The 288,358-nt window shown below is 40.6% G+C and overlaps 1 protein-coding gene and 1 long non-coding RNA gene across 9 annotated transcripts; one reads left to right on the forward strand and one right to left on the reverse strand.

Annotated features, from left to right (window-relative positions):
• Positions 1 to 36,320: 36,320 nt before the first annotated feature.
• Positions 36,321 to 188,790, reverse strand: FAT1 (FAT atypical cadherin 1). Of its 7 annotated transcripts, XR_005292510.2 has the most exons (30): positions 185,552 to 185,686; positions 173,928 to 177,209; positions 135,554 to 135,868; positions 106,128 to 106,189; positions 96,000 to 96,329; positions 95,233 to 95,443; positions 89,042 to 89,181; positions 76,656 to 76,931; positions 76,181 to 76,391; positions 68,187 to 72,254; positions 67,358 to 67,554; positions 66,022 to 66,175; positions 63,831 to 64,064; positions 61,751 to 62,140; positions 60,107 to 60,321; positions 59,534 to 59,671; positions 59,002 to 59,145; positions 55,318 to 55,515; positions 49,893 to 50,694; positions 48,799 to 48,930; positions 48,526 to 48,689; positions 47,342 to 47,804; positions 46,806 to 46,959; positions 46,409 to 46,519; positions 44,363 to 44,994; positions 43,883 to 44,020; positions 43,362 to 43,415; positions 41,571 to 41,630; positions 38,845 to 38,880; positions 37,778 to 37,805 (listed from the first exon to the last, which is right to left on the reverse strand). XR_005292510.2 is itself a non-coding variant. In XM_038399149.2 (29 exons), the coding sequence occupies exons 2-29, from the start codon at positions 177,187 to 177,189 to the stop codon at positions 37,180 to 37,182; spliced, it is 13,863 nt and encodes a 4,620-aa protein (XP_038255077.1). In that variant the 5' UTR covers positions 177,190 to 177,209; positions 188,442 to 188,790; the 3' UTR covers positions 36,321 to 37,179. The 7 variants fall into 7 exon arrangements, 6 of the variants coding, with proteins under 6 accessions (XP_038255077.1, XP_038255074.2, XP_043369591.1 ...); XM_038399149.2 differs by lacking the exons at positions 43,362 to 43,415; positions 185,552 to 185,686 and adding an exon at positions 188,442 to 188,790 and having other exon boundaries at positions 36,321 to 37,805; XM_038399146.2 differs by lacking the exon at positions 43,362 to 43,415 and having other exon boundaries at positions 36,321 to 37,805.
• Positions 188,791 to 188,855: 65 nt separating this feature from the next.
• On the forward strand, positions 188,856 to 201,877 carry LOC119854542. Of its 2 annotated transcripts, none has more exons than XR_005292512.2 (3): positions 188,856 to 189,041; positions 195,934 to 196,072; positions 200,453 to 201,877. It is a non-coding gene; the product is annotated as an uncharacterized LOC119854542 (long non-coding RNA). The 2 variants fall into 2 exon arrangements; XR_006281004.1 differs by lacking the exon at positions 188,856 to 189,041 and adding an exon at positions 191,030 to 191,097.
• Positions 201,878 to 288,358: the final 86,481 nt, after the last annotated feature.

A 288,358-nucleotide genomic window follows, 5' to 3' on the forward strand; every position in this document is an offset into this window, starting at 1 on the left:
TGATACTAAACTGGGAGGAGTGGTAGATACGCTGGAGGGGAGGGATAGGATACAGAAGGACCTAGACAAATTGGAGGATTGGGCCAAAAGAAATCTAATGAGGTTCAATAAGGATAAATGCAGGGTCCTGCACTTAGGATGGAAGAATCCAATGCACCGCTACAGACTAGGGACCGAATGGCTCGGCAGCAGTTCTGCGGAAAAGGACCTAGGGGTGACAGTGGACGAGAAGCTGGATATGAGTCAGCAGTGTGCCCTTGTTGCCAAGAAGGCCAATGGCATTTTGGGTTGTATAAGTAGGGGCATAGCGAGCAGATCGAGGGACGTGATCGTTCCCCTCTATTCGACACTGGTGAGGCCTCATCTGGAGTACTGTGTCCAGTTTTGGGCCCCACACTACAGGAAGGATGTGGATAAATTGGAAAGAGTACAACGAAGGGCAACGAAAATGATTAGGGGTCTAGAGCACATGACTTATGAGGAGAGGCTGAGGGAGCTGGGATTGTTTAGTCTGGAGAAGAGAAGAATGAGGGGGGATTTGATAGCTGCTTTCAACTACCTGAAAGGGGGTTTCAAAGAGGATGGCTCTAGACTGTTCTCAATGGTAGCAGATGACAGAACGAGGAGTAATGGTCTCAAGTTGCAATGGGGGAGGTTTAGATTGGATATTAGGAAAAACTTTTTCACTAAGAGGGTGGTGAAACACTGGAATGCGTTACCTAGGGAGGTGGTAGAATCTCCTTCCTTAGAGGTTTTTAAGGTCAGGCTTGACAAAGCCCTAGCTGGGATGATTTAACTGGGACTTGGTCCTGCTTTGAGCAGGGGGTTGGACTAGATGACCTTCTGGGGTCCCTTCCAACCCTGATATTCTATGATTCTATGAATTGATTGGGTTTGGTGGTGTTTTTCAGTCTGTGATTTTTGTCACTTTTCCACTTTATATAGCAACTTGGTAGTATCCCCTTAAATAAAGTGTGAGCCCTCTAGTGGCACTCTCAGTTTCACTGTATTCCTGGATTAGGATCCCATCCTTGTCACCAATTGGTGTGTCTTTTGCTCTTTACACAATAAATATAATATGACGGACCTACACAGGCACAATGGGGTCAAAATAACCATATTTACTAACTATATACAGTAGAACCCCAGAGTTACAAACTGACCGGTCAACCACACACCTCATTTGGAACTGGAAGTACCCAATCAGGCAGCAGCAGAGACCAGAAAAATAGCAAATACAGTACAATAATGTGTAAAACATAAGTTACTAAAAATATAAAGGGAAAGTTTTAAAAAAGATTTGTCAAGGTAAGGAAATTGTTTCTGTGCTTCTTTCATTTAAATGAAGATGGATAAAAGCAGCATTTTTCTTCTCCATAGTAAAGTTTCAAAGCTATATTAAGTCAATATTCAGTTGTAAACGTTTTGAAAGAACAACTCATATGATTTTGTTAAGAGTTATGAATGTTTCAGAGTTACAAACAACCTCCATTCTTGAGGTTTTATTGTACAACATGCAAGGATCAGCTACAATATACATTGCTTCTCTGGCAGGTATATATATACAGACCACAGTGGATGCTACCTGAGGGCTCACAAACTATTTAAAGGGATTCTACTCAGTTCCTATAAACTATGCCAATTTTTGTTGGGGTGGGGGCCAGGGGAAAGTCAATTCATTTTTCTTGATGTGCATGAGGGCTGAGGGACTTTACATTCCTAAGATTGGCTCTGGCAACTAGATACAAAGTATCAGGAAGCTACACCTGTGCTCCTAGAAAATCTTTGAGCCACTTTTGCCCAGTGCTAGGGGAGAATCTTTGGGCCATTCTGAGCCTCAGAAAGAGAACTGAAGTTCTGAAGTGGGAAAATATGTTGAGGGGAGGAAAGGGGGCAAGGAGAACTGGATAAGGAAAGGAGAACAAGGGGTAGGAAAAGAAATCAGAAAGAAGGATGCTGAAAAGAGTGTGGGTGGTAAAAAGAACCGGGGGGAGGAGAAATAAGGGAATATAGGAAAAGAAAACTGGAGTAAAGATAAGAAGAAGCAAAAGCAGAAGAAGCAAGAAAGAGGTGACAGACTTGGAGGAAGGGAGAAGCAGGAGGGTAATGTATCTGAACATTTTCAGATCACGTTAGGTTAAAAGGAGAGTGAGAGGAGTGACCAGCAGAGAAGAAAATCAGCAAAGGACGCAAGCGAAAACACAAGGCAGCAATGAGGAATATAGAGACAGAAGGAGTAAGGAACAGAGAGCATTTTTTGTTTTGAAGAACTGGTCACCTTACTCAATAACCATCTTCTACTCTGTAGAATGAGGAGTGGAGCATGCTCAGAACAAACTGCAGTGATAATTGAACCTACTCTAATTGCAAATTCAACTGTTAAAAAGTAAGTGCAAGTTCCACTCCCTTTTTGGGTCCTGAGAGAGACTTTGGGAACGGAGGGGAATAAAAAGAACAGACGGAGTCTACTGAAGAAAGCTTCACCATCCTGGCTGCCACCTCCATCATGTCTTAGGGCCCTGGGCCTTCATCATCATAATCATGAGAGATGTCCTTACCAGACAGGGCCAAAGCAGGACCCAGATGACATCGCCACCTGTATCAGCTCCAGATGAATCCTAACCACCACCTGGGATGAAACAGGATCTGACTTTAACCACGACAGCAACACCACCAGCTCCAGCCCCTCTCACCTAACTTCTTCCCCCCACAAAATCATAGAATATCAGGGATTGTAAGGGACCTCAGGAGGTCATCTAGTCCAACCCCCTGCTCAAAGCAGGACCAGTCTCCAACTAAATCATCCCAGACAGGGCTTTGTCAAGCCTGACCTTGAAAACCTCTAAGGAAGGAGATTCCACCACCTCCCTAGGTAACACATTCCAGTGTTTCACCACCCTCCCAGTGAAAAAGTTTTTCCTAATATCCAACCTAAACCTCCCCCACTGCAATTTGAGACCATTACTCCTCATTCTGTCATCTGCTACCACTGAGAACAGTCTAGATCCATCCTCTTTGGAACCCCCTTTCAGGTAGTTGAAAGCAGCTATGAAATCCCACCTCATTCTTCTTTTCCGCAGACTAAACAATCCCAGTTCCCTCAGCATCTCCTCGTAAGTCATGTGTTCCAGTCCTCTAATCATTTTTGCTGCCCTCCGCTGGATGTTTTCCAATTTTTCCACATCCTTCTTGTAGCGTGGGGTCCAAAACTGGACACAGGACTCCAGATGAGGCCTCACCAATGTCGAATTTAGGGAACGAACTCGTCCCTCGATCTGCTGGCAATGCCCCTACTTATACATCCCAAAATGCCATTGGCCTTCTTGGCAAGAAGGGCACACTGTTGACTCATATCCAGCTTCTTGTCCACTGTAACCCTTAGGTCCTTTTCTGCAGAACTGCTGCCTAGCCATTTGGTCCCTAGTCTGTAGCGGAGCATAGGATTCTTCCGTCCTAAGTGCAGGACTCTGCACTTGTCCTTGTTGAACCTCATCAAATTTCTTTTGGCCCAATCCTCTAATGTGTCTAGGTCCCTCTGTATCCTATCCCTACCATCCAGTGTATCTACCTCTCCTCCCAGTTTAGTGTCATCTGCAAACTTGGATGCAATCCACACCATCCTCCAGATCATTAATGAAGATATTGAACAAAACTGGCCCGAGGACCAACCCTTTGGGCACTCCACTTGATACCGGCTGCCAAGTAGACATGGAGCCACTGATCGCTACCTGTTGAGCCCGACAATCTAGCCAACTTTCTATCCACCTTATAGTCCATTCATCCAGCTCATACTACTTTAACTTGCTGGCAAGAATACTGTGATAGACGTCGTCAAAATTTTTGCTAAAGTCAAGGAACAACATGTCCACTGCTTTCCCCTCATCCACAGAGCCAGTTATCTCATCATAGAAGACAATTAGATTAGTCAGGCATGACTTGCCCTTGGTGAATCCATGCTGACTGTTCCTGATCACTTTCCTCTCCTCTAAGTGCTTCAGAATTGATTCCTTGAGGATCTGCTCCATGATTTTTCCAGGGACTGAGGTAAGGCTGACTGGCCTGTAGTTCCCTGGATCCTCCTTCTTCCTTTTTTTAATGATGGGCACTACATTAGCCTTTTTCCAGTCGTCCAGGACCTCCCCCGATCGCCATGAGTTTTCAAAGATAATGGCCAATGGCTCTGCAATCACATCTGCCAACTCCTTTAGCACTCTCGGATGCAGCACATCTGGCCCCATGGACTTGTGCTCATCCAGCTTTTCTAAATAGTCCCGAACCACTTCTTTCTCCACAGAGGGCTGGGCACCTCCTCCCCATGCTGTGCTGCCCAGTGCAGTAGTCTGGGAGCTGACTTTGTTCGTGAAGACAGGCAAAAAAAAGCATTGAGTACATTGGCTTTTTCCACATCCTCTGTCACTAGGTTGCCTCCCTCATTCAGTAAGGGGCCCACGATTTCCTTGACTTTCTTCTTGTTTCTAACATACCTAAAGAAACCCTTCTTGTTACCTCTTAACATCTCTTGCTAACTGCAACTCCAGGTGTGATTTGGCCTTCCTGATTTCACTCCTGCATGCCCGAGCAATATTTTTATACTCTTCCCTGGTCATTTGTCCAGTCTTCCACTTCTTGTAAGCTTCTTTTTTGTGTTTAACATCAGCAAGGATTTCACTGTTAAGCCAAGCTGGTCGCCTGCCATATTTACTATTCTTTCTTCACATCGGGATGGTTTGTCCCTGTAACCTCAACAAGGATTCTTTAAAATACAGCCAACTCTCCTGGATCCTTTCCCCCTCATGTTATTCTCCCAGGGGATCCTGCCCATCAGTTCCCTGAGGTTGTCAAAGTCTGCTTTTCTGAAGTCCAGGGTCCTTATTCTGCTGCTTTCCTTTTTTCCTTGTGTCAGGATCCTGAACTTTTCCATCTCATGGTCACTGCCTCCCAGGTTCCCAGCCACTTTTGCTTCCCCTCTAATTCTTCCCGGTTTGTGAGCAAGAAGAGCTCTGCTCCTAGTTGGTTCCTCCAGCACTTGCACCAGGAAATTGTCCCCTACACTTTCCAAAAACTTCCTGGATTGTCTGTGCACCGCTGTATTGCTCTCCCAGCTGGTATCAGCATGATTCAAGTCTTCCATGAGAACCAGGGCCTGCGATCAAGTAATTTCCATTAGTTGCTGGAAGAAAGCCTCATCCCCGGTCCGGTGATCTATAGCAGACTCCCACCACGACATCACCCTTGTTGCTCACACTTCTAAACTTAATCCAGAGACTCAGGTTTTTCTGCAGTTTCATACCGGAGCTCTGAGCAGTCATACTGCTCTCTTACATACAATGGAACTCCCCCACCTTTTCTGCCCTGCCTGTCCTTCCTGAACAGTTTATATCCATCCATGACAGTACTCCAGTCTCTGTTATTCCAATCACATCATAATTCCTTGACTGTGCCAGGACTTCCAGTTCTCCCTGCTTGTTTCCTAGGTTTCTTGCATTTGTGTATAGACACTTGAGATAACTCGCTGATCGTCCCGCTTTCTCAGTATGAAGCAGGAGCCCTCCCCCTCACGCTTTCCTGCTCGTGCTTCCTCCCACTTCCCCACTTACCTCAGGACTTTGGTCTCCTTTCCCGTGAACCTAGTTTAAAGCCCTCCTCACTAGGAGGCGAAGATGCTCTTCCCTCTCTTCATTAGGTGGAGCCCATCTCTGCCTAGCACTCCTCCTTCTTGGAACACCACCCCATGGTCAAAGAATCCAAAGCCTTCTCTCCGACATCACCTGCGTAGTCATTTGTTGACTTCCATGATTCAACGGTCTCTACCCAGGCCTTTTCCTTCCACGGAGAGGATGGATGAGACCACCACTTGTGCCTCAAACTCCTTTATCCTTCTTACCAGAGCCACGTAGTCTGCAGTGATCTGCTCAAGGTCATTCTTGGCAGAATCATTGGTGCCCACGTGGAGAAGCAGGAAGGGTTAGCGATCCGAGGTCTTGATGAGTCTCTGCTGTCTCTCCATCACATTGTGAATCCTAACTCCTGGCAAGCAGCAGACTTCTCGGTTTTCCCGATCGGGGTGGCAGATAGATGATTCAGTCCCCCTGAGGAGAGAGTCCCCGACCACCACCACCCACCTCCTTCTCTTGGGAGTGGTGGTCATGGAACCCCCATCCCTAGGACAGTGCATCTCATGCCTTCCAATTGGTGGAGTCTCCTTCTATTCCCTTCCCTCAGATGTATCATCTAGTCCACTCTCAGCATTAGTACCTATGGAGAGAACATGAAAATGGTTGTTTACCTGTATCTGTGTTGCTGGTACATGGACGCTCCCCTTTCTTCTTCTGGAAGTCACATGCTGCCAAATTTCTTCACCGTCCTCCTGTCCCTGCTGCGCAGCCTGCTCTGAATCTTCAGAACATTGTGTCTGTAGAAGCATATCCTGATATCTGTTATGCTGTTAAAAGGACAGTTATGACCATTTTTGACACTAAGAGACTGGGAAATGTGGGGTGGGAGTGGAAGAGATTTCATTCTAAAGACTCTCTCCAGTTAAAGGGAAAGGAAACAAGGGATCTAGTCAAAATGAAAGTCGTATTTAATAGGGAGAGAGACAAGGTGGGTGAAATATCTTTTATTGGACTAGCTTCTGCTGGTGATAGGAACAACTTGGTTCAATTACAGATATTACCCCTCTCATGTCTCTCTAATATCCTGGGCCCAACACAGCTACAACTACATTGCATACAACAATGGAAGTGATTTAATACATTACATTTCAAGTGCTTTAACTGTTTTTCATTCTTTTCTTTATCTTTTAATGAAAGTTAAAAGGCTGTTTAATGGTGTGTTTACCATGGTACTAAGCAGGATGCAGTCTCAGTATACCAAACCCCAGACCTTGTTTAACACTGTTTAATGTTGGGCACTGACTTATGTGAACACCTTTGGCCTATATATTCCATCTAAATTAATACAACAGTCCTTCCAATACTGGTCCCCCCACAACCCACTGCAGGTTCTGCATCCTGTGCCTGAAACTTGGTCAGTCTTTCTGATCTGCTCTTTGCTTAAATTCAGATTTTTTTCCCCTAGTCTTCCACTTCACTGTGAAATTTAGCATTCATTAAGAAAAACAAAACAAAACAAAAAACCAATCTGTTCTATTATCTTCCACAGACAGTAAGTTATATATTTCCTTGATTTTTCAACAGACTGGAAATACTCACATTTTATTTTCATCTTCATTATAAGTTTTGATTCTGCTGTACTGAAATTGGCCTTGCGCTTCAATGATGACATCTTTTCTGGGTTGCTGCTTCCAAATTGTTTCTGAAATAACTTAATTGTGCAACTAAAACATACACATTGCATGCTCATTGGAGGCAACACCACATTCACATCCAATATTGTCATGCAAATCTAATTCATGTAACGATCAGGCATAGAAAAATGTATTAAATAACAGTTGATCAAATTAGTGAAACCAAAATTATGCTCTTAAAAAAGGCATTGACATCATTGTACATTGCTTAACAACACTGGAAACGTTAACCTTGTATGTATACCTATAGAAACTTTATGTATGTTCATATTGGGATACAGAGTGTCTATAAGGCACAGCCCTTAGTATGGGACACAATCCCTCCCTAGGCTCATCACTGTGCAGGTGTGCACGTATGTAGGCTGATCCATGAGCTCTTCCCACCTTGCTCCATCATCAGCTCTCCCCTGCCTCCTTGTGGGGCTGTGCACTGACAGGACTGCATGGTGGGAGGCTCCCCTGCATTCACGATTGTGGTTAAGCCTTTGCACCTTTCCCAGTGCTCCATGCACCCTTCCCCAATGCTCTCCTACACAAGAGCCATCACATTGTGGCACCGAATATATGATATAATCATTGCTTTCATTGTATCGATTGGCACTTTCAGTGCAACCTTCACTAGTTTGGAAATAGACTAAGAAATTATACTTAACCAGGCATCCACACGTCAGAACATTTAAATCAGCAGTTCTCAATGCACGGCCTGTCGGCCACATGTGGCCCAATTAGCACACAGCTGTGGCCCAGCTTAGCCATGTGCTAAAGGCCAGCCTGCATGCCAGGGTATGTCAGGTTCCCAGCCTCCCAGCGCAAAGGGGTCTGGGCTGCCCTGCTGCCTGGCGCAGAGCGGTCAGGGCTGCTGGCCCACCCCACATGGAGGAAGAGTTTGGGGTTGGGGCTGCCTGCCAGCCCTGCAGAGTCAGAGGTCCAGGGCCGCTGGCCAGCCCTGCAGTGTCTTGGGTCTGGGAAAGCTGCCCAGCCCCACGAGTTCTGGGGTCCAGGGTCAGAGTACAGGTTGCTGCTGCCCTGCCACCCAGTGCCTATGGCCCAGGTAACACATTGTGGGCCACATATGTCAGTAGGGATTCCATCAGAAGGGATTCAACATAGCAGGTTGACCAATAATCATATTTCTGTGAATAACCCACTGTTAGGTTGGGTTCACTTTCATATGTTTTGTGACTACAGGAATCCATGTTGGTTCCAAGATGGAGATTTTATGCCCACGTGAGCTATAAATTAATTTCCCCCACTCTTTTATTTCTTCTGGAGTTGTAAACAACTTGCAGTCAGAACTGGTTTTCCAAAGGGGTTTCCTAGAAGGGGCTTCCCGTCTTTTCTAAGGGGTTTCCCAGGCAAGTGTATAAAATAATGCCCCAAACATGGCCTCAGGGATGTCCATCTGAGTGGCAGCCAGGGATGGTCACGGGTCCTACCTGCAGGCATCTATCCACCATAGTGATAGGAGGGCTAGGGATTTTCCTTCAACAGCTTCCTCACCTGCAAGAAAGGGAGAAAGAGAAGATACATCATCTGCCTTCTGTTCTCCTGGATGCATCATCTGCTGTACCCTGTGGTCCCGAAGGAACATCAAGGGACTCCTTGGAGATCCTCTCCAAAGGCTTACCATTAGCCAGAGGATTGAGGTCCCAAGCAACCGCCATTGCTTCAATCCATGGAGAAGGGTTTTTTTTTTAATATATATATGTTTTTAGGATTGAGTTTGCGGGTAATCACTATATTGTGTCATTTTGCTGTTTATTCCCCTTCTTATCTGTCCCACCCTTTGTTATAAACCCTTCAATATACTTTATTTGATTTTATCTTTATTGCTTGACTCCTCATTATTTAGGGTGGGAGGGTCCTCTTTGCAGGAGAAAGGGGCCCTACCAGATGATAGATGCTGGACAGGGAGGCCGAACCTAGGGAGACAGGAAGCATAAGGGTCTCTTGTTTTAACACACACACACACACACACACACACACACACACACACACACACTCCTCCTTTGCCTTTCAGTTCTTTCCCCCTCTAACACCACCCACATCTGAAATAAATCAAAGTAGGAGATGACTTTAGGATAAGGAGACACAAATAAATGGTGCATCTTGTACATTTTGGGAAAAATAAAATGAAAACATGTAACAAATAAGAGTTAGGCACAATAACATACATATTTTTTGACTATAAGACAAGCCAATCTCTCTCTTTATGGTTCTTGTATGTACCCATCATTATAATACCTGAGCCCTCACACAGACAAGGCGAGAAAGTCTGTTTAATGGCACTGTGTACATGCACGTTGTCAATTAGATGAATAAAAATTATTATACAAATCAATTAACATTTCCAACCTCTTCAGATTGAAAAAAGAAAAGAAATCAAGCCCCCCCCGCCACACTGGTGACAAAAAATCCCCACACACTTGGCTACACCTTATTCCTCAGACATATGTGTTTTCCCGATAACCCCCCTCAGCCTGAGGCAGCCTTTGCTAAACTAAAACTATGTGACTTAGGTGAGCAATACTAAACTATCAATCCAGCTCAATCATCAAAACTATAACACAAAGATTTATTGCAAAATTTCATCATAATAGTGAAAAGCTTAGTTGACAGCTTTTAAGATTCAAAATTCATAGCCATTCTGTAGTTACATGGAATATCTACCAATTCAAAAACAGACAAATGTCAAATAAAATGTTTTTGCAAGATATATTTTACCTCACATCTTTGGCAATGGTGTAGAGGTTCAGAGAAGATGATTTTAAGTGAGTTTTGTGCTTGCAAAAATTTCTGGATAGATAACAATGGAGAAGAAAGTCTTCTTTTTGCAGCTCAAGTAAAAAATGGGAAGTAGCAGTGCAAGCATTCACAAAACACCCTGATCCTGACAATATGATTTAGTTCTAGAGTTAGAATTTTTAATGCGGAAGGGTAATTCATTTTTCATCCTCACTCACTCCTTATTCCATCTTCTGAATTTGCCAACAAGAATAACTGTTAGTGCTAATATGATATTTTATTGGTGATATGGACACTCGTCTCATATGAACTCGATTGAAGCCACCAACTCATTTCACATAAGTCACTAAAAATGAGCACCTATCAGATGGCTAACACAACCTGCATAAGCTTAAGCAAAATGGTCGTTTCTTTATAGAAGATGAAGTGCTCCATTGAAGTCAATTGAGCTAGATTGATTTATACCAATTGAGGGGATAGACTTACATTTTCTATAGTGAAATTGCAAATTTGTTAAAAAATGACTCCAAGAGTATGTGAAATTAACAAATTTCAAAAACAGATATTATATTATTATTATTATTCATTATTTAACCAGTGCCATGGTCTGCTATGAGTTTTAAAGATCAAATAAAAGGCAGGCCCCTGCTCTGAGGAGCTTCCACAGTAATTCAGATATAACACAGCAAAGAGTGACAATAAATCAAAGAAAAGGAGTACTTGTGGCACCTTAGAGACTAACAAATTTATCTGAGCATAAGCTTTTGTGAGCTACAGATGGCTTATGCTCAAATAAATTTGTTAGTCTCTAAGGTGCCACCAGTACTCCTTTTCTTTTTGAGGATACAGACTAACACGGCTGCTACTCTGAAACCAATAAATTAAAGTATGTGTAATGTTACTGCTACAACGATTAGGTTATGTCATAGACCACATAAAAGCTTACAATTCAAGTATTATGCCATGGCTTACTATCGTTAGCCATGTCAATTACATTAAACAGAGATGCATCTATTAATAAAGATGTTGGAATGTACACTGGCTGATATTAAAAATGAATCCACAGTAGGGAATTGGGATTTTAAGGGAGCACAGCATACCTTCAATTAGCTTTCAACTGATTAACCACTGGACTACATCAACTGTGTCAACAAAGTGGCTGTAGGTCTGATCAGCATAACTCAAACTGACAGTGCTAGAAATTGCTGGCTGGTGTGTAACTTTTAATTACCACAGCTGACTTGTAAATGAAAGCTGTGCCATTTCATGTTCAGGTTATTGATGCAGAATTTTTCCACACCAAATCACAAAGGTCTTGGAGCGGCAAGAATTAGACATGATGAAACCGATGTCAAGTAGCAGATGGAGCAACTCATACAATTTCATTTCTTATACAAATAAACATACTTATCCATCAATGCTGTTATACCAGCAGAGTTTACTATTTGTTAAAGAAACCCCTTAGGTCAGGAAAAGATTAAAGAATTTTGTCTAAAAGTATTTTTATGACAATTAGCTTTCTCAAAATAATGGCAAATGTTAACCTGTTGCCATTGATAAACATTTTGGTTTTAGGCTGGCCCCTTTTGAGGTGGTTGTATTACAATACAGTGTGATCTGATGCATCTGTTAACATACATTGTGACTGATATACTGGCAGCTGGGATACCTTCGGGAGTTTTTCATTTGGTGATGTTATAGACATAGGACCGTGCATACAGGTGCAGAGCCATTCATTCTGCTGCCTCTGACTCACTGGGTCAGGCCAAATAGGTCTTACTGACATTGCCTAAAGGGCTGGCTGAGACTCTTCTAAAGCAGGAGGGGCTAGAAGAAGGAACAATTTCTGAAAGGGGCTCTAGGAACAGTCAGGTTCAGGAGGTAGCTCAACTTGAAATTCATGCTTGTTTTTTAGTTAATAATAAAGGGAAAACCCTAGATGGGGGCAGGGAGAGGGCGAGTTTTAACAATGTAATCCCTTTGTGGTAAGAGCAGGTAAACATCAATTTAACGTAAGTTACTTCTAGTACACTGAAAAGACTTAATATTTTATTTGATCTCTGCAAAAACTGTGAGTAATTGTGAGAGCAAAGAACAAAAAGGCTCAGCTTAGTAGCAGGCAAATCTATTTTATTGTTTGGAGCCCTAATCCTCCCAATCCTATAACGAGAAACAAGTTTTGCATGTGATTACAAAAAAGTTTGGGAAACCTCCTCTTCAAATCCTACTGTATGTTAGTTTTCTAATATTAATGACAGATTTTTCAGTATGGATGCAAACTATTTCAGCAGCATATTAGGTATAATTTAATAGAAGCCAGCAGCTATTAAAGTAATTTCTCAACAGGGATACAGTAATACTTCAAAAATCTAAGGACTTCATTAGTGCTCACATTTGGAGTTCTTAGCTTCACAAGATAAATTTTGAGCTATTGTGGGGTAGGGAAGAAAAGAAGATAATCATATCTTGCAAAGTCTTTAGACAATGCTGGAGGATACTCTAAAGATGTGGACACTCACATAGGAGCAGCTGCTGCCATGTTTTTGGCACTTCAGGGTCTCTGTGGGGACATTATGACATCAGGCTTCTTATCAAGCTGCAGAACTACAGAACCACAGTTATACCCACTCTATTGTATCCATGAAATTTAGGCACTGAAGAAGTCTGAAGAGTGATGGACTGATATTTTTGATTCTGGTTGTCTTCGTAAAATGCTCCATATTAAGTGGCAGGACAAAATCAGCCATGATGCTATTTATAGACAAACTCAGAAAACTCCTCCATCAGCATTGTTTTAGTTTTGGCAGCTTTCTTAGTAGAGACATATTATTAGAATGGAAGACCAATGAATTACAAAGCTTGTTTACCAAAGAATGCCACTACACTGTTGGTGATCACATCATCATCAAAAGCTTTGAGTGGTGTAAATATTCAGGCCAGTTACCTTCAGGACCTAGCTAGAGATTGAGCCAGGTGGTGCTTGATCCGCAAGGAGGTTACATCCCTTTGGGATTTGCCATGATGATGAAGATAAGTAGAATGGTCCTTAGGGAGATCAAACATGTTTATCTTAAAAATTGGCACAAATGGGAAGTAAATTTCAAATAACACAGTTATTGTTCATAGATTCCCTTACCCTATGTCAAATATCTCTAACTCACACCTTTAGTCAGTAGTGCTGGTCCTGTCTTTCCCTACGATCACAAATGTATAGTCTGAGTAGCTAAAAGCAAAAGTCTAGCTCACTGAATAGCATTTACTTATGTGAGTAGTACTTTAATGGGGGGCTACCCTCAGAATAAGGTACTATTCAGTGAAAGGGAAACAGGAATGGTGTGATGATTTGGGAAATCTATGTACAGTTTATGAATTCTCTTTGACATGGGGGTATCTTTATGTGCATCTGTTAGACTGCAAACTCCATCTTGAATGTGGGGCTTGCTGCCTTTGCTGTTGTCCTTTTATCTGCATGTTGGACTGAAATTTCAAGGGATGATGGCACAGGGCTGACAACAGAGGGACGTTAAGCCTTGGTTGTCCTCTATTTGAATAGAAGCACCCTTGGAGAAAGAGTTGGCTGTCATTCATAACAACTAGTCTGGCCAGGTGGAAAACGGATCATTTGATGAAGCTGAACACAAAGTCACCTGACAAAGGAGCTAAGAGATTATAAAAGACAGGGTCTCTTACCAGCCTTTCTGAGAAGAGATCAGAAGCAGAAGAAGCTTGGTTAGGAAAGCAGGAGGGCATTGACTGCATAGCTCAGGGGAAGGGACTCCATGACTCTATGAGAAGCTGTGTGAAGAAGGAGCAACCTGGACTACTCAGAGGACTCTGCCCTAAAATAAAAACTCTGTGGACTGGTGAGGAAACAGACAGGGAAATGGGTACAGGTGTGTTTATTGCTTTAGGAAGGAGTAATCGTGTTTAGAATCCTGTGCAAAGTCTGTCTGTATGTCTGTTTGCTTTTGCTATCTCATGCCCCTGAAGAGTTAAACTGTAAACCACAGTTTTAAATTTTAAATTAAAATTCCCAAAGTGGAATTATGGGAGAGGGTGTATCTAAGATAAAGGAACTCTGGGGTGCCAGCTGTAACTTCAGGGGCTGGGCAGTTGAACTATATGGTCAGAGATCTCAGAAGTGGGTGCTTTACATCTTCAGCCTTGTGAGTGCCCAGCCAGGGCTCTGCGTGTGTCACAGGCGGGCTTGCAGTTAATAAAGCAAAAACTATCTGTAGGTAGAGATTTTACAACTGGGATTTCAAGGTGTCCTTTGATATTATTGTGTGAGTTCAGTTGCCAGTTTTAATTATTTGTCTTAGCTAAATAAAGAGCCTAGAACGGATACAAGTTTGACCTATCTTTCACCTTTTAAAGCTCATCAGATTCCTGCTATTTTTCTATATTAAGATTTCTTTATGTACATTGATAAAAGCACTTTGATCAGACCAAGTTGTTTGGTTGAAACTGTCTTCACTACTAGGAAACATTTTGCAATCAACCTTTTTCATTTCTCTGATGTATTTGTTGTAGTCATATGGATAAAAGCGCTTCAGTTTTCCTGTCTTTGCTTTTGATCAAATTTTAAATATTGAAAGTCGTGTTCCAATGTTGGATCATATTAAAGAAGTTCTGTATTAAAATCACAAATGAGTTTGATTCCCCATAGTTTAAATTCGAGGGTATTACTAATTAAGAAGTCTCTTGGTTTTTGGTACTGTTTCTCTCCCTCTATGTGTGAAACTTGCAAGCTGCTAACTGTGTTAGTACATTCTAAGACAGAGTCCGTTCTCAAAGCAATTCTTTGTAGCAACAACTACTCACACAGAGAGAGACTCAAAGCAATACTCTGTAACAACAGAAACAGCACCCAGAGACTCCCCGCCCTTTTGTTGTATTCATCTCGCTTTGTTAACAATTGTGATTAAAATAGAGATAGAGGATGTATGTGGACGGATGCTTGGTGTGGATAATAACTGAATGATCAAGGAGGTGCCAGCCTAAGAATCTAGTGCCCATCGGCTGAAGAAGGCTTCAAGTGGAAATAACCAGGGGACCCTTGGAGGGCAGACTGGAATCCACCCAACAGTCTCAAAAATGGGAGAACCAAAGAACAAGATAACATCTGGCAGCATGGAGCCATCAGGAATGTGCCATCTGCTGATTGATTCAGCAAGAGCATGATAAAGCAATTCCCATAGACTGGCATAGGAAGAAATTCCTATAAAAATGGACTCTAGAAAGTGAGAACTTTAGGGTCTGATTCTGCAAACTAACTTCCAGGAGCATCAGATGAGCATCTGACAAGGCCCTGCTCCCTCCTCATGTCCAGGCCACCTGGCCAGTGACTTGGCATGAGCAACTCTAAGGCTGATAACTATGATAACAACCTTGCAGAACGTGTGTGTGCGTGTGTGTGTGTATGAATGTGTGAATAAATATGAAATTGAATGGAATGTTATAGCTATAACTAACTGCTTACTATGTTTCTTTCTGTATTCACAATACGTGTGGCATTTTGCCTTTTCCCCTTTAATAAGATCCTTTTGGTTTTTATTTTATTGGTATAACACCAAAACATTCAAGAGGGGAAAAATCATCCTTTAGTTAGTAGTTAGGCATCATCATGATAGGAAGCTTAGAAATGCTAATGATAGATAGATACATGCAAGTAAATTTTGCTGCCTCATTCATAGACAATGATGCTCATGCTGGGGCATGGGGTTCAGGAGCCCACCAGACACAAATGTCAACTATGGAGGAGAAAGGACAAGTATCTGTCTTTAATGGTCCTCATAACAATAGTATCTGAGCTCCTCTAATCGATTTTATTCTTACCTCTGTGACATAGGCAATTAGTGTTCCCATTTTTAGAGAGGGTGAATTGATAGGGAGACTATAAGTGATTTGTCCAAGTTCACACAGGAAGTCTGTATCATAGCTGTGAATTGATCTCAAAGTTCCAGTCCAGTGCTTTACCACAAGGCCATCCTTCTCATTTTATAGATTTTTTTTTTTTTAATAAGTGGTATAACTATTAGGACAACCTATTTACAGCTCATTCCTCAGCTGTACATATTTGGAAATAACCACCACCTTATCTGTGACCACAAGGAATAGGTGATATAATATTAATATTGAATTAATATTCCAAGTTTTAAAGTGAAGACATGAATAAACATCTCCTAATTTTGGTGTATACATGGATGTGTTTGAAAACCGAACCCAGATCTCGATTTCACACATTGTCCCTATCATTATAAAGGCTCATGTTACAGGAAGAATGGCAGGATTGGCACCATAGATATCCATCCTATCCTACAGTAGTACCATAAAATACTCCAACTTGATTTTTTTAAATAGCCTTTTAAAAAATGAAAGTAATATTTTGTTTGCCTCCTTCTAGCTAAAGAATATTCCATCAGATTAAAATCCAAACTAATGGGTGGGAAATGTTCATATGGCCTTTAAAACTTCCATGCCAATTTAAGCCTAACGTTAGTTAAAATGGCAGCAATAGAGATTGCTTAAAAAATGAGAAATTTTGCACGGATTAACTATAAACAGCCTGCTTGGCACTGCTGTAGTTACAACAATTTTCCAAAATGGCCACCACAATACATATTTCAGTAATGAGGCATAAAATACACAAGGTAATCCAACTCCTATGCTATCAGCGAGCAGGAAAGGACACAACCGTATATCCATAAGGATGTGGCGTGACTAGCCTCTGGAGTTGTCTATTGTTGTCTTGTTAATTATGTCATTGTGTGTTCAAATGAATTATTTAAAAGAATCATGTATGGATATACTTTTGTTCTCGTAAAATGCTAAATTATAAGCAGAGTCAGGGTGCAAAACTAATAATCTGCTGTATTTTCCACCGAATGCATCCGATAAAGTGAGCTGTAGCTCACGAAAGCTTATGCTCAAATAAATTTGTTAGTATCTAAGGTGCCACAAGTACTCTTTTTCAATCTGTTGCTAGAGTTTCGAGCAGCCAGTCAAATACTCCTTGGTATAAATTATTTGATAATAGCAAGGCTAAAAAATAACAGCAGTTGTAGTTTAATGTGCGTGCAGAATAAACATTTCCTGAATGTACATTCTATTGATCCTGAGAGAGATGAAGTAGCCTCTCCGTATCTGTGATGAGATTACAAGCAGAGAGAAATTTAAAGCTTTCTTGAGTTTGCTACCAGTCTCAGTTAAATGTTTGATTGGAATATTTACATTGTATGTGTTTCAGGGTAGGCCCAGTCTATCCAAGAACAACTTTATGAGAATGAGTCCATTTCAGCCCTCCTGTAGGTAACTAGCTGCCTATGTGGCTGCTTGGCAACTAACTGGCTAAGAAAAGGCTGCCACAGGTCAGTTATAGGGATTATTTCTAGAGAGAAGATGCAGGAAACAGAACAGGAGAACTCCTAAGGAAAGACTTTAGGGGGAGTTCTCCATGACAGCTTCAGGAGATCCAACCTCTGAGAAGCTATATGTTGCCTGGAGAAGAGCTGCTGTCAGCAGGTACTGAGGAGGCCCTGGCTCTAACAGAGGAAATCAAGGCTGAGAGTATCTTTCAGATTAAAGGGCCTGAATATGGGACTGGTAGACTCAATTGATGTCTGCCTGGGTGAAGGTCTTCCTTGTATTGCTGTTGAACTTTCTGTTAATAAATGAGACCCTTGGAAGACGGCTACTTTTGGCACTTAAAAGCTTGATTAACTTACTGATGACTTAACTGGGAGAAACTAAGGTAGGGTGCATCTGTAGTGCTGCACAGGAATGTGTGGGAATGGCACATTATTATAGCATATACAACGCTAAACTATGTCTGGAAGGGAAGAGCTAATAGGAGCACTTAAAGGCAATGGGCTCAATCTGTCAACGTGTTGAGCGTTCCTCTAAGGGAGTGAGTGATGTCAACTCTTGTTGACTTCAGTAGATGATGAGGGCAATCAGGACTTCACGGGGAACAGTCAACACCTTGCAGGATCAAGGCTGTTGTATCTCTGATTCAAAGGGAATGTGAAGCTGCTGCTTCACCCCTTGACTGGACTGTCTAAAGTGTGGCATTTCTCTGTTCCCACCCGAACTATATAGCAATCTCTACTGGCAGATGTGGAGCAGAGTGGAGGAAGCATAGTGGTATGACTCTGTCCCTTCTGTACCCTTCCCTGCCCAATTTGGTGAGGCTACTGCCACTGTGGCTACTATTATCACTTAGGATACAATGCTGCACCATTGAAGTGAATAGAAATGTAGCTAGTGACTTTAATGAGAGTAGAATCAGGCTCATAATCTTTGCATTTCCTGAGCAGAAAGAATTTGTCTGTCCCTGTACATGGATGCAAGGAAGGAAAGCTCATTGTGCTGTCTTCCCTCTCCTCCCACCCGCCTTCTCTGTATCCATACAGGGATGGACACAGTTGGGCCCACAGTAAGCAGTTGTTTGAAATAGGCCACATCAACATTGTGTCAAAATGAAATGCTTACAATTACAATAGCTTAGTCCTTATTTAAATTAACTCTTTAAAATGATATTGGAGTCTGATCCTGTAATGATGTATAGTAACAATGTGACTTTGTAAGGCTGGGAGTCTGTTTTCCAGATACACCTTTTCTATTGTTTGTTTGTATTATACTGATCTCCTCAGTAACCTGACTGAAGATAGTTCATAAAGTTACTGCTAGGCAGGTGTGATCTGTTCATGTGGAATATAAAAATATATTAAGGAATTATTCAGAAACTCATGGGACCAAATAAACATCCCCTTTGAAGAGAAGGGGGCGAAAAAAAAAAAAAAGACTTACAAGCTATAAAGTGTCCAGTAGTATCATCTTTGGTCACTTATGACTGTCCTTATTGTGGCGTAGATAGGCTATTGTGAGTAGGTCTTCATTCAGGAATGATGTTTGACAGGTTTTGGTAGGAGGAGCTGCTGCTTATAACGGATGCTTTCTGTGAATCCACAAGCAGTGGTGATCTGTTCCCATTTATCTGCCTAGTTCCTAGTTTCTGAATAACTCTCATTTAGTAAATTCTTCAGAGATTGGAATTCTCCTTATGGTAAAACAGTACTCGATAATAAGAAAAGATTCTACAGATACATTAGAAGCAAGAGGAAGACCAAGGACAGGATAGGTCTGTTACTTGATGACTTTAGTAAGGCTTTTCATACTGTTTCACAAAGTAGGGAAATACAACCTAGATGGAGCTACTGTAAGGTGCGTGCATAACTGGCTGGAAAATCATTCCCAGAGGATAATTATCAGTGGTTCACAGTCAAGCTGGAAGAGAATGTCAAGTGGGGTCCTGCAGGGATCAGTTTTGGGTCCAGTTCTCTTCAATATCTTCATCAGATTAGACAATGGCACAGAGAGTACACATATCAAGTTTGCAGATGATTCTAAGGTCAAAGGGGTTGCAAGTGCTTTGGAGAATAGGATTCAAATTCAAAATGATCTGGACAAACTGGAGAAATGATCTGCAGTAAATAGGATGAAATTCAATAAGGACAAAGTATGCAAAGTATGCCACCTAGGAAGGAACAATCAGTAGCACACATTCAAATGGGAAATGAGGGCCTAGAAGGGAGTACTGCAGAAAGGGATCTGGGGGTAACAGTGGATCACAAGCTAAATATGAGTCAACAGTGGAACACTGTTGGAAAAAAGCAAACATCATTCTGCGATTTATTAGCAGGAGTGTTGTAAGCAAGACCAGAGAAGTAATTCTTCCATTCTACTTCGTGCTGATTAGGCCACAGCTGTAGTATTGTGTCTAGTTCTAGGACATATTTTAGGAAAGATGTGAACAAACTGCCATATTTTAGGAAAGATGTGAAAGAAGTGGAGAAAGTCCAGAGGAGAGCAAAAAAAAAATCATTAAAGGTCTTAAAAACGTGACCTATGAGGGAAGATTGAAAAAATTAGGTTTATTTAGTTGGAGAAGAGAAAACTGAGAAGGGGACATGATAACAGTTTTCAAGTATATAAAAGGTTATTACAAGGAGGAGGGAGAAATTGTCCTCCTTAACCTCTGAGGATCGACATTAGGAAAAAAAAACTTCCTAACTGTCAGGGTGGTTAAACATTGGAATAAATTACCTTGGGAGGTTGTGGAATCCTCATCACTGGAGATTTTTAAGAATAGGGTTAGACAAAGACTTGTCAGGGATGGTCTAGATAATATTTGATCCTGCCATGAGTGCAGAAGACTGGACTGGATGACCTCTTGAGATCCCTTCCAGTCTTACGATTCTATGATTCTATCTTTCATTGTTTAGTCTGCTATGACTCTCCTTAATTAAAACCTCAACTTTCTTCCCTAGGCTATTGATTTTAAAGTAATCTTTTACCTTGAAAGTTTCTTCCCATATCTTCCTGTATTAAGTCTGCTTATCATCTGTTACATATACTGCTAGCTATCTTGAGTAATTTTGTATATGCAAACTTTGCCACCTCACTGTTCTTCCCCCTTTTCCAGATAATTTATTAACATGCTGAATATCACAGGTCCCATTATAGATCCTTGGGGGACCCCCATATTTACCTTTCTACATTGTGAAAACTGACCATTTATTCCAACCCTTTGTTTCCTATCTTTTAACCAGTTACTGATCCAAGAGAGGACCTTCTCTCTTACCCCATGTCAGCTTACTTTGCTTAAGAGCCTTTGGTAACAGATATTGTCAAAGGCTTTCCGACGTCCAAGTACATTATATTGACTGGATCACCCTTGTCCACAAGCTTGTTGATATCCTCAAAGCATTCTAATAGGTTGGTGAAGGATGATTTCCCTTTATAAAAGAAGTGTTGACTCTTCCAATATACCATGTTCATCTGTGTGTCTGATAATTCCGTACTTTGCTGTAGTTTCAATTTGCCTGGTACTGAAATTAGGCTTACTGGCATTTATTGCTAGGGTTGCCTCTACAGATTTTTTTCATAAAATTATTAAATTAGCCATCCTCCAGTCATCTGGTACAGATGCTGGTTAAAGCAATAGGTTACATACCACACTTAGTAGTTTTGCAGTTTCATATTTGAGTTCCTTCAGAACTCTTGGGTGAATACAATTTGGTCCTGGTGACATAGTACTGTCAAATTTATGAACTTGTTCCAAAACCTCCTCTATTGATACCTCAATCTGGGACAGTTCCTCAGGTTTGTCACCTAGAAAGAGTGGCTCAGGTGTGGGCATCTCCCACAGATCCTCTGCAGTGGAGACCAAAGCAAAGAATTCATTTAGCTTGTCTACTATGGTCTCGTTTTCCTTGAGTGCTCCTTTAGCACCTCAACCATCAGGTGGTCCCACTGACTGTTTGGCAGGCTTCCTGCTTCTGGTATACCTAGAAATATACTTGCTTTTAGTTTTTGTGTCTTTAGCTTGTTGCTCTTCAAATACTTTACTGGCATATTTTATTATACTTTTACGTTTGACTTGCCAGAGTTTATACTCCTCTCTAGTTTCCTCACTAGGATTAAACTTTTTTTTTTTTTTAAACTTTAGGCACATAATTTTGAAAAATTGGCATTGAGTGCTTGACATCTCCATCATGATATTTCATGGTCTTCTGAAAACCCCAGTGCCTGGAGTTGCATGAATTCATGAGAATCTCAGCTTTCATTTTTAGAAAAGTTTCTAACTGTCAAGATTGCAGAGAAAAGGAAAAGGAAAACACTTGAAAGCTTACAGAGAAAACATGAGCCCTAAAGACAGGTTTCAGAGTAGCAGTTGTGTTAGTCTGTATCCGCAAAAAGAAAAGGAGGACCTGTGGCACCTTAGAAACTAACAAATTTATCTGAGCATAAGCTTTTGTGAGCTACAGCTCACTTCATCAGATGCATGCAGTGGAAAATACAGTGGGGAGATTTATATACACAGAGAACATGAAACAATGGGTGTTACCATACACGCTGTAACAAGAGTGATCAAGGAGAGCAATTACCAGCAGGAGAGCGGGGGGGTGGGAAGGGGAACCTTGTAGTGATAATCAAGGTGGGGCATTACTGGTACATGATGGCATATAATCACATTGGTAGATGTGCAGATGAACGAGCCTCCGATAGTGTGGCTGATATGATTAGGCCCTATGATGGTGTCCCCGAATAGATATGTGGATGCAGTTGGCAATGGGCTTTGTTGCAAGGATAGGTTCCCGGGTTAGTGTTTTTGTTGTGTGGCTGCTGGTGAGTATTTGCTTCAGGTTGGGGGGCTGTCTGTAAGCAAGGACTGGCCTGTCTCCCAAGATCTGTAAGAGTGATGGGTCGTCCTTCAGGATAGGTTGTAGATCCTTGATGATGCGTTGGAGAGGTTTTAGTTGGGGGCTGAAGGTGATGACTAGTGGCATTCTGTTATTTCCTTTGTTGGGCCTGTCCTGTAGTAGGTAACTTCTGGGTACTCTTCTGGCTCAGTCAATCAGTTTCTTCACTTCAGAAGGTGGGTATTGTAGTTGTAAGAATGCTTGATAGAGATCTGTAGGTGTTTGTCTCTGTCTGAGGGGTTGGAACAAATGCAGTTGTATCGTAGAGGTTGGCGGTAGTCAATGGATCGTGTGGTGTGGTCTGGATGAAAGCTGGAGGCATGTAGGTAGGCATAGCGGTCAGTAGGTTTCCGGTAAAAGGTGGTGTTTATCTGACCATCGCTTATTAGCACCATAGTGTCCAGGAAGCGAATCTCTTGTGTGGACTGATTTTTGGACTGAGGTTGATGGTGGGATGGAAATTGTTGAAATCATGGTGGAATTCCTCAAGGGCTTCTTTTCCATGGGTCCAGATGATGAAGATGTCACCAATGTAGCACAAGTAGAGTAGGGGCATTAGGGGATGAGAGCTGAGGAAGTGTTGTTCTAAGTCAGCCATAAAAACGTTGACATACTGTGGGGCCATGTGGATACCCATCGCAATGCCGCTGATTTGAAGGTATACATTGTCCCCAAATGTAAAATAGTTATGGGTGAGGACAAAGTCACAAAGTTCAGCCACCAGGTTTTCTGTGATATTATCGGGGATACTGTTCTTGATGGCTTGTAGTCAATCTTTGTGTGGAATGTTGGTGTAGAGGCCATCCATCGTGGCTAGGATGGTGTTTTCAGGAAGATCACCGATGGATTGTAGTTTCCTCAGGAAGTCAGTGGTGTCTCGAAGATAGCTGGGAGTGCTGGTAGCATAGGGCCTAAGGAGGGAGTCTACAAAGCCAGACAATCCTGCTGTCAGGGTGCCAATGCCTGAGATGAACGGGCATCCAGGATTTCCAGGTTTATGGATCTTGGGTATCAGATAGAATACCTCTGGTCAGGGTTCTAGGGATGTGTCTGTGTGGATTTGTTCTTGTGCTTTTTCAGGGAGTTTCTTGAGAAGATGGTGTAGTTTCTTTTGGTAACCCTCAGTGGGATCAGAGGGTAATGGCTTGTAGAAAGTGGTGTTCGAGAGCTGCCTAGCAGCCTCTTGTTCATATTCCGTCCTATTCATGACGACGACGACACCTCCTTTGTCAGCCTTTTTGATTATGGTGTCAGAGTTGTTTCTGAGGCTGTGGATGGCATTGTGTTCTACACAATGAGGTTATGGGGCAAGTGATGCTGCTTTTCCACAATTTCAGCCTGTGCACGTTGGCGGAAGCACTCTATGTAGAAGTCCAGTCTGTTGTTTCGACCTTCAGGAGGAGTCCACCCAGAATCCTTCTTTTTCTAGTCTTGGTAGGAAGGTCTCTGTGGGTTAGTATGTTGTTCAGAGGTGTGTTGGAAATATTCCTTGAGTCGGAGATGTCGAAAATAGGATTCTAGGTCACCACAGAACTGTATCATGTTGTGGGGATGGAGGGGCAGAAGGAGGGGCCCCGAGATAAGACAGATTCTTCTGCTGCCCTAAAGGTTCAGAAACCTGGGGGAATAAAGAGAACCACAAATTTATTTTAAAAATCTCATTAATTTTCACTAGTCTCATGATTTTTAGGGCCTGATTCATGATTTTTTGAGCAATTGGGGTTGACAGTACTGAGGCATTAACATTAGTGTCCTTCGGCTGCCAGGCCCCTCCACCAAGTTTAATTTAGGAGCCAGCCTACCTCCAAAGTCTCTGTTTATGTGTAACCAGTTGGACTGAGCCAGTTCTTTGAGAAGAGGAGAATGAGACTGCGAATACAGCAACATAATGAAAAAAATAGAGGTTTTCCCCCAATCTTTAATTTCTACCCTCATTGATGAAAATCTGGAAGGAAAGATTAAAATCGGGACCATTTAAAGGAGAATCTTGTTTTAAAGGACATTTGTGTATTTTATTGTTACTACCATTTGTTTTCCTTGCTGCAAAGCATAGTGTGTATCTGGGGTTATAAAATCTTGCCTCAAGCAAGCTGAGATTTCTATGATCAGAAGAGGGACTGCTAAATTGATGAGTATTTTAAACATGATTATTTTTCTTTAAAAATTGGAATCTATATTTCAAGCAGTCAGCTTCGTATAAAACAAACAAACTTAGCACTCTATCAAACTGGCCTTGGCAAAGATGTGGTATTTTTTCTCTTTAAGAGAAAAGAGCCTCCTTATTAGACTGCCTACCTTATCTTCTATGGAAGCCATTTATGGAAAGCACATCATCAAAGAAACAGTGTTATTGAAATGTTGCAGGTTAATATGTTTTCCAACTGCATTTTCTCCCTAACTCCATGGTAACACTTCTCCCTAATTATTAAGCAAATGCTTACCTCTGCTTACATCAATGGGAGAAAAAAAATGCCCAATTTTCAGCCCAAAGGGCTTTCGTATGTCATTTCTAGAGCATGCCTTTCTTTGCTGTCACGTGAATACGTACTTGATAAAAAGAGCTATCCAGATTAACAAAGAAGAGAGACCTCTTAGTTAACTTTACTTTATACAACAACAGGCTTTGCTTAATAAACCCTCCACTGTTGTGTGGCTGTAAGCAGGGATCCAAGCATGGAATGTAATGTATAATGACAACACAAAGCTCCCTGGGGGACATTTTAATATACACCTGTACTTGTTAATTTTTTCCAGGTGATTTTTATCCTTCTTCACAAGAGATAAAATCCATATTATCATTCTGTAATTGAACAGAGCTTCTGCTCAACCCTTTTTATATTTTTAATACTTATTGAGGTTATTTACCTTTTGTTCTATACCTGTGATCTCCCTCTGCATTTAGAGGAGCAAAATAGACAGGCAAAGTGAAGCTGGACCCTTCTTTGTCATTACTATTCCAGCTGCAAAGTATCTGCAAATAATCTCATTGCCCTTGTTTTACTCTGTGCACAGACTCATCACTGACAAAGAACTCACATCCACATACTGTGCCTTCTTAATGAAAACAAACTATACCTGGGACACAGAATCCCAATAGCTTTAGACAGGTGTTATCAAGTAGAAAAGCACAAGTAATTAGTAAGCCCTCATAGTGATGGTTTGTCATGTTTGTAACTCAGTATCTTACACTCTTACTTCTATTCCAGAGATTTCAAGTTCAGGTCCCAACTGAGGCATACATCATGCTTCAGATACTGTCAACCTAGTCTCTCTCATACCACATGGCTCACATTCAGAAGTTCTTTCAGATTAAATTAATGTGCATATTGCAGGCCATTTAAAACCAGTCATGGCTCAGCCAGTTTCATAGCTCTTCCCCAAATTCAAAAATATATTTTACATTTGTCTTCCCCAGAAGAATAGTATAATTATACTACAGACTAAGCACCTGTCAATGTTCGCTGAAGTGGGTTAGCATGTAGAGTGCTAGACTAGGCCTCATGCGACCTGGCCTGTATTCCCAATCTGTCTCGGGCCTGCTGGATGACCATGCACAAATCTCTGTGCCTCAATTTTCCTGGCTTACCTGTATAAAAAAGAGCTGGGTTGGGGGGATGGCTAGATACTACAGTGACTGGCATTCTATAAATACCTTAGTAAGTAGATAAATGAGCATCATCTGCCCAAACATCAGTGGAGAAAAGCTAGCAGAGAGTTAACACAGCCAGAAGTTACATTGATTGATCAGAAACCTCCTTTGCATTGAGAAAAACAAGCTGGGGGAATCCTGACAACAGTGGGGGAACATAATTATTTGCGTAGGCCCAATTTAAGTGACTTTATAACATAGCTATGATTGTTTTTGGAAGATACATTTGCAAACTTATACTTTGATAGTATTGATCTCTCTATGTTGTGGAAACAAGCTGAAGAGATTGTTAGAAACCTTTTGTGATTCTCTGTCCCTTGGGGGAACCTCCATGTTCATCCTTGTAAAATGATTGTGTGGTATCCAATGCAAAGTTTGTCACGTCGGGTGTCTTTGGAAGGCTCATGATACACTGAGCATTGTTGTTACAGCAATGTTATAGGTTATAATTTCATGTATATAGTTATGAGGCTGAAAATGTGTCTTCATGGCTTAAAATAAGCCCAGGCAAAAACTCTCCAAGAGCAGAGAGGCAGTTCACACCTCATCAGGGCATTATGGGACAAACCCAGCCCAGCCTCACAGGAACAAAAGGATGCTGGCCTAGGCAGCAACCAAAGGATCTGTTGGACTCGAGTGAGTCACCCCCCTTCTTTTGGTCAGCTTGGGACTGCAATGAGGTAATGCTCACCTGGCTCTGGGATGGGGGGGGGGAGCAAAGCCAAGAGGGAAGAAAGAACATGATAAAAGGGAGAGATGCTTGCCATGCTCTTCTTCTCTCTTCCACCTCCATCTACAGACATCACCACCAAGTGACTGAAGCACTGATCAAAGGGGAGAGTCTGGCTGAAGGGCAACCAGCCAGCCTGTGGTGAGAAGCATCTAAGTTTGTAAGAAGAGGAGTACTTGTGGCAGGGCATCGAAAGTGGTAAGATCAGCTTAGAAGGCATTTTGTTTTTATTTCATTTGACCAAATCTGACTTGTTATGCTTTGACTTATAATCACTTAAAATCTTTGTAAATAATAAATCGGTTTGCTTATTCTACCCAAAGCAGTGCATTTGGTTTGAAGGGGGTCAGAGACTCCTCTTGGAATAACAAGCCTGTGGGACACAGCTCTGTCCTTGCCTCCCTGGGTCCTGCGTTTCCTGGCAGATTTCGCTAGCCTCAGAGGCTCACTATGACCCTCCACGTAACCCTTCTTTCTCTAGAGACAATGGTCACAGTCTACTGAGCCATTTTCATCATAAGCCAGAGAGAAAGGTGAGGAGAAGTTATCCTTCCTTGCACAATCTCTGTTGTCTCCCAGTCTCAGTGATTAATTAGGGGGCAAAGGTGCGGGGGGGGGAGAGCCCGGGCCCACCCTCTACTCCGGGCTCCAGTCCAGGGACCCTAATAGCATCAGCTATGGTAGCTGACCTTTTAGAAACATGACATGTACAATTCCCTGGGCTACTTCCCCCACAGCAGCCCTCACTTCCTCAAGGCCTCCTTCCTTGTGCCTGATATGGTGTGTACTACTCAGCCTCTCCAACAGCGCAACTTCTTCCCACAGCTCCTGACATGCACTCCCACCTGAATGACTGGGAGGCTTTTAACTAGTTTCAGCCAGCCCCTGATTGGCTTCAGGTGTCCCAATCAACATAGCATTCTCCCTGCCTTCTGGAAAGTTCTTAATTGGCCCAAGGTGTCTTAATTGACCTGGAGCAGCTTCCATTTCACTTAATCTGATACCAGGGATGTTTTTAGCCTGGAGCTAATGTATCTATCTCCCACTACTTTTTTATAGCCATCTGGCCTTGCCCTGTCACACCTGGTACATATCAATTTCTTGGTTAAATTGACAAACTCATATAAGTTTGCAGCTTCCAGCGGGCATAACTGGACATTGCAAGATGGAGGTTCCTAAGGTTGTGTCTGGGACCGGAGATATTGGCTAGTGTCATTCGGTTGAACAATCCAAGAAGCAGCTTACGTGCCAGAGGCTGTGCGTGAACAGCCCAGGAGTGGGGGTTCTCACAGCAGAGCAGGGTAAGGCTGGCTCCCAGAGTCAAGGACTGGAGTGACCTAGTAGATCACCGGTCCAGGTAAGACCAGAAGGGAATGTCACATCTTTATATGTCCCTGTTGCAGAGTTCAAATAAAAAGTTTTGCTTCAGAATGATCAAAGTAAAATAATATATTTCAATGGTACTTAAATTTATCTGTTAATTTTTTTTTTACAATACCAATGGATGATTGACATTCAAACAACATATGACACTGTACATTGTTTATATTTTTATGTTTAAAATAATGACTAATGTATATACTTTTCTAACCTAATTAGCTTTTTTACTTTGGTTATTAACCTTATAATTAGGGATGGGTGATAATGTTTAGAAAATATAAAACCAAATCTGAGCCTCCATTCTTTTGAACATTTGTGAGGTTTCAAATGTTTTGGTTACCTTCAATAATTGTTTTATGAGTCCATTAGGTAACTGTAAGGGTGGATTATTGGAAGGAAACATAATTAAGCCGGAGTAGTAACCATTTCAGTGATTTGCATTCCATCCCACATAGTCTATTAACCCATTTCACAATATTTGACATTGTATAAATACTATCTTTCATAATATTTAAGCCATTTTAAAATACAAACCTTACATACTCATTTAAACCTCCATTGGCAAATTATTGTGCAAGTGAATAACAGGGACAACATGCTTACCTGACTTTTCTTCCTAGTTAATTTTGGGAATGGTAAAGTACAGAAATTGTTATTTCCAAGTTTGATTGAGTTCTCTTGGTCTATCAGGAGAAACAAGATATCATTGGTACGTGAAAATATTTTACATCCTCATTGCAACTTTAACATCTCTCTCAATAATTCTTTTTCCAACTGTCACAAAAAGCAGAGATGACCCTTTGTGTATTTTGCATATTTATTTAGTTTTAGTTTGAAAGTGCCTATCTTTAGCTCTATACACTTGTATATATATATATATAAAGCTGTTCAAGCCATTCTAATATATCCTTATAAAACCTAATTACTAAGCCATTTTGACAAAGTTATATTGCAGCCATTATGCATAACAGATAAGATTAACCCAGAACAATTTGACTCCCTCCTAAAAATCTTACCCACACATTGTACTGTTCAAAAGTATGAAAGAAAGAGCCCCTCTTTATTTCACTACCTGTTTAAATGTCTTCTCCACACTGAGATAAAATGGTGCATTGAATCATGTACTTGCTTGCACAGGCTACATGTAGGGATGTAGCTCAGTAGTAGAGCATATACACGGGCGAGACTAGTATGAAGACTAGGTATGTTCCAGTTTTGAGGAAGGATGGTCCAGTGATTACCACACAAGCTTGGGTTGGGAAGAACTGGGTTCAATTCCTGCTGCATCACAAACTTCCTGCATCACTCTGGGCAAGTCATGTGGGATACTGAGGTAGAGAGAGACTATCTGTAAAATGGGGATCACAGTACTGCCCAACCTCACAAGGATATTATGAGGATAAAGACAGAGATTGTGTGGTGCTCAGATAATACAGTGATGAGGGCCATGTAAATACCCATGATAAATAAATAGGACGATATCATTCCTCTGTCAGGGAATCAGCAGGGCCCACTGCACTACAGCTGTGCCCCCCGTCCCCAACCTCCTCACTGACCTCTCCTTGTGGATTTCCAGCCATCAACTTAAACTCAGCATAGCCAAAACAGAACTTCAGACTTTTCCCCTCAAGCCCTCCTTAATCAGTATCTGTGGTCAGCAGCACAGGTCACTCAGGCACTGTTTTTGACTCAGCACATGTTCCATGTCCACCCCTCCTGCCCATTTTTAAGTGTTGCCGCTCCATCCTACATAACATTTCAAAGATCTGGCCTTTCATCCGTGCTCAAATCACCAAAACTGTCATCCAGGCCTTTATCATTTTGCATTTTAACTCCTGAAAGTATTGCCGAGCAGAGAAAGGTAATTCCATTGCATCAAGGATTTTGATTATTTCAGAATTTTGTTTTGTTCCTATTGAAAACCAACAATTTCAAAATTCTCCATGAAAAGGAACAGAACCCTGGCTCTGGGGCAGTCTGACAGCTGTCCTGCAGCTGCAAACCCTGAGAGCCCTGGGGTCCCGGATTCAGAGGCAATCCTCAAGTGGGCTACTGAAGAGCTTAGAGCCCTAAGCTCCTCTGCAGCCCAGCAGGAGGGCTGCCAATGAGCTGGCAGGAAACCAGGCAGGTTTTGAAATCTGCTTAGGCTGGGAGTTTGGAACCCTGCCTGGGCTCCATGGGAAATTAATCAAAATGGAACCATTTCTGTGAAATGTTTCAATTTCAACAAGTCAGCAAATTCTGATGAAAAATAATGTATTGTCAGAATTTTTCTAACCATCTTTAACTGCACTGTGGGCACCTGAAGTCTTACGCCACTTCAAATTTATGCCCGCTCTGAAAACTGTTCCCACTATTTATTTTCAAATTGGTGCACTGGGGTTTATGCGAATGAATCATGCTATCACTAATGAGAGGTATGAGTGCAATTCCTCATACATACTGCAAAATTCTTCTCCCCAACTGAATACTCAACTATTGATAAAGAAATTCAAAGTTGATCAACAGCAGCACGGGGATTACAAGAGATGTTCATGAAACAAAACTATAATCTTTGAGAACTTTTTTAAAAGCAAACTGCTTGCTTCTAGCTCTGATTACAGTCATTATATTTGTATAGTTATGGTTGGTAGCTAATCCTACAGACATTTTTATTTATACTTTTTATTAAGTTATATAAGGTTGCCATCCAATAGGCCTCATTAAATCAAAAGCTCATGCAACATAGTGTCACGAGTGAAGAATATTTGTGGTGGGTTAGACAGCAAATAGACATTGATTTTTGATATTCTAAGGCCTGCTTTAATATCACAACTTGTGACAAAGGCATTCAGGAACTTACACTATTACTTGATATAAACTATCCTTATTAATCAATTTCTCTCAAACTAGCTCTGCCTTTTTAGGTTTCAATCAAGATCAAAGCAAGTAAGTTAAACATTCACACTTCAATATGCTACATCACATACAAAATCCTTGCTGACAACTGAACTTTATTTTCAGTAGCAGAAGAATGATTAGACCTGTCAAAAATTCATGATGGGCTCCATGAGCACCTTCTCTCTCTCTCTTTCATTTTTGTTATTTTACACATTTGTGTGGATTTGAATGCCAAATTTTACGGGGAATTCCCCCCCCACACACACACACCTCAAAATTAAACTAAGCAAGAGCCATAAAGTTTTGCTTTGCATCAGGTAGAAACCATGCAGAACCACTGAGTTGCATATGATGGCTTCATTTGGAAAGCAATCGGCCCAAGTTCACAAAAAAGCCTGTCCAAGTGTGCTCAAAACTAAGGTAAGGTTAACAAACATCTGCAAATTTGGCCCAGGGTTTGTTTTTTAACAAAACCCAGAATGAAAACTTTCATACTGATCTCAATAGGATGTGTTCCAAGACCCCCTCACATGAATATGTTGATCATAAAGGCTTTTGAAAATCCCACTAGGCAACTATTTGCATCTTTCAGCACCTATATACCATTAAAATTCTGGCCCTGTGAAATTAAGTTCAGATTTCCCCCAAAAAATATTTTAAAAGACTTCTGCAGTAGCTCATTCCATGATCTGGCTGTGTGTACAGCAATCTACTAATAAGACAGATGAACTGACTGATCAACCTTCTCCCAGCTTGTAAATTCATTGAAATTTCACCTAATCATCTCTGAGAAAGAACAAGTGAAAACCACAACAGTGTGAGAACAAATCGAAGGGAGCACGAGAATCTTTGTGTTGCTCTTCTCAGAGCACATTTAATTCCTCCTCCTCACCTGTAACTATAATAAGCACAACGGGGTGGGGGGGAATACATAAAGTAAGTAATTTTTTCCTCACAGTGTGTTTATTTTAATGTATTATACACAATGCAGGGACAAGTCTCATGGGCATTCCCTGTGTGCAGTCTACCCTGTACGTTGACTGAAGCAAGGTTCTGCTAAAATGATTGTCTAAATTAATTAGTTTTTCTTTTGATTTAACTGAAAGCCCCTATCCCTGATTTTGGGCACTTTTAGAGCAATTAAAATGCAGCTACAAAAACAGAACTCACACCATGGAAACACATTGTGGACTGCACATGTAACAATTGTCACCCGCAATGCCAACATGTCTGACCCCTTTACTCATGAACCCAGCTCCCAACCCAAATGTTCAAGAAACAATGATGATTACTGCAACATGCTCTACAAGTGCCATGTCACAACTCCTCAGCCTCTTAAGCTGTGTGTAAATGCATAGACACAAGGATGCAAAATTTTAACGGGGGCATTTTCCTGACATTTAAGTAGCTAACTTTGGACCCTCAACAGTCTTTAATGTAGATCTTGTATGGCATTTATTTGTTCAGGTTTTCCCATTTCTTTTTGTGGAGCAATTTATGTAGTAGTAATAATTGTTGGTGCAGGGCCCAACTGTGCTGGGGGAAAACGGAAGTAAAACCTTTCATCTACCCTGGGGCTTCTCTGGATTGCTGCTCTGGGAGTGGGAAGAGCAGGTTAAAAAGACCCTACTGTTCTTCACACTCGTTTACCACAACCTACAGCCTATTATACTCACTGTTCTGAACATTTGGGATTGGCAGTACTGAAATTCTTTCCCTGGACTGCTGAGGGGCAGTCCTTTCCTTAAACAGGGCTAGATGTAACAGCACCATCTAGCCCACCAAGATTAATATTTGTAGTTATTGTAGCTCACGCTAAAAGCAGTATAAACCCCCCTCCAACACATCCCTTGTGTGATAACGAGCTCACAAAAACTGCCTTAGAGGCTGTCTGAGACCAGTTAGGAAAAGCAGTTGCCTTTTGGTGCATCATGTTAAAACTGTTGCAGCAACTGTGAGCTTTGGTGTGTTCCCTGAAAGTTTTTTTCAGTTGCAGGAGTAGAGAGTACAGAAGGTTGAAAAGGAGACCCTGGAAATCAAATGGCACGGTTCCATGGCAGCATTCAGACTCCCCACCATTCCTGTTGAGGGACCAAGATCCAGCCAGATAGCAACAGAAGTGTCAAGTCTGTGTTTTAAAAGGGTTAAAAGTTTCACCAGGTTGTTTATTTTGCATTCCTCAACATATTCATTGTATTTTTAATGATAACAAGTTTGATCATAACCACCACACTCAAAGCAGGCAATAGATTCTGGCACTCATGACAAGGCAGCATGTACTGCATTTCTTCTCTACTGTTAGAGGGCAGGCTAACTCTTCACCCTCTCAAATAATTTTACAGCACATCATCTTCTCTGCCCTTGATCTCTCCCTTCCCTTAAATCAGGGGTTCTCAAACTTCTTTGCATCAAGACCCGCTTCTTACGACAGGATCCCAGGAGGGGGGACCCAAGCCTAAGCCCTCCCGAGCTTCACCACCCCAGGCGGGGGTGGGGCCAAAGCTGAAGCCCAAGACCTTCAGCCCCAGACTGGGAGCCTGTAACCTGAGTCCCACCACCCAGGGCTTCAGCCCTGGCTGGTGGGGCTTGGGCTTCGGCCCCAGCAAGTCTAATGCCAGCTGTGGTGACCCCATTAAAACAGAGTTTCAACCCACTTTGGGGTCCCTACCCACAGTCTGAGAAACTCTGCTTTAAATAAATTACCAGTATAATGCCCTTTTATCTGTAAAAGACAATCAGTGGGTTGAATACTTTGCCTGATAATATAGTCATTGTAAAATTATTAGAGGTATTCAATCTGAGATTAGGTAAGTATATGGAAAGTAGAATATAGAGTTGGTCCTCACTGATGCAAGGATTTTAACTAGAGTTGAATGCCTTGCATCACTTGAGAGCAACTCTACGCTATCCTTTATTTTTTATACACTTACCTTTTACAAATGACATCGACTGCACTATGATTCCATTCATTTTCTACTGCTGTCCATTTTTCACAAACCATAATTAAAAGTTTGTGTTTTTTTAGTCTCAACATTTACAGCAGTTTTCTTCATAGACTAAAAAGCTTGATTGACTTTCAGATTTTCCCAACTCAGTTGATTTAGATGTAAATTTAATTTCAGTTAAAGCACCAACCCTCTGAATAAAAATGTACGCTCCTATTTATATTAGCCCTTTGATCTTGCTCACCATTTTTGTTCTGTTTCAGTTGCTTAAGAAAATGTCAGTCTAGTATATTAGACAGATTGTCACCTCTCCCTTCTATTGGGGTCACGCCAATTAGGAAGCAGCTTTAGTTTGCACACACGTTTTCCTCACACTGACAGGGTCCCACGCTGGTTAACTTTCAAAGCTGAATCCTACAGAGAACCAACCACTAAGCAATCCTGAGCAAAAACTGTCAGTGGTTTTACCATTAATAGGACAGTCAGGGACTGACCCAAAATACTGGCCCAGGTTATTAAAGACTGCACCAGTAAACTTCCCAATGAGCTTCTCAACAAAAGATTGATTAACCACTCTAAACCATTTAATAAACAGATGCTTTTATTAACGTTATTTGAAATAATTGTTATATCACAGTTCTTTTCTTATTGGAAGAGATGTAAAGGAAAAAGGCCATCTGATCCAACATCCTAGCCCTTTATTTGATTTATCAATCTCAGTCCCCTGCTTTTTCGCTATGTCGTACAAAAAATTTACTACAATTCTTGTTTATTTACACTTTCAACTGCAATTGCATTGTATTACAATGTAAATTATTCCATGATAAATAACCTTTGCATATAATATTCCTATAGTCCATATTTACTAACGAGTTCCTAAATTTTCAAATGATGTTCATTAGATTTTGAAAGCCTCACTCCCATGGGATACAATTTATGTCCATAATTTATGTGTATATTTTCTAAAACCTCCATAAAGTCACCTTGAAGTCTTTTCTTTTCCAATGTAATCTTTATTACCCTAAACTGCATCCTATGTATGGACCCAAACCAACACACTGCAATCAATGGAAAGACTCCCATACTTCAATAAGAATTCAGGCAAATCCCATGGCAATAACATCCTGTGTAGTGCTATGTATTGCAGTGACCAATACCAATACAATACACTTAACATTCCAACGAGATGTATCAAATGCTTTGTACAATAATAGCATCACCTTCTCTTGTTTTGCATTTCATCTCTGTTTGCTTTTTTGACTGCAACGGCATTGGGCTGATAGTTTTATTTATGTGTTTTTACATTTCCCTTTCATTTGCCCATCTTGTACGTATGTCAGTGAGTGGTATTATCTCTAACAGCACAGTTACGTAGGGCGAGATTGCAACATTTAGTCACTAGCTCATGTTGACAAAAGGTGTAGAGCTGCACTGTCCCAATGCTCGCTGGCACACAAGAGAGTGTACAGGCATCATCTATGCGGATAGTGCAGCCAACTTCCCTCTGTTCACCAGGCCTGGAGCAGAGCAGAGTACTTTGGCCCAGCCCCTACCCCATTTTCTTAAGTGTGGATTGAGCCCCTTGGGGTACAAGGAGGGAAGATTCCTTGTGCAACGGGCAGAGAAGCATCTTGCTTCCTCTCCCCACCTGTGCACCTATTCTGTACCCAGAAACAACTGGCCCTTCTGTTTTTCAAACTCCTTTCTAGTCCTATAAACAAACACAGAGCAATAAATAAATAAGTACAAACAAGGTATCTGGTTCTACCATGGCACATTTGTTTCCTTGCAGACATTTTATATTTATCAAAGTCAAATATTCCGAGCCAACTATGATGCAATAATGAATATTTCAGTAGATTTTTTCTTCAGTGACATAGTGCTTAGCACAGCAGGGTCTGCAGGAAATAACACTGGAACATCGAACCGTGGAAGTGAATTAGCAGGAAAGAAAACAAAATAACCAAAAAGTAGATGCACTCTTTTGGCAACACTTGTAAGAAGTTGCATGTATGATACAGGAAAAAAGTTGCTTGTGAAAAATACTTAGTAATCTTCCAAAGCTTTTTATATGTATTTTTGCTATGGTTTTAAATGCTTCACAATGTAGACATTTGGTAATTCAATTAATTCAAATCTGTTTTCAAAAGAAAATGTGAACTAGTGAGAAGGCTACTTAAGTTTTGTACCTATATTTATTCATACTAGCCAGATTTCTTTTGAAAAGCAAAACAAAAACAGTAAGTAGCTGCACACTCCCATCTAGTGGGCATCTAACATAACTGCAGTTTAATTTTTGAAGACGGAAAATATGTTGCTTGGAGCCATTATTATACAGTACAAAATAAAGATTTCAAAAAAGCTGCACTAATGCCTTGCCCTTTTTTGTATAATACATAACAGATACACAGAGGAGAGCTAAAGTATTTTATTAATAATTTATTGTCAGTAAGAAAGACTGGCTAATGGTAGTTTTCAGTAGAAACCTTTACAAGACCATTGCATCACAAATATACAGACACTATAAAACCTGTGTCGTGGTGGTTTTGGTTCTAAACAGGTATGCAGAGGGTCCCCAACACACTTTCCAAGAAGGGGAAAATGTTTACAATTCTAAAATATAGCAACCCCTTTTAAGACATTTCCATATATCTGACCCAGAAAATATCAGATGTCGTCTAACCTATGTACAGCTGGAATCACATGAACATGCTGAAATCCTTATAATGAAATGTCAAACCTCAGAGGGAAAAAAAAAACAAACAAAAAAACCCCATACAGTGAAGCCCTGATTATAATAATAGTCAGGGTGCTAGTTTAATGGCACACTAACACCACTAAATTTAGTGGAAAACAAATTCACCAAATATCTACAAAATCTAGTTAAAACTATTAAAATCAAAACTGTACATAAAATTTACAAAAAAGATTGGAGAAAATTAATTTGCATTAGAACTATATAAATACATGTATCATGCTAACATGGTGAAGTGGTATGTGGTTTGTTTTTTTAACATTTCTTTAACAGACAAAGTAAGTTCAAAAAACACTTTCAGAAATGGCACTGCCAATGGAAACCTTTGATCTGTCCAATTACAGTAGGTCAGGAAATGGAAATAGGCTAATATGTTGAAATAAGCTGCATGATCCAGTGCAGCCATGCCAGTTTTAGCTCACTAAACAAAAGCGTTCAAGCACTGTTGCTAAGGAAAAAAAAGCTCCTCGGGAATCCTTAAAATTCATTAAAGCCTAGGCACTTTTGTTGAGTGTGAGTGTCAGACTTCTGTATGTTGTTGGGAATCAAGTGGAGGAATTGTCACGTCTTCAAAGTGGCCATCATCTCCACTCTCATAGTCACTCATCATTACCTCAGATCCCATTTCACAGCATGCTGACACATCGGAGCACGAAGCAGTGGAAGTGTACACAGACAGGGACATGTTGTCTACAGTGGGTGCTTCGAAGTCTCTATTGTACCCTAAAGTGTAAGGAGCATAAGGTTCTCTATAATTGGTGTTGACTCCACTGGTTGTGTTCTGAGGTTCTGACATATCTGCTGGGTAGTGATGGGGAAGGTATTGATTAAGGTTGAATCTCTGCCTGCTTCTTGTAGAAGAACCCAAGCTGCTCACTGCTGGCATGTCTCTGGGTGGCTGTATTGATTCAAACTGGTCACTGTATTCTGGTGGTAATGGTGGGAGCTCATCGGGTGCAGGAAAGTCATCAGGTGGAGGTGGGAAATCGCTTTCTATGTCATAGCCTCCAGGATAGTAATCTGTATCAATGGCATTTGGATCTGTGTAAAGGGGAGCTGGCTCTTCAACCACCTCATAATTCGGGTACTCCTGGATACCAGGCAGTTCAACACTTGGCATCCAGTCTGATGTATCCCAGTGATAACCTGCAGTGTGAAGTGTTTTTTTTTTTTTTTTAAAAAAAAGTAGTATTAGTATTTTGCCCTCAAAGTATACTTGTACTGGAAAATCAACACACTGTACTGAAGACAACATGACCACTAGTAATAAGGACATAACTTATGTTAATTACTTCTGGAGCAATCTGCTCCTGGTTTCACAAAGACATTTAACACAAAACAACTTTATAGTACGCCATGCATTAGATATTTTATTATTTTGTCCACATTTAGAGTTTTAATATTGTGGACATCTCTCCAAAAGTGGGAGGTGCTGCAGTTCACCTCTGGGATGTGCTGACACACACACACAATGGTATACAATCATTCTTTTGGTAAAAAAAGAACCAATACAGCCTCCCTGGGGAACTAAATTCCTGTGGATCAACATTTGTTGTGTAATTACTGATTACACTAATATCAGTAGTCTTTTTTCCTATGAATATATATATTTAGCATATATAAACCTTGTGTTTCCTATTAAGAGTAGTAATCTATGTTTGGTAAAGTATATAGAATGTTTAAAGTAACTTTACCATTCAACTTCAGATTAACATACTGATTCCACTAATTACTGTCCTTCAACCCTATGACTTTTTCATTAATGGAATCCTGCAGCATATAATTATTACACATATTTGTAAAACCTTTTCATCTCAATTAGTAAAGACATTTGCATTCAAACATAAAAACAAAATCACAAGATTAAATTTATCATGCATAAATAACAGAACTGCTCCCTGTTTGTAAGCTTTTTTTTCTGAGTAAGTATAAAATGCTCCATTGGAGACTGGAAGCCAAACTAGTATCAACGGTGGAAAAGACCACTCAGTTTAAAGCCTTTTTACTTTTCAGATAGGCACTAAAAAGGAAAAATGTTACAGGATATAAATAAAATATGAAGTCTAGCAAATAAATAGTAATTACCGCAAACAAATACACAGCAAACAACTGAAGGTGAGTATTAAAACCAAATATTAACAAAGAGTTAAGTGAATATCAATGAACAACAGCATGCAGAAGTCACCTCTTGAATTGTTGAGGTCAGGAACAGCAAAAGACTCTTTAGATGGCAAAGTGAGAAGAAAAAAGGAGAAAACATTTGAATTAGGAATCAAATAGGTGAACTAATGTGAAGGCATACAAATAACAGCTGTACAGCATGTGCTGCTTCTGATGGACATGCTACGCTCCCTTATTTTTCTCTATTATAACATTGGGGAGGGCAAATCTGCCATTAAGGGCATGTCTCTGCAAAGACACCTGTGGTTGGCCTGTGTCAGCCGACTTGGGCTTGTGGGGCTCAGACAAAGGGGCTGTTTAATTGATTTGCAGTGTTGGTGTTTGGACTCCAGCTGCAAAACAGGCTCTGGAACCCTTCCACATTGCAGGGTCCTAGAACTCAGGCTCCAGCCTGAGCCCAGCCTTCTACCCCACAATTAAACAGCCCCTTAAGCCTGAGCCCCATGAGGCCGAGTCAGCTGGCTCAGGCCAGCTGCAGGTTTATAATTGCAGTATAGAACTACCCTAAGTTACACCTGTGCAATCAATGTAATGGGTTATACTGGGGTAACAGAGTGCAAAATTTGCTTCCTGTCCTGTTGAATCTAGAAGGGCTGAAGAGCCTACCTTAGAGAAATGGATTATGAGAACATGGGGAAAGAGAGAATGAATTTAGAGACTTCTCAAGATACTGCTGAGCAGAGGCAAAAAATCAGTCCTTGTTTAGGCAAAACTCCCATTAAAGTAATTTTTGGGAGTTTTGACTGAATAAGGGTGGCAGGATTTGGCCTGATAATTGCTTCTTTGTTCTGCGTGGCTTTATATATAGTTCTTCTTATAATAAACAGCTCTGGGTTTTCTTTTTAAGCACAAGTCTACCACTAAATGCAGAGAGAAGATGTACATTTGCAGGGTATTTGGTGAAGCTTCAGGGTAGTTTAAATATCAACCCAGGTAAAATATTAAATGATTAGAAATAAAAACCTGAGTCTCTAAAGAATTGTTTTAAAGGATACTAAATATCTGCATCTCTCCCTCTTATTTTGATACTTGGAGACTGTTCAGATCACTTGTAACTCCCAATAAAAATCCCACAAACATCAATTTTTCTCATTTCTAATCATCATCATGCATCCGATGAAGTGAGCTGTAGCTCACGAAAGCTTATGCTCTAATAAATTTGTTAGTCTCTAAGGTGCCACAAGTACTCCTTTTCTTTTTGCGAATACAGACTAACACGGCTGCTACTCTGAAACCTCTCATTTCTAACCATCAGAACCACAGAAAATTGCATAAATCTAATTTTTTCAAAGGTTTCTTCCATCCATTCTCACAACCTTGCCCATTATATGTGGAATACACTGTAATTTTGAAAACCTTTGATCAAGCACTGGAAAAGTATACTAGTGAAATGCTTTCCTGGCACTTGTAATTAGAAGGGGAAGTCTTTGCTTTAATCTACTTGCCCTTCTGTTTATATATTTACTATAAATACTACACAGTACTTAGTTTTTATAGGGCAATAATTCAAATGGCAGCCACAGCTACAATAAACAATTTTATATTCTAGAGGTGGCTTCACTCTGACCAAGGGTTTAACTGATAAATCCTTTCTAGGAAAGCATAATACTTCCTTTCTAATTAAGGAATATGGAATAATCAGAGGGGCAGGAATAAACTTCTTCTCAGTAGCTGGTCCCTGGATTCTATTTCAGCCCAATGCCTGAATCAGCCTCTGCAGATCCATGGAGGGGATGGGAAGGAATGGATTATTTGCATTGCATTGGATCCTCTGGCCTGCTGAAGGCAACAGGTCTGGAATGGGATTCCATGCAGTACAAAGGGTATGCATTCCTGCATGGACTTGACTATCTAGTCCCTACCTCGACTATCCAGTTCTCACATCAGAAATACTTTGATTTTGAATGTAGGGGGACCTCCGCAGCCACAAAGCAAGGGCCTGGGATTTGATCCACAGTCAATATTTTGAGCAAATCATTTTATAAGGAAAGCAGTCTTTGTGTTACAGATTCTCAATATACCGAAGAGTCTGACAGACTCATTGGCAATGTTTTGTATCTTCTGGAGATTACTGAGTGTAAATAATTACATTATTGAAATTACATTATTGTGTTTGTGAGTGAGGATGAGAGTAGGGGCTGTGCACTGGCCCAGATTCAAAGACCACTGATGTCAGTGGTCTGATTCTCACCGACTTCAAAGGGCTCTGAATTGTGAATAGCCCATTGTGCCTAAGGCAGGCAAAATGCCAACTGGAATGCACGAGTCCCACCGCTCCCCTTTACTTGGTGCAATGTGTGCCAAATCCCCTCACTGCTGGCCCAGCTCTGTTGCGTGGTTTTGAAGGACAACTAGCCCATGGCAGCCCTCTCTTCCCACCCTGTCTACATACTAGAGCCTTATGCAATAAGGCTATAAAGACTAGGATCGTGCCTGACCCGCTGCACAGGTATTTGTGGAGAGGAGGCACCTCCGAAAAACAGGCCAAATTTTGTTAGGTGCCTAAATTTAGGCAATCACGTTTGAAAAATTGTAAATACATTTTATATATCTGTACTGAGAATATACACAACACACAGGAAAACAGACGCTACTAAAAATACACACATTTTCTGATCAGTAAACAACATTTCATAATTGCCCATCTACTTTACTACCACATTACTACAAGACAAAAACATGCAATATTCTGCCAAAGCAGTAAATAAAAAAGTGAAAACACATATATACCTTCTTTTTCCACCGAGTCAACAACAGCATTGACAAGGTGTATTACAGTCACTATGGAAGCTTGTAAATGGTATGGAAGGAGCAAATTAAAACAAACCTATAGTTAGTATCAATTTAAACAGCATACATGTATATAAAGACATCACAATAAAAATAAGTTTTCAGTGCTTTACTACCTTAAAAAATAACAATGTAATATTAAATTATATATATAGTCTAATTTATTCTTCTGTATAACGGCAATTTGATACAATAATTAGACCTGAAACCCAAATAATTTATGCACAAGCATAGGGTTCCTTTGGTTAGATAGGAATTTCTGAAATGCTGGGTCACCAAATGACTTTAGCTGTAGTACTTACTCTAGAAAGATTATAAAATGGACTTTTCTAAAGGACATCAATGGGGAGGTTAAAGGTATTGAACTAGGGCGCCATAATATATATATATATATTCCACTTTAAAACCAAAAATAGTTAGGGAATCTTCCAATGAAATGGGACTGAAATATAAAAAGATATAAAAGAGAACGAACAAGGAAAATACCAAGTATCTACATAGTTACCTGAGCAATGTGTTTTTATAGGAGCAAGCTGCACTAGTAAGTTAAGTAGTCTTGTGCATAGCTGAATTTCAAAGGCCTTAGCACTTGCAATGCCAAATCAGTGTCACAATACTATTCCAGTTAAAAGCAAACAAAAAGAACAAATGAAAACAAAAAGCTTACTAGACTGTTTGTGTGTGCACTTTCTCTGCCTAAGGAGGGGAAAAGGAACATGAGAAAAAGGAAGTAGTCTTGCAAAGTCAGATTCTACCTCATGTACACATTATATATGACTACTGTTCTGGCCAAAAACTATTCTAAACCAAGGTCCAAACTTGCTGTTGCTTCATGTCTAGAACTCCTACTCAAGCCAATGGGAGTTTTGTCTGCCTTAGTGGTTTAAAGTGGATTAAAGGTTAGTCTCTCCCCTATAACTACATTTTCACTGCCTTCATTACTCCATGCAAGATATTACTTGACATATGGTACCTTTCACATCTATCTTTATCCATTTACTTTCCCGTTAATATGACTGAAATTCTGTGCAAAGATATTTAGAGATTATGAGGTGAAGAGTGCTATTAATACAACAGCAGCTTGCTTTTTAATGAAAACAGAAGTTTAAAAATATAATACCTGCTTATATATGTCTCAGCATTTTGCCAATAGACTAGATATCATTTTACTTTGACAAGCTCTTATACACTGATACACACAACTTCACACTAATAAAAAGACAACATCATTCTTCTTTGGTGAGAAGTAGAACTTACTTTGTTCCTAAGTAATTAAGGAAGCTCAAGTAGATACATAAACAGACGTCTTAATTTAATCATTTTGGATTTGTTAACACAGGTAAGGTTACTATCCATTTAGAAAACCGTGTTCAATCATTTTCCTTAACCTTCAAACTTTGTAAATAAAAATGATGTGTTCATATAAAAACAAAAAGTGTCTGTAATTAGAACGAAAATAAAATTGAGTGAAAGCTTCCCAATTAGTAAAAAGCAAAGACTGAAAATTAAGTTCACTGAGTAATTTTTGGTTGCCCAGAGTCAGCATCGAAATACCATTTACAATGATTATAGAATAACATTCTTGTTTTATATATTGGCATGTTTTTGATATACGGAGGTTTTGTATATATTCATATCTGATCGTGACCAAAGCCAGATAATTACTACTATACTTCTACAGTAAAATCCCTTTTGCACAACTTCCTTCATTACTAATATAATCAAACTTACAAGCAGTCCCTTAAACTCTGCTCTCACTCAGTATTGATCTGATCCATATGGGAGCTGAGGCCGCAGCAAGAAAAAAAAAAAGGAAACAAATGAAACTATAACACCAAAAAATGTTACTGAAAGCTGAATGTCAAAGCTAAAACTACACTTGTGCAGAGACTAATTTTTTATAGAGCCGATATGGATAAACTTGTAACCAATGATTACATATATCAAGAAACTTTTGTACTTCCTATCAACACCAAACACCTAATACTGAATTTGTCATTGTTAGTATTTTACAGTGGAATAAATATTTTGTCAGGATACAATACTTAACATGAAATGTAATATATCTGAAACACTTATTTAATTTTACAGGTTTAAGTAGCCTTCAGGAATTAACCAATAAAGTAAAGTATGTATTATATTAAATCTATCTATCTATGAAATAGATAACGATATACATCTATATGTGGTGATAGGCAGGGAGGGAAGAAATGAGCGTGAGCAATAGAAAAGAATGATTAGGCATTACATACCATTGTCATCGCATGACTCTGACTGGAAGGAGCTAAGGGATTGGACCTCAGACATACTTTCTCTAGTGCTGTAAGGATGAGAGGCCTTTTCCTCCAGAGGCTTCTTTGAAAGGCAAGGATCAAGATCTACGACTTTAGCTGAAAGCAAAAAGAAATGTAACGTCACAAAATTAATGTACTCTGGATTGGACATTCTTCATAAAAATTAATGCCCCTCAGCAATCTGAAAGTATTGGTGACAAAACCTCAGAGCAAGAGGCAACTCCCATAACCATTAAAATATATCCGTGTAAACTGTTCCTCGTATGTGATGCATCTTGTGTCCTGCTGTTTACAATAAAATCTAAACGACTCAATATTTTATCTTCGTGTAAAACACATACATAAACTCATAGCCCTATATCAGTACTACAGACTCAAACTCTGAATTCTAAATATAGTTGTACCACAAATATATTTTAACAAAAGAAGATTGCTTACTGTCATAATCAAAATCCCAGCTAGGTTTCTGAATTGAGTCACTGTCTGAAGGAGAGTTAGACGGAGGTGGCGGAGGCAAGTTAGGTGCCACACTGCAGACAGCCACTGCCTTTCGGTGGCCATGTACAGAATCTGGGTTAAAGGTACTAAACTCTGGATGTTCTGGGATGGTCGACCCCTCAAAAGAATTCCTATCAAGATTGTTCCTGGAGTCACTTGGAATGCTTGGAGTATAAGAAATGGGACGAACAGGCACCTGGGGTGGGATGTCTGAATAAATGTTCTTTTTCAGTTTTGAATCAAAATATGGTCTTTGCAAGAAAGCTGTTGTTGTTCCCAGGTGTTTATCTTCAGACTCTGGCTGGCGTTTCTTCTTTCTACTGATCAGTTTGCGGCAAAAAACAAAAATCCCAACTAATAAGAAGATTCCCGCTATGAAAACAATAATTCCGATTACTTCTGCTAAGCTAATGTTCCAAGACGTTGAAACGTATTTATTGAGAACAATCTCTGCACAATATTTTCCTCCAAATCCATGGCTACAATTGCAATGATATGAGCCATGTGTGTTCTCACAAAGGGCACCATTGAGACATGGATTTTCTGTGCATTCATCAACATCAGTCAGGCACCTGCCAGAGTAGAGAAATAATAGTGAACATTGATGCTACTTAACTAATACTACATGAAACTCCTAGTACTCAGCAGTTGCAGGTTTGTTTTGTTTTTTAATATACAGAATATACATTTTACTGTACAATTTCTATTTTATTATATTTTCTTATGTGAGTCTGTATTTTGCAGAGTACAGATAACATTTTTATCTGAATTTTTTCTCTGCTGTTTCCCCCCAAAATAATAAAAGGGGAATCCATTTTACACTTCCCAAAAATATAAGCATTTCAAAGATGACAAGGCTGAGACATCAAATTTTCTTCACCATTTCTACCTTGTACCACCAATATATTATCTGAACTGCTTTGTCTATTACCAATGTAGATTCTGAGTCCCTAAACCCGTATCCCATAATGGGATCTACTGATGTGAACCCCTAAAGCATTCCACTTAGGTACGGGTTTCTGAATAAGTGAATCCCACTGGAGGAGCTGGATCTTCAACTGTAAGCTTCATGCCTCCTTATATGTGTTGGGCATGTCACTTTAATTGATTGTGTCTAGATGAAAAACTATTTTATTTGGGCAAGATTTGGCCATCCTTATTTATGCTGAGCAGCACCTTATGCTGCAAATAGCAGGAGAACCCATGCTTCAGGTGGGATAGGGAAGTTCTAATGCTTTTTGCTGCCAAGCTGCTGCAAATTTATGTTTCTGAGCAATTTGCTCGGAAACAACTGAGAAACAGTGTGAATAAGGAAAAAACATTGTCGGAGTTTACAGAATGAACTGCAAATGACATTTTCAATTTTCCATGAAGGCATAAGTTGATTAAAAACAGATTAGGACGAAACTGCCTCTTTTGATCCCGATACAAAAATGTTAGTGCTTCCTTATTTACAAATATACAAACTGAAAATATTAACACACTTATGAGTCTTTCCTCCTCCCAAGAGGAAGGGAAATTAGGTCTATAAATTCCACACTAACTGATATGGAAAAGACAATCCTAAAATAAATTCTCTTCTCTTAAGACAGTGTGGTTACAATGATCAAATGTGCAAAGAATACAGCTTCCAAATTTATGTTGTTTGCATTGTGATGTACTACTATGAGAGCTTTGAAGTTTTAATATTCTGGACAATATTTGTCATGAAGGAATCCAAATACATCTCTAATGTGTATTTAAGTAAGATATAAACATTGTGCATACAAGGTAATCACCTATTTTAGAACTATTAAGGGTGGGAAATACTGAGCATAATTAAATCTGAGTATCGGAATCCTCCTGCAAATTTTTTTTCATTGTTACGAAATTCTAAGGGTTCTGGCCCAGGCTAAATGTTCTTATATTTGTATGAATTCAGCTATGTACTAATAAAAGTAATGTTGCTAAAACTGTAAATATAACCAGATGTACAAAGCAACTAACCTTTCTCCACGAAAACCAGCCTCACACTCACAAACGGGCCCATCCAAACTATCAATACACTTGCCACTGTTTTTGCAAGGGTTATCTTTGCAATATGGACCCAACTGACACCTGGAAAGGGAAAAAAATGTATAAATTACTACTTCCCATAAGTGGTACAAACTACAGGTCTGATCCTGTAAGGTGTTGGGTGCCATCAACTTCAACTGACTTCAGTGCATATAAGGGTGTCCTCACAGGGTCAGGCCCTAAATAAAGTAAATGGGAGAGGATATACAGACTCTTATTTATATTGTAAAGAGGCATTCTTGTTACAGTACCACATTATACATTTATATGAAGAGTATAGTTATTGAATGTAATGACTGCATTTTTATAACAAACAATGAAGACGTACCTCTGACCAGTGTACTGTCCTCTGCACTGGCAGACAAAATCATCACTGACCGAAATACAAGTGCCACCATAAAGGCAAGGATTGGAGGCACATGGATTGACACTCACTTCACAATGGGTTCCCATAAACAAAGCAGCACACTTGCAATAATAACCTAAAATCAAGCAAACACTGTATGAAAGGCATGCCTTTAGTGCACTCAAAGAATCTACCATTTCAAACTTACCGGGGGGGGGGGGGGGAAGGTGGGGAGGAGGGAGAAGGGGCAAGGTTGGTAGTCAGTATCTCCTTAGAAGGGAAAGGAAGTCTAACTTCTCAAGTTTTAATCAGACAAATAGAAAAAAGAACATGAAATGGCATTTGGATGGAGACAATATTTGTTAATAGCAATATAAACAATTCCAGAACCCACAAACACTCAACAATCCTTTTAGAAAAAACTTAAAAATTGCTCTGGGGGCATCTCCAGCTAGCCCAGGATCAGAGGATTGGAAAAGTGACTTAAAACAACCAGCAAAAGAATAAATAAAGCCTACCTCCATTGGGCAGTGGATTACATATGCCTCCATTCTGGCAAGGACTGCTCGAACAGCCTTCAGTAGCAGTCAGTAAACATCCAGGAGATACATCTACAGATTCTTCCATATGTGCATAATTCCGCGGTTTGCTATTTAGTGGTAGCTCTTGCCCATTAAGTACAATGGAATCCATACATCCTCTGAAACCATTGCTGACCTGTGGACTCCTCCCATGCCTTGTACCTTGTTGCCGAACATGTCCACCAAAAAACACATGGTTATCTAGGTTTAGTGTTCTAAGCGTGCCAGGAGCAGTACCAGATGCAGTGTGCACCCTGTCTAGAACCAGCCGGGCATAGTTTCCATCCACTTCAAGAGACACTGAATGCCAATGACCATCATTAATCTGAATACTCTGAACTGAGACAATGCCAGGACCACTGCCACAATCAAATTTATACTGTAGCCTCCCATGGTGAATCTATACAGGGGAAAAATAAAAACAGAGCACACACCAACATATCATTAGCATTTATATTACTCTGACAATCAACCAACATTGTCACCTTAAGCAAATATGCTAAATATTTATGCCAGTAGAGGTTTCCAATTATGTTAAAGAAATGATAAAGCATTATTAGATGTTCATACGTCAGGTTTATTGATGTTATATTTCAAACACATTCATGATGATGATGAATCATTGCGCATATGGCTCTTTGTTTGGCTTAATTAAAATGTGTGTGCTTTACTTTATCTTTATTTTTTCCTGTGGTAAAGGACATGACAGATTTTTTGAAGAACCAGGGTCTCCCTCTTCAGTGTTCCCACTTGGGAGCTGTTTCAAGAATACATCTTAAATATCGTTTCTGTATGATATCTCAGTATATTTAAAAAAAAAGACTGATCCTTATTTTAAAGTTGATAGTTTTAGACAAATACCATCAGCTGTAACAAGAGCGAAGGATCAGTTTGATTAAAGAAAAGAAATTATTACACATTAAAAAATCTTTTGATAATTGTTTGCTGTCATCTGGTAAATAATAAGTTTTTTTACTTTGAAGACAATAGTCATTATGAGAATTCTGCAATAGTGAAATTATTAAATCTTTAAACTCTGGTAATAAAAATATCTTTTAATTCGGCTGATGTAAAAGCAAAGTATGAGGTAGAGATCTATGCAATGGTAGATTATAATATACCTCTAAGATACTATAGTCTGTTCCTCGGGCATACATGACAACTGCATGGGTTGAAAATGTTCTAAGCCTCATTGTGAGCTTCATTTCCTCTTTGTTTTCATTTTCCAAGAGACGATATTTTACATAGCTGCTCCCAGTAAATGTCACCGATGAACCAACTGATGCTTAAAAAAGATAGACAAGCATGAAATGATTTAAACACAAGATTAAAGCCAAAGTTTCCTTTCAAAGTACTGCAGACTTATCCAAAGCATTTTAGAATTAAAATCTCACCATGACACTGGCCAGGTTTGTCACTATGGCAAACACAGGTGTACTTTCCTTCCTTAAGATCTGCTATACATTCAGTACCTTCGGGGCATGAGTTTCCTTCACACACATTATTCACAAGGGGGCACTTTCCTTCTGTAAAACAGAACATGTGGTTTATTTTTTGGGCATGGTAATTTAAAGCAAAACCACCTTGAACTTAAAATACAAAACAAAATTCTTAACTTTAGACAATGGGAGAGTAAAGTGGTAGTTATGTTGGGTGATTGACAAGAAAATAGACTAGGCAGCAAGTACATTTGGTAGCTATGGAATTCCTAAACAATCATGATTTCAGCTCCTGCCAGCAGAAACTCTGAAACAAAAATGTGCCTGTTTACCGAGGTAAATCCAGGTAGATATTATTTTACTGTGTTTTTTTTTTTAATCCCCAAAGTCTGGAGGTTATTTTTTTTTTAAGGCCATCAAAAGATGTGATCCCTCACCTACCATAAAACCTTAGTTATTTTAGAAAATAATACTGTACCTATTTTTTTTTTAAAAAAGATTCATAGGCCAGATCTGCACCTGGTGTAAATCAGTATAGTTTCATTTACTTCCATGGAAGGTCTGGCCTGATATCTCCTGTTCTGCAGCCATGTTTTACTATCCCAGTTGAAGGTAAGGCTCCTGGCACTGTCCAGATGTTGTGTGGAGCAACATTCTAAGCAGCACCCGGGAGATAGACAGGTGCTTTTTGCGGACTTGCATGTCAAAAGACAGACAGGTAACTATCCTAGCCTTCAATCATGAAGCAAGGTAGGGCTGCAAAATGGGATGTTCACTTTTATAAAATAAAGTAGTATAATGCTTTAGAAACAAACCCTCTTATGGGTTTACACTGGATAAGCTATCAAAATGTGGACAGCTGTATGTGAGGCAAGAACTACCCTGAAATCATTTCTTTATTCTTCTCTTATTTATCATGAAATGGCGCAATCGTGTCAATGGTGGCTATAGCACATATTTAGTGTTTGAACTATTAAATGAATGTACCATTAATGTCTCTGGTTGTTTGAAATGATACTATTTATTTTCAGGGTACATCTTTTCCTTACCTTTGCAAAGACAAACTGCTGTTCTGTGATGACGTGGAGTGACAAAACTCAGCCTGGCTGTGCTGTGGGTTGACATGGAATTCTCATCTACTGTCACTTTTTCTTCACAAAATTTCCAAGGACAATCCAGGCCTGCACAAAGTTTGTGGAAAATGTCAAGTATCCGGACACCTAAGATCTCCTCAAGGTCAGCTACAGAGGAGTTTATCTTCTGGAGCAGAATCCTGGTTGGATGTTGAGAACTACTAGATTTCTCAACAAGCAGTAGTACATCGAGGTTTGAAGGAGGATCAGAGGGTTGCAAACTAACTATCTGTATGTCACTTCTTCTCACACCCAAAATATTTCTTAAAGCTCTTTGGAAATTGCGCCAGTAGTCACCAATGAATTCTTCAGGAGCAAGGTTTGCAAAGCGTATAGCAATGCTGTGGTTTAGCAAGTCTTTTGTGATTTGTCTGATGTGCACTGTAATGTCAGCTGCAGTAGTAAATCTTCCATCTGTAACAGAGACATTCAGGAGGTACTGTCCTATGTCTAGCCTTTTGTGTGCTATCAGTTTACCACCTGTGCTAGAGACAGAGAATAAGGATTCCATCTTGGGATCCAAACTGTATGTTAAAGTATCATAAACATCTTGATCTGTTGCATGGATTTTCCCAATGACACCACCTGAATATTCTTCTCCAAAGGCTGTAATAAAGATTTCTAGCGGCAGAATTGCTGGAGGATAGATGCTCTCCTCAATAATTCTAATGTCAATGTAAGTCAAAGATGACAACTGTGGTTTTCCATTATCTGCCACCTATTAGAAAATAGAGATATAAAGAATGAATTTCTGCTTTGTTTCATCAACTTTTAACAGTAATATTTACTATACTGTAGAGAGTAAAATACCCTTGCAAGATACTGATTCAGGAAAATATATTATTTTTCTTATAAGAAGATGCCTTATTAAAGTTTCATACATAACACAGGGCTTGAGAAAAAACCTAGCAGCAACAACGTAAATAATTTGTATCAAAATTATAGATGTATTTCTATTATCTGTGCAATAAAATTTAAACTGATAAAGCAACAAGGAAACCTTTTAATATTGTCACTGCTATTTATTAAAACAGGGAGAAAAGTCGCCAATATGAAGCTCCAAAAACACTATTCCACAATACTAGCCACTGATTCATAGTTTTCAGGCAATAATATCACAGCAAATATGAAAAGCTAAAGATCTGAAATAAAGTTTCAAGTCCTAGTGATTCACTATCTAAATTTTTTTTAGATACTTAATCAAAGATTAAACAGATACACTGTTTACAAGAGTAGATTTCTTTGCATTTGCAGGTATGTGTTAACAAATAAGAAATGCACAGTAGCTGGTTTCAGACAGCAGATGGCGCTTGAAGTATTTTATTTCAAACATGGAAATATCTTACAAAGCCACAATGATTCATGCAATAAACATCCAACACACACACTTCTCCATACAGTCATTGGGAGAACCTCAGTTAAAACAAATCCAAATTGCGAAATGCCAAACATTACATTAAACTGAAAAGGCAGAAAGTTGTGTTTAATTATATTGTGTTTCATGATTTGTCATTGTAATGAAGAAAAACATCCTATGATGATATTTGCTTCAAATAACTATACTAATTATCTTAAACAGTATCAGACTGTCTAGCTCCAACAAAATCCAAAGATTTTTTAAACATGATGCCAGCGAACCCACAACCCATTCTGGCACAAGGACACATATTGTGATACAAAGAGAGGAAAAATAGAGTAGGAGAGTGGGATAATGTCCTCCCATCCTTTCCCTTCCATTTTTCTCTTCCTTCCCTTCTCAGTTCTTCTCTTTGCATTACCTCTTGGAGCAGAGTTCTGTCACAGAGAGCGAATGTGAGTATTGCAACTCTAATAGCACACACAATACAGAGTGGCACAGGAAAATCCTATGTTGTGGTAAAAAACATCCCTACAGCTATTGCATTACTACTAGAGATGGTTAGTGTTCTTGGAGATAGGTACAGGAAAATCATTTTATATTTTCATACAGAAACCCAAACTTATGAAAATCTGAACGCAAGATTATAAAAAGGTTTTACACATATGCAATATTTACCATTTTAATATAGTATAATTATTTTAGAAAGATGGGCTTATGTTTGGAAAGCTGACTTTTAGTAACCCAAGTGTTTACAGAAGGAGACAGTACTCAAGCGCATGCTATGTTTGGTTTTGCCTAGATTTCTGAATGGTTGTTCTAAAACATAAAGGGCAGAATTCGGATCGGGGGAGAGGTAAAAATGGAGAAAAGAGAGAATAAAAAAGAACAAAGGGGCATGTAGAAAAAAGAAGTAAGAAGAATTAACTAATGTGGCTATATTTAAAATAAATATATTGATAGTATTTTAAATGGAGCTCGTTAGGAATTTTGTGCCACAACATTTTTGCCAGAAACGTTTTGTGGAAACGTATCAGTTCAGACAGTGCTTTAATCAGGAAGGTTTCTAAGGTCCAGGATGGAAATTTTTGTGCAAACCAGAGACACACACCTCAGAAGAGCCTACCTCAAAACCCTGCTCTGCCTAATCTGGTGCCCTAGCCACGAGGCTATAGGACAGTCTTTCCCTGGCTAAGTTAGAGTACGCACTTGGGATGTTGGAGATTCAGGATCAAATCCCTGGTCTGACACAAGACCCAGGTACAATGGGTCCCCGGTATACATCAGGGTTGTGTTCTTGAAAAGTGCAACAGATAACAAAATGACGTATACTGGGGACCCGCTGGTACAGCAGTGGAGTAGGCAGGAGGGGACACTTGGGTGGGTGGGCAATGATGGGATGGGGTGCAGAGGGGTAGGAGTGAGCTGGCCACCTCTCCACCCTCCAGCCGGTCTTGCGGGGGACACGAGGGAGGAGGCACGGATAGATGCTCGGGCCAGGGGCTCCTAGAAAATTGGGGGCCCCCAGAAAAATGTCAATTGTCAGAGGCTGTCGGGGGACAGACTGACACAGAGAAAAGCTCTACAGAGGCATCTGAAGGAGCTCTATCTTTCTCTAGATCCAGGGAATCTGTAAGCCTTAGGTAATGCAGGAATGTATATAGACTGACTGTTTTTAAGATCTGTGTTCCTCAAATGCTTTTTTTACCCCGACCACTTCCTCCCTACATCCCAAGTCTTGGGCTGCATTCAAATGAAGACTCTGTCTTTATTGGTTCTTATACTGGTGCCCCTTACCATAGCATCTGTGTATGACACTCAAAAGTAAACCACTGCTCTCTCTTTTCTCTTCCTGGTTAGGGTTAAGTATGGTATGGTTGTTATCTCAATATGGACTGAATCAGCATATACAGAAGAGTGGACAGGACTTCTCCAGGCCCCTGCATTAAGAAGTAGGAGGTAGAGCTTATCTGAATTTTTTTGATGAAGCATTATTTTGTCTCAAAATGCCAATTCGTCAGACAAACTTTCTGTGGGAAAAGGCTGCTTTCAACAAGGTTTCTGAGGATGGAATTCCTGTTCAAAACCAGAGAGAAAGACACTCACCCCAGAGTAGCCTGGCAGTTAGCCAGTTTTTAGAGAAGTGGGAGATCCTGGTACAAGTCCCTACTCTGACTGGTTCAGAGGTCTCCCACATCCCAGGAGACTTTCCTAACCACTTGGCCTAATACCTATTCTTGGGTGCCTCTCTCTGTTCATGGAAAAAATGGGAATGGTTGCAGTTTCATCCCATTGTGGAAAAAGAAAATGTTGGAAATCTCAATTTATTATTGCAGGATGGGAAAACAGTTTCCACATCCAGCTTTAGTGGAAAGCAAAGTTCTGTTTTCTCATGAATGTTAAATATTAGTTACAGGAATAATCTGGAGCTTTGGAGAGATAAATTGTTATTGGCTTTTAAAGAATGTGTAGGAACAGAGCAGAAGATTTCTCCCAAAACAAGAAGTCTAGAAATGACAAGTAAGACCTGAAAACATGTAAAATTTGGGGAATTTTTTTTTAGCCCTAGGATCTTGACTCCTCTGTTCATAGTTATCTTATTTATCAGACTATAGCTGAATTAAATAACATCTGATAAGACAATGAAGAGTAGTCTGATCTTTTGTTATGGCACAGTCATCTAACAGATACAAAAACGTATCTGGGAAAACTAAGCTATCAAAGAAAGTGAGATTTATTGAGTTAGATCATCTTCCCTTTATTGTAGATTGCTTTGATAGCAGCCTGTTGGGTTACAGATTAAGCCAAAGTATAAAAGACATCTGGCACCTGAAAAAGTTACAATATCGGAGCCAGATCTTCAGCTGGTGTAAAATCTGTGCAGTTTCATTGACTTAGAGAATCAATGAAATATGCTGATTTACATCAGAGGAGAATCTAATCCATTGTGTGGAAACACTATTACAATACAACATGTAAATTAGTATCTGATGTATCATAAGAATCAAAACTGTATTGTTATTTTATTATATAGAGCCATGTGAAAAGAAGATTGTGCTATATAAAAGTATTTTTAAATCATTACGTAATATTTCAACGCTGCTATGCTGTGAAGCCTTTATTAACCCCTGTTATGAACATGTGAGCATTCTCTAGCTTATTCAGTTGGAAGCCACAATAGCTTATTCAGTTGGAAGCCACAATAGAAAGAAAGATGCAACAAGACAGTGCCCTCTATTACCACCAGTAGATGGTCTCAGGAACAGCACTACAGATCTAGGGCAGTGGTTCTCTATCTTTTTCTTTCTGAGGCTCCCCCAACATGCTATAAAAACTCAACAAACCACCTGTGCCACAACAACTGGTGTTCTGCATATAAAAGCCAGGGCCAGCATTAGGGGGTAGCAAGCAGGGCAACTGCCTGGGGGTCTGTGTCACAGGGGCCCCCACGAAGCTAAGATGCTCAGGGTGGCAGGGCTCAGGGCCCCCAGCTTCAGGTCGGGCTTCAGCTTTCTGCCCTGGGCCCCAGCAAGTCTAACACTTGCCCTGCTTGGCGGCTCCCCTGAAACCTGCTCAAGACCCCCCCAGAGGCCACAGACTCTGGTTGAGAACTACTGATCTCGAGTATGGCTGTTTTCATGTGCAGTAAAATGCCTGATAAGAAATGAAAGAGGGATAAAATTCTGAAAAACAGACGCAAAACGAAGGGGTGAACAAACACCCTAGGACGAATGTTCACCCAATTTACTCCACGTATGCCTTAATCCTGCAACGAAATCCACAAAGAAAGACCTCGGACCCGCTTGGAGTCCTGCTGAGGTCAATGGGGTTTGCCTGTGGAATCTCATTGGAAGAATCACTACTTGGGATATACGGGTCATGTCACCCATATGCAAATGGCCATCCTCCAACCACAAGGAAAAAGTGAACTGGTTCATTAAACTGGTTAAAAATGCAAACTGGCTAGAGATAAGCCTCTCATACCTTAACATGGAGAAAATAATGATCCTTCACTTTGCGTTTCAGTGCAACAGATGTGGTAAGCACTCCTTGGTGGTTAATCTCAAAAGCGTTCTCTTCATTTCCACTCAGCATGGTGAAGAGAAAAGGTGGACCATTATGGGAAGAATCCTTGTCTGTCACGGTAAGCTGGAGCACACTAAATCCAACAGGCTTATTTTCCTATAAACATATAGGAACATTGCATCACACAGATTCATTATAATAATGTAATCAGCGAGACACTCTGATTTGGATTTCCTTTCCACAACAGAAAAAAGTCAATTGGTATCACAGTATTGTCAAACAGTAGTTTTTTTTTCTACTTCCTGGAAATTTTTCCAGTTCTTTTGTCTTACTGTGTTAAAAAACATCTTGGCCTTGAAACAGGGCCGGCACTAGGATTTTTGCCGCCCCAAGAAAAATTTTTTTGGGCCGCCCCCGCTTTTTTTTCGTGCCCACCCCCACCCACGGCTCCTCCCCTTCCACAAAACCCCGGCCCCGCCTCCTCCCCCGGGTGTGCCACATTTCCCCCCCACTGCTTCCTGCAGCTTCCCCACCCCCCGCAACCTCCCGCCCTAGCTCACCTCCGCTCCACCTGCTCCCCTGAACATACCACTGCTCTGCATCTCCCCACTCCCTCTCAGGTGAGGGAGAGGCAGCATGTTCAGGGGAGCAGGCAGAGTGGAGGTGAGCGGGGGGTGGGGGCGGGTAGAGGAACCGCTCCCCGCCCCAGCTCACCTCCGCTCCACCACTGCCTCCTCCCCCGAGCACGCCGCGGCTCAGCTTCTCCTCCCTTCCTCTCAGGCTTGCTACGCAAAAGTCTGAGGGTGGGGGGGGGAGAGAAGCCGTGCAGCAGTGGCGTGCTCAGGAGAGCGGGCAGAGCGGAGGCGAGCTGGGGCGGCAGGGGCACATTTCCAGGGGCGGCATAGCCGGTGCTGGAATGCCGCCCCTGGAAATGTGCAGCCCCAAACACCTGCTTGTTTTGCTGGTGCCGAGAGCCGGCCCTGCCTTGAAACTCCATTTTTTTTGACCGTTGGTCTTAAATGAGCACTGGTGCCTTTGGATTAATTATTAACTCACCAAACACTTCAAATCTAGCTAATGCCACCTATTGAGGATAATCACAGTCCCTGCACATAGATGAGCACATGGACTGCTTTTCTCCTGCAAAATAACCACGAAGTGGGAGAAAGGGACAGGAGTCCCTGGGTCACAACCTGGCGCAGAGCTCTTAGGGGGGGCAGTGGGTAAATTAAACTACAGCTCACTTCAGCTCATGAAAGCTTATGCTCAAATAAATTTGTTAGTCTCTAAGGTGCCACAAGTACTCCTTTTCTTTTTGCGAATACAGACTAACATGGCTGCTACTCTGAAACTATCCATTAAAAAAATACCCACCCTCCTAATGTGCACCCACTCCATTTATCAACTTTTGAGCCCTTCTGCTATTGTTCTTTGAAAAGGTTCTGGGACAGAGATGACTTGAGGAAGTAGGTGAGATTCTTTGAGGTTAACATTTAGTGGTCAGAGCTTGCAGCTGATACTCTTCATGCCAGCAATTCCATAAAACAGACCAGGGCCATATTTTTTAACGATGACTAAAGTTGGATACCTAAGTGGCCTGATTTTCAGAACTACTGAGCACTTATGGCTCCAACCTAATCTGAATCCAATGTAGCTCCTTTCCTTGTTACACGTGGATGGACTAGAGGGGAGCTCATCATTCTCCCTGAGGTACTCTAGCTGATTAGAAGGGAGTGATGTGAACCTCATGTAATACAGAACTCTTTCTTCCTCTCCTCTGGCTAGAGTGAGCTATTGTGCCAAAGATGTACCTCAGCTGGCACAGATAAGAGAGATGATGAGAACCAGAGACCAGGTTTCCCTTCTTGACTCTGAATATTTGCTGAGTGATCTTGGGTATGTAGGTAAGAGCAAACCAGTGGCCAGAAGAAACTGCTCATATTTTGGGGGTGAGGATGGGCTGCGCATCACTCCAAAGAACCACAGATCTGGGTTTTTAAAGATATGTATGTGCCTAACTCCCACTGGTTTCAGTTGGAATTAGGCACCTAAATACCTTTCAAAATCTGGCCCACTGGTCGAAAGGAAAGCACAATCCCTTGAGAGCACAAGGAAACATGTACCCAGCAGCATCTATTACTTTCTTTAACAGTGTGCCTTACCCCCATGCTCTAAGAGTTGGAGTGAAGGCAGGTGCATACACAGCCCTGTCTGACCACTTTGGGGAGACTGCTACAGCTGTTGGGTCTAGACTCCTCAAGTTCAGATGCATTTCCGCATCTATAAAACGGAGATCATAATTTTACCTACTTTCATAAAGCATTTTAAGAGCCTTGAATAAAGGTGCTATATTAGGATGACTCATTGGATGAGTCCCTCATTTTGAGTGCTGGTCAGTGTTGACCTGTACCAACAAGAGAAAGCATCTGAGGAGCTGCTCTAATTTATACCACTAGCATAACGTCTTTAATGCAACTTTAATCCCAAGTCCCTCTTACTTCCTTCAACATGGTTCCCATGTCGGAGGAAGGGGAACAGCTGGTGCAGGAGCTGCCTCCGCCAGCAGGAAGTTCCCTGTATCCGAGTGAATTACCTGCTAGTCATTTGAGAATATTCTCCATTATTACCACTTTATAATGGAAAACTAAAGTGTAGTGTTGTTATAGATGAATTATACTTTTGGGATAGCGCTCAGTTATTGGTTCTGTCAGACACATTTTTGCGAATATGGAGAACTTTGAGCACCTAACTATTTTTATTTTCATATGCAAGGACAAAGGCATAAACCACAAGAGCCAAACAGACAAGTTAGCTATGATCAGTCATCAACATGAGTGAAATATGGTTCAGGGTTTCCCCAAGTCAGGAATACTTGCTTATTTAATCTCTTTTCCAGTGCCATTATGTTCTGCCCAATTCAAATTTGTGTCATGCCCCTGGCATACATATGAAGGGCATACCCAATATAAAAACGTTTCTTATTTCAGAGTCTTACTTTAATATCATATTATTGTTATATTTTATTCTGAGTATTCCTGCTACCTCTATCTCCTTGTTTCAATACTTAAATCTTCAAAACATCAGTTCACATCTACCATCTGTACTCCGTGAAACGTGAATGACATTTCCTTTACAGCTGCTCAGCCTCATCTCTTAATCAGCCGAAGAGGACTATGGAGCAACATGAATTAAATAATGGTCTATGTGCAGGAGTACAGAACACCTCCTTTACAATAAGAGAGCAGCTAAAATATAGTTTTCTAAGCATAATCTCTATCTGTGATTACCAAAATAGGTCAATTTGTAATGTATGTATTTTTAAGCTGTACTGTATATGTATGTTGAATGTTGTACAGCACAACACAAAATAAAAATAGAATAATGTACATGTTAAAAGTGACATCCTATGAATGAAGTATTTTTCTGCAACTTTTGTAATAAGGCTGCACAATATGGTGCTGATTTTACAACACTTATTTACACTGATAAGCACTTAGGTAAACAGTCCCATTTATATTAATTCATAATAATAAAAAAAATATATATTTTTTCTGTTGCAAAAATTTTCAAGTCACAGATTAACATCCAAAAACTGTATTTAGTTTGATTGTTATAAAATCTATAGTGCTATGTTTAGATTACCTGGATGATAACACTATAGTTCCCCTTTGAGAATACTGGAGGATTGTCATTTACATCTGATACATCAATGTTTACAGTAGTTGTGTTGACTCTGGAAGGATTTCCATTATCTGAAGCTTGAACTGTCAAGGTGTATCCTGAAATCTTAAAAAAAAAAAAATCCACACATTCATTAAAGAAAGAAAAAAGTGACAAACTGAAGAATTTTTATTAAGTGAGAAAAATATTTGAACCCACATAATACACTGGTACTTCAGACCAACAACAAAGCTCTAATATATATCAAATACTACAATTAATAAAAGACCCTCTTACAATCTGAATAAAACAAACACAAACTAATGCCATAAACAGATGGTGTCACTTCTTTAAAGTGTCCTCACTGAAAACATTACATTTACCTATATTTTAAAACACATGAAGTCATCAGAATTTACATAAATATCACCTCGGAAAATAGCAGTGCAAGTTACCTGTATTTTAATCTTACCAACTGAATTAAAAAACAAAAAAAGGTATAAAACTTACTTACCTCTTCTCGGTCTAGAAGTTTAGTCACTTTTATTTCACCCTTGGTAGGGTCAATTGTAAAAGGACTCCCCTGATTGCCATCTATAATTGAGTAGTGAATGTGACTGTTTGAAGGTCCATCAGCATCATCTGCCATAACCTAGAGGACGTCATATTTTCATTTAAAAGTGATCTAGGTAGATACTGGTGCTCTTTCAATAAATTCATTCTAATGGAAAGCACAGCTATTTCAGGTCTAGTATATTACAGAGTTATCAAGGCAAAAACTCCAATATTTGGATTTTACGGAAGTCAGCTAAATTAATTTCCCTGGAATCTCTCTGAAAATGAAATCATAATTTATATAAATGGACTACAACTAGTACAAAATATTCTGCATTTTCCCTATATGTTTTATATTCCCAGTTGTGAAAGATTTCTTAAAAGGCTAACAATTTACTACATAGCAGATCGGTATCCACTCATTTGTGGCCATCTTCAAATTAATATTTATTTCTCCAAGAGAGAAACTATGATTGGCACAACTGAATACAATAGAGGAAAAACAAACCCAAAACCATATGATAATACGTACCGTAATGACCGATTGTTCAAGCATGGCATCCTCACTTATTACTGCTGTGTAGGTGTCTTGGCTGAACACTGGAGTGTTATCATTGACATCAGTTACATTGATATTCACTGTTACAACATCACTTAGTGAAGGTGTGCCTCCATCTGTGGCTTCCACTGTCAAGTAATACTCATGGGAACTTTCATAATCCAGGCTTTCAATAATAAAAATGGCTCCTACAAGGAAAAATCACATATTTTCATACTTTGATATTACTGTACTATTGCATACTACTGCTTTTCATTTTGTTTTAATTCATTTCCAAACAGCTCAATTAATGACCTGATTAATCTCTGTGTTATGACAGTGTAAAATGGGAGATACACAGCAATGAAATCAAACCCTAAACATTCAGAAGCTACTGCTGCTGGAACAAAAAACTGTCTCGGATCCAACTCATTTTTTCTGACTCTTGTTTTCCTAGAAAGCATGTTCTGTTTTCATTTTCCATCAAAATAAATAAAATATGTGAAATAACCTTTGATTTCCCTTAAACAGAAACCAGCTTTGATGTCAAAAATACAAGAGTATTATGTCAAGTGTGTAGTAAGCAGTGGGAGAAATAGAACTACCTGGGCTATACACAGGTTTTGTACCAGTAGAAGGATTTTGGTTAGGAGTGATTTTTTTTTTTTAAAACCAAAAATGGTACCACACTGTTATACCAGACACAGTTATATTTACATGAAGGTGCCAAATTCCAGTATAGTTTGTTTCTCTTCCCATATGAGAATAAGTTATACTGGTATAAGCACTTTATACCAGTATAACTACATGTGGGGAGTGGGGAAGGAGTTGTACCATTTTAATAATAACCAAAAGTAGTATAACTTGTGTGTGAAAATAAGGCCTTAGGAGAGAGAAAATCTTTTTCTTGAAAACTTTGCAAAAAAGCTACACAATATACAGGAATTATGCTGTAAGGAGAACTGAGGTATAAGTTACTCTTTACTAAAGTAGTAGAACTGGACACAATTTTCAAAAGCAACTAAGTGACTTAGCTCTGCAGTCACTTTCAGTCCTAAAATCCTTCATCTTTAGGCTGGATACACTGATGGGTAACATAGTTCTATCTTTCCCTAATGCCATACCAACTCTTTTAAAGTTATCATTTTTGAGGACCAATGATCAATTTTCCTTGTCGGTTTAATCTCAGGTCTTTCTTTGACAAAACTTTTTTTAGATTATACATAATGGCTTTTGTGAACAGACTGTTACCTGTAATTATAGTAGTAGTTTTTTGTTTGTTTGTTTTTTATTTTTGGCATGGTGGAGAACACACTGGTTAGGAAACTTCTACTCTACTTTGTAGACTAAGTAAGGGTATCCTAAATAGCAGCTACCAAAAGCATTACATACAGTTAATTTTTCATATATTACACGCCTTTCCAAGACTATTTTTCAATGAATGAACATTTCAGCAGACACTAACAAAACACATCAGGCTAAGATATCACTGACTTTACAGGACATATGTTTTAAGTCTATCTGCTTGGCAAATCAGTTGCATGATGTGTAACACCACCACACTGCTTGGTGAAAATGATACAGCTAAATATACATTAACACACATGCTTCTGTTAATTCACCCTTATGTTCTGTTACCTGTTGCTGAATCAATACTGAATTTTCCATGTTCGTTTCCACTGACTATTGAATAGGTGATCTCAGCATTGGCTTCAATGTCCCTGCTAGCAGCATAAATCTGAAGAACTTCTGTTCCAATAAAAGTGTCCTCTGATACAGTGGCACTGTACTCTCTATATTCAAATACAGGTGGATTGTCATTTATATCCAAAACAGAAACCAAAAGACTACCAATAGAGGACAGCCTTCTAGGTAAACCCTGATCTAAAGCTTTTAAAGTCAGAGTGTACACTGCCTGCAACTCCCGATCCAAAGGCTTCTCCAACCGAACAATTCCAGAGAATTCATCAATAGAGAACTGCCCATCAGCAGAGTTCACTAGTGAGTAGCGAATTTTACGGTTTATCCCTGCATTTAAAAACAGAAAAGCTTTTAATGGAACATGAAATGATAGCTAAAATGCATTGCTATAGTGATTAATCTAGATAACAATACAAATGAAAAAAGTGTAAACACTGACATTCACATTAAAGCAAATGTACATAATTACAGTGGCTACTGTCAAGAGTAGAAGCTACTGATATGGTATAAACTATGTCATAAGCTATAGATTTGTAACTTTTACTACAGAAAGACTGAAGTAGCTATCTGTTTTATTCACAGTCTCTGTTAATAAGAAAATATCGGGTAGTAACAGAAATTTAATTAGAACCTCAAAATGTTAATTTCTGCTTTAGAGGGTGAAATCCTTTAAAAATATTATATTACACACACACACACACACACACACACACCCACCCCTATAAACATAAGGCCAGGTTGCATCAAATAACTAGGCTCTAATCCAGTAAGTTTATTTAAGAATCAAGTACACAAGATGAATGACGTTCTCTGGCAAGAGTTCTGTATTAAAACAACAACATAGCATTTTGTGCCATTCAGTTTGCTTATGAGCCCCAGAGACTGGCAAAGTATGAAACTGGCTCTCTGCTGCTACCTTCTGTTATGCAATTTAACTTTATCATTATAAATCATGTTTTTCTTAGCACTGAGGCAATACCAAACAACTTAATACCAACTTGACCATCAAGACTTGACAGGTATGGGACAGTGTTGTGCCTTTAAACACAGAAATCATACGCTTTTGTAATTCTCCTGTTGAGTTTATAAGCACAAAGCGTATCTCTAAGTTCATTTTAATGTCAAATTTAGGCCATATTCACATAGCACTTTATAGCTAAACAATGATGAACAACAAACTACTTATCTCAATACCACTGCATATCATATAACAGTACAATACTGTATGATACTGTCATGATCTATTAGACTGAGGGTCATGTTTTAAAAATATGACTTCTGTTAGACACTCCCTCGAGCACACAGAGCCTGAAAATAAGGACTAAGCCAACAAACTTACAACATTGTAAAATTAGTGTATGTGAGAGGAGACTCGGACCCACACTTTTCACTCCCCTCTATATTTTGCACAAAATTAGTTACAAATAGAGCTGGCTGGGAATTTTTTGATGACACAGTTTGTCAGAAAATACAGATTCATCGAAACCTGACATTTCTCAGGACTAGGATGGAAATTCTCATCAAACCAGACAGAGGGAGAAACCCACCCTAGAACAGCCATCAGCCTGGTGCTTAGTGTACCTACCTGAATGTTGGAGACCCAGAATCAAGGCCCTTCTGAATCAGGCATAACAAGGACTTAAAGAGGGTCTCCCACTTGCCAGCTGAGTACCTTAACCACTGGACTACTGGCTATTCTGCGGTGGGTGAGCCTCCCTCTTCCTCTGTTTTTTCACAAAAAAAATCCAGAAGATTTTGGTTTCATCCCGATGTGTAATGGGAAAAGTGTTTGAAGTTTCAAATTTTTTTCAAGTGTGAAAACTATATCCTGCACAGCACTAGATACATGCACAAGCTACTAAAATGAAAATTGTATCGAATTTACTAGACCTAAACATACCATTTAGCGATATGATCCTGAGGTGCTGAGTGCCTGCAAGTTCCACTGAAAGACACATCTACATCTCCACTAGCTAACGATTACTATAATTAGTAAATATAATTAAGTAACATGTACCTGCATCCACATCTGTAGCCTGCACTCTTGTCAATAGTGTTTTAGGCTCAGTGTTTTCAAACACTGTAATGGAGTAAGGATCAGCTGTAAACTCTGGGGCATTATCATTCACATCTTCTAGAGTGAGAACAATATTAGCCTTGCAGAATCTTCCTCCTCCATCTATGGCTTTGACTAAAAGATTATAAACTGCTTGCTGCTCACGATCAAGCGGTGCTAATGTTTTCAGTTCACCTATAAACAGAACAACAGATGTAAAATACATGGACTTACTTGAGTCCCCAGAATTAAGCATTCCATAATGATTTGTACCATGATGTTTTTATAAAATCTTTCTTCTTTTTTACTTACTTACTTACAAAAGCTAAATAACCATTTTCCTTTTGAGAATAATTTTATCAATGGCTGAGACAACAGCTGTACTACACTAATGAGCCCCATATTGGGCAAAACATGTCAATGGCTGTCTGTTCAGCTTATAAACATTAAACACGGAAACCTTTTGCTTTCTAAAAAATCCCTCTAAAATTGCAATTGACCAAATATGCAGCACGCGAAACACAGAACATATACATCTATGCATGCACATAGATGATAGTGCATGGTGCATTATTTGAAAACAAACATTTTAAATAAAAGAAATGTCTGAATCCTTGCTTTAATGAAATGCAAAGTTAGAAGAAAATGTATGACATGTTACCATTGGAGTGAGGAAAGGAAGAGATGGTCACGTGAAGGTTACAAATGGTTTAGAGTAAGAGAAGGCAGCAGCTTCATTATGTACTAAAACCAAAAATGAGAGTTTTTGCCAGTGATTTGGTAGGGGAGACCTCCCCTTTGCCCAAACACCTAGGAAATCCACAAGCTCCTCAGGCCATTAAGTTGCAACCCTTGCATGGGGAACCTACCTTTGGCTCCATCCCTAGAGCTCCACCATTTACTTTGCTTTATTTTTGTCACCCTTTGCTTCTGTACCCTGCATTGCATTGGACTGGAGAGTGGGATGCTTAGGCCCTCAAAGTGGTCCAGCTTGATCTAACTCTTGCTTAAGTAGCCTTGAGTGGCATGAAAACCAACCAATAAGAGTGTGACGGAGTGCACACCACTCACTTAATGCTTCCAAGCAAGCTGGTGTGGTTCTGGTTCACTTATCCTATCTAATTCCCTGTCACTAGCTGCAAAGCTTTGAGAACACTGGACCTCCCTTTTGCACTATTTTCTATGTGTACAGCAAGATTTAAATCCAGGCAGAGGGTTGGCCACCAGAATCTGACTGAAATGAAACTTGCTATTTTTCAGGTCAAAAGCTATGGTTAAAAAAAGAAAAGGAGTATTTGTGGCACCTTAGAGACTAACAACAGCTCACTTCATCGGATGCATTCTAGTGGGAATGCATCCGATGAAGTGAGCTGTAGCTCACGAAAGCTTATGCTCAAATAAATTTGTTAGTCTCTAAGGTGCCACAAGTACTCCTTTTCTTTTTTGCAAATACAGACTAACATGGCTGCTACTTTGAAAGCTATGGTTAGTAACCAATACATTAAATATGAAAAATTTTTAAAGGTATCCTTTTATTCTGAACTTCTTTGGCATGAAGTCTGAAAGCAATTAAAGAAACCTGACTTTTGACTTCAAGGTGTTTTATATTTTTCAAGAACATAAGAATGACCATACTGTGTCAGACCAATAGTCCATCTAGACCAGTATCCTGTCTTCCAACATTGGCCAGTACCAGATGCTTCAGAGAGAATGAACAGAACGGGAAATTATCGAGTGATTATCCATCCCCCGTTGTTCAGTCCCATATTCTGGCAGTCAGAGGTTTAGAGACACCCAAGGCATGGGGGTGTGCGCCGACCATCTTGATGGACCTATCGTCTATGAATGTATCTAATTTTTTTTTTAAAAAATTCATTTATATCCTCAGCCTTCACAAAATCTCCTGGCTATGAGTTCCACAAGTTAATTGTGTGTTCATTTCTTTATTTCTTCTCCAAATACTGAATGTTAAATTGTTTTAGAGGAAAACAGTAAACATTAAATTAACATTTTAAAAATAAATAACATTTGTTTTTGTGCATACATATTGATTTAAGTATCAACATTTACATACATTTTATTTAGTTGTAAATATTTTTTAAAAGGCAGTGTATGCAGCTTTATATGTATTATAATATATTCTGAATTTTACCTGTGTCTGGACTGAGCTTGAATTTTTCTGCTCCAGTGCCATGCAGCGTATAAGTAATTTCTGCATTGGAACGAATATCTGCATCTGTAGCAGAGACCTGCATGATCAGTTTGCCAGAAGGGGCATCCTCTGGAACAGTATCAGTGTATAAAGCCTAAAAAGTTTTAAAGAAAGATTAAAATGTATTAGAGAAGTAATGCTTAATGGGGAAGGGAAAAGAGGACAAGGACAGATGAAATTATCTGCTTGACATTAGAGGATTCCGGAACATGTGAAGTGAACCAGAGGTTGAAACATCTGAAAATGATAAAGATGTGATTTTCTAATTAATTGCCTCACCATTAATAAATTGTTCAGTGAAGTAATTATTTATTACTGACATTCACAAACTCGAGGATTCTGAGTGCCAAGGCACAGCCAAGAGCTTCAAACACCTGAACATTTGATTAATTATTTCCTGATATCCACAGCCATTCTGTTGTGAATTTCATTCAACTATCTCGAGCTACTAATAGGTCATATTGCCCAGGTCTGGTCTGACCTTCAAGGAATTGATTCACCCCTTTTATAAAACAGCTTAAGACCTATAGGTCTCCAGTTAAAAACAAAAACACAATACATATAGGATTTAAAGACATAGGTGAGATCTCATCGGTGAGATGGCAGAAATATATATATATTTTTTTTTAATGAGGGAATCAAAAGTGGCAAAGGATGGCTTTGTCAACAGGCTTGGGGACATATATGGATTACAGAAATTTAGGACTCTGACACTGCAATTTCCCTGGCCGTACAACCCTTTCACTACTATCAAGAATAGCTCCAGCACCATTAAGCACAGCACTCTTTTAATTCCACCTCTATAGGCATGTGCACAGCAGTATCATCCTGCCAAGTACAGGTACCTGGACTTCTTTGGAGCCACATTTCCTATGGAAATCAGTTAGTATCCACTGCCATGGCAGCAGCATAAAGCATGCTCTCTCTTTGCTTTATCTTTGCAATGCCTGCATTAACATGGGAAATTAAGAACTGAAATTCAATTCAGTGTCTTCCAATCCTCCGCATAGTTGCACAGTGAGTTATGAATAGGTCACTAGGTCAGCCCTATGAGTTTTTAAATTATAGTGAAATTTACCCAAGAGACTACCCTTATTCAGCAACCTTTTGTCTTAATGGCCCAAATACATTTCTTCTCCACATTTATTAGAAAGTCACTTCCATTAAAAAAAACAATTTTTCTCAGTCTCTAGAGTGGTCAACTAAGATAAAGAGGATTTTACAATGGAAGTGTACATACATTGAAAATGGCTGCCCATGTAAAATTCAAGCCTACCTTTTCACAAACAGGACTGTTGTCATTAGCATCTAGGACTTTAACCTCAACCACAGCTTTTGTTGCAAAGGTCCCATCAGTAGCTGTAATGTTTAGAAGGTAATTGTCCTTTTCTTCCCTGTCCAGAGCTTTTCTGACATAGACTTTCCATTCATTCTGCATGTTTTCAATTGCAAACTGTCCAAAGGGATCACCTCCTAAACATCAAAAATATGTCATTCAAGCAAAAAGAGATGTGGTACTATTTAGGAGAAAAGAAAAATCTAAAAAACCCCAACAATCACACCTCATGGCTTTCTATATATATAAAAAAATCTTGATTTTTTTTGGGAGGGGGGGTTAAATTGGCATTTTAAATCAGGTTTTATATAAATAAACAAGAAGAATTTAAGTGCATTCAGTATTTGCTATTAATGTTGCCATGGTGATTAAAGTAGCATTACAGAGGACGACATATTTAAACAATTACACTAAACAGAAAAACATTTAAAAAAAATCTATTGAAGATTAATTCAAACTATGTTCCATCTATTATTTTATGGATTTTTTTTGCTTTGTTTTTCATTGCACTACTTATTTCAGTCTAACTATCTCCTTCTGTAAATATAAATATCAAAGACAAAATGAATGATAATTAAACGATTTTTAAACAAGGTAAGTAAAAAAAAAAATGAACCATCCTGATGGCTTCTGAAACATTTTAAAAATTCAAAAAAATGTTGTCATATATGCCCCATTTTAAATATTTTGTAATCTTTTTAAAGCGGGTTACCTCACTTCATTCTAGTTTTATAACTCAAGTTAATATTAAATGTTTTAAAATGTTTACCTGTAATATAATAGGTGACTTGTCTGTTAGATTCTTCTGTATCAGCATCAGTGGTACTTAAGATAGCAACCACACCACCAGGTGGATCGTCTTCACTAACTGTCCCTTTGTATATCTCTGCAGTAAAGCGTGGAGGATTGTCATTCACATCTGTAACAGTAACTTCAACCACTGTCATAGAAGACAACTGATTTTTTTCACCACGATCAGATGCAACCACTGTAATTTTGTACTTATCCCGTTTCTCGTGGTCAAGTGCTTTGAGGGTGGTAATCCAACCCGTTTCCATGTTTATGGCAAAAGACTCTGTGATTTCCAGTTCTTGTGATGGATCTAAACTATATGTAACCTGCCCATTCAGTCCTGAATCCAAGTCAGTTGCTTTCACTTGGATGACTCTCGTTCCGCTTGGCATGTTTTCAACAATGAATGCTTCATATGGACTGGACTCCAAAACCGGTTTATTGTCATTTGCATCTTTTATCTGAATGCTTATATCTACTGAGGAAACAACATTATAACCTTCATTCGTATAATGTGCCAGCACTGCAAACTGATACCACTTAGTTGTTTCATGATCAAGACTCTTCTCAAGTTTCAATCTTCCATTTTGTCGGTCAATCACAAAGCATTCATCCCTATTGCTTTCAGGAGTGTTCCCTTTAGCTAGAGTGTATACTAATGTTTGATTATGCTCTGCGTGTATAACATCAATCTCGGCGCCAATAGGAATGTCCTCAGAAACAGTATAAGAATAAAATGGCTCTGCAAATTGGGGAAGAGTCACTTCTGGAGTGAGTATTCTAATATAGATAGGAACCACTGATTGTTTTTGGGGGGATCCGCCATCCCGGGCTTTAACAAAGAAACTTAGAAACTCATTTTCTAAACCAATTAAGCTTTCTTTTGTAGTAATTACACCAGACAAAGGATCAATTTCCAAATTCTCATTGACGCTTTCAGACTCTGCTTCAATGGCATATGTAATGTCTGCATTTGTACCCTCATCAGCATCAGATGCCAAAACTTTAGTGATAAATGTTCCTCTTGGAACATTAGATCCAATATTCACTTCATACTCTGTTGCTCGGAATTGAGGGGCATTATCATTATCATCTGTAAGTATCACATTAACACTGCAAAAAGCAACTTTTCCTCCAGCATCCTTGGCCATTAAACTAATAGAAGTTACTTTTTCTGTTTGTGTTTCACGGTCAAGCTTTTCAGAGGTAAATATTTGCCCTCTCTCATTAGTATAAAATCTATCTTTGGCAAAGTCATTTACAATATGATAAGTGATTTGTCCATAAGTCCCAGAATCTTCATCTGTCACTTTAACTTCAGTCACCAAGGTATGCAATGGAGCATTTTCAGCTAGTTCCACTTCGTATTCATTCTGACTGAAAACAGGGCTATGCAAATTGGCTCCAGTAACAGTTATCTGCACTTGAGCTGAACTTCTAAAGACCCCATCAGACACAGACACATTAAGATTGTAAAGACGCTTCAGGGTCTGTTTGCGTGGGTTTGAGATGGAGATAATGCCAGTTTTGCTATTAATTACAAAATTCATGTGATCATTGCCTGTCAGAATTGAATATTGCAGTTTGTTTACATCTGAACTGTCTGCATCTGAGGCTTTTACACAGGTTACAAAGTGTCCATGGGGAGCCAGTTCACTAATTTTAGCTTCATAAAGCAGTTGGTTAAATAATGGTGGGTTATCATTGAGGTCAGTTATATTGACAGTTACAATGATGTCACCGCTCAATGGGGGCATTCCACCATCTATGGCCCTTACTAGTAATTGGTGTTGCTGGATCTGTTCATAATCCAAAGTTCTTGATGTCAGAATGAGCCCACTGCTGCTATCTATGTGGAAATACTCGTGACTCTTGCTATTATTCTCAACCAAGTGATAGGAAATCCTTCTGTTTGTTCCAGAATCAGTATCTGTAGCACTAACTTGTACAACAGATGTTCCAATTACAGATGCCTCAGAAAGGATTGCAGTATAAGATAGCTTTGTAAACAGAGGATGATTATCATTTATATCTTCCACTACTATATCTACAAACACTTCAGCGTGAGCCCCAGTTAGAGAGTCAGTTGCTCGTATGCTCAGTTTATAGGCGGGATGGGACTCAAAATCCAGAGTGGCAACAACAATTATAACTCCAGTATTGAAGTTGATAGTAAACTGATTGCAATGATCTCCATCTGTGATACTGTAGAACACCTTAAGTCCTTCTGGGCTGTTTGCCTGTACATGGACAACAGGGCTATGCAACTGGATGTTTTCAGGTATCTCTGCACTATAGAAAGGCTTTTCAAAAACTGGCATGGCTTTATTCATAACAGTGATTGGGACTGTAACTTCAGCAGAAAAACTTGGTTCTCCTCCATCTTTTGCCACCACTGTGACAAGATATTCCTTATTTAGCGTGTCTGGTTCAAACTGTCTTTTGAGTGAGATTTCACCAGTGGGCCCAATATGGAAGTGTTCATGATGGTCTTTGAGATAATAGCGTACCTCTCCATTACTCCCTATATCTTTATCTACTGCTGTAACACGTCGAATAACGTGGCCCACTTCAGTGTCTACTTTAACAGCAGCATAATATGGAAGATTGACAAAAACTGGAGCATTATCATTTACATCTTCTATAGTGACCTTCACCACAACATGTGCAACTACTGATTGTTTATGCTCCTCTGTCACTTCTACCACGATATCAAAAGATTCTTGTTGTTCTCGATCAAATGGTATTCCTGTGGTTGAAAGTACTCCTGAAGTATAGCTGATTTTAAATCTACTGTCTGGATTTAGAATATGATAAAACAAAGGCTTATTTATTTGATTCCCTACAGCAGTAATGACAGCTATTGTTTTCGCCTCAGTGGAATTCTCTCGCACTACTGCAGAATAGGAACTCTGTGTGAACTTGAGTTGACTTGCTTTGCTTTCCTTCACATTAATTTTTACAGATGCAGTGCTTGCAAATCTCCCATCAGATGCTCTGACTGTTAATTCATATCTGCTTCTTAACTGAGTTGTATTTTGTACAGTTATAGTTCCAGTCTTAGGATCTATTGAAAATTTGTCTCCAATATTACCTTCAGTGACAGAATAAATTAGTTGTGAAAAAGCTCCTGAATCAGCATCTGTAGCATTTATGGTAATGACTTTCACTCTTTTATATGTAGGCACCAGAAGGGATGCCTCATACAACTCTTTTGAAAACACAGGAGGACAATCATTGATATCAATTACATAAATAGTAACATTAGCTGCATATTCTGCAAATAAATGTGGTGTCCCCATATCATGTACTTGTACTGAAAACTGGAAAATGTTTGTCTCTTCGTAGTCCAAACTCATTATGGTACGAATGGCACCAGTGCTAGAATCAATGGCAAAATACTTGTGCACAGATGGTTCAACAATTTGATAAACCAGCACAGCATTTGATTCTTTATCAGCATCTGTAGCTCGAATTACTAATGGGATGTTCTTGTCAGTTAGAACTACACTGTTAATTGAAGCTGATTCACTGATGATTCCCATGTATTCTGCCTGCATAAAAACTGGCGAGTTGTCATTCTCATCCCGAATATGCACCAAAACAGTTGTATTAGTTGACAACCCAGCCATATTGGTTCCCTGAACAGTTAGTGTGTAAAAAGACAAAGTTTCAAAATCAAGTATCTTCTTAGAGATGATGACACCTGAGTTTGGATTGATATCAAAGGCATCACCTACATTACCATCTTTTATCTGATAAACTACAGAAGACTGACTATATGCAGTAACCATTCCAACAAAGCTACCAATGCTGACACCTTCAATCACTTCTGTAGAATATTCCTTCAGTGTGAATTTTGGTGAGGCATTATCAGAAATTGTGACAAAGATAAGCACTGAAGTTACTTCGCTCATTGGAGGATTTCCTTTATCTGTAGCTTTCACCATCAAATTGTACTCTCCGTGGTTACTACAATCTAGTTCTTTTGCAATTCTAATAGTGCCCAAGATGGGATCTATAGTAAAAGAATTTCCAATATTTCCTGCAGAGAAAAAAAGAAAAGAAACAAAAAGTTAACAATGAAAGAGACAAAGATAAATGTACAAAAATTAAGAGTCTGTGCCCAACTGGCCATAAACTAGAAGAATGAGTAAATGTTGAGAACCAAGGGAGGTATTAATGTTTCTTACTTTTGTTCTAAAACAATTTCTAGTCATCTGGAATTTTACTATAAAGAATTGTTAGTACTAACTTTTGTTTTACTCTAAGATACTTTGCTTTAACATAACTGGAAAAGTTGTCCAGGACTAAAATAAAATGCAGAAATGTAGGCTGTCTTAAAATATGCCAAGTTTTCTATAACCTTAAAAAAATTACAGGTGATGTTGCTTCTTTAAATCAATCTTCTTAATGAGCTCATTGTCAATCAAATCAAAGCAGCCATTAAACACAAAAACATATTTAGGAACTCAGGTTAGTGGCATTATAGTTGTATTTCAGGAATTAAAATTAATTGGAGAGTTTTTGGGAAAAAACAGTGCTTTTAATGTGTCTCAAGTGCATCTTAATTAGCTGTTAATGCAAATATCCTTTAAATCATTACTTCTAAATTAAAGAGTCCTTAGTGAATTAGACACTATGGAATCCCTCAGTAATTGATGAACATCATTCAGAACAGCGATGCACATATGACATGCCAAATAATACATAACAGTGAATTGACTGACACTCGTAGTAACCTCAAATAGCTTAAACAAGGATGTCTTATGTCAACCAGGCTCTTTTTATTAGAAGTGGACTGGGTAATGAGAAAGACCACAGAACAATCAGGGGCATACAACAGAATTTCACACAGAAGTTAAAAGGACCTTGATTTTGTAGATGACTTCAATTTGCTATCCCATACCCACAGGATTTTACATGAAAACCAAAACAAATGATCTCCAAGACTGAAAATCAACACCAAGGAAACAAAAACCATGAGAATCAACACACAACAAGAAACACCAATAATGCTTTTTGTGACTGACAAAGAAGAGGTCTGATATTTTGCGTATTTTTGAAGCATTTTAAGTACAACAGGTGAAATAGATGAAGAAATTAAAGCAAAATAGCAAGAGCTAGTCAAACCTGTGCAACTCTTAAGCTTAGCTAAGAGAAACAGAAACCTTGCCTTCCAAACTAAATTTTGAATATTTAACACCATTGTGAAGTCGGTCTTACAATATGGCACTGAAACCTGGAGTCTTATTAAGACATTACTATCTAAATTCAAAGTTTTCATAAACAGCTCCTTTAGACAAATCCTCAAAATCAGATGGCCAGGAAAAATCCATCACAGATAAAAAAACCCGGTAGGAAAATGAAACAGAAATCGATAGGCCAGGAAATTATGGAACAAAATGGAGATGGGTAGGACTTGCATGGATGAAAGAGCCAAATAACATAACAAGACAGGCATTGGACTGGAACCCCTAGGAGAAGAGGTGATGAGGCAGACCAAAGAACACACAACAGAAGCAGAAGTGAAAGCTATCCAAATGACATGGGAATAAACTAAGACTGCAGCAGGAAACTGGCAAAGACAGAATGTAGTGATGAAGGCATGGAATAGAGAGACAACAGAGAGAGAACTAGAGCAAACATTTCCCCTCTAAATTGCTACTAATTAATAGGCTATATCCTGTGCTAAAAATGACAGCTTTCTGAATATTACCAGCTGCAATTTGATATAGAACAGTTGAAAACAAGTAGTTATGAATAAGCCCTTTACAAGTAAAGAAACTGTAATGGATTTTGCAGCCTGTAAGATTTCAACACATGCACTGAATTAGAATTTGTGGTTCCTCAAAAATTTAATTACAGAGCAAATATAGCAACTATTACTAAAACCATGTTCTCAACAGGAAAATATTTTATTTAAAATGTTTGAATTATGCAGATGAGTGGGCAGTTGATATTTTCTTTTCTGTTAGTTAAGGCTCTAAGCACAGTGGTGTTCTTAGAATATCCCATTACAAATCCCATCAGCCATTACAAGCATTTAAGGAATGTTCATTCCATATGCTTAGGATATCAGCCATAATGCTTTAACTTTCCAGTAGTTGACAATGCTATAAAAAAACCCCTAAGCTAAGAAAGATAAAGTTTAACATTTACTCCCACAAAAATCTGGAAAGACTTGGGAGGGCAGGGGAAGGAAGGGATGAAAGAGAATGAGAAAATGCTCAAACTCTTTTCTTGAAATGCTTTGGCATTCATAAAATGGAATGCACTGTTGATCCAGGTAAGTCAAGAATAGAGTTACATGAATACTTACATATTGCCTTAGGAAATATGTATTATTTCCACAAATAGAAAACAACTGATACATTTAAAGGAATTTATCATGTTTACTCGTTTTCCTCCTTAGAGCATCAAAATCAAATTTATTTAGAAAATTATGAAAATAAAGCATGTATTATATTATAGTTGCAATGGCTTTTCATATTTAATGAAATTTCAGCAATACATCTCTTTGTAATATAATAATGAATCCGTATGGTTTAAAAATCCTTTTATGGTGGGACAAATCACAAGATATAATTTTGCAAGTGACAATCACATAGTTTGTGTATTTTTTATACTTTTTAATAAACTTTTAAATGCTTGATACTGACTTTTGTTTTTATAACATTTTGTAAAGCTAGAAAATAAATTTAACTCCATTTCCAATGGTGGGGTGTTTTTTTTTATTGGTAACAAACGCAGAGCATGTTCATTTTGCAACGTGTGGTTGGTTCAGGTGCTTGGCAAGGGGATATGGAGCCATTCATATCTAATTCACTGGTGTGACCAAAAGTCAGTACCAACTAGTGGATGCTTGGTAGTCCAAATAAAATGAGGTAGTGATTTCAGTCTGGCTCCTGTGGTATTTATTCACTTCTTAAAGCTACTATCATTGCCACTTGTGGGCACCTTAGGAAAGACGCCAAAAAGACAGGCATTGGAATAAAGAAGCATGAAATGTGAACTACCACCACCAATGATCTCTCCATGTAAAGGATGAGAAATACTGGCGAGTCAGGTATGGGATGCTGTTCATACTTTTATTACTTTGTAGATAAATGGAAGACCTCATTTTCTAATGCTAAGAAATCAAGTGCAGAATGGACAAGGTAATGTATTAAAGAGATACTGTGAGGTTACAAATAAGTGGCTGAATCCTAGATTCCATTGTGGCTGCTTTGCACTGGTTTGCCAACACAAAGCAGTTGCAAACCCAAGTTAACAGGTTACCCAAGGACTCCCTTCCATCAAGGACAATCCTCAAGTGGTGTAGGGTTACCTGATAGCAAACTCCCACCTCTTTTTAAACCACCTAGTAATGGGTCATAGCCTGGGAGTCACTACATCTTCTAGTCTGGAATGAGGCAGTGCTCCATGGATTGCAGGAACATGATGGTGATTTAAAGTGAACTTTCTGTACCCCTTCCTCCATGCCGTACCACGTATCAACAAGCCAGATCCAAGAGTCTGGCCTAATATTTTTAAAATTAAAACATTTACTTATCTATTTTACAAAATACATCTTAGAAGATAAAATCAAAATGTATTTAAAAATCTAATTTACTGTTCACTAATTATAATGTTTATGCTCATTTAAGAGTAAGCTCTTTTTTTTTTTTTCCAATTTCCTCCACTTGGAGAACAAAAAACAGATGAGTCAGTTTCACGTTGATTTCTATTTGGTTTCTAGTCATTTTCACTTTGAGGTTCTCAAGCAGCAGCCAAATGAAATAATGTTTAGGATGTAATAATATGTCCATCTGAATTTGTGGGGTTTTTTTTTTTTAAACATTATAGAAACATTTATATTGGCCTTTGATTTTATAATGCTTATTTTTACATACTTACATTTTAAGCCAACGAGGACCAAACAAAGTAAATTTTAAGCTATATAGAGGACTTACGAGACTGTGGATATACCTGATTCAATAGAGTACACAATTTCTGCATTTTTCCCTTTGTCTTTGTCTAATGCTGTTACTTGAAGTACCGCTGACCCAACAGCTGCTGACTCATATACCCGTCCTTCATAGGGAGAGCTGGTGAACCACGGCGCATGATCATTTGTGTCACTAACATTAATGACAATTCTAGCAAAATTGCGTTTGACAGGAACATCTTGATCTCGTACCTAAAACAATGAACACATTATTAATAATTAGCAGCAAGCTTTGTTAATACTACTACTAATCCAATTTCTGAGACAACTATTACGAATTTAGGCCTCGATCCTTGCCATTTAAATAAATGGGACTATTCAAAGAGTGTAAAAGTTAAACACATTTGTAAATTTCTCCAAGATCAGGACCTAAATGTATATCAAAAGCATTCTAAACTGTAATGTGAAAAAGGTAAGCATGTTATCTGTTGCAGAACAACAGGTAGGCTTGTTTACCATCACTGTAAGTATATGTTGGTGGATGGCCTCATGGTCCAATTTTTCAGAAGTATAAAGAGAGCCCGTTCCAGGATCCAAACGAAATTTCTTGAGACTGATGGGATCAATGCTACTCTGCATTGTATAAATTAGTTTATTCTTCTCATCCCTGTCGGTGGCACTGACTTGCAAAATTTCTGTCTCTGGCACTGTGTCCTCAGGTATAACGACTTCATATTTTGAGGTGGAAAACTGAGGTCTGTGGTCATTTGTGTCTATCACTTTGATGTATACCTGAAATGACACAATGGAAAAAAAGATTATGTTGATAAATAATGGTGAAAATGCAGAAGAAAACAGGACACTCAGGAATTATGGAGGAGGAAAAAAAAAAAGATGCACAGAATAAATCCAGAAGTCCAGACAGTTAAAAAACTTTAAGACGAGGTCTCTTAAATGGAAACCATTCATGTATACTATACAATGAAAAGAATGTTTACTTATTTTACAGTAACTGTGGTTCTTTGATATGTTGTAGTCAGTGTGGATCGTGCTGTAGATGTTCATGTGTCTTATTGGAAGAATCCCATCGGAAAACTAATGTCCAGACTCCACTCTCTTTGCGCTGCCAGAGCAATGCAATGGGGACAGAGCAGGGCATAGTACCTGGCTCAAAGTATCTCAAAACTCTGTGCAAAGTACTGAGTTAAATATCAGCAGTGCTATGATTGTGTAAGCAAATATAGCAGCTCAACATTCATTGCCAAAGCCATTAACATTAGAAAAAATGGTTACCTACTTTTTCGTAACTCTTCTTCTTCTTCTAGATGTGTTGCTCATGTCCATTCCATTCTAGGTGTCCATGCATGCCCACATGCACGGCCATTGGAGTATTTTGCTTTACTGGTATCCCTAGGATTGGCTATGGCACCCCCTTGAGTGCGGCACTTATGCCTCGATATATCAGGCACCGCCAGCACTACGTCATCTCAGTTCCTTCTTGTCGCCAACTCCGACAGAGGGGTCGGAGGTCGGATAATGGAATGGACATGAGCAACACATCTCAAAGAACAACACAGTTACAAAAACGTAGGTAACGGTTTTTTCTTCTTCGAGTGCTTGCTCACGTTGATTCCATTTTAGGTGACTCACAAGCAGTGTCCATGGAACTGGGCTCGGAGTTCATGGTCATGCAGTTTGCAGCACTGCTCTGCCAAAGCCAGCACCGTCTCGAGCTTGTTGGGTAAGTGCATAATGAAATGCAAATGTGTGGACAGATGACCAGGTAGTGGTCCTACAGATCTCCTGGTTTGGAACCTCCACCAGGAAGGCCGCTGATGATGCCTGTGCTCTAGTCGAGTTTGCCATCACGATTGACAGCAAAGGCACGTTTTCCAGCTCATAGCAGAATCGGATGCAGGCAGTGATCCAGGAAAAAATCCTTTGAGTAAACAGTGGGCAATTCTTCATTCTGTCTGCCACCGCAATGAACAGCTGTGTCGACTTATGGAACGGCTTTGTCCTATCTATGTAGAAGGCCAATGCCCTCCTGACATCCAGGGCATGCAGCCTGCATTCCTCATCTGACATATGGGACTTTGAAAAGAAGACAGGTAAGTATATGTCCTGGCCAGTATGAAACTGGGAAACTACCTGGTGCAGAAACACCAGGTGCAGCTGCAGCTGGACCATATCCTTGAAGAATACTATATAGGGTGGTTCTGAAGTAAGCGCTCTGATCTCGGACACCCTGTGGGCTGACATTATCAAAACCAGGAATGAAACCTTTCAGGAGAGGCGCAGGAAACCAGAGGCTCGAAGAGAGGCCCCATGAGCCTCGATAGCATGAGGTTCAGGTCACAGGGAGGGACGGGATCCCAGACACATGGGAGGAGCTGCTCCAGACCTTTCAAAAACCGGGCCATCATGTCATGAGCGAAGGCTGACCTGCCTTGGAACAGAGGGTGGAAAGCCAAAACGACAGCCAGATGGACACTGATCAATGACAAGTCCAAACCTGGGAGTTTGAGGTGCAGAAAATAATCCAGGATCTCCTGCAGCGAGGCCTGCTCAGCCCGGATACTCTGTTCTGAGGTCCAGCACGTGAACCTTTTCCACTTGGCTAGGCAAGTTGCTCTGTTTCCTGCTAACAAACAAGACCTGCTGAATGTGGGCCAAGCATTACCATTTGTACGCATTTAACCACGCAGCAGTGATGCTAAGTTTGGGTGCAGAAGGCTGTCTTGGTTGTGGGACAGCAAATCTGGCCAGAGGGGCAGCTGCCGAAAGGTCCAGCAGTGTGCTGAACCAGTGCTGGTGAGACCACGCAGGGGCTATTAGGATAACATTCGCCCAGTTCTGTTTGATCTTCACAAGGACTCTGTAAATCAATGGCGCTGGCGGGAAGGCGTACATCAGAGCCCCTGACCATCGGGTGAGAAAGGCATCTGATGGAGCCCCTGTCCCTCCCCTGGACTGAACAGAACACGTGGCACTTCCTGTTCTGCCTGGACATGAACAGGTCCACCTAGAGAGTCCCCCACCTCTGGAAGATGTGTACTAACTGCCTCTGGATAGAGCGACCACTTGTGGTGAGACAAGAAGGGCCTGCCAAGGTGACCTGTTAATACGTTCCTGGTCCCAGGCAGGTGCACAGCTACCAGATGAATGGCCTGCCACACACAAAAGCTCCAAAGGTGGAGAGCTTCTTGGCAAAGGGCCAACAACCTGGCTCCGCCCTGCCTGTTGATGTAAAAGATCTCGGCGGTATTGTCCATCAGGACCCACACCACCTTGCACTTCAATGGATCAAGAAAGCCTGTCAAGCCAGACTAACTTCTCTGAGCTCCCTAATGTTGATACAGAGGGCCAGATTGTCCCTGCGTGCAGAGCTTGCCCAGGTGGGCTCCCCAGAGCAGGTCCAAAGCATCGGAGACTCTGGTCAGTGACGGGGACAGGGTCACGAAGGGAACTCCCTCCAACACTGACCAGGGAGGTCCAACCACCAATCCACAGACAACTGGATGTGATCCGGTACCCCGACACCAGCCACCCTTGCAGAGGCTAGAGATGAAGCCAGGCAGGACTGACTATGTATATACTGCGACAAAGTTCCTCCTCTACCTTGGTGGGTCTTGTGCTTATTGGCAGATTTGCTCGCCTTGGAGCTTCATGGCAGCCCTCAGTTTGGCCGTTTTCATGAACCCACAGTCCAGGTCAACTCCTCCTGTGTCTGACCAGGAGTTGGGAGGTTTGGGGGGAACCCAGGCCTGCCCTCTATTCCGGGTTCCAGCCCAGGGCCCTGTGGAATGCAGCTGTGCGACACCTACAACTCCCTGGGCTACTTCCCCATGGCTTTCTCCCAAAACCTTTTTTATCCTCACCATACGACCTTCCTCCTGGTGTCTGATAATGCTTGTACACCTCAGTCTCCAACAGTCCGCGTTCTCACTCTCAACTCCTAGTGCCTCTTGCTCCCAGCTTCTTACACACACACCACAAATTGAAGTAAGATCCTTTTTAAACCCAGGTGCCCTGATTAGCCTGCCTTAATTGATTCTAACAGCTTCTTGATTGGCTGCAGGTGTTCTAATCAGCCTGTCTGTCTTAATTGTCTCCAGAAGATTCCTGATTGTTCTGGAACCTTCTCTGTTACCTTACCCAGGGAAAAGGGACCTACTTAACCTGGGGCTAATATATCTGCCTTCTATTACTCTACAGTAGCCGTCTGGCCTGACCCTGTCACAGTACATATGGCCCAATAAATGCAGGCAGGTGCGAGCCATGGTGAGCGGGTGGTTTTTCACATGGGAGATCAGGTCTGACATTGCCTGAAAATGCACCTCTGGAAAGATGGCTCTGGTCCACGTGGAATCGAGAACTGCTCCAATGAATGCTACCCGTTGCACAGGCCTTAAGGTGATTTTTTGTCGCTTATCAAAAGGCCTAGGTTGCGGCAGCTGGAGCGCATCAGATAGAGGCTCCTCTGCACTTATTCTGGAGATCTACCCTTGATAAGCCAATCACTGAGATACGGGAAGACCTGGACCCCTTGACATCTCAGGTAAATGGCCACTGGTGCCATACATTTTGTGAACATACTTGGGACTGATGAGAGGCCAAAGGGCAGCTCCATAAACTGGAAATGGTGCCCGCCCACCATGAAATGGTGGAAGCATCTGTAACCATGAAATATGTAAATAAGCGTCCTTCAAGTTGAGGGTGTAGTACCAGTCTCGTAGACCCAGGGATGGGATGACGGAGGTCACGGAGACCATATGAAACTTCAACTTCACGAGAGACTTGTTGAGGCATCACAAGTCTAGAATAGGCCTGAGGCCCCCTTTTGCTTTTGGGATCAGGAAGTAGCAGGAGTAGAACCCCGTTCCCTCCATGTCCCGAGGGATCTCCTCCACTGCCTCCAGGTGCAGTAGGTTCTCGTCCTCCTGAATGAGGTGTTGTTCATGAGAAGGGTCCCTGAAGAGGGATGGGGAAGGGGGGGGTGGGAAGGAGGGGCAGCCGACAGTTGCAGGGTAAAGCCTCAAGATCGTATCTCTAGCACTGAGCAATCCAAGGTGACCCACGAACCAGGCCGAATGGTAGGGACGGAGACGGTTCAGGAAAGAACCAAGTTGATCTGGGCGGATGACTGGGATGTTGGTTTCGAGCACACCCTCAAAACGAACGCTTTTAGCCCCCTGGATGCTTTGCCGGACTGGGCTGCGTGGGTAAGCAGGAGGAGAAAAGATGGTAACAACTAAAGCTCGTATCTCTATCCCTTCTCCTTGCAGACCCCTGTCAAGGCTGCCAAAGCCTTGGTGAAGGGGATGGCCAGAACTACCTCCTTGCAGACTGCGGTGTATGCATGCCCAGTGAGCAAAGGGTAGACCGAATGTCCTTCAACCCATGCAGCCTTGCGTCTGTCTGCTCTGCAAAGTGTCCATTCCCATCAAACAGGAGGTCTTGGATTGAGGTCTGTGTTTCTTGGGAGAGGCCAATGGTCTGAAGCTAGGAGCTTTGCCTCATGACCACCGCCGATGTGACCACTGCAACCACTGAGTCAGCCTGTCCTATGCCACTTGGAGAGCACCTTGCTGCCAGAGTACCCTCCTTTTCAGCCCTTTTGGAGGTGGGATGGATGGATAACGGAGTTTGCCAGAGGGCCATAGCAATTTTCAGGATTCCATCATGCACTGATAGTGTGACACATGCAGGGGTAGAGGCTGAGAGCACATTGAACAAGGTGTCCACCTGCTCGGCCACCTCCTCCACCTCTAGGCCCAAGTTCTTGGCTACCCGTCAAACCAGGGTCTGGTGTTCTCTTCGTGCAGTAGGCTGGCCCTTGAGGGTCCCGCCACCGTCTCATCTGGGGATGAAGACAATGATTTTACCGCTGAGGGATGCCCTGGAGCATTATCGTTTTGGCATGCACACTGGCTCCTCTACCCTGACCTCTGAGTGTGTTTCCCGCACCGAGCCTGGTGCCGTCAACTGTCGCTGCAAGGTGGTGGCTCACAAGTGGTGTGAAGGGCATCACAGGCATGTCCCATGGCAAGAAGTTAAACTGACCTTCGATGCTGGAACAATCCCCTTCTGGTGACCACAGTGGAGCCGTCAATGCCTGCGTTTGACAGCTGACCAACGCCGCTGGAGACTGACTCTTCAAATAGGAGGACCGCTGCTGGGGCAACCAGTACTGGGGTGGGAAGATGACTGTCAGGAGGCTGAACGGTGCTGGTAATACGGAGACCAGCACCTCCCCCTAGGCAACCTGCGTTGAGAGAGCGGAGACTGTTATCATGGTACCAGTGATCTAAGGTGAGCCCCCGAGAACCTGGGCTGCGAAGCTGGAGATCTACAGCTCGGAGTTGGAAAGCACTACCTTGGCATAGGAGATCAGCGGTGCTCAACTGCGCTCTGGGGGGTCACGGTGGCTGGCTTGCCCACGTAGGGAGCCTTTGCCGCTTCTGCGACACACATGGAGCCAGTGGCGCTGGTAGAGGCTTCTTTAGGCGCCAGAAGAGCGTCGACCCTGCACAAGTCTGGGTCCCCTAGGAGTCGGCAGTGGATCATTTGAGGGGCTAAGGGCCTCTACTGAAGGCATGTCCATGTGGCTCAGGTGTGAGTGGGTGGCCAGAACTGGGCCCTTTGTCCGATACCCCATGGCCTTCCTTGCCTAGTGCTAGGAAGCCATGTTTCTTCATTTCCTTTCTGGGTACCGGTGACAGAGAGCGGTGCCGAGTGAAGCTTGGTGCCAGGGGTGTGCTATGCACCAAGGCCAAGGTACTAGGGTAGAGTCCAGTTGGGACGACTCAGAAGCTGTTCGGAGAGCAGCCTCCATGAGGAGAGCCCTCAAATGTACATCATGCTCTCTCTGGGTCCTGTAAAAGTTTTTACAGATACAACACTTGTCTTTCACATTTCATTGCCCCAAGCACTTGAAGCAACTGCTGTGCAGGTCACTAACAGGCATAGGCCTGTTCCAGTCCAAGTGGGGCTTAAACCCCAGAGACCAAGGCATGCCCCGCTTGGGACAAAGTCCACGATGGGACTCTAACTTCTAACTACACTTAACAACTACTATAAACAAACTATTTACATGGCCCTAAGGCTGGAATTCAGAAGAGATGAAACTGCTAGCCCTTGCCATGGAAGGCACTCCAACTAACCACCTTGGGTGGTAAGAAGGAACTGAGAGTGCATAGGGCCAATGGCACCTGATATACCGACGCATGAGCGTGGCTCTCAAGGGAGTGCCACAGCCGACTCTACGGATACCGCTCAGGCAAATATCACCAACGACTACGCACATAGGGGGTGCACACCTAGAATGGAATCAACATGAGCTAGCACTTGTAGAAGAACTGATTTAACTGAGAAGGGGAATGTTGAGCACAATACCAGTATTATCACCTTTAAACTTTCCCTGGTACTACCAAATGACACAAGTAGAAGGGACCTCAGGGTTAACACTTCTTTAAGGAAGTGAAGGACAACTGTCTTTATCAAGGAGGATTTCCTTAATAGTGTACTACATTGTTAATGTTGAATATGAGCTCAAGTCTTGCTGAGGAACTGATCACATCAGCTTGAATTTCAGCCACGAAAAGTGCTGCCAACTAAACAAATTAAGGCTAAGTCCACAAAGAGAACTTAGAGACAGAGTTGCAACAACTAACATTTAGACACACGGCCACCTAATGGAATCCAAAGGTCCAAGTTAGGTACCCAGGATCCCTCTATAATGGGAAGAGTTAGGGAACAAAAGCCAGCAAGCTGAGTGGGGCGCTGTCTAAAAGCAGACAATAGGAAAGAATGAGGAGGGGGTGAGGACTATAAACCATATACCAAAGAAGGATTTAGGCACCACTTTACCACTTCAATAAAAATGCTCTCCGCTTTTGGCAGAGTTATTTCACCTTCCCGAGACGTAGCTATGTTGACAGGGGACGCTATGTCTCCAACATAGAGCTGCCTATACCAGGGTTAGGTCAGTATAACTACATCACTCAGACCTGTGGATTTTTCACACCCATGAGCAATATAGTTATACCAACGTAAGTCTGTAGTGTAGATCAGACCTAAGTCTGGGCCAGAGGAAGGTACCTCCCCCTGCTCGGGATTCACAGTTGCACTCTCCTGGGATTCTGTGCCTAAGCTCTCCCATTTTTATTTTAAAGAAACGCAAGGAGAAGAACTTTTTACCCAGTACCCTAGTGGTCAGAGGATTAACCCTATCCATGGAAGAAAAAGGTTTATATTCACCATCTGCCTAATGTGGAGCAAGGACTTGAATTTAAGTTCCCTCCACTCAGATGAGTGCCTTACCCACTGGGCTATATAAAGTATCCCGCTGTAGGTGTCTCTCAAGCTCTCCTGTTGAAGATGTTCCACAGCATTAGAGCAGGGACATGAACTTGGGTCTCCCAAGCGAATGCTGTAACCGCTGAGCTACTGAGTCAGTCATTTGCACTCATTCTGTCTCTGGCCTAAAACATCAGTCAAGTCACAATCAAGCCCAAAAACTTAAGACTCACATTTTATGTTTGACCTAGTCATGGAGTTGAAAAACTAAATTTTAAGTTTCAGGATGAACTTCTCAATCATTAAGGTTATTATTTTGTGTCTACCTACTTCCATGATGGCAGTGTACAGTGTCTCTGGAAGTGTATAAAAATAAAATAAAAATGTACATGGATCAAATTTTCAAAGCTATTTCAAAATCAGTCTCTACCTGGCACTGACAATTTTCACAAACAAGGTTTTCACATAAAATTTTTAGATCCTATTTTTTACACAACAAAAAATGGATGCAAAAAAATTATAGGTGTAATTTTAGAGGCCACTCCAGAAAACATAGGCTTCTGGGTAAGCACAATACAAACCACAATCTGTATGATACCATCTTAAAATGAAATCCATAATACAATAAAAATAGCTATAAAAAGCAGAAAGTAGGGTATAGATTACATTTAAAAGAAATTAAAATAAAATTGCTTTGAATACAATAAGGTAGTAGCTTGGAGGGAGAAGACGCAGATCGCAGGAACATACCATAGAAATGCTTGATGCTAATAGATCAGAATGGGATCTCTGAAATAAAAGCAATCTCAAACCACAGATTTTCAAATCATTTTACAGAGGTATATAAATGGCCTTATCACACCACTGATCTGCACACATTTTCTCCACTGACATCAATGAGATCTGTGCATGCAGATCTAGGGAACAACAGAGTTGAAAGTAAGCTGGAACACAAGGATGAAAACCTATTAATGGTATCACAGGTGAGAGCTAAATTGTGATAGAATTATACAAAGATGGAACTTGTAGAGAAAATATGTCATTGTCACAACAAGTAAAACTCCAAAATGAGAATTCATCCACAAAAAAACTGAATGTTTCATCTTTTGAATATATTCACCCTTGTAAAATATAGTTTAAAAACAATTTTATTTTTTATATTTTTTACTAGTTTACCCTCGTTTCCTTATGTAGTTTAAGAAATATCTACAGTTATATTCTTGCTCATGAATTGTCTGTTTTAAAAGTTAATGCTTGTGAGATAAAGTAACCTTATTCTACTACCAGAGGAGTGTTTCTGTGGAGCAGTGTGGTCATTGTAAGCAAAACGCAAATTTAACCAATAAGTGGCATTCTATCCTCCTTTCCCAAATTGACCCCAAGCAACAACATATGTATAAATTTTACATGAAGCAAAATTCAATATTCTGCTTCTAGAAGAGCAACAAGTAAATTTCTGTATAGCCTTAAACTACCTTATCTATTACTTCTACTTATTGAAAAATGGATAGCAATACCAATGACTACAAGTGGCTGAGGCAGTGGCAGTAAACAGTATTTTTCACAAAAACCAACTGAGTAGTTCACGCATTTGTTCTTATTTCCCATGCATAATCTTTCCCATTTAAGGCCAAAACACTATAATCCAAAAGGATTAGTACTTTGAATGAATTTGATTTTTTTCAATGCTATTCCTCCCAGTCATCTCCACCACTGTCAAACATCATTACAGGAGGCCTGGAATTTGTTTATTCTCTTTGTGCATCATGCATTCAGCATTTAGCAGCATATGAAACTATAACAGCTTCATGCCAACTGCCCGAATATTTTTCAAACAAGCAATTTAAATAAAGTCATGAAAGAGTCAAATATTCCACAGATGTTCATGGCTTGCAGCCAGCCAAAGCATTATAGTTTAAAAGTCAGATACAATGGGCTATATTTACATAATGGGGCTGTATATTTTATTTGTTATTTTTCTATAGACAATAATATGATAAATTATTTCCTTTTGAAAGTTAAATTTAAGATTACTTGAGAAACAACTACTGTTAATCAAGGCTTGTTAAATTGTTCTTTGTATTCAAGTGCTTAGTCAAAGTATTTTGCGTGTTAAAAGGTGTCCATGGAGGTTTATTATACTTAATATTTCTGAACACACACAATATTCAGATTTACAATTTATTTGTGCTTATCACAATTTGCTTTCTACTAATCAGTTCTTAAAAGATCCAGCATGATTTCAGCATTTGAACTATAATCATTGTTACTAAAGGTGTCAGGATTTAAGTGCAACTCAGTTTTCACACTAGTAATCCTAAATAACTCATTTTCAGGGAAAATAAATTAACATGACTGTGAAATCAAGTAAGAGATGAGGTGGGTGAGGTAATATCTTTTTATTGGACAGAAGGTTTTGAGCTACACAGGAGCTCTTTTTCAGTGAAATCAAATGTGAGGATGCATTCCTGAAACATACCCTCTTAATTCTAGTCCTGTGGACTTTCTTAAATAGATTGGTGCATTTGGGTTAGTCAGGGATTATAAAAGAGAGGAGGAAGATGAATGAGCTCTGAAAGGTGATATATCCAGAGTAAAGCCAATGAACATTCTGTTAATGCACCAACAGTTTTATAGTTTCTACTAATGGACACTCGTCAACCCATGCACCACAGTCATATGAGATTCTAACAGCACAGCCATGCTTCTGCCACCAACAGAGGAAAGAGAAAGATAATGAAATGGAAGACTGTGTGTTCTCCTGCAAAAGAAACCACAACCACTGCTTCTGCCAACTCTAGATAAGAAGGGAAAGGCCAGAGAGAGACAAAAGAAAACCACAGGAAGCAATCAGTGAATTTAGAGGGAAAAAAAGATGACCGGTTAATGACTTCCAGTCCAATTTTCCTGAGGAAGATTGCAAAGTAAGTATTTACAAATTTCACCTTGTTTTACAAAATGTAAAACAAGCAGCTCATTTAAAACACAATGAGTGAGAGTCTGTGTGCATGTAAGGGTATGTCTACACTACCCGCCAGATCAGCGGGCAGCAATCGATCCAGCGGGGGTGGGGCAGTGGGTGGGTGGGTCGATTTATCGCATCATTCGACCCCTGAGCGCTCTCCCGTCGACTCATGTACTCCACTGCTGCAAGAGGAGCAGGCGAGTTAACAGGGGAGCGGCAGCAGTCAACTCACTGTAGCGAAGACACCACGGTGAGTAGGTCTAAGTACGTCGACTTCAGCTACATTATTCACGTAGCTGAAGTTGTGTAACTTAGATCAACCCCCCCCAGTGTAGACCAGGGCTAAGAAGCACAGAGCAGAATCATACAATCCCCAGTTGATGGAATGGCCTTTGGGGGCCACTGGCATCCATCATTACTTAAAGCAGTATTCAGGATGTTGTGATTTCTGCCACAATCTTCTTTCCCTAGGCTCAGAAAGACCTATATGTAGCTTAATATAATGCTGGTTGTGTCATAACACATATGCCATAAGTGCATGCAGGAGTGTGCAATGCTGCAGGGTCGAAATGCTATTCAATCCTTCACTTTATCTTTTCTTGACACTTATATTTTAACTGTATACTTCACTTTAACCTATACTTCACATTGAAGAATTCCACATTTAATTGAAAATAAAAGATAAATAGCTATAAGTGATGCATACTTCATGAGCTAACTCAGAATCATATCATACGCTTCCAGTTCAATTCAGGGTCTTCCATGAGTGGATCTACTCCCTTCAGCGTGGAAGGGAGACTCAGCGTCCATGGCATTGCAATCTGGACCTGGCAGAGTGCTCTCTGTGCATTCAGGTCCACACTGGGGGAGGAGATTGGGATGGGTTCTGGGGATGCACGTCATATCCTCCCTGGCCACAGGTTGCATTTTCTTCCCTGCATAACCTCCCCAAAGACTGCCAAGCCAAGAAGAACTCCCTGCTAGTGAAGTTCCAAGCAAGCCAGAGCTGGTACAGAGACACATGACCTCTCCTGGGTCCTCCAGCCCTATACCCTTTTCCATACGTGGCAAACATCACCTCCCCTGAAAGGCAATTCAAGGGAATCTCCACAATGGGGTATGTTCACTGAAATGTCATCATACAGAACTTGTTTCCATGGCTTTTACTGCGGGAGGGGGGGGAGGAGGAAGAGATGGCTCATAATATGTTGCAGTTAGCTTTGTTTTGCAGAACAACAAGGATATTGATTCTATACTGAAAGTTTTCCATCCACAGCTCTCAAAGTGATTGACAATGATTTAATGCCATGCTGAAACACTCATGGAGGTTGCTGATTTTTAAAAATTAATCCTTTTCTTGTAAGTGAATCACACATGTAAGGCTGAGCTCCTGTTTTTCATTTACTTTGATAATATAGGAATAATTTGAAAGTTGTTAATTCAAATTGTACTAATCTATTTACCACAACCTTTCCACTTCAGATGCCAAACATTAAGGCAGTATCAATGTCATAATCCACTCCTTTTTCAGATGCAGTCCCTAATTTATACATACCATTTGTATGTCCAGAAAAAGAAGGGCTACAAGTTCTTCATTCACAAGTTCTTCTCACAAACCCTATTACAAATCCATTACCTGGGTGCTGATAGAGCTGGTTCCATCTGTCGCCTCCACTGTCAGGTTGTAATTTGATTTCTGTTCTGCATCAAGAGGTCTAGCTACAACGATGGTTCCAGTGCCCTTGTCTACATCAAACCGGCTGTCATAGTTGCCACCTGGTTCAAAAAATTGAAAGAGAGACAGAAGTTCATAAAGCACTGCAGTGGTGTACTTTTTCGTGTACATACACTTTGTTGTCTTAGGACATTTAAGCTTGGGTCTGAGTTAATTCTTCATATGTCTTTTTGCTGACTCATGGGATGGCACTGATTGCATCCTGTGGAAAGATTCTCATCTCTCCATCTTTTGAAATCTTGATTTAAAGATTGGATGACTTTCTAAAGATATGCTCCAGCTCCAGCACAAACTACTGAACTTGTTTCAGGAATTACTGGTTGAAATAATATGACTTGTGTTTTGCAGGAGGTCCTTTCTGGCCTTAAAATCTATGATGAGAAGCAAGTCCTCCTAACCAAGAGGGCTGTCACTATTAGTGTCTTTGAGGTCAAGGTAGAGGAAGTAATAAAAAAAGATGGAAACATTCAAGAAAAATCACAAAGACATAGATCTTGAAAGGCACTAAGCTCCTTTTCTGAAACAAATGTGTTTACTTATAGAACTTCAAATCGCCCGAAGAAATTAGTTCAATAACCACATTGAAATGTAGCTCAGTAACCAACAGCCAATCATTTAAATGTTTAATTGATCATAATAATATTTGTGATACTCTAAGCAGATTGCCCTGAAACATACTACCCAATAAGACCAAATGTCGTTAGCAGTGATAAATACTGGCCATTAACATCAATTGGTTTAGACTTTTAGATAAACTATATAAAATGAAGAAATTAGTTTCTATTGTTGTCAACTTACTGTTAGTTGTAGCTAAGCCATTTATCCTAATTACATTGTGTACATGTTTTTCTAATTATACATTTAGAAGCACATTATTCAGACATAAGTGGAGTGATTTTTTTTTTTAAGATATAAATGCATATCTTAGGAAATCACTATATTTCAACTATAAAGAGACATGCACAGAAGGGAGAGAGTAAAATATCACGGATGGTAAAATTCGACTTAATCGAAGTAAGAACAATACTGAAATTAGTGCCATTTCCTGAAACATTTTGCCTTCAGAGGTTGTTCTACAGGACAGATACATCAGACAAGGACAGATGGTCTGGAGCAGGAGTGGGCAAAATACGGTCTGCGGGCCAGATCCAGCCCGTCTAACGTTTCTGTCCAGCCCACCAGGCTCTTTGGCTGCCTCCTTGTGATCTCTGGGCTGCTAAAAGTCCCGCTGGGCAGCGGGGCCTCAGGCAGACTGCCTGCCTGCTGTGGCCCCACAACACTCCCGGAAGCTGCTGGCATGTCTCTGTGCACCCCTGGTGGGCAGATGGGGGCTGGCTGTGTGTGCTGCCCTGGTCTCTGCCCAGAGACCCGCTGCTCCCCTTCCCCCAAGGGGCGTGCAGAGATGTGCCAGCAGCACCTGACTGCAGCCACTTCCAGAAACGGTGTGGGACCATGGCATGCAGGTAGCCTGCCCGAGCCTGGCTGCATCGCCAGCTGGGAGCTGCCTATGGTAAGTGCCTCCCGGCCAGAGCCTGCACTTCGTACCCCCTCCCATACCCCAACCTCCTGCCCCAGGTCAGAACCCTCTCCTGCACCCAAACTCCCTCCCAGACCCTGCACCCCCCCTTGTATCCCAATCTCCTGCCCCAGCCTGGAGCCCCCTCCTGCACCAAACTTCCTCCCAGAGCCCATACTCCTCACCCTCTCCTGCACCCCAACACACTGCACCAGCATGGAGCTCCCGCCTGCACCCAAACTCCCTCCCAGCCCCTGCACCTCCTCCATGAATACAGTAGAAATGTGAGGCCTGTGGTGACTTACCAAAATTTGTGGAGTGGCCCCCCTGCAAGAATTATTACCCACCCCTGGTCTGGAGTCTGCCTCACTGATTGACAGATATTCAGTAACTATGAATAAGTGAATTGTTGACTTGGGAGTCTCACTACACCCCAGCTCCTATCCCAGAGGAATTTTCCTTAGCATGAACACAGACATAAATTGGGTAATGTGAAACTCAGCAGTTTTGGTTTGAATGGGTTTTATATATAAAATGTTGGTTTGGTTTTGGGCCAGAAGTCAAACTTCAGAAAGTGTGCCCATAAAATTATCTTTTACTGCTTGTAGGCCATATAATCTTTTTAGATGACAGAAAGGGAGAATTTCATGTCTTGGTTTAGTCACATTCACCACTACAGGAAAACAGCAGAGTGAATAGATGAGAGCCTATCCAGCTGCACTTCTTCTGAAATGAAGACAATCTCAGCAGCAGACTTTTAGTTTCTGGCCAGGAAAGCATACAAGTCTTGCAGTGTTTTTACAAGGAAATTACAGATGCTTTGCCTTATATTACTGTTCTATTAGTGCTGATATCTGTCAATCTCCTGAAGCAGCACCCAGTCCATCTGGCAAATTAAAGGTGCAGAAGCAACAATTTAGGCCAAAATCCAAAACTAGAACTCTGATGTGGTGCTATGTGTACTTACAGATAACATAACAAAACAAAAGGTCAAAAAAGTATCTAAGCAAACTTTCATTCTCGAAGAGATAAGATATTCTAAAGTTGTACGTTTTATTTCAGATCTCATAATTGGTTAATAAATTATGTGATCTCAGCAGATACCTTCTGCTGTACAGTTCAGGTCACAAGCCATCTGAAAGATGTAAAAAACTTCACTAGAAAGTTTGTCTCCTGGCACAGCCAAAAAGAAAGAAAGCATGGAAAGCAAGCACAGAACATAAAAGAAAGTTGTCAATCAAATTATGTCATGCTATTAGAAACAGTAAAGAGGTGCAGTAAGAATCTGTAAGAACAGCTGATAATTTGACAATGTGATGTAGTCACATAGCTATCAACCTATCCAAAATAATTTTTTATTGAACAAATTTTACAATGGAAGTAACAGGTTACAGTCCCTGGACCCAGTATTACCATCAATCCACACACAAAACCCCAGTAGGAGCTGTGTTTAAGGAACAATAGCAGGACAAGGTCACCTGTCTTCAGTATGTTCACAAAGGGTTAAGCATATAAATATGAACATTAAATGTTTAAACTACGCAGCATGCAGAGAAGAAAAATCAAAAGAAAAGTATTAGAATATTAATACACTATACACAGTACATAGTAGTTGAGATAAAGGAAACAAATGATCTAAGTGTCTAATAGCATAGCTAGGGTCCTACAAAATTCAGGGTCCATTTTGGTCAATTTTCATGGTCATAGGATTTTAAAAATCGTAAATTTCATGATTTCAGCTATTTAAATCTAAAATTTCCTGGTGTTCTAATTGTAGGGGTCCTGACCCAAAAAGAAGGTGGGGGGGGGGGAGAGGAAGGAATCACAAGGTTTGGTAGTGGGAGTTGCGATATTGCTTCCTTACTTCTACGCGGCTGGTGGCGGCAACGCTGCCTTCAGAGCCGAGCTGCTGGAGAGCAACAGCTGCTAGCTGGGAGCCCAGCTCTGAAGACAGAGCCACCCAGCAGCAGCGCAGAAGTAAGGATGGCATAGTTTGGCATTGCCACCCTTACTTCTGTGCTGCTGCCTGCAGAGCTGGGCCCTCAGTCAGCCGCCGCCACTGGCTAGCCGCCCAGTTCTGAAGGCAGCAGCACAGATGTAAGGGTGGCCTGGTGTGGTATTGCCACCCTTACCACTGCGCTGCTGCTGGTGGGGCGCTACCTTCAGAGCTGGGCACCCGGCCAACAGCCGCCGCTCTCTGGCCACCTAGCTCTGAAGTCAGCACAGAAATAAGGGTGGCTACATTGTGCCTCCCCCCAAAATAACCTTGACACACCCCTGCAATTACCTTTTGGGCAAGACCCCCAATTTCATAAACACTGGTCTCCCGCATGCAATCAGTGTAGTAGTATAGGGTAAAAGCACACAAAAGACCAGATTTCATTGTTCGTGACACATCTTTCATGGCCGTGAATATGTAGAGCCCTAAGTATAGCATGTTCCAAAACCAGGGGTCACAAGATCCTGTTTCATGAGACATCCCAGCAAATACTATTGCTTTACTCCACTGAAACTGCCTTATAAAAGTCACCCATAACCTCCTCCTTTCCTAGTCTAAGGTCTTCTCTCTGGACTTATTTTTCTTGCTCTCTGTTAACCACTCCTGAAACCATCTCCCACTTACGTCTCTCTGATTCATTTCTTTCATGGTTCCCTTCTGTCTGCCTGTGACCAGCAGGAGATTTATTTTCCCATCACACTGGCTCAACTGACTCGACTGGAACACTGATGGGGGTAGCCTCAAATCTCTGTTTATATCCCACCCCCGCCCACCTCTTCACTTACCTATTCCCCTCCACTGTCCACCCATGTATGCATGGGGATAGGAATAGCAGTCCCTTGCTTGTTCTCTCCCCTATGCAGTTACCAACAATGCAATCAGCCCTTAGAGGGATGCAAGAGGGCATCTATGCTTTCTCTCTCCCCTAGATAGGTGTGTAGGGCAAAAGACTTCTTTACCCCTTCCCTTTGTTTATTTTCAGGCATTTGTTAAAATCTGATTGTAATCTCTGGACAGTGACCTGTCTTTTAAAATTCTTTATAAAGTGCCACACAAGTGTATGGTTCAGTAAATATTTAATGGTAACAACTGCATCACAACCACCACAAATCTCACTTGAACACGAAGCCAGCCTAAGTTAAAACTAAATAGGACTATTCTTGAAATCCTTTCCTCAACTCAAAAACAGTCCAGCTCCATGCACATGGCTAAAATTTTCAAAGGCAAGTAAGGGAGTTAGGAAACCAACTTTACTGTTTTGCATATGCTCCCACTGACTTTACACCGAGTTTGGTGCCTCGTCCCCGCAGATGCCTTTGAAAATCCCACTCCTAAAATATGTACAGATCAGGTAGGTTGTGACATGTCTAGCAATAGTGCATCATGGGATATTTCCAAAAACAGGTGCTGGCAATCTCTTATTTTGAAAGACGTAAGTGGCAAAATAAGTTATTTTTAATATTGGTTTCATGTTGAATTCTCCCCACACTCTTACATTTTGGGGTATCCAGAAGATAACCCTGCAGTTAGTTACTGGGTCCAAATAAGGGTGCTGGATATTGGTGATGGGTGAATCCCGGGTTCAGGGAGGCTAGCCCACGGCCCAGACTGCCCCTTCTGCCCGTGGTCCCTCCCTTCTCCCCTTCTTCCCCTGCTGGAGCCCAGAGGGCCACTCTCCATGCCTGCCAGCTCCCCCTCCCCCACAGCCCACCCAAGTGCCCCCAACTCCAGAGTGCTGGGAGGGCAGGCGGTATGGCTCCCAGCCCTAGAACCCGGGGCAGGTGGCCAGTGCCTCGACCCCCCTCTCCCCCGCAGAAGAGCTGCAGCAGAGTGCTGGGAGGCAGAGTATTGGTGGGGCCATGCAGAGCTGTTTCGGGAGGCTCAGCCTCTCCCAGCCTTTGACACCTGTCACCCGTTATGCTGGAACAATTTTTGTAGTAGGGATGCAGAGAGCCATTGAACCAAACTGTAAACTCTGTACATAATGGAAAGCCAGGAGTTGTGGCAGCACCCCCCGAACCCTTAGTTCCATCACCTATGGGCCCAATTCACTCTACCAGCACAGCGTCTGCCCTCAGTGGCAGAAATTCAACCCAAAATGGGGTACGAAGGGGAGTTACAGTGAGGCAAAATGCCGATTAGAAGCTATTAGTTTGGCTCCAAGAATTGGCAGCACTTTAAAGCATCCCTCTCCTGGATGAGCCTAGGGTTGGGTGTAAGAAAGCAATGTGAGCACTGCCTGCTCTCTCCCACAGGTGAATCTATCTTTGGATGCAGCAACCCTGACTAGCACAGAGAAGAGCCATTTTTTATTGCTTCCCCTCCCCTACCACAAACTTTAGGAGTAACTTAATCCCACTTAGTTTATACACAAAATATCTGCAAGTCATTTTCAAAAAGGTCATAACAGAATGTTGCAGTGTTATATTTTATGTTTACAGGTAGAGAATTTTAACCCCTTATAAGGTTGTGAGCTAGGGTAAGACAAAAAGGCTGCAAGGAATAATGCAAAATATCAGCTAGCACAACATTCACCAATATATATATTAATAATGAATAACTTTAAGGCCTCCTTACCAGTAATGTCAAACCAGAGTGGTGTGCCAAGAGGTTCAACAGCTATTACACCTATCATGTGAGCTACTGGATCACTTTCCATGACCGTAAAGGAAAAAAATGTTTCCTCAAAAGAAATGGGGTCTCTGGGTGGGATGGGTTTTGAAATCCATTCTATATGAAGTCGAGTAGATGAGGACCTTTGTGGGCGACCATTATCCACAGCCTTAATCTATGAAATACAAAAAAGACAACTTTTGTGCTAAAGCAATCATGTAATCTTTGTATCACAAAAATGAAAATATAACAAAAAAGCCCAAATATGCTCATCACTAGCAAAAGGATCTGAAAAGATTTGAGTGCCTCTTGAAAGGTGCTATGTGCCCTCAAACACCCGTGAAGCCAGTCGGAGTTGAGGGCACTCAGCTCCTCACAGGTTTGTACTTTTGGTTATCATAAATTTCACACTTATTTCACTAGCTTCCTTGAAGAAAGTTAAAGCTTAGTTGCTTTTGTTTTCATTTCTGCAATATGTCACCATTAACCTAGCTCTTGAAAAGAACAGCGTTGTTTGGATTCATGATCTCAATGCAAGTGACACAGTTGAATTCACAGTTTGGGGGGGGGGGGGGGAAGAGAACCTTCTGGTCCAGTATCAAGTATTGTCTGATGCTTGTTAAACTGCAAACACTAGAAACACTCATGCATCAGCTACTGAATGACAAGTGATGAAAGCACAGATAAAAGAGCACTTTAACAGATTCATGGCATATGAGATCTTGACTCACTGAAAGAATATCATATTCTCCTGCTCCAGAAAACTTCTTTGATGATACCACTCCAGTTTTCGGTTCAATAAAAAATTTTCCATGTTCATCACCATCTTCAATGCTGTAAGATATCTCTGCATTGGAGCCTTCATCTTTATCTGCAGCTATAACCCGATAAATAGGTTCTCTCTTGGCAGTTCTCTCACGTTCTGGTTTCTCACGCTCTGGAAGCCTGATTTTGTAAAACTTTTGCAAAAACTGAGGTTTATTGTCATTCTCATCTAAGACTTTCACAACCACCCGGGCAATAGTTGACTTTGCAGGAATACCATTGTCCGTAATGGTTACCTATTTTTATAAGAAAAGATGATAAGGTTAGTCTTCAACTCAAGCATGGTCTTTTCAAGATTATGCTAATGCATTTTTTTATCCAATACCCTTCAAATACACAGGTTTCTATTCTAACCATAGAATAATTTCTCAACTATGTTTACTCAAAGAACACTGGCTAACTATATTCAACGAAATTTTAAAAAAGCACTCTATTTATTCAGTTTTTTGTCCTAACATTTTGACTCTTGAAGTGTGTCATGTAGGAGTTAATAGGTACACATTAAAGCAACTGCATTATTTTCCAGCACTCTAGTTAAAATACTAACTTCATGAATGTCAGCAACAGTGAGCAAGTTTAATATGCTTTTTCAGTTAATGGCTTTATTGTAGTAACATTTTTATATATATTTTTAGCATGGTATTTTCTTAATGGTTTTATTTTGCAATTATTGGTTTGATTTCCCTGTTCAAAAGATGCAATTTATAAGAAGCAACTGCATAACTTTAAACATTTGACGGGATTATACATTAAAAGATAGCAACACTAAGACATAAAAGCACTATCCAAGTTGAATTAACATTAAATAGATAGTATTTTTTTAAAAATATTAGGCACAGAACATGTATTTTCCGAACTTAAAGGAAATGGGAAATGAAACTCTACCCCTACTCTTCCAGCAACAGTCCCAATTTTTATAAAGGCCACAAAAATAAATGATCTCTCTCAACATTACTTCCAGGGCTGACCTGACATTATTGAGGATAGTGATGCACAAATAACAAAAATGTTATGTTAATTTGAACTTATTTAGAAAGCAAAGAGGAAATCAACAGCTATGAAGTGGGAAAGAACCAAAATGTATAGATGAATTTAACACATCTAAAGAGCATTACAAACAAGAAGGTGTTAAATATGTATTTTAAAATTACTTTAATATCTGTTGTAAAGAGATAACAGATCTGAGTTTAATGCTCCTGACCCTGCAGCTGTCACTCACGTGAACAGTTCCATTAATGTAACAGCTAGGGAGTCAGGTTCAATGTTTTTATGCTGTACCTACAGCCTTCTACACAACCAATACGTTTAGAAATTGGGTGGTAATGGGGGAGAATTTAGCTGCTAGCATGATCAGCATTCTTAAAAAACAATACCTGTAAAAAATCAACAGCAGCAATTTAAGTCTCATAAGTATTCTGCGATTGCCCATCTGCCCCATGCCTTCCAGTTGATGTTGTGGATGTTTTCCAGACAAACAGAATGAAGATTTATAGAACAAGGTTCATGAAAACAGATCTAAACCTTCTCCATTCATTCATTTTTCTCTCATTCTCTTTTCGTCCCTTAGTTTCTCTTTTCTGTTTCTCAGGTTTTTCTTTTTGATTTTTGCCTTTTATATCTCTGACAAAACACATACAATAATATAGAGTGGTTTTTTGACCCAGAGAAGCAGTCTCTTCTTCCATGTTATCTGTTGTGTCCTCTACTAGTTTTCTTTCCTTTGCCTCTCTTTTTTTCCTTCTTTGTTCTCTTTCCTTGCCTTTATGTTCTATGTCTTTACTTTACTTTATATTCTTTGTTATAACAAAGGAAACACACAGGAATGACTGAGGGTCACCAGTATGTAATCCCAGGAAACTGATAGCGGGGAATATGCTCACTTTATCCGAATGGATACTTGCTTGATGGAAAAAAGCAAACCAAAACCTGAGGACTCTGCCAGTAAGTTCTGGGGGAAATTTCTTCTCTACATCAGTTTAATTCTATATGGGATTTTATGGGGGAGAAGAAGTCTGTCTGTGAGAGAAACTTCTTTTGGTAAAGGGTTGCTGCAATACTGTTGAGGACTTGCTCTAGGAAAGATTGTTGCTGAGCTGCTTGCTGTGGGATTATGGAGAACACTGGTGCGGGGTTCAGTATTGGACGAGAATAAAGGGTTTTCTTCCAGATCCTTTCACAAATTAGTTGGATGATTTCAGGAGTCTGAATAGGAAAATAATGCAGGAGGCAAGGAAATCATGAATATAAAACAAGATTCTAGGAGAGGGGAACATCAGATTAGAATCTCAATATGAAATTGGAGCTAGGCCATTGACTTCACTGGGGATATGATTTCACCCTGACCATCTACACACGAAGAGGGAAGGGTTGTTTGACTTCTGGGTAAGGATGGGATTTGAAATGTAGTATAATACAATCTGTAAGCATAAATAATAAATCTAAGCACTTATACGTCTTCATTTTATCAAGGACAAATACATTAAACAATATAAATTACATTTACTCATCCTCATATCCAAATATATGGCAGCTTTCCTGCACTATTAAATGCTATTTCCCTTAAGAAGGTGAATGGAGAAAACTGCACACTGGCTTCTAGAATAAAGCTGAAGCATGATGAAATCACACTGGAAACAGGAAAATAGGCAATGCCAAGGTTGTACAAAATAACAGATCTGTTTGCAAAAAAAATAGCATTACACTAGCCCAACAAAATAAGTTGCAAAACTGAAGAAAGTCAAATACAATCTGAAAACTACATCAGTTGTAAGTTTCTTAGGTGTTACTAATAACTTGCTTCCGCCGACGTGCACGAGCTGAAATTGTGGAAAAGCAGCATCGCTTACCCCATAACCTCAGCCATGCAGAACACAGTGCCATCCACAGCCTCAGAAACAACTCTGACATCATAATCAAAAAGGCTGACAAAGGAGGTGCTGTCGTCATCATGAATAGGTCGGAGTATGAACAAGAGGCTACTAGGCAGCTCTCCAACACCACTTTCTACAAGCCATTACCCTCTGATCCCACTGAGAGTTACCAAAAGAAACTACAGCATTTGCTCAAGAAACTCCCTGAAAAAGCACAAGAACAAATCCGCACAGACACACCCCTGGAGCCCCGACCTGGGGTATTCTATCTGCTACCCAAGATCCATAAACCTGGAAATCCTGGACGCCCCATGATCTCAGGCATTGGCACCCTGACAGCAGGATTGTCTGGCTATGTAGACTCCCTCCTCAGGCCCTTCGTTACCAGCACTCCCAGCTATCTTCGAGATACCACTGACTTCCTGAGGAAACTACAGTCCATTGGTGATCTTCCTAAAAACACCATCCTAGCCACTATGGATGTAGAAGCCCTCTACACCAACATTCCACACAAAGATGGACTACAAGCCGTCAGGAACAGTATCCCCGATAATGTCACGGCTAACCTGGTGGCTGAACTTTGTGACTTTGTCCTGTCCCCACAGTATGCCAACATTTTTATGGCTGACTTAGAACAAAGCTTCCTCAGCTCTCGTCCCCTAATGCCCCTACTCTACTTGCACTACATTGATGACATCTTCATCATCTGGACCCATGGAAAAGAAGCTCTTGAGGAATTCCACCATGATTTCAACAATTTCCATCCCACCATCAACCTCAGCCTGGACCAGTCCACACAAGAGATCCACTTCCTGGACACTACGGTGCTAATAAGCGATGGTCACATAAACACCACCCTATATCGGAAACCTACTGACCGCTATTCCTACCTACATGCCTCTAGCTTTCATCCAGATCATACCACTCGATCCATTGTCTACAGCCAAGCGCTACGATATAACCGCATTTGCTCCAACCCCTCAGACAGAGACAAACACCTACAAGATCTCTATCATGCATTCCTACAACTACAATACCCACCTGCTGAAGTGAAGAAACAGATTGACAGAGCCAGAAGAGTACCCAGAAGTCACCTACTACAGGACAGGCCCAACAAAGAAAACAACAGAACGCCACTAGCCATCACCTTCAGCCCCCAACTAAAACCTCTCCAATGCATCATCAAGGATCTACAACCTATCCTGAAGGACGACCCATCACTCTCACAGATTTTGGGAGACAGACCAGTCCTTGCTTACAGACAGCCCCCCAATCTGAAGCAAATACTCACCTGCAACCACACACCACACAACAGAACCACTAACCCAGGAACCTATCCTTGCAACAAAGCCCGTTGCCAACTCTGTCCACATATCTATTCAGGGGATACCATCATAGGGCCTAATCACATCAGCCACACTATCAGAGGCTCGTTCACCTGCGCATCTACCAATGTGATATATGCCATCATGTGCCAGCAATGCCCCTCTGCCATGTACATTGGCCAAACTGGACAGTCTCTACGTAAAAGAATGAATGGACACAAATCAGACGTCAAGAATTATAACGTTCAAAAACCAGTTGGAGAACACTTCAATCTCTCTGGTCACTCGATCACAGACCTAAGAGTGGCTATACTTCAACAAAAAAGCTTCAAAAACAGACTCCAACGAGAGACTGCTGAATTGGAATTAATTTGCAAACTGGATACAATTAACTTAGGCTTGAATAGAGACTGGGAATGGATGAGTCATTACACAAAGTAAAACTATTTCCCCATGGTATTTCTCTCTCCCACCTCACCCCCCCCAGTTCCTCTGATATTCTGGTTAACTGCTGGAATTAGCCTACCTTGCTTGTCACCATGAAAGGTTTTCCTCCTTTCCCCCCCCTGCTGCTGGTGATGGCTTATCTTAAGTGATCACTCTCCTTACAGTGTGTATGATAAACCCATTGTTTCATGTTCTCTGTGTGTGTATATATAAATCTCTCCTCTGTTTTTTCCACCAAATGCATCCGATGAAGTGAGCTGTAGCTCACGAAAGCTTATGCTCCAATAAATTTGTTAGTCTCTAAGGTGCCACAAGTACTCCTTTTCTTTTTGCGAATTGTTTAAATGTGAATTATGAGACAAAGTATCACTTTTAGCAATAAGAAAGGTAAAATAAAATAGTAAAGGACAACATGAAGACAGCCTAAATTAAAATCAGCTATGTTTAAAAGAAAAACACCATTTAATGCACACGTATAAAATAGGGAAATGTTAGAAACAACACAGAACGGAGCACATTATTTATTACTATCCAAACAACAGTACAATCAAGGATCAATTTTAATAGCACACAAGGAATAAACCCACCAACCCATCTGTTCAACTTTTCAACGCTCAATTAATTAGCCAGATGCACAGCACTTGGCTTAAGCTGCGTAGTATATTGCCACCATTCTGTGAATTTCTGGGTTTCTTCCCAACCTATTTTCAAGGTTATCAGCATAAAATTAACAAAATGGGGAAATGTCTATTTCAGACATTTTGGCTTTCATTATAGTATAATGGTTAATAATTTTTCCTTTGACACTTTGCAGACTCTAATTTAAAGCTTTATTGGTTAGGTCACAATGGCCTAGACAGGGAAAAGGAGAACTAAAGGAGAAGGTATACCAATACCAGGAGATAACCAATAACCAAGATTAACGAGGAATCAGTACTTTTATTATTATTGTTTGCATGGAGCACATTACAGTAAGTAATATTTATATAATACTAGGTGAAGTCCTAATCTAAAAATCATGTCATATTGCCTTGAAATTACTTCAGATCAAATTTGCTCTGTTTACAAGTTATTTGTTATTATCTTTTATTTGTATTGTGGTAGCGACCAGAGGCAAATCAAGGATCAGGGCCACACACTAAACACTGTTTACACAGATAATGGAAAGCTGATCCCTGTTCCAAAGAGCTTACAATTTGTGTTGTGGGTCATATCGCAGATCATAGATGACTTTAGGGAACTCAGAAGCTTGCAAAGAAGAAGAGTGTATATGCGATCTTCTCAGAGATCCTTTCTGACCCATGAGCAAAGGAAGACAGGAGGCAGAAGATTCTGGAAGTGAGCCGCTGTCTTGGTAAGCGGCATAGGCAGGAGGCTTTTGATTTTGTTAAAGACTGGTCTATCTTCTGTGGGAGAGGGAGCTGTATAGTTTCAATGACCTCCATTTTATAAGAAAGGGGCCAATATCCTTGGGGACAGGCTAGCTAGAGTAATCAGGAGGGTGCAAAACTAAAAACAAAATGAAGTTTTGAAAGTGAATGAAAAGAAAGAGGCTATGAGGAGGAAGCACAAAACTGAAATGTTGAGAACAAAATTAATCAAAAGAACCAAAGAACATGATGAGAAGAAATTCTTTAGTTGCCAATACACCAATGCTAACAGCCTGGGTAATAAACATGAGGTCTCACAATTGCTCATTTATTAGCATAAATTTTGATCCAATTTGTATTACTGAAACCTAGTGGGATGATCTGCATGAATGGAATACTAAAATCAATGGTTATAATCTATTTAGGAAGGACTGAATGGTCAAAAGGGGAGGGAAGTAGCACTCTATATCAAAAATGGCATTACTTGTTCCCAAGCCACTGGCAACTCAGAATGATCTCAAAAACTCATGAATCAATGTCCTAATAGATATAAAACAATATGGGTATTAGCTGGCCTCTGCTACCGATCACCATTTCACACTAGGGAACAGGACACCTATCTCAAACACCTGTGTGTGGGGGGGAAAGGGGAGAGACTTTGTGATTATCGTGGGGGTTCAATTTGAGTGCCATATGTTAAAGGTCTCATGCTGCCAGTACTAAAACATCCTTGGAATTTCTAAATATAATAGATTACCATTTCCTAACTCAGTAAGGGCTGTACCCAACATGGGGAATTCTGTTAGACCTTGTCTTGACAAAGAAGAACTGATCACACAACTAAAAATTAATGGTAGCTTAGGTACAAGTGATCATGATTTGATTACATTTATAATATGCAAACCAAACAAAATCCAAACCAATAATACATATATTTGGTGCTTTACAACGTGCAATTTCACAAAGTTGAAAACAATTATGAAGCTAACTCAGCAGGGGAGGAAGAATTTAATCAGAAAAGTGGGAACGATAACTGGGAATTGTTTAAATAAACTTTACAGATACTAGCCACAACCTCACAACTGAGGAAGAAGGCCATACAGGTTAAAATACCACCTGGTTTAGAAGGCAAGTGAAGGCAGCTATGAAAATTCTAAAAAATTATAATATGTAACAAATGAAAGAAGGGGGAAGTTCTATGGGCTGTGTTATAGAGGAGATCAGACTAGATGACCACAGTGGTCCCTTCTGGCCTTGAAATCTATGGACATATAGGACAAGAAACAAAAGATGCATACAACAAATAATGGTGAAAAATAGGGAACAAAGTAACATTGACATGATTATAGCCAGTGTAATAAACAAACAGTGGGCACAAACAGCAGCTGCATAACCAATCCCAACAGTTTTGTAGGGAACACTGTATAAGTGGGTTTTAGGAAGCGATTTAAAGACGGATAATGCAATGGCTTTGCAGATTTACATGGACAAAGATGATTTTTCCAACTAATACATCACACTTGCACATTCAGTCTGAGCTCTGTAAATCAAACTGTGTATCTTGCTGTTCATTGTTACCAGTAAAATATTCTGCAGCCTAAATTCTGCCCTATTGTTAGAGCTGCATAATCCCATTGTCTCCAAAGGTGATAAGAAAACCAAACTGATAGCAAAAATTGGCCCTGCAATTGGAACTGAATGGCTAAACTCAACCCCCAGCTTCACGGATGTAGACGGGGGTCAAGAAGATGGTGTGCACAACCAGCACATTGTGAAGCTCAATTCGAGATCTCTTGTGCTGTAGGTAGCATGCAGGGGATCACAGATGATATCTGGGAATAAGTTCACCAGTACATCTAGTTTAGTTTATTTCTTGCATTTTTTTCATAGAATCCTTCTAGAGGCTTAGTGTCTTTCTAAATTTTGATTAAACCCAAGATTGATGCTGGTGCCCTATTGTTTGTTTCCCTAGCTAACACTGCAGTCCCTTTTTATCCCCTTAGAGCTCAGGAACAAGTAAATGCCCAGTGAAGTATTAGACATACTGTAAATATCACTGTGAATATCAGTGCCGTCACCGTGGATGTTGGAATCAGCACTGTGCCAGGACAGCATTGAGAAAGCAAGACTGGAGTGGGAGCATTAAGATCCAAGAATTGTAATCCAAGAATTTACACAATAAGATAAAATTTCAACCACCTTTTCCATTTACAAGTACAAAAGAACCAGAAGAAACGGAAATATACTGGATGGGATATTAAATATGGCTTACAAAACAAAACCTGATCAAGATCTAGAACAAAACCTGGTCAGACATAAATTCCAGGTTGATGAAACTCTGGGATATCAATAAAGGTGATGGGATAAGACAGACAGAAGAAGGGCTCATTTAACACATCATATTCTGCAAGATTCATGAATTAGCACACAGGATTGTACCACAAAGATGTCCATCTAACAAAACCCCAGATCTTACTGGGCAGATGAAGAAAACAGTGACCTGTAATATGAAGGCCAATGGAACAGATACTATAATGTTATATGTGAATGAGCTCTCAAACTTAGTTTGGACAAGATTGTGAGTCAATGTATGTGTTTATGAGGAGGATTTCGGGGTGGAAAGTGCCTTCTTACTCCCCTGCACAGACTACCTATATTGGGGGGATATACTGAGGAGGGAGCAGGAAGCAAACTCCCCTTCCTGAGCAGGTAACTGGAGCTTTGACTCATCCACCTTACATGCAAAACACACTGGTCACCACAGCCAGATTTTTTTTTATTTCAACGAAGGGCCAATCAGCTCTGTACTTCTACCTGATGCGAATTAACCCACCCCACTAATTAAAACAAAAAGCCACCCTCTGGTTGAGTGGTACAGTAATTCTTACCCAGGGGTTGCATGAGGTTTAATTAATGTTTATAATGCTTATAAATCGTGTTGAGAAGTTCAAGAAACAGCACAATTATTGATTGTTAACAAAGCATTGTACTAGAAAAAGTAAAAAAACAAGCATTCTTTTATTGTATTTCTGGATCAAAAGTATTTCATCTGCCCAGAAACTGTAGATCAACTCTTGAAGTGGGAACAGATGCACTATTTGGCAAATCACATTTAATGAAGTTGACTAAAGGACAGGGTCTACACTTTTACAGGTTTGTGTACAAATGTAAATTTGGTAGTTTCATGTCAAAGAAACTGCAGCATGCACAGTAACAGTACAACTATTGATCTAGTTGTATATTTAGGTTATATATAGCACAATCTTTTGAGTTTCTTTTATAAATGTTTTCCAGAGTGAATAGATGGTATTAGCTGAGCACTAAACTCCAGCTCATCCATTCAAAGCAAATATAAGTAAGTAAAGGAAATGGCCAAGGCTTTCATACCTAGATTATTGGACTCTGAACCCACAAGACACATGTTTAATATTTTACCTATTAACTTACCAGACATATGTTCAAATTAAAATGCAGGTTCCCAAGCAGAATTATCCTTAAGTTTTGAATGTGACAGATATTTGTGTTACAATAGGTGGAAAAATACCATGTCATCCTTCTAACATATCATCCATATATTTTAACATTAAAAGTCTGCTTCTGTCCTTTCGGAGATATACAGACACATTCAGCCAAAGGCAGCTATGAAACAATTATTCTCACATTTATAGACAGCAAAAAAGAGAAAAGAAAACCTAACTATTTCCATGGCAATGCCTCTGATCTCAGGCCGTATTTGGAAGAACCACGCCACCTCAGTTTCGAGTTAAAAAATTAGCATGCATGTTAGTTCTGTCTTGCATCTGTTCTAAAAATAACAATACTGACACACTTTGTTACTATCAGGTGCTTAGTTCCATGAATTGTTATTTATTAAAAATAAGGATTAATTTCTCTCTCTAATTCTGTTTCCTGAATTCATTATATAGAGTAGCTCATATGGTAAATATTATATTCCTTGTAAATTAATGAGTTCTATATTCTATGCAGTTGTTATATTTCAGAAATCTAAAAGAATCATTTACCTCTAGTATGTGTTCACTTTGCTGTTCTCGGTCTAGCTTTCTTGATGTGGTTATAATTAGCCCTGTAAATATAAAAGAGTAATTTATCAGTCCTTGCAGAAAAGTAATTGTGATGGAGACTGAGCCAGTAATCAGCGATATGCCCAACCCAGATGTCTTCTTTGGTGGTCTCATACATGTCTGCAGAATTTAAAGTTTCATTAAAAAAAAAGTTTCTAGTCTATAATTGTGAAGATATCCCTTGAAATGTGAACCAAAGTAGAGCTGTTTTAGTGTCTAGACAGCAGATCCAATTTTGTTCTCAGATACATCTGTACAGCTCCTATGAGCCAATAGGAATTGCATGTCTACATCTCACATACAAAGACATATGTGAACTGACCCCACTCATTGCAGGGGTATTCACTCATAAATCAATTGTAATGTCTGTCAACCATTTTAGCAGAAGACAGCTAATCTAGGACTCAAGACTAGGCACTGATCCTCTCCTGTGTCAGATTAAAGCTGCTTTACCTGTGCAAAACAGGTTAAAGTTGGTTTAGTGGGCCACTAGAGGGAAATATATGGTGCAGACACAATAAGGAGGAGTTCACAGTAATCAAGAAAGAAGATGACGTGGAGCTGAACATTTTTAGCTGTAGAGAAAAAAAGAAAAGGGCGGATGTTAGAGATGTTATGGGGGAAGATGTAATGGGGATTACACACAGCTTGGTACTGCAACAGAGAGAGAGGAGCCAAAGACAAACACCAGGTTATGTGAGCGAGTGATAGTGAGAATGGGGAGAGTGATGAGCATTTTGAATATGATGTCAAGAAGAAAGGTTCGATCAATAGTATCCAAAGCAGTGGAGAGGCCAAAGAGAAAGAGGATGGAATAGAGACACTAATATCTGACTAGGAAGAGGTCCTACCCAAATTAATCATTCCTAGGGTCAGGTTAATGACATTAGTCATTGAGACACATTCATGTGAAAATTAAATAAAATACCACCACCACCACACCAGTGGCGTACCCAAGATGGGACATTTGGATGGGCAGGAAATGACGGGGGGGAGGGAGGGGAGAAAGGGATCTGGGCCCGCCTCCCTCCGACCATTACCAGCCTACCTTGCAGGGGGTGGATGCTCTGGCTAGGGCCGCCTAGGGCCTCAGGTGCACACCCACCTCCGGGAAGAGAAGCCGCACTCTAGCAGTAATGGCCCCCGGCCCAGTCCCACGCTGGGCCTGGCTCCCCATGTGGCAGGCCTACCTCTCTGAGGAGTCCTCTGCCTCCACTGGGTCCCCTGAAGCTCACCCTACTCCCAGTGGCGGAATAGCCACTGGGCCAAAGGGTTGTGCCCAGGGATCTCAGCCAATTGGAGGCTCCCAGAAAAACGGGCTTGCCACAAGCCCCCATGCCCAGACCCCACTCCTTGGCAGAAGCACTGTGCGGATGGAGGGAGCTGGGTAAGCCCTCGACCGTGCTGCCCGGCTGGAACACCAGGAGGGCAGAGTGGGGCAAGCTGAGGTCGAAGCAGAGCCGGGGCCCCTGCACCACAATGCACATCCACAGCACCTCTTATCTGAGGATCTCTAAGCACTTTGCAATTATGGGTAAGTACTATTATCCTTGGCAGAATTGAAGTATGGAGAAGTTAGTGACTTGCTCAAGATCTTGAAGTAAATCAGTGGCAGAATCAAGAATAGAACTCAGGTCTCCTAATTACCAGTTCCATGCTACCTCATTTTTATTATAAACACATTTTTCATAACAAAAACATCATAAACTTATCAACTAACAAAAACTGAATTGCTACACTGAAAAAAATCTATTTTGGTCACAGCCCAGATAGAAGTAGAGCTTGAAACTCAAAAAATCATCATTAAGTTTCCAGTTTTACTTGCATAGAAATGCCAATAGAAGTAGAATTCTATATCTGGTATAGCTAGCAAATACTCTGCCACAAAAGAATTCTAGCCTACATACACCAACAAAAATGGACAATCACTTCTAAATAATATGAGAAATTCCTATATATGACAATACCTGTCAACTATACAGATGACTATTATTCTTCAAGAAATGGGTAGCATAAATCACAATCCTTTCAATTATGGTCAAAACTGTCCTCAGTTTTCCAGCAATTTCATTCTTCCATTGTGTGAGTACTTTTTTCTATCTAATATTTGCTGACCGTTCCTCCCATTTTGTTGTATGCGCCTCCCCCCTCCCCACAATAATTATAATAGCTTTTAGTAATATATACAATGGGTACTTACAGTTAAGTCTAAGATTTTGCCATGGTTATTTTTAGTAAAAGTCACAGAGCCCCTGACTTGTTTGTGACTTTTATTAAAAAACTAAAAGTAAGTGTACAAGCTGCAAGGCAGGGGCATGTGCACGTGGTTGGCTGCAGCCCTCACTGCAAGCTAGGGGGCAGGGACATGTGGCCCCGACTGCAGACCCTGACCGAAGCTGCGGGGCAGGGGTGCACGGTCCCGGCAGTAGCCCCCACACTGGAACAGGGGTGCATGGCCCAGCTCCAGTCCCAGTCGCAACTCCAGCTTCAGCTGCCAAAGAAGTCATGAAGGTCCAGTAAAGTAATGGAATCCGTGACTGCCGAGACCTCTGTGACTAAATCATAGCCTTACTTATAGTTAAATACTATGAAGTGGCCACCATACAATCCAAAGAGAATGGGAATTAATTAATTAAGTACATGAATGAAGAAAGAAAACAGAAAAAAGTCTCCATTTAACACTATAGTAGAGCTATACTTTGGGAGGGGTGGGGGGAAGGAGGAAGAGGAAAAAGTCAGATGCACAGACTGTGTATTCAGTTCCTCAGAGTTACATCTTCTCACACAGAGTACAGAGCTGTGAACACTGGCAAGCTTCAAATATTTCATACACTCAAAGACAAAGCATTTACCAAGCCTCTTGGCTGAAGCTGATCATTCCATCCCTTTTCTTGTCACCTGCATGCTAGGGAGCAGCTTGGAACTGTTAAATGGAAATGAACAAATGAGGGACCAGATGCTTACCTCCCCTTATGTAGGCAAAAGGAGAAAATATTTAGATAGGACTTTGGGAAGCAGCAGCTCTGCTGTACGTCTTGTTCTGGGGAGTCCATAAAGTGCTTCTGAGGAAACTTTACATATGCGGGGGGAATGAATTGCTCTATGAAGCATGAGCACCTTGAGACCCCACAGATTTCTGACGGAAAATCTGAGATGGGATTGAAGCTCTAGCCTCCTTTCTGCAGTTACAACCACCTTCACAGAAAAAGGCAGGGCAGAACAGAGAGTGCCAGCTCAGCTGCTGAAGTGTCTTGCTATTGAGGGATTGGGGAACAGAGCAGAGAGGAGCCCACCAGAGACCACAGTGAAGAGTAAAGTCATTCTAAGAGATCCATGTGCTTATGCTTTGTGTTGGCCTCCGGATCCTTAAGATTCTCAGACTCCAACTACTCCACAAGGCTGGGAACCCCCGCTTCAACAGTGGCATGCAGACCTAACTCCATCAGGTGAACCCTGGGAACGACACTAGTGAATGCCAAATACTGCTAGTAAAGGCTTACATCATAAGGCAAATATACATTAACATATCCCATCTTTACTGCAAATAAATGCCCCAAACTAGGAGTCCAAGGTCTAACCTACCTCTGCACATTACCATTTATAGATACTAAGGTCAGAAGGGACCATTCTGACCACCTAGTCCGACTTCCTGTACAACGCAGGCCACAGAATCTCACCCACCCACTCCTACGAAAAACCTCACCTATGTCTGAGCTATTGAAGTGATCAAATAGTGGTTTAAAGACTTCAAGGAGCAGAGAATCCTCCCTCAAGTGACCCGTGCCCCATGCTACAGAGGAAGGCGAAAAACCTCCAAGGCCTCTTCCAATCTGCCCTGGAGCAAAATTCCTTCCTGACCCCAAATATGGCGATCAGCTAAACCCTGAGCATATGGGCAAGATTCACCAGCCAGATACTACAGAAAATTCTTTCCTGGGTAACTCAGATCCCATCCATCTAATATCCCATCTCAGGGGATTAGGCCTATTTACCCTGAATATTTAAAGATCAATTAATTACCAAAATCACATTATCCCATCTCCTCCATAAACTTATCGAGTAGAATCTTAAAGCCAGATAGATCTTTTGCCCCCACTGCTTCCCTTGGAAGGCTATTCCAAAACTTCACTCCTCTGATGGTTAGAAACCTTCGTCTGATTTCAAGTCTAAACTTCCCAATGACCAGTTTATATCCATTTGTTCTTGTGTCCACATTGGTACTGAGCTTAAATAATTCCTCTCCCTCTCCTGTATTTATCCCTCTGATATATTTATAGAGAGCAATCATATCTCCCTGCAACCTTCTTTTAGTTAGGCTAAACGAGCCAAGCTTCTTAAGTCTCCTTTCATAAGACAAGTTTTCCATTCCTCGGATCATCCTAGTAGCCCTTCTCTGTACCTGCTCCAGTTTAAATTCATCCTTTTTAAACATGGGAGACCAGAACTGAACACAGTATTCTAGGTGAGGTCTCACCAGTGTCTTGTATAATGGTATTAAACCTCCTTATCCCTACTGGAAATGCCTCTCCTGATGCATCCCAAAACTGGGAATTTGTGAAATTAATTTGTCAGGTTAGACTTTACTGCAACTGAAGTTGATCGATACATTTTGGAAACAGAGAAGTAAGCAATATAATTAAAATTAATATGCTTTGATGTATTAACAAGCATTTTCTAATAATCTTTTGACTAAGTTTTATGATGTTGCATGCCACGCAGTTCTGTTAAAACACTTCAGACTGTTAACAGAAGGGTTTAGTCTTCACCATATATATCCTGTAAATTCAGCAGAAACTAATGCCAACAAAGGAAATATAACACCTCTGGATTTAGAATCTCTCTCTCTCTCACACACACACACACACACACACACACACACACACACACACACACACACACTTCTTTGCATTTAACTCTTTATTGGTATCCATTTTCCTAAAGAAATAAGTAGTATTTAAACATTTATCTGAATATGATAGTTGCTGTGCTGCAATGTAAATCAAACCCTTTACACACTATTAAACACAAACATTCTGAATGTTTAGTGCTGTCCTGAATAGAGATGGGTGAATAACTGATGTTTTAGTACACTGGAAATTCCAAAAAAATGGAAAAAAAAATCAGTCCAAGTCAAACTGAATATAAAAATTGCAAACTTTGCCCCCCCCCCCCAGCAAACTGAAAAAAAATCAATTTAGGGTCGAACAAATCAACCGAAAAAAATATTTTTTCCAGGTGGAGGAGGAGAAGGCAGCAGTCTCACTTGTAACTGTTAGCACTGTGATTAGGGTACTTACCTGGGATGTGGAAGACCTGGGTTCCACTCCACACACTGCCTGATGTGGAGCAGGAATTTGACCTTGGGTCTCCCACGTTACAGAACAGTACCCTAGCCATTGTGCTACAGGATATACTGCTGTAGGTCCATCTCAATCTGTCCTGTTGAAGCTATTCCACTGTGTATAAATAACTAAAGTCACTGGAGCATGGATTTGAACTATGAATGACAACTCATTGTCTTTTTGAATCACAATTAATAGCTATTGGACCTGGGAATTAAGAGTAAGAATGACTCAACAGCCTAGTGATTAGGGCACTCACCTAGGCTATGGGAGAGTCAAGTTCAAAACCTTGCTCCAATTTATGCAAAGTGGAGCAGGTTCAACAGGACAGATTGATACTCTATAGTTACAATACTCCATAGTTTGGTGGATAGAGGGCTCTACTCAAATGGGGAAGATCCAAGTTCAAATCCCTTTTCCACATCAAGCAGAGAGGGGCACTGAACACAGATCTCCATATCCCAGGTGAATGCCCTAACTATTCAGCTAACTGCTTTAAAAGGGAAGAAGCAGTCCCCTTTCTCCCACTTTTCTTTTTTTTTTTGGGTTGCCAAAACTATTTGGCAAATTCATGTCAAATTCTCAAATAATTTCAGGTTGACCAAACCTGAATTTTTCAGCAAAGACACTAGTAGTCCAAAAATGTTTACTGAGCTCTAGTATTAACTCAAGGATGCGTCTTTACTAAGTTGGGGCAGAGGGCATAGTAATAAGGCCCAATGCTTCCACAGACATGCAGGCAGCAAACTCCCATTAATGTCAATAGAGATTGTGGGTGAATACTGGCTTCAAATTCTCAGAAACTTTTCAGTGGGGCCAGGATTGCACCCTGTGTGTACAGATGAAGGGCACAACATGACTTTTGCTAATCATGGCTTTTGTAGTGTTTTAAAATAAAGTTACTTTCTGTACTTAGGTAAGGATAAGTATGCTCAATGGTCCAGTTATCAATGTATTTTGATAGAATACATTTTCAATATTGTCTGGACGCTAGTATACTTTAAAAGGTTTCCTTTGTTTCCCTCTTGCCACTCTTCAAATCCCAATCCATGTTTGTTATGGGTGTCAATATCAGGAAATAATTTAGATTGAAAATGGGGGACGAATTCAAAAATTCTAATTAAACATGTTTACATACTTACCTTAAAGTCAGAAAGGAAGGAAATACAGAATGAATGCCAAAGTGGTGGAAAAGTAAAGGATGAAGTTTAATTTAGCACAGAAGTAGTTTACGCCTGTAATTAGGTCTGTTCTGAAATCCTTATTATCTGGTGGTGACTATCTTCTGAATAAGGGAAGTGAGTACTGAGCTCTGACAAAACTGTCAGTTTTTGTTCAGAAAAAGAGTGTGTCATTTTACAATCAGATTTTCCTATTTTTTATTCTATCTGCTCTTGCTGAGTGAAAGACACAAATAAAATCCAATAACTTACAATATTAACTGTGATTCTGCATATGAATCAATACATACACTCTGTACAGAGTGGGCGAGACAGGTCAGGCATCTTGGGAAAACACAACCTTATTAAAAATCGTTATTGAGCTAATGATGAAACAAGTGATATTTCTAGAAAACTGGTGTGATTTTACAGTCGGTAATGTTTCAAAACTTGCCACATCAGTAACACATTTTCATAAGGCAGCTTAATTACTTAGAGAGTCTTTGAAGAGATCACAACTACCGTGCCACACTAAACAAAAAATGCCAAGCGTAGTTGAGGCTACATTTAAAAATCCCAGTCATCTTACGAATCATAGAACAAAATATGATTAACACTTCTCATTGCTCTCCTTCCTTCCTCGTTTGAGTTCGCACTGTTGTGATACTATCTGCTTGAATTTCTAAACAGTTCTATTTGAGTTTCGAATCTCCAGATTAAAATCACTTCAGTTTTGTCTGGCCTAGGTTAAGTACCATTGAAACGTTTGGGGAAAAACATAGAAGACCAAAAATGTAATAATTTAGAACTTTATGTAAATAGCATAAATAAGACGGTTCCATATGCAAACAGCATCACCCCCTAGATAAAGCATCGTTGGCAGACCTGTGTTCAAATCTCAGCTCAGCTACCAGTTCACTGTGTGAGCAAATCACATGTTAACCTGGCTCTCTCAGTTTCTACAAGTATAACACAGTATAGCAGCCTACCATCTCCCTTTGGCCATTAAGCGACTATTAGTTAAATCCTGTAAAGTGCTATGTAACTCTTAATGTATCATCATATGAAAACTAAGATTACATTAAAGAGATATTCAAAAAGTTGGATCCCAAATAATACTTCATTTAATATCAGTCAGCAAAAGCTTTAATTAAAAAAACCTAAAACTATAAAATGAACAGGCAGTGTTTTGTTTTTTTTAATGTCATCTCAGTTTCCGCAAAGGAAATGGGAACTCCTGAATTTCACTATTGGCAAATAAGTTAAGGGGAAATTAAATTTCATATATGTTTTAAATTTACTTAAAGGACTTGAAGATGTATTTAATTTAATACTTTTTTTTGTTTTGTTTTATTCTATCAAAAAACTGGACCATTTATTTATACAGTATGGCTAACAAAAATGGCATAAAAAAGGAGAAGTTTCAAGATTTTCTGTTTTGTTGAATTTTATGCATCAAGCACATTCAGTTTATAGGTAAAAAACCCATCTCCTTCTCCCTCCTTCTGCCAACTTTGCAAACTCAACCTGGGATCTGAGAATTAAGGGAATTCCTCCCTCCTCCCCCAAATAAATCATCACCAGTAATAAAGGTTCTACAGTCTAAAATAGGCCCTCAATGACACCAATTGTTAATGGCTTTGCACAGGTGTAAATAATTAGAATATAATAAACAATTCTTTCTAGAACAAATGCATAAGAACCAGCTCACTCTTTGCTCTGCAGGCTTAATAGAAGTAAAAAGCAGTAAAAACATATTTTGGGGTCACTAAAGTCAGCAGATACAATAGACCGGAAGGAAATCTGATTAGTGTGGTGCTATTGTTACAGTCACTTGTTTGAGTAGAACCACACTTTAAAATAGTTTTAATCTGACAGGGACCATCCTTTTTCTTTGTTTGCTTGCTTTGTTTGTTTATTTTTCTTATAAATTCACCAATCTGACTCTGAAACACAAAAGCATAAGCAACCAGTGTTGATGGATTATGTCCCACCACTTTTTGTTTTGCTGAAATAAACAGCCATCCAGTGAGCAGAGGTGCAATGATCACACTTTAGTCCTAGAATCATGCAGGCACTAATGATGATGCTTTTGCAAATACCAAGTAAATAATTTATCACCAGATTGACTTGTGCAGGAACAGAAGGGAAAGTTTTTCCTAAAATGATCATTATCTAAGAAAAGCGACAAAACTCATAGACGTGTAAATGTAACATTTATTTCCTCAACAGAACATTATAAACTTTGGGAAACGGAAAAAAACCCTATTTTTAAAACCAGTACTTTAAATACATACGTAGACTGATTTTAATTCACATTCAGAGAAAAGTCTTCTGCTCCATCCTTAGTTTACCCCATTGTGCCTAAATATGCATATACTCTATGCTCACAATAGGAAAACTTTCTTTCTTGGAGTAATGAGGTCCACAGATCCATGATGCTGCATCTTCACTCTCTGCAGCATTGGAGGCAAACCAAATCTATTAGTAGAAAGGGAGGTATGGCTCTCCCTCTAAGAAACCACCAGTTGTTACACGGTCATAGTCTAGAACAGTGCTTCTCAAAGCCAGTCCACCGTTTGTTCAGGGAAAGCCCCTGGCGGGCCGGACCGGTCTGTTTACCTGCTATGTCCTCAGGTTCGGCCGATCGCGGCTCCCACTGACCTGTGGGAAGGGTGGCCAGCACGTCCCTGGTCCCGCGCCGCTTCCCACAGCCCCATTGGCCTGGAGCGGCGAACCGCAGCCAGTGGGAGCCGCAATCGGCCGAACCTGCAGTAAACCAACCACCACCCACCCCCTTGTTATTCTTCTGCTCCCTCCTCTAAAGTTGCGTGGCATCAAGGAGCAGCTGGTCTGCCAGCCTGCAGCTGCAGAGGCAAAGGAAAAATTGGTGTTTTTTCCAGAGATGGAGCCATGCCTTCCCCGCCGCTTACTGACAGGTTTTGTCTGCCACCAAGGCTGCACAGAGCAAAGACCCAATGTCATGGACCTGTGGACCTTGCTGTGAACTAGAATGCTCTACAAACATTAAATAATACCCTATTAGAAGAAAACAAAAGTAATACATGTTAGAGGCACACAGAGAAATCTCTCTCAAGCACAAGCAGTATGGGGCTTCCTCTGCAGCTGCAGAGACATACTGCACAGAAGCATTGAAGTTCTGCTATGTGGAAGGTGGGGAATCTTGCACAGAGGCAGACCACTCATTGCAGACCTCTTCTCTAATAGGACTCACACCTCTCAAAGTTCAATGAAATTGGGAACAGGAGCTAGTCTGGTAAAACCTCAGGTGCACAGATTTAATGGAAATTCCTTATTGGAGTCTTATATTCTGTATGCGATCACAGATCACTCAGAAAGGCACATAGCACCTCACTAGATTTAGGGCTGCCCTTCACAAGGTGTTTTTTGCACAAGTAAATTACATTGGTGCAAATTCTTAATGTAAATGCACTTAAACCAGTCTAAATTGCCTTTAAATAGATGTAGCTTAATTTGGTCATTTAAATTGATATAATTGCACTGATGCAAGTTTTCTAATATAGGCAAGCTTGTAATATTGAATGGTCAGGCAGGGTTGCATTTATGTTCAGCGCTCAAGACAAAATGCTCATTTAGAGAAGGGTTCCCTCTCTAAATTTAATTCTTTTTACACTCCAGTAATCATAGAAAAACTTTATTGAATCATCATGAAAAATTATACCCATTTTCTATAATGTAAAATCTATTTTAACACAGAACAGATTGGAAAACCAATAACATTGCTCTCTCATTTATGGGGGAAAAAATTGTTATGTAGTGTTGAAAATAAATATCTTGGTTTTAAAAGTCTTAGGGCCTGAATCGCTATACAAGTTTACAGGAGCATAGATTGAATGTTTTGAAGGGCCCACTGTGATTGTCTAGGCTGACTTTCTGCATAACACAGAGCATAACTTCTGGTTGAATTAGAAAACCATCCAATCTTGATTTAAAGACTTCAAGTGACAGAATCGATCACATCGCTAGGTAAATTAGTACCATAGTTAATTAAACTAAAAAAAATAAAAATAAAAATTTGCATAAAAATTTGCACCCTATTTCCAGTTCAAATTTGTTTAGCTTTGACTTCCAGCCATTGGAACTGGTTATACTTTTTGTTTTCTGGATTAAAAAGCCCTCTAGTATTAAGTATCTTCTCACCTTCAGACTCTCAGACTCAGAGATCAAGTCACCTCTTAATCTCCCCTTTGGTAGACTAAACAGACTGAGCTTCTTATGTTTTTCACTGAGAGGCAGACCCCTTGTTGCTATTTTCTAAACCATCTCCAATTTTTTCAGCAACCTTTTTGAAGCATGGACACCAGAATTAAACACAGTAGTCCAAGTAATGGTCTCACCAATGCTATATGCAAAAAGAATACTGCCTCTCTACTTCTACTCCTGTAATTCAATTCATTTCAATTAACTTACTCCTGATTTACACCTAATTCACTTCCTAAACACTCAGCAGCAGAACAAATATTTCCTTCCTAACAATTAATAGTTAAGGTTTTCTTCTTATCTTATTCATACATATTGTAGTCAAGACTGATCAAACTGTTTTTCTCTAGACATGTTTTTAAAGTGACAGCTTCAAAACCAAATACAATTAACAGGTTAATGAAAAGCAACAAGATTAGCTCCTACCAGTTTTCAAACTGAAAAGAATATTACGCTTTGCCTTTCAACAGAGAGAAATATACTTTTTCTTTCTTTTTCATTTGGCAGTTATGCACTGATGATTTAAAACTGATCAATATGTTGCCGCAGCACATCTCTAACTATGAATGCAGGCTGCTGAGTCAAAACTGTGTGTGGTACCTGAACAGCTATGGTACATATAGACTCAAACATAATTCCTTAACACTTAGATAGGATTCCAATCCTCTGACCTAGCCTGCCCTTAATGTCTCAATATTAATGGTTTTTAAATCTAGAAAAAGCTGTCTCCAGTAGCTTTTGAGTGAAGTGCTGAACGAGTGGACTATGCATATCACTAAATAGTCACATAGCTACTAGCAATGCAGTTCAAATACCTGCTTAACTTTAAGCACATGCTTAATTCCATCCCTATTCAGCAAAGCATTTAAGCATGGTCTAGATAAAATAGTACTTAGTCCTGGCTCAGTGCAGGAAACTGGACTAGCTGATCTATTAAGATCCCTTCCAGTCCTACATTTCTGTGATTCTATGTGTGTAACTTCAAGTACGAGTAGCTCCATTGATTTAAATGGGACTTAAATACAGTAGAACCTCAGAGTTACGAACACCTCAGGAATAGAGGTTGTTTGTAATTCTGAAAAAAATGTTATGGTTGTTCTTTCAAAAGTTTACAGCTGAACATTGACTTAATACAACTTTGAAACTTTATGAGGCAGAAGAAAAATGCAGCTTTTAACCATCTTCATTTAAATAAAACAGTAACAAAAAGTTTTCTTACCTTCTCAAAAACATTTTTAAAATTTCCCTATTATTTTTTTTAGTAGTTTACATTTAGCACAGCAATATGCTGTATTTGACCCCCCCCCTTTTTGGGGGGGAGGGGGGGTCTCTGCCGCTGCCTGATTGTGTACTTCAAGCTCCAAATTAGGTGTGTGGTTGATTGGTCAGTTTGTAACTCTGAGGTTCTACTGTACTTGCTTAAGTGCTTATGTACATGGCTCCAACACTTAGGACAAGATCCTGCTATTTTCACTCAAGTAGTGCCTTACTCTGAACAGTTCTATGGAACTGTGCAACAAGATAGGTAAAAATAACACGTAAATGGGAGTTTGTCATTGACTTCAATAGTGACAGGATTTCACCTAATGAGAGTAAAAAGGTAGCCTGGCCCTTACTGATGAGCTTGTATCATAAAGTTAGAAATTCAATGAAGTACAATGATGTCAATGTTTATGAGTGTTGTGTGTGTTGCCATGACAGACTGCAGGACTTTATATATTGGATCAAAGGTCATTACTTTATCCCATATCTAATATTTCACAGAGTCACTTGCGTTATCAGTAACCAAAGAACTTTACTCAGTCTAGTACATAATTTCATGTCTCTTTCAGGCAGACCTACCTCCCCGCACTATTTCAACAGTCGTCAGCAACAAAGATTTGGAATTTGCTGATCATAGAAGGCATTAATCATTTTAGTGATTTCACTCAGGAAGTACAGACAGGACCTGCAGCCTCCCAGAGATTAATAATGTATGGGCTAGAGAGGAAAAAACAGCATTACACAAACATCTGAAAGTCAGTCAAGCGAATAAACATTTTGAATCTTTAACTTTTTGTATTAGAAGGCTGAAAACTAGCTTAGTGAGTATATTATGGTAAATTGCTTATATGCGACATCAAACGGTAACCATGCAGATTTGAGTACAGCTACTTTCAGGCTGTACTGACTCCTTTTATGAAGGCATAACTCCTTGAGAAAGTAATATCTAGACTTTAAAAAAATGTTTTCACACTAGAATATTTTAGGGCTCAAACCACAAAGGGATTTAAGATGTTTAATTGCAACTACTTTAGGTGCCTAAATCAAAAATTCAAGTCCTCAGAACCCCTGCTTAGCACTCTCTAGGTACCTAAAGTCCTCAGAGCAACAGGTTATATCAGCAAGGTATGCTGCAGTGTGGGTAGGTATCTCAGTTATCTTCCATGCCACTGTCTGGTGAACTGCCTTATGGAAAATTTTTCCAGTGCATTGTGGGACATCAGTGTGCCTCTCAGGGAATTGTGGAAGCTTAAGATGAAATTCCCACAATTCCCTCTGTTCCATCCCATAATATTATTTTTGTGGGGCGTTTTTTTGTTTTTTAAAAGAAAAAAATAAATTCTTTGCAGTTCCTCCATTGCATCTTATAGCCTTTTACTGGTCTAACTTTTTTTTTTTAAACCAAAAAGAGGGGAGGGGGGAGGAGAACACCCCACACACTCCCTCCCATCTCCACCACAAACCAAACAGTTATATTAGTAAAACTTTAAAATGTAGATGAGACCTAAGGTTTCTGTAACTGAAACTGATGAGTGAGAGAACAAATTTCTCCCAAGTTTTTCCGGTCCGCTTACTCTTACTTTGTATACTTGTGCATAGTCAGGTTCCTTCTAAGTATTCATGTTTGCTTCTGTTGCTATTTTGCTAACAATTCATAATTTCCTGTGAAATGAACCTTGGCTTTGTTGGAACAAGCCTTGGTTTTATTACCACTAGGGAGCAAGTAGCATTGAACTCCTGTTAAGTCTCCTCTCTCCTTGCAACAGTATACTGCCTTCAGTGACATCCAAACCACCAAAGCCAGAACCAAATAAAATACCAACAGTCCAAGTCCATTCAGAAATCAATGTGAGGTTACTTCCTTTTCATTGTTCGCCAATTTCTTCCTCTTCCTGAGTCATAAGCTCTTTAATAGTAAGCTCACTGCTATTTGCCCAGTCTCACATGATACCTGGCAAGACAGTTTCAAGCTGTCATAATCGTATTGTTTAAACAGCTACTAAAAATTATCTCCTCTATAAAAAACTTAAGGTTTATTTCAGCTAATGCAAAAATATACTACTCTACTCAAACAGCAAAATCTCAATGAGGCCAACATTTTAGCTGTTAATGTGTAATAAAGTCATGATCAGCTGAAAGCAGAAACATAAAAGAGTAATGATTACAGGATTAGTTAGTTTTAAGGTTCACTTCATCTGCTCCAGATGTTTTTATACTTCATGATTAATCTGCCATAAAATGTCTGCACAATAAGTATGAATCACAGAAGCTTTTGATGAATTCTTCAGGATAGAAAAAAAGACCATACATAACTCTTTGGGCTTTTCTGCTCATTGTAAAACTTTGGTTGGTGGATACTGGATCTGACATTTACTGTAGCTAAACAAACTTGAATATTTAACTTTTTTTCTTGCTTTCATTGAAGACATTCATCTATTCAATCCAATACATTTGTATAGTGGAGCCAGCTATCAACCACCATAAAATTGGACTCAGTATTTATGGTGGCTTCGCCCTGCTGTGCAAACAGTTTATGAACTTTAAACCTGCCATTTTCATATTATTTGGTAATTAGCAATGTCTTGTTTCAGAGAGAAACATCCCAGACATTTTAAAATATAGTGAGCAGTTTTTCCAAGCTGTTACAATTGTCAGGAAACTTATTTTTAATACAATTAAACTGTTTTTACTTAGGGAAAAATACTTCCACAATGTTCATTTGTGCTTTATTTTCAATTATAGCACAAGAAAAATGGCAACATTATTGAAAATTGTAAAAATGACAACAAAATAAAAATCTCAGCAACTGAAACTCTTTTTGGACACATGACATTTCTACAGACATCAAAATGCATCATGGAACATAAAACAGAGAATTAATTACTCCTTGAAAAAAATCCATCTTTTGCCAGCTACAAAAGTAACACAAACTCTCTCATGAAGTCTGACACACTGAGATAAGGCCAAATTCTGCTCTCCTACATACTGGTGCAACAAAGCAACAGTTGATCCACAAAAGTTTATGTAGTCAGCTGCATGAAATCAAAAGATTTCAGGAAAGTTATAGTGAGGTGTCTTAAGCAAAAAAAGAAATTAAAATGTGTGGTTTAACATGTAAGCTTCTTAGTACTTAATGTACTATATAAAAAGGAGCTGCCTTTTGGGAAATAAGACGTTCCAACATACCCTATACAAGATGTCAGATAAGGCAACAGCATGCATGTTTTATGTTAAGTTAGTCTGTCCTGTTACAGTGTTGTAACTCTGTCCTTGGAAAGCAAACTTTAGAGTACACCAAGGTAATCAAGATGAAAATCTGCTCTTTAGAGTCACTCTAGCTTTACACAGAATGATCAAGAACAGAATTTGGACCTAAATGTAAAGAGATACTATATTCAATTTTGCCCTCAAAAGGGTTCATTGTTAATTGGTGAGAGTCCCCGTGGCCTACACAAGCCAAAATAAACTCTCTCATATAGAAAAGGAGTACTTGTGGCACCTTAGAGACTAACAAATTTATTAGAGCATAGCTTTCATGAGCTACAGCTCACTTCAAGCTCACGAAAGCTTATGCTCTAATAAATTTGTTAGTCTCTAAGGTGCCACAAGTACTCCTTTTCTTTTTGCGAATACAGACTAACACGGCTGCTACTCTGAAACCTCTCTCATATAGGAAATCAAGAAGAATGCAGATGCAGCTGATAATTCAGTTGCAGTCCCCACTCCCCACCACATTCAGTGTTACCACAGTATGCCTTATAACACAAGCAGAGAAAACAAAACACATTACATGGTAAATATTAATTTTAGAGAAGATGAAGCAGCAAATTAGTTTGATTTGAGAAGATATTTTAAAAAATGATTAAGAAATGTTATCCACTTTAAAGAAAAATCTCAAAACAAAGGATGAAAATCTAAGCTAGTTTGATTGCATTCTGCTTAGGTGACAAAAACATGTTCCTTTCCATTCTGTTTAAACTACACATGGGACAGGGGAACACAACTTTCTGAGCTAAATTATTAGCTTTTGTTTGATTGTTTTGCTATTTTTACCTGTTTTAATTGTTTTGTTGTCTATTTATCTGATTTACAGGGATTTTTTTAGGATACTAAACTTTAAATTCACTGCTTCCACTGAAAGCTTTTCAGTTGTAAAAGATGGATTTCCTTCATCAGCTTTAACAACTGCTGTACTCCATTCCAGTTGAGAATCAGGTCTCCTGTAGCAACTTTGAGAACTGATTTTTGGCTTCACACACAGAAAAGTTATAATATACATAACTCCCTCTCTAATACCAAGAGAAAAGTGGAGAGTTTTCCAAAAGATTCAAAATATGCATATTAAAACAGCAGATTTGGATGGAGCTGTGCCTAGACATGATACATTTCTCACGAAACTGAAACAGTAAGTAATGGCTGGTTACCCAAAACAATAAAAAGAGACGTAAAAATATAGCATTAACCAGCCTGTCTCACAATGAATTTTTTTTCCAGCAAAAAGAATTCTTGTCTTTGAAAGGAAAATATGAAATTCCAAACGTTTTGGTGCTTGGTTTTTGTTTGTTTTTTGCTGGGCTGCTATGAGTTTAACACTGATCTGCTTGAAATTTTCTCTGATTACATATCTAAATCTTCTCAAAATGAAAGAAAAGTTAACCTGAAAGTATAGCAACTCTCTGAGATGGGATTCTAATCTACTGTCTTTTTATCCTTTGATATTAAGAATGGTTTATGTTGGACATATGCACACTGACAGAAATCCAGAGGAAGCAGGAGTTCAAAATGATATCAGGAATACTCCTTCTGACAGATTTATACATTATCTTAAGATTTCTTTTTGTGATGTGTGTGCGTGCATTGCTGCAGGCTACTAGTTCCATATGCATGTTATTAAAATAATAAATTAAAGCAATTCAAAATTAAGAATTAACACACAAAGAACTCCAACATTTGCCATCTAACTTATCCTGCCCTGTTTACACCAACTGACAAGTAGGTTCAATTAAATAAAAATAGGCAAAAACACACTGCCCATACTTGAAAATGGAACTTGAAGCTTCCCCCTCTCCTCCAGACCCTCTTCTTCCTTTTCATGAGCAAATTTACTCCTCTTCCTCTATTTCTGTGGTGGAATTTCAACCCATACTAGATGCTGAAAGTTTCTTTGAGGGATTTCCCAACAGCAGAGCCCTAGAATACACACTAGCCTAAAGATAGTGCTCTGTGCTGCTAGTAGGGAGAGAGAAGGACACAGATCAGTGCCAGACGTTTGAGTGTAAAAATATTTCACCAAGAAGAGTTGGCCAGCCATGCCAGAAGAAAGACTGGAGGCAAGGGATGTGATTTAATTAGGCTGCAACTTTATTCACCAAAAATATCTGGGAATACCTGGCAATAAATTGTACAGTGCAGGTTATCATAATTTCCTTAACCATTTACACATAATCCCCTACCTGGCTCCAGCCATACTGTAGCTAGAACCCTGCGACCTTCCCCTCACAAGAGGAGGGTCGGCTCTCCACTGTACCAGACACAGATGCCCCAAAACTCCCCCTTCTTAACTCCATAAAGGGATGCTTTCCCTCAAATCCTCCTCAAATCCATTTTGTCTGATAAATGTATCCCTTCCATAACAAGAACTTGCATGGAACAGCTGCCGCAAGTTTCACTTACTAAATTGTGAGAATATTACCTAACTCCCCAACACCACTTCACCGGGTGCCAAACCTGCTGTGAGGAAGGAGAAAAACCCCCACCACACCTTGGCCAGTCTGGCAGTGAGAGAAAAATTCCTTCCCTGGCCCCAAGGAAAAAGGGTGATTAGTATGATGCCCACAGCAAGTCATGAGGAAACTCGGTCCTTTTGCAAATTTCATAGGTAGGTGCTGCCAACCAAATCCTGGTAAGTTCTGTAAGGGGAAAAATATCTCCCCCACTCCACCCACCGAGTCTCAGTCTCCTGGTCAGAAAGAATGGCAGTGCCCTCCTCCTGAGTAAGCCCAGTTGCTTCCTCCTCTTCTCCACAAACTTCCCCTTCATCCCCCTCTACTACCCATTTAGGGGGAGACGGGGATAGAAAAAACAACTCAAATGCAACAAGAACCCTTTTCCTCCATCATCAAGGACTCACTCCATGGAAGCTGTAGTGAGCACATTTTGAAAGCAACAAGGGGGAGGCCTATATACGAGACCCCTTGCTCCTTCTAGCTGGTCTTTAATTCTCAATGCAAGTCCAGTAACTTGATTGTGTTTGCTCAAATAAAGACAATCCAAAACAGCAGAGGTGTATTCTCGTATCTATGCAAACATGAAATAAATAGGTGCAACCTAACAGAAATCTGTCCTATTTTTTTCTTCTTTCAAATGCTTTTAATACTTTGTGTATACATAATGGTGACAGAATTAAAAAGGTTTCATTTGTCATTTTACCTGTATGTAAGAGATGTTCCCTATACCTACAATGCGGAATATTGCTGGAACCTGCAACATCTCAAAAGGTAAAAAATTTAACTGCACAACCAGTACAACCCAATATACAATACTTGTGAGAAAGGCAGAAAACTGAAAAGGTAAAATACCAACAGACGGTCTGATTTTAGCCCTAGGAATAAGAAAAGGAATTATTAAACTGGCTGCGGGACAGATGTGATTCAACTGTGAAATCTTCCACAGCTAACACTAAAAGTCCTCAACGTCCTTTCTTGATAGATTAGTTTTTGGATTTCCAACAAATAAAAACTAGCCAAGCTGGAGTTAGTTACCTGGTTACCTAACCACTTCTGAATAGGAACAAATTTTGTAATATTAAACACAAACAGATACATTCTCAAAGTGATTTTCTGACAAAGAAAAAAAATGTCCTTTTTGCACAACCAAAATCAAACTGATGGTACCCTGCTAGAGGACTTTTGTCAATTTCATTTTCTGTCAGTGAAACTGACACAAAGCTTTCCTGGAGGACTGCTAAGCTGAGTGCCCAGCCCCAAACTCTGGGGCTGGAGCAGCAGACAGCCCAGGCACTCCATCTGCCCCCAAGCTCCTGGAAGTCCAACCTGGGTGCTCTTCCCCTTCAGTGCTGAAACTGTGGACTCTGACTCTCCAGCAGCTAGGCTGGAAGGCTCGTCAACTTTACTTGTAAAGATCCAAAACAAAATGAAATTGAATTTTTATTGAAAAACCTTCCCACAAAAATATGTGGTTTTGACCTTTCGTCCCATTTTGGGGCAAAATGTTTTTCAAAAACAATTTTTTTTTCATGGGAAGGACTTTCCATTTTCCATCTGGGTCTATACATTGCACTTACAAAAATCAGCTCTGTGCAAGGTGCAATACTTAGCATCCAACAGGTAAGGAACCATACCTCAGAAAGGCACAATACTCTTCTTGATTCCAAAGGTTGTAATGTGCTTTCTACCTTTCCAATGTGCTATGATTACTATTATTTCCACATTCTAGCTCAACTCATCTGTGATGGCATCCAATCCCCTCCACACAAGCAGAGTTCCAAGTACATAGTACCATGCCTGCAGCAGGGATGTGAAGTGGTTGCACAATAGCATGGGAAGGGGATCTTATTTTTCCTTATGCCTCTGCAATGCTATTTAAGCCAGGCCACAAGATGGCCTATCCTGTTGCAATTTAGAGTGACAACAATTCTGGGGTAGTGGTGTTCTTTCATTTTCTTTATTTTTCTTGCTTCATATCCCATCTCTTTTCTAAAAGAAGAATATAGTGGAACTATATTTAAAAAGAAAAAATATTCATTTAAAAGACTGCAGACATCTGAAATAAATCTGTCAATAGTCTAGTCACATACCTTCAAACGCTTGATAGTACTTTTATGAAGAACAGTAGTCCTGTGCTAAATTAAATTCTGTCTTCAAATGTAGGGGTATATATTGACCTCAGTCTCTATGTGCAATCCCTATTGATTGAAATGGCAGTTTTGCAGCCTATTAATTTCAATAAGACAAAAATTTGGCCTGAAGATAGCAAGACTGCACATCTTCATTTATTCCTCTCCCCAATATATGTCAAATAAGCAACAGCTAATCATATAATTACTATATATATTCCAAGATTTGTGGCATAAATGGATAGGGAATAAATCGGCAATATCTGAACAGCTAAAAATCGCAGCTAAATGCAATTTTCATTTTTCAGCAGATTTAGCATATGATTTAACAAAAGATGTTTGATTCTAGTTCTGAAAATGTTAGCTCAACCAGGATGAAGAACCACAATGTTAAACAATGGAGATTTCCTTTGCTAAAAAGAAGCATATACCCCAAGGTAGCCACAGGGCCTTCATTTCCTCACTAAGCAGTTCTCCAACGATATCGGAAACCCTTGGAAGTTGTTTGCAGCTATAGCCATTTCCTATTACACTTTGCTCAGTCTCCGGATCAGCCACAGCAAACTGACATTGCTTTGAATGTTAGGAACAGTTGTAAACTGATATGAGCATGTGACCTGGATGATCTGCCATTATACCCACTGACTATTAGCTTTTTATGACTTCATAATGCTCTAAGGATTAGCAAAGACTAGTCAATTGACAGGAGAATCCTTACACTAAGCATGACCAAAATTTTAATCTCATTGTCTGAGGCTAAACTTTAATTAAATCTGCATTATACAGTGGGACTTTACATATAAAAATAAAGGTGACATTTTCTTTAAAAAAAAAAAAAAGCCTTTAATTCAAACACTTTTTTCGTGCTCAATTGTTATGCACATTTTAAGGTCCAAAGGCTATGGTTTGAACTACAGGAGCTGCCACACATTAGCAAAATTCCTATCAGACTTTTTTAAAAAACAAAACAACAAACCAACATTCAAAACAAAAAAGTGCAGCAAAACTATCAGTCTTACATCTAAGAAGTTATTTTAAAAACATTAAGATTGCAAACTCAACCGCTCACAAGTTAGGAAATACCAGGATTAACACTGCCTATGCAACCTTAATTCGCTCCCTTTGTGTGTATCCCTCCTCTTTCAGGGAGGATTAAAAATAATTTAACAAATAAATAAATTTTAACAAATAAATAAAGCAGGTTTTTAAATTGTATATTTTAATAAAAATTAAATACAGATTTTAAAAACTACATAAAAGTACATTTGAAATTATTACAACCTGCATTAAGCCCTAACCTTACTATAATCTATTCAAATCATTTTTTTTAAACACACACACAAAAAATAAGTGACACGTTTGCTGCCAAAATCCTAAAGAAAGCCAAATGACTGAATTGGTTGAAGTCATTGGCTGAGCATCTGGAACCAGAGTTTGAAGTGCTAAGTCAGCTTTTGAAAGCATTAGCTTCTTCTGCAGGTACAGAGAGAATGTTTTCTTCATTTAAGTATTTTCAAATAGTTCAATGACTAGTTCACTTAAAGTTAAGAAACCAATTGGGAGTTCAAAAGCAGAAAAAGTTTCTCTCTTCCAATCTATGAAGAAAAAGGAGGCATGAAATGATTACATCAACTAGCTAGAAGTACCAATGTGAAACATGATTAAAATAAATATTTTAAATCAAGATTTCCTGGTTGGTGATTTAAATCAGCCCACCCTGTGGTCTTTAATTACATGACAACATAGTAGTTTTTCTACAGCCCCCTGACTCATTCAGTGTACAAGATGGATTATGCTCACTGAATAGATAGCTATTCAATATTCCCTTTTATTCTCCACATTCAATGTGTGTCTCCCAGCTGTATTTGCCACCTACCATCCAAACCCTGTACTGAATACAAAATTATTAGTTTCTTCATGGGCATGGCTATGGTGTTCTCAGAGTATTTCATAGATACAAATGCATTTTATCTTCATGACACCCATGAGTTTAGGTGGTTTTATTCCCATTTTATAGCTGGAGAACTGAGGTGCACAGAGATTAAAGCAAAAATGTCAGTGTACACTAATTTTGGCTGCCCAGATTAAGATACCTACTACCTGATTTTTCAGAGTTCTTAGCATTTACATAAGATTTTATATGTTCACAAAGCACGTGAAGATCCAATTGACTTCAGTTGCAGTTATGACCACTCAACACTTCTGCAAATCTGAACCCAGATGTCTCATATTGGGCACCCAGAAAACAAGGAACACACAATTAGTGACTACCTGTGATAATTTGGGTTTAAGTGAATTGACTAGGATCACACAGGAACTCTGTGGCAGAGGCAGAATCCAATTCTCCAGGGTGGCATTCAACTTCCTTGTACAGGAGACCATTCTTTCTCATCCTGTAATCCCGTCTCATTCTCTGTACACTACCTGACTTCTACAACAAAATGTGGCAGAGATTTCTACAGACAGTAGTGTCATTCATTGCACATGCCCAATTCATTCAGAATGCAGTCTGTCCTGTGCATAGAATGAGGCAGGAGTCCTCTGGGAAAAGACTAGACATATCAATCTAGCAAAAATTAATTTTATTCTACAGTCTAATGGACAAATCCCTGCCTGAATAGATGGATCTCTATTGGGGAAGAGAGTGCATGCAGCCTTTTCACCTCTCTGGCAGCTGAACAGGATTCTAGCCTCATGCTCAATGATATACTTGGTGGAAATCCACTACCAAGGTAACTGGTATCCCATTTGCACGGTGGCCCTCTGTCCTAACATGGGCTAGCAATGCCATTCCCACCCTCCCAGTGCACGTCCTCCCAAGTAACATCAGGCAGCACAGGCCTCTTTTCCAGACAGCTCAAAATACCATCCTTTCCTGTCTACCTCTTAAGGCTGGCGTACACCTAAAACATAGGTCAACCTAGCTACCTCACTTAGGGGTGCAAAAGTTCACACTCTAAGAGCCATAGTTAAGACGACCTATGCCCCAATGCAGACATGACTAGGTAGACACTCAGGTACAAGCGACTAAAAAGCCCCTTCTGGCACTGTGGCAAGCGTTTATAACACAAGCACTACAGTCACGTAGCTGGAGCACAGCAACTGTGTCGCTGTAGCACAGACATACCCTGAGTTATAATACAGCTTGAATTCTTTAACAAAGAGCCTGGTTTATACCACAGTAGAGCAGAACTAACATATCCATGTGAAACATATATTCAGAGGCTGCCCCGCCAAAAGTCAATCAAACCCCTTTGTTTGTGGACAACAACTTAATGGCTCTAGGCCAGAGGTAATTAACAAAACTCATGTGTTTTACCTGCTGAGCCATTATTACTTGGTCAGTTAAAGCTCAACCCTTTCCTTTCAGTGAAGTTTTCAGGCTAACAAAAAACAACAGACAGTACAAAATTACAGGAAGTAATAATAGAAAAACAGCATCCTGCCACAAGGGGATTCTACCTTAAGGAAATATATAAAATTTAAAGTAATTGCATTATGTAAAATAAATCATAAACAAAAATATACAGTGCTTTACAAAAGAATTCATGAATACACTCACCAAACCCCTGTAGAATAGATAAATATAAGTCCCCTGTAAAATGAAGATTAAGTGATTTGTCAAGGATCAAGTCAAACACGAAGTCAGATTTCCTGACTCCACCAGTTCTGTATCTTTATTTAGCTATCCTAAGGCAAACAGGAGGTTTGCAAGTAGAGAATCTAGTAGTACTTGTTTTAGTGCTGGGTGCTATATAGCATCTCATACACACATTTCTCTGAATCTCAAGTAAATGTATTATTCCAGGAGAGTCCCAGTATGTTGGTGAAGGAATGGATACGAGGAAACATCAAAGTTCATCTTGTTTTTAGACTTTCTTCCCCAACTGAAATGCACCACTGGAAAAAGTCTCTTTCCTCTACTCAACTATAGCGCTATGCTTGTGTTTAAATAGTCTCTTTGTAATCTGGCAGCATTTGTAAAAGGTTAGTGCTATATAATTTTGTGGAGTTTTCTTATACATTTGTCTCCTATATAGCAATTTGTATCTCTAGAAGGTGCCTCGTTGCCTCCCAAGCACCCCCTTGTGACTAGGTGTGGCTCTGCTGTGGCCAGCCTCAGTTTCTCCGCTTAATAAGGGGACACTGAGGTCACAAACATCTCGGTCAAGGAGAAGCCACTCTACTTTACAGCAATAAATAAAGCTTGCTGAAAGGAGCACTTGTACAAGGGTTTAAAGGCTTTTACCTAAGAGCCTGCATAAAACTTTAAAGTTCCAAAACAAAATATCTCTAGGTTCCAGCAGCAGCTCCTTCTGTAAGGCCTCAGGCTGTATACCTTTGTAGTCTCTCTCCTGGTTGTTTAGGGTCTCTCCCAGGCATCCCTATCTGGAGAGCTTTTGCCTAGTTCAGATTCCCTAGGAGCTCCCCTCCTCTGGAGCTTCCTTTCTTCTCAGGAACTTTTTTCAGCTGAGCTCTCCTAAGCTTTCTATTAGGTCCATGTGCTTTTTAATTAATTAACTGCCTTCTAGCTACTTAGGCAGTTAACTATCCCCAGGTGGACACAAGTTGGCTCATTCTCTTCAGTGGAGCTTGGCATAGGTAGGCTAGGCTAGGCATCTGACTCCCTTTAAGGGCCAGCACTATGACAAGACCATAATAATATCTGAAATCTCCCAGTTGTAGTAAATTGCTAATAAAGCAATGGGAAAAGAATCAGAGTCAAATGTGTTTAGTCAGTTGTGTTTGCCAACATGAATCCAGCAATTTAAAATTTAAAAAACTGGATCTTTGAGACTTTGGCTCACCATTCTCAAAGAAAAACTCCACATTTCCATATATAAAAGCTAGTAACTAATTGATATTGTGTGACTATGCTACAAATCCTTGCTGTAAGATACTTCCAGTGCTAAGAATCAGAAAATGAATAAGTGGACTGCACTTAATGGGTAGGGAAAATGGGTAAAATGCTCCCTATCAGACATATCAGGGGAAAATAAAAGAGCTGAACATGAGCCTACAGTGGTGGACCTGAGTCACAGGAGTCCAGATTTTTTGGTAATCAATTATTTCTGCTAAACATCTGCTGTGTTCCGCCCAGAAGTGGCTGCATTTTAGTGGTAGGTAAATTCAGACACACTACTGAACATCCATCAGAATAAAAAGCAATATATACATATAAGATGCTATAAAGGACAAAGTACAATCTCTCCACTCTGGATTCCATTTCTGAGCAGTGGTAGGATCAAACTGATCGACTGGCCTGAGCCATGTACTCTGAAAGGCTATTAAATGTTTCTATTTCAACCTCCTTCTTCCAAAATCTCCGAGTAGGTATGGAGTCCCACAGTTTTGTTTAACCTGGGCCATATTTAGCCTTAATCCATTTCTGCAAAGAAGAATGAAAGAACAGTGAAGGGCTCTACGTGTGCTAGTGAACAGGGAAAGTCATCCTTTCATACTGATGGATTCAATGATCAAAACCATAGAATAGTTATCATGGATTGCATATTTGGCTACATTCTAAGACCAGGAAAGTTTTGCAATTAATCTCTGCTTTGCTTGTCAGTTGCTAAATGACCAATACTATGATACTAGTCTCATTCTTGCTGGCTAGCTCTTTTGTGCAGCATCTTTCTTCATTACAAGTGAACTTCAAGATCCAAAAACATGATAATACATTAATCTCATCAAAGTACAGATGTACTTGAAGTAAAGAAGATAAGAAACTGTCGCATATAAAAGAGGAAATGTGCTACATTTTCTCATTTCAACTAGAGCTATTGCATAGCATTTCTCTTTACAAAATAAAGAAATATGTTAGTAACAAGTTTTAAAAATGCACAGTTGTGTTTATAACTAATTAACATAATCAGAGAAATTGCTTCCAAGGGCTACTAAATGTTTACTGAAGCAGAGGATATCCGATACCTGGACTTCCTTAGGCAGATGGGACATACCACTTCTACAGGTACCACTTGTTGAAAATAGTTTTATTTGCACTTTAAGGTCTATGCAGCATGACACCCCTAAATAGGTGATTGTCTGTAGGGATCTAAAAAAAACATAAGCCTCTCCTGCATGATGCTAAGGCTATGTCTACATTACAAGCTAGGGGTGCGATTCCCCTGCTCATGTATATATACATTTGCACGCTAACTCTCAATGAACTAGCACAAGTATAAATAACCACGTTGTATGGTAGCACAGGTAGCAACAGCAGAAGAATGTTTGAGCCATGCCACATACCAACCCACCTGAAACTGGTGGATATGTACATGAGTCGTGCCTCCACTGCCATACCATGGTTACACTGCTATTTATATTTGGACTCATCTGTAGTGTACACATAGCCTAAGAACAAGGCCCCTTAGTGTAAAGGCTGCAAGGGCAGGTCCTCACTACCTGCCGGATCGGCAGGTAGCGATCGATTTACTATGTCTCATCTAGATGCGATAAATTGATCCTTGAACACGCTCCGTCGACTCTGGAACTCCAGCTTGCGAGAGGCGAAAGCGGAGTCTAATGGGAAGCGGCAGCGATTGACTTGCCGCCGTCCTCACAGCCAGGTAAGTCAACCTAAGATATCTTAGGCCGACCCCCCAGCCGCTCCCCGTAGTGTAGACCAGGGCTAAGAGACCCATAAAGCTCTATATATGGATTAGCCACCAGCAGAGGACAAGAACCACTGTGTTAGCACAGGTTACATCTAGATTATTATTATTTATACTCCAGCAGCACTTAGGAGCACTAGTCATGGAGCAGGACCCCACTGTGTTACTTGTTGTACAAACAGAATAAAAAGACAGTCGGTACCTCAAAGAGTAGGTGACAATCTAAAACCATTTCAAGCGTATTTCTAGTATACACTTTAAGAATCATAACATAATGGCTCTAAAACATATACCATTAGTAATAATTTGATCATTTATACCTGGTTTATTAACATAGGGCTTGACCACAGAGTTGTCACAAGATGCTACCTACAGGGCCTCACATGGCTGTGCAGCCCCAAGAGCAGATCGGGGCTGAACTGTGACACACAGAATCATAATGCATGCTTGTTTCCCCCGTTCCCCAAAGGAAGAAAGTCATCTGCACCAGCCCCTTATCTGGCACCGTTTACTTCCCCTTCTGTGACGGCTCAGCCCGTTGGATGGTGTGGTGGAGCAGAGTTAAGTCTCTCTCTACCTTTGTCTATCCATGTGGGAGGGAGCATAGGTGCACCATGAAGGCTGCTTTTCCCCATGCAGTAACTCTTGGTTCAGTAGCCCTTATAAAGAAGCAACTTAAAACCTTTAGGTTTCAGAGTAGCAGCCGTGTTAGTCTGTATTCGCAAAAAGAAAAGGAGTACCGGTGGCACCTTAGAGACTAACAAATTTATTAGAGCATAAGCTTTCGTGAGCTACAGCTCATCGATGAAGTGAGCTGTAGCTCACGAAAGCTTATGCTCTAATAAATTTGTTAGTCTCTAAGGTGCCACCGGTACTCCTTTTCTTTTTTTAAAACCTTTAAACACTCTTATATCCACTATGTGGGCAAGTGGAGCAGGTTATGAGCTCACTCATAAGGAGATCGCTTGTACCCAGATGTACTGCTCAATTCAGTCTTATTTTAACTAAAATACTTATGACTTTACTATTACAGAATGATGAAAATTGCATTCTGTAGTTAACACAATATCTAGTGTCGTTTAAAGAGATTTTGTAACTTTTTTTACATTCTAACCCATTTGAAAAAAACCTTAGCCCTAAACAGGGCCTAATCAGTCTAAGTGTATTTGATTTCCAAGAGACAGAATGGATACTTGGAAGATAATGGCCCTCATAAACTCAATCCAAGTGCATCTTGATCACTGACTGGGGATCTGGTGCAGATCAGTACTCTAAAACCAAACAATCAGGCAGAGAGTCTAAGGCCCTTTGGGGGCATGGCACTGAGAATAAGGAATTCTTACTCTCTAATGTCAGCTTTGACCCAAATGCTCTTTGAAGACTTGGACAAGTCACTTAACCTCCTTTGCCTTAGTTTTCCCATCTGTAAAATAGGAGCAATAATATTTATTTGCCTACATCCCTGGATTTTTGAGTATAATAATTAATTAAAATTTGTAATGTGCTGTCTATGCTAAGTAATAATATAGAGCAGGGATGGCCAACCTGAGCCTGAGAAGGAGCCAGAATTTACCAATGTACGTTGCCAAAGAGCCACAGTAATACATAAGCAGGCCCCCATCAGCTCCCTCTCCCCCCCAGCACCTCCCAGTCTCCCCCAGACTAACAGATATGTTAGTCTGTGATCACCACTTCCCAATTATATTATTTAGATTTAGAAACAGGATTTTAACTTTAAGCTTTGGTCCTTTGAATCCCCTGTGACTAGTCCATGTGTGAATGGGCAAGGGCAATGGGGGGGGGGGATTGGGTTGGGGGAAGGAAATGCAGAATTACTTCCATTGTTCCCTAGACTGTGTGTGGTTGGAGAGTGAAACCACTGCTTGTACTAGCAATGAAAGCAATACTAACCTGCCTAGAGAGGGAGGCAGGTTGTGGGTGAAGACAAAGTACAGCTGTAGTATATACCTCCCTGGATACCCAGGAGGCATTTCTGGTTGACTCAGTCAGAAGTGCTTCCTGGGACTTCCACTGTAATATAGCAGCTGCACATACCTCCCACATACAATACAGAGCTGTGCCCTAAGCAATGATATAAGTTTAAACTGAGAATCATTGACAAGTCTCGGCATTTGCACCACTTCCTGTACCTTTTGTAAAGACTAATGAAAAAAATAGCATACATATCTTGAATGTTTTCTACAGTCATCCATAGGCAGATATTATTGGGTAACCTTTACATTGTCCTAAGTAACATTTACTTTCTTTAAGTTCATTGTTCTGTTTCAGTTAAAACAGACAACAGTATTTAGCTTCCCATCTCTCCATTCTTACACACATTTCAGTACTTCTAATTTCAGCATCACCCCTTTCTTATTTATGCTTCTGTTAGAAATTGCAGTATTTCTAGATTTCCCCCAAATGTTAGGCATAACACTGCAACATAATTGTATCTGCTATATTTTGAGAATAAAAACATTCTCCAGTTTACCATTTTCAAATTATGTGCTAGATTACGAACTCTTTACACAGGTGAACAGTTACACAAGTATGGTAGTCCATATTGATTTCAGTGGAACTACTTGTATGAGAAAATGTTTGATGATCGTCCCTATGCTATTTGCCTGTCAACATAAATCTCAAGTGGAAAGAATAAACACAACAACTTGAAAGAAAATTATGTGAGGGTCATATTATGCCCAACAAGTTTAAAAATCACTGAAATATCTGGTTTTCTCTGTAACTGTATGATGTGAAAGTATGACTAGAACATTATAATCAAAAAGCTACTCAATAGGTAAAAAATACTTTCTTAATTATGTCCATTCCACAGCATTTACACAGGACAATAAATTGATACACGTCACATAAAGCTATGATGTATACGTACCAGTTTTGGGGTTTATTGAAAAGAATCCCTGTGGGTTTCCACTTGTAATCTTGTAGGTCAACTTTTCACTAGAGCTGGAATCAGGATCAAATGCCTCAATCCAAATGACAGATACATCCTTAGGAGAATTCTCCAAGACTTCTGGGTAATAAACAGGTTCTGTTGTCTGCGGAGCATTATCATTAACATCCCCAACTTCTATGTAGATTTCAATGAAGGAAGATAGAGGCACAACACCCTGGTCTGTTGCGTAAACAGTTAACCAGTAATGTGAGGTAGTCTCACAGTCCAGCAGATCAGCTGTCTCTATTACACCTGTTCAACACGAGGGAAAAAAGCAACAATATTAAATGCCCCATAAGTATAAAAAGTTAGAAATTTTTTTTAAAAAAATCCCACCAAACCCAACACAAAACTCACAAATGAATGGCACAGACTCTTGTGTGTGTGTGCGCGTGTGTATGTGTGTGTGTGTGCGTGGGTTAACCTGAATGTTTAAAAACCAAACGCCCTTAGTTAGTACTAAAAGGGTCTGAATTTTTATATTGTATTGTTTCAATATTTATAGATCTATTTTCTTTTTTAACCTCTCTTGAGAATTATCTGATCATTTAACATCATTCCTGAAACTATTTCTGCCTAGAAGATATTAATTATGTGTTATCTGAAGTCTTTGGGACTTGATTTACCCTCTCAATTCATCACTCCTGACAATGAGAGTTTAACACTGTATTAAATTATCTAACTGATTTAGTACCAAAGTTTTGAACTATTTACCACCATTTAAATTAGTGAGAACCTATTTAAATTTGGTTTCAGAGTAGCAGCCGTGTTAGTCTGTAACCGCAAAAAGAACAGGAGTACTTGTGGCACTGTAGAGACTAACAAATTTATTTGAGCATAAGCTTTCATGGGCTACATCCCACTTCATCAGATGCATAGAATGGAAGATATAGTAAGCAGATCTCTATATATGTGTACACATACATACAGAGAAGGTGGAGGATACCATAACAACTTCCACCTTCTCTGTAACTTCTTACTATATGTTCCATTCTAAGCATCCGATGAAGTGGGCTGTAGCCCATGAAAGCTTATGCTCTAATAAATTTGTTAATCTCTATGGTGCCACAAGTACTCCTGTTTTTAGTTAAAATTTGGTGACACATACACTCATATGTATCTATGTGTCTGCGTGAATTATGTAAATGAATGTTTCTTAATGTGTATAAATACTTGAATCCATATACACAACCTTTCTGAGAAATCTGAAAATATTTTATGTTGGTTTATGTTGCCCTTTTCAGCCTTAGCTACAGTGTTTGCCGTTACTTTGGCAAATGAAGGTGCTCCTCTTACCCTCACTGTGTACCTGAAAAAGAACTAAAATTCACTATTTCTAAAGAAACAGAGGAGCAGCTACAGAATACACACTTAATACAATTTATCTCCCAAATCTACAGGAGTTTATCTGAACAAGGATCTCAAAATCTGACCTAATAAAGGGAAAATACATATAGCACTATTTTACACGCATCTTACTGCCCAAGGTAAAATTATAACGTATATGTTTCCATGCCAAGAATGTGGCATAAAATGTAATTTATTTGACAAGTGGGATAATATCAAAAGGTTTCAAAGAGCAGGACACGCTAAAATCATTTCACCCTCTTTTCTTTGAGCCAATCTTTCTTACATCATCCAGACTCTCTTCTCCCAGGCATCATTTTCTAGCTAGACCCAAAGAGGACCTGACATAAAAATACCTTAATATCTACAAAGAGAGGGACCAAAAAAAAAAAGCAACAGTATGTGATAATCATAAAGGGGCACTGTGAAGGCCGGTCATTATTAACCATTATCATTATTATTTATGCTACAGTAATGCATAAAGACCCAATTGTGACTGGAGTCCAAATGAGCCAAAACACTGACATGCCAGCTAGGTTTGGGATTGGGGACACATTTACATGATGTAATATTTTCTACTATCCTGTGCCTATGTGTTCTGCTCATGCATGCTGTCAGTAAAATTGGATCTATGTAAATACACATTTATGAGTGCATCTTCTGAAGCATGATGTTTGTAAAAATAGTATTGCTTCATTTCCCCTGCTTTAGATGCATTGTAATCCCCTTCCCTTCATTAAACATAATGAATGTTTGCTTTTCGTAGGTGGGGGGGAGGAATATTGCCTCTCACCAAAACTACTCTAAGAGGTTTAAACATTGTTAAATTTATATCTTCAGATTGTGTATCTGAGGACAAATTATGGTCCAAACGTAACTGCCACTGAGATCCCATTAGGAGTAGCATGAACAGAGAGCATAATTTGGCCGATGAAGAAGATAATACAATTAATGCATCCGATGAAGTGAGCTGTAGCTCACGAAAGCTTATGCTCTAATAAATTTGTTAGTCGCTAAGGTGCCACAAGTACTCCTTTTCTTTTTGCGAATACAATTAACAGTTTCTCAAACTCTTAACTGTGTCTTTGTCCTTATGGGAAATTGCATGAGAGTCTGATGATGAAAACCCTGAATCAAAAATGATAGTAGGGTTATTTTCTGGAAAAGCTAGCTTCTAATACAAGAAAGAAAATTCAAGTAACCATTTACTGTTAAAGCAGAAATGCACATAATTTCAAACACAGTATTCAACATTTTAGAATTACCACCAGATGTCACTATGGAAACTGGTTGTGTAAAATGTAGAAAGCAGTAGGGCCGGAGTAAAGACAAGGGCAAATGAGAGTTCTGTATATTAAATTATATTCTGTATAGGATGCTCTTAAAAACAAAATAGATAATAGTGTCTGTCTAGGTACTTTTTTTTTTGCAGAGGAATCCACTAATACCAGCAAAGTACTGAAAAGATAAGGTATTACTTTAAAATAAGCTGGTATTTTATATTTTCCAATTTTCAATTTTGTATTTGTACTTTGTTTACCTAGGATTGTCTTTCAAAAAGCCACAAATAATAATCATATGCAATCATTGTATCTCTGTTAAGCAGTTGCCAATTAGCTATGCACTTCATTCTGCAAGCATAATTTCTGAATATCACAGAGAACATAAACAAATTATTTTTAAGTGCATCTATCTGTGATCTGTATTCCCCCTGAATGTCCAGGATCTATTTCTATTATTTACTCCTGTTGTATTTTTTAATGTCTTTTTATTTATTAAGAAGACTTACTTGAGAGTTAATGAACCAGATAAAGAATCCTGACTTCACTTTTAACCACAGCATTTCCATAGAAACCCCATGTGTTGAATGTGGCATGCAGGAGTTTCAGTTGTACAATCTGTGCAGGCTGTGCCCTTATTTATCCCTGTGGCAACTTCGCAAAAGCTACATGCCCTACTGACCATAAAGCTAGATTACGTTAATTCCCTCCTAGCAGGGCTTCTCTGTCACTTGCAGCTTGTGTAGAATGCAGTGGTATGCTTATTAGTGGCATGCTTATTATGAGCAGCTATCACCATAATATGCCTCCCCTGCATTCTTAACACTGGCTATCTCAAAATAAAATGATTAATATTAAAAAGGCCCTGTATGTTTTTAAAATTCTCAGAAGGTAAGCTTTAAGACAGACCTCCTCAAGGCACTCACCCACCCCCTTTTACAAATTCCACATCTCCTCAGTTATGGTGACTCCTAGCTACAGACAGACTGTCAAAGTCTTGCTCCCTTGACATCTCTCTCCAACACCTGAAAACTTTAAATCAACTATTTAAAACAAGAAAAATGTTTTTGCACAAAAACAAAAGAAACCTAGATTCAGAGGGGAACCATATAAAATAGGTTTCTAACTTTCTAATTGCAGAAAATCAAACATCCTTGCCCCACGCCTTTCCCGAGGCCCTGCCCCTTCTCTAAGGCCCCCTCCCCCCTCCCTCATTCTCCCCCACCCTCGCTCACTTGCTCCTTTTCACAGGACGAGGGTAGGGGCACACGCTCTAGATGGCGCTTATCTCAGGTGGCTCCCTGGAAGCAGCGATATATTCCTCCAGCTCCTAGGCAAAAGGGTGGCCATGGGGTTCCAGGTGCTGCCCCTGGCCGCAGGCACCGCCCCCACAGCTTGTACTGGCCATGGTTCCAGGCCAATGGAAGCTGCTGAGCCGCAACTTGGGGCAGGGGCAGTGCACAGAGACTCCATGGCCGTCCCTCCGCCTAGGAGCCTGCCGGGAGCCGCAGGGAGCATGCCAGCCTCACTGTGCTGCCAACTGGATTCTTAACAGCCCGGTCAGCAGCACTGACCAGAGTTGTCAGGGTCTCTTTTCGACTGGGTGTTCCAGTTAAAAATCGGACACCTGGCAACTCTAATGTAAAAGGATTATCAGGGTAACAACCAGAAACATGACACTCCTGAAAATGTTAGTACATTTATTTTTCGTTTTATTTCAAATTCGGTCTGGGTCCATAAGATGATTTCTACAAACTCTTCACTTTGACAAAGCTATGATTTTTGTGAAAATTTACAATGACAAACCTACAGTGCTACTGATTAATTAACCAGTGAACAACTCATCTAGCACAGATGTCTACCCAACAGGATAGCGTTGGCTTTCAGAATTCTTCCAATTTTAACTTGCTCTAGGGTCACCTGCACTGTAAGTCTGCATTAGTGATTAGCATCCGGAAACCTGAGCTACCTAAGCTGACAGTGAGAGTGAAATGAATCATTCTTCCATTTTTTCCTGTTGGAACAAATCCCAAACTGTTGAACAAATATTTCTTCAATAGGACTGCTGTTTAAAAGTTTGAATCAGATCAAACAAGTATGAAAGAAGTTCATTCTAAGGAACAGTTGAGGAAACAATAACACTGATATCTGTATTGGGACCTGAACTTAATGTTAAAAATAAAATATTACTTGATGCAAAGACTCCTCAAATTTGCAAACGAAATATAGCAGAAATACAAACTTCACCTCCCTTCACTTCAGAATAGATATCAGTGATAGGCAATTAGAGAAGATAGATACCTCATTAAAAATGGACACACATACATTCTAAGAATTAAGTTAGTCTGACAATATTAAAAATGAAGATACAAAAAGCCACTGCTTCAGTATACGGTACATGCAAAAGGGAACTGGAAGAAATGAGGCCAAGCAGCTTTCCCTCACCCTTTGCACACAGGTCAGCCACATTTTCTTTTGGAACCAGACCCACTACTCCAGGTTAGTAGAGCTAAACTGATGAAAGGGATATGGGAAGGATGAGTGTGAGGGTATGACTCAGCTTTCCCCCTTTACACCAGGAAAGCTCTGAGGAGTACATCTTTCAAAATGGGGCAGAGCTACTAATCCAATGTGCACTCCCCCTAGAGGAATTCTGGCTGTGACACGCCAGTTTTTTCCAGGGCTCCCTCTACAGAAATATACAACCCAAAATACATTCAATAGTTTAAAAATCACAGTCCAGTTTGTATCAGAAACTATGCACAAAACCACACCTTAAAATCTCTTACCAGCCCCTCTCCTTCATATCTGACCTTAAATGTTTTAAATCACCAATAAAAAAAATGACACTAATAGTCGCACCTTAAATCTCAAGGGGCACTGGAGCACACAAAAAACACACAATATTCAATAAAATTTGCAAGCTCTGCTCATGAAGTTACAGGCCTGGAACAGATCAGCTAAACCAGGATGAAGATGCTTTTCACAAGGATAACAATATTTTCTTCCCTATCACTGGTCCAGGATCAGTGCTCCCAAAAGTGAATTGGTCCTTAAAGGTCTTGTGCTGGTCTGCCAACTATTCCTCTTTGCAATCTTTACCATATTATTCTAGTAGCCCATCTTATGTAGTTTTAGAGCAGACTAATGCTTTATGCTAGCTAAACTAATTCTTTATGCCATTTGGAAGACAGCATTCTAAGCTTTCAGACCTAGTAAATCATTGGATTAGAGCTTCAGTGGTTTTCAGGAGAGCAGTCACAAAAATTATGTTTCATTTCAAATACTAAGAAGAAGAAAGAATCAGAAAGGTGTGATTTCTGATGACTTGGCTGGTCACAAGGTCAGTAAATAAATGCTCTTTCCACTGGGATAGCTGTGGGTAGAGTTTCCATCTCTTCAGCAGTATGAAATAAATATATTTTTTAGCTCTGGTGGTTTACAAGGTATCAGGTCTTAAGCTACATGAGATCTACATTTATCCCTCCATCTTCCATTGCTTTTTTGGCATGGGTCCAAGAACAAATATAGCAAGTGCTGGACTTTAGACAAATGTAAATTTCAATTCCTAATTGTGCTACACTTGGCTCTAATCCATGCTGCAAGTCCATCACTTTAACAAATGCTTAATTGACATAAATATAGAACATTCACCACCACACAGAGTTTGGGATTTATATTTCTGATTTTTTTTCCCTTAACACACCTCCAACTGACCTGCTCTCATGACAAAAGATGAAGATGCTGAAGGACGATTTTTCATATCACACTGACAGTAAAGCCAGTATTTCAGAATGAAGAGGAAAGGTAGAATATCAAAATGCACATACTGTGCGAGATTCTCATTTATATTAAGCCCCTTTTACATCAATCTGGTAGTGTAAGGAGGTCTTGAAAGTGGGACTAAATTACACAGACCTACTGAAAGGTCTTTTTACACTGCCAGGGTGGTATAAAGCAGTTTTAATGTAAACAAGAATCCGGCCCTTCATAAGCATCACTAATATCTTTCAGTGTTGTTAGGCAGTTTTTAAATGGAAGGTGGTTGAATGGCCTCCCCTACATTTTAAACACTTTACAGATAAGCACTACTACTTCTTAATCACTTTTCTTTCATAGAAAAGAAATTTTATTAGTGAATTCTTCACCCATTTTTGCCTAGGCAGCCTGGTAATCTTGCCTTTTTACAATGCTATGCTCCCTTCCCTATCTTGCTCCTACACCTAGTTGCATTCTGCAAAGAAGGAAAATCACCATTAACAGTTTCTTTAGTTTCTATATCTGCTAAAGAATTGTTGTCCACCAAATATAGCTCTGTTGGGGGATGGTGAAATCTGCAGCTCCAAAACCCTTTTTCCTAGGCGAGATGTAGAAGTTCTTCAGCCTTTCCAGAGATCAGGACAAAATTAGGGTTTTACTCCTAGACTAGTGAGAAGATAACATAATTATCTGATGAATCTTATCCTAGACTGTAATCTGCAAAGGGGCATCAGCACTGATATTTCCTTTTGGGAAAAAAAAAAAAATACTAACCTAGAGTTAAGAAAATTCACTAGTGTTCTCCAATCAGAGCTGAACATGGGGCCAAGTTCTTCCCTCATTTACACACAGTTGCAAACTTAGGGCCAAATCTTGCTCCCACTGGAGCTAATGACTTCAGTAAGAGACACTCAGTAAGAGCAGAAAGAAAAGAAGTATTTGTGGCACCTTAGAGACTAACAAATTTATCTGAGCATAAGCTTTCGTGAGCTATAGCTCACTTCATCGGCTGTAAGAGCAGATGATCCTAAATTAATTCAAAGAATAAATTGCCCCAAGAGCACAATATTTGAGGAATTAGGATTGGAGGTTGAGAGGTACAACCCTCTTTTTCCTTCACCACCGGGGCCACATGCCACATGTTTTAGCCACTTCACAATCTGGAGAATATCATGGATGCTGTAGGTTACAAAAGCCAAAATGGACTTATTTAAAATGTAGTACATTTCTCATTCTCAACAAAAAAGAACTGACAAAAATGTGAATTTTCAAGGTCTTAATAGTATGTCTAATTTAAATTAAAAAGCCCAAAACCACTATGACCAAAGTCACTAATAAACCAAGAATAAATGTATAAATCTAAAAAAAGGCAGACAGACAGTCTTATATACACCAATTCCAACCAATTAACAAATGCTCCAACTATAATACTCCCAATTCCCAGGGATGATCCTCCTTAAGTGTGCTTATCCACGAAAACTCTCATTAACAATATTAATGACTCCGCAATGGAAATCAAAACCTGCAATCATTTCTCAGCAAAGCATGAAAATGCAGTTTAGCAGAGCTTGCCCTGGGAATGACATTTGAAACAAACAAAGAGAAATCCCTGGCCTGGAACATGATGCTTGAAATCTGATTACAAACTTAATTAATCTAAATTCTAATAAGCTTGGTAAATCAAAACCTTCCTCAGCCACTTTTAAATCCTGTTACTGCTATATGAAGTAACAGCAGTACTATTTTGAAAACTGTGTGAACACATATTTTGATCAAATATGACCTTCAATAGACAGTCCAAATGAAGGATTAAAAATTAAATAGATTAAATCTATTACAAACCCAGAGGCATGCTTTCCCTACTGCCACTAGTTCGTATTGACAGCAAAACAGTACGCTATCTTCTCCAATCTTTTAACTCATGAGACATAAAAGTACAAAACATTATTTAAGCTGTATACTATCCATTTTCAAATAGCAAAAGAAAAAAAACATCCAAAGGCGGCTTTAACTTAATGTTTATTGAAATTCACTCTCTCATCCAGTCCCTCTCTGCTATGTAAATGTATGCACAACTGTATTTCTCCTATGCACAGTTGCCAATATTTGAAAAATGGGTTCAAATCAACCTGAAGGCCCACGGCCACCAGATGACCGTGTGGCAATTCTGGTCAAATTTCTGGTTTGTTCTTTTTTTGGTGTTTGTTTTGTTGTTTTTAAGTATATGAATCACGTAGGGACAGATTCTGATACTTATATTATGCTCATTAGTACCATGCTCCTTAAGTGATACTGATGGGACTTCTGGGGAGCACGAATAAGGCTGTCAAAATTTCTCCGTTTATTATAAGGGCTTCAAAACAGATACAATTTTCCAGCTGTTCTTAAAACTCCACTCTTCTACAATGACAAAGGTCCAGGAAAAAAAAATAAAGCGAGAGAGATATCCTCCAACATTTGCATCCTCTGCCTTTTTATATTACATGACATCACCTTAATATATGATGTAATGATGTTACAATAACGATGTTTCAGTGCAAATTTATATCAACTATGATGGGGGGGTAATCCCATTTTATATGGTTCGTTAAACATCCTAGAAAGATTTGGATTTTCCTATTAATTCATCCCCCACACTTGAACACAAGTACATATACCCACACAGTCTCACCTCTCTGATCCAAATAATCTGGAATTCTAGCTCCTGTTTTTGTCTTTCTGGGGCAGTTTGGAAGAAGTGTGGCCCCTTCCACTACTAGATTAGATGGGAATGTTTGCTGGACTGCTCCTCCTGTCTTGGCAAGACGTATTTCTGTCTCTCTCTTCCTCTTCACAAAATTCCCACTTTTGTCTCTTCCGGTGCCATTCTCTTTTTCGTAAACTCTCTCTGCATCTCCCTTTGCAGTTTATGAGTTTCTCCTAAAGCATGATCTTTCCCTGGCCCTAATCTTAAGGTTGCTGCTGCCTCTGATTAAGGCTGGCTAGGTGGGAGAAAGCTACTGATGCCCCTTTACCACCTCCTCATCCTATGTGCCTCACTGACCTGTAAAGTTACTAAGAAGACAGCAGCACCAGCAGGGTGAAGAAGTGAAGACCATCTGGAAAAGGAGGAGAGGCAGTGTTTGTCTGCTGTTCAGCAGTCTCAAGAGGCTTCAAGGAGGAACATCACAACTGTTTCCCCTTCAAGTAGCGACAAAGACAAATCAGGAGAGTTGGCACGTGCGATTCTATGTGTTGTGTGTCTTTTAGAGACTCATACTCACCATCAAACATGGTAAAGGAAAGCAAGGTAGATGGACAGAAGGCAAAATGTTTCATTTAATGTAGGGGTGGGCAAACTATGGCCCAGGGGCCACATCCGGCTCTTCAGAAGTTTTAATCCGGCCCTCGAGCTCCTGCTAGGGAGCGGGGTCAGGGACTTGCCCCGCACAGCTCCCAGAAGCAGCGGCACATCCCCCCTACAGCTCCTACACATAGGGACAGCCAGAGGGCTCCGCACACCTCCCCCACAGCTCCCACTGGCCAGCAAACAGGCCCAATAGAAGCTGCAAAGGCGGTGCCTGTGTACGGGGCAATGTACAGAGCCCCAGCGCCATGGCTCCACATAGGCCACATGCTGTTTCCAGGAGTTGCTTGATGTAAGCGCCGCCCAGAGCCTGAACCCCTGACCCCCTCCCAGGCCCCAATCCCCTGCCCCAGCCCTGATCCCCCTCCCGCCCTCTGAACCCCTCAGTCCCACCCTACTGCACCCCAGAGCCCAAACCCCCAGCCAGAGCCCTTGCCCCCCCAACCCATACCCCAACCCCCCTGCTCCAGCCCCTCCCGCACCCTGAGCTCCTCATTTCTGGCCCCACCTCAGAGCCCACACCCCTAGCCAGAGCCCTCCCTCTTGCATCCCAACCGCCAATTTTGTGCGCATTCATGGTCCACCATACAATTTCCATACTCAGATGTGGCCATCAGGCCAAAAAGTTTGCCCACCCCTGATTTAATGTATTTATCTATGTCTAAAAATAAAGGGAAGAGTAACCACCTTTCTGTATACAGTGCTATAAAATCCCTCCAGAGGCAAGAGGCAAAACCCTTTCACCTATAAAGGGTTAAGAAGCTAAGATAACCTCGCTGGCACCTGACCAAAATGACCAACGAGGAGACAACATATTTTCAAATCTGGAGCGGGGGGAAACAAAGGGTCTGTCTGTCCATGCAACACTTTTGCCGGGAACTGATCAGGAATGCAGACTCAGAACTCCTGTAAAAAGTTAGTAAGTAATCTAGCTAGAAATGCATTAGATTTCCTTTTGTTTAATGGCTGGTAAAATAAGCTGTGCTGAATGGAATGTATATTCCTGTTTTTGTGTCTTTTTGTAACTTAAGGTTTTGCCTAGAGGGATTCTCTATGTTTTGAATCTGGATTACCCAGTAAGGTATTTACCATCCTGATTTTACAGAGGTGATTCTTTTACCTTTTCTTTAATTAAAATTCTTCTTGGAAGAACCTGATTGCTTTTTCATTGTTCTTAAAAATCTAAGGGTTTGGCTCTGTGTTCACCTGTACAAATTGGTGAGGATTTTTATCAAGCCTTCCCCACGAAAGGGGGTGTAGGGTTTGGGGGGATATTTTGGGGGAAGACGTCTCCAAGTGGGCTCCTTCCCTGTTCTTTGTTTAACACGCTTGGTGGTGGCAGCCTAGGGTTCAAGGACAAAGCAAAGTTTGTACCTTGGAGAAGTTTTTAACCTAAGCTGGTAAGAAAAAGCTAAGGGGGTCTTTCATGCAGGTGCCCACCTCTGTACCTTAGAGTTCAGAGTGGGGAAGGAACCTTGACAACCTATATTTCTAACACACAGAGATAACACATTTCAGTCCAGTATATTCTGTTCTTTACAGCGTGTAAAAATGTAAAATGAGTACTACTGTAAAGTTATAGCCAATTCCATAGTTCTGAGCCTTTGAAAATTTATAAATCTTCTAGAAGATTCATTAGACCAGATTATGCATGACTGTGCCAAGAGTGGGTAAGAGAAAGGGAACAACCCTGAGCCACTGCCATGGACAGCCACAGTCTTGTATGCCAGAAGGAGTTCTACCTTTGGAAAGGAGTTTGAAAACATTTAACCTACAGAATTCCCAAAAGTAAAATTATTTCATGCCCTCAATCTGGTGCAACTCCCCACACCTCCCAATGTGAGGCATTCCTTATAAGGTACAATTGAGCCTTTTGTCTGCAGTTTTGCTAAAACAACATCCAAGAGTAATGTCAACAAAACTGCATATTATTTGTCCAACCACATAAAAAACCCCACCACATGATTTTACTGAATCTTTAAACTAGGCAAAACGATTGCCCCATAGCACTTAAGCTGTAATGTCCCGTCATGGAGAAAGGAACTATTCAGCACTTAAAATGTCAGTTGAAAAGACCAAAACCTCAGTGCTGTGAACTCTTTGAAGCAATCTCCTGCTAAAGGAAGAATGGAATGAGATTCCTTTTGCTAAACTAAAATGTCAGCTTGTGTACTGTATAAACAGGGCAGAGTGCCAAAAGAGGCACAGTCTAACTCCTAAAATGCTGAGGATCTGTGGTAGCCAATGTGAGCTTTTAAAAATGACACACTAGCTGACTTAAATAATGTCTTGATAGCATAACTGAGCCAAAAAATGCTAGCCTTTCCCTTTCTTTACTTATATCACATTTATACTTTGAATAGAAAGCATTATTTGACAGTTTTTCTGAAGAATAAGGAGCGATAGCCATACAGAAAATGCTAGGCAGTTTAAGATTTATCATCAATAAAGCTGGATTACCCACGTAAATCACCTATCAGATTTCTTAAAACTGATTTAAAATTGCCCTTGTTTCAAAAATCTAATCTTTATTTGCAATTTTTGAATTACATGTGCACATGCTTTTTTCTCTGCTCTAGAAACTTCTAACTGGGCATAAATAAAGAGACTGGTAACTTAGCAACAGCCAGCTAATGTACAGCCAATGTAATGCCAGCCAATTTACTAACTCATGCAAATTAGTTGTTTGCAAACTTATGGAAAAGTATGAATGTGCATAATTAAAAAATCAATTTAGTTTCAAGTATGTTCACTGATTTGTATACTTTCTTGATATTTCAATGGCCCATTTATTTTATATCTGAGCAAAGATGAATCCTACAACATAAAACATTTCTAAATTTGTTAAAGAATTCAATTGTGTTCTCATTTTAAATGTATTCAAGTTGTTTGTATTTTAATGCTTTCAAAATCAATTTAAAAAACTGATAAAAAAGAATGTAACCCAACAATGCAGTGGGGTGTATATTTAGGGATTCTCTAATTTACCACAGCAGTCCTTAGATAATATTACCTCACCTTTCAGGTAATCTGATTTTTTCTTCAATTTTAATAATTTTAGGTCATATTTATGTTTAAATTTTATTATTAAATAAAATATGCCATACTTAATTTAATAAGTTTTCTATGAACTGGTTTTATGCAGCATTGCAGATTCAATATTCCTCCCTCAATTAGTCAGGAGAAGAAGGATATTAAAATACTTAAAGATTTCTTTCCTAGACTTTCTAATTTCTGCTTCAAAGGACTCTCAGAAGAATGTTTTGCTGGCGCAGGTAGGAATAAATAAAGCAAGGGCAGGTTATATAATTAATTCACTTTGAAATAAGAGTATACTGGAATTTCAATTTCTTTTTCAGCCTTAAAGACACACATAGTAAACGTACAAAGAAAATTAAATGATGTCAACAAAGATTTTTTTTAGTTACCACTAAAGATGATTCTTTAATATAGCTGTATATAGTCATGCTAACATTTACCTAAACCAGTTACTAATATATCCTGCTAGACAGGGTTAATAAATGAAAGAGGATACTGGTAACTGTTCTAATAGTCCTTGAGAATATCAAACTGCCCATTCTCTAGTATACATAACTTTCTCAGTTTCTAGTAACTAATCACTAGCAATATCAGCAATCTGTTACAGCTGTAGTGCGTCTGCACTAACAAATTCATTAACAGGTAGATGACAGTTCCACTTTGCAGCAGAAGGGTCTTCAGAGCATGATTGGACCTTCTCCTCTTCTAAGTAGGAACAAGTGTATGAGACAGGGGAAGAGGGAGCAGAACATTACTCCAGAGGGAATGAGGTGCTTGGAGTATACATTATGTATTAGCCATTGGTGCAGTTGGGTACATATACTTTTTGCAGCAGAAAAATACAGTCACATGTCTGCTTCATAAGATATTTTGCTTTAATACAATACTTGCTACTACTGCATATTTCTCTACAATATATAGTGACCTGTACAGAAAAATATAAGCAACATTTGCATGATCATATCTAATGCTCTATTTTAAAACTGAACAAAGTAGAACCTCAATATTAATAAAATAAAACAGTTCAAATTCAGTCCTGATTTATACCTCAAACAACTCCACTGAACTTAGTGGAAAAGAGAATAGAATTTGGTCTACTGTCAACGCATTAAGTAACTGTGATGTGAGTACATATTTTTCAAAGCTGTTAAGTGTTGTAAATTGCTATATCAGTGGCCCCAAAACTTTTTCTGTCGCCTCCCCCCCTTTATCAGTAATGGAACCTGTCCGCCTCCCCTCTCCCCATCAACTGCGGTCAGGAGCTGTAGCCGGGAGCAGAGCCAGGGCTGCAGCTGGGAGCAGAGTGTGGCTGGGTGGCACCCCCTCTCTCCACCCTCCCTTCATACTATATGAAAATGAGACTATTTCTGCATATTGTTACTATAGTAGAAGAAAGCCCCCTTAGTAGAAGAATTATGTATCTCAGTATCTGTTCTGAAACTTTTTATTAAGGCAAAGATACCATGAAACATGAAAATATTACATTTTACATTAAATATTAACCTGATCCTGTATAAGTAAAGAACCTGGCTAAAGAGACAGGCTTCAAACCTCGACAGCCTCAATACCACAAAGTAAAGCAACTGAAAAATTCATACACAGTAAAATGTTGCTTCCAAACAAAACTGGACAACCCAGAATGCTGCAACATGTAGTTGAACAAAAACCCTGACATAAAACTTAAGAAGCAGAATTGTTTGGTACTACCTCACTTCTCTACTATGAGCAGATGGCAGCAAGATAAATTGTGTTCAAATACGGAGGAAAGAAAGGAACAGTCACTCTGGACTGGCACTACATGCTCAAACAGTCCAGTGGTATGGGAGAGTATGGAAGTGGTATGGAAGAGAAATTCTGGAGTCAGCTAATGGCTAATTGAAATTTAGTTGAGCTCATAAAGAGGATACAAACTTTTAAAGGCTAAAGTTGGTCAAAACTGAGCATTAAGCTAAGAATACACTTGTAAACACTGAGAAGAGACTTCACAAATCTTAGTTAAGACTAAAAAAAAAGTAAAACTACATCTCAACAAAAAAAGAGTGATCACGTTGCTTTCATTCTTACACAAAAAGTCAAAACTATGTTTTTTAAAATAGCCTTTTAAAAAGTTGTTCACAAAAATTATGGGTCATCAGAACCATATCTGGGTTAAAAGAAAAAAGTGTGTTAGAGTACAAAGTGAGCATGCATTCAGAGAAATAGGGGGAAAAGTTGATGCAATCAATCAGAAGATCCCTGATGCGGCTGCCTTAGAATTTAGCCTATTACTTCCAGTTCAGGAAATCTTTTGGGACAAAAGGCAGACAGCTCCTATTATCTTTCTAGTTTACCATTATTTTAATAGCTCAAGCTTATTTCTGTCAACTACGCTACTTGTATGTCAGATTGTTGGACAAACAGTATAATTGCTATACCAAAAACAGTTTATACTGCTGAAACCTTGATGTAGAGAGGCATTTAAAAAAAAAAAAAAAAACTTAGTGTATATTAAATGAAATGTTAATTATTATATTGCTAGGAAAATGTAGTTATGCACAGACAAGTGCAACCTGATTTCTTGGCAAAAAAGGGAAGGAAAAGCAGCTTTTGTTATGGCATGGTCAATCAACAAGATTTTTAGAGCGCGCGCGAGAGAGAGAGAGAGGGGCCTGAAAGCCATGGTTATGCTACTGTAACAATGAAGCACTACAATGGTAATATTATTGGGGAAAAAAAACAAAAACAAAAACTGCCACAAGACTTTGGGCCAAATACTGCTCTCCTGACTTACTAAAGCAATCCAGCTAACTTTATTGGGGCTATTGATGAGAGTATGTTCTCATGATTTGGCACAATCTTTTCTCCAATTATCCTCATTGGCATTCAGGACACATTCTTGTCTTCAGGGAAAGACAAAATTGGTATCTACATCTAGATATACAAACTCCCCAGACATGCTGCTATTGTCACCATCGTTTTTATAAATGTCCTGGGAGGAGGTAAACTAAAGGTAATGGGCCAGCAGTGGAAACAATATGGGTCTGTTGTAAATCTGAGGAATCCCAGAATGTGAAATTATGCATCTTTCAAATCATCTGAGGCCAGAAACTTCTTTTGACAATCACAGCTATGGTGGCTTGGAGGGATTCCATTTTGAGTTTCTGCCATTTCTCAAACTGATTCAGCTACTTTAAATCTAGAATTGACCTCAGGTCCTACAATTTTCTGAACACCACCAAGTCCCTTGATTACACTCCCTGTCCTATCTGACTGTGGGGATCAAAGAACATGGTACCCAAGATGACTGGGTGCTGAGGGGTGCTAGACCAGGGGTGGGCAAACTTTTTGGCCAGAGGGCCACATCGGGGTTGTGAAAGGGTATGGAGGACCAGGTAGGGAAGGCTGTGCCTCTCCAAACAGCCTGGCCCCCAGCTCCTATCCGTCCCCCTCGGAACCTCTGACCCATTCAATCCCCCTACTCCTTGTACCTTGACCGCCCCCTCCCGGGACACCCCGCCCCTGACCACCCCCTCCCAGGAGATCCTGTCCCTAACCTCCCTTCCCCCATTCCCTGTCCCGACAGCCCCAACCCCTACTCCCCACCCCCTGACAGGGCCCCTGGGACCCCCCCAATCATCTCCCCCCCACTCTGTCTCCTACTGCCCCTCCCCCAAAACCTCTGCCCCATCCAACCGCCCCGACTGCCCCCCGGGACTTCCTGCACCTTATCAGGCCGCTCAGAGTGGCAGTACAGGCTTATTGGAAAGCCTGGGAGGTGGGCGGGCGCAAGCTGTGCTCCCCGCGTAGCAGCATAACTCCAGGGGAGGGGCCTGGGCAGGCTGTAGTTTGCCCACCTCTGGACTAGACCCTCATAAGAGAGTCACAATAGAGGGGTAAGAGGAGGGAAGAAAAACTCTATAGAAAGACCCTCTTTTGACACAACGGACAGCTACATAGTTACAACTGGGAAACCTACACCTTTTCTTTCCAGCAATCTTCTCAGCATTGTGAGATGTATACTAAGGTGCAGGGGGAAAATGTTGAAAGGAATATCTCAACCCATAGACAAGCAGAAAACAAATGGGAAGCCAACAAGAGAAGGGAAGGGAACCAAAAATCTCATCTTCCGTGTGAACACTTCCAGTCTGAGCAACAGCTAAGGAAGAACACACATGGGTGTGCACTGGTTGCAGTCATGTCCCAAAACTCACAGAGCTAAGGCTGTAGAGGACAAGCTTTGAGAGTGTGTGGTGAGACAGTTGCTGAGGAAGCATATTGACCAGGGATACTAGTTTTCTGTGATAAAAATACCAAAATTTTCAGATTTAAAAAAAAAGTCCGCATTTTTCTGTAATTAAAATGAAACGCTAAACTTTAGCTTTCCTAGCCACGCTATATATAGCTAGCAGTTGAACACAATATTTTACTGATGTTTGCCGTTTTAAAGCAAATTCAAAGCCTACCAGTGCCATCAGTCATTATAAAATAAAATTAATAGAATTGCTACTTGTATTTCTTACATATACCAAATACTTCTCTGGCTGTCAGCCCCTGGTGGCAGGGTTCAGGCTGGGGCTGTCAGCCCTGGTTCAGTTAATGGAGAACTGGATAATGGAGGCTAGGATAAATGGGGTTTTACTGTAAATGTTTTTATTTTTTTCCACAAAACGTAATCCCTCAGACAGAGACAAACACACACCTACAAGTTCTCTATCAAGCGTTCTTAAAACTACAATACCCACCTGCTGAAGTGAAGAAACAGATCAACAGAGCCAGAATAGTACCCAGAAGTTACCTACTACAGGACAGGCCCAACAAAGAAAACAACAGAACGCCACTAGCCGTCACCTTCAGCCTCCAACTAAAACTTCTCCAGCGCATCATCAAGGCTCTACAACCTATTCTGAAGGATGACCCATCACTCTGACAGATCCTGGGAGACAGGCCAGTCCTCGCTTACAGACAGCCCCCCAACCTGAAGCTGGTTACTAGCTGAATACTCACCAGCAACCACACACCACCACCACACTAACCCAGGAACCTACCCATGTAAAAAAGCCCGCTGCCAATGCTGACCACATATCTATTCAAGGAACACCATTATAGGACCTAACCACATCTGCCACACCATCAGGGGCTCGTTCATCTGCACATCTACCAATGAGATCTATGCCATCATGTACATGGCAGAGGGGCATTGCTGGCACATTGGCCAAACCGGACCGTCTCTACGCAAAAGAATAAGTGGACACAAATCAGACATCAAGAATTATAACATCCAAAAACCAGTAGGAGAACACTTCAACCTCCCTGGACACTCAATTTCAGACCTAAAAGTTGCAATTCTCCAACAAAAAAACTTCAAAAACAGACTCCAATGAGAAACTGCAGAATTGAAATTAGTTTGCTAATTGGACACCATTAAATTAGGCTTGTATCACATTGGTAGACGTGCAGGTGAACGAGCCTCTTATGGTGTGGCAGATGTGATTAGGTCCCATGATGGTGTCCCTTGAATAGATATGTGGACAGAGTTGGCAAAGGGCTTTCTTGCATGGATAGATTCCTGGGTTAGAGGAGTTGTTGTGTGGTTGCTGGTGAGAATTTGCTTCAGGTTGGGGGGCTGTCGGTAAGCGAGGACTGGCCTGTCTCCCAGGATCTGTGAGAGTGGGGGATCGTCCTTCAGGATAGGTTGTAGATCCTTGATGATGCGCTGGAGAAGTTTTAGTTGGGGGCTGAAGGTGACTGCTAGTTGTGTTCTGTTTCTTTCTTTGTTGGACCTGTCCTGTAGTAGGTGACTTCTGGGTACTCTTCTGGTTCTGTCAATCTGTTTCTTCACTTCACCAGATGGATATTACAGTTTTAAGAATGCTTGGTAGAGATCTTGTAGTATTTATCTCTGTCTGAGGGATTGGAGCAAATGCGGTTGCATCCTAAAGCTTGGCTGTAGACAGTGGATCGTGTGATGCGGTCTGGATGAAACCTGGAGGCATGTATGTCAGTAGGTTTCTGGTACAGGGTGGTGTTTATGTGGCCGTCGCTTATTAGAATCCTCTGGATAACTTCCCACAGTTCCCAGCACCGCTCTCAGAAACAGGGGATACTATGGAGAGATATCAACAACTGCTGGTGTACTTTGGAACAGCAGGAGAACTACTTGAACCATTCATGCTATTATAACCTGCCACCTATATTCACAATGGTACTAAAACAGAGCAAACTAACAGTGTTTCCAGCATTTGCGGCATCTGTGTATCTGGTTGTGAAGGTGTTTTACACAAGAGCTAGGAGGATCAAGTAGTTCTTAATACAGTCAATTTCTTTTATCTATTCAAGGTCTAAAAATCCCTAGATTGGAATATCTGGGGTCCAGTGACTCTGGGAGCCACCTCCATCAATATTTTGACAGAGTCCAAATATATTAACCTGCAAAAGGCATCCATTTATTTCCTCAGGCTTTCACTTACAGGATATGGATAGGTATATTTGTATTCATATAATCAGGGTGGATTTTACTCTTGAATTAATATCTGTTGCACTAATTTGTACTGTTTACTTCTGTACAGGAGCTTTTAAAACAAAGCCATGTGTAAAAATAATCTGTGGTTTGCTTTTGAAATAGGAGAGAAAGTATTTAAAGGGATATAGGCAAATAGCTTACCTTGATACCAGGTTATTTTAGGTCTTGATTATTAAATTAGCAAGTATTTAGAAATACCCTACGTATCTAAACAAATTCTTAGGTATGCACTGAAGAATCAACAGTTAACTTGTAGAACATAAAGAGTTCATTACACCAGGTAAATATGACTTACAGCATCAAATGTACCAGTATTTATTAGAATCATAGAATCATAGAATATCAGGGTTGGAAGGGACCCCAGAAGGTCATCTAGTCCAACCCCCTGCTCAAAGCAGGACCAAGTCCCAGTTAAATCATCCTAGCCAGGGCTTTGTCAAGCCTGACCTTAAAAACCTCTAAGGAAGGAGATTCTACCACCTCCCTAGGTAACGCATTCCAGTGTTTCACCACCCTCTTAGTGAAAAAGTTTTTCCTAATATCCAATCTAAACCTCCCCCATTGCAACTTGAGACCATTACTCCTCGTTCTGTCATCTGCTACCATTGAGAACAGTCTAGAGCCATCCTCTTTGAAACCCCCTTTCAGGTAGTTGAAAGCAGCTATATTAGTTAAAAGTTGGCTACAATCCTTTTAAAAGCAGACACAATGGATAACAAGTTTGCAGGGCTCTGTTCAATATATGTAGGGCTTTTATTATTATTAATTTCATTGGGAGGGTATTTTTAGCAATTTTTGAGTTTTAGGTAGATGTCCAAAAATCAAGATTTTTTAGGGCTCTTTGTATTTACATTAATGAATAATGTATATACTTTATTCATTATAGTACTATATACCAGGGATGGCCAAACTTACTGACCCTCCGAGTTGCATACGACGATCTTCAGAAGCTCAAGAGTCAGGGTGCCCCTGTCAGAGATCGAGGCTTCAGCCCTGCAGTGGGGTCAAGGGGGTCTGGAGGCTTCAGTCCCACTGGACACGCCTGCTTGGGCTTGGGGCTGAAGCCTCGTTTCCACTGAAGCCCAAAGCCCCATCAGGCACTTCCCATGGGTCTGAAGCGCCAAGACCTACCTCCTTGTTGAACGGAAATCCCTAGTCCTATCACCCTGCGGCAGGGCAGAAGTCCTGAGCTCCCCCAAACAGTCTGGTTAATGGAGAATGGGGTAGGGGAGCATGGGGGGCCCTGTGAGCCACACTAACTGTAAAAGAGCCACATACAGATCACAAGCCTGCTATATACTGTAATGAGTAATCTTTTTATGATGTTCCCTAGTGCACACCAGCAGCATCTACGTAGAAAAATTAATATGCAATATGTTAGTTGATATTTAGAAATCACACCCGTCAGCCACATTACTGTACAGTGTAGACAAGTCCTTAGATAGAAGTAGCAATTTTCAGTGTTTTTCCAGTGTTTATTGGACTATATCAGTGTTCCCTCTAATTTTTCCCACCCATGTGCGGAATGAATTTTGTTATGTGCACCAATCTGGAGGTGATGTGTGGCCCATCACCTCCAGATTGGTGCACATAACAGAATTCATCGGTGCACATAAAATTTGGGGTGGGACCGAGGGTTCAGAGTGTGGGAGGGGGCTCAGAGCTGGGGCAGAGGGTTGGGGTGCAGGGAGATGAGCGCTCTGGATGGGATTGCAGGCTCTGGGGTGGCGCGAGAGGACTTCCACTCCCCACCCAGCTCTCTCTTCCCGCAGCAGCATCGGGGGCGAGGGAGAGAAGAGAGAAAGACGCCTCTCCCCAGCCGCAGCAGGTCCGGACCAGGCTGGGACACCTGCCTCCGACCACGGCAGGTTTGGGGCTCGGCTGGTCGGGGCCCGGGGAGGGGTTCTTCCTACACTGATTTAGGTACTGCAAGTGAAGGATCACCATTATTGTACGTAAACTATAAACCATTGACAAAACTGAGTTTTCTATTGAACCATTTTAGAAGGTTTTTTTATTTGTTTTTGAGAGAGATTCACACACACACAGAAATTAGAAACGGAAGAGACCAGTAGGTGACCTTTTCTATCCTCCTGCCAGTCCAGGATTGTTTCTTACATTATATTCAAGTACTTTGTATTCTCATATTAGAGTAGAGCGAGCAACGGAATTTTCAAAGGACTTTACATTCCCTGAATTACACACATAGCACAGCATACATTCCCAGCTCTATTCAACCTAAAGGTCACACGTTGGATCAATATTCACTTTAAACCTAACCCTTAATAATCTACAGCCATCACCATATTCTCTTAACTGTAGGCTCATTAGCCAGTGCACATCTGTGAATTGATTCCCTTGTCACTTACTTCACAAATCATTTTTTTCTATCACGGTTTTTCCAACTCCTCACACTGACTTTCACCGACCTCCTCTGAAGCAGCAGTGTCTCTTTACAATGAAGCACTATTCGATGTCAACATGTTAGATTAAGTACTTCTGTCATTATTACCTTCCTTTGGATGGATTTAACAAATAAATAAATAAATAAAAAAATAAAATAAAATAAAATTCCACCACTAGCACACACTACAGATGGCTATTCCATTCAGTGTTTAGAACTTACTTCTCAGAAAACATAGGGATATATCTAGCCAACAAACATGCAGTTGAAAATATTTATGAATACAACTCCAGATCTCTGGACCTTTCTACTTTAGCCCATGTGACTCCTCATTATGAAACTGATTGGGAGTGGTTTGAAGCTGACAGTGTGGCAAATGTCTTTCACAATACCCATACCACCTCATATACCTACCAAAAATTCAGCACTTCTGACAAATGTGCATTTTCTCACAGCAAGTTTTTACCATAAAATGTTTTAAACAGAAAAACCAACAAGTCAAAATCATATCCCCTGTTGGATGATGTGCAAATCACATGCATAGGCAGTACTATTCAAAAATATCAAAGAGGCTCCTTTTCCACATCTGAACACAGTGAATTACTTAAATTATAACTGATATGCAGTCTAGTTTCAACAGAGTGAACTAACTATGGTACAAACCTTCTTTAGGAAACTTCACATAATTACCATGCATTTTCTCAAAGCAATCAACATTCCTTATATAAGTAGCTGAACAGTTGTTAATCATTAGCTGTTCAGTGAATAAAAAAAGGAGGGAGAGAAACCACATGCTAGTATACCCCATCTTCATAATAGATGCATAGAGAAATAACTTTAAAATAAAGAACTGAATAGTATGATAGGGCAACAAATTTACACCAAAGAAGTAATCCAAGAGCAGTTGCATCTACCACTTGAAGTGCAGTTTTTACTTACTGCAAATGCCAGTCTCTGATACTTTGGCAACTCCTTCTATGTCTTAAGCTGAGTCCGGAATTCAACAATAAAACCTCACACTTGTAACTAAAACAGTCTCTTTAAAGGGGTTAAAATAAATGAAATAGGACTGTTGCTAATCTCTTGGACAAGTATATGACCAGAGTTTTAACATCAAAAATTATAGCCATATAACACACAAATTCAAGTCTTATCAGCCTCACTTTGATTCACCACCCTACCTTGCCTTTGTTATAGGAAGAGCATGACTTCTGGATCAAAGAGAAAATTCCACATGCCTGCTACTACATAGCAGACTAAGCTCCTCTCACAGGGAAAACTAACTTTCACAGAGACAGAATATACAAACCTACAGGTACAGTGTGATATACAAGTATTTTTGGGAATGGTTTTATTAAATTTATGAATGGTTCATGTATGATTGTGTTCCAATCCATGGGTAGGGTTACAACAGCTCCTCCAGGAACTAACAACAGAGAGGGGATTATAAACAACTCCAGAGCACAGGGAAAAGAGGTCTCAGTCTTTTCAAGAAACTAATGGGGGGAGGGGAGACAGAAGCAGCAATTAAGAACCAGTGAAGAAACAGCAGCTGTTGACTTGATTTTGTATCAGCAGTAAGATTAGTTTGCTGCTGGTTTGAAGAAATTAAAGGTGATAAGCCAAGCTATGTTCCCAGGATTTGAGGCAGAATGGGAAACCTACTCCAGACAGGGATCTAGGAGAACTCCCTTTCCCTCCTATAGGGCACCATGGAGATGGTGCCACAGATGGTCCAGCAGAGGTAGTGAAAATAGTGAGAGGACCAGAGATGGAGGATGAAGCTGGAAAGGCCCAGGAGCGATGGATGGAGCTGGAGTGACAAAAGCTTGCTGACCAGGACAAATACCACTGGCTCAAAGAAAAGAAGATGGTCAAGTCATACCAACGAGACTCAGACAAAACACAATGGGGGTGTACCTAATCAGGGCTAGCAAGCAGGCAGATTTGGATATGTTGAACCCCAGCACTCTGCCTGTAGCCTGAGTCAATATGGACACCAAAGAAAGTTCAGGGATTCTGACTGCAGGAATATGTGAGGTTACATCTTATGACATGTTCTTTTTGGAAATGAAAATTGAGCTCTAAACCCAAATTCAGCTTTTCCACCAGCAAAGACGGACAGGGGCTATGTCTACCTTAGCACTTTTGTCCGAACAACTTCGATCACTCAGGGGTGTGAAAAAAGGGGAGTGACATAAACTACGCTGACAGAAAAGCCGGTGTGGACAGCGTTATGTTTGTGGGAGACACACTCTCCTGCCAACACAGCTACTGCCGCTTGTCGGAGATGGTTTAATTATGTCGCTGGGAGAGCTCTCTCCTATTGGCACAGAGCAGCTACACAAATGATCTTACAGCAGCACAGCTATATTGGTATAGCTCTGCTGCTGTAAACTTGCTATTGTAGACATGGTGCCTCTAGCTGACTCAAAATGCAGAAAGATGTCAGCCCGAATGAAAGAGGAGCTGATACGGAAAAAGCGGGGGGAGGGGGAGGGGACTGGAAGTAGTGCAAGTAGGTAAGAAACTGATGCATAAAACAACCAGGGAGGAGGGAGAACTTCTTCCCCCAGTCTGACTTCCTGATGGTCTGTGAAAATTGTGGTGTTTAGATGTTGTTTTTAATTATTAGAATTGGGAGCACTGGCTGTTGGGAGTCTGAAAAAAGGACAGGAAACAGGAAGGAGGGGAGAGGAGTTGAGAGGCTGGGAGAGAGCTACAGAGGGTGTAGAAGCAGCTTGGTAAAGAGGTTTTTCCATTTTGAAAATAAAGTCCTGTTGAAGCTTGTTAGTACCTTGCCTGGTCAATACAACAAAAATGTAAAGGACCTTGAAACAGGAGGGGGAGGAAATACTGCTCACCTTGACTCAGTGTGTGCAGAACAAACTGCCAACCTAGAGTGTGCGGGTGAGTCAATACTTCCTCCTTGCCTTAGAGGCCCTGAGGTTATGTCACGAGACTCCCCAGGCCCTAAGGTGGGACAGAGGAAGAAACCTGGCTATGGGGGGGGAGGAGGAGAATCTTTATTGCATGAATTGTTGAAATGTGAAGATATAAAAAGGAACTGGCTGACATCATCAAGGGAATAAACCTGTGGGTTCTCCTCATAGGCTAAAGAGCTGGCATGGCCAACCAGACCATGGCCCAACCGCTTTTTGGCTGGACACTGCGACCCCATGTCAGTTGCATTCACTCAAATTTGGATGGGGCGAGTATAGGGGCCCAGGGGCAAGAGGGGAGGGGTCAGGCAGAAGGAGAAATATCCACACACACACCCCACTTTAAATGGCACTCCACAGCCCTTAGTTCCCTTAGGATGCCAGTCAAATACCTTACCATTTGTTTATGGGGGAAGATGCAATATATATCTACCCCCTGCAGTAGTATCTTTGGGGACTATGAATGGTTTATGTACGACTGTGTTCTACTCCACGGTGGAGGGTTACCACAGCTCATCCATGATTTACAAACAAACAGTGCTGGGTGATTACCCCGGGGATTATAAACAATTCCAGAAAAGCACCACCTGAGGTGTTCGCAAATACTGGTTCAAATTAGATTTCCTAGAGACTCAAACAAAGAAAGAGCTTTTGGTACAAAAAGCTAAGCTTTAACTGACACAGGACTTTCATATTGATTCAGCAAATGGACAGGACCATGGGTTCTCAGGGGCACCTCTACACTGCAGCTGGGAGGTGTGAATCCCAGCATGGGTAGACAGACTCAAGCTAGTGTGCTGGATGTTGCAGCACTGGTTGTTCAAACCCACTCAACCCCTAGCACTGAGCTCAGGCACCTAGCATGAGCTGCTGCCAGTGCCACAATGTCTACACTGCTGTTTTTAGTGCACAAGCTTGAACGGAGCTAACGCACATCTGTCTACTTGCACTGGGAATCACACCTCCCAGTTAACCTACACTGGGAAACCCCAACCCTTGCTGAAGGGTTGGAAAGTCTGACACCTACCAAAGCCTTTTGCAGCAGTTGGAGGAGACCTCTGAAACTCTCACCGAACAAGTAAGAACTTTTAATACTTTTTCTGTTTCCTCTGTATGCATTTTGGTCCTTAAAATAAATGTATTCAGTTAAGATAGAGCTGTGTGGTCACTTGTAAAAACACAGTCATTGTACTAGAAGAAAAGGCACAGCCCAAGTGCTGGGCTTTAGGGAGGCTGGCTTGCTGGGGATAATCGCCACATATGGCAGGGGGAAATGCAGCCTTAAAACCTCCAGTCAGAAGGGAAAGGGCCTCTACCCAGAGACAGGTGATTGCTGGAGGCCTGAGACCAAACAGAGCACTCCTGGAGTGGACCATGGGGGGGTGGGGAAGTACGGTGTAGTTACTGTGACAGAGGAGATCTGAAGAAAGATCTCTGTGAGATACTGATTCACCATACCCATCCACCGGAAAGGCTGTGGAGCCTATACCCAAACCTCCCAAATCCAGATCATTCTTGTGGAAGGGGGGAGTAGAGGGCACAGCCATCAGCATGAAAAGCACATCTCCTTATTGATTCTAGATCCTGTGGACACACCCAAAGCTTCCTGGTAGCACAGGTCCATTGAGCTGCTCAGTCTAGGCATAGCTACTACAAGGACAATTAGGAGGAGCTATAAAAGGGAAAGACACATTGGTTAATACAATGGTTTCCCAGGTTAACCCATACTTAACCGAATTTATCTGCCTAAATGTATTAATTTTATAATACCAGCACCCAGTTACCAATGACACCTAAATCAAAAGTCTAGTTTGTTACCTGTACAGACTGTTTTCCTTTTGTTGAAGCTCAATATAATAATGGTCTCTCCCCAGTAAAACAAGGACCCGATCCTGTAAATCAGTCTAAGTAAGACTCAGCAGGCTCTGGTCTTTTATTTTCTTTGACAGTAATAGCATGATTTTTTAAAAATGGAAATGGTCTGTAGTATAAGTAACTAAACTTGTGATTTATGTATTTGTAACTGGCTGATGTAATTAAAAAGGCCCTTGGAACTACTCCCGCCTGTAAAGATTACTCAGGAGAACAGCACACTGTAGGATTGGGCCCTAACAGAGTACAACCACTAAATTTTATATATAATGTTTCATCGTATAGCTATACATGCTCAAGTTGTGGATTCTTGATGGCAAAATGACAGTTTCTGCATAGCTACAGAACTCTGAATGCAAAGATTCAAATTATCTTCACTACTGGCTGGTCAAGACAATTTACATCCACTGGTCCATAAACTTCTTCTTCATCACAAGTACCTACCAAAAATATACAATTCTCTAAAAGAAATATCGTTTATTGTTCGAGCCTTGTCCAGATATGCAAGTTAAACTGAAATGCAGGCAGCTATTTAAGTGTGAACGTATCAAGTGGTGTGCAAGGTGAAGTGCTAATAGAAATGATTCCTTTCTGAACCATGAAATATTTTTTGCAACCATTTTTTTGAATTCCTTGGCTACTTTAGAATTTCCAACAAGCCCTCTTAAAAAAAATCACTAGTATTTTAGCACATTATTTTTTTAGTTAGGTTGGAGCACAGAGTTGAAAATTAATCTTCATATTCAGACAAGTATGTTTAAATTATGGATGCAATGAGTATTATAAAAAATTAAGAAACTGACATGCAAACCAGAGTTTCAGTGGGATCAAGAATTCAGAATTAATTCAGAATTCTAAAGTTATGACTACTTATTGCTATAAAAATATAGGAGCCTGCCAAATAAGTGTGTAGAATTGCCTTTTGTTAAACTTGTCCAAATGGTGTTTGATTAAAATTTTAAATCTCAAAGAAAAGAGTAAACATTACATAATAATTTTCAAATTCCCCTCATTTGACCTTAAAACATACTTCAAAAGCTAAGCAGATGTCATAGTAGGAAATAAATCCATAAGTCAACAGATGTACCAACAGTGATATGGCAAGAAGCACCTTCCACAGCTTTTGGCAATCATTCCTTTTTATTATTCCTTTGCTCACAAGTGCTTTTCAAGTCAGAGATAGGACTGAACAAGTTAATAGGCCCATAACGTGCACTCTACTGCCTGAATTGATTCCTGTTTATAAGGTAATCTTGAGACCACATGTGGCTGTTTCACACAGTGTCAGTAAATCTCCTACAGTGAGACAGCCCGTAGGCAGCTCTGTTTTCATCAGACCAGATTGTGACCTAATCAATAGGGTTCACAGCAAAACAATCCCTACTTTCAGCAGCCATGCAGAAGTGGAGGTTGAGGCAAGCCCAAGCCTTTGTATGGAGTCTCTATTTACCTGTCACCATGATGGTTTACCCAGCAGGATATTCAAGAAAATGATCAAACTACCTTACCATATGTCTTTGCCAGCAGCAAAACACAAAATAAACATGTTTAAGACTAATAAAGCTTATTCCAAGGTATAAATTTCAAAATCCAAAACAATTACAACACTTTAATTTGTCTTCATATTATTCTTAAATCTAAAGAGTTGTAGATTACAAAAAAAGAAACATTTATTTGAAACCCAGTCCATACTACCATTTTTAAACTCTGCTTAAGGATGTTCTGCATCCATCTTATATTCAGAAATGGTATATCAGAGCTGAGTTTCTGCTCTACTGCACCTGGGGTTAGATCCTTGATCACACTTCTGATTTAACACTAGCTCTCCAGGAGACTGAGGGGACATCCTCTCAGCATTAGTGAAAATCTGGAGTGGATTTAGAAAGATATCAAATAACCACTCTCATCAAACTGCCATTAGAGATATTTGTTCTATGTGGTCAAAGAATCCCAACAAACACCAGCTACCTAATTTAAACAAGCACAACAGTTTAGTGAAAAAATTAAGAAGCTATGAAATTTTAAGCTAAGGCTTTTTAAACTTGACTTTTCAACCTAACCCAGGTAGTGCAACCCTATGCAAGTTTCTAAACACCAGCTGACTTTACATACAATAGGCCAAACTCTGCCCTGAACTAGCATCCAGTGCAATTCCCCTTGACAGGCAATCTTGCCAAGACTACTAGCAGGAGCAAAGAACTGAAACCACACAGGGCGTCCTGGCAACAGACTTCTCCCCTATATTCCACATCATGCTCATTTCCCCTATACATACCCCCAAGGGATCATTACAGACAGAACATAAGAACAGAACACTTCCCATCCTATCTGAATATTAGATTAAAACCCTGGGACATTAAAATGTCTATGTAACTGTGCAATCTTAAAATTGCCCCTGCAGTTTCATGGTTCCTTAGACAAGAGAGCCTGACTTACAGCAGACTGACTGAGCCAGGGCCCCAGCTCCACTCCCACTCACCCCTCTCAACCTTCATCCCTACCCATATGGAACACAAACCCATTCAAATGGATGAAATGATATTAGTAAGATGTGGTGTCTATTTTTTGCTAAGCACTATAACTGATGGATCATTATGGTCTGTAACTATAAAATCTGTTTTAAAGATGTTTTATGTGCAAATCAAATCAATCAGTTTTGCAGACTTCAGGTGGGTGGGAGGAAAGTCCATGAAGGAAATTCCTGCATGGTCTTTTCATGGCCACTAGGGGATGCAGAATTGAAGACACCAGGATAGTCCTTGTCCCCCAAATCAATTAAAGTTGCTTATCTCTCCTCAATGCAGTTTATGCTGTCCCGCTTCCCCAATTCAATTAGGAGGCCAGGGTAGATAGATACTGCAAAATCACCAAACAAAACAAGCTCATTATTACTGCCAAAACATTAGAAAAAGAAAATTATATAGAATTATCAGCACTACAAGAGCTCTCCAGGACAAACTGCCCAGTAATCACAATATTTGCGCTTTTTTGTTGTTGTTGTTGAGTCCAATAAATAGTTATTTCCCTCACACTAATCTTATATTATTATTCTTTGTGGCTTAGCATGGTCATTCATATGCCAGTTTGTTTTCCCCATCTATGGCTTCATCATTACTAGCCTGCTGAACTCTATTCCCTCAACATGGCAGGGAATGGACTCAATCTTTACACCACTAGCAGTGTCCCTTTCTGCCCTTCTTAACACCATCTCATGGAACAGGAAATCAGGGAAGACAAGCTCATCCACAGCAGCCACATGGATTAACTACTTTGTATGCCTGCTGATCACATAATTAAATGAATCGCTTGATTCCTCTTTGGGCTGCTTTAGTATCTTCATTCTGGATTGTATTTTCATATCTCCTTTTAGAGCCTTTGGAATGGCTCCACACATCTCCCTTAAGGCAATAAGTGTTGCCTTTGGCTTGCAAGCTCCTCCACATTTTTGACAACCCTGGGAAAGCCTCTGCTAAAGGTTTCCCTGTCAGTCTTTCTCCCGATTAGTGGTAGGTGATCGAACTAATCTCAAATTCATGCTCAGGAAAAGATTGGAACCCTTCTAATAACCTGCCCTGATGCCAGGTATACAATTTAAGGGTAGAGAGGGATGGGGTGAATGAAAAAAATGTTTTACTAAATTTTCCGGTGTCTCACACATGCAAATGTGATATATAAACACATTTTCCCCAATCAACTAACAATTCCTCAATCTCACACTTAATACCGTCTATAAAAAAGGTGGTCTGGTCACCAATTTTTCCACTGCAAGTTTCACTGAGTGTAAACCATTAAAATATGAAGATTTATTTAAAAAAAATTCAATTATTAAAACAGCTGACAGATTTAGCATGATTAGAAATACACACAAAATATGCAACAGATGGCTTTAATAGGAAGATGATCTGAGCCTGCTCCATTTAGCTTAAAGAACTGATAGTCTTAACATCACTTAGGTGTAAACTCTGGAAATTACGGTCTTCTTTAAACTTGAGTAGAGCATGAAGTTCTCATATTTCCTTATGATTGAGTTTTATTTATTTTTTTTTTTTTACAAAAGGGAACAAATTGGAATGTATTTAAAAAAAATTCTCAAGGTATTGTTTTAGGGCAAGTAGATCAAATTGGTTTACTATATGAATTTGAGGCAAATCTAAAAAGATCTGTTATAGGACTGCCGAGTTACAAAACTGATTTGCTTAAAGGAAATAACAAGAGGTCCTAAGGTTTCAATTCTGTATCATAAAACTGGATTAAAAAGCCTCTCCCAACGGTGATATGAATTTGGTGATGTGCTCATTTAATGATCACAATTTTTAATCTTTGTAAATGTTCACACTCATTACAGTATTAAAACTCAACAGTAATGAATGGTGCAACAACAAGAAAAGTTAAATAAAAGCCAAGGGGCAGCCACTGAAAATGTAGAACTTGACATAATCCTTTTAAGTATTTAATCATAAATTTAAATCATGTTCCTTTAAAAAAGGATAATTACAAGTTGTAAGCACATTTTAATATGCTCAGTTTATTATATGCCAGGTTAAGACTGTCCTGCACCTATTAGCAGCATAATTCAATATTTTACTCTAAATCTTATTCACAATTCTAATGAATTACCTCCTTTCACTCTTGGAAATAGGTTTGGTATTGTGTTGGAAACAGGATGTCTGATACCCAGTAAGTCTTACTGATGATATTCTATGGCACACAGACACAATCCTGTAAAGCAGATTTTCGTGTGTGTGTGTGTGTGTGTGTGTCTGTCATTTCTACTCTTCAATAAATCTTTACCATTTTTTACACTTTTTAGCAAACACACAAAACCTTCTGTCTCAACTTCATCTAACCGTATAAGTTTGGCAAGTGTATTAACCTTCTGAAGTTCAACTAATCACAGGGATATAAGATGTTCTGAATCACTTGAAAGCAAAACAAGGGTTGAGCGTTACTTTCAGGACAAAATTATTGTTATTCTGTAATACACAAAAAATATCACAAACTTTAATTTGCACTGTTCAGATGATGATGCTAGAACCTCATTAATATGGTTATGGGGATAGGAAGGGAGGACAAGAAGAGACCCAGTAGATATGTGGATTGAATGTTGGTTGCAAGGTTATTGTGAGCCATATAACCCATGACCCTGCCTGGCACTGGCTAAGGCTTTGGAACATATCTAGGACACCTGCTAGCTGGAGGACCAAACTTACAATCCAGAAGTTAACACAAAACTTGGGTGGCCTTGATGAGAAATTCAGCCTCCCAACCAGAGCTGAAATGGGTGCTGGGATGACTATCAGACACTATTCCTGGAAACTGTTTAGGGGCTCAATTTCATTTCAGCCTCTGGCTGATGTAAATGACTGGCTGATGGGAAAGGGGAACAAGCATTCTTCTTTGTTCTCCCTTCCCTCTGTAGAGCATCATTTCAGGACCAATATAAGACTTGGGACAAGGATAAGGAGGGAAGGGATTTCTGTGTTTCTGCCCTGAACAGCTTCTGCTTTGTGTCTTCCTCACCTATGACTAGTTCTAGTGTCTGCCTCTGCTGCCCCTCAGAGCTTCTCCAAACAGCAGCAGCTGCATAAAATTGGAATGATTTATCTCAATTTCATTGTTCAGTGCGTATATTTTTACCACCACACTGGAATCTATATCAAGGTGATGCATTCTATCATTAATATATTCAACTGTTAAATTCCTCAAATTCTTTAAGAATATATTTACCTCTTGTTTAGTAGATATATCTGATCATCTGAATTTGCAGACTGCTCTTCAACCTAAGAACGTGGGACTTTATTTTCTTTTATTCCAAGGTCTACTGCGTGGCATCTTTCTTTCCAGATTTGCCAGTGTGGCTTTGCTGAATAGGTTCGCTTTGTGAAACAATCTTAGTTTTTAATTTTAACATTGAGTGCACACTAATCTTTGAGTATACTGGATTATTTTGCACTCAGCTGCAATATTTATTTTGAAATGCAAATGTGTTTACTTATTTCAAGTGTCACAAACAAGTCTGTTGTAGTTCTTTCTGCATCATTATTTAAGATCTTTCTTCTCCAGTTGTATATTCATTAGTATATTTTGTGCCTGTATTTATTTGTAAATTGTGCTGGGAGTGACACACTTGCAACCAAGAGAAACACCACTAAGAGCCTGATCATTATTTCCTGCCCTCAGACACCTGACCTGGGTCAGGGTTACAAAAATATAATACCAGTGTCACACAACAGAGATCAGTTTATGTTGATTTTAGCGGCTTCTGATCCAAATGTCATCTTTAATCTCTTTCCACAGCTGGACTCAACCCCACGAGGATCAGAGTCAATTTACTTAATAGCCACGGCCACTGCTGAACGGGTACAGGGGTGGGAAACTGCCTCACTAGAGTCCCTCACTCCACATAATGATCTTGGGCTACTCTCAGTTTCAATGGAAGTCACAGAAAAGCTATTATAGGAGCAGTCAGATCTTGACCTTGCTTTAAGCAACAGGAAAGAGAGAGATGCTGAGCAGAAGCAGCAGCCAGTGCTGTAGCTCTATTGTAGAGCATTAACACCTGGAATAGAATGAGGAGAGGGGATAAGTTAGTTCACCCACTGGACCACATGGTACATATCACCTGCATTTGCTCTGCCATGGCAGCAGCACTTCACCATTTTGTGATCCAGTAAAGTGTGAACATAAAAATCCATGATCAATGAAGATTCATGGGTTACTGAAGCAAGGAGTAGCAAGGTTATACTGTATTTCTCCTCAAGAATATAAATTAAGCTATTATACATTAATATTATAAAAAACTTATGTTTGTTTCAGTTAATTAAAAATAAAATCAATAAATACAATAAAGGACAAGTGACCACATAAACAATTAAAAATATATACTTAAACATATGTTTCAGTATATTCAATTGATTTTAGCAGGTTTCTGAAAAAACACTTTCGCTTGTACTATAACGAGCATTCAAATGAATACTATCATTAAAATACCGATTGATGATGCACTCAAAAAATATGGAAAACTTTAGGTTTACTATAAAACCCATTTTACGATTATTAGTAATCCCCAGTATCTAAAGTCTTTATTAATAAGCAAATCACAGCAGTTGAAGTTGTCAACATAGTTAGCTATACTGCTGGAATTCTTGATGTTTGACAAATCATCTTATATTACTAAGATACTAATTGCTATCACAACTGGAGGAAAATGTTATTAAGCAGCTGATAGCTGGCCATTTTCAAAAGCTTCTACAACTACTCTAAATTCACCAGACTTTGGAGGAGTAAATATGACAAAGAATCCATAATATAAGTTCTGCCAGCAGTAGTATGATGTTAACTTTTTTTTTTAAAACCCAATCTTAATCAGCGTTTACAGTGAATACTGAATTAAGCTATTTGCATGAGTGCATCTGGCTAACTGGGGAAGCTCTCCTTAGGCTCAAGTGACAGATTGTTTTGATTTTGGACCTCAAAAGACAGAATACTTTATCTCCAGCGCCCCAGGTGCACGTGTACGATTTATACAATATTTTTGTCTGTTGTCTGTAGTACATATATTTGTTATGGAACATATTGGAGCTTTCATGCTACATCTCTGGGAACTAGATCAGAGATGATTCTCAACACATAGAACTAGCTATGGTATCATTCCCTGGAGCAACATGAAATGTATATTTGGGTTCACACATTTTTGGTGAACCTAAACTTGATGGCCCCAGCTGTTTCCCCTGAGGTTTGCTTGTTTTGGTTTCCTAGCAAATCTTGAGCCAACCCCAATAAAATACCTGTTTCATAAAGATCTGAACAGGTTTTACCCCACTACACCAACTAGTCTCCAGTAGGGCCTCCTGACCTTAAGCTGTCTTCTAGAATGAAGGCAGTGACTACAAACCTCCCACTCAACCTTCAAAGATGGCCAACTGCCCCCACTCTAAGTTTTTAGTAGCCATATAGTAAGCCTGTCCCATGTACAGATCCAAATAAAGTATTGAAAGGGGAATGCAAGGGGTGCCCAACTTCCTCATCACCATTAAATAGCAGTGAGACTAGGAAATACCCCTTCATTTTTGGAGTTCTTTCTCTCCACAGGGTGTTCTAGGGCGCAGTAGCTCCAAAACAAAAAGGGCATTTAAAACAACAGAAGCACATGTAGGGGATCATTTCCCAATCCTCTGGCTGCCAAGGTGGGGAGTTGGGGTGCATAAAGACATGTGGCTCCCTGAGAGTATATCTTCTGAGGGTATGTACATACTAGGACATTAAAAAGCATGTTCTAGAGGAGGGCAACTGGCGTGAAGGCATTAGAAGAATATTAAGGTGGCAAAAATCAAGCATTTAAAAAAGAAAAGAAATGGCTAATTTAAGGGTGCACAGACACTCAGAAACCAACCTTAATTCTAGTACACTAGAACCCTATTTTATTAACTAATTGGGAACAGAGTAGCTCATAAAAATCAAAAAGTTCATAAAACTGAACATCTCAAAAGTTGCAGTAGGTAATGTGCTAAGTATTAGTATCGTGCACTGCACTGTTTTCTTCGTATCCTTTCAACCACTGCAAAGTGATTTCCAATCCACTGAAGGCATTGGAATGTGAAAAGATGTTGTTCTTCACTGACATCGCTTTCATTATTAATTCCCGCCCCCCTCAAAAAAGGTTCATATAAGCAGTCGTTCATGAGAGACTGGTGTTTGTAAAATTGAGGTGCTACTGCATTTCCTAACTTTTGAGCTTGACTTTGCACACTCAAGGTTCTTGTAATACAAGTTTTGTAGGTAATTTCCTAGCTTTCTGAAAAAACAAACCACCTCCAGCCCCAAGAAATTCCATCATGTTGAACTGTTTTCTCTCACACACACCCACCCACCCCTCTCATAGATTTTAAATTCCCCAGATGCACTTCATGTGATTCCCACCTTCAATTCCTTAGATGTAAGATAAGTGGTTCCCTTTAGATACTTAGTATCTTAGTTTTGACTCAAAAAAGCTTCCTAAAATATGAAGTCTACCTACCTTTGGACTGGGAGTAACATGAATGAAGGAATATGATGCTGCCAGAGGAGAATACCTGGGAGACACAACTGGCTCAAGGAATAAAGGGCTCTTCCCCTCCTCCTCAGTGAATCTAGAAAATCAGCCACCCAGCTGTTTGTCAGAAGTCCAATCTGGTCTCTTCCCCGGGTCCAATCTCTTGCTTCTGTACACTGCCTCCCAGTCACCTATTTATCAGCCTATTCCCTATTACCAAGAGCAGAGGCAGAATACCACGGTGATGAGTGGTATAAATACTTAGACATATAAGCCTTGGGACCAAATCCTGGTTGCCTTACATGAGTAGTCCTATTAAATTCAAAAAACTAAGCCAAACAAGGTTTAAAAAAAAAAAAGTTAGGTAAATGAAGGAGTAAAAGAAAACATTAGACACGTGATTCTGCCACCTACTTAATAAAAGTGGCAGAATCACAGCCCATGCATGAATGAACTGGCGCTGAAGAAGAAAGAATGGTACCTAGATAGTAAAATGGCAAAACTGGATTAATTCTACAGACCCACATATGGGACTAGTAAAACTTTTCTACATAAAACTTTGAAGCTCAGAATAAAGCAAACTTGAATATATTTGCACTAAGAAAAAGGCAGCATACTGAAAAGCGTAAGTAATCTGTTAAGCAAGCCAAAAACTAAATGTGAAATTACTAAGGCTTTGAAAGTACTTCATTTAACTTTTCTAAACCTACTTTGTAATCTTAACTGTGTTCTTTGTACAAATATAAGGTAAAAGAGGTGAGACTTAATTACAACTCTGGAGACCTGCTCTTTAACAAGGTCCAATATTATTTTGATAAATGGTTGACTTTCTAAGCAATGTTTCAAGTGACATTTTGCTCTTCTAAATTTTGAAGAGGTAAGCAATCTTATGGGCACAACTCACCAGTACTCATGGGACACTACTAGACATGTATAAATAGGGGTCTAACTAAACTGCGACAAAATCACCATTTTTCACAGGTTGGTTAGGGCATAAACAACAAATTTTGTGGAGAAGTTCATACAGTTTTATATTTCATGCCACCTTTACTTCTGTGCTGCTGCTGGCGGTGCTGCCTTCAGAGCTGGGTGCCCAGCTAGCAGCCGCCATTCTCCAGCCACCCAGCTCTGTAGGCAGCACAGAAGTAAGGGTGGCAATACCGGTACCCGCCTATAATAGACTTGCGACCCCTGATTGGGTTCGGACCTCCAGTTTGAGAAACTTGGTGTACTTTTACTATAGGGTAAAGTACACAAAAGACCAGATTTCACAGTCCGTGACATGTTTTTCCACGGACACAAATTTGGCAGACCCCTGGTATAATATATGGGATCATTATTAAGGGAGTTGTAACTTGTAACTAGAATTACCCACAGACAGGAGGAATGTCTACACTGCAATTAAAAACCCGCAGCTGTCCCATGCCAGCTGACTCAGGTTCATGGGGCTCGGGCTGCAGGGCTATTTCATTGCTGTGTTGGACTTCCAGGCTCTAGGACCCTGCGAGGTGGGAGAGTCTCAGAGATCAGGCTGCAGCCTACACCTGGATGTCTACTTTGCAGTTAAACAGCCCCACCTAAGGCACTTGATCTCAAGTCTGCTGACACAGGATAGCCACAGGTGACTAATTGCAGTGTAGACATACCCTGTGAGACCAATTAACAAAACATGAGCAAAATCTTCAGATACCAATGAACTAATATGAGTTATGACAGATTACCAATGGTGTAACAGCGCAGAACTTTGCCCATGATTGCTGCTTAACTTTGTTATTTTTGTTTTAGTAATCTAACACTGAAGGTATGTGAAAATCCATACAATTATTGAACACAAAGTATCGGAGACTGTACAAGATGACATTACTCTGAATTTCTTTGCTTTTGTGAAATTTAACAATATTTAAATTTATTTTATTTTTTAAAGGAAGAAAACTGTATGGGGGAAGATAGAATGAGTAGCAATTCTCATTTTAACTGTGCTAGAGACACTTATTCAAGAATTAATAGAATTTCAATCTTTTACTGAGATGATGATAGATAGCCTCTTTGAATGAATTACACTGGAATAAAATGCCTACAGCAGTTCTTAACCTATGAATCACTGACACAACAAAGCAACACCTCTAAATCTGTTATATCAATGCATGTATGGATCCTTTATCACCATGATATTTAACAAAGCTTCAAATGTATTTATATTTTGTTTGGAAGAAGTTTATTTCTGTTTGTTCACTAAAAATATACAGTTACTATTGTTAGGGTGAACAACAGAGAAAGTTATCAATATATTTACCCAAAGCAGTGAATATAATCACAGATATAACATTGCTATCCTTTGAATATAGCTTCTCTAACAAAGAGGGAAAAAAGCAAGAAAATTTCAGAGTTAAAGCTTCCACTATTTTCCTAATGCCAGACTGTGGCATTCTGACGAGTCCTCACTTATGGAACTATTCACATGAGTAAGTTCTCAACAACGTGAGTAAGAGCTCCACAATCTGGGCCCCATGTTATTCCTTTTGGTGCTCATGTGGGAGAGGTTTTGAGACCAATTTATTATATGTGCTGTAAAAATTTAATCAAAGTAGGAAAAATGCAACTTTAGCAAACATTTTCACGTTGTTTCCCTTCTTAACAGTGTGCATCCACTAAAACTGTGTATATAAGAAATGTTTAATAAAATAATGTAAAAACATTATTACTGTTAGTACTTTAGGTTTGGTGGTTTTTTTGTTTGCTTGAAATACTGGAAACAGAATAAGTGAATTAAGATGCTGACAAAAAATTCTTACCTTTTTCTTCATCTATTCTGAAAATGCCAACACCAGATCCATCTCTGATTGAATACCTAATCTCTCCATCTCTTCCTGCATCCTCATCATAGGCAGTTATTGTCATCACAGATGAACCAATAGGGACATCTTCTTTTACAAAGCCCTTATCCACAAAGCTGGAAAACCGTGGAGGGTGCAAATTTTCATTTACGTCAACTACCTCAACCTCAACATAACAGGTAGAAGATAATGAAATCGGCTTTCCTTTGTCCTTGCCCCGTACAGTCAGGTTATAAACTTGTCTCCTTTCAAAATCCAGTCTTTGTACAATACGTATTGCTCCACTCAATTTATCTACATCAAAGGTTCCATCTCCACTATCTAAAAGGCTGTATCGTATTTGACTTGACTGGCCCACATCAGGATCATACGCTTCCAGCCATGTGATAATAGTTCCTTCTGGAAGGTCCTCTCGAATTTTCACATGATAATTCAATGGAATAAATTTAGGAGGATTGTCATTGACATCTTCTAAAGATACTTTCAAAATTACAGTGGAAAACAACTGAGGTTCTTCATTTGGCTGGTCCCTGGCCTCTATTTTCAGGAAATGCACGTGTTGGATTTCACGATCCAAAGCCCCTACAACTTTCACAACACCTGTCGTACTGTCAATAGCGAACATGTCTGTATCTGTAAGAAGAGAATATTTCACTTCCCCATTGGGCCCCAAATCTTTATCTGTGGCTTCAATCTGAATGATTTCGCTGTTCAGCTCCTTGTTTTCACTCACTTCAACAAAATAGCTGTCCTGTAAAAACTCTGGTCTGTTATCATTGGCATCCAAAATTTTGATATCTAAAAGATGCCACGCAGACTTTTGTGGTATTCCCAGATCATACACAGTAATATTCAGAGCGTATTTATCTTTTACTTCTCGATCAAGGGGAGATAAAACCTTTAACATTCCTGTTTCCAAATCCACAGTAAAACTACTATCATTATTACCTCCAGAGATAGCATAAACTAGCTTTCCATTGAAGCCAGTGTCAAGATCAGTGGCATTCATAAGTATTATGCTGGAACCCACAGGTAGGTTTTCCTTTACTTCAACACTGCTTGAAAGAGTACTTCGAAACTGAGGTGCATGTAGATTCATAGAGTGAGTATCAAAGAAAGCATCCTCAACCTCGCCATGATTGTGCGGCTTAGTTGCCTGCAGTAATTTCTCTGCCAGCATTTTGGCTACACCAGTCTCTTCACATTGCAAGTTTACTGGTTTACGACTGGCAGCTACAGTTATGTTGATATATAATGGTACTGCAAAGTTCTCACCATCTGTAGCTGTAATTCTCAGACTATGAAAAGATACTTTAGCACCTAAACCATCTATTAGAGATTGCTTCAGGGAAAGCACCCCAGAGTTTGGATTTAAGATAAATAAATCTAATTCATTTCCAGATTCAATCTGGTATCTCACCAACTGGAGCTCATCAGCATCAATAGCAGATACAGTAGTAATTTGTTCTCCAACACCAAGATCCCTAGGGATTGTTCCCTCACAATTTATTTTCTCAAATAGTGGTGTGTTGTCATTCAAATTATTTAAAATAATAGTAACAGGAACTTCAATTTCTCGACGATACGGTACGCCCCAATCAGATGCTCGAATCCTTAAATTGTAAACCCTTGGCATCAATTCATAATCCATGTCTTCTGTGGTACTGATAATACCACTGAAATGGTTAATCACAAATGGTAAAGGATTCAAGTTTGCAATGCTATACGTCACATAACCATTCTCACCCTCATCAAGATCTTTTGCATTCACATTCAGGACACTAGTGCCAACTGGCACATTCTCATCGAAGGAAGCTTTATATGATGTCTGAGTAAATTCAGGGGGATTACTGTTCGTGTCTTTTACTTTAATCAACACTTTTGCAGAGGCTCTTCTGTCACTTGTCATGACTTCAAGTTCAAAATGGGAGGCATATTGTGCTTTTATTGGTTCTAAAGTGGTAATAAGACCTGTGTGCGGGTTTAAGTTGAATCTGACTTTGCCTGGTGCATTTTTAAAAGTATATTTTAATTGGGAATAACTAGGTAAAGCTTTTACCATTATCACAGGAGTGTTTGGAGGGGCAAATTCACTTATCTCTGCTCTGTATACATCTTTTTCAAATCTGACCGGTCCAGACTTAAACAGTGGAGATGTCACATGAATAACTTTTACAGAAGAAAACTGAGAAGGATTCCCTTTATCTTTAGCCTGAAGAGTCAGATTATATCCAAAAGATTGGCTCTCCCAATCAATGTGGCCAACAGCTTTGATTTTATATTCTTTACCTCCTGGAACAGACCTCACCGTTTTGAACTGTTGAAGTGGGTCACCAGCCACAATACTTAACGATGCTATTTCTCCATTTGAACCCTGATCAAGGTCCTCAACAGTTACAATTGCATATGTTGGATCCTTGTCCAATTCTGAAGGAGCCAATACAGTAGCTGTAATAATGGGAGCATATTCATTTGCTTGCTCTACGTGAACAGTTAGCCTTGCCATGCTGCTAATACCGCTGCTGCCATACAATTTCATTCCACGATCCACTGCGAGGATTTCCATCTCATAAAGCTTAGTTTCTGCATAGTCGAGTTTTCCAGTTAGAACCACTGCACCACTTGTTGGATGTATAGCAAACATATCTGTTCTTTCTTTAAAACTGTAGTAAAATTCTCCATTGGTTCCAATATCTGCATCTGTTGCGCTTACTCTTGCAATGCTGGTCCTTATTGCTGTATTTTCAGGCAAAGAAACACTGTAAGACGTTGGAGAAAACAAGGGTCTTAAGTCATTTGTATCCAGTATCTGCACCCTGACCTGTGTGCGTGCTTCAGCATTAGTATTCTTTTCAACTGCTTTTACAGTCAATATGTAATGGTCTTTCACCTCTCTGTTAAGAATAGCTGTATTTCCTCCCTTGGTCCGTATTCTCAAAAAGCAAAAGTTTCCAAGAATATACTCTTCAGCTTTGAAGAAGTTTTCATTGTCACCAGAAATAATTTTGTATCTTATATCCCACAGTGGATTTGCAAGGTAAATGCCCATTTTTACTGGCGGCTCAATATAAGTCTTGGCTGCAGAATTTTCATACACCGTGGCATTGAACTGGACTTGTGTAAATTGCACAAGTGAAGTATGATATGGTCTTTGATTTCCTTCACCGTTTCCAAAATGCTGCACCAGCAGCAACAGCAGCATGGTCAAGGGTCTCCCCATGGTGTCAATTATCAAAACCCCTGAAACAAAATAAAGAATCATTAACTGAGGCTTTGCAAAAATTACTGACGTGTCATTTTAATTTTGATTAATTATGTGATTTAAAATACAAAGGATTTAGTTAAAGTCTTACATCTCTAATGTGGCTAAAAGTAACATGACTAGATTATGCTCTCTCAATAAAGTTTCCATATGTTTCAGACTATTTAAAGATAGTCAGATAATAAAAATCTTAAAAATGTAACACTTGAATGATGCAAGTTCATAAACCAGAAAAATAGGGAATACTGCTATACCATGGAAGGATTAATTAATTAAATGCCAAGGTTAATTACAGTTTTTTACTCCGTCTTGAAAGGAACATCTGAAAGCAACTACTAAAGAAATCTAAAATTCAGTTTGAATTTTCTTGCAAATATTAAGTTTGGCTATATAACACTAAATTTAAGACTACCCTAATATTTTACTTAAAGGGCTTTCTCTCATTTTTGTAATTTGCAAATTAATTTGGAAAGTATTCATTCAATATAACTATTTCCATAACTACTCAAAGTTAAAATGCTTTGTCATATAGCTTATTAATGCTGTATTTCTCACATCTTGACCTTAAAACTAGTGGGCCTAGTAATGGCTTCAGTTGTGCACTTCCTTTATGCATATGAATAAAATTCCTCCACATGTAACAAACATACCTAAATATCAACAGATGTAAGGACTCGACCCTACCACCTACAGCAGGACCAGTGTGTGTTCCCCATCCTAAAAGATGTAGTTGTAGCTCACAAAAGCTTATGCTCAAATAAATTTGTTAGTCTCTAAGGTGCCACAAGTACTCCTTTTCTTTTTTGTGAAAGTTAACCACAGTGATCTTCACATTCATGGCCTCCATGCTTAATCAATGCAATGCAATGCATTGTTGGAATTAAGTCACCAATCTTAAAAAAAAAAAAAAAAAAAAGTAGCAGCCTTGCTTATTCAGCAAAAAAGAACGATGAGAGCAAATCGCTCCAGTCCTCTGAATACTAATGAATAGAGAATCAAGTTCAAGGCTTTTCTCATTATCTTCAAAGCCCTCTAAAGGAATGGCCCAGATTAGCAGAGATTCTTCCTCATATAGCATGCACATGACCTCCTTAAACAGCCAGTTTACACTGGAAGAATGGAACCATCAACCACAAGAGCAAGGCTCTAGGGCTCAGGAGGCAAAACTTGCTCTGCAGCTGGCCCATGAACATGAAACTTACTCCCAATAGATGTCAGAATCACCCCAAAACTCCAAGCTGTCAGATCAAAATGTTAAAACCCTCTTCTTTGACATCCCTATCCTAGGGAAAATTGCTAGCAAAAAATAAATATATAGTTCTTTTGACAAGAGACGAGATGTTCAGAGATCCTTGGGTGGTTAATTTAGATTTTACAAAGGTATTCAGATGCCACAATGCTGAATATGGTAAAAGAACCACAACAGATAGTTTGGAGATGTTTGAGGTGGATCCACTCCAGGTAACCTGAGGCTTTGGGAGTTCCATTTCCTTCCTCATAAAATATAGGCTATTACATAGGACATCTGCCAAGAAAACACCAAACCAAAAAAAAAAAAAAAAAAAGTCACACGAATTACACAAAATTCACTAACCCAGACATTTTAAATCTTTTCTTTTTTTAAATCCCTTCTTCAATTCCGTTATCCCATTTTTCTCTCCTACGTTTGACTATTCTCTCTCATTTGGTATTCTCTTAATTCATTACCTACCATATGCGGTCTTTCCTATTTTTACCCATTTTCCAGTGTCACACTGACTCTTCACTGTGCTCTTCCATTGTTGTTCTTCCTGTGATCCTCCTCTCCTCCTGAATTCTATTATCTCTCTCTTCTCCCTCCCTCCAGCCCTTGCTTCTAGCATGGCTTCAGCCCCCTCCTACTGTCTCTTTCCAAAGTCCTTCCCATTGTGCCTTCTTTTTCCATCTCTCCTCACAAGGATTCACCCTCCTCTAGTTCCCACTCCCTCAAGCAGGCTTCTGAAACAGGACAAGTGGGCCAAATCCCCACTACCTCTTTACCCTACACACTGATAAGCACCTGACCTAGGTCAAGAACTAAGCTAGTCCATCTCATGGCTAGATGTCACAATGACGACTCAGAGAGAGAGAGAGAGAGAGAGAGAGCACATTCATTTAGGCATAATGGCTCACCCACAACCACGAATCAATTAATCAAAGTCCCTGAAAGCTGTGGGACTTAAGGCTTGGACCATGACTCCTGTGGCCATATGAAACCACAGAGGGAATGGTTGATAACCTGATCAGTAATTGTTTGGGAAAAACAAAATCACTGTGATAATCTTTCAAACCAAGTAATTAGCTTACACGAGCAAGGCTATTTCCACAACTAAAAGAGACAACAATCTTTTAAAAATTAAATCTAAGTTTAGAATTGGTACTTAAATTATCTTAAAATTGGGGTGGGAGGTATGATTTTGTGGGCCTCAAATGACAGCTTTGACAGGAAGCTTGCACACTTTACCTAGGCTATCACCTGTTGTGTGACCTTGGATCCCCAGGACTTTATTAGCAATAAATTCACTTGAACAAGATAAATAAATGAACAGTTTCACCCTAAAATTATTCCAATAAATATGTGGGTATGTCAATAGATCGAAAACTCAGGGCAATTTAAGAGGCCATTAAATTGTGCTAAAGAACATGTTATAAAATGACTAAGCCACTTTTTTAAATGCAATCAACAAGAGACTAAACCGAAACATCTCACAAAAGTGCTTTGACTATACAAGGATCTCAACTGTATCTCTGCTTTTGCAAGCGGACGCTGCTTTCGGTGGCACAGAAATATAGGAAGGGTTGTCACCTCCACAGTCGCGAACCCCTCACTGAAGCTGTTCACGTTTCACTTTTCATGGGTATAGACAGGAGTGGAAGAGTTGTCCAGATTATACCCATGCCTTATCCATCTCTCCAAGGTGTTTATGGAGCACCGATCATCTTAGTACCTAAGCAGTGAGCAGAGCTGAAGCTTGATGATTATGGTCTCCATCCCCTTAGAAGGGGCAACAACTTTAGCAGAAGCCAGGGTCAAGCACATGGCAGCAGTACAGAGGGGCACACCATGCATGCATGGCATTAATAATCCCCTTTCTGTGCATCAGTGAATCTTCTTCCTCTGTGCCATCCCTAAACTTTCCCCACAGACAGGATGATTTAATGGAAACTCCACAAACTCATCCTACAGAATTTCTTGTGCCTTCCTGTGGCTATTTTCACATTAAGGTATAGTTTGCCCAATTTGTTAAAATTAAAGGGTGAGGAAGGAGTCTGCATCTGAATTTATGTTGGCATCTAAGATTACATTTTAAATTCCTCCAATTTTGGGGTGGTGGTGGTTGGTTTTTTTAATCCAAAAGCAAACTTTCAGAAACTACTCTTTGATAGAGCTTACATTATGTGTCACAATGCACATTTCCCCTTTCCTCCCTCAATAATATTATGGAATTCTTCTTTTTAGAAAGGTAATCAGACATACCAAACCCACAAAAAACAAAAAAAATGCAGAAACTGCACTTGTTTTTGGCTTAATTGGCTTGTTGGCTAGTAGCTTGTTGCTTTTTTGGGGGGGGAGAAAAAGAGAGTGAGGGGTGCACAGCGGATCCACCACAGTCCCAGACTGCATGCCGAGGGGGAAAACTATTCACAGAGTGTTGGGATTCTTAGGGATTGGCTTGTTTCTGTCTTGTTTTGAAATGGAATTAGCTTGATTTTTGGCTTATTGTGAAAGTCGGGATGCTTATTTACCTCGTGAAAGTTGGCAACTGTGTGTTTCCATTACTAATAACACTGCTGACTTTTGACAATCCTGCCAACCTTAAACTTACCACTAGCTGTTCATATGGTACCAAAATTTGAAAGATCATATTCCCTTCATAAAGAAAAGTGAAGTCTGTTTACAGATGAATGCATTATTATCCTGTCCTCCTCACATCTCACTTTGACTGAAAAAGCGAATCTTGAATTTATGAAAATACATTATACTTTTCAGAATTCTGAGTTGAATAGATGTAAATACCATTAGCATTTTAACTACTCCAATATTATTATGTGACATCTAACAATATTGTATTATACTTTTAAGCAGTTATTGCTTAATTTCCATATGAACTTTAAATATAGAATCTGTCACTTCTAAACAGTACACAAATATTTAAATCATGATTGCCTGGCTGCCAGTAAGGAATCCAGCCTTGAACAGCACCTTGGACAAATTGCTGATTTAAAACCTGGAACAAGAGATGTCTATCAGTTACACAGAATAATAACCCACCTAGACAAAATTACGAATTGATATTTCTGTACCTCAAAACATGAAGTTTTATATGTGGGATATTTAGATTGTGACATGATTTAGACAGATATTGGAAATTTTAAATAATAGATCTCAGATTATCTGAAGACCACTATGTAATATGTCATGATTAAGACCCAAAGATATGAAATAATGTTAATTCTATAGACAAAAGAATTAGGGGAAGGGGAGGAATTTAACAATGTAAAGATGTCAGGTGATATAGTATACAACGCTTTATAAAAACATCAGACTGTATTTTAATCACCTATAACTCATTCTTAGTGAGCCAAAATGACTACTTTCCAGAAACATTTTAGCCAAAGCTACATTTTAAACTCTTAAAATGTTATCTCTGAAATATCAAAAGTCTATAATTTTCTATCCATTTTCAAAATATAGCAAAACAGTTTGCTTAACTAGATTTCATCAGCACATGTTCATAAAAGTACACAGTATACTCCTCTGGATTGCCATAACCAGACATTCTTTGATTTCCTATTTGGAAGAAATGATTTAACTAATATTCACATATTTCTTCTACATTTCAGTTTTAAATATATGATGCAATTGTTTTCCTGTAGTGGAAGCTTTCTTACATAAAAGGAGACTTAACTGATAAAGATACTATATCATTCTGAATAACAGAAAATACTAAGACAATGTAGAATTAGTAAATATTAATACAGCAATAAAAAGAATGATTTTCTAAAATTAGGCCAAAAGTTAGGGCTAGTATGCTTCCACCACTACCATAGCTGTAAATCACTGAATTAAACTGGGCACCGATCTTTCACAAACATATGCAACTTATTATAATTTATACACTATTGCCTAGAGACTATAACCAAGCTTGGCCCCCCCCATGTACTAGGCACCACACACACACACACACTCTTACTTTAGTAAGAGGCAGTTCCAACACAAGACTATCCAGTTGAGTTCAGTGGGACATGCATACATGACTACAGGATTAGCGCCTCTTATTAGCACAGTTTGTCCTATAGCTAAAGGGAAACTTCAATGGGAGTTTTGCGTACTCAAGAAATGCCTCTAGTACAGTCTTCTGCCAGTGAAAATTGGGCTCTACAGTAGTGTTTCTAGTGTTTTGTTCTACTGAGATTTTCCCATGAATTTTTAATGAGCGGGAACTAATATTGTGTGTGTGTGTGTATATATGAGAGAGAGAGAGAGAGAAAAAATGTAAATATATATGCATACACACACACACACACACACACACACATTAACAACTTCTTTACTTTATATACTACCTTAACAAGCCAAAACATCTTTATGCATCAACATCACTAATTAACATCAAAAAGCTGTGGTGAGTAGAATTTGTAAACTTCTGGGATATGAATCTGCAAACACATTTTTCATTCAAAAAGTTGCTACATGAGTAAGAGCTTGCATGACCAGGCCTTTGCTGCAGAGCCTCAAGAGGGAGACAAAGACAATGAGTTTGTAGACCCTATCAATATATTTTCATTTCTCAGCAATTAAGCATTACCTGTTTAAAAGAATAGTTGCTTATAGCCCTGAAGTTTCCATATTAGATTGTAACTGTTTAAAGGCGAGTTCAAGTTTTAGGTCAAAATCCCGAGACTAGTTTGCCGGGATGGGTGGGGGGGAAGGGTTTGTATTCAAAAAATTAACACATGATGAAAGCTTACAGTTGAATTATTTTATTAAAGCCAGAAAGTTATTTGGAAAATGCACATTGTTGGGAAGATTAACATAATGTGTTTACCCACAAGTTTAAACTAAGCCCTATAGGCTATAAACATTTTGGCTTATTAAATCCCTGAAATTGACCTATTTCCTAACTACTTCATGTTGTGCACAAATACTCTGAAACCTACAACAGGCAAAAAGAAAATTTATAAGTTTTGCATTAGTAATGATATTTGCTTGAGTAAAGGTTGAAGGACTGAACCCTCACTCCAGGAAAAGGAGACTTTAATCTTTATTGTGTCTCAAACGGCTTACTATGCCAAAACAACTCTGTAACTTTCTTACATTCATATGTAACAGTGGCTTTAATGATACTCTAATGATACTCTATCATTAAAAGACTCTTAATCAGCAATTATTGTTGATGAGTTTCACAAGGGAAAATTGTAATGAGATACCATATAATCTCTTGTGCAATAAACATAATGCTTTTTTTATTATAATATACAGAAAACTATCAAATACTGAGAAAGTGTTAAGTCTCAATGTAGCAAGTGATTATCTTGAAACTTTTCATGACCAAACCACTTTATCTAAAGGGGTAACATTTTAAGCGCAACTTTGTTTAAGATTTTTCTTTTAAGTATTGTACTCCTTTCTTCCACAGAAGTGAATGGGAGTTTTGCCACTGACCTTCAAAGAAAGCAGAATTGGGCCCTATAAAGCTTTTCTTCAAGTGAAGTTATTAGAGCATTGACACAACTGACACCCATTATTGCTTCTCTTTTAAAGTGAAGAGACATTACAGTAGTAATAGATGAAGTTTCAATCAAACAATATTTAAATCTGCACATATAAATATACTATGCATAAAGCTCTTAAAGAACACAATAACTACAAAAAAATGAATGTAGGTATCCCTCCCATACATCTATTAATACAGTAATTTAAAACTGTGTAAAACGTATCGTAAGTTTAATATTCAAAGATATCACGGGCAGTATAATAGCTTTTAAGAAATTCCCCTAAAAATAAGTGACATTATTAACATTATGCTTATTATTGTGTCAAATTTGTAACTGTAATAAATACATGGTAAGTGAAAACTTACCAAAGGGGTTTTGGTTCTTTGTTTTTTAAAAAGTACATTTTTGGTAGTGAAACTTCACAATTTATTATGGTTGCTACACAAAATGTAAACGCCTAAAGAAGAATTTCAGCTCGAGCATTTTAGAAATAGAAACATGGGGGAGGGGGCAGAGGGAGGAATCAGAAACCTTGAGTTCTTCAGTGCACCCTTTGCTGTTTAAGTTTCAAAGGAATCCGAGGGACAAACAATGGTAGATACATTGCAAAAGCGCAAACAAAGAGGAAAATCAGCCGGAGATATTTATTCATTGCGAATCTTCGTGGGCTTACCATGGATATATTAAGTTCGCAATGGGCCATTAAATGCATAATGCGTACAGACAGACACCTTCCCTTCAGGGTACAAAATTATCTCCTCCTCTCTTCCTAGGCGTAATTTAATAGACTCCGGCAGACAAAATTACAGCCAAGTCTCTGAATATTTCTCTGCTCGTTTAATCTCGAGATAACGAGACCCTTTTACACGCATTAAAACGAGAGAAGCGGTAGCTTAATAACGAACTGACCAGAAACAGCCACCAGGCCACACAAAAAGAAGTCTCTAAAGCATAGCTGGAAGGGGTGAGAATGGGAGAAGATCTTTCACATTTTTCAGCGATAACGTGGCCTGATGGAGCCACGCAGGAAAAGAGACTCGCGAGCGCAGGTTTAACTCCCCCCGCGCCCCCTGCCCCCGCATCGTGGCTTTGATTTGACTGTGTAGCAAATGAATCCAGGCCATTAACGCCGCGCCAGCCTCTTGTTTCCACGCTCACTTCCAGGGACTTGCTATTCCCCGCACGTCTCCTCTCAGCCGCCCCCCACCATGCTCCTCGTCCCCGGGGGAGGCAAGGCAGTGAGCGGCGGCGGCAACCAACCGGGCAGGAAGGAGGCAGCGGCGGGGGGAGGGCTACAGGCACCTTCCCATTCACCGCCCCCCCTCCCCCGAACGCCCCCTCTTGCCCCCAAACTCCCTGCCCAAGTTCGCAGGACACAGTCCGCTCCGGGGCCAGGGGGCTGCGTGCGAGCGGGGCAGCGGGAGCAGAGCCCGCAGACAGCAGCCCGGGCTCGGCAGGCTCTGCACCCTGCCGGCTGCGCTCCTTTCTCCCGGGCCCGCAGCCCCAAACTTCTGCCCCGCGCCTCAAACTCGCCCGCAAGTCCCCCAAGAGGCCGCCAGAGCCAGGCGCGCCCGTCCCTCACCTCTCATTGCCGGCGGGGAGGAGCCGTGCGGAGGGGCTTCGAGGGCGCCCGGCGCCGCATGGTGACCGGCCCCGCTCCTTCCCTTTCTCCCCTCGCCGCCGTCCCGCTCCCTCGGCCGGGCCGCTCTACTCTGCATTTCTATATTCCTCCGCGGGCCAGGCCTGCCACCACCACCCCCCTCCGGAACTAATTTCCCTGGCATGAAAACCTAAACCACGCTTCCAGAGACTCCCGGGCTCCCAACCATCTGGCTCCTAAATTATTATACCCTTCACATCAAAAGAGCCACTATCTCTCCTCGATGGCAGGACTCATTTCACTGCTTTTTGTTTAAAAAAAAAAAAGCTTTCGGTAACAAAGCAGACGCAGTGAAAACTCAACCTTCGCCCTGCTAATTTTTGTTCTTATTTCTGTTGGTATTTGCAAGTTAAAAAACGAGCAGAGCAGGGCATGAGGTCAGTAATCTAGACGCTGAAAACGGGGGGTCTTTTCTTTTCTTATAAAAACTTCAGAGTTGCTGTCTCAAACCATCCGAGATTATTGCAATCGGCATTTAAATTTATCTTCTCCTGTTTACAGGACCATCATTACTTTATAGTTTCCTGCTTATTCAACGAGCCCTAAAAGGAATCCGGCTAGACCCGAATCAACCTCCTCCAGGGATAACACACAGTACAAAGTTCCCAGTGCAACGAGTGGGAGTGTTTCCCCAGGACTTGTATGCACAGCTGGGTAAGAAAACCTAAACTCTGCCAACTCCAGCTCTGGAAAGTGGCATGCATACTACGCCCTGTAGCCCCAACACCACTAACCGCCTCATTATCCGGCCAGAAACTGAAGACGGAAAAGACAAAAATACCAACTTGGAAGACAAGGACAGCTTTGCATTCCATTGTGTACAGTTATTTTACTAGACTGCTGATTTAAAATTTGAAAAAAGCAGAACTCTTCAGACAGTAGTCTGGACATTTGTAAATATCTAAAAGGCAGTCCAAAGATACACCAAAAATAAAGCAAAACCTTATGCACAAAGATTATCAAATCCAAAGTGTAAGCGACACCGGACCAAATCCTGCACGCCTTACTCACACGAGTAACCACAGTGATTACACTGAAGAGAGCAAGATTTGGCTCAGTGTAAGAATCTCTCGCCCTTCGCTTATTCCCTCAACCTTAGAGACAAGTGTTTAGGGTGTTTAAAAGAAGTGGAGACCTAAATCATGGGAGCCAAAGAGATTGTTCTCAATATGGAGCTCTCCAGAAAGGGTTTTTTTGGGAGAGGAGGGAAAACCAAGGTCAGGTATTTCATGGCTCCCAGCTGAATTCAATTGTCATCATTCAGTAGCGGTGTACATGAAAGTCTCTAACAAGTTATGGAAAGGGGGAAAAATAACTACGGGGACATCGAGATAGAACACTATTGCTCCATATAAAGAAAGGACTTTTACACTGACCTGAAATTATAACCCTGGGCTCGCTGGAACTTTTATTTGTAGTAACTGTGTACAATTTGCAGTTTAGTAGACAATAGCGTGCAACCTAATATGCATACACACACGTATCCCTGTTTTCTGAGATAGAAAATCTTAACCACAGGAATGGGGTGGGATTGGCCAAATTATTTATATAAATGACCAGATGTAAAATGCGGTTACCTGAGTGGATCCTGAAGTCTTATCTTTTACAATGTTTGCGAAATTCTACTGCACGTTAGCTATAAGGTACATTGGTTTTGAAAAGGTCCAACACCTTTGATTTAGTTCCTAGATATTCCTTGAAATAGTAAATGCTGCCAATAAAGAAATAGCCACTTGGGATAAAGCTAAAATGATATCGTCCTGGTATGTATATGTAAATAACATTAAAGATTAATACTCCCAAATATTCCTTGGAGTGATCTCCATTCATTAATAAATGATAAACGCTTAATAACGATCAAACATTTGTTTGGGGAATTCTCACTCGGCAGACTCACTGAGAAACCTAATTGCCTGGAAGAAACCGGAGTTCATCGCCACAGGAAGCAAGCAAAGGGCGAGAGAAGATTACAGGAGCACATTTAATACGCATTCGCCGTGCACCGTTTTTTTCCTAGCCAAATCAATCAATCGATGCGCCAACACTGGGAGCCCCAACGATTCCCGCTTGATCTATGACTAAATCTTCACACATTCAGGACCGGATCAGAAGTAATCGACTCACAAATATCTCAAGTTTGCCTTTTTAGTGGCTTGATGGAAATGATTGTAAAGTGAGGACAGGAGTCCTGACGCAAAGACCCCGCAACCTCATTTATGGTTCTAGACGGAACTGGAGCACCTCTGGAGCAAGGACCAGCGGGATAAGAGAGCAACGGGGCTCCTCCCGATCCCCCGTGTCTCCGGACAATGCTGAACTTGGCAGCCTTGGGGGGGGGGGAAAGGAGCCGCTGTACCCAGCGCGCAGGCTAGAGGGCGCTGCACCACAACACATTGTCCCGGACTCCTTGTTCTTCTTCCACAGGCACCATTTCTAAAACAAGTTACACTTTAAAATAATGCAAAACCCAGTCGAACATCTTTGCAACAAGCCTTCTGAATTTGGTTCTGTATTTTACAGGTTTTGACTGAACTATCTAGATATCTTTGTCTATATCGAGGGAGGGAAATAGATGTGTGTGTGTTGAGGGATCAAAACATAGGTATGCATAGGAGTGTGTGTATATACCCACACACACTAGCCATACAAACACAGTAGTTGCAAAAAGAAAAAGAATACAGATTGACACGGCTGCTACTCTGAAACACAGTAGTGTGTACTTCATTAAAGCCTATTTATGCTACTGGACAACATAAATATACAAAATTAAATATTTTTTAAAATCCAGGGAAAACAAAATCTAAGAACTCACCAGACCAGCTGGACTTAATACTTCTCTCCCAAAGTCCACTCTAGTTTAGTTGATCCCCGCACACTTTGTTTAATTAAAACAATTGTCAAGCGCCTAAAGTACGAACTTTGCCACCTTTCTGTTCTTCAGCACATGCCCAACGCGTAGCAAATCCAGCGCCCCGGCTCATATCCCGATGGCCGCATTTCGGCGTGTACCCATTCGATTTTCAAACTTGAAAGGGGGTGGGGAGGGGGAGAGAGAGAAAGGAGAGGGACTGAGCGACCCAAGTGTTTCGAGACATGTCCAGGCAACGAGCGGGTAGAGTTGAGCAGCAGGCTCCGCAGCAGCAGAAAGCGAGCTGCAGTGGCTCAGTGACTCACTCCCTCTCCTCTCCCTCGCTCGCTCTTGGACATCGCTCGCTGGAGCGCCGTCCCCTCCCTCTTCCAAGCGTTGGATTGAAGGGATTCTCCAGCGGCGGCAGCCTGTCCTCCTACCCCGGCCCCAGCGACTCCCTGGGGGCGGATCTCTGCCTCTACAGCACTGGCGATCAGACACCTGAGCCGGAGCCTCTCTCCCGCTACCGCTCGCAGCGTTTCCCGAGCCCGTGTGTGACCGCAGGTGAGGCGCCGCCGCCTTCCCTGGAGCTGGAGCTCAGTGGGGACGCGTCCCGGGTCTAAGCCCCTGGCCTGGGAGTCGGGCTCCGCTGTCACCGTTCCAGCCCTCTTGGCAGCAGAAGTTTGGGCTGTTGCCGTTCCCTTTCCCAAAGCGCTTCCTCCACTCCTGTATCGCCCCCTCCCTCGGCCTCTGCACTACAGCAGCACAGCCCAGCCTGTAGCAAAGGCTGGGTAACTTTCCCCTTATAAACCTTTGAGCTACGACTCCGCTCTCATCATTTACTCCCCAAACGCTTTACCAATACCCCACCCCCCGGAGGGTACTGCACATGCACCGGGTGCAATTTCCAGCAGGTCATACCTGGATCAACTCCAGGCCATTTATCAACAGGACAGTCAAAAAAGGCGATTATGCGAAATTCCAATACCCCCCGTGCTCCCCCCAGCTGGTTTGGCACTAGATCTGCATACATAAAAGGGGGAAGGGTTGGTTTTGTTTCTAACGGGAAAAGATATGTTTTTCTCCCACGCTGTTCATAATCCAATACCTAAATAAACTGTTTTGCTTACCCATTCAAACAAAAAAAAATCACCCTCCAGCAGAAACCAGACTGGAAAATTTCAGCCTCAAAGGTTAAAATTTCAGAAAGTTGCAAGTTTCAGAGTAGCAGCCGTGTTAGTCTGTATTCGCAAAAAGAAAAGGAGTACTTGTGGCACCTTAGAGACTAACAAATTTATTAGAGCATAAGCTTTCGTGAGCTACAGCTCACTTCATCGGATGCATTGGTCTCCCCTCTGTATCTTCCACCAAATGCATCCAATGAAGTGAGCTGTAGCTCACGAAAGCTTATGCTCTAATAAATTTGTTAGTCTCTAAGATGCCACAAGTACTCCTTTTCTTTTTGAGAAAGTTGCAAGTAACTGTAAACAGGGGGTCAGAATGGTAAGGCATTTGAAACAGAATGGTACTTGCCTATGTGACTTTGACTAGAGCAGTCACTGCTGTTCCTACAATAATGCTTACTTATGTGCCTCACAAGGGTGTTGTGAGACTAAATTTGTAAAGTACCCTGAGATTCTCAGGTGGATGATGGAGTAGAAGTGCAAAGTAGCATTGTATAGCACCTTTCATCCCTAAGTATTTTCAATCACTTTACAATCTATGGCCTTGATCCAAAGCCGTTTGAAGTTAATGGAAGGATTCCCAGGGTCCTACTGGAATAGCATCTACAGCCTCTTTCTGTCACACATTTAAGGTACTGGGGTTACTGCATCTGTATAAAAATGGAACTGTAGCCCCTCCTGTAGTTCACCTCAGGTTTGGAGCATTGGAGTACAGCAGGTACAGGGTGATGCGTCAGCAGACCAGAGGTAAGGAGCCATGTGAGGCCATGTGCCCCTCAAGATTTCTGCCAGGGTGGGAGTTGTCTTGCACGGTTGAGAGGGATGTGGTTGGGAAAGGCACTGACACCTAGCACTCATGCTGAGCCCCGCTAGGAGGTGCCTGGAGCAGGGAGGAGAGATGGGGCTGGCAGTGCAGCTCCACCAGAGGGGACACAGGGAAGCCTTCTGAGTCTCATCCTTTCCTCACCTGCAGCCACAGTTACCTGCGGTGTCTGTAGCTTGCTCTGGCCCATGCCATGCCCGCAGCAGGGAGGCAATAGGAGAAGTAAGTGGGGAAGGAGCTGTGAAGGGAGTGGGGGGCAAGGTGGCGTTGGCTTGGAGCAGGTGCAGGAGGTGCAGGGGGAGTAACAAAGGGGCCAGAGGCAATGTGCTCCCAAACCTTTAAATTGTATCCCCTCCCACTATCAAGAGTTATGGATCGACTCTGCAGCAGATCCTCCAGAACAGCAACTATATGGAGCTTAATTGGTACAGAAGGCCTTGCCCTCATGGTAGGCCAACTTAACGGGATAACAATAAGAAATTAACCCACATCAGACTTTGCAACAGATGGTGATCATTCATATCCTTCTTTCTTCACATTGCCAGAGGAAGAGGTGGCCACTGAAGGAAGAGGGAAAGACTGGGAGGGACTATGAGCCTCTGGTGAAACAAAGGTGAAGCCTCCTCAATGGTTGATTAAGTGGGAGTGGTTTCTCAAATGTGGATAATTCATCATCTCATTCCTCATTTCATGTTATTCCAAGACTAAGCATGTGGTTTCTTCTTCACATAAATGGCTTACTTCCTCAATTGGATTAAATTGTCACATTTATATATATTTTATGAAATAAATACAACCACATTTGAATTACAAGACTATAATTCAATTTGAGGGCTCTGGTTTCTACACAGGCCTTTCCAACTTGAGTGGCTTGTGTGGTCACCAAAAACGCCAACATTGAATAATAGTTAGAGTTGGCAGAATTTGATTTTTACTTTTTATATAGTTTTGATGAATAATATTGATGTTTAGTTTTAAGCATTTTGTTCTCATTTTTATCAATTTAAATGTTCACAGTTGGGCAAAATTGAGGGTCTTAAGCATATTTTATTTTTATCAATCAAAATTTTCACAGTTACAAGAACTTATGGAGGGAGTCAGACAAAAAATATTTAATAGCAGCAGACACTGAGATTCAAAAAGCTAAAACTTTAGAAACTGTTAAAACACAAACTGTCAACCTCACATATTAAAGCATATTAAGTAAATATTCTTAAATCAAACTCTAATAAGTTAATAAGCAGCATTTTTCTTACTTTGATGGAAAAATATATCTATCAATAAATCAAATTTTCAGATAGGCAGTCTGTGTGTGTACAATGTAATCAAAGATTATCAGCAATTACCAATAATTATCTAATCTTTCCAAGTCTTATTAGAGCCCAGTATTTTGAAGCTGACTATTATATATCTTGTTGGCTGTGTGACAGACCTAGACCAGTAGGGTACAGGAGTCTGGTCCTATTGGCATCCAGGAAGTGGGCAGGGTACAGGAGTCTGGTAGAAGGCAAATATACTTGCCACTGGATGAATAGTTTTCTGTTCCCTGAGTGATCAGAGCAGGGGCTGCCCTAGAGCAATCAGGAACCTGCTAGAACCAATTAAGACAAGCGAGCTAATTAAGATACCTGGAGCCAATTAAGAACTTATTAGAATCAATTATGGCAGGTAGGCTAATCAGAACACCGGGTTTAAAAAGGACCTCCCATCAGTTGGGTGGTGGGGGGCTGTGAAAGGAGCAGGGAGTGAGAAGGTGTGCTGCTTGGAGGATTGAAGAGTATAAGTGTGATCAGGCTTCAGGAGGAAGATCCTGCAGTGAGGATAAAGAAGGTGCTGGGGGAAGGCCATAGGGAAGTATCCCAGGGAGTTGTGGCTGTCACGCAGCTGATACAGGGGACATTGTAGACAGCTACAATTCACAGGCCTCTAGGCTGGAACCCCATGTAGAGAGTGGTCCTGGATTCCCCTTATCCCTCCAACTCCTGAACAGCCACAGGAGGAGTTGACCTGGTCTGTGAGAAACACCAGAAGGGAAGGTCTGATTTGGAAAAGAGATCTGGCCTGCGCCCAACCCACTAGGTGGATCATCAGAGACTGTGGAGATTGTTCTCTTTTTCCCCCATGCTGGCCAGTGATGAGGTTACCTGAATGAATGGCCGGTTTGAGCCTCTAGCAGGCCAAACTGAGGGCTGCCATGAACCTCTGAAGTGAGCAAATCTGTCAAAAAGCGCAGGACCCATCAAGGCAGAGGAGGAACTTTGTCACAGCTGGTTTTCATGGGTCAGATAATAACTGGTCAAGGTAGTAGGCTAGCCTTGTAGGCTTTCTTTCAGACTCCCAAGATCTGGAGACATTCACTAGCTGGTTGATGAAATGATGACCATCCAAAGGTGGGCCCGTGAACTTCTCTTAGGAGAAGCTATAAAGGTGTGCATATGTCTAGAAATTCAGAATTTAGAAGGATTGCGATTTAGGTGAGTATTACTACTACTACTCATAGAACACCCTATCCTATCTCATTCCCACACTATGCTGCGTGGTTCATAGGGAGTTAAAATAGAGAACAAAGGAGACACAAGGTCACTCTGACACATTGGGTGGTGATATTTATAAGGAAAAGGATAAGCCCTTATCTCTAGTCATTGGTGTTTGTAAGTTTTATTATGTGTATAATTTTTATGATCTTCTGTAATAGGTTTCCAAGATAATGAACCATACTGACTAGGTAATTTTTGCAAGATGGTTACTCAATATTCTATTTTCATTTTATGTTTCTCTCCTCTTTGATTTTTTGGTCGTACAACTAATGTCCATACAAACAATTATAATTATATTTGACTGCATCATACTTAAGATGTATCCTTGCAGGGTGACTTTTTAACTTGTTATCCAAGAGAAAATTGGTATATTATGATGGTATTTAACAAACCCACTAGCAAGACAGAGAGGCTAGATTCAAAATACAGGCACCAGTGTATATATTGTTTCATTCCAAAACAAAACAGGGTGTCTGTACAAGAGAAAAACACTTTGGGTGTCTCTGAAAAGATAAGACTGAGTCATGTGGGCCCATGGTTATGAGACACAGTGTTGAGAAGTCTGGGAGAAGAGACTTGGACACTATAAAAGACCTTTAACACAGTGCATTTTGGAGAAAAGAATATTCTGGACTAGGGTAATCACAAACCTGATCAATGAATACAACAAGGAGTCCGGACTCCTTGTTGTTTTTGTGGATACAGACTAACATGGCTACCCCTTGATACCTGATCAATGAATGTGACCAAGCCTTTGTAAAGGTGCCCATAATGGATTAAGCTTTAGCTCTGAAACCTAGTTCCACTGTCTATTAGAATCATAGAATCATAGAATATCAGGGTTGGAAGGGACCCCAGAAGGTCATCTAGTCCAACCCCCTGCTCAAAGCAGGACCAAGTCCCAGTTAAATCATCCCAGCTAGGGCTTTGTCAAGCCTGACCTTAAAAACCTCTAAGGAAGGAGATTCTACCACCTCCCTAGGTAACGCATTCCAGTGTTTCACCACCCTCTTAGTGAAAAAGTTTTTCCTAATATCCAATCTAAACCTCCCCCATTGCAACTTGAGACCATTACTCCTCGTTCTGTCATCTGCTACCATTGAGAACAGTCTAGAGCCATCCTCTTTGAAACCCCCTTTCAGGTAGTTGAAAGCAGCTATCAAATCCCCCCTCATTCTTCTCTTCTGCAGACTAAACAATCCCAGCTCCCTCAGCCTCTCCTCATAAGTCATGTGCTCTAGACCCCTAATCATTTTCGTTGCCCTTCGTTGTACTCTTTCCAATTTATCCACATCCTTCCTGTAGTGTGGGGCCCAAAACTGGACACAGTACTCCAGATGAGGCCTCACCAGTGTCGAATAGAGGGGAACGATCACGTCCCTCGATCTGCTCGCTATGCCCCTACTTATACATCCCAAAATGCCATTGGCCTTCTTGGCAACAAGGGCACACTGCTGACTCATATCCAGCTTCTCGTCCACTGTCACCCCTAGGTCCTTTTCCGCAGAACTGCTGCCGAGCCATTCGGTCCCTAGTCTGTAGCGGTGCATTGGATTCTTCCATCCTAAGTGCAGGACCCTGCATTTATCCTTATTGAACCTCATTAGATTTCTTTTGGCCCAATCCTCCAATTTGTCTAGGTCCTTCTGTATCCTATCCCTCCCCTCCAGCGTATCTACCACTCCTCCCAGTTTAGTATCATCCGCAAATTTGCTGAGAGTGCAATCCACACCATCCTCCAGATCATTTATGAAGATATTGAACAAAACGGGCCCCAGGACCGACCCCTGGGGCACTCCACTTGACACCGGCTGCCAACTAGACATGGAGCCAATTATTATTGATAATACTTAGCTCTTTAGACAGATTTTTTTAAAAAAGAAACATACACCCATTGTCTAAAATTCTGGGCCTATTTACAGCAACTAAGATACAGCTAATAAAATTTTCAACATCATACTCCAAGCAACTGACTACATAAAAGGACGCATCATAAAAAGGAGCAGAAACTCAGAAATAATATCTCCAAACACAATAATCAAAAAACCTTCTTTAAGGTCCTAGCACTTTTCCCCAACAACCTACCTCAGGCAAAAGCCTAGGCACACAAATGAGCTTTTTACTCTATAGTTAACAAATTAGAGTTCTGATGGATCACTTACAAAAGTGAAAGTAAATACTGAAGTCAAGGGTTCTCTGCAGAAATTGCCTTGCCACCATCCCCCAGAAGTTTACATTGAGGGACTGCTCTCATGCATTTCAGCTGATCATTCAACTATTGCGATTGTATCTGGGGAGAGTTGCAGTTACTCAGGCTAGAGGGACCTAAACTACATGAAGACTTAAAGATGAAAATCAGCGCTTTGAATTACATCCAATTTAAAGATGACAAAGACACTGACAATTGTGACAAGGTCTGTATCAGAGAGAAAAGGTGGCAATTGTCACACTAAGTGCAGATGATAAAAGGTACTTCTGAACATCAAAGCTGTCTGGGCCTTCAGGAGTAATCAAGGATCCATAACCATCTGTAAAATTGTGAGCCTCCATGGCAAAGGGCTAATATACCTTTTCAGTAATGGGGTCAGGCACAATTTCCAGCAAATTCTCAATTAGTTATATATGAAGTGATATGATAACAGTGCAATTCACTCCTGTGCTGGGCCTATGTCCACTTAAATGCCACTTATGCCCTCAAAGGAGAAGCAGAAAAAGAGGGGATGCTACAGTAGTTGGTACAAATTGTGCTCTGGACATGCTCTCTTCTCCCATTTAACATCAGTAGCTTAATCATCACTTTATTTCTCCCACCCCGGGAAAAGAAAATGCTCCATAGTGGTCCTGTCTTTGGACAGTAGGAAGGGTTCAGCAGTTCCTCGTTGTGGTCTGCCTTTGGTTTCCCTTCCTTACAGGTCCAGGATGAGGAGGACAGAAGGTCCCAGATGCTGCATGATTCCTGGCTCTGACTCTCCACAAACCTAGTAGAGTGGAGCAACTCCCCTCACCTTCACTTATCTATGGATGCCACCACTATGTCTTGGCAGGAGAAAGGTGTGATTTGGATTGGGGAAACCCACATGCATGAGCAAAGTTTTGGGTGGCCAATACACATATGTAGGATTGGCACTGAACACACTCAATTAGCTGACAGTATTTACGTAGGAATATTTTATTTTTCATAATGTAGCTTTTTGTTGAAATTATAGCCAGGGACTTTACACAACATAGAAATAACACAACTATGTGATGTAGTTACTGTTTTATTGTGCGTATAAAGACTTTTCAAAGAGATACTCTCAAAATAACAAATCGTATATCACCATGAATTCCACAAAATGCAAAAGCCCTCTCAACTATTTGGTAGTATGTCATGTGTACTCTGAGCCTGAAGACAAGTACTGGAAGCAACTCAAACATTAGACCCTATGGTGGATTCCCACTATACATACCTGCATTTTATAATAAAGATGTCTTTGGTAGGGTTACAATAAAAGGTACAACATCCCAATTATTTCACTTTTTGTTTTTTGGTTGAACTCCAATTAACCAAATGTCTGGGGACAACCAAAATATTTGGATAATCTCTATTTGATTAATTGGGAGAACTAGCTAAACTGAAAAGCCAGCTGTTCGTCTCTCTTAACAGCAAGTTTGGAAAGCCTACAGTGCATCTCCCACTCAAATGCCAACTGACCTTGAGCAAGACAGGCAACATTTTATTCACTGCATTTCAAGGGTACCGATTACCCTTAAGTACCAGCCAACATTTGGGGAACAGCTTCACTGTGCTTTGGAAATGTGAACCTACTTAACCTACACTCTTCCCCACCAACCTACTTTAGGCTAAAACCTGGGCCCACAGATAAGCTATTCATTATATAGTGAACAAACTGGAATTCTGATGAATCAACTGGCTCTTTATAATGCCATCCATCTTACTGTTCATTGTGTTTTGGGGCTGGCAAACCAATGTGTAGCTGCAATGACTGGGGCATGGGCTGTCAGGCCTAGGAGTCAGAGTAGAGGGACAAAACCAAAGACAGTGGCAGGTACCAAGCCGAAGGTCAGAACCAGAGAAAATGTCAGGGATAAGGCAGAGGAGCACGGGCCCGGAGTAGAGCAGGAAAGCAGGAACTGGGAGTAGACAGGAGTCTGGGATGGGAAGACAGGAACCAGGAGCAGGTGGGGAAGCAGGAATTGGGAACTGGCAGGAAGGGTCCATGGTAGCAGCCAGCCAATGATTCCTTTAGTTGCTCAGACAACTTCCTGAATCCTGATGTGACTTCCTGGCTTATATAGCTCTCCTTCGCCAATCAAGGGGCTGGATGTTTCTTCCAATTGGGAGCTTTAGGGGTTGGGCCCTGTCATAAAAATAAAGGGAAGGGCAACCACCTTTCTGTATACAGTGCTATAAAATCCCTCCTGGCCAGAGGCAAAACTCTTTCACCGGTAAAGGGTTAAGAAGCTAAGATAACCTCGCTGGCACCTGACCAAAATGACCAATGAGGAGACAAGATACTTTCAAATCTGGAGATGGGGAAACAAAGAGTTTGTCTGTCTGTGTGATGCTTTTGCCGGGAACAGATCAGGAATGCAGACTCAGAACTTCTATAAAGTTTAGTAAGTAATCTAGCTAGAAATGTGTTAGATTTCCTTTCGTTTAATGGCTGGTAAAATACGCTGTGCTGAGTGGAATGTATATTCCTGTTTTTGTATCTTTTTGTAACTTAAGGTTTTGCCTAGAGGGATTCTCTATGTTTTGAATCTGATTACCCTGTAAGGTATTTACCATCCTGATTTTACAGAGGTGATTCTTTTACCTTTTCTTTAATTAAAATTCTTCTTTGAAGAACCTGATTGCTTTTTCATTGTTCTTAAGATTTAAGGGTTTGGCTCTGTGTTCACCTGTACAAATTGGTGAGGATTTTTATCAAGCCTTCCCCAGGAAAGAGGATGTTGGGCTTGGGGGGATATTTTGGGGGAAGACGTCTCCAAGTGGGCTCTTTCCCTGTTCTTTGTTTAACACGCTTGGTGGTGGCAGCCTATGGTTCAAGGACAAGGCAAAGTTTGTACCTTGGGAAAGTCTTTAACCTAAGCTGGTAAGAATAAGCTTAGGGGGTCTTTCATGCAGGTCCCCACCTCTGTACCCTCGAGGTCAGAGTGGGGAAGAAACCTTGACAGGCCCTTCCCTGGACCTTCCCTAGTTATGCAGGTGAACTGGGTGGCAATTATGGCCTGAGCACTACTTTAAGGCCTGTGATCTCTAACAGTAGTCTGCTGCTCAGTGCTAGGCAGACTTGGCAGCATCATCCGCATTAGTTTTCAAATCCCCAACTTCAGGGAAGCTAGCCAGTGGCTCTTCACTGCGCTTTATACTGTACTTGAGGAGCTCAGAGTGCAGTAAACAATACAGTAAACAATCCCTTGCGTGCCACAGCGACCATAACCAAGTTTTGGTTATCCACGGCTCAGTCAATCTGTGTTGGACTGTAGTTAGTTTTGTATTATGACCACTTGACACTTAGAGAATACCTTTGAAAATCTGGGCCTAAGGGCCCAGGTAGCTTTGGGCATGTCTAACAGGGGAAACACAGGCTCCTAGTAGAATTCAAATGCCTACAGGAGTTATGTGGCAACTGAGCAGTGGTTTTGAAAATGTCAGTGGCACCTACATGTTGGATATAGGTGCCTAAAGAGGCAGTTAGTTGCCTAAGTATCTTTGTAGATCTAGGCTTAAGTGCCTAAGTCACATTTGAAAATAAGATTTAGACCTTGTAACACTGAGTGTGACTTGCAACACTAAGCCTTTGGCCCATTTGAAATGAATGGGAGTTAGGTTCCTAAATACCTTTGGAGGGTTTGGTCCCTAGTAACTAAAGTGGTGAAGTACATAAGACAGTAAGAAGAAAAAGTCTGGCCTTGGGATACAGGAGTAGAAGAAGGGCAGTCAGTGGGCTCAAAGACTGTGATATAGTGAGGGGATTGAAAGTGGGAAGCTGAAGGTACTGTGTTGTTACGAGCTGGCTTTACTTTACTTTACTTTACTTTCACTCAAAGTGATTCAAGTGATAATTCCTGTAATGTACCCAGCAGAGCCTGATATAACCATTTATTTTCTGGTGCTCATGCACTAGCACAATGTTGCTGTGTCCCTAGTTTGCACACTGGAAAGGAATTTGTAAATTAAAAAAACCCTGTTTTCATGGAATAATTTTTTAACTCATAGAGGGAAAAGTCTATTTATTTTCTTCCAAAGATAAACGTTGCATCTAAACTCCTTGACAGTGTCCATTTCAGCATGGTTTTATATTCTCTAGTTAAAGTTATTTCAATTCATTGAATAGTTTACAATATAGTAGACTTAAAACGTTTATGTTTTAATTTAGGGTGGGTTTTTTACATCAGTGTCTCAAACAGTTCTTAAAAATATTTAACATTCTGTAGTAATACAATTTTATATTTGCATCATTTCAGGCAACTCTTTTACTAAACACTACCACACTTCTGAAGTATTAATTTCACAAATATAGTGAAAGACATAAAATTAGACATTTTTTGACAACCAACACCACTGACACTAATTAACTGATAGTGACATTCTTTAATATTGTATACAGTTTTTACACATACATATTAAATAGTGATTCCCTCAAGCCAACGTACAACCTAAAATTACATGAATATCTATATCAGCGGTTCTCAACCCGTGGCCCAATTAGCACACAGCTGCGGGCCAGCTGCGTGCTAAAAAAAATTCAAAATTTGCTTCTCTGGTCTGACGGGGTAGAGCTGGCTGAGGGGGAGATAGCGTCTTGTAGCCTGCACCAGTGCTCCTGCCAGCAGGGAGCTGGTGAGTGCCGCAGGGGACAGGAGAGTGGATCTGGGCACGCTTGGGGTGGGGGTGAGGGGCTCTGGGCAGTGAGGGAGTGGGGTTGGTGGGAACTAGGGGTTTGCTGGGGTGTTGAAGCAGCCCCAGGTTTTAGGTGGGACTCTGCTCCTGGTTCCCCTTCTTGGGTTTTGGCTGCCAGCCCGCATCAGGCACTCCACTCCTCCCCACACAGCAGGGTCCCATGGTCTGGCCAACTGGCCCACACCCAGGGCTCCATTCCTGGCCCCACTCTTGCGGGGAGGAGGGGGGGCACTGGGCATAGGGGACTGTGGGTGGTTTGGGAGGAGCGCCTGTGGCCCATCTAACAACCTGTGGCCCATGTAACACGTGGGCCACATATGTGGCCCACAATGATAATCAGGTTGAGAATCACTGATCTATATATACACCACATTAAAACCAGCCTTGCACAAATATATCTAGGTGTAATTAAACTGTATTTAAATCCAGGCTGATTAGATTTTGTTGGCCAGTGAGTAACGGTGTTTATTTATTTAATTTAATTTAATTTAATTTTATTCTTTCTTTCTCTATTCCTGCAGCTCCCTACTCAATGGAATCACATGCAGAAGACAGCGGCCTACCCAGCAAGCTGCTTTCCTTCACTTCCCTACCTCATTCAGAATACTTTAACAACCTCTCTCGTCACCTACGTTCTGCAATATGGTCCTAATCCAAGTCCAACTGAAGTAAATGGAAAGAGTCCCACTGACTTTTGCGGACTTTGAATCAGGCCATATGGCAGTAGACTAAGGGCCTATCCACACAGAAAGTGTGTGACAAGCCAGGGTGTGAATCTACAGGGTGCCACTCATTAACTGGCTGTGTACACCTTGCTAGGCACAAAGTGCACTGTGGAACTTTTAGTGCACAGTAGCAGGATCCACACAATGACTCAGTGTGTGGCAGGCTGGCGTGATGTAGGTTCACACCCTGGCATGTTGTGCACTAACTCTCCATGTAGGCAAGCCCTACCTATGTAGCCAAGAAGAGATGCTCAGAGTAGCAAGGAACACTTTTCACCTGGGACTTCTGGTACAGCAAGCAGGGAATGGGGAAGATGGGAGGTCTCTGGAGGAGGGAGGAGGAGCCATAAAGGGATAGGAAGAGATATGGTAAGGAAGAACTAGGGGAGTGATTGGTGAGAGAGGCAACCTAGCCTCCTTGGAAGCAATATATTTCTTATGGCATTAAACAGCATCCTCCAACTAAGAGTAGAAATGACCGAGATGAGGGTAGCAGGGATCACTCTGTTGTTGGGACTCAGTCAATTAATAATCAATCCGTAAATAAATTCCCATACAAAGTAAAATATCTTCACCACTGTTAATGAAAATATAGGTGAAATTTTTCAAAGCTGGGGCCAAATATTGCAAATACAGATACCTAAACTTAGGCATCCAAATCCACTTTAAGGCTCTTAAATAGCCCCCAGCAATTTTCAGATCATCTGAGCACTGCAGCTCCTATTATCTTCAGTGGGAGTTGTGGCTGCCCAGCACTTCGGAAATTCAGGCCAGTTTTATATAGGTACCTAAATGTCTATTTAGATGTTTAACTTTAGACACCCAACTTTGAAAATGTTTGCTTTACTATAGGACGGATACAGTATTTTTACATAGTTTAAGAGCGGCCCAGTAAAAAGCACTTTTTTGGTAGGAAAATGTATAAAATTGTACTGTTAATGGAACAGATTCCTCATTTTTAGTATGTTCAAGAGATTTTGTCAACAAAAGTAATATGTACATTAAAATGAAGATTAAACTAAAAGGATTTAATGTACATGTAAATTTGTTCTTTCCTACCTTCATTTTGAACATCTAAATTGAAAATCAGCATTTTCAAAGCTCTCACTAATCTTTCATTATTATGTTAAAGAAATTTTCTCCCCACACTTTTTTTTGGGGGGGGCGGCAGAGCTTTATATTACGAATCATTAAATCACCAAAAATTATGTCACTAATAATATAAGTGGCCAAATTCAGCTCCATGTTGATAAGCTTATTGTGGTGGCTGCAACCAAGACTGCAGAACAGGATTCAGCTGGAGCAAACACCAGGGCCAATATAGATGCATGAAGGGTCTGCTCCCCAGGAGGTTCCTAATAGTTTTTCAAGGCAGTATGGGAAGATGTCTTCCTTTTCAGATGTACCTGGTGAGCCTGGTATGTCAGGAAATGTTCAAGTCTTACTCCCAAGTATGTGGCAATTGGATGGAATGGCAGTAACTGTCCTTGGTCATGGATCAAGATGAGTTGATTGGCAAGACAATTGTTTAGATGGTAACTAGTTGCCACTGTCTTGGTTTCATTGTAAGTTAGTCTCCATTGTTGGAAGTAAGTGGTCAAAGTATCCATGTCTTGGCTGAGATTCCTTTCAATCCTCTGGAAGTTGTTTCCAGTGTCAGCAATACAGATATTATCAGAATGCACATATTTATTTCCTTGCATTTCAGGAAGGTCATATGTGCATATTTTGAAAAAATGAGAGCGAAAACTGACCCCATAGAAGGCCATTTTGGGGACATTTAAGGTGACTGGTATTCTCTCCAACTTACAGAATGAAGCTTTACTTGCTAATACTTTCTTGCATGAACCACACTGTTGGCCTACAAGGAATAACTTGCAGCAGCTTGGCAGTCAGTCCGGCATGTGACACAGTGTCGAAGACTGCCCTCAGATCAATAAAGACTGCACCAACTTTCCTTCCTGAATCAAATGTGTCTACATCTCAAGTCAGATGAAGTATCTGATTTTGGGTGCATCACCCCTTCCTCACTCCAGTCAAGTACAGCTGCAGGGGCTCAAGCAGCATGAGAGGCTAGCTACCCCAAGTACGATCTCGTCTGAGACCACAGGTATGAGTTCAGAATGGCTAGTCCCTCCTTTCAGCACTGCTACACTTCTCTTTTTTAGCATGCTAGGTTCATCACAGCTAGCATGATTATGTCTCATCAAGCTGGAATTTACCCCATCCAGCTCCAATGTAGACATATGACCCTCTGTCCAGCTTAGTGCACACATGGTATATACAGGGAAGCCTGCAGTCTCACTCTCTGTGGTGTACTTATTCAATGGACTGAGGGATTCAGTTTCTAAAGCGGTTAACTCAGTAAATTCAGGCAGACGGTAAATTCATTTTAAAATAATGTTTTATTTTAAAAGATGCCCCTTTAAAAATTAAGGGTCAGTTCTGTAACTCTCACTGAATGGAACTTCCTGCAAAAGTGCTACCAACACAAGTAAAGGTTGCAGAATTGATCTCTTAGCAAATAAAGCTAGATCAAAAGGAAAATTGTTCACCAAAGTCTAAAACCACATATGAATCCAATCTGTTTGATGGGAGTGAATTCAGTGAAAACATGTAATATTCTCAAAGTAAATTTTGTGATAGTTTATTCCATATGTGGACACCTTTAAATTTTTCATTTGTGGGCTATGCAGTCATCAAACAGGAACACAATTAGGCAAGAATTGATCTTTTTAACTGTTTTCCCCATTAGGTTTAAAATCTTGAAATATTTTTAGAAACAAGCATGTGGGATAGAATATCCTATTCTAAAATAAACTGACATAGTTTAATTATGCTCCTTTTCAATCTTCTATTAAATGAATAGGTTTTACCATGGTAACCCTTTTATTAGTTAATACCTATTCTGTTACACAGGTATGAAGTAGACACACATTAACATGTTCCTTTATACCAGTACTCTGTAGGCTCTGTTGTGTCTAGCTCCACTGACAATAGTTGTACTGGAGAAAGTGCAAGGTGCCTTCTCCCCTTGTACTTCTGCATAGGGACCAGCCACAATGTCAGTCTTTGCATTCCTCTCTTTCTTCTTAAACGAAGGCTTTGGGGACTTAGTCAAATCACTCAACATTTATATTATTGTTTCTTCACATGCAAAATGAAGATAATAATGTCTACCCTACAGGGCTGTTGTGATGACTAATTAGTTTGGGATTATAAAGCACTGCCACCTAAGTGTTGAAATTAATCAAAGTGCACACAAGACACTTCAGTGGCTAGGCCCTTTGTAAAAAGAAAAGGAGTACTTGTGGAACCTTAGAGACTAACAAATTTATTTGAGCATAAGCTTTCATGAGCTACGGCTCACTTCATTGGATGTGTCCCTCGAACACCCAGCTTATTTGACAAATTACTTCCTTGAAATCATTTTTAGTATATTGGCACCTGTTGGGCTATACACTTTCAGATGGCAATGAGGGAAAATACTGCTTATCTAAAAATATAAAAACAAAACCACAACACTCTAGCTAGAATTTCAGAGTGATCTTTTGTCCTCAGCCATAGAATCATAGAATCATAGAATATCAGGGTTGGAAGGGACCCCAGAAGGTCATCTAGTCCAACCCCCTGCTCAAAGCAGGACCAAGTCCCAGTTAAATCATCCCAGCCAGGGCTTTGTCAAGCCTGACCTTAAAAACCTCTAAGGAAGGAGATTCTACCACCTCCCTAGGTAACGCATTCCAGTGTTTCACCACCCTCTTAATGAAAAAGTTTTTCCTAATATCCAATCTAAACCTCCCCCATTGCAACTTGAGACCATTACTCCTCGTTCTGTCATCTGCTACCATTGAGAACAGTCTAGAGCCATCCTCTTTGAAACCCCCTTTCAGGTAGTTGAAAGCAGCTATCAAATCCCCCCTCATTCTTCTCTTCTGCAGACTAAACAATCCCAGCTCCCTCAGCCTCTCCTCATAAGTCATGTGCTCTAGACCCCTAATCATTTTCGTTGCCCTTCGTTGTACTCTTTCCAATTTATCCACATCCTTCCTGTAGTGTGGGGCCCAAAACTGGACACAGTACTCCAGATGAGGCCTCACCAGTGTCGAATAGAGGGGAACGATCACGTCCCTCGATCTGCTCGCTATGCCCCTACTTATACATCCCAAAATGCCATTGGCCTTCTTGGCAACAAGGGCACACTGCTGACTCATATCCAGCTTCTCGTCCACTGTCACCCCTAGGTCCTTTTCCGCAGAACTGCTGCCGAGCCATTCGGTCCCTAGTCTGTAGCGGTGCATTGGATTCTTCCATCCTAAGTGCAGGACCCTGCATTTATCCTTATTGAACCTCATTAGATTTCTTTTGGCCCAATCCTCCAATTTGTCTAGGTCCTTCTGTATCCTATCCCTCCCCTCCAGCGTATCTACCACTCCTCCCAGTTTAGTATCATCCGCAAATTTGCTGAGAGTGCAATCCACACCATCCTCCAGATCATTTATGAAGATATTGAACAAAACGGGCCCCAGGACCGACCCCTGGGGCACTCCACTTGACACCGGCTGCCAACTAGACATGGAGCCATTGATCACTACCCGTTGAGCCCGACAATCTAGCCAGCTTTCTACCCACCTTATAGTGCATTCATCCAGCCCATACTTCCTTAACTTGCTGACAAGAATGCTGTGGGAGACCGTGTCAAAAGCTTTGCTAAAGTCAAGAAACAATACATCCACTGCTTTCCCTTCATCCACAGAACCAGTAATCTCATCATAAAAGGCGATTAGATTAGTCAGGCATGACCTTCCCTTGGTGAATCCATGCTGACTGTTCCTGATCACTTTCCTCTCCTCTAAGTGCTTCAGGATTGATTCTTTGAGGACCTGCTCCATGATTTTTCCAGGGACTGAGGTGAGGCTGACCGGCCTGTAGTTCCCAGGATCCTCCTTCTTCCCTTTTTTAAAGATGGGCACTACATTAGCCTTTTTCCAGTCATCCGGGACTTCCCCCGTTCGCCACGAGTTTTCAAAGATAATGGCCAAGGGCTCTGCAATCACAGCCGCCAATTCCTTCAGCACTCTCGGATGCAATTCGTCCGGCCCCATGGACTTGTGCACGTCCAGCTTTTCTAAATAGTCCCTAACCACCTCTATCTCTACAGAGGGCTGGCCATCTCTTCCCCGTTTTGTGTTGCCCAGCACAGCAGTCTGGGAGCTGACCTTGTTAGTGAAAACAGAGGCAAAAAAAGCATTGAGTACATTAGCTTTTTCCACATCCTCTGTCACTAGCTTGCCTCCCTCATTCAGTAAGGGGCCCACACTTTCCTTGGCTTTCTTCTTGTTGCCAACATACCTGAAGAAACCCTTCTTGTTACTCTTGACATCTCTTGCTAGCTGCAGCTCCAGGTGCGATTTGGCCCTCCTGATATCTTTCCTACATGCCCGAGCAATATTTTTATACTCTTCCCTGGTCATATGTCCAACCTTCCACTTCTTGTAAGCTTCTTTTTTATGTTTAAGATCCGCTAGGATTTCACCATTAAGCCAAGCTGGTCGCCTGCCATATTTACTATTCTTTCGACTCATCGGGATGGTTTGTCCCTGTAACCTCAACAGGGATTCATCATCCCCTACATGTCTTCGTCCCTGGCTTTGTCACCATGGTGTAGTGGTGGTTCATGAAACATGAAGTGAGTTAGAAGACAGCTAGCGTGCCAGTGATAGAAGTCTAAGGACTGATTGCAACAAAGTTTTATCTGTAATTATTATGCCAGGGTGTCCAGAAGATGAAGAAAAGTTTCTTCATCTCTGTGAAGGAGTCTCTGTCACATTCTGGGGTGCAACCCAGAGCACTGAGGGGTTGTGTCACTGGCTGCCCTGTAACCCTACATACCTCAAAATGTTCGGTAGTTGTTGCAGAGAAGCTTGTGTGGACTGTGTATTAAACATCTCTGATTCAGCAATTCTGATTTCAGCAGCCTGCCACATTCTGGTTACACATGGCAAGATGACCGCAACATGCTCTAGTCCCAGTTTTTCCCCAAACCATTGTTCTGCAATATCCAGCCCTCTCCTGGACCATCCAGAGAGATATTAAGGTTTGTTTATTCCTTTAAAAGTACAATACCACACAGCTTGCCACATTAACTGGAGTTAACATTCACTTTAAATCAAGCACAGCACTGGGTTGATTTAGATTAAAAGTCAAACAAGATTATTAACAAAAGGAGATAGGATTTTAAGTGGGTTCAAGTATAAAGGAATAGTTACAAGCAAATAAAAGTGAAAAACACTTCCTAGAGGCTAAGACTTAACAAAACAAGCTACAGTATTTGTTCAAGGTAGTTACCTTGATGGTCTACCTTCCAACAAGTTGGCTGACCAACCCCTCTGAGCTTGTTTCCTTTGTCTTCTTAGGTAAAAGATAACTTGGGTTTTTCTGCCCTTCTCTTTATGGTCCAGTGAACCTCTGAAATGTATTCTTCAGAAGGTTACCCTTCCAAAATAAAGTTCATTCAAACAGTGAAGAAGGCGACATGAAGTCTCCTAATGAAGAAAGTTTCATGCTGGTTTCTTCCCCTGATGGCGTTTGCTAAAATACAAACTGATCTGTTTCCTGCAGTCTCATCCCCATGCTGTTTTGATAGTCTGGTTTGCCTTCTTTATAATTTGCATTCCCATTGTCTATTAATGTACCTTGGAAATGCCTTCCAAATTGCAGAACCATATTCCTGTGCCTAGCGTGCAGTAACCTTAGCCCTGCCTGACAGACACACTTTGATAGCATAGTTTCCAATAGGTTTGTAATTTTGAATCTGTCCTCCATACATACACGACAATAATATTAATGGTCTATATGTTATTAGCTTTTTACTGCTATCTTTTAGATACAGGTTGTGACATTAGTGCATTGGGGTATATTCAGTTGGCCAGGTCAGATGAAACTCACTGTTGGATACCAGTGAGGCCCTTGCCCTATTGCATTGAGATGCTGTTAGGGTCTCAGAGTACTACCTCTTTAATGGATAGGCTGTAGCCTGCAGCTGGGACAGCTGGGGTGTAATCAAAGAGGCCCTGCCCTGTTCTAGGGCTAGGCTATATAAACAGAAAGAGGAAGGGAATGAAGAGAAGCCATGACAGCTGCAGATGGCAACTGTTTGCAGATATTGCAGTGAGGAAGAAAGCTCCTGGAGGTCCCTGAGTCAGATGGGGTAAAGCCTGTGGTGAAGGCCAAACTCAAGGTGTTTGGTGTCACTTTTCCTGGCCTTAAACTGTGTCCCCTCAGTCCTTTGTTCAGCTGCTGCAGCTGTCTGGCTCCTTCATCTCTGGGTCCCAGTATACTCAATAGCCCAGGCCTCCCCAAGTATCTCAGCACCCTGTGTCAGCCAGCAAGCCATATAGTTTCTGGTTCCCCAGGGGCACACACAGCTTATATGTCCCTCTAGGTGACAGTGCACACACCTGATTGGCAGGACCATTTGTCTCCTTTCCTTTTGGCACTCATAATGGGCCAGTCTGTCCAGTCACTGCTGCAGCCACTGGGTACCCTGCCAACCTTGGGACCAGAACTTCTTAGATCATCATAGTTGCTTCATTTGCCAGTCTGGGAGGTTGGACAATCATAGCCAAGGATAGTGCAGTCACCTCTCTGCAATCTAATGCCTCCTTGATGGGAGATGAGACTCAGGTCCCTCTTCAGGCACCATAGGTAAAGGTGTAAGCAGTCCATGAGCACCCGTTTTTAACCTAGTGTGTTTTTGTCAGTGTGCCACACCTTAATTTCCCCTGATTGGGCAACAGGAGGTTTGCTTTAGCAGCCCAAGGGAAAAAGAAGCCAACACACATGAACAAAATAGCATGTCCTTCATGGTCTGGAGTAATTCAGATAAGCAGTTCAAAAGGTCCTCACCACTGGTTAAAGGCTCAAATTTGAAGTCCACAAACAAAGCCTTTGGTTAGGCTAGTCCCCTAGAACCTGAGAGAAAACAACTCTACATAACTGACACTTCTCTCTCTCACACTTAGCTTCCTCTTCCTATTTATATATAGTTGAGTCCTAGGATGGGGCAGGGCCTCCTTGATTACACCCTAGGCTGTCCCTTAAAGGGGTATTACACTCCTAAACAGTCACCATCATGACACTCAAACAGCAGAACAGTTCAGGGTGCTGGGCAGCTTGATGAACCTCAGTTGCCTCCACTTGCTTAGAGTTGAGTTTTTCTTGTTGTAAGCCATTCTTATAGTATTTGGAGGATATAATCATTTAGATCTGGACTGAGCTGTCCCCTCCCCTCCCCCCCCCCATGGGGACAGAAAAATTTCTGACAAATTAGACAACACTAAGTCTTCTGTGCTTTGTGATGGCATTTTCCGTATCAGGTCCTGGACTGTGGAACTCATATCCTCCTTTGGTCCACCAGAAACTGGAATTACTGAACTTCTGAGTGTGCTGCAAGGCTCCTGGGTTTTGTTATGGGGGCAGTTTGGATGAGGGAAAACTATCTTTAGTTGGGTGGTTGTCATATAGGTATTTTGACTTTGGTTCCATTTATTTGAAATGCTTGTACAAGTCAATGGAAAGTTCTGAGGTAGAAACTTTAATACATTTGAAAAATAACTAAAATTCACTATACATGGACACCATCACAAGCATCTGGGCTTCATTTCCCCTGTAACAGAAGGCTGGGGAATGTGGCAAAGATCTCCTTTTTATACAAAAGTCAGATTAATTTGAGCCTGTTCCAGGAAAACATTTCATTGATCCACCTCAATATCTAAAATTGGGCTTGTGCATAATATTTATTTATTTATCTATCATCAAACAAAAGTTGAGATACACAAGAAAGAAAGACTCCAAAACACATTGAAATTTAAATTATGTGAAAACAAAGTCAAGAATACATGGCAACATACATAGCAAAATGAAATGGGTGCATATGGGCCCTCTTAAAGATGAAATACTGATGTAGCAACTGTCCCAGCCCCCAAGACAGATAAACAAAGCCCAACACAACACAGAACTGAAGCCATGTATTGGATAATATCAGTACCAAACCCTATTTTTGCTGTATTCTTATGAGACATTACCATTGCTGCTGTATCTGCTCTTGGACAACAGAAACTGATATCTACTGTTAAAAGTTGCCATTGAAAGTTGGTGCTGTCAAATAGCTACAAATCAAGGTCTTTCACTCTCAGGCCATGTAAACAGGTATAACCATTCTTTAAAAGTTGATGTGCTAGTGCAATATAGTAAAACACTGACAGCTGATGATTTTGGGGCTGAAAATCTGAAGGGAGAAATCATTCAAAGAAACAAAGAGTAGAGAATTACAGAACAAATCTGGAACCTGACTCTGGCCTGAATATCAAACTTTTACTCACTCAAACACTCCTTACTTGCTCACATGAGAAATTCCATTGGATTACTCTGAGTAAGAATACTGAAGTGTAAAAGGGTGTGCAAGATTGAACCTGATGACCAACATTTAAATAAAACTTCAGGTGCCTAAAGTTAGGATGCCAGAGTAAAAATTTTCAAACATTAACTTTCAGTTATATGAGACAACAGCAAGTACCACATATCTTTACTAATAAAAAGAAAAGGAGTACTTGTGGCACCTTAGAGACTAACAAATTTATTAGAGCATAAGCTTTCGTGAGCTACAGCTCACTTCATCGGATGCATTTGGTGGAAAAAACAGAGGAGAGATTTATATACACACACAGAGAACATGAAACAATGGGTTTATCATACACACTGTAAGGAGAGTGATCACTTAAGATAAGCCATCACCAACAGCAGGGGGGGGGAAGGAGGAAAACCTTTCATGGTGACAAGCAGGTAGGCTAATTCCAGCAGTTAACAAGAATATCAGAGGAACAGTGGGGGGTGGGGTGGGAGGGAGAAATACCATGGGGAAATAGTTTTACTTTGTGTAATGACTCATCCATTCCCAGTCTCTATTCAAGCCTAAGTTAATTGTATCCAGTTTGCAAATTAATTCCAATTCAGCAGTCTCTCGTTGGAGTCTGTTTTTGAAGCTTTTTTGTTGAAGTATAGCCACTCTTAGGTCTGTAATCCAGTGACCAAAGAGATTGAAGTGTTCTCCAACTGGTTTTTGAATGTTATAATTCTTGACGTCTGATTTGTGTCCATTCATTCTTTTACGTAGAGACTGTCCAGTTTGGCCAATGTACATGGCAGAGGGGCATTGCTGGCACATGATGGCATATATCACATTGGTAGATGCGCAGGTGAACGAGCCTCTGATAGTGTGGCTGATGTGATTAGGCCCTATGATGGTATCCCCTGAATAGATATGTGGACAGAGCATGTGGACCTGCGCATCTACCAATGTGATATATGCCATCATGTGCCAGCAATGCCCCTCTGCCATGTACATTGGCCAAACTGGACAGTCTCTACGTAAAAGAATGAATGGACACAAATCAGACGTCAAGAATTATAACATTCAAAAACCAGTTGGAGAACACTTCAATCTCTCTGGTCACTCGATTACAGACCTAAGAGTGGCTATACTTCAACAAAAAAGCTTCAAAAACAGACTCCAAGGAGAGACTGCTGAATTGGAATTAATTTGCAAACTGGATACAATTAACTTAGGCTTGAATAGAGACTGGGAATGGATGAGTCATTACACAAAGTAAAACTATTTCCCCATGGTATTTCTCCCTCCCACCCCACCCCCCACTGTTCCTCTGATATTCTTGTTAACTGCTGGAATTAGCCTACCTGCTTGTCACCATGAAAGGTTTTCCTCCTTCCCCCCCCCCGCTGTTGGTGATGGCTTATCTTAAGTGATCACTCTCCTTACAGTGTGTATGATAAACCCATTGTTTCATGTTCTCTGTGTGTGTGTATATAAATCTCTCCTCTGTTTTTTCCACCAAATGCATCCGATGAAGTGAGCTGTAGCTCACGAAAGCTTATGCTCTAATAAATTTGTTAGTCTCTAAGGTGCCACAAGTACTCCTTTTCTTTTTGCGAATACAGACTAACACGGCTGCTACTCTGAAACCTATCTTTACTAATGTAATTCAAAAGGAAAGATGCAAGAATCATCTTAGACAGTAGGGCAAATTGGGCCAGCTCATTGTGTCGCAACAAGCAAATACATTTTTCTGGAGGTTATTATCTGGTGCTCCATGATCTAAGATAGTTGGGACAGATTATCAAAATTATTCAGGTGCCTAAAAATGCAGATAGGTGTCTAGCCTGCTTTTGAAAATCCCACTAGGCATTTAATGGGAGTTAGGAACCTAACTCACTTAGCTGTCTTTATAAATCCTACTATGCTTCTATCTACATTGGTAAATGCTTAAATATCTTTGTAAAACTGGTCTTTCCTCCATACTTTTTCAAAGATAACCTTCAAAATATGATCCAATGTAAACCAATTCAGTGAAGTCTGCCTGAGTCTGCAGACAGCTTGAAACAGTAACTTTTAAAGATTGTTAACTATTTCATTACTGTTCAAATCACAAAAGAAAGGAGAAGGTGTGATGGTCCATGGGGTAGCCAGGACTTTGAGTGCCCTTGTTACCTCCCAGCCTTTAGTGAGAGGGAAACCTACTTGTCCTTAACTGAGTATCAGGTCCAGCATGTCAGCCACCTGAGAAGTCTCCACTGGGCTATGTCAGCCCTTCATGTGCCTTGAAGATTAACTATAGGTATACCCCAGTCCTGGAGACCATTGGAAGCATTAGCCTGTAATGTCCAGCTCTTTCGCCACTACTCACAGTAATACTAGGTCTGCTGTCCAAAAAGGAACAGCTTGAATAATCCAACTCAGGAACTCCTTGCCTTTTCCTTGTATTCCCCAAGGTTCTTTGTCTGTGCTTCAGAATGACCCCCATAGTTTATTCTCTAGTGTGCTGCCTCCCTATTGATTTCACACACCCTTGTTAATTTTGTATGTAAATAACTTTCCATTGTGTTAACTTACAATGCATAATTTACATGCCAGAGAGACAGGTGAATAAACATCTTTGGTATGACAGAAAACCTGTTTGTCAACTTTGCCTTGATACAGACTTCAGGAACATATTTTCAGTATATATACATAACTTCTTGCATAGTATCTGTAAATACATTTTACAACAATATTAATAACCAGTGTGACTTTGGCTTTCATTTAAGATTTCACATGATATTCTCTGGAAAACCAGAATGCACAGACCAGGAACAGGGTATTCTTGCAACCCTCTTGCCAGCTGGCATTGATAGATTATAAGGGTCACAGAGGGATAATCATATGTTAGAGATCTGCACAATCTATTCTAGGTGGCATCTCATTTTAGTGCTCCAAACCAAGAGTTGAGTTTCGAGATAGAGCATTGGATAGTAGCACTATTTTTTTCCAATTTGACCCCCATCTTAAATGCAAGAAATCTCCATGAAGTAGTTCCAGAAGACATCTAATCAATCCTGGCAGCTAAAGGGGATTACACAGATAACTTGCTCCTTTTCAGGTTATGTAGTACATTAAAACAGATATGGAGCAGGCAATAAGGCTGAGATTTTCAAAACAATTTGGACAAAGCCATAGGGGATTAGATGCCCAGTTCCCAATCATTTTAATTTCCTACTATTTTAAACTGCTTTGAAAATCTTAGCCCAAGATGCTAATTCCATAAGCATATGTGCCATTCTGCAGTGTCTTTTACACAAGGAGTTTCAGTGGGTTACACAGGAAGAAAATCAGTGTAGAATCTGTCCTTTAGTTTTAACCTTTGCATGCGATTTTGAACAAACTCAGTATATGGTCACCTGCTACATACCATTACCATTATTCCCTACTGACAAAAAAGGCAGTACATTTACAACCATATAATAAAAATAATACATCAAAAAGAACAAGCAGCTATGATCTTTACATCTATTTAATTGCACATGGGAAAGTTTTAGACCATGAAATGTGGAGTGGTTAGTTTACTGTAAATAATTAATAACAATAAAAACATTAAAACCAATGAAACATTGTTTTTTTCATCGTTCCTTCGAAGATGAAAAATACAGACTCCTATGGTTCAAGCAGCTGGGAAGAAGGTGACTGCATGGCATACTCCTTCAAGGGCTATGTCTTTTTGTTCCGCATGATTTGAGAAACACTCACTTTCCAAGGGTGTCTCAATAATTCAGCTCATAAGCAGGTACAAGACATATCTTCCTCAAGCTCTATTTAGAAGTCAGTACAGATATGTTCATACAAGTCAGTAAAACATGATGCATAATAATTTATATTACCTAATAAAACCAAGATCCATTTATTAAATCTTACATCAAACTACATACATTAGTTTGATGCCAGATTTTCTTGGGATCTGTGGAAACCTTGAGGACACACATGAAACATGGGATGATGGGGAACATCTAAAGAGAAGAGTATGAAAAGAAATACAATGAAAAGCTACATTTCTCATTGAAAATAACGGTGTAGTGACCAAATGAGCTTCAGCTCCTTTCCTTTTGCCTAAAATGTCATGGTCTAAAATGAAACTTGTAAGATATATGTTTCACATTATAATTTGTGAAATGTACATCAAATATTACTCATGCATAATATATAACCATTTTTTCCCCAATTATACTTTGACAAAACCCCAGCCAATGGGCATGCATGAGCACAAAATGACAATCTTACAACAAATGAATTGCCCCTAATGGGCAAAACTCTCCTCTTGGTTACATGGCAATAACTTACCATACTTACCAACTTACCAGAATATGAGTGTCTAACCTGATATATTTAATGATATCCTAGGGCCCATCAGATTTCACAGATCAAAGTACTGATATTTTGATGTTTCTTTGTTCAAAGTCACTTTTTCCATCTGTTCAGAATTTGTACATGGATGTATCCCAGTGAGCCAGTCACTGAAGATTTGAAAAATTTATAAGAATTAAATCAGAATGGTAATTAAGTACTTCCGTAAGGAAGGCTTCCCAAAAGGAAATCCATGAAGACATGGTGGCTGATGACACAGGGGGAGATACTCCTTCATATGCCTCAGTAAAAAACTGGGCTGCTCAATTTAAGTGAGGGAGAATCAGGACTGAGAAAGAGTCAATGTCAGAACACCTCAGAGAGGCCACTACCTCTGAAAAAGTTGATGCAGTTCACATGGTGGTAGTGAATGAAAGAAGATCAACAAATCAGACACATAGCTGAGACAGTGGGCATCAGCACTGGGTCAATGCATGCCCACCTTAAAGAAGATTTGCGCTTGAGAAAGGTGTCAGCAAGTTGGGTGCCCAGAATGTTGAGGGATGATCAGACGAGAGAGTGACTTGACCTTTTCAGGGAATATCTGGAACTTTTTGCTTCTCCAGTACAATGAATCACCTCACACATCCCAGGTTGCAGTGACTATACCAACCAAATGTGGCTTTCAGCTGCTTCCCCATCCAGCTTATTCAGCAGATTTGGCTCGCTTAGACTTCCACCTGTTCCCCAAGCTGAGGGAAGACCTTTGAGGGAAGAGTTTCAGTGATTATCATGAGTTACTTCTATCAGCTGAGAAATTTCTGGACATGCAGGACAAGAACTTGTACAGAATAGGCATAGTCAAGTTGCAGCTGCTCAGGACCAAATGTATTCATGTCAAGGGGGGAGGATATATACTGACAATAAAACAATTGAACCCAAACTATGTATTTTTCTTTATAAGGCAAGAAACTTTTTGACGGCCCCTCGTATTAAGCCTCTCTATATAAAGGAAAACAAACATATTGAGTAGTTATAAAAATGTATTTCAGTTATTGTTATTTGAAGAATACCTTTTGGTAAAAAGGTTACAGATAATGAGGTTTATTCAAATACAATCAAAGCATGACTTCATTTTTTTTGGACTTTTCGCTGCATACAGAGATCCAGCATTGTCTGTCTGTCATGTCTTTATTTAAACTTGAGGAGCCATGGCTGCTGTGAATGACATTGCCCTCGGTCCTTAAAATATCATAGTTCAGATGTTACAACACAATTCCTAGGATCAGTTCACTAAAGGAAAGTGGTCTTATTTCATGGAAGTTTCTTGAGTTACACCAAGGATGAATTTGGCCCCAGGGGTTATTTAAACACACTATAATGTTATACAAACTGAAAACAAGCGTGAACTCCTGGCTCCTATTGAAGTCAATGGAAAAAAAACCCTCCCATTCAGTTCACTGGGGCCAGGATTTCTTCCTACATATTTAAGGCTAGGGTGTCTCTCTTATACTCCTGTGAGTAGCGGCTCACAATTTGGCCCTTTCATTCTAGCTCAGGGATCGGCAACCTTTGGCATGTGGCCTGTCAGGGAAAGCCACTGGTGGGTCAGGACAATTTGTTTACCTGCAGCATCCGCAGATTCAGCCGATTGCAGCCCCCATTGGCCTGGAACAGTGAACCGCAGCCAGTGGGAGCTGCAATCGGCCAAACCTGCAGATGCTGTAGGTAAACAAACCATCCCGGCCCTCCAGCGGCTTTCTTTGTCGGGTCGCATGCCAAAGGTTGCCGATCCCTGTCTAGCTTAAACAACTAAACCAGTGCAGTGCCAATGCCAAGCTTACTTGTTTTGGTTTGCAGTGGGTTCACTTGAATCTTTTTTCCAGTTTCAGTTCACTTGACTTCTCCCCTCCTTAAGTTTAGGTACCTGAACATAGCAAGACATAATTTAGTTTTATCTCCTGTATTTTCCTTTCTGTATGGATACTTTATTCAAATTCATATAGGGACAATGCCAAACCTTAAGGGCTCAATCCACACTCCCCTTATTTTCATCTGTTCAAGTTGCCATACATTTGACACTCTGGCTTTGATTATGCTAACACCAAGGGGCCCAGAGCTGCACTATAATCAGGGATAGCACTAGGAGGATGGGAGGGAATGCTGTCTAAAACATCTCTTCTCCTGCTCCTCAGCTGGCTGGCTGGCTCTGCTGACTAATACACAGAAAAAACAGAACCATAGCTCTGCCTGCTCCCTGCCCCTCTCTTCTCCCAGGGAGGTGCTATTTGGTAGTACCCAGAGTTGAAATTCTGGGCCTCTTTTCTACATGAGGAGAAAACTCCTTTCTCCCTATCTCTCCCACTGAGCACCCACATGGGGTTGATCCTCCTTATGGGGGAGGAGGGACACAATTTAGTCTTGTGTCAGAGTAGCAGTCATGTTAGTCTGTATCTGCAAAAAGAAAAGGAGGACTTATGGCACCTTAGAGAGTGATGAGTCATCCTTCAGGCTAGGTTGTAGATCCTTGATGATGCGTTGGAGAGGTTTTAGTTGTGGGCTGAAGGTGATGGCTAGTGGTGTTTTGTTATTTTCTTTGTTGGGCCTGTCCTGTAGTAGGTAACTTCTGGGTACTATTCTGGCTCTGTCAATCTGTTTCTTCACTTCAGCAGGTGGGTGTTGTAGTTGTAGAAATGCATGATAGAGATCTTGTAGGTGTTTGTCTCTGTCTGAGGGGTTGGAGCAAATGCGGTTGTATTGTAGAGCTTGGCTGCAAACAATGGATTGTATGGTGTGGTCTGGATGAAAGCTAGAGGCATGTAGGTAGGCATAGCGGTCAGTAGGTTTCCGGTATAGGGTGTAATTGAATGACCAAAGAGATTGAAGTGTTCTCCGACTGGTTTTTGAATGTTATAATTCTTGACGTCTGATTTGTGTCCATTTATTCTTTTACGTAGAAACTGTCCAGTTTGGCCAATGTACATGGCAGAGGGGCATTGCTGGCACATGATGGCATATATCACATTGGTAGATGTGCAGGTGAACGAGCCTTTGATAGTGTGGCTGATGTGATTAGGCCCTATGATGGTGTCTCCTGAATAGATATGTGGACACAGTTGGCAACGGGCTTTGTTGCAAAGATAGGTTCCTGGGTTAGTGGTTCTGTTGTATGGTGTGTGGTTGCTGGTGAGTATTTGCTTCAGGTTGGGCGGCTGTCTGTAAGCAAGGACTGGCCTGTCTCCCAAGATCTGTGAGAATAAATGGACACAAATCAGACGTCAAGAATTATAACATTCAAAAACCAGTCGGAGAACACTTCAATCTCTTTGGTCACTCGATTACAGACCTAAAAGTGGCAATTCTTCAATAAAAAAACTTCAAAAACAGATTCCAACGAGAGACTGCTGAATTGGAATTAATTTGAAAACTGAATACAATTAACTTAGGCTTGAATAAAGACTGGGAGTTCTTGGGTCATTACACAAAGTAAAACTATTTCCCCATGTTTATCTCCCCCTCCCCCCAGCTGTTCCTCTGACGTTTTGGCAACTACTGGAAAAGGCCCACTTTGATTATTACTACAAAAGGTTCCTCTCCCCCAGCCCCTCCCCCGCTCTCCTGTTGGTAATAGCTCATCTTAAGTGATCACTCTTGTTACAAGAAAAGGAGTACTTGTGGCACCTTAGAGACTAACAAATTTATTAGAGCATAAGCTTTCGTGAGCTACAGCTCACTTCATCGGATGCATTTGGTGGAAAAAACAGAGGAGAGATTTATATACACACACAGAGAACGTGAAACAATGGGTTTATCATACACACTGTAAGGAGAGTGATCACTTAAGATAAGCCATCACCAGCAGCAGGGGGGGAAAGGAGGAAAACCTTTCATGGTGACAAGCAAAGTAGGCTAATTCCAGCAGTTAACAAGAATATCAGAGGAACAGTGGGGGATTGTCAGAGGTGCTGTCGTCATCATGAATAGGTCAGAGTATGAACAAGAGGCTACTAGGCAGCTCTCCAACACCACTTTCTACAAGCCATTACCCTCTGATCCAACTGAGAGTTACCAAAAGAAACTACAGCATTTGCTCAAAAAACTCCCTGAAAAAGCACAAGAACAAATCCGCACAGACACACCCCTAGAACCCCGACCTGGGGTATTCTATCTGCTACCCAAGATCCATAAACCTGGAAATCCTGGACGCCCCATCATCTCAGGCATTGGCACCTTGACAGCAGGATTGTCTGGCTATGTAGACTCCCTCCTCAGGCCCTTCGTTACCAGCACTCCCAGCTATCTTCAAGACACCACTGACTTCCTGAGGAAACTACAGTCCATTGGTGATCTTCCTAAAAACACCATCCTAGCCACTATGGATGTAGAAGCCCTCTACACCAACATTCCACACAAAGATGGACTACAAGCTGTCAGGAACAGTATCCCCGATACTGTCACGGCTAACCTGGTGGCTGAACTTTGTGACTTTGTCCTCAACCATAACTATTTCACATTTGGTGACAATGTATACCTTCAAATCAGCGGCACTGCGATGGGTACCCGCATGGCCCCACAGTATGCCAACATTTTTATGGCTGACTTAGAACAACGCTTCCTCAGCTCTCGTCCCCTAATGCCCCTACTCTACTTGCGATACATTGATGACATCTTCATCATCTGGACCCATGGAAAAGAAGCTCTTGAGGAATTCCACCATGATTTCAACAATTTCCATCCCACCATCAACCTCAGCCTGGACCAGTCCACACAAGAGATCCACTTCCTGGACACTACGGTGCTAATAAGCGATGGTCACATAAACACCACCCTATATCGGAAACCTACTGACCGCTATTCCTACCTACATGCCTCTAGCTTTCATCCAGATCATACCACACGATCCATTGTCTACAGCCAAGCTCTACGATATAACCGCATTTGCTCCAACCCCTCAGACAGAGACAAACACCTACAAGATCTCTATCATGCATTCCTACAACTACAATACCCACCTGCTGAAGTGAAGAAACAGATTGACAGAGCCAGAAGAGTACCCAGAAGTCACCTACTACAGGACAGGCCCAACAAAGAAAATAACAGAATGCCACTAGCCATCACCTTCAGCCCCCAACTAAAACCTCTCCAATGCATCATCAAGGACCTACAACCTATCCTGAAGGACGACCCATCACTCTTACAGATCTTGGGAGACAGGCCAGTCCTTGCTTACAGACAGCCCCCCAATCTGAAGCATATACTTACCAGCAACCACACACCACACAACAGAACCACTAACCCAGGAGCCTATCCTTGCAACAAAGCCCGTTGCCAACTCTGTCCACATATCTATTCAGGGGATACCATCATAGGGCCTAATCACATCAGCCACACTATCAGAGGCTCGTTCACCTGCGCATCTACCAATGTGATATATGCCATCATGTGCCAGCAATGCCCCTATGCCATGTACATTGGCCAAACTGGACAGTCTCTACGTAAAAGAATGAATGGACACAAATCAGACGTCAAGAATTATAACATTCTAAAACCAGTTGGAGAACACTTCAATCTCTCTGGTCACGCGATTACAGACCTAAGAATGGCTATCCTTCAACAAAAAAGCTTCAAAAACAGACTCCAAGGAGAGACTGCTGAATTGGAATTAATTTGCAAACTGGATACAATTAACTTAGGCTTGAATAGAGACTGGGAATGGATGAGTCATTACACAAAGTAAAACTATTTCCCCATGGTATTTCTCCCCCCCACCCCACCCCCATTGTTCCTCTGATATTCTTGTTAACTGCTGGAATTAGCCTACCTTGCTTGTCACCATGAAAGGTTTTCCTCCTTTCCCCCCCCCCGCTGCTGGTGATGGCTTATCTTAAGTGATCACTCTCCTTACAGTGTGTATGATACACCCATTGTTTCATGTTCTCTGTGTGTGTATATAAATCTCTCCTCTGTTTTTTCCACCAAATGCATCCGATGAAGTGAGCTGTAGCTCATGAAAGCTTATGCTCTAATAAATTTGTTAGTCTTTAAGGTGCCACAAGTACTCCTTTTCTTTTTGCGAATACAGACTAACACGGCTGCTACTCTGAAACTCTTGTTACCGTGTGTATGGTAACACCCATTGTTTCATGTTCTCTGTATATATAAATCTCCCGACTGTATTTTCCACTGAATGCATCCGATGAAGTGAGCTGTAGCTCACAAAAGCTTATGCTCAAATAAATTTGTTAATCTCTAAGGTGCCACAAGTCCTCCTTTTCTTTTTGTGAATTTAGTCTTGTGTGATTTTCACATGTTCTTCATCTCCTGATTCACATGTGAAAGTCTGTGAGATCCTGAAGGAGCTTGCTTGCCAGCCCTGGAATCCGTCACAAGCAGCACAATAAGACAGCTCTTTTGATGCGTGAGCATGATCAATTGCTACATAAAAGATTCAGGTCAATCATACTTTTGTCTAGCCTCTTCTATACCTTTCAGTGCAGTTCCACTATCTACATCAGTAACAATCAAACCAGTTTATTTTTCATTAAGAAAGAAGCCGCATGTTACCTGCTCTGCTCTGTTATGTCACGTCATCTTTTCTCCTAACAGAAGATCAATTGTTAAGAGAGATTTGTGCTTCTACATGTCTTTAATTTTTTTTGTTAAAGATATGAGCTGCAATGTTTAATGTGGGAAGGCCAGTGGGCACACTACAGGAAATGAATTACAATAGTGACATTCCTTTCACCAGGCAGAGCAAATCAGGAAAAGGTAAGCCTTGTTCTTTTAATTACCCTATAGCATAAGTCTTTTGTATTAGCATTTAATTAAAGCTAGCATAAATATAGCAAAATGATGACGCCAAACAATCAAAGTCTGAGCCTGTATTTTCTTGATGCATTGACTTCAGAAGAAGTTTGGCATGAGCGTGGAATGCAGGACTGGGCCCTCAGTTTTGTTGTGAAGATGCAGAGGTGGTACCTGCACAGGGCTTAACATGTCATATGTTAGTTTTTTTATCTGCCTTTTGTTCTGTGTTTCACCCACAGGGTAAAAATCTGTTTCCTCATTTTAATTAGTTAATTTTCAATTCAAGTTTTCAAAACCACTTGCCATGAGACTGAAAGATTATACACTTCTGTTTTAACTTGATCCTACTGTTTCCCTATTGGTCCTTGATGCCTAAACTTGAAATTAATTAAAAAAAGTTTGTGTCATAAGATCCAAGCCACCTAGTGCAACTCACCTTCTTTAAAGCCCTTTTCTCCCTCTCAAAACCACAGCAACATCCTGAAAGAAAAGGCACTTCAAGTTTTCTTATTGTTATTTTTGTAGGTATCCTTGACCATCCAGATGTAATCTTTCATTTGTCCATGTCATGAAAGGTGCCCTAAGCATATAATGCCACACAATGAAATAATGACTTGACAAATGCTTCTAGACACATCTCTGGATCATTGTCTCACAGTAGCTTTTTAATGCAGTTATAAAGTTGTATTTTCCAGTTAGCAAGAAGAGACATCAGTTCCCTGGTGGCAATAACAATGTTAAAGGCTTTTAGAAGATGGGCAAATGCTTGAAAACATTTCTTTTGGTTTTGGAGTAGCAGCACCATGTAATGTGGGATGTTTTCGACATTGTGGCCTACACATGCATTTTGTATCTGGGACCCTTTACCTCCAAAAATATTTTTCTTTAATGTGTGGTGCTATGGAGATGATTTAGTGATCTAAAAGGTCAATAATAATAATAATAGACAGATGCAAAATAATGTAGTTCTAGTGAGCTGTTCTTTTAAAGATAAATAGCATCTATTTGCCTTGAAACTTTGAGAGCATTTACATGATATAGATTGAGGCAGTGAGCTGGATCACTCCCTCCTAGAGCCAAAACCCATGAGAAGCATTCCCTTACATTTTCCTCCCCCCTTTCCTCTGTAGTGATCTCTGGTGGACCCTCCTTACCTACATAGTTGATCTTGAGATCCATACATATCTATTGGGCCCTGAGGTGCCACTTCATAAGCAAAGTGTTGTGCATCAGATCATGCAAGAATCTGGGATATGCAGGGTCTGATGTCACACAATCTGGTATCATATGGGATTTGGAACACCCCAGAATTTACTGGATGCTAAAATATGCAGCAATTCAACAGGAAGATATCATATCCAACACTGATACAGCTGGGTACCAAGTTCATCTTTGAAATTAGGGAGGAGTGCTCAGTGGTGTTGCCTGTATTTCACTGCAGGCTTCTTGGACTTCATGTGTTGCCTTTTGGCTATCACTGATTCAACTTGGCTTTCAGCAGATATATCACAAAATGTGATGAGACTACAAATACTCATCTATATCAGTTTAAAATTCTCTGATGTTTTTAGCTTTAACTATGTCCCTTAGCAGACTCTTCTATATTTTAACAACATTTTGGATGAAACATTTATTTTTTACGACCCAGGTTAAATATCTGTTTTATCATTTTAGTTTATTCCCCTGAATTTTATTATAATACTGTACTGAAAGCAAGTGGATTCCTACCTTCATATCTTCCCTTTCCCCAACACCTCACCCCCACATATACTCGTATATCATTATTAAGCCACCTTTCAATATTAAGTCTTTATTCCAATTTAACATCAGCTCCTGCTGATTCATGATGAGGCCTAAGCAGTGTCTCTCATAATGGAGTCATTATCTCCTGAGATTTAAATTTTTAATTTAATTCCCCAGTTGCAACGTTATATAACTGTCAATAGACAGATACTGTTGGTCTTAAAAAGAAAGATGAAGGCAAAAGGAACATGGGAAAATAGTTTTACTTTGTGTAATGACCCATCCACTCCCAGTCTCTATTCAAGCCTAAATTAATTGTATCCATTATTTCCCTCCCCCCCCCCCCACATTGTTCCTCAGACGTTCTTGTCAACTGCTGGAAATAGCCCACCTTGATTATCACTACAAAAGGTCTTCCCCCACCCCAGCTCTCCTGCTGGTAATAGCTCATCTTAAGTGATCACTCTCGTTACAGTGTGTATGTAACCATTATTTCATGTTCTCTCTCTATATAAATCTCTCCACTGTATTTTCCACTGAATGCATCCAATGAAGTGAGCTGTAGCTCATGAAAGCTTATGCTCAAATAAATTTGTTAGTCTCTAAGGTGCCACAAGTACTCCTTTTCTTTTTGCAAATACAGACTAACACGGCTGCTACTCTGAAACGTGTCTTGGAATGAGATTCAAAGAAGCCAGCAAGCTGAGCAAGGAGCTGCCTAAGAGAGCTAGTGGGAAATGCCAAGGAGAGGGGTAGGTCCTAATTTCTGCCTCACAAGGGAACTTAGGCCCCTAAACCCCAGGCTAGAGGGAGGCGCCTATCTCCACTCAGGATTCACAGCCACAAACCTGCTCCTAGATTTAGGTGTCTAAACCCTTTCTCACAATGAATAGTGGTGGAAGTTAGCACTCTCACCCAGGACGTATCTAGCTTCAGATTCCCACATAAGTCTGATTCAGAACCAGAGCTTGAACCCAGGTCTCCTAGCTGAGTGCCTTAATCAGTGGCTTATACAGTATTCTAGGGTTGGGTTTTCTCTCCTGTCAAGGCTATTCCACTTTGTATAAAAATTTCCTGGAGCGGGGACTGGAACTTTGGTCTCCAAGAGAATATGCTAACCCCTAGGCTATAGAGGCATTCTCACACTCTCTGTGGCCCAGCGACTAATTAAAGTATTTTATAATAGTGGAATAGCTTCAGTGGGAGCATTTGATGCCAGCTTCGAATACCCTATAGCTCACTGGCTAAGGCACTCACCTGGGTTCAAGTCTCTACTGAAAATCAGGAAGAGAAGGATTTGAATCTGGGTCCCCAAGGTGAGTGCTCTGTCTCTTTTATGTAAAAGGAGGATATGATTCACCACCATCTCCTTGCCCATCTTTTGTGCAGGTTAGCCATTCTCTGAGAATGCTTACTGGATCAGGCAGGATAGGCAGGGGAACATCTAGTGTGTTGAATCCTGCTGGGTTTAGACATGAGCTAGGTGCCATGTAGCTTGGTGGTGTCAGGCCTTAGGCAGCTTTGTGAATGAGCACTGACAGAAATGTAGGTACCCAGGGACTTTACTGATGGAAATGTAGGTTCCTACAGGATTAGGTGTCAGCTGAGGAGGTATTGAGGATCTAAACTTTGTGACTTAGGTGCCTAAGTGGCAGTTAGGTGCCTAAATCTCTTAGTGGGTCTAGCTCAATGTGACTTTGAGGGTAGATTTTTAAAGGTAGCTAAGTGCCTAAAGATGCAGATAGGCACCAGGAGGATTTTCAAAAGTGGCTAGGAGTCAGATTTTTAAAGGCATTGAGGCGCCTAATTAGAGAAATAGGAGCCTGCTGTGGTTTTCAAAAGTGCCTAAGCAGGTGAGATGTCTAACTCCTATTGATCTTAGGAATCTAACCTGCTTAGGAACTTTGAAAAATGTTACCCTACATATTATAATAGCACTCAGAGTGTTTTGGCCAATTCCTGGAAAATACAGTATTTGTATAAGGCTAGAGCTCTGCCTTATAAATGCATTTCTGTGTTTTTCAAAAGCCATTCGAGTGTCTTTGTGCTGGGCAATTGAGGCCAAGTTTTCAAAACTGAACTCCTAAGTTGTTCCTGAAACATATGTGGATTTGGGCACATGAATAAAGTGACTGCAAATACTAACTTGTGTGCATAACTGCTTTTCTGTGTGGATCTTCTTGTTTTCATTGTAAAGTTAACTGCTTCTGTTCTCTTTTACATTTCTGCATTCCTAATTTAAATGTCTTTTTAAAATTTGGCTCTTATTGTCCTTCTTAAAGCATAAGAGGAGATTAAATTTATTGTATTTGCTTCTTTGCCTTTACAGCCTATTAGGACTTAATGAAGAATAGAGATTTGGGAGATGAGAGGGGGGCAAGGAAGATCTAAGCACAATACAGTATTATGCAATCCCAGCTGTGTCACTGATTCACAGAGTAACCTTGGAAAAAAACAGTTAAACTAGTAGTCTTTCTTTCCCCATCTGTAAATGGGGATAGTAAAACTTATCACACAGATGCATCACGGTGATTAATTATTTAATGCTTGCAAAGTATTGTATAGTGGTAAATGCTTAGTGTTTATTATTATTAAATACTATTTTTATTTTATTAAACAGTGGGATTGGTGACATCTACTTAAAACATTGCTCTAGAAGAAGAAACTCGAAGAAGAAGACTTGAAAAATGAATGCTAGAGCCCTCTCTCCCCTTCTCTGAGTAATAACTCTAAACTCTCTTAAAGCAACATAATTGCAACCAAGAATAATGTAACACAATGAACAATATGACAAACCTATTGGCTAATCAAACAAAATACTTTGTAGTTAATTAAACAGTAAGTGATATTATTCTTCATCTTTTTCCTCTCTTATGTTTGTATCTGTACACTTATGAGCATAAGGGTATGTCTATACTACAAAATTAGGTTGATTTTATAGAAGTCGATTTTTAGAAACCAATTTTATACAGTTGATTGCATATGTCCACACTAAGTGCATTAAGTCAGCTGAGTGCGTCCTCACTACCGGGGCTAGCATCAGCTTACAGAGTGGTGCACTGTGGGTAGCTATCCCACAGTTCCAGCAGTCTGCGCTGCCCATTAGAATTCTGGGTTAAGCTCCCAATGCCTGATGGGGCAAAAACATTGTGGGTGGTTTTGGGTACATGTTGTCAAGCCCCCCCTGCCTCATTCTCTCCGTGAAAGCAACGGAAGACAATTGTTTCACACCTTTTTTCCTGGGTTACCCGTGCAGATGCCATACCATGGCAAGCATGGAGCCCGCTCAACTCACCATCACCATACATCTCCTGGGTGCTGCTGGCAGATGCAGTACTTCATTGCTACACAGCAGCAGCTCCTTGCCTTTGCAGCAGTAGGACTGATAGCTGTCGTACGTCTCCTGGATGCTCCTGGCAGACCTTGGTGAGGTCGATCAGGGGCGCCTGGACAGACATGGCTATTCTCCTCTTAGAGCACCAAATGGGAGCCAGAGACTCCAGGTCATTCTCTTCTTTAAATTTCATCTCATGGAGATTCAGTCCTGCCTGGAATATCATGCGAGCTGGAGGCTTTTGCCTCAGGCTACTCTCCCAGCCGGCAGCACCGCACGGTCGCACCTACCCTAGCCTACTCCTTGCTCCCATGGCTTATGAAGCCTGGACAGTAGTAAGGAGCAGTTCAACTATAGGCTGAGAAAGTGCAGAATGGTGGTAGAATGTGTCTTTGGACATTTAAAAGCTCTCTGGCACTGTTTGCTGACGAGGTCAGACCCCAGCGCAACCAACATTCCCATTGTTATTGCTGCTTGCTGTGTGCTCCATAATATCTGTGTGAGTTAGGGGGAGACATTTATGGTGGGGTGGGAGGTTGAAGCAAATCACCTGGTGTCCAATTTTGAGCAGCCAGATACCAGGGTGATTAGAAGAGCACAGCAAAGCGTGCTATGCATTAGAGAGGCTTTGAAAACCAGTTTCATGACTGTCCAGGCTACGGTATGACAGTTGTGTGTGTTTCTCCTTGATGCAAACCCACCCCTTTGTTGATTTTAATTCCTTGTAAGCCAACCACCCTCCCAACTTCGAAATAAAGTAACTATTGTTTTGAAACCATGCATTCTTTCTTTCTCAATTAAAAAAAAATGAGATAATGGACAAGGTAGCCCGGGTGCAGTGTGGGAGGAGGGAAGGACAAGCTTATTGTAGCGATCCTAAAAATCAAACTGTTTGAATGACAGCCTTCTGTTGCTTGAGCCATCCTCTGGAGTGGAGTGGCTGGGTGCCCAGAGCCTCCCCCCCCCCACTTTCTTGGGCATCTGGGTAAGGAGGCTATGGAACATAGGGAGGAGGGTAGGCGGTTATACAGTGGATGCAGCAGGGGTCTGTGCTCTTGTTGGCTTTCCTGCAGCTCCAACAGATGCTTCATCATGTCCGTTTGCTCCCCCAACAGATGTTTCATCATGTCCGTTTGCTCCCCCATTAGCCTCAGCATCGTGTCCTGCCTCCGCACTTCATGTTCACTTAATTCTTTCCTGGCCTCTGCCACTGAATGCCTCCATGCATTAAGCTGTGTCCTGTCAGTGCAGGAGGACTGCATGAGCTCAGAAAACATGTCATCACGAGTGCGATTTTTTCACCTTCTAATCTGCAATAACCTCAGGGACAGAGATGATAGGGGGATATTTCTGCGCTCTACGATTATGGGGAGACTGCATGGTCACCTGTGCTGCTGAGTGCTGCTGTGTTCACCACGCTGACCTAACAGGAAATGAAATTCAAAAGTTCCTGGGGCTTTTCCTGTGTACCTGGCTAGTGCATCGGAGTTCAAATTGCTGTCCAGAGCGGTCACAATGGAGCACTCTGGGATAGCTCCTGGAGGCCAATACCATCAATTTGCATCTGCACTACCCCAAATTCGACCCAGCTAGGTCGATTTTAGCACCACTCCCCTCATTGGGGAGGCGTAAGAAGTCAATTTTAAGAGCCCTTTAAGTTGACGGAACGGGGTTGGTTGTGTTTAAATCAACCTAACGCAACTAAATTCGACCTAACCCCATAGTGTAGACCAAGAGATTTGGTACCACATCAGATGTCCAAATGTTCACAATATTGCATTTTTACAAGATTGGAAGAAAATTCTTATTACACACCATGAGTTTAAAAAAAATTGTTAAAAAACACTCTGCTAATTCTTTGTTGGAAGAGTGCCTGGATTCCTATGGATAATGTGGAGCCTCTAGAAGCCAGGAGTGAAAAAAAAATGACTTAAAAGAAAATCCACCATAAACTGGAACTCAATTCAACAAGATTTACACATTTGTCTATAAAGAGATGAATTCTGTTGTGCACAGTCTCATTAGAGACAATGGACCATATCTGAGTCTGTACTGATTTACAGTGTGGGCAACTCCACTTCTTTCAACTGGGCTGCACTGAGTACAAGTCAGTGAACAATTTGACCTCAGAGGAGAACTGAATTTGACCCTGGACTATGTATACAGGCAATTTTCCATGCAATCTCCCCCAAAGATGTTGGATTTAACAGTGAAAAAAATCTCAGTAAAATCAGAGATCTTAGATGAACTGAACTGAAACTAATCTTTAAATGGGTTGATTTTTGTTTCAGCTCATGCAGAGATTTGTAAAAACATTCCTTTTTAATTTCTTCCCATTTCATTTCTTTTTTCTTTTATTCTATTTATTAATTGATCTGTTCTTTTGCAACAGAAATCTTACACAACTTTTTAAGTTTTTCAACTTAAATAGATATAAACTTAGTATATACAAAACTATACAATTATATAGTTACAATTGGTCTCTGGAAGTCCCTAAAGCTATCATGACAAGGCCTGCTACTAGTCACTTTCTTCAACCTTGTGATATTGATCACATATTGTGGTTGATGTGTTTCTATTCTTTTCTTCTGTCTTGTCAGTTGATAGCATCAGTTAAAGTCTTCCATCATCTCATGGTTAAGTGCAAACTTCTGTTTTTCTTACATTTATATGCATAATCTGTTTATTAGCAGTCCTATCAAAACTCTATGTGATATTAAACTTTTCTCCTTTTTCATCCTATCTATAGTCCTTATTTTAATGTCTTAATTTTCAGGTTAATTTGGGCAATTGTGCCATTCTGGGTTCCAGCCAGGACTGGAAATGGAAATGCTGAAAGGATAATAAATTTGTTCTCACAGAATTACTCTTTAAATATCCATTGACTGCTTCTGTACCTGGTTTCTAAGTGGGTTTTCATCTCAGTGCATTGGTCCAAACCTTTACAGTATTTAATTGTCCGATCATATGTTATTTATGCTTTAAAGGTTTCCTAAGGTCCAACATTGGTTGCCTTCATTTCCAACTACAGAAAGGCAGTTTGATGCCAGTAATTGACTTATCTATTGCTCAGTCATAATTAACTATAGATACTGCTTGTGATGGGTTTGGGCACAGAAACCCCCTGGGAACTGCCACCTGATGTGCTGAGACTACCTCTGAGCTCATTTTCCCTGACAGCTTGGGACTTCAGTATCCTCTCTTGTTGAGCCAGACATGCTAGCCTGCTGCAAACCCAGACTCAGGTGTGAACCACATCCCCCAAAAGCTGCAGGCTTAACTGAAAACAGTTTAAGAAGTGCTCCTGTCTCCAGCACCCAGATATCCAGTTCCCAATGGGGTCCAAACCCCAATTAAATCAATTTTACTCTGTATAAAGCTTATACAGGATAAACTCATAAATTGTTCACCCTCTATAACATTGATAGAGAGATATGCCCAGCTGTTTGCTCCCCCAGGTATTAATAATTGCTCTGGGTTAATTAATAAGCAAAAAGTGATTTTATTAAATAGAAAAAGTAGGATTTAAGTAGTTCCAAGTAATAACAGACAGAACAAAGTAACCAAGCAAAATAAAAGAAAAACATGCAGGTCTAAGCCTAATACAATGAGAAACTAAATGTAAAGGTAAATCTCATCATCAGAGACGTTTCAATAAGCTTCTTTGACAGACTAGACTCCTTCCTAGTCTGGGTCCAGCAATCACTTACACCCCTGTAGTTATTGTCCTTTGTTCCAGTTTCTTTCAGGCATCTCTTTGGGGTGGAGAGGCTATCTTTTGAGCCAGCTGAAGACAAAATGGAGGGGTTTCCAGGGCCTTTTATAGTCTTTCTCTTGTGGGTAGAAACCCCTTTGTTTTTCTGTGTAAAATCCCCTCAACAAGATGTAGTTTGCAGTCACCTGGGCAAGTCACATGTCTATGAATGATTCAGCTTTTTGCAGGCTGACGCCATTGTTTACATGCTAGTCTGAATGTTCCAAGGAAAGCTCAGATGTGGACTAGCATCTCCCAAAGTCCATTGTCAGTTAAGTGTTTCTTGATTGGGCACTTACTGAGAATACTCCTTTCTCAAAAACCTGACCAAATGCTTTACTGGGGCTACTTAGAATCAAACAAATACATAGACAATATTCATAACTTCAAATACAAAAATGATTACACACATACAGACAGCATAATTATAACCAGCAAACTACAACCTTCCCATAGACACCCACGTGGCCTCCTCTGTATAAGAACTGGTGTAACCATAGGATCCTGGTTGCAACAATGATCTAGACGGTCACGGTTTATGTCAATAATATCACATCGCTTGAAACAGATACATCATAAGAAAAAAGGTGCCTTACCTACATTTAGGATGTCATTTGTGATGTCTATGCCATGTTTAGTCATCATAACCAAAGTAGTGGGAAGTTTTTATAGTCTAGCAGAAAGGCAACTATAGTACTGGGAGTCAGGGAATAGGGGGATCTATTCCTGGTTCTGCCATTTACTTGCTGCATCACTTCAAATCTGTATGCTTCACTTAGCCCATTTATAAAATGGGAATGGATAATAGTGCTTTATAAAATGCTATGAGATCTACTATGTAAGTGACAGTTATTGTTGTTATTACATAAGATCAGAAACATATGGTCAGTTTATCTACACCAACTAAACTTGTTTATTCTGCTATGCATACTAGTTACAATTGTCAAAGAACTCACATTTACCCAAATCTCTTTGCCACCTGTATGACAGAATCTTTAAAATGAATGGAATTTCAATTTTCAGAAGGAGTTTCTTTTTAACATGTGTTCTTGCTGGGTGCGTAGATCCAGGCCATATATTTTTACATTGGATTGGAGATATATAAACTGACCTGTCTCGTTAATATAGAATTATTGGGCCTGATTTTGCTCCTGCTTAAGTCAGTGACAAAATTCTTATTGGGCTCAATGGGAAAAAGATGAGGCCCAATACATTTCTTTTTCCATGAGCGCATAATAAACACATTTAAAACAAATGTTTCCTGGGGATTGTGATAATATACAATTGTCTTTACTACCAGCATCCATACATTCATATTTATAGGGCTTTACCACCAAGCCATACTTAAATGACTTTCATCTGCAAAGAATGTACATATAAACATTCCATTCTTTTCTGGGAGTTTTCCTATAAAATATAATATCCTTAACCAAAAATAACAGCTGTCCAGCCTCACTCTGTTAATGGGTTTCATTTTTTTAAAATTCCTTCATTGCTTTAGGCATTATGTGTATTGACACAGATGAACACAGTTGAAAGATTGGCTTTAAAAGGAAATCATGGTCCACTATATGGTGGAATTATATCTGGCAGGGAGAAAAAAAGTTCATTCTTTCCTAAATACTTTTTGTTGACCTAGCCTGGTAGGAATGTGAAAAAAATTCAGGCTTAATAATTCATGTTTTTATATCTTTCCTACTCTTTAAAGCAGCTACTTCCATCGTCAGAGGATATTTCACGTGCAGGGTGTTATGTTTTTATTGACCTAGACCCAAAATTTAGAGAGAAATTGAGTTAATGAAGACAGCTAAAATTATTTCTTGATTCATTTTAACATGCGTACTGTATTACCTACAAAAGTGTAATCAATGGAGAACAATTAAAATCTGCATTATTAACCTGTGGTTTTCATGCAAATGTCTAAGAAGTTTTTCAAAAGCTCAAAGCATGACAGTCCTTCTAAATGCTGTTAATTTTCAAAAGAGATTATTGTAGCTGGGTCTGTGTAATTTCACTGAAAGATATTATACAATCCCTTACTACCTGTCTGTGTTTAATCAAATACAAATCTTGAAGGAACAATTCACTCAGAAGCATGAATGTGCCACATCAGTGGTAATTACAAGCGACTTATTCAGTAACCACAGATGACTTAGATTGCAGGTTATTACATATTAATGAACATACTATCTACAGTATTTGAATTATGCAGAAATGCACCAAAATGGAGTCATTTCTGCAATTATTTTCTACACATTCAGCATGCTTCCTACACATTTTCCTAACCATCCATGACAAAACTTGTCAAAAAATTCAATTTAATAAGAATATTTATACCAGTTTGGTTTGCACAACCTCTATCAAAAATGTAGTAAAATAACTCTCCCTTCACCTCTGCTTTCCATAAATTTTATATGCCTGCTGTCATTTCTTGAAATAGTGCAGTAGTATTCTATGCAATTTAGAAAGCTAAATTAGATTTTAAGTCAGGAATTTTACTTACATTTCTGGGCGTTATTAATTTTTTTTTCATGTTGGCAGAAAGCAAGTTTAGCTCAGGTAAAAAATATTTTTGAGGCTGAGATTCAATGGCTATCCCAGCATAAATGCATTCAAACTGTATTAGAATCGGAATCAGACACATAATATCTACTTCTTCCGCATCTTGGCTTTCTTCAATCTTTGAGACTATTTAACTTCTGGCTCCCATATTTGTGAGAGCCTCCAACAACAATTTAGAAAGGATGTGTTTCTGAAGGTGTTGCTTCCAACAGCAGAGTAAGTGCTTAATTTCTGTTAGGTAAGTTAGTAGTGTAAATAATTTTCATTTGTTCTGTAATTTCTCTCTTAATTGCAGAAATGTGCAAAGTTAAAATACACCATATCTGTCAGTGTTCTTAAAATATATGTGCTGTAAATGCAAACTAATGTAAACGGTTATTAAAGAAGAGTTAATGACTGGACAGGTTTCTGATTTAAAACTGCAGGTCTGATTTACATCAGTGTAAATCAGCAGCAGTAACTCCACTGGAATCAATGGATTTATGCCTGGGTAACCTAGTATAAGTGAAGGGCGAATCAGGCCTAATAGCCACATTTCTCTTATAGATCCTAAATTGGCCAGACAACATAAATTAAATTGTGCAGTTACTGCTGACTGTGATTACTTACAAGCACTGGATTTATCCTCCTTGTGAAAGATTTTTTTTTGTCTGTGTGCAGGTATTCTTTTTGTGTCAAATTGGAACTACTGTATCGTACCCAGGATAATCTCATTTTGACTTGGATCTAGGATCCTAATGGTTTTTAGGGTGTAATATTGTCAACTCCTTTGAAATATTTTGAAACTATCAAAGGGAAGATAGCAAAATCTGGCAGAGGGAACAAAAGACATAAAACTCACTGCTCAGCTAATTCTGTGTCAGAAGTCATGATATGTAAGTAGTGACAGTTCTTAATTTTTAAAAGGATCCTCCATAAAAGTTCCCTTATTTCCTCCTCAAGTGAGAAGAGAATCAGGTCCCAGACCTGCACATGGATCTTGAGTCTCTTGTATAGTAGAAGCAGAGTATTAACTGTTGCGACATTGAAAAAGCAAGAAAAGTTGTAAATTAAAGTTTAGACAGAATGAAGATTAGGAAATCTACCAATGAAGTCTCTGTACCAGAATTTTATAATTAAAGTACATTGCTTGTAATTAAAATAACTATTATTTTTATTTGTGTTACCATACTGTCTAAGAGCCCCAGCCATTCAATAGGACCCCATCGTGCCAGGTGCTGTACAAAATTGAACAAAAGATGGTCCCTGCCCCAAACAGTTTGTAATCTAAATATAAGATGAGCCAACAGAGGGAAACACACAGACATAGGAGTATAAGGAACCAATGATACAGTATTGGTCAGCATGATAGGCCTATTTAGTTTGTTAGATTACAGCTAACTGGCACATCAGCAAATTCATAAAATAGACCCCATTCATGTTTATGTAATTTGTAATACTTTCAAGTGATTCCTGAAGCACTTCACAGTCGGATCCTGAGAAATACTGAAGACTGAAGTTAATTGGGGTAGCCTGTGTTCTCAGGATCAAGTCTTTAAGACGGAAGCATGTTTTTGGGATTGTTTCTTCTCAGTGTATATATACATTCGATAACCAGAGACATTATTTAAATCCGTCTCAGCAATCAGGCCGAGTCCATTTTGCAGTTTAAATAAAGATATATCTTATATGATAGACAGGATACATAGAAAAGTTTTGACAGCACACGAGTATCAGATCTGTTTTATATAAACACAGAAAGTATCAGAAAAAATTCACATACTCAGCAGTGTTATTTATATTTTGTTGACAAACTGGAGTGCATAGATTTTCACCTTTTTTGGGAGACACTGTAAATACCATGAAATAATTTACGGTATATACTAGCCTAATTCAGTATTTAGGAAGTTTTGGTTGTCCTTCACTACAGAAGATTGATTATTCTCACTGAAGCTATTTGTTCAAATTTGAAATACCCTAATATCAACACTTGTGCAAGCTGTCCTTTCTCATGAGAATAGTTTTGTTGATGTCAATGGGACTACTCATGTGAGGAATGTTTTGCAGAACTGGACTCTTAATTTTCTCAGAATCTAAACTAAAATCAAATAGTAGATCATTTTTGTTTGGAAGAATCTAGCTCAAAATGTCAGGAGATAGTCAAAGTTACCCATTTGAAATCTCTTCCTTGGACCTTCTGCTTTTTTTAGCATTAAAGGGCCAGACTGTGATACACTTACAGATTGTCTGCAAGGTGAAGGATGGGGTACAGCCTACAGTGGTGTGATTTCTGAAGTGCACTGACATGTTGTATATTAACTAGTCTGTGTAGACCTTGCTGATATGCTTTAATGTAGTGCTGTTTGTAACAGTACTATGTTAAAACACACCAGGGAATCTTTTGTGCACATCAGAAGAATTTACATGGACCAATAAATGCACCACATGTTACTATGCTTTAGAAATCATGTCCTCCATAGAGAGCATTGCCTCACCATGTAGTCAAGCTCTTACTCATACTGAGTAGTAATTACTCCTCAAGTAGTAACAGTTCCACTGACTTCAGTGGGACTATTAATGGTTTCAGGTACTATTCAATGTGAGCGAGGGTATCACAAACTATCCTAGAGAAACAGATGTAAATAATGTCCAAAAATGCACATATATACATGGGGCATGATCCTGCAGCTCTTGATCATGAAAATTGTCCAATTTAAATCAATGGGACTCCTCACATATGTAAAGGCTGTAGGATCAGGCCCATGAAAAGAAACAAACAGAAGGAATAGGTACAGCCCCCATTGACCTGCAGCGGCGAACCACGGCCAGTGGGAGCCGCGATCGGTCAAACCTGCGAACGCGGCATGTAAACAAACCGGCCCGGCCCGCCAGGGGCTTTCCCTGAACAAGTGGAGTCCCAAGTTTGGGAAACACTGCTTTAGCTTATCCCATTGAAGTCTATGGGAGTTTTGCTGCTGATTTCAAAGAGAGCAGCCAGGATGAGGTCCTTAATCATTGCTAACTGGATGAGTGAATGATTGTTTAGCTATCAGAACAGTCTCTACAGCTAAATTATTTACCCCAAAATATTTACCCATTCAAAATACATTACAGCACATTGTCACAGATATGTATCTCCCTTTTATGTTTTATCTTGCAGTTACATTTTATCTTTAAGCTCTATGAAGTGAAAACCTGTGCATGTGGATTTGGTGAATGCTTACAATTTCATAGCAGATAATAGCATGTAATAGGAGGTTGCTACTTTAACGAGATTAACAGTAAAAATGAACTTTTTTTTTTGAACAAACATCCAAGTAAATTCTTAATGACCCAGTCACAGACACCAGTAGTTTATCAGAATTATATGCTATGGATCAGCAAGCACCTTGACAAGAGAACTTCTTTATGTCTGATATAAATCAATGGTTGCAGCCTTAATTTAAAAACTGGATGATGATAAGAATGCTGTGACTCAATAAATTTGAGCTTCTAATATTATGCAGAAGAACATAAAACCTGTTTGTGCATTATAATGCAGCAATAATGTATTCATTCCTAATCATTGGCATATCTAAATTTATTAGCTTGCCCATAGCATGCGTAACAAAAAGTGTGCAAAATACGGAGAATTTTTAATTTTCATATACCTGCAATTTTAATCCCTCTAGCTCTTAGAAAAATACTAAAAACATGAAACTGAGTGAATAAAATATAATTTGCAGACTATATTTTCTTATTATTGCCTCTGAAAACAGTATCAAATTGTCTATACAAGCATATAAAATTTTCTGAGGCCAAGAAGATACATGTTAACACATTTATCTTTCTTTTCTTAATAAAAAAAATAAAGAAAGAGAGAAAAAAACAACAAAACTAACCAATAGCCTAATGTTTGCTTAAATTGCCTTAGGATTTCAGAATTGAGGATTGCGCTTTGCTGGCTTTATCAGGAATTTAAAATAAACAACGAGCCAGATCCTCAGCTGATGTAAAACTGGCATTGGTTCATTGACATCAATGGAGTAAGACTAATTTACTCCAGCTGAAGATCTGGCCCTTTATGTGGGGCTGACCAGCTGCCCAAGCTCTAGAATTAACAAGGGATAAGAACTAATTGTTCCATACTAATTGTGGCTACCAATTAGTTCATTTTGATCTTGTATCTTGAAGTAGTGATCCGAGAGGGAAAAAATAAAGTAACTAAAATAGATATGAAGGCAGAAAGAGAGAAAAATAGGGAATGTGCAATATTTTTTGTTTAAGAGTTCAGTCATTCAATATACACTCAATGGGCTTCAGAGGGTATGTGTGTATGTGTGTCTGTTAGTATTTCAAAAATACAAAAAACAACGCTATAGAACAGCTAAGCAGAAGGGAGAGAATACAAACTACAGTATACAAATGGGGTGAATCTATCAAAGAAAAAAATTGTTGCCTAGTTTGGAATCACTTCACAAAGAACATTTTTTAGAAGGCAATTCAATATAAATCACATCATCCTAGTTCAAAGCACTTAATGCAAACAAATATATAAAATACACAAACTTGCAAATTCAGGATACTAGTTTATCTCTGGTAGTTTATATTTCTCACCCTATTTTGTAGAGTACGGAATGCTAAAAACAACTAGATAGACCACAGACATTTTAATTTTAGCTGAAGGGAAGGAAATAAGAAATAAGAAGTTGTATTTTACCCTAACATAAGTAAAGATTTATAACCTGCATCTTTTCTTTTGAACAAGACATGTTTCACAGACTTAAAAAAAAAACTTGGCATAGATAAATAATATTTTTATTTTAGCAAGGGGGGGGCAAATAATTTTGGTAAATAGGCTTAGAATTGGTGTTTACAACATCTGCTAATGACCTCACTAATGGAAAACGGATTATGCAATGTATTTTGAATCAGGCTTATGCTTGTAGCAGCTATCATCGGGCAATCTGTCTTAAATTTTGATATTTACATTTAGACCTACAATTCTTCAAATAAAAGAGCACAACTTATGCCAAAGATTGCTCTTATAGTGGCTGCAATGGCACACGCGGCCACACTTGTTTTAAGAAGTCTGGAGTTTGCGGGTATACACATATTTTGATTAATAGAAAATATACTTCTCCAGCAATTCAACCGTAAGTATGAAAAGCCCTTAAAAGCATGCATGATACTTACATTTCATTTGTGTGTGTTTCTGACCATCTCTTGTATGAGCAGATACTCTACCACATTTTAACACTGTATGTGGAAACTTTGAGATTTATGGCATAGATAAATAATCTCTTTTAAAGCACTGGAAAAATAAAGGACTCTGGTAAACATGCTCATAACTGATGTTTATGTGACCCCACTAATGGAAGACAGATTATGGAATGTATTTTACAGCAGGTTTACGCATGTAGCAACTGTAGAGTACTACCGTGATCTCACTGTAGTCAATGACAAATTTCCCATTGACTTCAATGGGAGGGGGATCAGGCATGAGGGGGATCTGGATGAGTCATTGCCAGTAGATTTTGCTGCTTACTTTTAGAGCTCAATTTTTTTTTCTCTGTTAAGCGTCAGATTGACTCCTGGGCTTGCCTCTCCCCCTATGGCATGGGTGTATAAATTGTAACCCCCAGCCCAATAGGGAATCTCTGCTGTCAGAGGCTTTCGCCCCCGGGGTAGGGCTGGTGGCAGTATTGTTGTCTACCATGCCCAGGAGTTCAGCCATGGAGGAGTGGCTCTCTTTTCAGTTTTAATGGGTGGTACGGCTTCATAAAGCCATGCCCACAGAGGCTCCCTAATGAGTGTACTGAATGAGTAAAACATTCATAATCACCCTGATTCTGCTTAAATCTGGGTCTAACTAATCACTGGCTTTTTCTCAATTCCAGGAGTTATAAACAGCATAGAGTCCCTGTTCAGTCCCTGTACTGCTGACAGGGACCCACAGCCTGGGTTTTGCCAGCTTCCATTAAGGGGTGAACCCAGGTCAAGTTCTTAAGTGAGGTTATATGCTGTGCTTCTAGGAAGTGCATCACAGAACTCACCACCTAGGGGCTCTGGAGGTGGGAGAGGGCCCCCGCATAATTTTAACAGCCCTGGAGGCCTGTCTAAATTACAGCAGCCTCCTTGGACTGCCCAAGGGATGCAGTGCTCCCTGGAATTTCTGGCAGGGTTTGTGAGGGGGTTCTCAGAAGGTAGCCTTATAATTGTCTGCTGCAGTACTTGCACTGGAGGAATCCTCTTGCAGCTGCATACAGGCCTTTTACAATCCCTTTATGTTGCTCTGGTGCTTTCATATGGCATGAAGAGGCCAGATCTTGAGAGAAGCCCTTGGGCCCAGATCCACAAAGATAATTAGTGCCTAAACACCAGATTTAAATTCCTCAATCCCAGATGCCAGTGCTACAGTGAGTCACAAAACCCCTGCTGTGGATCAGCCTCAGTCTCTCCCATTGAAGCTGTTCCACTTTGGAAAATATTTAAATAGTCATTGGGCCAAAGAGAGAGAAAAACTCTGTTGGCTGGGTGTTAGAATGTCCCAAGGGGAGGCAGGAGACCCAGAGTCCATCCTGCTCAAATGACTTTTTAGTTATTTATACACAGTGAAACAACTGCAACAGAAGAGATTGAGAGAGAACCTTCATTGGAATACCATACAGTGCATGCTGTTAGGTCACTTTCCTGAGAGGTGGGGAACTTCTTATTCAAATCTGTCTCCCCCTGAGGCAAAGAGGGAATTGAATCCATGTGTCTCGCATCCTGAGTAAGCACTCTAACCAGTGGACTAAATGTTGTAAGAGAAGCTCTTGCTCTTTCTCCAGTGTTTCATGCAAGGAACAGCTTAGGATCCTGAACTGCCTTACTCCAGCACAGGGGGTTCTGGCTGTGACTCACAGGCAGAGATAGGCAACTTCTCTGTGAGAGGGGAGTGGCTTAGTATTGACACTCCCCCCATCACATCTCCCATAGGCTGCCTTAGGCAACTCCCCACCTAGCATGTTGGCATTTGTAGAACCCATGCCTAGGTGCCTATCTCTCCCCATTGTCTCCTGAGGGACGTACTGGCCTCCGCTTCCAGCAGCTCCCAGCCTGGAGCAGCGACCCGCAGCCACTGGGAGCCGCGATTGGCTGAACCTGCACGGCAGGTAAACAAACCAGCCTGGCCCGCCAGGGGCTTTCCCTGCACAAGCGGCGGAACAAGTTTGGGAATCACTGGTACAGGGAGCCTGTGTACCTAACTGAGGGTTTGTGGATCCCATTGTTGTTCCAGCAATTTTCTAGGTGACATAAAGATAGGTATTGTGATGGTGAGCATCACAACACCCAAGTCCCTTTGTGGATTGTGGCCTTACCCCTTATCTATAATGAAACATGGCTGATATCAGGTTTGATTGTGTGCTATTAACTCAAATATGCAATAAAGTCACATAAAGCCCAATGCTGCGCCCATTGAAATAAAAGGAAAGTTTGCTGTTGATTTCAGTGGCAACATGATCAACTACTGAGGGTCTGATTCTGATCTCATGTACAGTGGAGATGCAATGGCATAAAACTGGTGTAAGTGTCAAGAGAATCAGGGCCTGGGAGCAATTGTGTAAGCAGGGCTATAAGAGCTGAGCACTAGTTGTCAATGCCAGGATGTTCAAAAGCTTGTGCTTGCACAGGTGACCTGTTGTGAACTTCAAAATGACTTCAGGTGATTTTCTGAACAATTTGTACCCAACGCTCCTGAGTCTTGAGTGATCTGGGGGTAGAGGTCTTCAAGTGGATGGTGCATGGGTGTGATTAAAAGGGTGGCTGCCCAATTAGCAGTTTCAATAGCACTGAGGCCCTTACTCAGTCAGCCAAGAGCAGTCAGGGACACAACTAAGCCTCGGATTAAGCTACACAGTTCCTCTGCTTCTACATCTGTAAAATTAGGCTACTTCTTCCCCAGCATCTATTTGCCTCTTGTATCCTTGCCCCTGGTGCAGAGTTAATGCCAGGTGGGTGTAAAATGTTACCAAATGAGAATGGATTGAATCTTTACTTAATACTCAGTTTGCACAGAGGTAAAAGCCTACACAAAGTGCAAGACAGTGGAGAATCAGGCCTGGAATATATTTTTGTGCATCTGTACTTTTATGGTACTTTGTATATTACTATATTTTAAATAAAATGTACACCAACGCTTTGAATAGCTTGCACACCAGTATTTTTTTAACTGATGTCATTCTAATGTAATCTCTGGTGTGAATGTTAACATCACATCTGTCTACTAAAGCTGCTATTGACATAGACTATAATATTAGCTCGAGAGCGCTTGTTGGCTTTCAGGAACAGCACAGTCACTGCCTTTCTTCTCTGAACACAAAGGCATGAGAATCATATAATCATCACACTGTGTACAACCAGGGATTGGTTTGCATTATTGTCCAAAATGCAAATAATGTATTGAAGAGTTTGGAAATCTATGGTAGAGGACAGTGATGTATATTGAACATTTTACAGAAGGAATCAAATTGATCCCTGGTGTAAACCTATTGACATCACTAGAGAGACACTGATTTTGTCAATGGATTTCCACATCAGTGTCCCTCTGGTGATATCAGTAGATTTACACTAGGGATAAATTTGACCTCATTTATATATTTGAAATGGTTTACTGAAATAGCTGATAAAAGTTACAGTTGACAAGACTCCCGTTGTTTCTTTACAATTACACATGAGTTATACCATTATTCAGAGAGCCTTGTGTTATGCCATCATGCCTTCTTCCAAAGAGTTTGTGTAGTTCAAAAGCATGTCGCTTTCATCAACAAAAGTTGGTCCAGTAAAAGATAGTACCTCACCCAGTATCTTGTCCCTCACCTATCCTGGGATCAACACAACTACAACACTGCAATCAGTTAGTAATGACTTTGCCAGTTTAGTCAAGATTGCAGCTAATGAGTGATCTAAAGATGGGAGACTCTATTAGTCCATTGCCAGTCCTCTGAGCCCTTCATTATACTCTCTCTCTCTCTCTCTCACACACACACACACACACACACACACACACACACACACACACACACACACACACACACACACACACACACACAAGTATTATCCATTAGGTGTTTTTTTTTAAACTGATGGTTTTTGCTATTTGTAATTAACTATAAAGTAAACATTTTTTTAAAATCCCCATTCACTATTTTATCATCCTTCAGATACTAACATTTTAAAATGACACTGTATGCAAAAGCAGATATTATTTATTTTACTCTTTTGTGGTCCTTTAGTTCTTACATTTTTTGACAAGCCTTGGAAAATGAGACAATTTTTGAGGAAGGCCGTACGCATGTAAAGAAGTATGAACAGTGAATGTGATAAGAACAAACCTGAAGAAGACAAAGAAAGTGAAAATAGAAAGAATTCAGCTGGGATGTGAAAACTGTTTAAATTGATAAGGGGATGGGGGAGAAATAAAAGGAGAGAAAACACTTTGGAGGTTATATTTTCAAAACATTCCCCACACATAATGAAATGTTAATCTGCTGAGAAAATTTAGGAATGTAGCAATTTGCATGAATGTTGGGTTTGTAGTAAGCAAATATTTGTGTGAAAATAAAATATACATCCTTATAGTTAAGATCTAGTCTTCTCTTACAATCTGATCTAGCTTCCATTGGAGTCAATGGACCACATTCACCCAGGGTCTGTACCAGCTTTGGAAGGCTGCCTACAAACTGTCCCTTCCCCTCAGGGCTTTCAGCCAGTCAGTGTAGCCCAGAAAGCCGGCAGCCAAGGAGGAGGCATGTGCTGGGCAGCCGAAAGAAATGTTGCATTATTCATGTCCTTAGCAAATTTTCAAGGAAGGACTTGAGCCCTCAGTGGAGATTAAAGCTGCCCCTAACTAAGAGGTGCAGGCCAGAACAGGACAGGCAGGCACAATGTGCTTCTCTTTGCACAAGTAGGGCAGAATATAGCCCAATGGGAGTTACATATTTATAAGGGGAGGACAATGGGTGTCAGAATATACATAGAAAGGTGAGAAGGAGGAAGAACTGTTTTGTATGAGCAACAATTTTCAATAGCAAATGTGCACAAGCCTTGCCATTTCAGGTATATATTTTTGGTATATTTATGTAGTGTTCTTCATCTAAACCTTATACAATATCTATCTACAGATACACATGTGTATATATCAGTATAATGATGACTTATAACAGAATATTACCATATCTGCTAGGTTTCAGAGTAGCAGCCGTGTTAGTCTGTATTCGCAAAAAGAAAAGCAGTACTTGTGGCACCTTAGAGACTAACAAATTTATTAGAGCATAAGCTTTCGTGAGCTACAGCTCACTTCATCGGATGCATTTGGTGGAAAAAACAGAGGAGAGATTTATATACACACACAGAGAACATGAAACAATGGGTTTATCATACACACTGTAAGGAGAGTGATCACTTAAGATAAGCCATCACCAGCAGCAGGCCTACCTTGCTTGTCACCATGAAAGGTTTTCCTCCTTTCCCCCGCCCTGCTGCTGGTGATGGCTTATCTTAAGTGATCACTCTCCTTACAGTGTGTATGATAAACCCATTGTTTCATGTTCTCTGTGTGTGTATATAAATCTCTCCTCTGTTTTTTCCACCAAATGCATCCGATGAAGTGAGCTGTAGCTCACGAAAGCTTATGCTCTAATAAATTTGTTAGTCTCTAAGGTGCCACAAGTACTGCTTTTCTTTTTGCATATCTGCTAGGAAGCACTAACACTAATTTTGCTTTTTAGAAATAATTATCTCCATTTTCTCTGTGGGATTCCTCTGTCAAGGAAGAGCTGTCAATATACGTCTTTGCAGCATGGCTCATTGTTCTCTTTAACTTTATTTCGCTTTTACTTATATGGAATCTACCCAGCAAGTGGCTGTTCATATTTCTGACTATTTTCATATCTTCTCTGTTGAGGGATTCCTTTTCTTGTATTATTATAATTATTATTATTTTGTAGCTCTTCCAGCTTTGAGCTATTAGGGATACAAAGGTGATTGAAAGACGTAATGTTGTCATCGTTTGTTCTGAGTCAGTCAATTTTCCTTCCAAGATTTTACATCCAATTATGGATGGTAAAGCAAACACTAATAAGTTGCATATGTCATTCTTCTTGTGCTTTTGTTTTTTAACTAAAGAACTTAGATTGCATGTACACATACAAATACACACGCACGCACTTAGATACTAAACCAATGCCTGTTGAAATCATTGGGAGTCTTTCCAAGTACTTCAGTAGATGTTGGAGTGGACCTATAGTTAGTGACTAGGTCCAAATTTTCATGTATGGGTGCCTAATGTCAGCTAAATCCATATGTAGATAAAGTATTTGGCCTGATTTTCAAATAAACTGAGCATCTGCAGCTTTCATTCACTTCAGTGTCCATAGCATCTCTGAAAAAAAATCAGGCCAGTTATTTATGTGCCCATATGAGGATTTAAGTGACTAGCATTAGGCCTCTGCATTTGAACTAGGATGACCAGATAGCAACTGTGAAAAAATGAGATGGGGGTGGAGGGAAATAGGCGCGTATATAAGAAAAAGTCTCCAAAACCAGGGCTGACCCTATAAAAATGGGACACCTGGTCACCCTAATTTGAACACTTTCGTAGAACTGATCAGAATTCTTTGCCCTGCCTCATCCCAGGGAAAATTTTGACTTTTTGGAGAATAATAAAACCGGAAATATTTTGGCTGAAAACTTTGAAATAATTTGATTTGGAAATGCCTCTGCAGTGCCTCATGCTCCAATTTTCCTCTATAAGACTACACCTCCCATGACATGCTGCCATTTCTCCTCAGAGTGAGAAGCGGCAGCATCCATAAATGGAGTCTCTGGCCATTGTGCATCATTGTGGATGTGGTCTGGCTGGGAAACCTGGCTCATAGAGGAGAATGGGAACATGAGGCAATTGGACTATATCTCTCATAAGACACTGTGGCAGCATTTTGGTACTTGGACATTGATTTTTTGATTGAAATTTTCTGCAGAAATCATACACTTTTAGTGAACAATTTAGAAAAAAACAAATTTTCATTTAAACTGAAAATTTTCAACCTGCCCTACATACTTATCATAATGCCAAACTCTGATGAGTGTGGGGGAAAGTGGTATAATATGCTCCCAAACCAGTACACATAGATACTGCAAAAAAAAAACGTGTAATAGAGGGCAGTGTCCCTACTATACTACTGGCAGTAAAGGGATATCTGGGCCTTCATCCTTGGATATAAAGAGATCAGGGTAATCCAGGAAGCTCCATAAAAAGAACTCGTAGGTTAGCAGGGTTGGTGCTGTGAGGAGGCTGAATACTAGATCAGATGGAGAAGTGGTTCTTTATTTGTAACATGACTAAGGATTTTTGTTTTTCTGCTTGTTATAAACCCTTTGTGTTTTGTTTGTTTTTAAATTTAGTTAATGCCACAAGCTGGATAATAAAGATTTTGGAGGGAAGCCATCTTTCTGAAAGACTCTTTGTTTTACTGTTTGGATCACATGAGTCAATTCTGACAATTTACTCAGTCTTAACATCTTTATGAGCAGCCCAATACCCAACACCTGCCCCCAAATACTTCGGATATCTCCCTACATCAGAATAGCCCCTAAAAAGCAGAAATGATCTGCATGGATAGATGTGCACAGCAGCCAGGGCTAATTCAGTGAATATGGGCAAATTAATATGTGGATCATGTCCTGGTCCCTTCATTATGCCCTATCACAACCCTTCTTCACTCCTGTCTCAAAAAACTGGAGATCACCAGCACCATATTTAAGAAGACATAAAACTGGCATAGCTAATCTCCAGCTTATATTTCTGCTGCCAGCCAAAGGTTTGCAGATATACATCTATATACATCATGAGGTAGAATTTGTCCTATAGAGTTTGTATAAAGAAAACTTCAAAGAGTCCCAACAGAGATAATACAATATTTGAAGTAGGAAGAAATCTAAGAGGGAGAGTGCACTAATAATAATGAAGCAATAAAGGTAGGGGACAAATTTACTCTTTTGGACATATAATTGTGATGATCTATGTCTAATAGGTTGGCAAGACGAAATAATTCAGAATTTTTCTGTGCTAAATGCCCTGATGCATTCAACTTCACACGCTTAACATGCATAGCTAATGTGAGATGGTACCACTGTATAACAAACAAGGAGGTGTGCCAGAAAAGCTGACTAGCATCTGTGTCTCATATTATTGGAGAAAGAGGACTGCTGGCTTGGACATATTACAACTTTGTCTTGTAGTACAGTTACTCACTAACATGCAGATTGGAGTCTTTCTGATAAAGAGTTATAGAGAAGGCCAATGAGTGAACTGGTAATGAATCAAGGTGAGAAATACTCATATTATGGAAATAGTCACATTATGGAAGTCAGCACCCATCACAGTGGAATCTAAAGCATCACACGTGGGAACAAACATGAATATAACTAGAAAAGTGAAAGTGGAAGTGTGGAAAGCAGAGCTATTTAAATAGTAAAAAATGTGGTTCATGAATATTTTTGGAAATAATGCGGCAAGCATATTGTGTTATTTGTGGGGCCATATTATTCAGTGTTCATGAGTGTTCAGATGGCTGTCATTTTATTCATGAAAATATTTGCCAGTCCTGAAAATTTATCCTGGAAATGCATTATTTGCTATTTATTATTCACTACTCATCATTTATCATTTGCCTGTTTTAAAAGTTTGTTATCCACTCAATTAACAGAACTACCACCATTTGATTTCTGTGACCAGTTACATACCACAAATAATGGATAGCAAATGCAAAAAAGTTAAAGACATTGTTAAATCATTTGCAAACCACAAATAGGCTGTTTTTGTTAACAAATAACACCATGCCAGACAAATGCAGGACTAGGAATCTGTTGGAGTGATGAAGAAGCCTCTACACCATAGAGGTAAAAAGCACAGCCACTCCCCTTCCCTGATCTTCCTCAGGCTCATGCTGATCTGAATGCCATGCTGGAAAACGGTGAGCCAAAATCATGTCATGCGAGCCTAGGCTATATAAGAAATCAATGAAATCATGGATGTTGCTGAGTTCATTAGCTGTCTACTTTGCATTGACTAGCACTAGCCAGGGTTGTCCACTGTTAGACAGTGAGAGGAGTGGAGGTAATGAATACATCTTCTAGCTTGTTTTAAATATCTTAGAGCTTAAGCGGAAATGTTCTCACAGCTGCCATAAAAGGTCATGGATTCAATTGATTGTCATGTTTCTCTTAGCTCTTGACATTGTTGTGTACAAGTGAATGAATGTGAGGGTAATAAACATTCATCAAAAGTTTAATATTTAAATCTTAGGGTTCATGGGAGGCTACAAGAATGGTCAGTAACAACAGGGAAACAACATATAAGACTAGAAGTCTTTCTGAAAACTTTAATCCCTAAGGGTTAAGAAGGTCCCCTCTGTCTATTTAAATGTGGGGTCTTTGGTTGAATTTGTGGTCTGCGAATTCCTGTATTCCAAATTACTCGCTGTTATCACAACACATGTGATATTCTTGTTATTCACCCTAAGCATGAAAAGATAAAGCTCATTTCAGACACAGAATAATGCCTGTGACTTTGGACATTTTCAATCTTGTGTTTCTATGATTTTGCCCCCTGCCCTATGAACACCCTTCCTAAAAATCACCATGGCAAATCACAGACCCACAAAGATAGAAAAGACAAAGATATGTGAAACCAAAGTCACAGTGCTATATCAAAAGAATTCAACAAAGAGGAAATGAAATAACATAGCATTTCAATTGCTTATTACAAAGATCCACATTTAGAAGCCCAGTAATGGACTCTTCGCTGATGAGGATATATGTATGTATGAACAGGTGCAAAAAAGTAATTATATGTCATGTTATATTAATCTACTTAGGAATTATGATGACTTTTAGGCATACACTTAGAAATATGAACAAAAAGGTCTGGAGCAAAAATTAGAGATGACAAGCATGGAAATACTTTGTGCAGGTCTGTGATGCTCTCCTAAGGCATATCATAGAGTTTAAAGCCGGAGGGGACCACCACCAGATCATCTGCTCTGACCTCCTGCATATCATAGGCTACCAACACCACCCAGCACAGGCACACTAAATCCAACACATACATTCACTGTTGAGGGAAAAGCTAATATGTGCAGAGCTGGCACCTTTTGGTGCCAGCCACTGTCTGTGCAGCACAGACCGCAGCACATTTGGGGAATCATTTCGGGCCTTGAAACTGTTCAGCACAGACCGCAGCACATTTGGGGAATCGTTTCGGGCCTTGAAACTGTTGTCCTTCCTGTCTTTGTGGTATGCGAGGCACGTTGTGTAACTGCATGTTCCGTTTTAATGATAAAGTTGTTGACATTCTCAGAACACGAGAAAGCACTCACCAGAGAGTGGCTGAGGATGGGGTGAGGATGGAATTCATTGGTTAAGGGTGCCGATGCACCAGGGCAGCACGCGATGTCAGATGGTATATAAGCTTTGCATAAACTGTATACGGGGTCCCCTCCTGACTAGCGGGGGGGCACCACGCTCGAGCGTAATACATTAAACACAGACTGGAAACTCTGCAGATCTGGACCTGGTTTTTGGTGCCTCAGCCTAAAACTTGAACCGTGCGTGACCAATCAGGTATAATTCGCAACAGTTTTGGCACCCCAGATGGGACTTTAGGCTCGTCACAAAAGGCGTACTGAGGTCGCGTTCCTCCTCGCGGCCAGCTCTAGCCGGCAAAAGGTGAATTTACCTTGGAGAATTCCAACGGGGGGAAACACGAACAGTCGCTCGGACGATAAGGTGGCACATTAGGTGTCCCCTCAGTTGCCCAATTATGGGCTCTGGGCAGAGTATCAGGAAGGGGACCCCTTTGGCGGAAATTCTAGAGAATTGGAAGAATATTTCAGGCACCCATGGGTTAAAGAAGAAGAAAACTATTGTTTTATGTAAAGTAGAATGGCCAGTAATTCAGGCCCTTCCTCAGATATCTATGCAATGGCCACCTGACGGGTCATTTGCAGCGGAAATATTGTCTGCGTTGAGAAAGAGGCTGGAAGATAAGGCTCCAGCCCAGATGGATTACTGGTATGTATGGGACAATTGGGCTTATGCGCGTGCGAAAGGACGTCCTTTTACCTCTTCTTTTTCTTATCTGTCCCAGGGGTCTTCGGCCCCACCCTATCTTCTGCCTACTTCCTCTCCCTTTCCTCCAGCTTATTCTCAGCCTTCTGATTCATGCCCGCAATCCTCCCGGTCGCAGCCTCCCTGTTCATGCGGACTCATTCTGGATCCACCGATTGCTTTGCAAGCCCCTCTTATTCAGCAACCTCTTGTCTCCCATACGGTGGACGGAGGTGAACAAGTTGTTTTCCCCTATGTGCACCGCCCCTTTGGCCCAGGCGACTTGATAACATGGAAACAGCAGATGCCTCGCCTGCGTGATGATCCGGAACAGGTATTACAAACAATTCGATCTGTGTTTACTGCTTTTAATCCTGCCTGGGGGGATGTTCAGGTAATTTTGGACACACTTTTTACTACCGATGAGAAGTATTCCATCTTGGATGCCAATAGGCGCTGGGCAGGAGAGGATAATGTCCGTACTGCCTGGCCCCTTGTTGATCCTGGTTGGAACCCTAATGTTTCTGCCCAAATGGACCTCCTTAAAGCAGGCAGGGATGGTCTCTTAGAGGTGGTGTGTAAAGCAGGTAGTAAGTCAGCTAATTGGTCTAAAATTCGTGAATGTCAGCAGGAGGTCACTGAGCATCCCTCTGCCTTCCTAGCCCGCTTGTCGAAACGAGTCTGCATATACGGTGGCGGCGTCGACCCAGAAGCAGAGACAAACCGTCCAATGATGGTTTCCTTTTATGTCGATCAAGCAGCCCCAGACATTAGAAAAAATTTCTCTAAACATGTGCCTGATTGGCCAGGGAAACCTCTCCAGGAAGTAGTCCGCTTGGCCACTTTCGTGTTTAATGGCAGGGATGAGGAGAAAGCTAAGGAAAAGCGTAAACAAAAGAAGGAAGAAGTAAGTATGTTGGCAGCCGCGTTGCAGGTCCCAGTTGGGAGTCAGAATTGGCGGGAGCATGGCGGGGCGAGAGGCAGGGGGCGGGGACGAACAGAGCCAAGAGGAAATTGGGTAAATACGAAATTTGGCACTTGTAACTACTGCAAACAACCAGGACACTGGAAAAGGGAATGTCCCCTCCGCCCAAAGGGGGCCCCTTGGCAGGAGCCAGTGCACAATGGCCTGTCCGGTTTTTTCCAGACTTCTCAAGGGTATCCTTCCACCAACCCTTTGAATCAAATTGACCCCCAGTGACTGGAGGCAGAGATTTTGGGAACTTTGGGAGAGTTGGAGTGGGACCTGGGAATGCAGTCACAAATTTACCTGCAAATTGGGGAACGTTTAGTGCCTTTCTTGGTAGATACAGGAGCCACCCTTTCCACTATAACGTTTGTGCCAGGGCCCGTGTCTAATACTAAGGTGTGGGTGCAAGGTATAGAAGGAAACCCCTGCCCGGCTCGGTTATCTTACCCTATCCCCATTAAGCTTGGTTCTCTAAAGCTATCCCATAGGTTTGTTATAATGCCGGAGGGCCCAGCAAACCTTCTGGGACGAGATGTGCTGGGCAAATTAGGAGCACATATATATTGTGCCCCTGAGGGGCTTCGTCTGATTGTTCCAGATTCGACAGTTGCCTCTCTTATGACATTGACTACGTCTGTTCCCAGTGTACCCTTTGAATTGTCTAGTGTTCCCCATTTTTTATGGAGTACAAATTCCACTGATGTGGGTCTCCTTAAATCTGCGGTTCCGGTGAGTCTAACAACTAAAGATGGGCCGCCCCCTTCCGTGAAGCAGTATCCCTTGCCAAGGGAAGCGGAGGAGAGTATCTCACGTGTTATTGACAGCTACTTGGCACAAGGAATTCTGGTTCCTTGTAGTTCACCCTGTAATACGCCCATCCTTCCGGTAAGAAAGCCTAAACCAGGAACTGACGGGCACCCAGTTTATCGGTTTGTTCAGGATTTACGCGCTATTAATGACTACGTTATAGCCCCCATCCATCACTTCCTGACCCGAGTACTATTTTGACATTAATTCCTCACTTGGCCACTTGTTTTACTGTAGTCGATTTGTGTGCCGCGTTTTTTAGTATCCCTTTGCACCCGGATTCCCAATATCTATTTGCCTTTACCTGGAAAGGTCAGCAATTAACATGGACGCGGCTCCCCCAGTGATTCTCTGGATCCCCTACTATCTTTTCTTGCATTCTCACAGCAGATTTGAAGGACATTGTTTTGCCCGGTTCTTCGGTTTTGGTTCAGTATGTAGATGATTTGTTGATTGCCTCTTTGGACTATAGCACATGTTTAACTGATTCTGTCGTTTTACTTACTGCATTAGCGAATAAAGGTCATCGTGCGTCCCCATCCAAGTTACAGCTGTGCCTAAATCAGGTAATTTATCTGGGTTTTGTAATTCGGCCTGGGGAGCATTTATTATCTCCCGATAGAGTGCGGGCAATCCAGGATTACCCACGCCCGACAACAAAAAGACAGTTACGGGCTTTCTTAGGGGCTGCCGGCTTTTGTCGACCTTGGATCGTGGGGTTTGGAGAACTGGTAAAACCCCTGGTCCAAGCTACCACGTCATCAACCCTCGACCCGATTTCCTGGACTATGGAGAGGGAGACTGCCTTTACAGCGGTTAAAAAGGCTTTGGTTACGGTGCCCGCCTTGGGATTCCCGGACTACGGTAAACCATTTTTTCTTTTTAGTCATGAACAACAGGGAGTGGCTAGTGGAGTCCTCCTACAATATCTTGGAGACCGCCCACGCCCCATAGCTTATTATTCAGTACAACTGGATCCTGTTGTCCGGGGCTCTGTTTCCTGTGTGCGGTCGATTGCTGCAGTGGCAATCATGGTTGAGCGTTCGCGACCTATAGTTCTGGGACATCCCCTGACTGTTTGGGTCCCCCACGAGGTTGAAATTCTTTTAAAACAGCATTCTACCCAGGCGTTGTCTCCACAATGAGCTCATAAATATGAACTAATTTTGTTGGCCGCTGATAACATCACTCTACGCCGCTGCAACACTCTTAATCCAGCGACTTTGTTACCCCTCCCAGAGGATGGCACCCCTCATCATGTGTGTATGGACGTCGTCACCCAGAATGGTAAGCCACGCCCGGATCTAACAGATTCTCCTTTAATGGAGTCCGATCTGTTTCTCTTCACAGATGGGTCCTCATATTATTTAGATGGCTATCGGGTTTCGGGGTATTCAGTGACTTCCCAGACCGATGTTATAGAAGCCGCTCCTTTACCACCATCATTTAGTGCCCAGGGTGCAGAGTTGTATGCGCTCACGAGAGCTTGCTTATTGTCCGCGGGAAAAACTGCTACCATTTACACAGACTCGAGATATGCTTTCGGAGTTTGTCATGCTACAGGCCAGCTTTGGAAACAGCGTGGATTTCTAACTTCATCAGGTGCAAAAATAGCTAATGGTCCCTTGATTGCCGCGTTGCTAGAAGCTATTTTAGTTCCACGCCAGGTGGCAGTGGTACATTGCTATGCACACAAGCACTCCGATAGTGCTGTTTCTCAAGGTAACGCGTTAGCTGATTCAGCTGCAAAAGTGGCAGCTCTACAACCTCTTTCTGTGTCGGTTACCCTCCCCTTGGATGGGTCTTTCCCACCTGCGGATTGGACATTAATGTACACTGATGTATCCTTGGAGGAATTGGGCGAGTGGAAACGTTGGGAGGGTGTGGAGGGCGCGGACAAAATTTGGCGAATCGGGGGCAAACCTATCCTTCCCCGTCATTATTTACTGGCAGCTGCTCATTATTTTCATTCCCTGGGCCATGCTGGTATTCAAGGCACAGTGGCTGCCATACTCCAATCCTGGGCGGCACCACATTTATCCTGCGGTGAAGCGTATTCTTGGATCCTGTTCAACTTGTTTGGCATTCTCTGCTATGACTCGGTCTGATGCCAGTTCGCGGGGGGGGGAGACCTTGGGTGAATTTTCCGTTTCAGCGTCTGCAAATGGATTATGCAGACATGCCCAAGTGTTCAGGATTCCATCACCTTCTCGTTATAGTGGACCAGCTATCTGGGTGGCCTGAAGCGGTACCGACGAGGAAAGCAGATGCAAGGTCTGTAGTTAAGTTTCTAATGAAGGATATTGTACCTAGGTTTGGTGTTCCTGAAGTTATAGATACAGATCGAGGCTCGCACTTTACTGCGAAAATTTTGGAGGAGCTGTATAAATGTTTGGGAATCACTCGACAATTACATACTCCGTATCACCCTCAGTCTGCTGGTCAGGTGGAACGCATGAACTGAACAGTAAAGACAATGATAGCAAAGTTCTGTAAGGAAACTGGACTTAAATGGCCGGAAATCCTGCCAATCGTCTTATGGCATATAAGGCGGACACCGCGCATGCCCCTGGGCCTGTCCCCATTTGAGGTGTTATTTGGTAGACCTGCTTTAATTCCAGGAACCTACGTTCCAGCACATGCTAGTCTCTTGGATGGTGACGAAACTCTGGCCAAATATGTTGCTAGGTTACAAAAGGAGCTGATTGATAATCAATTTAAAGCTCAATTGTGTCAAACTGCACCGTTGGGATTGCAAATTCACTCATTTAAGCCAGGGGATTGGGTTATGGTAAAAAGGATTCCCCGCACAGACCCCTTGGAACCTAGGTGGGAGGGGCCGTATCAAGTTCTGTTATGTACTTATTCTGCTTTAAAGGTTGCAGGAAAGAGCTCGTGGATCCACCACAACTACGTTAAAGCAACAACAGCGCCTCCCCAGGACCCGAGTGATCCAGTGTACGAGCCATTCCACAGATGAATATTACAACCAACCTGTGGACCGAACCCTCCAATTACTGGAATCTTCACAGCCCACCAGGACTTCTTGTATTTCTCTTTTGGACTTGTATATTGGGAATAGGGGTTTTTGTATGGTACCGGGGTGGATGTTATTATTGGTATGGTTGGCCCGGGGGTTTTTCCCCCTACTCCCAAGTCCAGTACAAGGGTGGGCAGGTAATAGTTTTTTGAATTTGACTCGGGCTATTACGCAGAATATAAATCAAACACAATGTTGGATATGTATCCATACCCCCACATATATTAGTCAGGGAATTCCATTGGTGGGGGTCCCTATCCCTACTAATGAAACGCGGTTGTCTACATTATGGGCTAATACTACCTTTCATTGGAATATCACTATTCAAACATGGTCTATTGACATGGTGGCCCAGGGCAATTATGCAATCTGTGTTAGAAGAAATTGGAATCCTGAAAATGGGAATTTTGTAGGAACTTTTATGGGGTGCAATCGTACTATCAAAATTAGTTCGGGGATGGCAACCGTTTCAAATTATTCAAGGGCCCCTTGGCTCATCCCTGAAGGATCAGGGTGGTATTGGTTGTGTAACCACACAGCCTATAAAGTTCTTCCAGTAGGATGGTATGGTACCTGCACCCTAGGAGCAATAATCCCTGCTGTAACAGTTTATCAGAGTCTAACACGAAAAGAAATTCGCAATATAGTATGGAGGGATCGGCGAAGTATCCCTTTTAATTCCCTTATCGAGCGGCCCACGGGTTTTCATTCCTTTGCGCGCTGGTTTCTGCCATGGTTAGGAGTAAGTGAGCTAGAAAAAGCTATAGTTAATATTTCTGCTGCCTTAGAGCAGATGGCCAATGCCACTGCAGATGCTTTATCTGCCCTCCAAACTGAAGTCACACAATTATCTCAAACAACCCTGCAAAATCGCTTAGCATTAGATTACCTCCTCGCTAATCAGGGTGGGGTATGCGCTTTAGTTAACTCCAGCTGTTGTGTTTTTATAAATCAACACCATAGGGTAGAGACTGATATCCATATCCTCAAGCAACAGGCGACTTTATTTTATCATATCAGTCTTGATAATACCAGTACTGGATTGCAGGAAGTATGGAATTGGCTCACATCATGGATGCCGGATCTCGGGGTCTGGGGAAGACGTGCTCTGTACATGTTCATATTGATTGCTGTTTTCTTTGCCGTGTTATTTGTATGCCTTCAATGTTGTAAAATGTGTTATTCGCAGTTATTAGTCCTTCATCGTGGTTACTCAGCTCCTATATAGTGTTAACTGACGTACAAAAAAAAAGGGAGGACTGTTGAGGGAAAAGCTAATATGTGCAGAGCTGGCACCTTTTGGCGCCAACCACTGTTTGTGCAGCACAGACCGCAGCACATTTGGGGAATCATTTCGGGCCTTGAAACTGTTCAGCACAGACCGCAGCACATTTGGGGAATCGTTTCGGGCCTTGAAACTGTTGTCCTTCCTGTCTTTGTGGTATGCGAGGCACATTGTGTAACTGCATGTTTCGTTTTAATGATGAAGTTGTTGACATTCTCAGAACACAAGAAAGCACCCACCAGAGAGTGGCTGAGGATGGGGTAAGGATGGAATTCATTGGTTAAGGGTGCCGATGCACGAGGGCAGCACGCGATGTCAGATGGTATATAAGCTTTGCATAAACTGTATACGGGGTCCCCTCCTGACTAGTGGGGGGGGCACCACGCTCGAGCGTAATACATTAAACACAGACTGGAAACTCTGCAGATCTGGACCTGGTTTTTGGTGCCTCAGCCTAAAACTTGAACCGCGCGTGACCGATCAGGTATAATTCGCAACATCACCAACTCTTCTCTAGAGAAAGAACATAGCCTATATGACACAACATAATTGGTGATGAAGTATGCACTTTGACCAATGCATTGGATACAGGACAAATGGAGAGCGTTATGGGGCACTGGATCTCAAACACAGGATAGATACAAACATCAGTTCTTTATTATGCAAGAAAAATTTACAAGTACAAAACCTTTGAAAGAGATACCAGTGCCGAGAAAACAGGAATAAAGGACACCATGTAAATGATCAATGGGGGAAAATATGCTGTAAAAGTAAAAAGAAAAGGAGTACTTGTGGCACCTTAGAGATGAACAAATTTATTTGAGCATAAGTTTTCATGAGCTACAGCTCACTTCTTCGGATGCATTCAGTGGAAAATACAGTGGGGAGATTTATATACACACACAAAGAACATGAAACAATGGGTTTTATCATACACACATTGTAAGGAGAGTGATCACTTAAGATGAGCTAGTACCAGCAGGAAGGGGGTGGGGGAGAAAGAAGGAAAACCTTTTGTGGTGATAATCAAGGTGGGCTATTTCCAGCAGTTAACAAGAACTTCTGAGAAACAGTGGGGGGTGGGGTGGGGAAATAGTTTTACTTTGTGTAATGACCCAAGCACTCCCAGTCTCTATTCAAGCCTAAATTAATTGTGTCCAGTTTGCAAATTAATTCCAATTCAGCAGTCTCTTGTTGGAGTCTGTTTTCTTGTTGAAGAATAGCCACTCTCAGGTCTGTAATCGAATGACTGGAGAGATTGAAGTGTTCTCCAACTGGTTTTTGAATGTTATAATTCTTGATGTCTGATTTGTGTCCATTTATTCTTTTACGTAGAGACTGTCCAGTTTGACCAATGTACACAGCAGAGGGGCATTGGTGGCACATGATGGCATATATCACATTGGTAGATGCGCAGGTGAACGAGTCTCTGATAGTGTGGCTGATGTGATTAGGGCCTATGATGGTGTCCCCTGAATAGATATGTGGCACAGTTGGCAACAGGCTTTGTTGCAAGGATAGGTTCCTGGGTTAATGATTCTGTTGTGTGGTGCGTGGTTGCTGGTGAGTATTTGCTTCAGGTTGGGGGCTGTCTGACATTCTGCATTGATTTTTTCTTTTCTAAGAATATAAATGCTTTCTTCATTAATTACTTAATTACTTAATGTCTTATGCTCCAGGTGACAGGAATGGGTGACACAGCTGGTTGCCTTTACCTGTTTTATACCATCTGAAGATTCCCCCTGCACAGTGGGAATTGTCCAGGGGAGTGTCTAGTCAGTGTATGTTCACTTGTGCTGCATTCTCAGTGCAAAATGAGTGTAGCAGACTTGAGAATCTAGCCCTAAATATTTGAAGTGCTGACAATATATGATCCCTTCTCCTCAATTTATTTTTATGCAGTTGTTTCTTCAATTAGCAAACTTTTTGTTATTTAGTGCAGTGAAATCCCCCTCTATATGGAAAAACTAAAAAAGGGGGAGAAACCCCTTAAGTTTCAAAAAACACTTGAATAAGAGCATAGATAATACAACGATTTCCATGGAGGAAGAGAAAAGAGGCAAGCCCCAAAGGAAGCTACCCTTTAACATGCTCTTCAATGTCTTTCTTCTTCCTGATAGCATGATCATCTCAATGGCTCCTACAAGAGGGCACTGCATCCCCTTCTTAGGAGGCTAGCAACTGTGAAGTATGATGTAATAATATAAAGAGAAAAATTAAAGGACTGAACTTGATTCCAATGAAGTCAGTGGGTGTTTTGCCATTAACTTGGCTGGATCAGGAACAGGCCTTAAGGAACACAACTAGTTTCAACTGAAATTGTGTGGTATTGTTGCTCCTCTTAGCATCTTCCTTTTTCATGGTCAATCTCCACACAACACTGAACATTTTAATAGCAAAACTATGGTCTTATGGTTAAGGCACTGGATTGGCCAAGAGATGTGGGTTTGATTTCCAGTTTTAAAGCACACTTTCTGTAGCAAATCACTTCTCACTCTATGCTTTAACTTCCCCTTTTGTGAAATGTGGATAACGCTTTTCCTACTTCACAGGGGTGACGTGAGGATACATTCATTAACAAGTGTAAAGCGCTTAGGTGAGCATCGTAGGAAAGCTTTGGGAGCAAGGCAAGCATGGCTACCGTATCCTTTTGAACTTGTCAGCCACATTTGGCTTGTACTTACATATGTTTGCTATTCTCTGTGCTAAGCAACAGAGGTGAGTCTTTGACCTTGTTCATATAAAAGTACCAAGGGGTATATTAAAAAAAATGAACAAGGATTTAAAATTATGGATTAAATGCTAAAATAAATAAATACAAACAGGCAAGTTTCATTTTCTGAAGCTAATAGGAGATTGGTTTATTTTGCGGAGGAATATAATACCATTTTGATAACAGAGAAATAACCAAGGAATATTGTGGGCCCTTTTAATGAAAAAATTAATTGTCTGATAACATTTTTGCAGAGTTGCATGAGAAGAGTACAGAATGTATTTTTCCTACATAAGTTCCAATTTTTTCTTGGTTTATCAAGCTGTCTTGTGACCTGCATGTAATAAAACTGACCACAACACATGAATATGGAAAAAAATAATCACAAAGCATGTAAGGCAGGCCAAAAGAAACAAAAAGGACTGTAAAGTGAATTTCTGCTAAGTTAAAAAAAAAACAAAATCAAAACCCACCCTGCTTTTGCCTCTAAATATGGGTGTAATTAATGAAAAGTATAAATGTATAAGTAACAATTTATATGCTTGACACAAGGTGGGTAGGGTAATATATGCTATTGGATCAATTTCTATTGGTGGAAGAAACAAGCTTTCAAGCTCTACAGAGCTCTTCTTCAGGGTCTGTGGATCTCGAAAGCTTGTCTGTTTCACAGACAGAAGTTATTATCTCCCCCACCTTACCACTTTCATATCCTGGGGCCAACACAGCTACAACAGCACTGCACACAATTTATATGCTTCTCAGTTATGTACTGTATTGCACTGCAAGATGTATCTGGGGCAAGTCATGCAAATGGAACACTGTATTTTTTTCATAATACTATGTTTGTTAGACTATCCAAAGAGAAATTCCCATCATGAACATTTCTTATAGAGCCATACCATCTTCATGTGGATTGGTTATTGACATGAACAAGAGCCAGGTATATGAATGGAAAGTGATATATAGCCCACACAATGGATCAGAAGTAAAATTCCACTTCTGAACACTCCTGAACTTTGGGGAAGCTTGTGTATGAATCCAGATCTGCTTCTTAACAGCATTCCACAATCCTCTCTAGCCCATATTATATAGAACATATGTTAGAACATAATATAAGCCTTTGGGGAAAATCCTACTCCTAGATCTGCCCCACAAACCTGAAAAAAGGAAAAAAATAACAATGTTAGTGGCTGAGAACAGCATCCATGCGTCTTTTTTATTTTTCAGTGTTCTGACAAACTACCAAAAATTCAAGCCTCCATCTCTTTATGTCTTCTGTATTTATGATGGCAGTTTCTCCTGGGGCATGTTTAAATGAAAGGTGGACACACTTAGCAAAAGAATTAAACTATTCTTATCCTGCTGAAACTGCTGAGTTTTGTTGGAATAACTTATATTTAAACTTCAAAATGTATAACCATAAGTGCCTGCATGAGATTTTAAATATCTTTAATCTAATTAACAGATCTGAATTTAAAGCTTTCTTAGGGGCTACAGATTGATTTGTGATACCAATAATATCTTTAGGATTTGGTTTCCAAAAATCAATTAATGGATAAATTATGAATAAATGTATTATGTTAATCGGTGACGGATACAATCTTAATCTTATACTTGTCATGCTACTTAACTGTTTCAGTTTGTGTGAGAGATCAGATGATAATGTATATTGCTTATGCTAGGGGATGCTATAAAGAACTGGGAACCAATCTACATCCCCAGATCTATCAGTTTATTTCCCAGCAAGCACATTTTGGTTTTTAGGTTCCTATTCAGCATCCTCCCTCCCCACTTCTATGGCAAATGCAGCCCCCATGACTGCAGCTATAGGAAGACCTCAAGCTGCTGAGATGGTGCAGTTCTGCCATGGAGGGAGGGCTGAATGCTGGGGGACCACTGTGGGAGCATCACTCATGAATGAGACAGAGATGAGACCAGAACTGCCAAATGAATCCTTCTGTCATGTGATCTGCAGGGAGAGGACATTTAAGGACCATTAGGGTGCAGTAGACATTTTGGAGTGATTCGGCAGCCTGGGGAAATATTCCTCCACCTTTCTCACAGTGGCGCTTGGGAATATGGACCCAATTTAGCAAAACACTGAAGCAGATGCTTGTGTGTTTTGTCAAATTGGGACCCATGTGCATATATTTTAAGCTTGCAGGATTTCCTCACTGTGTTTCAACTGCAGGTATTATGTCCAGCTTTGTTAATGTAAAATATGCATCCACTTGGTTTTTATTTGGAGGTTTTATCTCTGTTTTTTCTCTCTTTACCACCAGTTACAAAATAGCGTACTACATCTCTGTTCATTCATACATGATAACTTAAGGATCACTTGTTTTGTATGATAGGATGCAAAAGAGAAGAGACATTTGGGTGAGTTTCAGAATTCTTTGCACTTTTTTCCCCCAAAAGCATAATGGTTACAATGGCACATAAGACAGTGACAGTGCTAGAGACTCCGGGACTCTCTGTGGAGAAGACCCAGAGCACTCTCTTCAGGTGGCCGAGAAAGCTTGCACAGAAGGAAAAGGAGTACTTGTGGCACCTTAGAGACTAACAAATTTATTAGAGCATAAGCTTTCGTGAGCTACAGCTCACTTCATCGGATGCATTTGGTGGAAAACAGAAAGTAACAGATCCATATGGATCTTCCACCTCAGTGCACCAATGTCTCTCACACTTTGGTGCTGATACACAAGAACCTTCTGTGGCATTAAAACAGTCCATAGAGGCCTTATTAGCCATGAAATAATAGAGGAAAATCATGAGTAAAAAACCTTTGATGCATGGATCTTTACATTAGAGAGCACCCTGAACAAGAAAATCTTCAAATTCTAAGTTCTTAACACTGTATTAAAAACAGAAATAGAAGCCTGACAGCAGCCTCAGGTGTAATACAAGATAATACATTGTTTAAAAATGGAACAATTGAAATGAAAAGAAATTACAGGTAAGCATCATCTACTATTAGGCATTAAAGAAGGGCTTGAGGCTACTGAGTCTTAAGAGGGATAATTGGATTTACTGGAGGCTAGCGTTTTGGAAATAAAATGTGATCCCCCACTGGAGATCAATAACAGTATCTTACTTTATATAGTGTCTTTCATCCTGAAGAATCGATATACACTTTGGAGTGAAAAACGGCACAGAGCAAACTCATATTTACTGTAAGCAAGGTGAATTTGCATTGCCTTCAACAGACTTGCATCTGCATACATCAGATCTGAATGTGGTCCTGTGTTTTTAACAACACATAGCAGCACTACACCATAGTTTAGGACAGGAAGAGAAAAATAATTCATTCATCAGAAACGCAAGTGGAAAATTACTTTAGGTAAATAGAGTGTATTCATCTAAATTGGAACTATGCAGGATGCTAAGGTTAATACTAGCTAGAAGGGTGATTAGTGCCATATAAGCATAGATAAATAGATAGGCTAGAACTCAGTGAAATGTGCTGTGTGATCTAAAATGAGAATTTGTCAGGAGATCAATTCTAAGTTCCATATGAAAAATGGCACCTCTAATGGATATTCCTAATACCATACTGGGTGTTTATTTCAGTGATGATTCAAAATAATGAGTACCACCTACTAAATGATCAGCATATTTCCTGTTGCACTTGATCTTTAGAAGTATCCTGTTTAAATACCAGTCCAATATGATTCTACTCAATTTGGGAGATTGACAGCATCACCATTTAAGGTGGAATGGATATAGGCTTTTTAAATCCCAAGTTTACAAATTTGTACTTCAGAAATTTTGATAGAAAAGAATTATTGTTCAATCATTTGTATTTATTACTTGCACAGGTGACAGAGATTGGGGAAAATATAATTAATCACAGAAAAATTGTTACAAAGAAGAGTGGGTACATGGACTTCTTGGATTTGTTTTGAGCATCACAATAGTGAAAGCCTTCATTTGATATTCTGAAGTCTTTGGATGAAATCCTGACCCTGTTGAAGTCAATGGCAACAAAACCAGGTCAGGGTTTAATTATGTTTTTCCTTCTACTGTACTTATACAGAAGTCGTGTTATTTACCCTTCTAAACTGTGTATAATCCTGGATGGCACCAAATCTCCATATACTTTTTATTTTTCAGATACAAAAAAATAAATATGGACCAAACCCAGATCCATTTATTTGAATTCCGATTTTAGGAGGGTGAGGAAGGGTGAGTGTTAAATAAAAAGGGCTCTAGACCCAAACTGCCCCAACTTTGGTTTTGCAATATCTGAATTTGATGCACAAAATCTGCATAATTGAAAGCAGGGCTGGTCCTGGGCAAAATGTGTGGGGAAATGATTTTGATGTGCTGGCTATCTGTATTATTCATAACATTTACAAATTGGAAAAAAATAAATAATGAGAAGGGGACATATTTTAGCACTCAAAAGCTTTTGGCTGGGTGAGTAATAAATACATTTCCTTCTTCTACTTTTTAAAAGATTTTATGGCACAGAAGGCATGTTGAACTTGGAATAGCCACTTTCTCAGGCTGTTGACCACAAGGAGAAAGGTAATTGCAAAATGCAGCTCCTTTCCTACTAATGAAACTAATATACCTGCAAATTAGGTGTGTTTGTTTTCCTGATTCACTCTGTTTCTTCCTCTGCTGGTGAACAGGCTGTTCTTTCCCCCCCCATTTTCTGTTATTAGTTTGCAGCCTGGAGGGAATCCAGGGCCACACACAGGCTACTGAAGCCAAGCGCAGAACAACTTATTTTCATCCATGAGAAACAACATTTTGTAATGCTGAAACTTCCTCTTTTAGGGAGCAACAACACTGAATGGGAAATTTTGCAAAATTAAAGTGCAGGCATGTTTGCCATTAATTTACTTGAATAGCGAAAGTGAAGATTGAAAGAAGAATTTAGATTAGGGTGACCACCCATCCCGAATTGGGAGGGACAGTCCTGAAATGCAAAGTTCAAGTCCCAGTCCTGGGCTGAATGACTCGAAGACAGCATTTGTCCCGGATTCCCTGGGGGGCCCGGCTCCCTGCTCCTCTTCTCCCACCCAAGGCCCCACCAGGCCAGAAGTCAGAGCCAGGCAGTAGTAAAGAGCTGCCAAGGGAGCCCACGCTGCTGTGGGGATCCCCAGACCCTCCACCTGCCCTGGCTGGTGCACCCCAAGGGGTGGGGACACAGGCTGGAGGCAGCTCTCAGGACCCCACTACTCCGCCTAGGGCAGATGGAGGGTCTGGGGCTCCCCACAGTGGCCTGGGCTTCCTGGGTGGCTCTTACCATGGCCTGGCTCCTGCTTCCAGCCCAGCCAGAGGACAGGGCACGGGGCGGGGGTGGGGAAGGAAAGGAGGTGCAGAAGTGGGGCCTTGTGTGAAGAGGAGCAGGGGTCGGGCCACAGAAGGGGCAGGGCTCCTTCATGTGTACCTCTTTTTCCTTTTGAAAAGGTGGGCATCCTAATTTAGACACAAGGGGAGAGATCTGTGGAGAAAAAGGAAGAACATTTTACAGCCAAATTACTAACCTAGAGAACATCATTCACCCACACACCCCAGTTCTTCTCCTTCTTCATCCAGAGGAAGACAAAGAAGAAGGAAAATGGTGGTGGGGGGGGAGGGGTTGCCAAAGGAAGTGGAGGATATCAGTAAAATTAAGAATAAATCACCACAAGTAAAGGAAAGAAGAAAATTCTGCTTATATGCTGTAATATTATTGAAATGGTATCAGCTAATGTGAAGTTATGTGGAATGGAAACATGAATGTGCTAGAAGTACATAGCCCTAAATCCTGCCCTGTACAAGTGTTTACAAAATAAAAAGGATCTAAGCAGCAGTGCATATAACATGGCCACCCAGATAGCATGCAGCTTCTTGCACAACAGTGCTCCTCATGACTATACCAGCCTAGTGCTGCAGGAGGAGACACTTGGCTGATCCACAAGCCAGCTAATGTGTAATGACAACACATGCTGTCATATACACAGTGTGTCAGTATGTGTCATTGACAGCATATTTATATTGTGGATAGAAGCAACAAGAAGTGACTTGCAGTGCAGTATGCTAGGACAATATGTAGCATCCTATCCTGAACTGGCAAGATTTTGGTTGGTTTTAGCTGTAACCCTTCTGCCTGTCAGAGTTGGCAGCAACAAGGGCCAGGTTCAATATCTAGGAGTTCCGTTCCAATAACACAATGCAAAACCAGCACGAGACCCCACCCAGTGACCTGGGACAAATATATACCACCACCCCCTCCCCCAGCACCTGTAAGAGGCAATACTTTCCCTCTCACAAGCACAGAGACAGAGTGTAGCAAAAGCCTTTTAATAACAGAGAGAAACAACGTGGCATTATGTTGGGGAAACACCACCAACAGAATTCATAACACAAACCATGAGCAAAAACCCACCCCAAGCAAATTAGGCCATGTCCTTTCCCTTTGGTTCTTGAGTCCAGCAACCCAAAAGTCACCCAAAGTCCCAAAAGTCCAACAATCCCAATGTCCACAACTCAAAAGTCTCTGTCTCTGTCCTTGGTGAGTCTAGAGTTCAAAAGTTCATCTGCAGAGTTTTAACCCCCCCCCAGCCTGTGTGGAAATGGGGCACCTTACATGCTCCGACGGCCAACTGCCCTGCCTCTCCATGGGTTTCTGCTGCAGCCTTCACTGCCAGCCACTCCTCTCCACCAGCTGCTCCTCTCCAGTAGCTGTCCTGCGAGCCATTCACCAATATATCTTCCGGCCCCCTACTACTTAACACAGTACTTAGTGATTTCAGCTCATAGTAGGGGAGCCCCAGTGCTGGTGCACCATTGGCCCAAAGTGAATTCAACTCACAATCTGTAACCAAACTCCTAGTGGAATCAAAATTAGCTCTGCTATTACACAGTTGGCATTTAGGGCCCTCAGAAGGGGACCATACCACAAGATACAAATGCCTATCCCCAACCTCTCTTCATTCACTAAGTTTTGGAACCCATGTCCCTTGTCTATCGAGTGCTGCTTAGTTCATAGCAAGTCCCTCCATCATAACAAAAACCCAAGTACAGTTTCACTGTCCTTGATTCACATAATCAGGATAATAACACTTTATTCTTCCTGCCCCAATAACAGAGAATCTGGGGATCCCACAGCAGCCAAAGTGAGCATCTAGGTGGAGTGGGTGTGGCTATGCAAATGAGATCAGCCCCTGAAGTTCTTTTCCACAACCTGCCACAATTCACCACCAGATGTTAGGGTAGAGCTCATCCTGACTCTGCTTACATTGCTGTACATCATCTACCCTCCCTCCTTTGCATACTGTTAGGATTTGATCAATATTTTGGAAAGATTAAGAAAATAATTGGCACAACAATAAGACACAGTGCCTCCTGGAGGCCTTACTGGTACAGTGCAGCTCCATCCATCCCCCAAGCTAGTGCAGTAATTAATTGCTCAACCTGTCCCTCTGCCTTTCAAGACTCATTTGCGGTCATGCCGCAGGACCTTGAAGCCTTCTTTCAGTTATCATTTTCTCTTGCTTGTTTGACAGTTGCTATTTTGGCTGACACACTAGACACACTAGAGACTGAACAAAGGACCTACAGAGGTAAAAGCATGAGTCGCTACAGCTTGAGCTAAATAGCCTGGCTCTGTAACTGACTCTTCCTCTGTGGATCAGGCACAGGTGACAGGCATAACACATACTAACCAGCAGATTACATATCTGCTCTGGACAAAGGAAGTTTACCCTAGCCATCGGGGCCCCCAACAATTTAAAGCATGGAATTATGTGAAGCTGCTATGTTGAGTAACACCAACAATTGAGACAGAGGCCTCAAGAACTGAACACATGACTCTTTGTGGCTTGAGCTAAACAGCCTGCTGGGGGAACTCTATTACTTTTACACACACACACACACACACACACACACACACACACACACACACACACACGGCCAGAGCTTCAGCTGATGGAAACTAATGTAGTTCCATTGGAATTACTAGAACTGAGGATATGACTCAAAAATCTTAGTATATCCCAAATTTTAAGACAGGGAATTGAAAAGGGGCTGGAAGATAGGCTGTTGGACTGCATTTTTAGAGACAGATGGAACAGGCTTGAATCATAGACTCACAGGAATGTAGGGCTGGAAGGGACCTTATTAGGTCTATTTCAGTTTCCTGCACTGCGGCAGGACTATGTATATTTAGACCATATAGATGATCCCTGACAGATGTTTGTCTAACTTGCTCTTAAAAATCTCCAGTAATGGAGATTCCATAACCTCCCTAGATAATTTGTTCCAATGCTTAACTACCCTTACAATTAGAAAGTTTTTCCTAATGATTAACCTAACTTCCTTACTGCAATTTAAGCCCATTATTTCTTGTCCTGTCCTCAGTGGATAAGAAGCAGAGCTGTCCTGTCCATAGGAGGAACCGGAAAACCACCCTGGGCGCCACGCTTTGTGGGGGACCTGCGCTTCAGGGGGATGTGGGGTCCAGAGCGGCCTGGGGGATAAGCAGGGACCTTGGCACCTGCAGCAGTGAGCGACCCAACCCCAGCCTGCCCCTGGTCTGCTCCGCCAACTCCAAGCGTCACTCAGAGGAGGGGGTGGAAGCTGGAAAGAGGCGGGGTGAGGGAGGGGAGGTTTGGGGAAGAGGTGGATTGGGGATGGGGCAGGGTCAGAGCGGGGGTGAGAAAAAGTGTGGGGGGGTGGGCACTTGGGGGAAGGAGAGACGGGGCCTGGGGCAGAGATGGGGGTTGTCTCAGGCTCCCCCTCTGCTAGGGATGGCCCCGATAAGAATTTATCACTCTCCTCTTTATAACAACCTGTTATGTACTTGAAGACTGTTATCATGTCCTTACCTCAGCCTTCTCTTCTCCAGACTAAACAAACCCATTTTTTTCAACCTTTCCTCATAGGTCATATTTTCTAGACCTTTAATAATTTTTGTTGTTCTCCTCTGCACATTCTCCAGTTTATCCACTTCTTTCCTGAAATGTGGCACCCACAACTGGACACAATACTCCAGCTGAAGTCTTATCAGTGCTGAGTAGAGTGGAAGAATTACTTCTTGTGTCTTGCTCACAGCATTCCTGCTAATACAGCCCAGAATAATATTTGCTTTTTTTGGGAACAGTTTGGCATCCCTTTTTGGCATCATTCACAAACTTTATAAGCATACTCTCTATATCATTATTCAAATAATACATGAAGCTATTGAAAAGAACCGGACCAAGAGCATATCCCTGCTGCACCCCACTCAATATGCCCTTCCAGCTTGAGCGTGAACCACTGATAACTACTCTCTGAATATGTCAAGTATCAGTGGGGTAGCCATGTTAGTCTGGAACTGTAAAAGCAGCAGAGAGTCCTGTGGCACCTTATAGACTAACAGATGTATTGGAGCATAAGCTTTTGTGGGTGAATACGTCTTGCATCTGATGAAGTGGGTATTCTCCCACAAAAGCTTATGCTCCAATACGTCTGTTAGTCTATAAGGTGTCACAGGACTCTGCCTCTCTGAGTATGGTTTTCCAACCAGTTGTGCACCCACCTTATAATAGATTCATCTAGGCTATATTTCCCTAACTTGCTTATGAGAAAGTCATGTGAAACAGTATCAAAAGCTTTACTAAAGTCAAGGTATATCACATCTACTTGTTTTGCCCCCTATCCACAAGATTTGTTATACTGTCAAAGAAGGAAATTAGGTTGGTTTGATATGATTTGTTACTTATAATTTTATTATCTTCTAGGTGTTTACAAATTGTTTGATTATTTGCTTCATTATCTTTCCAGGTACCAAAGTTAAGATGACTGGTCTATAATTCCATATGTTATCCTTATTTCCCTTTTTTATAAATGGGTGTTATATCTGCCCTTTTCCGGTCTTCTGGAATCTTTCCCGTTGTCCACAAATTCTCAGGGATCTATTCAGTCAGTTCCTTAAGTTTTCTAGGATACATTTTATCAGGTCCTGCAAACCTAAAGACATCTAAGTAATTCTTAACTTGTTCTTTACCTATTTAACCTCAGAGCCTACCCAATTTACATTGATGTTCACTATGTTTGTTGTCCGATCCATTGCTAATCTTTTTAGTGAAAACTGAAACAAAAAACTTATTTAACACTTCGTCCATTGCTGCATTTTCTGTTATTGTCTTTCTCTCCTCATTAAGTAATGGGCCCACCCAGTCCTTGTTCTTCCTCTTGCTTCTCATGTATTTGTAAAATGTTTTGTTATCCTGTATGCCCCTAGTTTAGTTTAGTCTTGTTTTGTGCCTTGGCCTTTCTAATTTTGTTCCTACATGCTGGTGGATTTTTTTTTTTATTTATCCTTCATAATTTGACCTAGTTTCAACTTGTTGCATGACTCGCTTTTGCGTTTCAGATAATTGAAGATCTCTTGGTTAAGCCACAGTGGTCTCTTATCATTCTTCCTATCTTTCCTACATGTTGGAATAGTTTTCTTTTGTGCCCTTAATAATGTCTGTAAAAAGCTGCCAACACTCCTGAACTCCTTTTTCCTGTAGACTTGCTTCCCATAAGCTCTTACCTACCAATTCTCTGTGTTTGCTAAAGTCTGCCTTTTTGAAATCCAATGTTGTTATTCTGCTCTTTTCCCTCCTCCCATTCCTTAGAATCATGAACTCTATTATTTCATGTTCACTTTCACCCCAAGCTGCCCTTCCACCTTCAAATTCTCAAACAGTTCCTCTAGATTTGACTCTGACAAATAGGGAATTCCTTCTCCCAAGTCAGTTTCAGAATAGCAGTCGTGTGCACTGCATCCGATGAAGTGAACTGTAGCTCACGAAAGCTTATGCTCAAATAAATTTGTTAGTCTCTAAGGTGCCACAAGTACTCCTTTTCTTTCTCCCCAGTCACTTTCTCTACCTTCTAGAATAAAAAATGGTTTCCAATGTACTCCAAGAACTTGTTAGATAATTTGTGTCATGCTGTATTATTTTCCCAACAGATGTCTGGATAGTTTAAGTCCCCCTTCACCACCAACTCCTGTGCTTTGGATGATTTTATTTGTTTAAAAAAAGCCTCATCCATCTCTTCTTCCTGGTTAGATTGTCTATGATAGACCCCTACCATGATATCACTTTTGTTTGTTTTTTTTAATCTTTTTTATCCTTATGCAGAGATTTTTCACAAGTCTGTCTCCTGTATCCATCTTAACCTCAGTGCAAGTGAATACATCTTTTATATAAAAGGCAACATTCCCTCCCTTTTTTCTCTGACTGTCCTTCCAGAACAAGCTATACCCTTCTGTACCAATATTCTAGTCATGTGAATTATCCCACCAGTGTGATGCCAACTATGTCTTAATTGCGACTATTCATTAGTATTTCTAGTTCTTCCTGTTTATTCCCCATATTTCTTGTATTAGTATACACACATGTAAGATGATCATTAGATCACCCCCTATATTCCCTCTTGTCTCTCCTTTGTCCCTGCTATGATTGCCCATATTCCCTCTAGATTCTGAGCCTTCACTCAGGTCTCCATGTTCTGAACTTCCCTGTGGGCTTTTGTCTCCTTCCTCTGTTGAACCTAGTTTAAAGCTCGCTCCACTGGGTTAGCCAGTCTGTATCTGAAAGTACTCTTCCCCTTACCTGATAGGCAGATCTCATCTTTTTTCAACAGTTCTTCTCGGAACAGCATCCTATGGTCAGAGAAGCCAAAGTCCTCCCGGCAATGCCATCCAGGCAGCCATGCATTCACCCCCAGATGTGTCTGTCTCTGCCTGGGCTTGTACCCATGACTGGAAGGATCAATGAAAACACACTTGCACCCCCACTTCCTTTATCCTCATTTTCAGAGCCCTGTAGTCACTTCTTATCTGCTTAGGGTCAGACCTTGCAGTATCATCAGTGTTCACATGGATGGGCAGCATGGGGTAATGGGCAGAGGGCTGGATGGTCCTCAGCAATCCTTTTGTAATGTCTCAGATATGGGCCTTTGGCAGGCAGACACCTCCCCAGATACATTGTCAGGCTGGCAGATGGATGCCTCTGTCCCCCTTAGAAGGGAGTCACCAACTACCACCATCTTTAGTTATCTCTTGGGAGTGCTGGCCATGATCCTTCCAGATGTCAGGGTATATGGTTTCTCCTCCTCCACCTTTGGGGAGATTCCTCATCCCTCGATACCAGGGCAGCATATTTTTTTTTATTTCTATTTTATTTCTGCATTAGGAGCAGGGGTGGAGCACTGCCTGTTTCCAGAAATAACCAGCAGCCAGCTTCCTCCCTGTGAAGGAGCTCTTTCTTTTTCTTCCTCCCTTGGTGGTGCCACTGCAGTCCTCACCAGCTATATTGCATTCTCAACCTTGGAGCTCTCCATATGCATAATTTCAATGAGTTCCTCATGTGCATGGATGCTCCTGAGCCTAGTCACCTCCTCTCACCTGAGAAATTCTACTGGTGGGCCCCTCTCATGCTGGATAATCCTCCCTGCCTGGCTTCTTATGATGGAGAAATGCAGGCTACAGTCTCTGCAAATCCACACCAGGATCTGGGTAGAGGAATACTTAGTTAGAATCTCTGTCTGGACACATGTGCAGGGGAGGAGCCAGGAGCAGTGTTGGCATTGGCAATGCAGCCTGTCCACATAAAGGGGGAGGGAAGGGGAGAAGCTTGCATGCCAGGAGGGAAGCAGGGCATGGTTGATTTTGGGGAGAGGTTTTTTTAATGATGTTGTATTCAAATCTTCATAAAAAGCATAAGCATAAATTAGCTTAAAAAAAGGGTCTGAGGTAGGGTGACCAGATGTCCCGATTTTATAGGGACAGATCTATTTTTGGGTCTTTTTCTTATATAGGGGTCTTCTATTACCCCTCACCCCCATCCTGATTTTTCACATTTGCTATTTGGTCATCCTAGTTCGAGGTGCAGGCTGGCACTTATTATGTTAAGCTAATTTTAATTTTTATGGTGTATCTCACAGATGAATTATGTTTTATATACTTTAAGTAAATGTAATCAATTAAACTGTCTGGTGACATCTTGATGTTTATTGCAAGTCTAATTTTGTTTCAGAGATAATAGAAGGGCATGGGACTGAAATCCAGTTACTCACTTAGTATATGTTACAAATCAGTTACAAGTGCAGCAGGCAACTCAAACCCCGACGGCTGATTTCTAATTATGCAAGCAAGTATTCCGATTAATTGTAAAATGTCTAAATAACTGAGATACAATGACATACATACAAGGAAAACAAGTGTCACAGGAAAAAATATTATGTCAAAAATGTACTTTGTAGTAACTAAAGCTGTAGTACTTTGTAGTATCTAAAGTACCGGAAGGTGCAAGGAAGATAACACATCCTTAATAATCCCCAAACTCAGCTGAATGATCTTTTCTGGCCATCTCAAATTAAACACTCAAAGAGCACAAATCATCTGCCATTGCTTTTCTTTTTCTGAAGACAGCCAAAGCCATGAAGGAGATGCTTTAAAACTAATCATTGTTACCTTGTGGAGCTCAAATATCTGCCTATTCTTTTCTTTAACAGATATAGGGATTTGTGCTGATCTCTGTGTGTGTGTGTGCACATGCCTGTGTGTCTACACTTTTAACGATCTTTCCCCAACTAGCAGCATATTTTCTTCAGTCTGATTGCTCTCTCCCTATAACAACAGTAACAATCCCTAAATAACTCATAACTTTTCTCTTGGGATAAAAATAAGTAAAAATATTTAAAGGAAATGATTGACCCTGCTGTAATGCTTGAAAAATTGTGTATGTGTGTGTGTGTGTGTGTGTGTGTGTGTGTGTGTGTGTGTTATATTTAAGGACAATAGTATTGCTTTTTCCATACTAGTTGGCTAAAGGACCAAATTCTGTCCTGGGTTGCATGAAGGATTCTTATTAAAAAGGGTTCAGTGCACATGAATCCAGGGCAAAATTTGGCATGGAATGTGGCAAGCAACTGGAGTAAAAGAGCAGAGACCCATATGATCATTACACCATTCAGCTAATATATTTTGGAGAATAGACTTTTGAGATGGAAAGTGCTATCTATACTGGAAAAATGAATATAAAAATCAAATCTTTTGGCTGCTGTGAAAACGTCCCCTGGAAGGAAAACTTGTGCTTTTAGGCAGGAAAGTATGAATACTGATTTGTTTAATGTAACTTTTGACATATAAAAGTATGAGTAAGTGGAAAGAGTGGACAAATAAAAAATATTGCAGTTCAAATTTCTGTTGCAAATCAACCCAACAAAAAAGGTCCTGCATGCTGATTAGGGAAGAAATAATTGTCAGCTGGAGAGAGTGAAGCAATTGTTCCAATGCAACCATTCTAATTAGAAATGTACAGGTAATGAATTCTACACAGAAACAACAATCCATGAAGAATTCAAATGAGCTGCTTTTCAAAGAAACTCAGATTCACCAACAATTCTATGAAATTGTGATATCCAACTCCTGCCACCCTGGCATAGTGCCCTCAGCACTGTAATAATATGCTAAAGGGTAGCGGTCTAGTGTCTCAAGGCATCATCCCTTCAGCCAGGGAACCTTCAGGAACCAGCACAGGTGGATAATGCTGGTCTAGGAGATGTGTGGCTAAGACACTGGGGGATGTGCTAATTAGGCATATCTGTTCCTAAGCCATTGCGGCCTGGGCTCCTTTGAATCCCCAGCAGAACTGAAAGGTCCTCTACCCAGTGTACTGCCTAAGAATGGCCAGCAATGTAAACACCGCCGGGATTACCTCCGAGGTGAATTCTGCTCTACCTTCCCTAGGGATGCAGCAGCCCTTCAGTGGTGCCATCTTCATCACTCTATACCAACAGGGTGCATCTGATGTGAGGTCAGTGAATGGAATACAGGGTATCATTATGCTATGTTGTGTCACATTTGGACATGCAAGTTGCTCTTCCTTGTGCTGAATAGTACCTTACTCCATGAACGGTCCAATTTAAATCAGTGGGATCACTCATACAATAAGGCTCCATTTAATTTCTGCAGGGTATCTGAATCTGGTCCTTAAATTCTGATCTAGCCAACATAACCCAAAATGAAATGGCTACCATTAAATTAACAGACGTTTTGAGAAGACAGAGGCCAAATTCTGATCTCATTTACACCCACACCACTCTACTAGCTTCAGTGGAGCTATATGGAAATAAATTAGTACAAAAGTTTCAGCTTGGGTTTTTTTTGTGGATAACCTGTCAGTCAATCAAAAAGCACCTTAGCTAACTTTTGCTCACACAGCATGTGATTCTATTATGTAAACCAGAGCAGAATTTGGCCCTTTGTGGGGAGATATTTTCTGCACCTGACAACCAGTAGCTGCTACGACAGATCTCTAAGCACACCATAATTTTTCTAAGGTTTTAACTGGTTCCTTCTGCTGCAAAGCTCAGCAACAACCCCCTCCAACTTGTTACTATAATTAAGGAGAAAGCGGTTATGGTGTTAGCTTTGAATCAGGAAGACGCTATTTGACTGATAGTACCAATTGATTTGGGGGAAGTTATTTCATCTGATGCCATGCATGCAGAACATGCCCAGCTGGAGAAGCTTCAAGGCAAACTAAAAAGGAGAGAGAGCGTTTGTAATATAATTAGCCTGGAAAACAAAGACTGTCTGGAGTCAAAGATCGTCTCATACTTAATCATTGCTGTTGCTTTCTTAGCCAGAATTATTGGAATCTGAAGGAAAAGCAAAGAAAACTACTGCCTGAGGGCCATGCCCTGCTGTCATCCTTGATGCAAAACTCCCATTGACTTCAAAGAGGGTTCTGAGCATGAAGAGATGGCAGACATGGAATCATTATGACTACGATACATTGAGTTGTGTGTGCTGTTAGGCAATGAAAGAGTTAGCACTGTGGCTCTCTTTACTTTAGCTTTAATTCAGCTACATCCTTTTGGGGTTTTCATCACCAAAGCAACTTACTTGCTGAAACCACACATGCCTATGCTCTTTGCTCCTGACTGCACTAGAACATGATATGGAACATTGGTTGCCTTCTGTCCTCCTCTCCAGAGGTGATGGTATTTCAGTTGTGCTCAATGTATGTGTGTGTGTATATATATATATATATATATATATATATATATATATATATATATAGTGACAAAGTTCCTCCTCTGCCTTGGTGGATCCAGCACTCAGAGATTCACGGCAGCCCTCAGTTTGGCCACTTTTGCCGGTGGCGCAAATCTGTCGTTCATTCAGCTAACCTCATCACTGGCCAGCATGGGGAAAAGGAGGAGAACAATCCCTGCAGTCTCTGCTGGCCCACCTAGTGGGTTGGGGGACAGGCCAGAGACCTTCCCCTCTGGTGGGACCCACAGTCCAGGTCAACTCCTCTTATATCAAATAGGGAGTTGGGGAGGATGGAGGGAACCCGGGCCCGCCCTCTACTCCAGATTCCAGCAAAGAACCCTGTGGATTGCAGCTGTCTACAGTGTCTCCTGTAACAGCTGTGTGACAGCTTCAACTCTCTGGGCTACTTCCCCATGGCCTCCCCCCAGCACCTTCTTTATCCTCACAGCAGGATCTTCCTCCTGAAGCCTGATCATGCTTGTATTCCTCAGTCCTCCAGCAGCACGCCTTCTCACTCCCTGCTCCTTGCATGCCCTCCACTAACTGATGGGAGGTTCTTTTTAAACCAGATTAGTCTTCCTGTCATAATTGATTCTAGTATGTTCTTAATTGGCTCCAGGTGTCTTAATTAGCTTGACTGTCTTAATTGGTTCTAGCAGGTTCCTGATGCTCTAGCCCAGCCCCTGCTCTGATCACTCAGGGAACAGAAAACTGCTTATCCAGTGGCCAGTATATCTGCCTTCTACTACTCTGCTGTACCCAACTGGCCTGGGCCTATCACTGTATATATATATATTTTAAATCAAGGTTTGAATCCATGAGATAAAATGCACTTCAGAAATGGAAAACGATTGCAATTGATTAAGATGAAGGTTGGGGAGAATGTGAGAGGAGGAGCGGTACTAGAATGATAAGCTGGGTATATGCGATGCTGAAACAAAAACATTAAAAAGAGTTCAGACTGAACTTGTGTTTCAGTGAAAGCCAGCCAACACTCAAAACACAACAAGCCAGATCCTCAGCTGGTATAAACTGGCATCAGGTGGTTGAAAGTCGATGGAGCAGCAAAAAATTACACCAGCTGAGGATCTGGCTCAACATCTCAATTCCTTTACAAAAAGTATATCGTATATAAAAATATCAAATGTTAGAGTTGCTTACAGACAGCCCCCCAATCTGAAGCAAATACTCACCAGCAACCACACACCACACAACAGAACCACTAACCCAGGAACCTATCCTTGCAACAAAGCCCGTTGCCAACTCTGTCCACATGTCTATTCAGGGGATACCATCATAGGGCCTAATCACATCAGCCACACTATCAGAGGCTCGTTCACCTGCGCATCTACCAATGTGATATATGCCATCATGTGCCAGCAATGCCCCTCTGCCATGTACATTGGCCAAACTGGACCGTCTCTACGTAAAAGAATGAATGGACACAAATCAGACGTCAAGAATTATAACATTCAAAAACCAGTTGGAGAACACTTCAATCTCTCTGGTCACTCGATCACAGACCTAAGAGTGGCTATCCTTCAACAAAAAAGCTTCAAAAACAGACTCCAAGGAGAGACTGCTGAATTGGAATTAATTTGCAAACTGGATACAATTAACTTAGGCTTGAATAGAGACTGGGAATGGATGAGTCATTACACAAAGTAAAACTATTTCCCCATGGTATTTCTCCCCCCCACCCCACCCCCCACTGTTCCTCTGATATTCTTGTTAACTGCTGGAATTAGCATACCTTGCTTGTCACCATGAAAGGTTTTCCTCCTTTCCCCCCCCTGCTGCTAGTGATGGCTTATCTTAAGTGATCACTCTCCTTACAGTGTGTATGATAAACCCATTGTTTCATGTTCTCTGTGTGTGTGTATATAAATCTCTCCTCTGTTTTTTCCACCAAATGCATCCGATGAAGTGAGCTGTAGCTCACGAAAGCTTATGCTCTAATAAATTTGTTAGTCTCTAAGGTGCCACAAGTACTCCTTTTCTTTTTGCGAATACAGACTAACACGGCTGCTACTCTGGAACCTGGATATGAGCAGTACATTACTATGAATACTCCATAACAGAATGCCACCAGGTAGATCATTCTGTATGTTATAATAAGCTATTTCCTGACAGAATACTAAATTAAACAAAGGGCACTATTCTGTCATGATTTCTGCTCCATGTCATTTAAATAAGAGAGATCTTACATGGATCTTACCTTTAAGGAGTCACTGTCAAACAGAAAGGCTCAACATTTAACCTACTGTGAACCTTATGCATGTTATTTTTAACTGACCCTCAGGGCTGGAAGCTCCCATTTTATGAACTATGTGGAAAATATTGTAGAGAAATTTGGATGGAAAAGAAATTTGCAGACAGAGCACTGCAGGGGAAACAGTGATTAGTCATATCATGGGCAGACAGGGCAAGTGTGGAAAAAGCACTAAGCATTGCAAAGCCATGGAGAACTACAAGTGGGGAAATGGGAAGGGGGCCGGGTAAAGGCAAAGATCGAGTCCTCAGAAAGGAGTCATATGCCTTTGAAATCACATAGGAAAGATGTGGAAAGATCATATAACATATATGCTTCTCCAAACTACATTGTTAGTTGCTGGGGAAATAGCACAGTCCTATGGTGAAGAGAATATGGTTATGTCACAATAGCGCAAGAATAATGAAGCTTGACTTTACCTGGAACAAGGGTTGAGCAGTTTACCGACCCTGTACCAACTGGGTGCATTTGATGCCCAATGTGAGAATCAGATGAACAGAACCTTGCACATCTCATATGGATCAATCATCTAACTGTACCCAGGGAATCATCACTGAGTGGGTCTGTTCCTAATGAAGTCCCACAGTGAGCAGTTCTTGGCCCAATGCTATTGAGCATTTTTATCAATAAGCTGGAAGAAACCATAAAATCATTGCTGATAAAGTTTGCAGATGACACAAAAATTGGGGAAGTGGTAAATAATGAAGAGGATAGATTAGTGATTCAGAACTATCTGGATCACTTGGTAAACTGGTTTCAGAGTAGCAGCCGTGTTAGTCTGTATCCACAAAAAGAAAAGGAGTACTTGTGGCACCTTAGAGACTAACAAATTTATTTGAGCATAAGCTTTCGTGAGCTATAGCTCACTTCGTCGGACGCATGCAGTGGAAAATACAGTGGGGGATTTTATTTTTTGTTGTAATATTGCCACTTTTAGGTCTCTAATCAACCAATGTGATATATGCCATCATGTGCCAGCAATGCCCCTCTGCCATGTACATTGGCCAAACCAGACAGTCTCTACAAAAAAAATAAATGGACACAAATCAGACGTCAAGAATTATAACATTCAAAAACCAGTCGGGAGAACACTTCAATCTCTCTGGTCACTCGATTATAGACCTAAACGTGGCAATATTACAACAAAAAAACAGACTCCAATGACAGACTGCTGAATTGGAATTAATTTGCAAACTGGACACCATTAAATTAGGCTTAAAGACTGGGAGTGGATGTGTCATTACACAAAGTAAAACTATTTCCCCATGTTTATTTCCCCCTCCCCCCCTCCCCCCCCCGTTCCTCACACGTTCTTGTCAACTGCTGGAAATGGCCCACCTTGATTATCACTACAGAAGGGTTTTTTTTCCCCTCTCTCCTGCTGGTAATAGCTCACCTTACCTGATCACTCTGGTTACAGTGTGCATGGTAACATGCATTGTTTCATGTTCTCTGTGTATATAAAATCCCCCTACTATATTTTCCACTGCATGAATCCAATGAAGTGAGCTACAGCTCACGAAAGCTTATGCTCAAATAAATTTGTTAGTCTCTAAGGTGCCACAAGTCCTCCTTTTCTTTTTTTGGTAAACTGGGTACAAGCAAACAACATGCATTTTAATACAGCTAAATGTAAATGTACAAATCTGGGAACAAAGAATGTAATCCATACTTACAGGATGGGAGCTCTCTGCTGGGAGGCAGTGACTCTGAAAAAAATTGGGGGGTTGTTGTGGATAATCAGCTGAACATGAACTAGTGCAATGCTATGGCCAAAAGAGCTAAGGTGATTCTGGGATGTATCAGAGGGAGGTGTAGAGTTCATTTTACCTCTGTATTTGGCATTGGTGCAACCACTGCTGGAATCTTGTGTCTGGTTCTGGTACCCACTATTCTAGGATTTTGATAAAATGGAGAGGGTTCTGAGACGAGCCATGAGAATGAGTAAAGGATTAGGAAATATGCCTTCTAGTGATCGACTCAAAGAGCTCAATCTATTTAGCTTAACAAAGACAACATTAAGGGGTGACTTGATTACAGTCTTCAAGTATCTACATAGGGAACAAATATTTAATAAAGAGCTCTTCAATCTAGCAGACAAAGGTACAACACAGTCCAATGGCTGGAAGTTGAAGTTAGACATACTCAGACTAGAAATAAGATGTACATTTTAAATGATGAGAGTAATTTACCACTGGAACAATTTTCAAAGGGTCGTGGTGGATTCTCCATCACTGACAATTTTAAAATCAAGATTGAATGTTTTTCTAAAAGTTCTGCTCTAGGAATTATTTTGGGGAAGGTGCTATGGCCTGCGGTATATAGGACATCAGACTAGATGTCACAATGGTCCCTTCTTAGAATCTATGACTCCATGAGTGATTGACCGTGTGCCACATGCTTGCAAATACTAGTGTTTATTTAATCAAGCAAAACACACTAGCCCCTTATATCTCCATATAGCAAGATACACTCCTCCCCTCATATGTGCTATGGACTTTTGGATCCTTTCACACTTTTTCAGGATCAGTGTGCATTTTCATGCCCACGCAGACTGCTTAATATGTACATCTCTCCTTTCAGTGCATCTGAGGGGAAGTCTGTAGTTCCACAGCTGTTTTCACACATATTTTTCTGCCTGACTGCACTCCCTCCATGTCTCTTACATACCACAGAAACATATGAACCAAACAAATGTGTGTTTACATCTTGTCCTCCATTGCATAAAGGCTGTAGAATTGCTAAATCCCAGAGCCAGAGCTGGGGTACCGAACATGCACATAGCGCTAGCACATGGGTTGCCCACTCTCCATTCTTGCTTTGCTTTCATGAGTAGGCCAGGTATTGATATTCTTTTCATAAAAATGACAAGGAGACTGGAGGAATGGTTCAACACCTATGCATTAATTACTGAAAGGTATCTCAGCTGAGATTTTAAGCATGTGTTAGCCTTCATTTTGGAGCCTTCATTTTCATTTGGATAGACTCCTCTTTGTCAAAGGTAGAATAAGTTTCAACTATACCCTTTAAAGTATGCAAAATTAGTATTTTCCTATTAGAGAAATCCCATTTATCCTTATTACTTTTATATTTGTGTTTGCTAGGAGGATGAGGAAGGAAAATAATGTGTGTTTGTGTGAGTGCATAACTTGCTGAAACTAAGATTATGCATTACAAAATTAGTAACTTTTATTAGACATACGATAACCCATTTGCTGCTGTTCTCCACTTCAGCCTCTTTGTGGAAGTAAAACATAAAAAACATATTTTGAAGCATCCACTTAACATGCTGAGAGAGGCTAGGCCAGACTCAGATAATGGAGCAAAACTGGCAAATTGACTAGGACTGCAAAATATAGAATTGTATTAGAGCTTGTCACAACAAAATAAAAAAAAAGTGTGATGCTGTTATAATTAAAGTATTTTTGAAATAGGCAATATTCAGCACAGTTAGAAAAAGCAAATCTTGCTTATATTGAATATCGTAACCTTTAATTTTCCTGAACTGAAGAGTTGTTGATTTATCTGAAGATGATATTAATATGCACCAGTTCACACCTCTATTCAAAAGCAACAGTCCTTTATTTACATTACAGATGTACAGTGTCATTTTCCCCTTGAGATAAGAGTACAATTTTAAAGTAACACATATATTTAGTTACATATCTATATAATAATAGTTACAGCACTTAACCTTCCTAAAACTCTGAGTGCCAGAAGCTGGGACCAGACAACAGGGAATGGATCACTTGATAAATTGCCCTGTTCTATTCATTCCCTCTGAAGCAACTGGCATAAGCCACTGTTGGAAGACAGGATACTGGGCTAGATGGACCATTGGTCTGACCCAGTGTGGCCATTCTTACGTTCCTTTTTCATCCAAGGATCACAAAAACATCATTGCAATTAATATATTAAGATTCACAAAACCTCTGTGAAGAAGCTATTACTACGCTTTTTATCCATCCATAGAAAGGGTATCTCAGAGACCTTAAGTGCCTTGACTAAGGTCAGACAATAAATAAGTGGAAAAACTGAGAAAAGAGCTCAGAAATCTTGACTAGCATTTTTGTGCTCTAACTACTAATTTCTATTTCATTTAGTTTTACACCCATATATTTGCTAATGAACATCTCTCTCCTACTTCTTTCTTAATCACAGGGCATTTAATCATATCATATTTGTGTCTATATATATGGAAAGTAGCTAAGACTATTCTTTGGTACCTAAAAGTTCTTGAAGTACTAAAGCTATTTCTAGACAAATAATGTGAATCTACATTGAAGGACACTGCTGGGAAATATGCTAATCTAAGGATTTGTCTACATTTACTGGGAGATAGACACACGATGATTGATGCATTGGCAGTTGATTTAGCAGGTCTAGTGAAGACTGCAGATCTAAATCAACTGCAGATCACTCTCCCGTTGACTCCTGTACTCCACCAGATTGAGAAGTGTAAGTCAACGGGAGTGTGAAGCCTGTGGTAAGTAGATCTAAGCAACATCGATTTGAGTTACGCTATTCACGTAACTCAAATTGTGTAGCTTATATCAATTTTTCCCTTTAGTGTAGACAAGGATTAAGTCATTTTATTCTTGGATAATGAGAGGGGATGAAAATTCTTCTGTCCAAACTGATATGAAAAGTTAAATGAATGTGTGGATGTAAACTGTACAGTACTAAAAAATATATTTTTGATGAGATACTTTAGTCAAAACAGAACTAATGGCAATATAATTTCAGCAGCACTATCATAGCCATATTCAGCAGCTTTTTAAAGTGTATCTTTCTTTGCTTTATCATGGCCCTACAATAGCAGGGTCCAATCTTACGCCAACTGAAGTCAGTCCCCAAATTGCTATTGGGACAGGCCCTAGACTAGTGCAAATTTCTCTGTATTTCCTGGAGGATTTTTTGGATGGTGAAGTGAATGGTGAATCCTGCAACCAGCCTGGATTGTGGCCAGGGAAAAGGGTCTTGGCCAAGGTGTCCCTGTGCTCTGGCAAATCCCAGTTGTTGAAATGGCCTTTTGCAGTCAGCACAATTTCTGGCTGTTCCAAGTAGCATGGGAGAGCTGGCCCTGCACGTACTGGCCAAGAATTGTGAGAACAAAAAAGGAAACTTAAATCACATTTGCACCCTCTGTTTCTGAGCTTCACTGATTGCTCTGTCATTGCAAATCAGGATTTTGCCAAATAACTTTAGGGGGACTATAATGTTTTAAACCAATGTCTTCCGAATAGAAAATTTCTGCATTATGTGAGTATTATTAAGGAATTCCTTAACAAGAAAAAATATCCATTCATACAAGAGAGGGAACAGTTACTAGTAAGATACTAAAACAATATAAAGCAAGTTGTCGACACTGTGAACCTATGTTCTGCTGCCACATGTCCATTTCAAAACCAAGTCTGTTTTTGAGTTAGAGGAGGGGAAAAACAGTTCCTATACACCAGGACTAGGAGTGTCTCCGCTATTTATTTTTTCTTTGTATAAAAAATAAGAATCACTTCTGATACTCAAAAAGAAAAGGAGTACCGGTGGCACCTTAGAGACTAACAAATTTATTAGAGCATAAGCTTTCGTGAGCTACAGCTCACTTCATCGGATGCATTTGGTGGAAAAAACAGAGGAGAGATTTATATACACACACACAGAGAACATAAAACAATGGGTTTATCATACACACTGTAAGGAGAGTGATCACTTAAGATAAGCCATCACCAGCAGCAGGGGGTGGAAAGGAGGAAAACCTCCAGGAAGTGTACCCGCATGGCCCCACAGTATGCCAACATTTTTATGGCTGACTTAGAACAACGCTTCCTCAGCTCTCGTCCCCTAATGCCCCTACTCTACTTGCGCTACATTGATGACATCTTCATCATCTGGACCCATGGAAAAGAAGCTCTTGAGGAATTCCACCATGATTTCAACAATTTCCATCCCACCATCAACCTCAGCCTGGACCAGTCCACACAAGAGATCCACTTCCTGGACACTACGGTGCTAATAAGCGATGGTCACATAAACACCACCCTATATCGGAAACCTACTGACCGCTATTCCTACTTACATGCCTCTAGCTTTCATCCAGATCATACCACTCGATCCATTGTCTACAGCCAAGCGCTACGATATAACCGCATTTGCTCCAACCCCTCAGACAGAGACAAACACCTACAAGATCTCTATCATGCATTCCTACAACTACAATACCCACCTGCTGAAGTGAAGAAACAGATTGACAGAGCCAGAAGAGTACCCAGAAGTCACCTACTACAGGACAGGCCCAACAAAGAAAACAACAGAACGCCACTAGCCATCACCTTCAGCCCCCAACTAAAACCTCTCCAACGCATCATCAAGGATCTACAACCTATCCTGAAGGACGACCCATCACTCTCACAGATCTTGGGAGACAGACCAGTCCTTGCTTACAGACAGCCCCCCAATCTGAAGCAAATACTCACCAGCAACCACACACCACACAACAGAACCACTAACCCAGGAACCTATCCTTGCAACAAAGCCCGTTGCCAACTCTGTCCACATATCTATTCAGGGGATACCATCATAGGGCCTAATCACATCAGCCACACTATCAGAGGCTCGTTCACCTGCGCATCTACCAATGTGATATATGCCATCATGTGCCAGCAATGCCCCTCTGCCATGTACATTGGCCAAACTGGACAGTCTCTACGTAAAAGAATGAATGGACATAAATCAGACGTAAAGAATTATAACGTTCAAAAACCAGTTGGAGAACACTTCAATCTCTCTGGTCACTCGATCACAGATCTTAGAGTGGCTATCCTTCAACAAAAAAGCTTCAAAAACAGACTCCAACGAGAGACTGCTGAATTGGAATTAATTTGCAAACTGGATACAATTAACTTAGGCTTGAATAGAGACTGGGAATGGATGAGTCATTACACAAAGTAAAACTATTTCCCCATGGTATTTCTCCCTCCCACCCCACCCCCCACTGTTCCTCTGATATTCTTGTTAACTGCTGGAATTAGCCTACCTTGCTTGTCACCATGAAAGGTTTTCCTCCTTTCCACCCCCTGCTGCTGGTGATGGCTTATCTTAAGTGATCACTCTCCTTACAGTGTGTATGAAAAACCCATTTTTTCATGTTCTCTGTGTGTGTGTATATAAATCTCTCCTCTGTTTTTTCCACCAAATGCATCCGATGAAGTGAGCTGTAGCTCACGAAAGCTTATGCTCTAATAAATTTGTTAGTCTCTAAGGTGCCACCGGTACTCCTTTTCTTTTTGCGAATACAGACTAACACGGCTGCTACTCTGAAACTTCTGATACTGAAAACTAGTCAGGTTCTAGCCCCAGAAGATTTCCCCTAGAGGTGTGAATCCCTGAAAATCAGAGTTTACAAGAAACTAATCTATTCCTGCCATTTCTTACCACAGAGCCTTGTGAAAATCCTGGATCCATCACTGAACAATGAATTTAGCATGATTCCTGGAATTTTTTCTAATGTTATGCTATCAGATAAAAATTAATAGACATTTGTTTAAGAGATGCCTAAGAAACGAGTCTGAGAAGCTCTGTATTATTCTTACTGACTCTATTGAACAGGCCTATGTAATCTGTGCATTTTAGAGGCTAGCCAAGAGGATTGGCAGGTGGCCAGCTGCCTCACCAAGCTGACGATATGAAGAAGGGGCCAATTGTGATTTGAGTGTGCTGGGCTGAAGTCAAGGACTTCAGCAAAATAAAAGCTGCACTCAAGATTAAATGAGTATGCAGCATCAACTTGCAAGGCAGTGAAGAATCAGGCCCTACATCTTAACATGGACAAACATTGTCTCATCCGGTGTCGTAGGAATTTGGGCGAGCGCTTTGAACTGGTTAAACAAATACATGCACTGTGCTAATTAAAAGCAAAGTGTTTACAGTAAGACCCAGTTTCTGTTCTCTCTGAAGTCAACAGGAGTTTTGCACTGGCTCCAGTGGGACCAGGATTGGGCTCCAAATGTAAATAATATTGTCCCTTGATGCCATGATATAATTTTTTTGCATAATGCTCTCTTTTAAATTGAAGTTACCATACTGCAGATTTAATGCACTTCAGGAGTAACCTGCAGGACAATGTAAAGAGGAGCACATATTTCTTCAAGGCACTTGTAGCTGTCATTTTACTTCTTGAGGCTTATGAATGGATGTATTGTTGCAAACAACTGTACCATGAAAAAGTATAAGCTAGATATTATTGCCTGCGGCTTTTATTCTCAAAATGTTTCAAATACTGAAATTACAATTTACAAATGTCAAAAATGCAGGCTACCTGTGGTCTAGTAGCATTTTTACTCTGCTTATTGTTTGTTTGATAGATTCTACAATAACAGCATTACTCCTAACCAATCATCAATGTATTTTTAACCCCAATTAGTTTGAAAGGAATTATTGGTGTATCCCTTAGAGCATGTTTTTTTTCTTTTTCCAAATAAGATGTGTCCTGCAAATTACACAAGGAATTGAAAAAATAGCAAAAAAAAATCATGCTTCTAGGAGAGTAATTATATTTAATCTATTTCCCCCTCCCCAGAAATATTAATTGTCTTACCACAGACTTTGTGAAATGCAAGTGGCAAACACTCACAGCATAGCAGAAATTATTTATAAAACTTGAAATGACTGATTATGTAGATCACAGACATCAGTATAATTTCATTTGAATCTTCTTGTTGTAGCAATAGCTACAATATGGCAAAATTATCTTTGAGGTCAAGCAGTTCAGTTTCACAGGAACAGAAACCCGTCTGGTATATTATTCAGCCACTTATACATAGCTGTTTCCAAGACTTTGGAGCATAATATATGGAACTGCTACCAAATGGAAAGGAATGCCTTTCCCCACTCTCTGTAAATCATATTTTTACAATTCAGGAGGAATTTTAAAATATCAGGAAGCAAGTGGTTGAGACTGTTTTTCCATTGACAATACTAAGGACAATACTACCTTTGAAGTCAATGGGAGTTTTGGCCAAGCAAGAACTGAGGGCTCAGTCCTGTGTGCCCATTACTGATTTCCTTATTACGTTATATAGGACTACCCTGGATCAGAATACTTTGTGGAGTTCCCTGGTGTACTAAGGGAGAACAATTTGCTAAATTCATTTTTAAAGTGCAGCGTATTCCCTCCTCCTTCATCATGATGCAGCCAGGTTGATGTCTATGAGCTGATGCCTAGAAGGGGTGGAGCCATCACTCCACTTATTCCTTGCCTCCCACTTTCTGGCAAGTTGCTCCCAGAGGATTAGCTGGATAGTAACCCCTAACATTTCCTGGGACACAGAAGCTGTAATTCTGGACCCCCTTTACACTGGCCATGCAAGGTGGGGGAGGCACTTTAATCCGTCTCCCAACAACGTGTGCCTGCATGACATACGTGATTTAGCTCCATGAGAATAAGGGGCTGGTCTGGACCTTGAATGTGGAGTTTGGGACTGGGACAATTGAGGTTTATACGTAGGTCATCATGATACAAAAGAAAAAAGGTACAAATATGCTTGTATAAAAACACATTTATTGGATCCTGTCCTCCATTTCATATATAATCTAAACTCCTCTTTACCTCAACGAGCTTTGGGTGCCCATGAACTCAGGGCCGGCCCACAACATTTTGGCACCTGAGGCGGGGAGCTCAAATGACGCCCTCATGCCCCCTCGCTTGGGCCAAAACTTTTAAAGGTCTCAGTTCTGCGTTCTTCCTGTTCTACTCCTCTCATGGTACTGCTCTGCTACCTACCCCAATAAAGGAGAACTAATAACTTAAAATGCCTTGTTCAGAAATTTTAAGTAAAACTTTCAAATGCCTGAACAGCAAATGTAACTTTTCTTGTCTTCATAGTAAACACTGGCATTTTTATCTGTTTGAATAATCAAAGTGGTGCTTTCCATGCCTTCTTGGTTGCGAAGACTTGAACTGCTTCCTGCTGAAGGTCCACAGTCTGGGCCAGTTCATGCTCTATTGAGATGGTTGCAAGGCCGACCTGTGTCATTGTGGAGAGTAGATATGTTTTTATTAACTTCAGCTTGGAAAAGCTGCGTTCTCCACTGGCAACTGTTACAGGAAGTGTTAGAAGTATGTCTAGAGCAACAAAAGCATTTGGAAAGAGGGTGGTCATCTTATTTGTGCACATATATTCCAGAAAAGCCTTTGGAGTTGATCCTGCTGAAATGTATCTTGAAAGGGCTTTCAGTTTATCACCTAAATCACTCGTATCAATATTGTGCATGTCATCATATGTCAGCACGGTTTCTAGTGCCCTGCATTGCTGGTGTAGGTCTTCTTCAGGTATAGTGAGGAGTTTTGGAATATCATACAACATCCCAAATATACTGCTGTGTTCCTTGAGCTGCATGAAATGTTCTTCAACTGACTGTATTGCACAATCTAGCACCTGGTTAAAGAATTCAACCATTAAAGTCATTTGTTCCGTATGGCTGATGTCAGGTGTGCAGTCCAGAATAACAGAATAATATCTTGCTGACTTCAGATCTGCCACAATCTTGTGTTTGACTTTTGTTGCCAGTAACTGTATGATCTCATTTTGAATTGTTTTTCCAACATAGTGGTGTGTGTACATTTCTTGGTGTCTCTAAGGTGCCACAACTACTCGTTTTCTTTTTGCGAATACAGACTAACATGGCTGCTACTCTGAAACATTTCTTGGGTGGTGACTCTTCTTAGATGCTCCTAGAGTACAGCATCAAACTCAGCCATCAGCTCCACAATTTTAGGACAGTTTCCATTGTTTGGCACATACAGCTGATCTGAAGTGCCACACAATGCTAAGTTTTGGGTAGTAAGCATTCTCACAACGGCAATGAGCCTTTTCAGAACATTTTGCCAGTAAAGAGACTCTGATGCAATCTTCTCTTGATGCTGATCATCTATGGTGGACTTTAACCTTAGTCTCAACTCAAGCTCTTTCCACCTATGGAATGCTCTCTGGTGATTTGCTGCCTTCTCATGGCATGCCAGATTTCTAGCCAGATTTTTCCAGTCTTTGTTCCTGTAGAACCCAATGTGGCTGGAACATTAGACTGGAAGAGTTTTCAACAAAACAGTATGCAGCATTCTGGGTTTTTGAGTACATAAGCCATGGCCTCTCCACTTTGTCGCCATTGGGGATTTCACGCCAGTAATGTGTTAGATGAAAACTTCTATTTTCATTGTCTTTGGGGAACATGAAGTTTTTCACTTGCTTGGCCCATGCAGTATAAGTCCCTCAGGCTACTGCTCAAGTGGGTCCACAGTCCTGGATCATCTAGACTTAAGGAACTACACTCAGCAGCTCCACCACACTCTTCTTTGATCTACACTTTTCTTCAGGAATGTGCATGGTTACATCCATTTGAGATGGAGATAAGGATGCTGCAGTAGCTGCCAGGTAACTTGCACTCTGACTAACTGGAAGATCAGGCCTCACCACTCACATCCTCATTGGGGCCGGAAGGTTCACCGTGAACATTTGTGTCTATGTATCTCAGGAGAGCTCCTTCCTGCTTATATAGAAAAGCTTCCTTTGCTTTCTTTCTTTTTCTGAATGCTGCCCCAGAAGGGCGTTTTCTTCTTTCACTCATGACTGCTGTGCCAGCTATAGTGGCTTTCAACACTCAGTTGAAGGGGACAAATAAGCAGGCTGGAAGCAGCGTCTTAAGGGCCTAACTGGCTCTTACTACTTCAGTTCACTGCCTGTTCTCCTCAAGTGGGTTCAGGGAAGCAGCAGGAAACAGGAAGCTCCCTGAGAAACTGGGGTTAATCAGTCCAGGCTCCTGGGGGTGCAGGAGAGGTACATAAGAGATTTCTCTTCCTCTCTCTCCCTGCAGTTCCTGCTGCTTTCTGTTATTCCCTCTCACCTTTTTTCCTGCCTCCCTGTTATGTCTCTTGTGCCCTCCTTCCTCCAGCACAGCACTCCACCATCTCTGTGCATCTAGAGCAGAGAGAATACATATGCACCAGCAGCGGACACAATTTTCTACGCTCTGGGTCCTAGTGGTGCCCCCCCACAGTCTGGTACCTGAGGTGGCCACCTCAGTTCGCCTATGGTAGGCCAGCCCTGCATGAACTGGAAGACTGAGCCCATTATGAATCATTAAAGCAATCTGGAAAATCATTATTAAAACAATTATAAATGCAGCCCTTAATGAGCATGATGCAATAGCTAGCTATAGTCTGTTTTATTACAAGCAGAATTTTTCTTTGCTATACTTCTCCAAGGAAAATGTGTTTTTAATATATTTTTTACTAAACTTCTCATTATTTGTGAAGCTCATAAAAGTCTGTGGGTGAAAAAATCAAGACAAAATAATAATTTGTTCACAGTAATGTGTTTATAGAAAATGCTACAGTTTGTTCCCACACTTTTGCAGGATATTCTGATGTAATGTAATGCATCCTCAACTTTGTCATCATAATCTTTTTCTGGTTAGACATCTCTGAGTTCTACCTTCAATGAATAACTGGCATAGCATTCAATGATTGCATTCTTCACAGAGCTT

Source organism: Dermochelys coriacea, chromosome 4 (assembly GCF_009764565.3).
Source record: "Dermochelys coriacea isolate rDerCor1 chromosome 4, rDerCor1.pri.v4, whole genome shotgun sequence".
Lineage (NCBI taxonomy): Eukaryota > Metazoa > Chordata > Testudines > Dermochelyidae > Dermochelys > Dermochelys coriacea.

What these genes read in the sequence shown, in the direction of transcription:
- FAT1 (XM_038399146.2), bottom strand. An exon ending in TTGAACAATCGGTCATTACG is followed by an intron (nt 59,672 to 60,106) that starts GTACGTATTATC and finishes GACGTCCTCTAG; the next exon opens with GTTATGGCAGATGATGCTGA. An exon ending in AGCAGTTTGTCTTTGCAAAG is followed by an intron (nt 48,931 to 49,892) that starts GTAAGGAAAAGA and finishes TCTGTTTTACAG; the next exon opens with AAGGAAAGTGCCCCCTTGTG.